Below are 288,358 nucleotides of genomic sequence, written 5' to 3'. Positions count from 1 at the left end.
GATTTTATTGGTTTTCTTTTGATTAGCCAGCAGTAAGAAAAAGACAATACTCTCATTCTCATGCTAATAGGCTTTACCACAGCTTTGTCACAGAACACAAAAATACATTTATTCTAAAAAGAATTGCAGGTGATTTAGGTTTGAGCTTTTGTTTTTCTTTTTGCGTCATGGGAATGCTGTTGGACCTGCTTTTTGATCCTTACTGTGTTATTCTGTTGTATTTTCTCATACAAGGAGGGCATTTGTTACATAGCCAAAGTCCCTTTCCGTGGAGCTCCTTGCAGTGATGCAGCAGGAACCCAAAAACCATACAAGTGGATCATGAGGCAGCTCAATAGCCCAACGTCGTCCGGCAGACTGTGGGATGACGGGCAGAAAGCACCTTACTTCTATTACAAGGCGTGTCATTTTTTTCACCCTACTCCTGAAACAATACTATCAACAAATACAGAGAAATTGTCATTTTTTTGTTCTTTCGTCCACTGGTTTATTTAGGACGAGACAGGACAGAGCCACCAGGTCTGGTACGATGACCCGCAGAGTCTATGTCCCAAAGCAGACTACGTGATGGCTAAAGGCCTGAGGGGCATCGGCATGTGGAACGGCAACATTTTGGACTACAGTGATGATCCTGTAGCCAGGCAGCAGACCTCGCTGATGTGGAATGCTCTGTTAGGATCCAAGCTGGAATAAACTGAATGCTGCTGCGGGAAGTTTTACTGAGCCGCTGAGCCCGCTCCTGTTTGCTTCTAAACATGTTTCCTTTTTATAGAGGTAACAGGGAGCAGCATCTCTCCATCCTCAGGGATGCATACTTGCACATTGGCTTTTATTTTAGCTGTACTGTAATGTGATTTGCTAACAAAGACAATCACTTTAAAAGCATTTGCACAGATTGTTTTTGATAAACATTTCAATAACTGTTTTATTTTCTTTACTTTGTTCTAATAAAGCTTGTACTAATTAATTTTGTAGACTCCCTGGTGTTATACTGCTGTTGCAGAAAAAAGACAATGACAACAAAAGGAAAACCTGTGTTCAGTTTATAAAAGTTAGAAAATCATTGAACCACATACAAACAGCTACAAATATCTGGCACAGTGGTCCATTTTTAAAGGCTAGGAGGAGCAGTCCTCTTCAGGTTGTTGATGAAGCTGCTTTAAACTTGTGTTTTGCCTCATGTTGTGTTTCTAGTCCATCCAGGAAGGAGATGACTGATGTTTTTTTCTGTGCAAGTTCAGCCTTCAGGTCTTTGAGCTCTGCAGCAGCCTGCTTCCTCAACTTGTAGGGGAAAAAAACAAAAAAAATGTTTGTTTTACAATCAATTCCAGGTCTGCTAGAGTATTTATTCAGACAATTTCACAAATAGCCATCAAGCTTGGACTGATTATTACCTTCGTCTCTGTTATCAGCTTCATCTTGGCATCTTCTACCTTCCTCTTCAAGTTGTCGATCTCATAGCTTTCCCTCATGATCTGAATGATGAGCCCATTCTGAAATATTGCTCTTGGATTAATTTATTTACAGGACATATACTTTTTGGAATGAACAAAAAAAATTTAAATATTGAATGTTTAATAGCATGTAAGAAAGTTCAATGATCCACCTCTATATATTTCCCATATAAAGATATCCTGATGTCCAAAAATTCACAAAAAACTGCAGATTTAGCAAAATTACCTTTTTTGATCATAATTTCAGTGTCAAAAAAAGCAGGTAGGTGGGCTTAAAGAAGAAGGATTGAATACTGAGTCGTTAATTAAATATCCCCGCTTGTACATATTTTAATGTCCAGCTTTTCTGTTTGTTTTTTGCATAAATTACTTGTTTAGGGTGTCAGCATTTGATAGGGTTGAGGTCAGGCAGGCTTTACTGAGCCGTGTACAAACCTTTGACCTTACTCATTTTGACGTACTCCATTTGTTCTTCATTCACTTTTTCGTCTTTTCCTCCTAAATTCGATGGTGTTATATTTGCTTCCAGGATTTTCTAACATTCAAACTACCTTTCCGCTGTTTGCATACCTGTCAACGCCTGCAACAGACATCTCTGAGCCAACCCACTCCAAACCTCACAGCGGGACATGTGCTGTTATCTAGTAACCTTTTTTTAAAAATATAAACAGAACTTTGCTCATTCTGGTTGGAACAACTTATTTCCCAACTTCCAGGTGTTTTTTGCCCAATCCCAAGTATAGAGTCTCATAAGATTTCTACTAACTTCCTTAATTTTGGGAAGGTTTTCCACACTCATGCACTTCAGATCTCCAATATCTCTGTTATTTCCATGGCAAACTGAAGACCATTTTTACCTGAAAACACAAGACTTAACTTGTCAATGTCAGCTAGAGAGCTGATCATTTGAACAAGGTTTACAATTTGCTGCCTTTACCCTTACATACATGTGAGGGTGAACAAGCCATTGTGCTGGCAAGCTAAAGTTTAAGACTTTTAGCACAATTGCTCTCCTCTTTATCTAAAATAAGAAAATCCTAAACTTAAGGGTTCTGCATGGTGGTAAAAATAAAAAAAGTTATAAATTCAATCATTTAAATTTTAAGCTTTAAAACACGTATATGTCCAGATTTTCCATACAAGGTGATAAGTTACTTTAAGTTACATCTTAAAATTGTTCATTCAATAATTCTTCCATCAGTGTGTTTTTTTTTTTATCGCACATCTCTGCTACTGAAATTGGCTGTTTTTCTACAAATTACCATTTTAATTGTTATAGCTACTCTTACTAATGTTGGCTCTTATTAACGTTAGCAGATCAAAATTAAATTGATCCTTAACTGTATCTACTACCAGCTCCTTATTTAGCACAGCCTTGCTTGAAAACAGGGATTTTAATGGTTGGCTAAAACCCAGTTACCACTCTGAGGTGCATCCTGTACTGTAAGAAGACAATGAAGTTAGGTGACCCAGCTATTAAAGCCCTGGAGTTAAATGCCAGAGTCAAAGAGCATCATCCTCACTTTTCTTAACCTTGCTTAAGATAGTATAATAAATTTTCTTAAAAAAACTTAAATTGACACCCTGTAAAACACTAGTAGCAATGCTTTCATAATTAACTCTTTCATCGGGGATATATGCTACTGATGTATGCTTTCAATTTAAAATTGATAACAAATTTCTATGTTGTGAATATATCTTGGACTTTATGTTCATCTGACTATTTGCAGTCAACTGATTGGACTGTTTTCAGTAGCTATAATAGTTTCATCCTCTGATTAAAGTTGTATGTTTAAATGAATCTGTTCCTAATATGTGTGATAATGTTGATTATGTAGTGCAACAGAGCGTTTGGGACCTTTTCTGAGGACATCCCGTGTCGCCTTGCTTTCTCTCTGGCTTGGAGCTGATGCAGGACTTTGTTGTAAAATATTTCCAGTTCCTGTCTCAAGTTTCTCAGATGTTCCTCCAGTGTTCCTGTGGCCTTCTTGGTTTCAAAGTATTGCTTTTTCCAGCTGTCACGTGCTTTATGTTAGTGAAGAAGGAGGAAAAAAAGAGTAGTAGTAGTAGAACATATTATTTTAAACTCAGACTGATTTGTTTCCCACCTAGAAGTTGCTCTCCCACCTTGATTCCTGCGGTGTCGGTTCTGAGCCAACAAGTCTTTTCCCTTTCTCAAAACCCGCTGTCTTGTCCATTCCAGCTTCGTCCTCTCCTCCCTCACCAGTTTTATTTCCTCCATTAGCGCCTCTGCTTACAAGGATAAGACATGTTTGACTGCAAAACATCAGTATTAGGCTCAAGAATCTGACCATTGCTTACGGTTTGTGAGAAACACTGGAGAAGCAGAAGCTGCTTTATTGGTGGCCAAGTCTGGACCTCGGGGTGAAGTTGTGCACTGAACAGGTTGCGAAAACACGGCTGGCCTTTCCAATACCTAAAGCGCCAACAAATTTAATAACAACATAAATACTGATCGAAACAGACATGTTTATGTTTTTTGAAAGGAATCTTACACAAGCTGAACATTACCCCATTTGTTGGTTTGTTTCTGATGGCCCTCTCTGTCTGTGGATCTATGCACTTATATTTCCCAACACTAAAACATACAAGCACAGCTGCAAAACACGAGCATCACAAGCATTTCTCTTATATGGATAAATACATCCTCCGAAAGGAACATTACAGTTTGCAACTAAAGACAGCAACATGTCCTGTGGTCTGATGAATCTAAAGTTGAAACACTTGGCCATAATGACCATGTTTATATTTGAAGGAAAAAGGCGGCGGCTTTCAAGCCTGACATACGGTACCTGTCTGTGATCAAAAAGCCTAAATCCGGGTCTTCCAGAGACCCCGCTGCCCCTGAATGTCTGTCTCTGTGTTCATGTTTTGTTTTTTGCCAGGTCTCCTCATTTTCTGGTGACCACATCGCCTGGGCTGAATCAGCTTCACATCCCTCTAAAGCTGTAGACATACAGCAAGTAAATGTTTATTTTATTTTAATTAAGGTATGCCTAATAGGTTTTGTTTGTGAGATAAGAATGCTTTGGATCTCTTTTTTCCAGTAAGGGAATAAATGAAATCCTCATTTGAAAACTGTATTTGGTGTTTTCTCAGGTCATCTGTGATACTGAAAGCTTACTGCTGATCTAAAACATTTAAGTGTGACAAAAAAGAAAAAAAAAAAAACCATCTCCAAGGGGCGAAAATGCAATTTTAAATACAATGCTGTAGAATAAAAGAGATGCTTTAATATCTTACTTTATTGTTAATTTATTGTTATTGATATTTTATTGTTTAACTGTTACAAAAAGACGTATAAATCAATCTGTTGTAAATCTAATTACAAAAAACAGTTTGTTCAGTCATCCCTATCCCAGACAGCATCCAAAAATGGTCCATTTAATCCATAAAACTTTATTGTTTGCCCATTTATCATCAGATTTGCATCTTATTGATGTTTTGTCTTGTAAAATGTAATAAAACCTCCATACATGTTTCAATAGGTATTTTAAAATGGAGGAGTTTATAACGTGTTTATTACAGAGAAAATATTATCAATGAAGTATTATTATGTTGTTTCTCTACAAGAGAGTTAAATAAATCCTTAAAAAGCAATGTCATGTGGGGATGGATCAAATTATTTGATGTGGTGATAAACATCTTATGCAAGGCCCAGCAGTATAAACTCTTGTTTGAGAAAATGTTATGAATCACTGCTTTAATACCTTTTCTAAGTGTAACAAGCTGCAGCGCCCTTTGATTCCGAGACTTCCCTGCACGGTTCTCCAGCTCTGCTCTCCTGATGAAGCTTGGAGCTTCCTCTGGGGAGGAGCTACTGTTTTTTTCATCTTCTTCATCCTCATGTTCCTCCTCCAGCCCAGAGGCAGGAACCGGTTGCTGGGAACACTGGGGGATGTGGGGGAATTTAATGGGCTTCTTTGTCCCTGTTTTCACACCGAATATCTTGGATGGGTGGAGATAGACTTGCTGCTCTGGGGAGCTGCTGCTGGAATCCGTGGTGAAGGACTGGGAGCCGAAACTGCTGTCTGTCTCCAGTGTGGGCAGCAGGTATAGCTCTGGCTGGGCCGCCTGCCGGCAAGCAACAACATCTCATTTAAGGGAACTGATAGAGTGATTTAAAGTAAAAAACTGATCAACTTGGCAGGATAAAAATAGGATAAATGGATGCAACATACATATGGTGGGGCGAATGTTTTCACTTTCAGATCCGTCTCCTGTTTACTTTTGACCTGTAAAAGAGAAGAATTATATTGTGTGAACAGCAGCAGTAAACCCCATTCACAGCCTTTAAAGCCTTCATTGTAGTCTCCCTGAATCAGGCACTGTCTGCGTAGTGAAACGATCAGCCCTACAAAAGGCCTCTTAACTGCCTGCTGCACTCACCAGCGCCAGACTGCGACCCACACATTTCAGGAAGGAGAATTTATGGATGCTCCTGACTCCTCTGCCAAGAAGATCGCCCAGCTCACCCCTCAGAGTCTGCAGGGTGGTTTCAGGATAAACCCTAATGTCACCAGGAGGAAAAGGAGAACCAAGGATACAACATATGCACCAGTCAGGGGTTAAGTAAAACTGTTAAATCCTAGCTAAGTTTAATGTATATCTACATATTTTGTATATTGGCTAATTTTAATTATTTAATAGTTAATAATAATGAAAAATATTATTTTCATGGTAACACTGAACTGGGTGTCAAACGTTTCGTTCCATCATGTTTTTTTATGCTGTAAATGACAATAAAGGTAAACTTAACATAACAACAGTAAGAATGTTTTATTGGAAAATATAGTGGATCTTACACCCATTCACAACCTCATTTTTTCCCTTTAATTAAATTCTCTACCAAAGCATCAGAAAATGTTTTAATTAGCTTAAATCTTTTGTTAACAGAAAAAATTTACAGGATTTTACCAACTGAATCATACTTAAGACACATATTTAACAAATTAAATGCCTGGAATACATTTAAATTATCACTGCTTTTAAATATGATTTCTGCAGATAACAGTGTATTGCAAAAGTATTTTTTTCTACTTCTGTCATGTTAAAAGAACAAACATTGGTGTATTTTATTGAAATTTTGAGTGATAAACTAACAGACTTATATATAAATAAGAAGTAAAAGGAAAAAGATACAAGGTTTTCAAAATTGTTCACAAAGAAAAAAGTGTGGTGTACATTTGTGTCCTGTCCTCTTCATCCTGATAGCCTTAAATAAAATCAAGTGCAACCAATTACTGCCAACAGTCAGTCATTTTCTACCACTTCTTCCATACAGGGTCGTGGGGGAGCTGGTGTCTATCTCCAGCAGTCAAAGTACACCCTGGACAGCAACACATACACAGGATAAACAACCATGCACACATTCAGTCACACCAAAGGGCAATGTAGAGAGACCAATTAACCTAACAGTCATGTTTTTGGACTGTGGGAGGAAGCGAGAGTATACCCAGAGAAAACCCATGCATGCACAGGGGAGAACATGCAAACTCCATGCAGAAGGAGGAGTCGAACCCAGGACCTTCTTGCTGCAAGACAACAGTGCTACTAACTGTGCCACCGTGTAGGCAATAGTCCTTTACTTAATAAATAAATTAAATCTATATTTTTCTCAATATAGACAATCTGTTTGAAGCTGCAAAAGACTTAAGATTGAGGTAGAGGTTCACCTTTCAGCAAGGCAACAACCCTAACCTTACAACTACAGCCACGATGGAATGGTTTAGATTTAAAAACTGATGTTTATAGATGTTATCCATCCAATTTGACCAAGCCTGGGGTGTTTTGCCAAAAAAAAAAAAAAAAAAAAAAACGGGCAGAAATTTCAGTCTCTTGATGTGCAAACTGGATAAGACATCAACCAAAAGACTTGAAGCTGTAAAATGTTGGTTCGCAAAAGTATTGACAAGCAGGGACCGAATATGAGCGCACACCCTACTTTCCAGATTTTTATGTCTTGAATGTATTTAATAACATATGTTAGTCCATCAAGCAACGTCCCAATAAAATACACTGAAGTTTGTGGTTGATCTGACAGAAAATGTGAAAACGTTCAATGAATACGATCTGCAAGGAGCCATACATTGCTTCAATTATCAGACCTCTTTTTAATACCAACTGCTATCCTTTGAATGGTAACATAAATAAAACATTTCAAGCACGTTCACCTGATGAAGCCAGCAGAAATAAAGGTCTCTGCGGCTTTAGCTGGGACTTTATTTAGTTTCATATTCCACTGGTCAGCTGGCACAAACAGCACATGAAGCTCCACAAACTACACATAAATAAAAATTAATTTCACTGTACACTATAGACACTTGCTTATTGAAGATGTTTTTTTAATATATATATAATGTAAAAAACAAAGATTTAGCATACCTTCCTGCTGGCCGGTCTCATTTTGTCCTCTGTATATCGCACTGACTCACAAGACAGTTCCATTGTCAGTCTGGTTCAGAGTAAGAAACGCAGTGAACCCCTAAACTGAAGAGATTTAGTGGGTTGTGTTTGCCTGCGCTGTGACACCCAAGACTGCCAGGAAGCAATTAAATACACTCAGCCATCCAACTGTTTCTTTTATGAGAGTGCCAACCTTGGTTGCTCTGGAGCTGATGATGATAGCGACATGGTGAAAAAACAACCCCAACAACTTCTCAATGTATAAGATCAAAGAGAATCTTACAGTTTTTAAATAATAAAATATTATAGATTATGTATGTCTCAATTTTTGTTTGAGCATCAACGGTATTTGTTCTGATTAATATTTAATCTTTGCCCTTTTGATTAGTTAAAAAAAAACCTTTAAAGCATCTTCACCACTAGATGGCTCCAATTTTTTAGCTCCAATATATTTGATGATTTAATTGCTGTGGGATTTATCACAACTCAAACTTTCTAAACTTTTTAAATGTATTTTGACAGAAAAAGATATTTCGAGCTATTTTTATGTAAAAAAAGAAAACATTTTAGTAATTACGTATAATACTGCAAATACTATCTCTAATGATATACAATCTACAGACACTTAAGACATTAAGTCAACAGAAAGAATGAATAATTGCATCCCCATAATCTTTTTCAACATACCAACAAATATACCTAATATCGAATTCATCGAATATTAACTTACTTTTCCAGCACAGCGAAAAAATCTCAAATGTACCTAATTTCAAAACGACACATGAATGCAGCACTAGAGGACACGCCTTAAAAAACCGGAAGCTCTCATTCCCTGAAAGACAAAAACGTTAGCTTGGTAGCTGTTAGCGTCGACTGGCTTGCGTAAACGTTTATATTCTTATCATTTGAATATTAAAGCCATTCCAGACCGCAGTAATGCCGGGACCAGCTAACATCGTCGCCATGAAGAAAGTTGTTCGACAGTTGCGCATGGAAGCGAGTATCAACAGAGTTAAGGTAACTTTTAGAGATTTAGTGTCTGTGAAGACGTGTTTCTGTAATGTTTGTGTTTATCGGAACGGTCTGGATGATGAGGTTTTTGGAATCTCTATTCATTTAGCAGAAATAGTTCATCAAACCGGCGTGTGTTTACTCCAGGTCTCCCAGGCCGCAGCGGATCTCCAGCAGTTTTGCCTCCAGAACGCCCAGCAGGACCCCCTGCTCACCGGCATGTCTTCCAGCAACAACCCGTTCAGACCGCAGAAAGTCTGCTCCTTCCTATAGTACCGACAGGCCGAACGACCGCTGTGAGTACAAACATGTACTTTCTCAGCACTATCTGTTCAACATAGGTTTAAAGGGGGTTATTTTATGGCGGTCAGCAATATTACTGTTAGTCTTGTTTTTTTTTTTTTTTTTTAAGCAAGAACCTCTTTTAATCCGCTTTAAAGATTCACCTCTTTCTGTAGGGTATTTTACGAGTAGAACCCGGCATCCGAATTTTATTGTTTTGTTATATACCACATAATAATTTCACAACTTTTTTAAAGTTTATTTTATTATTAACATCAGGCTTTCTCGTTTTTGTCCGGCTTATGAGATTACTTTTACTATTGACTTTGTTTTTAAAGTAGTAAATAAAGTTGTCCTTGAAGAGTTAAGTTTGCCCAAATGTGGGCTAAAATAAATTTATCAGCAAGGTGTGTGTGTGTGTATGTAATCATTTTTTTTTTTTTACCATTTACTAAAACTCTTTTTGTTTCCCAAACCCACGATGAATGTTGTTTTCTAAAATTTCAAGTTTATAATTCACCTTTTAAAATATAAACCTAAAAGTTAGCGTGCTATTTAAGTTGACAAGTAAAATAGGGTTGAATAAAAAGATGAAACTATATTAAAGATTAAAAAATATTAACCATAGATGCGTTTTAAAGGGAGATTTTAACATGGAAGAGTTTGAGCCTGGCTAATACACAGAGGTCCTTGCGTCCTCAGTTTAGGGGCCCGATCACCTCAATGTACCACCCTGAAGTAGGAAACCTGAGAGATCTTGAGGACATGTAAGGCTGCAGGAGAACGACTGAAAGATTCTCTGTCTGGGCAAACAAACTGAAAGTATTAATACCACAGATCACCTATATGTTTGGTAAATTGGCAACATTTTTGAATTGTCAACACAAATAAAACAAAGGTTGTGTCAAATGCTGCCGTGGTTTAAAATTATGGAGAATTTAGCGGGTGCTGACACCATTTTGCTTCATCTGTTTATACTATGATTATATTATGGCTGTTTTAGGCCCAAATACCCATAATTCACCGTGGATTTATTCAGGAGAATATTTTCCTGATTTCAGTCTACAGGCATATCTGTGTCACCAATAGTTATATGCCAAAAAAACTATCTGGTCTTTTTGGAGGATAAAACCAACTAATGCCTTAATGTGTGATAAAGCTCCATTCAAGCATGCTCCAGAAAGGTGATTCTATTTGAAGTTTATCCTGCTAAAATTTGGAGATGTGTGCTATGTGGCTTTTTGATTAAAATATTTTACGTTGTTTTATCAACACATACTTTGTTTCTGTAGGTTTTGGATGATGTCTTGTAAAGCTCAGCTGGAGGGTCCTGCAAAGTAGACGGGAATCGTCTCAGGAGTCTTTGGGAAATTCGGGCCAGGAATCTAACTTGAGCCTTTTTTAACTTTAACCTTCCTAAAAAAAAAAATTTGTGTCTTTTTTTTGGGTGCATAAGAAATGCATCAGCCTTCCTATGTAGAACTAACACACATGTGCCTTCTTAAATGTAAATGTTTCATCCCTTAATAAAATGCAACTGTTTCCACATTTTACATATGCAGTTCCATGCTTTTTCCCCTCTTAATATTTTGAGAACTTCAATTTATCTCAAAAAGCAGCTGCACAGAACAGACGAGCATGCTTTATTGCATGGTAATGATGGCAGGATTCAGCCATTTGATGCAGGTTACTGCAGAACCTAACCCACTTTCTGGAATAGTTCACTGTAACTGTTACTCATCCCTCACTTGAAGCCTGAGGCTGTGGGACACCGTCCAATTTCCTCATTTATGCTTCTGATTTTAAAGAACAAAATATTTCTTTAGAAATGCAACTCCTGATGAGGATGTTATCACTATTATCCTTTGTCTGACAGTTTGTAAATCAGTTTCTTTGCACTGAGGGACATTACAGGTCCTTCTCAAAATATTAGCATATTGTGATAAAGTTCATTATTTTCCATAATGTCATGATGAAAATTTAACATTCATATATTTTAGATTCATTGCACACTAACTGAAATATTTCAGGTCTTTTATTGTCTTAATACGGATGATTTTGGCATACAGCTCATGAAAACCCAAAATTTCTATCTCACAAAATTAGCATATTTCATCCGACCTATAAAAGAAAAGTGTTTTTAATACAAAAAACGTCAACCTTCAAATAATCATGTACAGTTATGCACTCAATACTTGGTCGGGAATCCTTTTGCAGAAATGACTGCTTCAATGCGGCGTGGCATGGAGGCAATCAGCCTGTGGCACTGCTGAGGTCTTATGGAGGCCCAGGATGCTTCGATAGCGGCCTTTAGCTCATCCAGAGTGTTGGGTCTTGAGTCTCTCAACGTTCTCTTCACAATATCCCACAGATTCTCTATGGGGTTCAGGTCAGGAGAGTTGGCAGGCCAATTGAGCACAGTGATACCATGGTCAGTAAACCATTTACCAGTGGTTTTGGCACTGTGAGCAGGTGCCAGGTCGTGCTGAAAAATGAAATCTTCATCTCCATAAAGCTTTTCAGCAGATGGAAGCATGAAGTGCTCCAAAATCTCCTGATAGCTAGCTGCATTGACCCTGCCCTTGATAAAACACAGTGGACCAACACCAGCAGCTGACACGGCACCCCAGACCATCACTGACTCTGGGTACTTGACACTGGACTTCTGGCATTTCCTTCTCCCCAGTCTTCATCCAGACTCTGGCACCTTGATTTCCGAATGACATGCAGAATTTGCTTTCATCCGAAAAAAGTACTTTGGACCACTGAGCAACAGTCCAGTGCTGCTTCTCTGTAGCCCAGGTCTGGGGAATGTGGCACCTGTAGCCCATTTCCTGCACACGCCTGTGCACGGTGGCTCTGGATGTTTCTACTCCAGACTCAGTCCACTGCTTCCGCAGGTCCCCAAGGTCTGGAATCGGCCCTTCTCCACAATCTTCCTCAGGGTCCGGTCACCTCTTCTCGTTGTGCAGCGTTTTCTGCCACACTTTTTCCTTCCCACAGACTTCCCACTGAGGTGCCTTGATACAGCACTCTGGGAACAGCCTATTCGTTCAGAAATTTCTTTCTGTGTCTTACCCTCTTGCTTGAGGGTGTCAATAGTGGCCTTCTGGACAGCAGTCAGGTCGGCAGTCTTACCCATGATTGGGGTTTTGAGTGATGAACCAGGCTGGGAGTTTTAAAGGCCTCAGGAATCTTTTGCAGGTGTTTAGAGTTAACTTGTTGATTCAGATGATTAGGTTCATAGCTCGTTTAGAGACCCTTTTAATGATATGCTAATTTTGTGAGATAGGAATTTTGGGTTTTCATGAACTGTATGCCAAAATCATCCGTATTAAGACAATAAAAGACCTGAAATATTTCAGTTAGTGTGCAATGAATCTAAAATATATGAATGTTAAATTTTCATCATGACATTATGGAAAATAATGAACTTTATCACAATATGCTAATATTTTGAGAAGGACCTGTACTGTTGGAAAATATGCATGTTGTCTCAAGGTAAAGAGAATTCGTCATGTAAATATAAACTGAACACTTCACAATGCTCAGGAGCTCAATATATACTTGTGGAGAAGAAGGTATCAGGTTTGAGAACCTCAGGGGCTTCATCTGCAGTAATGATGGCGTGAAGAAGGAGCCTTAGCCAAATTAACAAAGCTTTGATTTATTTGTCTCTACACTTCAACACTCATTCACATGGTGATGATCCAAAAGAACAAGATCTCTGATACAAGCGGCTGAAATGCTTCCTTTGTAGGGTGAGGAGCTTGGAGCAGAGCTACTGCTTCACCGCATCAAGACGAGTAGCTGAGGTGGTTTGGATGTCTGATCAGGGTGCATGCTGGGGACCTCCCTTTGGTGGTCATCAGGGCCTGTCCTATTTGTGTGAGTGTATGTAAATACACACACACTAAACGGTGTGTGTGTGTGTAGAAAGGTTGACCCAGAATGCAACATGTTTCATTAACAGACCTTGAGAATTGACTAAATTGGTAAACATCGGTTTTGTGTTAAAATGGCTATTTCTGAGAATAACACAAATCCTTGTTCCAATAAATTAATAAAAAAATTTCAAATACATGAAGACATCTCTCACTGTTCAACCTTTAACTCAACTCTGAAGAGTCTGAAAGTCGACTCCAAATAACTACTCATTAAAGAATATAATGTGTGTACATGACTTCTTTCCAGAGAACATACCAACCCTACCTCATCACTAAAAGCTGGTTCTTTGTACAGCTACCACAGGTTTCCTTCAAAGAATCTGAGACACTATGAAGCAAATTTGTGCAAGTCCACAAATGTTTGTTGGACATTAAACCGGGACATCTTCTGATCACAATAAACACGGAGAGCTTAAAGCTGGAACTTCCGTCTGCAGGCATCCATCTCATGGCGCTGAAAGATAAAGTACGAAGGTAAAGTAAGAAATAAAACTAAATACATGACATATGCTCTCCAGGTTGCACCTTACTTTAATTCTAAAATACTGGAATATATTGTAATAACAGGTATTATGCATGCAGATGTAAGCAAATAAATACACTGGCCTTTTCATTAAAAACATTTCTAAACATCACTTAAAGCTCTTTTTTAACTAAACAGGCTCACCTTCAGGACCCATTCGTACTCTCCATACTTTGAGTTGAACGTGCCCTTCTGTAGAGATCGGAGTTTCAGAGTGAAGCGAGGTCCCAGCTCCTGAATACCAACTTTCTTCTCATTCTTGAAGATGTACCTTATAAAAAATACCATAAACTATTTATTTGACCTTCTTAAAAAAGAAACTAAATCTTTACTCTTTCTAACCTTGGCTAGATTTTTCCAATATATGGTAGTGTTATTTATTGACAGGCAAAAAGCTGCCACTTAGACCATGATGGACTGTATAAAAAGACACAAAAACATTTCTTCTCACTGTCTGACATTAAATGAAACTAAATGTTTCTTGTTTTAGGTCAGGAGGATTTCTTCTATTTGCTAAATGCCAGAATAATGAGACATTTTTTCACCTCTTTCTTCATATTGAGAGGTTTACATACAGTAAGATTACTACGCCTTTAAACAATTTGGGAAGCCCAGATGATGATGATGTCATAGCTTGTAAGCTTCTTGTAGGTTAATTCACAAACGACCATAGGCGAAATCAGCAAAGATATCAGGAAGATAATAGTGGTTGAAGGCTGGTTTTACTTCGGGTTCACGTTCCACATGCCTGAAGGAGCCACGTTCATCTGTTCAAACAAACATAAACAGCATGGGAATGTCTAGCAATCATACTATTAGAGGGAGATGGCTTGTCTGTCTCAAACAGGAACTTGTTTTTTGCAAAATGCCTGAGAACACTATCCCATCTCTGAAGCAGGTATAGGTAGATCCTAATCACACCACCACATTAGTTACAAAGCAGCTTAAGGACAATAAAGTCAGTGTTTTGGAAAAGTCATCACGAAGCCCTGATCTGAATCCCAGAGAACATTTCTGATTAGATCTGAAAACGTGTGTGAGGCAGCCTACAAGCCTGACTCAGCTACAACAGTTCTGTCAGGAAGAGAGGGACAAAACTCAAGCAGACTACTTTGAGATGTTTGTAAAAAGATTTGACCCAAGTCATATGGTTCAAAAGGCAACTCCACAAAAAACTAAACGATGTATGTAAACTTCTGAATTTAAATAAAGTCTAAAATAAAAATCTTTCTCATTATTCTTGGATTTAATAAACAGCATTCATTTTGGTAATCCTAACTGACCTAACAGGAAAAGCTTCAGAAAAAGTCTGATTTAATGTCAAACGGTTAGATGTCTTTTTATATAGTGTATGTAAATACCTGGTTTCACCTGTAAGTGTTCAGGGTCTAGTTAGTTGTTGTACGTTACACTCAGGTAATCTTATTTTTCCTCTGGCTGCCACGTTGTTGCCCTCCAGACAGTATATCTCTAATAAACAATATCACCTCAACTGATTAGCATTGGCCAATAAAATCAAATGCTTCACCAAAAATGTGGGAAGACACGACAAACAGAAATCATCTAACACAAGAAGTTCATCTGAGTCTGATGACAAGCATCCATTTTACTTCTATAAACATTTAAACACTTGCAAAATACCACATGTACTGAAAAGCAGGATATATCTTATCAAAAAGATGCTAATTAAACCAAAAAGGAGAAAAGTTTGATTTTACTTAATTCTTCCACTGCAGATGTTTAGAGGTTAAAGACCATTATGATTTTGCTCATTTGGGATTTAAAATCAAAGATTTTGTGTTACTTACATCCACACAAAAATGAAAATAAAACACCACTTTACAAATCCTGGAATATTTTCAAAAAACATTCCTGGAAAAGGAAGGATGTGTGCACAATTGAGCTTGAAGGTTTACCTGTGAAATCTAAAAAAGATGAAGTCTCTCTGGTTGTGAAAGGTGGCGACCTGTCGACCCACAAACTGAGGGTTCTGTGGGAAGAGAGCAGCGAACAGACGACCGATGCTGTGACCAAGGCGGGTGGTGAAGTTGTTGAGGATCACCTCTGGATAGTGTTCGGTTGGATCTTTACCTCGTCTCTGAAAACAGTGGAAACCGGACAGTGATCAGCACAAACATGGGGCCTGTAAAAACACAGAACGATGGATGGATGGATGGATACCAGTTTTAGTCAATCTGACAAACTGTGGTTCATATTTATTATCCAGAAGTGGAAACTACTTAAATGAAAATTCCAGACCTTTTCAGAATATGTAAGAAACCTGATGCAGTTTTATAGAGATTCAATTCAATTCAGTTTTATTTATATATCGCCAATTCACAACACGTCTTCTTAAGGCACTTCAAAAGGTCAATTCAATCAAATCATACAGATTTCAAGTCAGGTACATACATTCCAATTAATCCTAACCATTGAACAGTGCAGTCAGATTCAGTTATTTATTCAAATTGGTTAAAAAGTTTTTCTATCTAAGGAAACCCAGCAGATTGCATCCAGTCAGTGACTTGCAGCATTCCCTCCTCCCGGATGAGCATGTAGAGACAGTGGACAGTCACTGGCGTTGACTTTGCAGCAATCCCTCATACTGAGCATGCATGTAGCAACAGTGGAGAGGAAAAACTCCCTTTTAACAGGAAGAAACCTCCAGCAGAACCAGGCTCAGTGTGAGCGACCATCTGCCACGACCGACTGGGGGTTTGAGAGAACAGAGCAGAGACCGAAAAAAGAACCAAGAAGCACTGATCCAGGAGTACTTTCTATGAGAAGGAGATGTGAATTCAGATTTGTGCCCAAACAAAGCATTTATTGTAGGGATGAATTTATTTCACTTGCCTTCATCTCTTTTCGTAGTCGAACACTGCTGACTTTGAAGTGTGCAGTTGGCCCATCAGGAAGGTGACAGAGAACCAAACCATCTTAAAAGAACCGTTAAGGATCCTGGCATTAGAAACAAAACAAAGTCAAAAAACAAAACACTTTGTGCTGCTGCTGCGGTTTTGGATTTATTGCAATCACAGACCCCCAGATGGTAAGTGATAACATTTATATAATTAGTTAATATTTATTCCAATCCAATCTGTTCTTTGAGCTTGGATTCTTTGCCCACAGATATTGCGATGATGATAGATTTGTAATATATTGTGCAGGCAGTAGAGTAACAGTTAAAAATTTAACCAGGAACAAAAGGGATTTCCTGGTGTCATCTGAAGTGCTTTATAAAGTCAGGATACTGGGCACTTGGCGATCCTCGTTGACGACTATCAGGTACGTGAAGTTCCTGGCAACACACTGGGGAATGATTCTCTTTAAGGCGAGGCCTCTTCTGTAGTAAACATGAGCGTTTGGGATGACACTGGCCAGCTGCTCACAAAACCTCATTGTTCTCTGCAAGACACAAATGATATCATTAATGAGGCTTGGCATTTATGATATAAGGGGAGAGGGAGAGTGTTTTTTTTATGCTGAAGCCCAACAACGATTTTAAAATTTCAATTACACAAACTAAATTTACAACTAAATTCTCATTTGGATTGAGCCAAATCCAAATAAATTAATTATTCCTACATTCATAAAAGGTTACATTTTTTTTTAATACAACTGCCTAAACTCTATACTATTGCTGCATTCTTCAACATTAATTTCACCATGCAAACTCTTCTTATAAAAATATTACGAATGAACTGAAATAGCAAATTATCCATATCACATGATTCTAAAACTAGTAAAGGGTTGTCATTGAGAATCTCAACTCAAAACAAGTAAAACTCTTATTTATGATGACAACCAGCAGTCACTCACCCCTCTGGGTCTGTCTGATGTAGTGATGAGCACTTTGGGATTTGTCAACCCGTTGAAATACGCTGAAAATTCATCAGTTCCCTCGTCAAAAGCAACCTGGACATGAGTAAAATGAACAAAACATTTGTTATATACCAATATCTATCTATATAGGTCCAGAGGAGAGCAAAAAACAAAATCCAAACCTCTTCATCTTCTGGGTCAACTGTTGTCTCATCAAACACTCTCTGGTTTTCTATCGTTTTGGGGACCTCCTTTGGTGGCGCCTAAGTTGGAAATACAATAACATAGAGTGAATGATTAAAGAGATGAATCATTAAATAGAAAATGGTCTTACTTGGTGGACAAACAGGATTATAAAAGCTAAAAACAGGCAAGAAAGCTTAAACACAAAGTGTAAACATTCACCTTGTCACCTAAAGCTTCCCTTTCTTTTCTCCTTTTTTTCTTCAACTGAAGCTTTTGCTAAAAGACAAAATAAAACAGACATGAGATTTTAAACACATTCCAATACAAATGAGAAGACTCAGTATATGTGTGGACACTTTGTCATTCCGACAGAGAAACGTTAACTCTGCTGTAGGGCAGTTTGGTCCTGTAGGCTCTCTGTTTACCTTCCTCTTCTCCTGCTTGAGCTTCATGAACATGAAGTGTCTTCGCTGCTTGTTCTTGATCTCAGAGACACTAAATGTGGGGGGAAACGCAGCCGCTGACTCGGTCATCTTCTCCACGGCGGCGCTGCGCTCTTCTTCTACCTCTACGTTTTTGACCTTCGTATTTGTTTTCATTGACTTCTTGCTTTTCTTTTTCTTGCTTTTGCTGCCCTGATTGGTGGGAACTTCTGTAATATCCATCTTTCGTGTGCCACCGATCTGTTTTGGATTGTTATCTCACGTGTGTTAAGGCTGTCTGTTAGAGTGTGTTCACTTCCGGAGAGGGAGGTGAATAGATAAAGTTCAGAAATAAAAGTGTGGGACCTCTAGTGGTGAGGAGGCGTACTGTCTTCTTCTTCTTCTTCTTCTTCTGTGTTATTTTTTGGCAGTTGGCAAATAACTTTATGATGTGCATTACCGCCACCGACTGGTATGGAGTGTGGTTCTTCATGGTTTTAAATCTTATTTACCGTTACAACAATCAAATTTTATTTATTAATTTAGTGCTTTTGAAAAATCTAATTATAATTTGAATATGTTTGCTACCTAAACTTCTTTGCAAAGTATCTCTCAATATAAAATTTTCTTTAATACCTACAAATTCTCTCCTTAAAATTGTTCTTTCTTGTTCATATTTCTGACACTTCAATATTACATGTTCTATTGTTTCCTCCTCTCCACAATAATCACATTTTCCTGTATTATGTTTCTTTATCTTGAACAATGTAGAATTAAGTCCTGTATGTCCTAGTCTTAATCTTGTAATTAATCTTTCCTCTTTTCTACTCCTTCTTCCTGTTCTTACTTCTCCTACTATCTTGTTGATTCTGTAAAACCATCTTCCTTTCTTTTCTTCATCCCACCTTTTTTGCCACTCTTTCCTGATTCTCTGTTTAATTATATTTCTTGCCTCTGACCTACTAATATTTATTATAAAGCTAATGTTGTTTTGTGTTACCTTCTTTGCCATCCTGTCCGCCTTCTCATTCCCTCCAACTCCTACATGTGCTGGTACCCATAAAAACACTAATATTAATCCCATTCTTTGTATTCTAAATAAAGTAAGTTTTATTTCCAACAAAATGTCTGGTCTACCCTCTGAATGATTATGTTTTAAACTTAATAATGCTGAACTTGAGTCTGAACAAATGATTGTTTTTAATGGTTTTATATCCTCCACCCACTGCACTGCTAACAATATGGCTAATAATTCTCCTGAATATACTGATAATCCATCTGTAATTCTTTTTCCTACTTTTATTTTAAATTCTGGTATTACAAATGCTACTCCTATTTTTTCATCTGTTTTTGATGCGTCTGTGTAAATCTGGACATAATGATAGTAATTGTTTATATATTCCTGTATTATACTTGAATCTAATCTACATTTTGGATCCTTTTTCTTTTCCATCAACGCCATATCCACCACTGCTTCTGGTAATAGCCACAGTGGCACCACTGGCAAAGGCAACATTGAACTTATTTCTTTTTCATATATTTGAAATTCTTCTGTTATATTATTGATAATCCAACCAAAACTCTTAACTTGTTTTTTTTCTTTTTCCCAGCATGGTTTTAAAATATCACGTGTGGGATGATCCGGATTATTGCTTTGTAAGTTTATCCAGTAATTTATTGCTAACTGTTTCCTTCGTAGATCTAATGGCATCTCTCCCATCTCTACCTGAAGTGCTGCTATTGGACTGGTTCTGATTGCTCCTGTACAAATTCTTAAAGCTTGATGTTGTATATTGTCTAATTTTATAAGATGAGTGTTTGCTGCTGATCCATAAATTATACTTCCATAATCAATATTTGATCTAATTAATCCTGTATAAATTCTTTTTAATGATGTTCGATCTGCTCCCCAATCAATACCAGCCATACATCTCATAATGTTTAATATTTTTTTGCATTTATCTATGATTTTTTCTATATGTACTTTCCATATAATTTTTTCATCAAACCATATACCTAAAAATTTTATATTTTTTACTTGTTCTAAAACTTGATTGTATAATTTTAGTTTGATATTTTCTCTTTTCCTTTTCTGTGTAAACACAATTACTTTTGTTTTTTCCACTGAGAATTTAAATCCCCATTGATTTGCCCATTGTTCTATTCTAATAATCTCATCCTGTATTTTATTTTCAATAAGTTTGATATTACGACCCCTTTTCCATATAGCTCCATCATCTGCAAATAGTGAACAACCGACTTCCTTACCAATATTTTTAAATACATCATTTATCATTATAGAAAACAATAACGGACTTATAATACTTCCTTGAGGAGTACCATTATCTATTATATATTTATCTGACAATTCTTGACCAATTCTTACTTGTATTGTTCTATTTGATAAAAAATCTTTAATCCAGTTATACATTTTTCCAGTAATACCCATTTTATGTAATTTAATTAATAATCCTTCAACCCACATCATGTCATAAGCTTTTTCTATATCAAAAAATACAGCTACTACATTTTCTTTGTTTATTTGTGCTCTCCTAATTTCATATTCTAAACATAATGCAGAGTCATTTGTGCTTCTCCCTTTTCTAAACCCATTTTGATTTCTAGATATATATCCATTAATATTTAAATAATATGTTAATCTATTATTAATCATTTTTTCCATTATTTTACAAATATTTGATGTTAATGCGATCGGTCTATAATTTTCTGGTGTTGTGTTATCTTTTCCTGGTTTAGCTATTGGAATAATTATTGCTTCCTTCCAGCTCTGTGGCAGCTCTCCCTCCTCCCAGACTTTATTGTATAATTCTAATATTTTGTCTTTTGCTTTGTCATTAAGATGTTCTATCATCGTATAGTACATTTGATCTTTTCCAGGTGATGTATTTTTTGTTTTCCTGGTTACAAAGTTCAATTCTCCTTGTGTAAATGGTTCATTTATTAATTTATTTGTATCTACATTATTTTGCATTAATTCTTTATATTTCATCTTTGTGATTTCCCTACCTTTCTTTCCCTCTTCACTAATATTATTTGAACTATGAATTTTACTAAATGTTTTAGCTAATATTTCTGCTTTTTCTTTATCTTCCGTTATAGTTATATTATCTATTTTTAATATAGGATATCCATATTCTTTTCTAATACCCTTCATTCTTTTAATCGTTTTCCAAATTTGATCAATTTTTGTTTCTCTCCCTACGGTATTACAAAAGTTTCTCCAATATTCTCTTTTTGTATGTTTAATGATCTTTCTTACCTTTGCCTGCTTTCTTTTGTACTCAATTAGATTCTGATAAATTGGGTTACTTTTTAACATTTTAAATGCTTTATTTCTTAATTTTATTACTTCACTACAATCTTTTGTCCACCATGGCACAATTTTTTTATCGTTCTTTCTTCCTCCTTTTTTTATTGATTCTTCTGCAGCCTGTAATATTTTTTTAGAGATATTTATATTTAAACTATTTATATCAATTGACTCATCTATTTCTTCCAATTTCTTTTGACTTAAATATTTAAATTTTTCCCAATCAGCCTTATTAAAGTTCCATCTTTTATATAATCCTGTATTCCTGTTATTTATTAATATTCCTGTTATGATTTTAATGGGGTAATGATCACTGCCTACTGTTGTATCTTTGTCAATGTCCCACTCACAGTTATTAGCTAAACAATTTGATACTATTGTTAAATCAATCACAGATTCTGTACCTGTTTTTACATTAATTCTTGTTCCTTTTCCATCATTTATACATACCAAATTTTCTATTTCCATTATTTCTTCAATAACTTGTCCATTTTTATCATTACATTTTCCCCATAATGTGTTGTTAGCATTAAAATCTCCACACCAGATTACTTTTCCTTCTAAGTATCCCATTAATTAATCCATCAACTCAAATGATAATATTTTACATGGATTATAAAAATTTATTATTTTACATTTTTCCTTTTTATTGTAAATTTCAACTACTATATATTCTAACTCTTTGCCTTTTCCTAATATCTGATATTGTATCCCTTCTTTTATAAATATTCCACATCCTCCTCCACTTCCTTCTATTCTATCCCTTCTGATACTATTATACCCTTTAAACACAAAATCTAGGTTTGGCTTTAACCACGTCTCCTGTATACATATAATTTCTGGTTTTTCTTCAATTCCATCTATATACCCTTTAAATTCCTGTCCATTAGCGATTAAACTTCTTGCATTCCACTGTAATATTATCATATATTTCTATCAGTTGGGGTTCCTCCTTGCCTTCCATCTGTTTCCAACTTTTTATTAATGTTTTCCCAAGATCCTTCTTTAAACCCTAAGAACTTTTCTGCTCCTCTGACTATTATTTTAATCTTTTCTGTTTTGTGTTTAGCCTGTTCAGTGCAGTTAATGACATAAGCTATGAATAATATCAGTTTTTCCACAGACATTGTAACATTTTCCTCTGATTCTACTTTTCTTTGTTGATAATCTTGAATCCTAATTTGACCTTCATCCCTTGATCTTTCTTTCTGTACATTTTTGACTGCTTCAGCATAGCTTATGTTTTTAGTCATTTTAATTTGTTGGATTTCTTTTGCTTTCTTCCTTACCTCACATCCCCCGAATGTAACTCTATGTTGCCCTCCACAATTGCAACATTTTTCCTGCACTTCTTCCCCACAATCTTCAATTCTGTGATCTTCTCCACACTTTGGACATCTTTGTTTTCCTTTGCAGACAGCTGCTATATGACCATATCTCTGACATTTAAAACATCTTAGTGGTGGAGGAATGAAAGGCCTCACAGAAAAACTCAGATATCCTATTTTAACATTTTGTGGCAACACCTTTTCTTCAAAATCTATTAAAATTTACAGGCTTCCTACTCTTTCACCATTTACATTTTTTGTCAGTCTTTTGAGATTTTTTACCTTTGCACCAACAATGCTTTTTTTTAACTTGTCTATATCTTCCTCCATAGGAATGCCATAAATTACCCCCCGAATGATTTTATCTTCTCCTATAATCTTCCTCTCTGTCACCGTTTTCTTGCAAATGTTTTCAACTTGTAAAGCTTTTCTTCTTTGTTCTTCAGTTTTACACAACACCAGTATATTTCCATCTCTCAATACCTTCACCATTTCAACATCTCCTATCTTTTTTTTAATTTCTCTAGATAGTGAAATAGGACTCAAGTTCTCTTTTTCTTCTTCATTTTTTATCTTTAATATTATTTTACATTCTTCCCTTCCGATTTTCCTCCTAACTACTCTCTCTTCTTCAGAACTGTTTTCTTCCAACTCTCTTTTACTCCTTTGGCTGTCTAACATTTTTCCTTCTTCTGCTTTACCTCTTCCGCGTCCTCTCCCTCTACTTACTGGCGTCCATTCATCAAAGTCCATATTATCCTCCTGTGTATCCATTCTGAACCATTCACATACCAGTTTATGCCTTTTACTGCCACTTCCAAAAGTAAATAATTTCTACCACTGTGGGGTTCTAAGTAGACCAACGTTTTCAGATCGAAGTTTCGCGCTCCGCCGACCGGTTCGAGCACCTAGCTTCCCGAGGCGTACTGTCTCTGTCGCTCATCTCTTTTGAGAAGCTCTAAAAACCTCAGTAGGGAGCTGTCAAGTCATAATTTTGACATTAACATTATTATTAAACAATACGAACAATTCATTATGAAATTTAAAGTAATAATTTTGACTTTTAAAGCCATAATTCTATCTTTCAAATCATATATACGTTAAAATTATAATTAAATGACACAAACTATTAACTATGAGATTTAAAGTCATAATTTTGACCTGACTAATCCTGACCAAATATATTAAAATCTGCTATTTAAAAGTCAACATTATGACTTTATCTAGATATTACTATTCCTCACAGAAAATCCAAGAACATCAAAATCACTTAAAAAAGTATGTAAATCATTTTGAAATTCAACATCATACATGTTTGAAAACTGTTGCTCTGTGGTCCTGTAAAAATGTCAAAAAGATCAATTAATTATGCAGAGCTAACAAAATTGTAAAGTTGAAGGTACTTACGGTCCACATAAGTTGCAGTTTTAAAAACGTATTTAATTGTGATTTTTTTTGTTTGTTTTTACTTTTACATGATCTACAATAAACCAAAGATTGAATATTTTAATTAAAGAAACAAAGCACTCAAAAAGTTTTTTTTTGTTGTTGAAAAAGGATCTTAATTCATGCTATATCCAAAACATAAAAAAGGTAAATTTTAGGGTCAATTGTCATAGGCTATTCTCAGCAACAACAACAGGATCTGGGTCGCTACTTTTTCAAAAATGCTTCCTGTAACTTATGTACTGCCTGGGGGCTCAGTAAATATTGTACAATTTTTAAATTACATTAAAGGAGACGCACCAAATTACTCTGAGGGCCACAAATGGCCCCCATTGCCGCACATTGAACACTCCTTCATCACAGTCAACAATCCTATTAAATTCAGCATTTGAATGCGATATATATGATGCTTTAACAGTTTTTTTTTGCAAAGTACCAGTAGGAAGTATACATTTATTAAATATTAGCCCACTCCAGTCTGTACAATAGAATGTGTTATACAAATATTTTATTGTTTGTTATCCACTAGGAAAAGATAACACACCCCTATTATCCATATAAATATATCAATAAATACACAATTCATAGTGAACATATATGATTACCCTGTCATTATCCCCCAACTTATTTTTAATTAAATCTACTGTATGTCTTTGCTCCATGATTTGACCTGCTGTAGGCTTGGTTCATTGCTTCAGGCCCCCACATATATACTTCCAGATGTTGATACCACAAACAGAAAAACTAAAAGCCCTCCTTGCAGTACTTAGAATCTAAATTATTTCACTTAGATGTATCACAGTGATTTTTTTTTTTCTCCATTTGACAGATTTTGACAATTCACATAAAGCTGGACAACTAACAGGTCCCTCTTGTTAACAGGTAAATATTAACTCATATCTCAATGGGACTACCTGTATAAATAAAAGTTCAGTAATAATAATTATGATAAAAACTTTGCCAAAGGTTTAGCAGGAGCACAAAACAATTTCTTCCCGGCAAGTCTCTCAGACTTGCAGTATTTGATAAAAGAAAATCCCCTGGTGTGAAAATGCTTAGTTGTGAACAACATATTGGTCCATTTTAGTGATTGCCATGGCTTTAGAGTTCTCTTTCATGAACCTTAGAATGAGACTCTTTACATTTTTCAAAGTTTGAGATCAGTGCCAAGAAAGCTTCTCCCACTTTTGTGTTTTCAGTGCAGATCGCTCCTCCTCCTCTTCCCATCTGACTGAGCTCCCTGTTCATATCAGCGATGCAGGTCAAGCCACCATCTGAAGTCACACACCACTTAGAGTGATCCACAGTGTCATTGAAGGATTTCCTCCCCTGCAGCTTCACTTCCTTTACATTGTAGACATGATGAGCGAGCTCTGGCAAGCAGTTGGAGGCTAGAGGTTTACGCATTTTCCCCCAGCTCTTTACATAGAGATTCTGAGACACATGGTCTACAATAAGCCCAGAGTAAAGGTCTGGGATGCGGACACACAGAAAGCAGAAAACAAACAGTTCATTAGCAATTTTAGACAATGTATTTCAGACGTTTTCATAATTCTTATTTCATATTTTTAGGACATTTGACACAGAAAAGCAATTTTTTGGGGTAGTGCCAACACTCACCATATCCAAAGCGTGTGTATTTTGCAAAACTGGTGAAACTGTGCCCTCTTGTAGAGTTCAGCCTCTTCACACTAAACCAGGGCTCATTTTTCGGGTAGCAGCTTCTCTGTGCAACACAATACAGCTCCTTGTGAAACGTTTTTGGGATGTCATAGTCAAATGAATTGGCATGGATGTACTTTAGCTGCAGACCTGAGGAATTAAATGGCATAATTTGAAGCATTTTGGTACTTTGTTATCCAATGTGCAATTCCATGAAGCTCCTCCAGTAGCTTACCTATTGTTTTAAACTGCTGGTAGGGGAAATTAACACAAAGAAACATTTGAGCATTTGCATTCCCACTGTTTGGCCAGAACTCTCTTTTACGATATGTCGGAAATTTGGGTGTACTGTGTGAAAGCCAAAATCCAGAGGTGCGATCCAACATCACAACCCCTAAAGAAAGTTAAACCAACATAAAACCAAATTAATTTAACAGCCTTGATGGACTTTTTGTGTAATCTGAAAGAGAAGTATTTGGCCCACCTTTACTGTGACCGAATGATGAAGAAGCAGAACATGGAGATAGAGGTGGCGGTTGATCATTGTAGAGCATGTATCCAAGCCCCTCAGTCTGACAATTAATTAAGAATGAACACAACAAAAATGAGCCAAAACTTTAAAAGCTGTGCCATTATTAATGATCTGCATTTTTTTTTAAAGTCACCTTTTTGACATAGAAGTCAAGAAGAGGTTTCAGTGTGTTTGCTAGACAGCCAGTTGTACTGTTGATTTTCTCCCTGCTGAGTGTCCACCCACCGGTGCTCTCATCCATGTACAAGTACGACAACCCACCATCTTTCACATTGGGCAGCTTGTACACAATATACCTAATGGTGAGGATGTGAAAAGAGAATCATTTATTCAGCTGAAGCTCAACGGAGGGAAGAGTATTGTCAGAAATCTTCACCAACCAGTCAACATCCTCTCCTTGGTCATTCCTGCACTTCACATCTGAATAACAAGCTTTAAAAAGGAGTCCAACACTGAGGAGGAATAATGCCTAAAACAATTTAAACAAACATAATTACAAAAAAGAAGGCCATCCTTATTTTTAATTACACACAATATTGCTAAACTCAAAGTGGCACTCTGTTTTTAAGTTGAAGCTTTAGGCAGGAAACTTGTACTTAGTTTACAATGGACTGGCGACCTGTCCAGGGTGTACCCCGCCTCCCGCCCATAGACTGCTGGAGATAGGCACCAGCTTCCCCGCGACCCACTATGGAAGAAGCGGTAGAAAATGACTGACTGACTGGCTTATGCTTCATTTTGGTTTCTAAGCTGCTTACTAAAATTTGACATACAGAAGCTTTTCTAGATGACACCGTAACTGCTGAGACAAACACATAATACACTTATAGTTATGATGTTATGCATACATTATTTGGAGTCTGAGAATCTCAAACCTGAGAGATTTTACAATTAAAGCACTGGTCACTCTCAAATGTACCACCTGTCTTCACATGATCCAAAGGACTGATAAAAGTAGTGAATCTTTGGCCAAAAAAAAATAAAAACAGATGCGGACACAATATTTACCATTCACAAAAAGAGAGGGATATTCAGCTTTATAATGAATTTTACCTCATGACATTTAGAGATGATCCTAATTAAAGCTTTTCTAAACCTTGAATGCTCATGTCCAGCAGCCCAGTATTTCCATATTTATTGCATAACAGGCTCTGAGAAGGTCAGTTACCACAAAATCCCCTGGGCTTGATTCATTAATCAATCTATAAATGCTGTAGTTCAATGGTAATTTGTATTTAAACAGTCCTCTTCATCATTTTGACATTATGACACCAGGACAAACCTAACAACCGACAGACCGTAGCCGATCATTGCCAGGCTTCAAACAGGATGTTCTCAGAGGGAAGTTGCTTCTGAGCTTAGAGTTTCATCAGCTGGTTGCAAGAGAGATACAGAGAGACTGGAAGAGTCACATGGAGGCGTAGTAGTGGACATTCTTTTGGCCACGCAGGGAGAGGCACCTAAGTGTCACGTCAGAACCAGTTGAACGTATGCCTATATTAGCATGGTCGCCGTGCTAGTGTTGTGGATTTTTCTTATCAAAGTGGGTAGAAGTTGACTCATAACAAGAGAAAATCCGGACTTTGTCTAAATAAGTTTTATTCAAAGGCATTCAGCGTTTGAAGACCCTGACACTGAGGTTAGTCAGTGAAACAGAGCCCCGATCAACATTTACACACAGTATTTATACCAAAAATGAGGGTGTTATCTCAACTTCAAAGAGTTTTAGAAATATGGCCCCTAGACCCTCCCCGGGTCAGAGTTAACAAAGTTATTTATGAGGGCACCCATCTACCTTCCCTTGAAATATACACTTCAGGAAGTGTTAACCATAAAACTCTCCAGCATTTGAATTTAGAGTCCATCTGCTCTAAATAACAGAACACTAATAAAACACAGAGGTCAGAGGTGAGAGGTAGATGGAAGGTCACCTGTGAGTGATACAACACAGAAACAAATGAGAGAGGTGAAGGGAATATCAGAGCATTTTAAAAGAATTTTCCATCACACTCCTTTCTTCTGATTACAAGATAATCACAAAACTAAAAGAAAATTCTACAAAACCATCACCCAAGGAAAAATGACCTCCACCAACCGGTTATCTGGAAAGAAAGTAGCTAGAGCATAAGTAGTATCAATAGGAACTGGTACCAAAAATGGTTGATCATTAATAGCACGTGAAATCAAACAACAAACATAACAACAATCATTTCTTATCTTCCTCACGGTTTGATGCATCAGTTGCCACCAGACATTATCAGCATGTTCATAGTAGTCAGAAAAGTGATGAATCTCTCTTCGAATCCGCTGATGAATATTATTAGTCAGATTAACCACACATTGTCTTTGCTGTACCTTTCCCAAAATGAACACAAGAGTTATAAAAAATATTTGCAATACCAATTATTAGCATCAGAACAGACTATCTTCCATTTAACTGCATCGTGACCTTGAAGTGGAATGTCCTTTCTTCTGGTACTGAAAGCAAACAGTTTCTTTTTTTAAAGAAGACAAATTATAAACACAACTTAAAAAACAAAGAATCCTGCTGACTCTCCTGAGTGGCTTCAAGCTGCCCTGTTACCAGTCTGGTACAGGTGGGCAGTCGTAGGAAGCTCCTCTAGAAACATATTTAGAAACAGGAACTCTAACCTGCTGGAAGTTAGGCTTCCATAGTCCAACTAAACAACGGTGAAAATGAACACATTCAAATTTGTAATAATACCATAATGATAAATATCAAGCAATAAACATAAAAGTTTGATAAAAGCATCCGAGATTTCCTCCTCAGAGTCAGTCTCGCTGTCAAAGTGGGAGGAAAGAATCTCTCACTGTGGTGTGTGTGCAGTGAGGCAAATGACCTTATGATTTCTAACTTTCAGGCAATGCGATGGCCTTAAGTAGATTCTGAAATAACGTTGCACTGCCCAAGGGATTATTGTGCCCTTGTAAGAACAGTGTTCTTCAACCACCTCTTCAATCACTCGCCAGTGATCAGCTTACAGTTCTTTGTCTTGTGGTGGTCCGCTGTCCTCACACCTTTCAGCCGTGGATGATCCAGTTGGAAGATGACTTGTCCTGGAAGCCAGATGAAGCTGGAGGAGCTGGAGCTTTCCTGCAGCTTTCCTGCAGCTTTCCTGGGTGTCTAGTAGGATCTGATATGGGCCATTCCAGCGCCTGGACTTCCAGTGTTTTCTCCTAGATTCTCTGACCAGAATCCAGTCGCCAGGAATAACGGACTGGAGGGTGGAAGTGGCTGTTTCTGGTAATGCAGCCTTCACCGTCTGTGAAACTTGAGAAAACACAGTGGACAGGTTTTGACAGTAAAACAACATCCTATCTTCACACAAAGATGTGGAAGAAAATGATCTTGGCAATATCCCCATGTCCAAATTAGGAGACCTGCCACACAGCACTTCAAAAGGACTGAGATTTGCCTGTGTCCTTTGTCTCAATCTCATATAAGTGAGAACAGGGCCTTCACAACACTTGGCTAACTTTCAATTCAAAGTCCCATTCTCAAACCTAAGTGCTTAACTACATGAATTTCATCAAAACATCCAACAAAATCAAAAGAATTGATCTTCTGACTTCACCTGATATACTAGCAATGACCATCAGCTAAATATTCTGAATATCAAAAATGTGACATGATGTTTGAGGAAGGTCTGATTACAAGTCAATATTTCATAGTTTCAGAAAACCCACAAAGAATTTCAAAAATGATCTAATCTGTGGAGATGTAAAATTTCACAAAAAATCAACACCATAATTTCAGACAGGTTTTCAGAATGTGGTCCTAGGGAGCTATGCACCATTTATATAAACAAAGTACAACGTCTCTCTCGCATTGTCACTAAGTCCTCACTGGAGGTCTGAGCTACCCTTTTTCCCATGAGTGCTAAAACTTTTGGAACCCCATGTTACTTTATTCTGACATTCCCCTCTTCTGGCGCAGGGTCCAACCCATGCGACAATCCAGCAAAAAGTTTGTACAAAAATGTTTTAGTAACCAAGATCACATTACATAGAACCAAAGAAATGAATTCTGACATAACTATGTGTCACTATGAATTTAAGAAAAGCAACATAAAAAAAATCCAGATGTTTTTAACTGCAATTCAGTTCCATTAACAACTAAACACAAACTTTAGTTATTCACGTCATCAATGTCTCACTTAGAAATTAGTCACACATCATCCTAATTTGTCTTGTACAAAGATGAGTATTAGATTAATGGACATCCAATGTAATTTGGATGAATAAACCCTACAAATTGAATCTAATAAATAATTCCCACCAAGTATAAAGGCATGACTCTGATTCTTTATCAAAAATATATTCCTTACTTTTGCATATCTTGAACTGTCAGCTAGCTTAATGATACCAGGGAAACTTTCAGTCTAATAAATCACCAATGATTCTGTATGCAAAACTAATTCTTCAAACCAGTTTAAACTATTTCATTAACCTTTTAATAATAAAACACATAAATCTAAAAGTCATGCTACATCCTTAATTATTATACAAAAAAACATGTTTTTAAGGCAACAATCACTACAAGCATTTTGACTCTATTGTCTCTTAAACAATGTTAAAACTCAGGAAGGGAGGTGCTGAGCGTTACCATGACAACAAAGGCATGAACCAACCTGGTAGGTGGGCGGAGTCAGGCAGAACTAACCTCTGATTGACAGCCTATGGGCAGACCCACAGTTTCTTCATCCCATCCCACATTAGTGTAACTTAAACTGCAAAGCTATTAACATGCACCTACCTGAGAAACAAGCTGCTTCTTAACTCCCCTGAAAACTCAAAGTTTTAATCAATCTGAGATTTAGAAACATTATTCTAAACATGGATTATTGTTTCATGCAACATATAAACAAACATTAATTCCAACAAAACAAAGACAAAACATCAAAGACAGACAAATGGCCAAATTTGAAGCTTCAAGAATTCAAAGAAATTTTTAACAATCTCTTTTCAGAATATGTTTTCTCAACCATATCTTTTAATGCTATAATTGATCAATGTTGTTATGACAATCGTCAGGATCCTTTTTAAAATGAGTGCACATAGTCCAAAGAGATCTCAAAGTATTTAGAAGCACAGCAACAGTTTTCTCTTAAATGAATCCAAATTTACTGATGCTGAAACCTTTTGCTAATTCTTTGTACTGTAACTCTGTAATAATAACTACAATCCTGAGAGTTATTGTTATAGTTCTCTTTTTGTTTGGCTCAATTTGATCGCAGCTGCATTGCAGAATTTCAAGTTAAATGCAAAGAAGTATTTTTTATTTAATTCAATTCAAATTCAAAGATACTTTATTGATCCCCGAGGGGAAATTAGAAAAGTCAGCATTGACATTTTCATGTTATACCCAAACTAAACAAAACTGCAGTGTTTGACTTAATCATAAATGAAGATAAGAAGCTTGTCTCCAAACTGGACTTTTTCCCACATAGTGTTTAAAAAAGAACAAATATAATTGTCTTTAATTTGGCTATTTAAATGTTGAGAGTTGGGGAAAACTTATTACTAGAACCCCTCTTTTACAATCCAAATGCTGATAAATGTTCCAATATTTTATCTCTTAGTAATCTGAAATCACCTTGTGTCCTTTAATCTTTAAACCCTAAGAAATCAAACAAGGAGACTTGAGTTTGAGCCGACCATCCTCTTACTGTTAAGAGGGCCTTTATTTATTTTCTTTTCCTAAAATAAAGGATTTTACTTGTCTTTATTCTGTTATACAAGTCCTAACCTTGGTTCCAAAACTAAACTCTTCAACTCCAATCTGTGTCCCCAGAGTAGAAATTTTTGAGTATTATTGCATTTCAAAGTCACCAAAATGACTGGAACTCATCATTGGCTTAGATCTATTTTAATAGGTAATCGGTCTACCTTTAATTAAGTATTATAATTTCATGGACCCAAAATCTATGGCTTACAGGCTTCAGGAGTCCAGGAACCACAAGTTGAGTACTACTGCATTGAACAATGGTGTTAACTTTCTGCAGAGATTGAAGGATTGGCTAAATATATTATTTCTGCTTGGACCATAATCAGATTTAAATTATTAGTTCACAGCTCCTAATTTACCTCAGATCATATTTGCTCCTAACCCAGTTCATAAGAAGCTTCAGACAAACATTATGCTAAAAAGCCAAAAACAAAACAAAAAACCAGATCTGTTTTAAAATAAAGAAAAAGCATGCTTAAAAAACTTAATACTGTGGTGGAAAATAACTCCACGGTTCTGAAGGCCTTTTCATGCAGAGTCTTTTAGGAAGCATGAGATTAGTTTAATTTTTGTGTGGTACCACTGTCCAAACAGATTCTTTCTAAATAACCCAAATTTTCATTCTCATTTTAAAGGTTTGTTTTACCAAGGGAAATGTGTTTAACTAAACCAATTACTCTCAAAGTTTTAAAAGTTTTTAGCTGGTGATATCTTAGAAAACAACAAGTGTTTTAATATTTCTATGCAACACAGAACTGATCAGGTGTCCTTTCCTTCTCCAAAGGGAGAAAAAAGATCCTGCAGAACCAAACCTTTCATAGTTTTTGTCAGGACCTGATATAAGGTACAGTGTAAATAAACACGCTGCATGAATCAGAAGAGGGAAGAAAAACCTAATATAACCTCATCCCAGCAGCTGCTGTGAAAAACAATGAATTTGTACTTTCCACAAGCGTCAGTTAACACTTGCGGACAAAAACTGCACCAAACTGTAAGTACTGTGTCAGAGACTGTATGAAGACCATCTGCAGTAAAACTAAGCCTGTTTTAATGAGGTCTCTACCCATTAGATTTATGGAATACAAACTCTGACAACAGAAAATAATATCTGAAGGAGAAACCCATCAGGTTTTACGCATGCGCTGGGTTTTAAAAATGCTCCTTCATGAGATCTGTCCTGAGAATAACATAGAAACACTTGGTTACTGCTGAGTTTTGGAGATGTTGTAACTTCCTCTGCTTTTTAATAACTTTTAATAACTATAATAATTGACCCTGAATATTCCACGACAAAAGAGAACTTGTTTCTCTAAAAGAATTAACTGGAAAGTATCAAATGAGTTAAGTTATCACCCTTTTAAAGATACTTTTCTAACCCTAAAATAATATTTTAACCCGCTATATCTGTCAACGTCAAGCCAGCGTCACATGAGCAGCGGTTAATAAGCGTTCTTCATTGCAGAAAATAGGAAAAGATTTAGGCAAATGTGTGTTTGTACGTTACCCCCATCAGTTTCTAAATCGCTCCAGAGTCAGACTGTCATGGCACACAGTCCTCTATCAGTCCAAAAAACAACCAGGCCCTTCCCCGGTCTGTTGGTGAGACATTCAATCATTCTTTGTCCACTTCAACTTCTCCAGGAGGGAGAAAGAAGAAACTTTGCTCCGGTTTCTCTTCTGCCCGCATAAGATGTGCTTTCAATATAAATCCAGTGTATCACTCTTCTGGCTCTTGCAAACAGCATGGATCGTTGTCCATCTCAGTGGGTCCAGACTTCTTCTGAGTTTCGTTTTTTTTTTTTTTTCCTTGTAGAAAGTCACACTGCGATTTTCAACATGCAGGAAGGCAGATCTCTCTCTTTCAGGCCTTGCTGGAGAAGCGTCTCTGGTGGAGTAGCCATGGAGAAGGGCAGGTTTCTAAGGTCCAGACTCAAAAACGCAGATGTTGAACTTAAATCCCATATATGTGTGTATTTGTGTGTGAGAGAGGCAGAAGAAAAGTTTAGTATAGGTTCAAATTTTGTACAAATACATATTATCAGTCAGTCAGTCAGTTGTCCCCCTGCCTGTCACTTCCTTCCACAACATGAACTATACTCCTTTCTAAAACAACTTTCTTTTCGCATCTCTAATGTCCTTTTTCAATTTTACCTTCTTTTCCGACTGATCGCAATATTTAAGACAAACAAAACTTCCTTCAGGAATTTTTAACTCTTTAACCCCTTAATTGATGCACTCTGTGCTTTTTAATATTCTTCTTATGTTTTTTTATTTATTTTTCCATCAACTGTTTTACTTGAAACTTTTTAAACTATTTTACTTATTTACACTCAAACTTCCATGCTGTGAAAAACCAAACTTATCTTCCAAATTAAAGCACATTTAACACAATCATCCCCACTTTTTCCTTTCATTATTTTATAAATCAGAGTATGAAGAAGGAGACACCCCTGATGCCTCAAGGTTCCGGAACCATTTTTTTTTACCTGTTCAGCGGCACGTCTGCCCACTGGCTTTTCTCCTTTATGAGGTGTAGAAAATTGCTAAAAACCACCCGCAAAACCCTGTGTTTTGCTTTATCTTATTGTTACCAATAAGAACCTCCCTGCAATTCCTTTTGCAGGGTAACCGGGCCCTCAGCTGATGTCCTCCCTCTCGCAACTCTGGAACCTAATTAATTAGTTAGGAGATGATGGTTAATGTGTAATAAAAATAATAATATACATTATATCATACAGAGCAACTTCTCACCCAGATATATTTGAAGACAAATTGTTCGGATCTAATCAGCCAGAAGCCGCAGGCGGACATGAGGACTCCCCTCCGTAAAATGGAAGTGGACTGAGGACAACGTCTCCAGGCTGGCCAGGCGTCCGTGTCCCATCCTGCGGTCTCCTCTGGCACGTTAGATCCTGTTCGTGACGCTAAAATTGTTGTGGATTTTTCTTATCAAAGTGGGTAGAAGTTGACTCATAACAAGAGAAAATCCGGACTTTGTCTAAATAAGTTTTATTCAAAGGCATTCAGCGTTTGAAGACCCTGACACTGAGGTTAGTCAGTGAAACAGAGCCCCGATCAACATTTACACACAGTATTTATACCAAAAATGAGGGTGTTATCTCAACTTCAAAGAGTTTTAGAAATATGGCCCCTAGACCCTCCCCGGGTCAGAGTTAACAAAGTTATTTATGAGGGCACCCATCTACCTTCCCTTGAAATATACACTTCAGGAAGTGTTAACCATAAAACTCTCCAGCATTTGAATTTAGAGTCCATCTGCTCTAAATAACAGAACACTAATAAAACACAGAGGTCAGAGGTGAGAGGTAGATGGAAGGTCACCTGTGAGTGATACAACACAGAAACAAATGAGAGAGGTGAAGGGAATATCAGAGCATTTTAAAAGAATTTTCCATCACACTAGATGACCTGCTGGGGTACCTGATCGTAGGCGTCATTGTCTTAAATGGGCCAGAGAGCATTTTGTGATGGATGGGGACCAAGTCAGGCTCATTGCTGTTCTCTGATGAAAATGGATTGACACTCAACAGAGAAGAGATATCTGGAATAACGCTGTACAACAGTCACTGTTGTCACCGGACAAGCGTTTAGAAGTTGTATGGTCTGTCTAGTCCAGGAATCGGCAACCTATGGCTCCACAGCCACAAGTGGCACTTTGGACCTTCCACAATAGCTTTTAATAACTTTGGTTAAAATGACAAAGAAGAAACAAATGTTTTTAAATATAAATAAAATATGAAATGCAGGTTTTAGCAGTTTTAAATTTTTTTATGGAATAATAGCATTTCCACAACGACACTAAAAGTACCAGCAATATTTTTTTAGATAGATTTTTCTTGTCATTAGTTTGGAAACTAATTGCTTTTTAAAATATTATCTTCCACAAGTAACATTCCATAAAAGAAAACATATTTATTTTTTTTTGCAAAAGTGTTGTGTTTTTCTTTAATTTTAAACTTAAGAACACAAATAAAATGAGTTCTTTAAAAATGTCAAAAAACTTGCTAAAGTAGACATTGTTTTTTAAATTACAAGTCTTTTTTCAAAAAGTTCAAGTAACATTTGCAAACGGGTTTTATGTAGCTGGACGGAGGGCAAAATTGGCTACTTGGATTATAAAGGTTGCAGACCCCTGGCCTAGTCCATACACCCACATCTTGCGAATGGTTTGTGAGAAGCTGATACTACCTGAATACCATCATTAATCCAATTATTGTGCCTCTGCATGAGCAACAAAGACTTGATTTCCTCTTCATGGACCACAATACCCCAGCTCATCATCTGGAGGATGGGATATCTGCTGGAGGCAAATGAATCCACTGGGATCCACTGAGTCGACAGTAACCCTACATCCCCGAACCTCAATGACCTGAGGGCAGCCCTTCAAGAATAGTGGACTGCCATTGCTCAGTAAACAATAAAAGGATTATACGTCATTGTCAAGCAGTTTTTGATGTCTAAAAACATGCGTGAAGTTGTGGTCTACTCACCACAATTGTTAACTTTTGTTTCAATAAGTTGTTTTAGAAGAAAAAATTACCATTGCGTGCTTCTAACTAAATGCTGAACGTTTTACATTTTCCCCAAATTTTACCTAACAGTCAAATATACCTAACTTTTTAAGAGTCGTGTTTAACATACAAAACTGAGTAATAGTCTTGAAGGATTCCTCTGTTCTTTAATGACATTCCAAGAAGCCAGAGTTTACCGAAATCTTTCAAATAGTTGTAATGTAATCTTTCTCCAGGCTATGTTAACATCTTATCTTAACAAGTTTTCAACAGGACATTGACTGCTTATTATAATATTTTAAGTCCAGTCATTTTCAGTTCACTACCTGTCCATGTGCAGAGGAACGTTTTTCAAAATATCAGTGTGCCACACTATTTTGATGGTGGGATGGATCAGTTTTAAACAAATCTCATTTTAAACTGGATTCATTGGTGCTGCCTGTCACAAAAATACAATATGTTTCAGTTTCTTTAGCTGAACGTATAAAAAATACGGAAAAATATGGAAAATGGCACCTTTTGACAGACATAAACAAACAAGGTGATTTTTAAGACAGATTGACTGAAAACTTGGCATTTAGCAGATGATCAACTGAAAGGTCCCATGCAGATCCCAGGTCTTAACTGGATTTTTCTCAATTTCTTAAAGCTGTGGCTTTAATTTCCTGTTTATCTGCTGGGGACACTTGGTCCTCTGCCCGCCTCTTGTTAACGTCCTTTTCTCTTTTAACAACCATTGCACAGTAAGCTTTCATGGCCAGGCACAAGCACTGGACTGATGAATGAAAAAGCAGTCACAGGCCATGGTAAAATGTTACATGAATGTTTGGTTCTTTGACAGAAAAATGTACAGAAATTTGTCTCTTTGAAAACGTTTGCAGGGTGGTAAATATAAATGTGTGGCTCAGTGTTTTACATACTAGAATGCCACTGCTAAATGGTAACTAAGAATTTCTACACATCATGTCAGAAGTGGTAGAAACAGAAATCTTGCAAATATGGAAAATACGTAAATATAAGTTGAAAATCTTTTAATAATGTCCTTTATTGCTAATGAGTTGTGAGATTTCTGGTTTCCTATAAAAGACACTTCCTGAACTAATTAAACTGGTGCAACACATTTACTTCATTTAACAGGAGCAACTCAAACCCAGAGTTAAAATCTATATGAAATAAGACACACAGTTTTACTATCTATTCAGAATATCATCATATACAACCAAAGCATAGATATTAGACTACTTTCACTTTGTAGCTTTCATTAATTCACCGCACTGTACTTATAAACATTACAACGTAAAGGAAACAGCTTAGACTCTCCTTTATACGAAAGGTTATGTCTTTATGTGAAAAATAATGTTAAACTCAGTTCCAGATGACTAATTTCTGTTAAAATCCTTTTTTAAATATTCGATCATTTGACTTACGTGCGCTGTCATCTTCACTTGCCTTCAAACTGGACTGTAAACAGGTTTGAAAAACCTGCTCTGTCACACGTCAGTGTCAAGAGGAAACTCACACCCACGCTTCATTTTCATGCTTCAGCCACTTCCTTGTTGCTCAAACCATCACTGTAAAAAAGGTGTTGTAACCTGTTTTTACCCGAAGTGCCTGCTGTAAACTGAATGTCCACTAATGCCTCTAACAGGGAGCAGTCATTGTGAAAGTGAAGAGCTTTAACAGTCTGAATCGCTTCACATCAGCTGACGCTCCCATGCCATTTCAACACAAAAGAGCAGAAGTTGTCACTGCAAATTAAATAAAGCACCCTCTGAACAATTCATACAGATTTGCTCTGTAGATCCCATGCTGGAAAACAGCATGATGGCACAGCAAGAAGGCTATTTATATTTATTGTCTTACAAATATAGAGCGCAACTGAAAAATTAACACATTAATGAGGATATAAAATGGATGGCTGCATCAGATAGGAATTTATGTGGTATGAATTTATTTCAGCAAAATATATTTCTCAAGCAAAACACAATAAAAAACAAATGCCTCCACTATTTACATGATTTCATGGTGAGTGAGGATGGAGGAATGCAATCCTCAGCTGGATGTTCATAAACCAAAGACATCACTTCTTAACTACATTCAACCAGTCTGGCAACTAGGAGGCACTGTTTAATGCAAAACGCTAAACATTTCTGTTGCATCTGGTACAGAGTGGATGTTGAGTCAGGTATGCTAGTTTTGTACAGCGCTGTAACAAGGTATTTTCCCATTAAGTGTTTCAGATCATCAAAGAGATCTTAATATCAGACAAAGTTAATACATTTTTAAATGGCCAGTCAGTCATTTTCTATACCACTTCTTCCATAGTGGGTCATGGGGAAGCTGGTGTCTATCTCCAGCAGTCTATGGACAGGAGGCAGGGTAAACTATCATAGACATAGACAAGGAGGTACACATTTCTGTTTAAACCTAAAATACTGTGCATTCTTATATTCTTCCTTCAAAATGCTGGACATCCTGACCTTATGCTTACTATGCCTCAAAGTCATTTTCTACCACTTCTTCCACAGTGGGTCATGATGAAGCTGGTGTCTATCTTCAGTCTATGGGCAGGAGGCGGGGTACACCCTGGACAGGTCACCAGTCCATCACAGGGCAACACACAAAGAACCATGCACACTCATTCACACACCTAAGGGCAATTTAGAGAGACCCATTAACCTAACAGCCATGTCTTGGACTGTGGGAGCAAGCCGGAGTACCGGGTGAGAACCATGCATGCACGGGGAGAAAGACCTGGCCAGGAGTCAAACCCAAGACCTTCTGTTGCTGCAAGGCAACAGTGCTATCCACTGCGTCACAGTGCAGCACAAATTTTAAATGGTGATTTCCTTGACAAAAAAACCTATGAACTATAAAAAAGTAATTTCCCCTCTCAACCTTATTGGTTTTGCCACCCTTGGCGCCAACAGCTGTAATCAAGAATTTGTGAAAACTAGCCATGCTTTTTACGTCACTGTGAAGGACTCTTGCCACAGTATTACAGTCAAATATAGGCTTTGACTAGGCTACACAAAAACGTTGTTGCTGGTGTGCTTTAAATCATTGTCCTGATGCATGGACAGCAGTCTACAGAACATTTTTCCAAAAGTCTTGGGGATCATCAAGATGTGGCTTTGGCAAATTTAAGATGGGCCTTTGTGTTCTTTTTTGTCAGGAGTGGTTTTCAGCTTGGGTCTCTCCCATGGATACCACTTTTGCCAAGTCTCTTCCTTATTTCTGAGTCATAAATACTGACCTTAACTGAGGCTATGAGGTCTTCGGTGCATTAGTCAAGGTTTAAAAGTTGTAAACAACTAGAACTGCAACCAATTGCATGAGGACCCATGTTTATCTTGTCACCACGCACAGTAGGGAGGGCAGAAAGCGAGGTGTAAGAAAATCTTTGAAGGTCACATTTAGAGAATTGCAGCAAAGAGTGACTGCAACAAATCTTAGGGTCACCAAATCTCCATAACTATTATTTAAGGCTGTTGTACACAGCTTAAATGTCCCAATAATTGTGAGTGGTTGTTACAATAATGCACTCAATTCAAGTTCAAAATATCTTAACTGTGGTCAAAGAAGGCGGTTTGTTAAATTGAATTTATCTGATGCTTATAAGCTACATCTTTTTAAATCTAAAATGGTAAACCTTCATGCTTAACTGTATACATTAAGAATTAACCCCAATCATACCAAAAATCCTATCATTCAATTTTGTTTAGCAGCTAATGTACCAGTCCACGGCCTGTCTGAAGGCCTTATAAATTACAGGGTTGTAGGAGCAGATGAGCCCCCCACCACGTGACATCTGAGCCTTGACCCTGTTCAGATCCCCCAGGCAGGTCACATGGTCCTCATAAGCTTGCGACACACACCACTTTGAGTGGTCATAATGAGACTGGAACTGGACTGATGGGGGAAGCTGAGTCCTCTTGATGTTCAAGGTGTGCTTCGGCAGTGAGCAGTTGGAGGGCAGCTCTCGGCCTTGGGTTTGCCAAGTCTGCACTAAAAGATCGGTGTCCAATACCTGAGCCACCCAGCCTGTGTAGATATCTAAAGGAAGGCAGATCGAGAACTCAGGTCGATCAAGAATGAAACAGAAATATATTCAGCTCATGAAACATAACCCAATTTGGTAGCACTATATAATACAACCCATGCTTTTAAGGAACTTAAAGACTACTTTTTCCAAACTCAGAAGGTTACTTTCTGGAACTTACTAGGTACTTTCTAAAACCTTTAAGGGATTTACTGGTTAATTTCCTAAAACATTAGGTTATTTTCCAGAACTTACAATAGATCTTCAGGCACCTTTCTGGTTACTTTCTTAGAACTTCATGGAACCTACCAGGTAATTTCCAGGAACTTTATTTTTTGGTTACCTTCCTGGAACTTACAAAATACTCTACTAGAACTAACCAGATACTTTTCCGGAAATGAGAGCATTCTTTCAGTAACTCACTCGGTACTTTGCTGGAACTTTCTAGGAATGTATTGTTGCTTTTTTGGAACCTACTAGGTACGTTCCCAGAACTTTGATTTTACTTACTGGTTACTGGTTATCAGTATTATCTGACAGTCCTACAAAAATGACTGTTAGGTTCTAGAGAGCAATCTCTATGTTCCCTGAAAATGTCTGGTAAGGGTTTGAGAAAGTAACCAAGGTACAGGCTATAATATGTTATGCTACCCTGGATTTTAATTGCTTTACATCTGCTGAATATTTTAGAAAAATGTCAAGGTTGTCCATGTTAACGTTCAACTAGTATGAATTTAATGATAATTACCACATGACGAACTTCTGTATTCATTAGGTTAACTTTAAATATTAGATTTTAAAGTGTGATTATTCTATTATTTTTTTCAAAACAGCCTAAATATTTTACTGTACAGCCATGACTCACATGTAAACACATTTTACTCTTTACTATCAATCATGTGTGTTATATTAAAAGGTAATTTGGAGCATGCATTGTCCAAATTTGCAAAGAGGACCTTTAAAACTTTAATGTTGTTCTGTTCATACTCTGAACAGGACTACATCTACATTAAAAGTCTAGATGGACCTGAGGAACACCTTACCATCCACAAAGAGCTCAGATTTCACAAAGCTGACAAATCTATCCCCTCTGATGGAAAAAAGCGGTTTCACTCCCTTGTTGGAGGTCAGTGGCAGTTTGGAACCCTCACACAGCTTAAGGAGCTGTGGCAGGTCGGCCGAGAACACAGAGGGAACCGAACAGTTGTAGAAACGTGGGTAAACATAGACCAGCTGCTGCGCTGCAGGAGAGAACACATATGAAACACAGATAGACATAATTATACATGCACACGCTTTCTTTCATCCCCTTACAGTGAGACTAGCAATAGTTTGTCTTTCTGTATGTTACACATTTATGGAGAGAAACTCGATTCACATATGTGAACTTAATAAGCTGAAAATATCCGTGTCCTAACTAATTTGTTTGTAAGTTTGACCAGTTCAAAGTGTGTGGTATAATCCACATACAAACAATGGAACAAATCAACTCTTCATAGTCAAATAATTTATATTTAAATGTGCTTCCAGCCTGCATACATTTTTTAAAAATACAGTCATGCAGTTAAATTAGAATATTAATGAAAAAGTTAATTTATTTCAGTAACTCCATTCACTTAGTAAAACCCATTATATAGATTAATTACACAAAGACTCATGTTTCCAACCCTTTCTTTCTTGTAATTATGATGATTTTCTGCTTACAGCTAATGAAAACATGACCTTCAAGATTAGAATATTACATCAGACCAATTAAAAATATATTTTTAATAAAGGAATGTGGGCTTAGTGAAAAGTATGTTGTACATTATTTCTACAATGTAATTTTAATCTCACAAACAAGCCTCAACGGACACATATACTGATTTGTTGAATATGCCTGTTCATGACTCATCATTTAATAAATATAACATATAGTCCTGAACAGCTATTTAGATTACAAAAACAATAAGACTCAAATTTGGTTCTGTGGGTTAAATAAGCTACAGGTACTGTAGGTCTACTTGAAGATAACCTGGACTGATTGTTTTCCCAGCAGAAAAAGGGCATCAATCAGCATTACTTAAAAACAGAATTTACTATTTTTAATGAATTCAAAACCTAAGACTGCACTCCACATGAATCACAGACAAACCACCTTTTCCCCAGGACTCAAATACAGCATCTCCGTGACTTACCAAGAGCATGTAGAAAATCGCTAAACCTTATGTACAGAGACAAACTAATTTGTGCAGGAGAGAAACCTTGTTTGTGTAATTTGGAATCAAAGAAGCTGTTTGGTATAAAAAGTATTATATTTATGAGGGTAGAAGCTAAAAATCTGTAAAATCATAACATCTGTTCATTTTTTTTATTGTGTTTGTGAGGTTGTTTTAAAAATGTGTAAATTATAAAACAACTTAAATCACCTAAACATCTGCACAATTAAAAATACCCTTTTGTAAACCTGGCAAAATACATGTATGACAAATTTGCAGCAGATTTACCTTCATAATCATTTGATTGGAAGTTGTTTTAAATAGAAGGTCGCTCACTTCAAGTACTTCCATCCTCAAAATTGTAGCCATGTTACTTTCAGAGAAAACTGTCAATGTAATGTGGATTTAAATGGCAAAAGTAAATCCTGAAGCCAATGACAACTATAACTTCTCAAACCCTCAGTTTAGGGTTTAGACAAAAATGATAAAGGAATATCTGCGGTCCACCATACAACATACAGGTATATTTTTGCATGCTTTTTATGGATGAAACGCTTTAAGACACTGTATATTGTATACATACACACACACACACACATACATACATATATATATATATATGATTCATCTGAAAACAATTCTTTCAAACACAACGTGCAAAATGACTTTTCGGTGGTACCACAGCATATTCTGTGGTACGCACACATATTGCATGTGTACTGCAAAAGAGCAGGTCACGTCTGGTTGCTTCATGGAGCCCTCACTTACCTATTCTGAGAAACTGTGCATACTGGTAGGTTACACACAGGGCAGTTTGGCCGTTATGTTTGCCAGAGGAGGGGTACTGGTAGCCTCGCTCAGGAAACGAGGGGAAATGGGGAACGGAGTGGGAAAGCCAGAAACCTTGAAAGTGGTCAAAGAACAGAACACCTGCAGGATGCATGCAAGAACACATTTTAGTGTGCAAGATAACACAAATACACTCGCACACATGCAAACTGGCACAGAGACTGCAAAAATATTTCCATCAAAGTTGTGTCAGAGCGGTTCTTGGATCAGAGTAAACAGTAGTTATCTTCCTGCTCTTTGGACATTTCCTCTCACAGTGGTCCGGCCTTCACTGCTAAATCACAACATTGCATTGCTAAACTACTGATTTGGTAAACTAACATAGATATAGACGAGGAGGTACACATTTCTGTTTAACCTAAAATACTGCGCATTCTTAAATTCTTCCTTGAAAATACTGGACATCCTGACCTTATGCTTACTATGCCTCAAAGTAATTTCTTTTTTTAATATAGTCAGTCAGTCATTTTCTACTGCTTATTCCATAGTGGGTTGCGGGGAAGCTGGTGCCTATCTCCAGCAGTCTACGGGCGAGAGGCGGGGTTCACCCTGGACAGGTCACCAATCCATCACAGGGTAACACACAAACAACCATGCACACACTCATTCATACACCTAAGTGCAATTTAGAGTGACCAATTAACCTAAAAGGCATGTCTTTGGACTTTGGGAGGAAGCCGGTGTACCCGGTGAGAACCCACGCATGCACGGGGAGAACCTGCAAACTCCATGCAGGAAGACCTGGGAATCGTAACCAGGACCTTCTTGCTGCAAGGCAAGGCAACAGTGCTACCAACTGCGCCGCCGTGCAGCCCTTTTTTAAATTAGTTTACCTTTTCTATACTTCTACTATCAGATGCCCCTTATACAAAAAGAGACAAATAAACCATTCTGAAAACATGGTTAGCTATAAACAAAAAATATAATTACAGTTTTCCAAATGTTGCGCCTGTTACATTTGATTCAACAAAGTGCATTTTTTATTATAGCTCTTCAAATAAAAAAAAAACAATGTTTCTGACATGTTACATACATTCAAAGATCGAAACCACAGCGACATACTTTTTGTGGACATAAAAACTCATAATTAATATAAAATGGAAATCATTTTTTGGTAAAACACTGTACCTTTAGTGTGTCCGTAAGTGTGGATGTATTTCATCTCTGGTGGGCCGTCATTGTAGAGTGCGTATACAGAGCTGTTTGACTGGAAGAGAAACTTGTTTGATGCTTACAGTATCATGTAATCAGCGATGTAAACAAATATTTGCCAACTTACAGTTTGTTGTCTGCTTTTTTTGTCACACATGTTTCAGATCATCAAACATATAAGATAACCAGAGTAAGGGAGTAAGTTATTCAAACATACCTGCTGTATGCAAAAAAGGAATTGCCTCCTAAACCTCAAAACTGGTTTGCCACCTTTATTGGCAACCCCTGCAATAAGGTGTTTGTGATAACTGGGAATGAGTCTTTTAACACAATTTTGTTTAAGAAATGTTTTAATTCAGCCACACTGGAGAGTCTTTCAGGATATCAATCAAAGTTAAAGTCTGGGCTTTAACTAGGCCACTCAAAAACACCCAGTTATTTTGCTAGAGCCATTCAGGTGGAGTTATCAATGCGTTTTGGATCATTTTTCTGCAGCATTATTCAACTGTGCTTCAGTTTAAGTTCACAAACTGATGGTCAGACATTCACATTATCTGCCAGATAGAGGTACCTTTGGTTCTATCAGTTAGGGGAAGTGGTCCAGATCCCGGAAAAGCAAGGCAGCCCCAGACCATCTCCATGTTTAAATGATGTTCCTTTTCTGAAATGCTGTGCCAGTTTTATGCCTGATGTAATGGTATGCAGATCCTCTAAAAAATTCCACTTTGGATTTGTCTGTCCACAGAATATGAATTTAAAAAGTCATGGGGATCATGAGGATGTTTTTGGACAAAAGCCTCCTACTTCCCCCATGGAGACTGACCTTCACTGAGGTAAGTGAGATCTGCATTACTCTACGTGTTGTTCTGGTTTCTTTTGTAACGTCCTGGATGAGTCGATGATGTTATATTAAAGAAATTTACGTGGAAGACCATTCTTGTAAAATTTCACCAATGTTCGGTGTTTTCTCCATTTTTTAATAATGGGCCTCACTGTGGTTTACTGGAGTCCCAAAGCCTTTTGTAATCCTTTTCAGAGTATCAGATGTCTATGGCTCAAGTTTTTCCTCTGTTCTTGAAATTGTTTAGATCGAGGTATGATGTGTAGCTTTGTGAAATATTTTAGCCTACTTCACGTTACAAGTTCTATTTTAGCGTATGCTATTATTCCAAAACTGCATTTTATATTTATTAATCTTTTTTTTATGTGTTCCTAAAAATTTTGTTTGATTTTCTGAAACATTAAAAGGGACAAAGATGTAAAAAGGGAGTAAAAACTTGAGGGAAAATATACTGTTTATCACATTTGTTTTTGACATTGTATTAATTAAGGATGTTCAAGAAAAGGAATAGTAAAACATAATGATTGGGAATAGACACAGAAGCACAAGGAGGAAAATCTGGATTATTTGTGCATATTAAATGCACAACATAGTTTGAAGTAGTTAGATGATGGTGAAAGTAGGTAGGTTAGGGTTATTTTTTAGCAAAACTGGTAATATCCTTTTATTTATGATTCTATGCAATAATAAACAGGATGTGTCAGATTTATTTCACAAACATATAACCAAGATCTTGACAGTCTTACATCCACATGATCTTCTGATCTAATTTTTTCAAACTAACTCAAGGTCCTGAAATGCTGAACTTTTACTTTAAGCAAAGTAACTTTCTTTACATATGAATTCATTTACTCTGCTGATGCTGCATAAAAATCTACACCCATGAACTGAAATAACTTGGCTTCATTGCTCTTTGTGAATTACAGATACCAGGGGTCTCACTTAAACATTAAGCGCCTTTACCAATGAAGAGTGGCACAGTCTCACCAAGTAGGCCTTTCCTTTGTACAGTTGATTCAGAGTGTTGGCCATGGCTCCCTGGGTTGTGTTAAGCATGAATTTACTCCTCTGCCAGCTCCCAACTGCTGAGTCCAGGTACATATACTCCACACCACTGCCTACCTCCTCAATCCTGTATTTTGGCAGTTTGTAGATGATAAACCTGGAAAAAAAGATAGGTCTTCATATGCTGGTAAAATCTAGGGAATCGTTTTACACACCTTTCTGTTACCCAATATTAGTGACCTCAACACAATGAAAGCAAAATTAACGAAAACAGCAGTAGCATGTCTATTATGTCGGTTCACAATATGTTACATCAGCTCACCAGTCGACAGGTTCACCAGCTTCATTTCTGCAGGAAATGTCACTTCTGCCCACTGTAAAGCACAACAACACGACAGTAACGTGGAAGCAGGGCCTGAATTGTGAGGCCATCCTAAGTAACGCTGTAGATGAAGACCACACAGCCAAGTGTGAATAAAAAAAGAGAAATCTGAAGCTTATTTGGAGACTGCTTGCTGTATGAGTGTTTTTGAGAGTAAAGAAAGCACACCTGCATGGCTATGCAAAACAGGAAGTCATAAGATCTGGTCACATGATAGGGCATAATGAAAGTCCAATGTAAGAACATAAATCAAATATTCATCTTTTCTGACAGTGGTTTAATGTTTTTTTCTGGAGAATTACCACGTGAAGTTTATTTTGCCCTTTTTTCTTTTTTATATTTCAGTACAGTTTTTTACTGTTTTAGCAACTTTTTTTAGCAACTGAGCTGCTGATTACGGAACTAGAGAACATCTGGTTAAAAAAAGACCACACTGTTTAACTGTAGGAAAGTTGTCAACTTTCATTTCACTTATTTAGGTTGAGAAATAACAATAGATCATACTAAGAACTGAAATTTCCTTTTTCAAAGACAGTTATTAACAGTTGTATATATGTATTTTCCACTGTTTACTTTGAACCGGAAATGCAATTATTATTATTATTTTTTTACGTTTTTAACTCAAAGTTGTAAATAAATGTTGTGTGGCAGAACAAAACTGTATTTTATTATGGTCAATACAGTCTGACATAGTACCAATACATAGAATACAACTCATGTGCTGTAAAGGGATTCCTATTTTTCAAATGTAACCAACACAATAATATTTAAATGACCAGCTAGCTAAAACTATATTAGACTGTATAATGGTAATTTATAGCAGTAAAGATGCTAAAATTACACACGCATTATAAAAAACAAAGGAAAAAAAGAAAACAGTATGTACCACATCAAATGTGACCTGTTTCAAAATACAAGGAGTTAATTGGAGACACATTATAAATGAACATTTGCATAATGTTCAGAATATTACTCAATGTACACTTTTGTTTTGAAAATCTTTTTTCCTCTTTTTTTTTCTTTCTTTCTCTTATGCAAACTTAATGTACAGCAAAATTACTAAGAGGCAGAATTTGGCAATAAAATAACAGAACATTTTATTATTATTAGTGTTTCAGAAATACCCCTAACATAAATGGATATAATTTTTATTTCTAATAAAAAATAATCTAACAGCAGTAGAAAGAGGAAGAAGGTGTGTATGTATGCTTCTCGGATAAAGATTTTACTGTTTTGCTCTTTACCAGCTCAGTCATGCGTCAGGAAATGACTGATCCTATGCCATGACCACTGCAGTTAAAGAATAAAATATGCAAAAAGAAACGAAATTGGGTTTCACTTGGTTGGAGAATATTGATTAAGTAAGATCTTCCTTCATTTGCAATAAATCAAACAGGACTTGTTGTGGAAAAATCACCTTTAAATAAGAAAATGACCAAAGGATGAGAACAGTCATGCAGTTTATTGAAACTTGCAGCGGGAACAACTGAATACAAAGTATCAAGACGCTCTGGCAGTCAGAACTCAGACACTCATATTTATAACATAGTTGTTTACAGGGTGTTGATTTTTCTTGTCGCGTGAGGCATTTGCTATTCATGATATAAGCTGGGTGTGAGCCCTTTCCTGGAGCATGAAGTAGCTAAAGTTCTCCTCTAACAGAACTTGTTCTGCAGCTGGAACATTCCACAAACAAGTCTGCTGCATGGACACCATGAGTGTAATTACTTTAGGGCTCACAAACAGAGCAATAATAGCATTTTCCATTACACCTGTTACATCGTTTGATGCCCCCAAAATCAGGAGACTTGTCTAAAAAATCAGTGGGACTCCTTGGTCAGCAAAGCTGCTTGCAGTCTCTATGGTCACCAGCAGCTATCCTGGGCCAATGGATGGAAGTAGTCTCTACTATAATTCAGTTACTGCTGCAGGTTTTACCTCAGATATTCACCACAGCATCAGGATATTAGTTTCAAAGCAGATCCTCCGCTTTGTAATCTGGAAGGAAGGATGTCAGCTAACAGCCAGCTCGCATACCCAGATATTCTCAGAGAACAAGGATAAGCCTTTCCACATCACAGAGGGGTGAGTTCAGTTACAAAACAACAAAGAGATCAATACAAAAAAAGATCCTCTATCAGTGTGTGTGTGTAAGTAAATCTGCATGTCTTTGAGTGCTACGTACATGTAAAATATGTTGAAATCCTTCTAGAACTCCCAATAGTTTGAGTGCAAAGAAGGCAACACCCCCTCTACAATTTCTCATGTACTCCAGAGAGCTTTGCTTGGGTTGCAAACAAGGTTAGAGACAGACAAGGTGAGAAACACAGCAGGTGAAAGAGAGGATAGCAACATGGCATATGCTGGAAGTCAGGTAATCATTCATTAAGTGGAGCAAAGGAGGACTAATTTTTGCAAACAACAGAACATAATTATTTTCGTAAGTTAAATGTGAACAACTTTTTACTGAAGGTAAAATCATGTTTGGGGTCAGTGACCACAAGGCTAAACCATAATCTGCAGCTTTTTAAACCTATGAAGCAATGTCAAACCTTTATGGGACATAATGTGGCCAAATTCTATTAACAAAAGCAAATGATTTAGTACATTATTTCATAGTCTAAAATATTATTTACTTAATACAACCTTGCAAAAACATTACTAACACAAAATAATTTTTCAGTGTGCAAAAATCAGTTATAAGCTCCTGCAAACATTTCCACACAAAAGTGTACAATTTAAGCACAAATTAAAGCTATAAGATGAAAATAATCAATCAGGACACTACATAGCATTACAATTTGAAGTTTATAATAGTACATTTGCAGGTTTAGATGAAATATCAAGTCTGTTTCATTCTAGGAGAATGTGGAGTTCGTGCGGACAGGTTACGGCAAGAACGCTGTGAAGGTGATGTTCATCAAGAGACATGGGAGCCACCACGACATTATTGAGCTGAAAGCTAACGTGGAGATCACTCTCAAGTCACGCAAGGACTATCTGACTGGAGACAACTCTGACATCATTCCCACCGACACCATCAAGAACACTGTCCATGCCCTGGCCAAAATAAAAGGGGTGAGTTACGGCTTCAGCTTGTATTAATTAAGGTGATAACAGATGGGCAGGCGTTAAACTCCTCTTGAAAAACTTGTTTTTACCTACTGTTTTAGAAATGCTAACGGACATGTGGTTTGTCCAACTTTCTTGGCATTAGCAGAATATGTGTTGCAGAGATTTAATATGATCGGATGGTTAAATTTAAGACAGAAAGAGGAATGTTAAAGAATTCATGTATGAAGGTTTAGAGGTTTTGTCACAGAATACCTAAATTTATGGTAAAGGGGTTTCTGCAAGTGAGTTAGTAGCCACTTGGATGCTCAAAACTGCATATTGGGTTTATTCCCTTCCAAGGTGAGATCATTCTTTGTAACAGCCTTTGGTGGTTATCTGCATCTAAACAGAAGTCTGAGGAAAAGAGAGATCCCTTTTCAAAGGCTCTCTGCAATACGGTGAATAAATTAAAATTTCAGAGTAAACAGAAATGGTATAATCTCTCATACCTCCAGCGTAGTCCATGAAACTTCGAGTAAATGTAAATCCAATATTTTTTTACCCACTTCACTGAGCTATATTATGACTGGCATTTACTGGAACATTTGAAATGATTGAATTAAATCCCAGCCTTCACCTTTACTTTGTATGTATTCTATGTCACCTATTGTGGGAGATATCGCTAACTAGTCTTTTTGTGCAATCTGTTCAGGTAAACACCATTGAGCAATTATCCTTGGATCTCTGTCATCATTTCCTGACCTCTTTCAACCATGTGCTGAAGGCCAAAGTCTATATGGAGGAGGCACCCTGGAGAAGGCTGGAGAAGGTAAAACCCATAATCCAGTGATTAGCCCTGGGCTATTTTATTTGCACCAGATTTGACAAAGCATAAAGGCTATCAAAAGTGTACACACCCTTAGGTTTTCATTATGTAAAACATGTTTTGAACATATAATGTGAGATATATCCTGTACAATTTAACTGAGAAACATAAGTGTCCACATCCTTTAACTAATACCTGAATATTTTACTAAGGAACCTTCTGATTCATTTTCAGCAGTCAGCTTGAGTTCACCACTAGCATCAACTGTATTCTATCTGACTTGAAATGATGTTCAGCTGTACAGATGGGACATATTTCTCCACATTTACATCCTGAGTGAAACATTAAACTTGTTAAAGAGCCGCTCCAGAGTCCAGAATTGAATTTAACAGAAAATCTGTGGAGTCACCTGAAGAGGGCTATGAACAAGAGATGTCTTTACTATCTAATAGATACCCAGAACACTTACAAATTGGAGAGGGCAAATAGGTGAGACCCCTAGGTTCATTCATCCCAAAAACCTTACATTTCAACAAGGAGAGCTACTGTATCTATCTATTAAGTATTTCAGATTACAAGTGATCCTTACACATTTCTTCTCTTTTCTCAGAACGGTGTTGGACATGCTCATGCATTTATCTATAGCCCAGAGGCTTGTCGTTTCTGCGACGTGGAACAGAACCTCAGCGGTAATCCCACATGAAGATGAAACACTGGATACTGCTTCTAATTGTTGCTTATGAGAATATGTTTGCGCATGTGTGCTTGTTTGCATTGTTCTGATAGTTTAAGCGACACTCACCTGATTTAAATCTTGAGTCTACCTCCTTTGTTAGCATGAATAATGCTGCGTAAATATATACCAGGATGTTGTTATTAGTTCTAAGTCTGAAGGTCTATTATTATTTGACCTCCCTGCAATTTAACAGTTGTGCCCAAACTGTTGACAAAGATATATGTGTATCTACAGCTATGATCTTGACTTTTCACAGATGGTTAGGACGGACTGCATTTCTATGTATTGTGGTTTTTCACCAACTCTGTTCTCCACACAGGTACCCCAGTGGTTCACAGTGGGGTGAAGGACATGAAGGTGCTAAAAACCACTCAGTCTGGCTTTGAAGGCTTTTTCCAAGATCGTTTCACTACACTGCAAGAGACCAAGGAGAGGGTTTTCTGTACCACTGTCTATTCTAGGTGGCGCTACAACAAGGTCCAGGATGTTGACTTTGATGCTGCATGGTAATTGTCTAAATTTTGTGAGAGAGAAAGGTGTTCTAGAAAACATCTTGCTGCATGCGATACAGCTGTGGCTTTATCAACCAGGAAGTGCAGCAAAAAAAAACCCAACACACAACAGACAGGGACCATTTTATCAACTGAAAAGATGAATCCTGAAGGGAAACTTCTGTCATTTGTAGGAGGTGTGTGAGAGACACAATTATTGAGAAGTTTGCTGGCCCCTATGACCGGGGAGAATACTCACCATCTGTGCAGAAGACCCTTTATGAAACACAGGTTATGGTTCTGGATAGGATTCCTGAGGTAAGCCCTTCAGTTCAAGAAACCATCTTATTCAAACTATCCCAAAGATACTTATGGCTACAAAATGATCTGCTGTTAGTCTTGCATAAATGAAATCACATCATCAGTACATTAAGTAGTTTTTCCTCCATATTTTTCGAAATATTCTTCTGTGGGACCTTATTAGAAACTGTAACAGTATGTGGCATGACATTAAGCATCATAAATGTTATAATAAACAATGTGCTGTTTTAAGGTGGATGAAATTGAGATAGTCATGCCCAACCAGCACTACTTCCCCATAGACATGACAAAAATGGGTCTTAACAACAAAGCTGAGGTAAATACCATCATTGTTTACAATGTCAAAAATGATTTCACTGATAACCTGCCTTTTTGTTTCCAACAGGTGTTTCTTCCTTTGGATAATCCCTCTGGTAACATCACCGGGACAGTGTGTCGGAAACAGAGAGCCAGACTTTAAAAGAGAAAGCCCACCTTGATCACTGCTGCTGGGCTTCAATATTACCCTGTTGATCCAACTATTAGAAAATGTATCTAAATACATGCTGACAAATAAATGATAAAACCAAAAATGGGCATCAAGATGTGAATAACGTTGCTACCTACTGTGAATATGTAACCCTGAACAGCTAAAAACAAATTAATCAGAAAATAATCAAACCAACTTTCATCGAGAACCTCTTCTGATTTGCAACAACGCTTTACTTTAAGGTCCAAAGTTCTCTGAAGAAGTATTACAAAATGTTTTTGATTGTATTTCAGTGTATATTCAGATTGACAATGTGAAGGAGTTTTTTTTTAAACACATTTTTTGGGTAAAAACGACAGTTCATGACAAGCCCAGGGGTCTTTAATCATGTGTCAAATCAAACAATTACCAGTCTTCTAACAGTCAGTAAAAAGAAAGAACATACTTTCAACATCATTTCTAGGATTATGTTTCAGGGGATAATAAGGATTTGGTCTTGTCTGGTTCTAAAATTGGTTAAATATAAGTGTAGAAAAAGACAAAGATTCCACACTCTCTTATGTATTAAACAAAAACAAAGCTAAATGGAAAAGATGTGTTCAAATCTAGGAACATATAATTCAATACCTTGTAGATAGCCAAGTTTAGTAGTAATAATTCTCAGTGGTCATTTCTCTATGGCTATATTAGTTTCTCACAGCAGTGTAGATGAATTCTGTGAACTCTCCTTTATGCTGTGTAGTTTAATGAGGTTTGCTTTTTAAATCATTGTCTTAAGGTCTCACATCGGCATCTGAAACAGGGTGAGGTCTGGAATTTTGACTTCGTCAGTAAATCACCTCGAGTTTTATTCTCTTGTAGACTTGGTGTTGTGTTAAGTAGCATTGTTCTGTTGCATGGCCCAATTTTAACTAATATCCAGCTGTTACACAGATGGCCTCACATTTGACTCAAGAATAGTTTTGTATATATGGAGGAGCCCAAGCCTACATCACCCAACCGTCCCCCCAACACCAACACCATTCTTGACAGCTGGTATATGGAGTTTTGTGCTGATATGCTGTGCTTTACCTCTATGCTTTGGTATACGTTGACAATGCAGAGGTTTTGTGGTTGTTTCAGATGCAACTAGTAAGTCGTGCTAACATATAATTTTTTTTAAGGAGAACATGCTTTCACCTGGTAACCCTCACAAACAAGCAATAATTGTTCAGTCTTTTTAAATTCAACTCATTAACATTTACATCAAACAAGCTAATTGAGGTTCAAAAGGTCTGAAACTGAACTCTTAGGGTTTTGTAATTTCTTTGAGAGTCGTATGGTCTGAGCTTAGGATGTACCGTATTGAGAGGTCAACTCCTGGGATGATTAGCAGCTTTCTGAAATGTTTTCTGCTTGCGGATAATCTTCCTTATCATGAGAATGATGCACTTTAAATTGTTTAGAAACGGTCATATAACCCATCCTAAATTGATGAATAGCAGCAATTATTTCTCTGAGATTACTGCTGGTGGCGCTGGCACTTAGACGACCTGGTGAGTAAACACATTTGATTAGCAGTATTTCACACACAACTTTTCTATTTTGGCTTTGGTTTAACCCTCCCGCAGTCCTATACGGGTCGCATGGACCCCGTGTGCCCTACCAAAGCTTTCCCCTGTCTCTTTCGTGGTTTTCTTACAAGCCGGGCTGCAGGGAGCCCTCCACATCACTTTTCCCACCACTGCCCTAGATTTTTGGTGTGACCAAATATGTCACTAAAACCAAGTTATTTCAGACGAATGTTGTTTAAGAAAAAACTTCTTGTAATACGTCACATTTTTGGAGTTTCACCAAATCTCCTTTTGATGTTTACTTTACTACATGAAGAGCAATTATTTGATTCGCCTGAAAGGGAGTAACATTTTCCCATAATTACCAAACGTTACTGTTGATACAGTTTTTTAAAACCGAAAAGTTCCGACACCAGTTGGGGATAAATAAAGTTGCCAGCCAACTACGAAGAGCACAAAGTGAAATTAAAACAGTCAAGAAAGTCAGACTAATGTTCTTTGGTGAGACGAAAAGCACCATTTATCATCAATTTTAGAATCAAGATATTCAAACTCCAGTGTTATGTTGCAAACATGGGTCATAAACACGTCAATACAGCCGTCTGTCTGACAAAGCTGAAAGCACCACAGGTAGGTACATAATAAGAATATATACACAAAGGTTTTCATATCAAGAGCCTCAAGTCTAAATAATGGTGGTGTACAGAAACAAAGAGGCTTCTGGTAAAGTCCTGGGAAAAATCTTCATTGTTACATGCTCAGGACAAATCATGGACTCAGATGTGCAGGTTCCAACATAAAGACTAAATTCAGGGAGGCATCAGTTTTCTGCCGGTATCAAAGTGTTCAGATATGACAACATACATCCTTTTCAACTATATATCATCTTATATACAAATACTTTCTTCTTTAAAAACCATTACAAGTTAGTTGACTTTGCACACACATACATACGTAAATCTAAAGTCCAGAATACTCACTCTAAAGCTCTTCTTTTCTTAAATTAAACACAAAAATACATAGCTTAAGCAGCACAAATAAGAAAAGGTAAACAGCTGAGTGGATGCAGTGTGCAGACCATTTTTTTGGGATCCACGCTTATAAAAAAACATCCAAAAAAAACATCCAGCATTCAAATCTTGTCAGGTGCCACGGTTGGCAGAAGAGTCTTCAAGAAGCCGCAGCTAACCTGGAGTCTCCTGACATGCTGATTGTCGCTGAGGTGGGCGGTCGGGGCAGCTGGCCGTGCTATGACGCGTTGCTCTTCAGGTGCTGGGTTTGCAGTGGCTTCACATGGTACTCGTAGATTTTCAGCGCGGGCCCCAGTTTTATCGACAGCCCCGTTAGGACGTCGTTACGCGTCATCAGGAGTAAAGACTTGCCGTCAATTTCCTGTCGGAGATAAAGAGAAGTTTTCTATGCAGATGTAACTGTTTTGACATCTGCCACCTGAGATGGAGTGATATAAAAACATCTAACCTGATCTTGGAAAGCTGTAGCTTGCTCCTCAAACCCTGTCGCTTTGAAATAATTGACAACATCAGCAACTCCCCAGTTGGAAGGGTCTGGCAGCTGACCGTTCTCCACTGGGCTGTGGGATAAAAGTTACATGACTCAGATTAAACTGTGACAGCAGAAGGAAAAACTATTTGAGTTCTTAAAGAGAAATGAAACAAGTAAATAAATTCCTACGCTACTTTTAGATAATACCTTTTGGTGTCGACTGAGCCATTTGCCTTGTCCTCCATACTGGCTGTTAAAGAAAATGACACAGGGAAGCACAAACAATTATTTTAACTGTCTAACTAACAAATCAGTTTCAATAAAATTATTAATTAAGGTCAGAAAATTAACGATCCACACCTAGAATACCAAACTAAACATAACATACATCTTCTATCCTTTTAAAAACACTGCACAAGAATCATGTATGATCAATGGAAAAATACAGCTTTCTAATAATATAAAGCAAGAATATATCACAACATTTAACTACTTCTAAAGTAGGATTAAGTTTGCAACTCTGTTCGAAAATGTTAACAAAAATGGCAGACTGTATGTGCCTAATGAGTTGTACTTTGAAATATAGTATTCAACTTTCAATGAGATAAAGAAGCAGATTATGCTAAATATGCTCAAAGATGCAATTTCTACTCCTTATCTGTAAGGTTATAGATATTCACCTGTCATTCAGTTTAGAGATACTACCCATCGGTTGACGTTTTTCATTAACCAATGTACAGTGACATTTTCACAATGTACTTATAAAGTGCACCCAAGAAGAAAAAATACTCTGCTAATTCTGCTCTGTGTGTATTTGGGCTGATGACATCACAAGAAGCACGGAAACTGAGCTGATCAGGTGCATCAGTAAACACAACGAACAAAATAAGTGTACACAACTTAAAATAAACATTCACCAAACACTCGATTAGCTTTAATGGGTGATTGGTTGGTCATTTAATGAATTTTGTCAAATTCATTAAATGCATAAAAACTAAGAACGACCATTTTTGATCTGTCAACAAACCAACCAGCGGTACACTTTGATGCCCTTTCTTAAGTTTAATAAAAACAAATAATTAAATAACAAAGACATACATTTCACACACCCAAAAAAACTAAAAATCTATCATAAAAACAAACAAATCAGGAATTTGCCAATAATAGCTTGATCGGTGATTCTGAACCTATAGAGGTGGGATCTGACTAGAACAAAGCAGGACTGAAACAATTATGAATTAATCGTGATTAATCGATTATTGAAAATTTCATCAACTAATTTAGTAATCGAATAATCGTTAACTGGAGAATAAGGACTCTATAACATGCCATTTGCTGAAAAAACAACCCACTCAGAGCAGTAATTAATCCAAAACTGTACAAAAATATATACATTTTGCATTTAAGATGACAAACCTTTGCCTGTAAATATGCTCTATCCAGAACTACTCCAGTAGCTTAGCTTTACCTGGTTCAAATTCTGTAAAAACAATCTCCCATTAAGCACTTTTTGGTATCCGATTATTAATTGAAAAAAAATAGTCAACAGACTAATCGATGAGCAAAATAATCGTTAGTTGCAGCTCTAGAAAAAAGCAAATAAAGAGAACAAAAACTGCTTAATATGTAATAAACATACTATAAATACCTCCAAATAGTTGCCCTATGTGATGCCATCGTGTTAGAAACTTATGTCTGGAAAAGGGTGTTTTATTTTGAATAACATCATTTTACGACAAAAATAGAAAATCAAACTATCTTTAGAGTTGGTTGATTTTGGCTGATTTTACAGTAAAGTCTAGTAGCTTTTAATGTATTTCGAATCTCATATATTATATTCTAATCGGTTTTCAGCACGATTTTTCAAACACCAAATTCCCACATATGGCTCTAGCCTAACAGCCTATGGTTTAGTAAGTGATTTTAAAGTTGAAGAACCGACAAACTGATTAAAATGAGATTCTTACATTCTGTTGGGTTGCAGTAGTTTTTCATTAGATGCCGTATATGAGAGCTCAGTGTGTTGGCAGTTCAAACACCATCATCGTTTGTCTTTCTGACATTCACTGGATGTCTCCGCTGAAAAAGCACAGCAGCACAGCCAAATGGTTATAAAACGGTAAACAAAGCAGCCTAATTAACTAAAACTAGCAGCGTTAATCAGAAACACAAGTCAGAGTAAGAACTGAGATGTGTAAAAAAATGACTACGTAAAACTCACGTTGTTAGTGGAATTAAAGGCAGAAAAATATCGGAATGAAAAACTGGCCACACATTTATAATCCGGTGGAAAACATGTTTTGTATAATTCAAGGAAATAAAAAAATAGCGTTACTCGGAACGACGAGTAGATATTTCATGGCACCCTGTCAGTGTTTTGTAATAACGCTAACGTTAAGCTAAGAGGCATAGTTAGCCTCGTTTGCTAATACCAAATTTAACAGTTACCTTATTTTAGGAGATTTGGGCTTGATAACAGCTGCTCGTCCAAGTCGAAAACCGTAATTCAACAAACAAAAAGTTTCATAGGCATTGGGATTTTTACCAGTTCATAAACTGCGGTGTTCATTTGATAAAATCAAATTATATTCAAGTAAGCCAAGCTTCTTCGCTTTCGTTTCCTTCGCCCACAACGTTAGGGTATCATGGGAAATGTAGTGCAGTGCCAGTTTAACGGGTACGACAGCGTTTCTCCCACCAAAACACACAAATAGCTGATTTTTAATAAAAAGAATTTATTAGAATGACATATCCTTTGTTACATAAAATCTGCTACAGCAAAGTGTACTTCCCTTGCAAACACAAGTAAATATGATTGGGAAAAGTAATGTGTCAGCTTTCTAAATGATGTGCAAAAATCCACAAACTAAATTACAGACACATTTCAGATTATTGATTCCCATACTGGCACGTGTGACTAGCTACAAGAACTCATAGAACTGATTTCCTTTAGTCAGGAGGAGTGTGAAGTGGCTCAGGGAAAAGGTGCCGTCGTTTCACAACAAATTTCAACAAACATCACACACATGAGGGAGGGTAGAACAGATGATAGAGAAGAAGAGCTGGTAATCGCCTACACATTTGTTTCCGACAGGATTTACACACAGGCAGTTTGGACAGAGACATGCTTGTGGGCCAAGAGAGATTAATCTGATTCAAAAACATTAGACATTTTTTGAGGCTTACCATCTGTTCACCTTTTAAACTGAAAAAAAAAAGTGGAATTATATATATCTATATATATATAGATATATATACTTTAGATGTCCTTTGATTAAATACAAAAAACGATACATTTCATTAGGCATTGGAGGTGTCAATATGCATTAAATATAAATGTGGCAAATAAAAAATTTAATTCATATAAATAATTCAACAATTTTGCTGTTTAACTCTTGATAGCTTAAGTCTCCTTACATACACTGAGACCTATATAAATTTAAATGTTATTTTATTAGACTTCTATATATAAATAAAAAGCATTAGAAAGTTGTGCCTTTTTAAATTAAATCACATAAAATGCACATATGCTCATACATACATGAATTTCCCAATTTAAGCAAATAATTATGCAAATCCTTCTTTTGCATTTGGTTGCCTTAGAATGTTACAATTGATTAAAACAACCTTTTATTTCCTCATATGTAAAGACGCAGGTGTTGGGTTTTGACTGTCAACAGTGCATTTTTGTATATTTTGATTTCTCCTCAGCCCTGAGGGTCCAGTCTGCGGTCTTATAATTCAAATCTTAGACATCTCTGTGGCTGGCAGGCAGAGAGAAAATCATCTTTAAAAGGACTAAAGGCTTTCCAAAATCTCCCATCTGAAAGAAACAAAAGCAATAAAAGGTATACCAGCCATGTAGGAACTGAGCATCTGAATAGACTCTTTAGATCCCTTATATTGTCATGCTGGAGAAGAGAATGGGGATTCAGGGACTTCATTTTTGCAGCAAAATATGCAATGAGTCAGAAGAATTACCCATAGAAGTTATATTTGTCTCATGGAAATGAAAAAAACAAATACGTCTTAAGAAGACGTGGCTTACCTGAAACAAAAGAGATTTTGACCTTATTCCTTTTAAAAATGTAACACTACTATCCATTAGCACTTTCAAACTGTCGTCAATAAGCTTGTAAAGCAGAATAGGTACATCTTGTTTAATTCAGTTAAGAAACAGTGTAAAGACTACAAGTTAAAACTGCAGGCTGAAGACGGACCGGCCAGGCTGTGACCGAGATAAATCAATACTTAATGATATTTCTGTGATCTGTTATTGCGGCTATGTGATTAGGCATCACATTTTATGGCATTTGCGTTACATAGATCAAAATATCTCCTGCTTTCATGTCTCATGCTGTGACACAATTCCAGGGTAGCAAAAGAAAAAAAAGAAAAAAATAGGGATACTACTATTAGCTTCCAGTGATGCTGCTGCGCAAACATTCACATGCAGACATAAAGAAAAGAAAATATCACAATCTAGGCTGAGTGATCTGCTCTAACACAGCAGTTAAAAATCAAAACGCAACCCAAAGGGGACAAAGGTCACCCCTGTGAGCACCACTGCGTTGTTTCCATGAAGTATCCTTCAGGTAATGTAACAAACTGACCTTTCAGCTACTGAAAAATGCCATGCTAGTGCATTTCTGGACAGACCTTTAAATGTACCACAAACATACGAACTCTGTGCAGAGACAAAACGCAAACATCTTCAGATTTACTTCTTGTGAAATATACTTGTACTTAGAAAATATAGAATTTCTTTCCATCAAAAGACTGAGGTAAAAAGGAAATGTCCTGTGATCAGATATGGATAAATCATGCTACAAATGTTTAAGCTGACACAGCGCTGTCATGTTTCTGCTTCCTGATACCACTCGCAGCTAGTAATTTCTTTTTTTGAGAACTGAAAGCGGGAGAATGCATCATATTTTTTCTTTCTAAACTGATCTGGATCTTTGTAAAAAATTTGGTCATGCTTTAAAAAAAAAAAGGATGTCTCACATTTTAAGTCTAGATGGAAACACACGCTTCCAGGTCTTTAGGGACACCAAAATGATGGAAATGCTTTTTAAATGAATCAAAACTCAACCCGGCCCCTTCCCTAAAAACACACTTGGGTTTGTAACAAACAAGAGAAAAATTAAAAATAGCCTTCTTCAATACCATGTGCAACAGGTAAAACTACCACTTCTGTACCTCATTAAAAAGGGGGTAATTCAGTTTGCTTGTTGCTTTTCACATTCAAATTCAAACAAGGAGAGAGTCAAAACTAAAAGATAAAACAAAAAAACAATGAGAATGTGGTCTAGTACTTCACTGCAGCACGTGAAGGTGTCTGCATAATTTGCCTGTGTGTAGATCGGTGCTAGCAGCACCTGGGGGCATGGCAAAAAAATGACCTCACTTCAGGAATGAAGGAACGAGGCGATTGTTAGGAGCATGGGATGGCCTCAGTTCCACCTTATAACTTTCACCCAGAGTGCAAATATCCCAAAGCCGCAGCAACCTGATGGGGTCCTGGCTAAAAGTCAGCAAACTCTTTTGCACACTTTTCTGTTTGCGAGATGCGAATTTCCTCCTCCTCGTAGTCGTCGAAGTTGCTCGTGTCTCCAGGTCCTCTGCACTTTGGCAAGAAGGGAGCTTCAACCTGAAAAAGGAAAAAAGGCGCAGTTGTAGACAAAGTCACACGGCATGAATTGAAAGCATACAAGCTTTTCCAAAAACAAAATACCTTTCTCTCATAGATGGCTATCCAGTCTGTTGTGGAGAACCACTTATGGTTTTTTATGTCATTTACACCATTCTTCAGGTTGCCAAATCTCTTTGTCAGATCTACCTGGAGCAGGTTCCTCAGCAGGTCCTTCAGGTCAGAGCTAAAGTGAGAGGGAAATCGTACCTACAAGGAAGAAAGCAACACGTTCTCCTTAATAGAGATAAATTACATGAAAATAGATGGGTTTCCCTCCTATCAGGGGCCAAATGTGCTTCAATCCAACAGATAAGAAAACTTTCAGACAAAACAAGGTTGCAAAGTACCCTTATTTGCCCTTAACACATTTCTTAAATCTTGGCTTTTTTGGCTACATTTAAATGTATTTCATTTATTAGAAGAAAAAGTTATCCAAATAAACCGAAACCTATGACTGACACCATTTGCGGCAACAACTGCTGTTAAAAACGTTTCTTAACTTTGAGCTTTTAACATTGCTGTGGTGGAGTTGTGACCTATTTATGGCCACGCCACATCTAATTCAGTTCAGTTCAATTCAGTTTATTTACATAGTTCCTATTCACAACACGTCATCTCAAGGCACTTTACAGAGACAATTCAATCGAATTATACAGATTTCAAGTCAGGTACCTAAATCCCAATCTCAGTTGGATTTAAGTTTGGACTTTGACTAGGCCACTTCTTGGTTTGGATAGCTTTTTACCCTTAATAAATGAAATAAGCTACTGATTTTTGTATTTACCCAGATTTATTTGCTAGATCATCTTAATTTGATCATCTGAAACATTTAATACTAAATACTGCTTTTTTTTTTTGACTCAATATTTACGTAAATGTGTCAGTATCTTTTAAACACACAAATAAATCAGTGAATGTTTAAATAAATTTTTTTTAACTTGAACTCATTATTTGCTCAAATGCTCATATATAATTGTTCTTTCAGTTTTCTCATAATTATTTCAAACTTCCTCTGCTCTAGTCTACCATGAAATAAGATAAATTGTCACTATGATGCATCAAAAAGACCCTTATGTCTGATTGGCTAACCTACATGGCAGTGTAACTGGGAGCCAATCACCTTATCCATAGCAGTGTTAACCACGGCCACTGGCTTAGATGGGTAAGGATGACAGATCAGATAAATTCATGCTACAACATAGGACTATGAAGTAATAACTGTATAATCATATCTGTTTTGGTTAGATAATGAATACTAATTTTAATTCTTGCTTTTCATATTTAACAATTTAGAAATATATTATCTGAAATAAAGCAGCTAATAAAATACCCATATAAAAGAATTAACTGAGTGCTTGTAATTACAGAATCTCAATATTTAAAATATTTAAACATTTGTTTCCTTACCTTGCCAGACACAATCTTTTCATAGATCTGTATCGGCTGATCAGCAAAAAATGGAGGGTACCCAGCAGCCATCTCATAGATGAGAACTCCAAGTGCCCACCAGTCAACAGCTTTGTTGTAGCCCTGAAAGGAAAACAAACAGAAATATCACAATTTTTACTTTTTAGCTTAAATTAGGGAAAGCTACACCCTGTAGCAATGGCTCTACACACAATAAATGTGCAACGATTTTTTTATTATTCAATAACAATAATTCCAAGGGTCTGTAGATACAGGTCCTTCTCAAAATATTAGCATATTGTGATAAAGTTCATTATTTTCCATAATGTAATGATGAAAATTTAACATTCATATATTTTAGATTCATTGCACACTAACTGAAATATTTCAGGTCTTTTATTGTCTTAATACGGATGATTTTGGCATACAGCTCATGAAAACCCAAAATTCCTATCTCACAAAATTAGCATATCATTAAAAGGGTCTCTAAAGGAGCTATGAACCTAATCATCTGAATCAACGAGTTAACTCTAAACACCTGCAAAAGATTCCTGAGGCCTTTAAAACTCCCAGCCTGGTTCATCACTCAAAACCCCAATCATGGGTAAGACTGCCGACCTGACTGCTGTCCAGAAGGCCACTATTGACACCCTCAAGCAAGAGGGTAAGACACAGAAAGACATTTCTGAATGAATAGGCTGTTCCCAGAGTGCTGTATCAAGGCACCTCAGTGGGAAGTCTGTGGGAAGGAAAAAGTGTGGCAGAAAACGCTGCACAACGAGAAGAGGTGACCGGACCCTGAGGAAGATTGTGGAGAAGGGCCGATTCCAGACCTTGGGGGACCTGTGGAAGCAGTGGACTGAGTCTGGAGTAGAAACATCCAGAGCCACCGTGCACAGGTGTGTGCAGGAAATGGGCTACAGGTGCCGCATTCCCCAGGTCAAGCCACTTTTGAACCAGAAACAGCGGCAGAAGCGCCTGACCCGGGCTACAGAGAAGCAGCACTGGACTGTTGCTCAGTGGTCCAAAGTACTTTTTTTGGATGAAAGCAAATTCTGCATGTCATTCGGAAATCAAGGTGCCAGAGTCTGGAGGAAGACTGGGGAGAAGGAAATGCCAAAATGCCAGAAGTCCAGTGTCAAGTACCCACAGTCAGTGATGGTCTGGGGTGCCGTGTCAGCTGCTGGTGTTGGTCCACTGTGTTTTATCAAGGGCAGGGTCAATGCAGCTAGCTATCAGGAGATTTTGGAGCACTTCATGCTTCCATCTGCTGAAAAGCTTTATGGAGATGAAGATTTCATTTTTCAGCACGACCTGGCACCTGCTCACAGTGCCAAAACCACTGGTAAATGGTTGACTGACCATGGTATCACTGTGCTCAATTGGCCTGCCAACTCTCCTGACCTGAACCCCATAGAGAATCTGTGGGATATTGTGAAGAGAACGTTGAGAGACTCAAGACCCAACACTCTGGATGAGCTAAAGGCCGCTATCGAAGCATCCTGGGCCTCCATAAGACCTCAGCAGTGCCACAGGCTGATTGCCTCCATGCCACGCCGCATTGAAGCAGTCATTTCTTCCAAAGGATTCCCAACCAAGTATTGAGTGCATAACTGTACATGATTATTTGAAGGTTGACGTTTTTTGTATTAAAAACACTTTTCTTTTATTGGTCGGATGAAATATGCTAATTTTGTGAGATAGGAATTTTGGGTTTTCAGGAGCTGTATGCCACAATCATCCATATTAAGACAATAAAAGACCTGAAATATTTCAGTTAGTGTGCAATGAATCTAAAATATATGAATGTTAAATTTTCATCATGACATTGTGGAAAATAATGAACTTTATCACAATATGCTAATATTTTGAGAAGGACCTGTATTTATTAGATTATAAGGGTAGAAATGAGATCTCAGCTTGTACATGTACTTTAGGTTCAGGGGCCAAAAAGTCCTTTAACCTGAATGTGAATGCATTGTTTGCAGTTGTGCAGCCAATAAAACACCTAGAGTCACATGGTATAATCCTGGTGATAATGCACCATGTCAGCACAGCAGTCAGTTTTAATTCCTGCTTGCATCAAAGGCTTCTGACGTCCAGTCTTGTGTCTGAGTCAAGAGAAATAAATTCTCACCCAGACAAGTCACTCAAGCTTTCAAAGCTGTTTGAGGACAAAAACTATTCATCTGACCTCACAAATCATTGTCAGTTTGCTTATTTTTATCCAACATAACACAAGGTGAAAGGTGCCTGTCCATGAATTTATGTCAAAGCAAATTTTATAATAATTCCACAAAATTAAATTATTGGAGATCATTGTTTCAAATCCCAAAATTCATCCACATTTCTCAACATATAAGTGCTCACTGCACAGTCGTTCATCTTCCCGTCAAGATTAAGTAAACAAGATATATTAAACGACTATTGCACAATATGTTTAGCCAAAAAACATGCCAACACTAAAACAACTTGTAGTAATCAAGAGTTTGTTCCCATTTCTTTATTTGCACGTTGAAAAAAAAAAGAAACACAACCTGACAGGCTTGAAAACTAAATGTAAAAATGTTTGTTGTTTTTTCTTTGGTTTTGTATTTTTGAAGATATCAACCATCAGTTAATATTGATTGTTGTCCAGGTTGTCTGTTTGGGGTAGATAAAACACTGGTTCATATTAGTTAGTTAAGTTGCCTTTTTTCCCGCATGAATGATTTTCAGGTTAGAGTGGACACGTTTAAACTCGAATTTAACCTGGAACAGCACGTTCACACACTGAGAGTAGCTGTGTCCATTTCCAGTCCAAAACATTTTGTATGCGTTCTTCAGGAAGTATGTATTTGATGCTGAATAAATTGAAGGTGTAGGAGGTTCACATCACGGCGGTGGTACTGTATGTCCTTGAATGTTGAATTGTAGTCATCCCTCTTTAATTTATGAGTCAACACTGGCTAAACAGGACTTCTGTTCCTCTTAAATTATACTGAAAATTAGCTTAGAAAGATGCACATGCAGACACAGAACGGTTTCATTTACATGGACTGTTAGTACCTTCCTGCCCGTTTATCATCTTTTACTCCAGTTTGAACATAGTGTGCTATGAAAGACAATGCACCTGCTAGCTGGTCTTGCACAAAAGTGATGTCAGCATTTTAAAAGAAATCCATCTGCTGTTTTAGAAGGTAGTAAGACCATTTATTTTTTATTTGTTCTCCCAGCAATTACATAAAATACAACCAATTATTAAAATTACTACTGTGTATAGTTATTGCACCTAACATTCGTCTGCTCTTTTCATATTTTAGTTAAGTGTTTAGATTTTCTATGGGGTGGTGACAAGGTTCTCAAACTGTGGTATGTGTACCTCCTGTGGTCCTCAGGAGGAATGTTTGAATCAAGTAAGAAACCAGACCAATTAACTATCATAATCTTCTCAAATCAAAAGGATCTCATTTTAAACTGCATCCTATACCTCAACATATGTTGCAAATGGGCAAGATTTTTCTTTTGTTCTTTTTTAATTATACAGAATAAAACAAAGTGAAAAGTCCAGAGTCTGTTGCATTATTGTTTTAAAATCATGTAATTATTGCTGTACTTTCAGAGTTCGGTATTACCTGAGATGGTTCTTGCTAATAAGTTAGAGAACCCCTTGATTTATACCAGTTGAACTAACTACTTTGAAGATCGATTGCTTTTATACAAGGTAGAGAACACAATAATATCTGAATATTTAACTGCAGAAGGTTTAAGTACTTAAAGAAAACTAAAGTTTGCTAGTATTTTATTTTCAATCTAATTTACTTTATTAGAGCGTCAAACCAATGAAAAAAAAACTATCCTTCTACCTCTCAGGCTTGGTGTGGGAAGACAGACAATCAGAGGTTCACCTTGCTGAGGATAATCTCTGGAGCCAGGTACTCAGGAGTTCCACACAATGTCCAGGTTCTGCCTTTTACTCGTTTGGCAAAGCCAAAGTCTGTGACCTGGGGGAAATGACAGCCATGTAAAAAAAAAGGCAAAGCTAATGAGTTCAGCATTTTTAAGTCACGGCTACAAACAAAAACCTACAGATGTGTATAATGTTTAAAACAAATGGGACTTTTACCAAAATCAGTTGTCTTTCCCGCTCTTGTAACATTATTTTTCTACAATAAAACTGAGATGAACTGGTTACCTGGATGTATCCATGCTGATCTATGAGAAGATTTTCAGGCTTCAGGTCTCTGTAGATGAGGTCTAAAGAGTGAAGGTACTCAAACGTGAGCACGATTTGAGCTGCATAAAATCTAGCATGATTTTCACTGAAAGAGAGAAACAAAGAATTGGAGGCTCTGTAATGCAACGTCTCTTCTGAGAGAAATAAGCAAAAAAGCTGACAAATAAATCAAAAACCCAAACCAAAAAACAGATTTGCATTATACCTGAACCTTCCTGTGCGTCTGAGGTGTGAGAACATTTCTCCACCGGGAACATATTCCATCACCATGTAGAGGTTTGAGTTGTCCTGGAATATATATTCAAATACAGTTACTTCCCATATAATACTACTTTCCAATTAAAGGGCATCCTTATATAAATGTTGATGTGATATATACCATGTCTGATTTTAGTTTTCAACATTTAAACGTTACCTAAACACTAAAAATCATGGTTGACTATCGGACCGTCACTCAAACATGAGTCCCAGGATTTCTTTCTAGTATCAACAGTAAAGTATCGGAATGGTAAATATGATGTTAGCTTCTCCATTTTCTCATATCAACGTGTATGGCAGGACCTTGCAGTGGTGCAAGGAAATCACAGAAGCACAAGCTTTTCAAATAAGCAAACACAAGGAAGGATTTGTGGGAATGTTGAGAGCAACTGATCACAAGTCCTGAGCTGTGAAAATTTCAGAGGGGTAGTGGTGTCTCTTTTGTTTAACAAAACAAACAGGATAATATCCTAAAGCTGAATCAAACTACAACTTTTCCCTTTGAACTTTGACAATCAATGCTGACCTCAAATGCCTTGCTTCACTGAAATTGCTTTTTTTTTTTTTTATTATATGAAGTTTTAAGGCTGAAGGTTTAGTAATTAACATTCAGAGAAAGAAACCTTTTAAGCTCAGACACAGAAACCATGCAGGTAGCTTTCGATCCCTCGGTACCTTGAAAGCGTATTCCAATCTGACGAGGAAGGGGAAGCAGACGGCCTGTAGTATTTTTTTTTCATTTAATGTATGTTCTATCTGCTTCAACTTCACCACCTGAAAACACAAAGAAAAAGAGAATTAAAGAAGAATGTTTATTGGGTCGAATACTCTAAGCATCAAAGCTGTACATCAGGACACAGACCGTGGGACAACAGCAGAGTCACCACCAAATGACACCAATAAAACAACACCTGGCTATTAGATCTGCTCCAATGTTATGGCCGAGTTTTTAAGTTTCTCAGAGCTAATTTTCATTTTATCCTGAATTACATTAGTTAGAAATTAAAGCCAGAGAATAACATGCTTAAAAACTATCCATTAGACATTGTAGTACAGATAACAAATGTGTAGAATAATGATTCCCAACGTGATAAGCTAAAGAGCTCAGAAGTGGAGCAAAGCTTTCATTACAAAGACACTGCCAACATGTTTTGCATGTATGCAAAATGACAACCCACTATATGATGACCAGAGGTCTAGATAAGGCTTTCATTGCATCAACGGTACTTTACGAACATAAGTAAATGTTTCAAAGGTTTTCGTGGAATTTGAAAAACAATTGTAGAATACGTTGTATCAGGCACATCTTTATTAAAACAGCATTACCTGCAGACATACATGTGTCTTACAATTCAGGATGCCTGGTTTTCAAAGCATTTTGTATATAAAAATCTGAAAAGGGTAGAATGCATTTGTATGTACCCACTTTACCCCGATACCCCTAAATAAAGTCTAAAAGCCTTCAGAAGTCAAATAATTTGCAAGCAGAGTCTGTCTATGTGTACTTTGATCTCTGATAAATCCAGCTGTTCTTCAAAGACCTCAGAGGTTTGTTAGAGAACATTAGTGAACAAACAGCATCATAAAGACTGAAGAACACAGCAAACAGATCAGTGATACAGTTGTGAGGAAATTTACAGCAGAATTAGGCTATAAAAATAGAGCAAAGCTCAAACACACTACAGAGAACAGTTCAATTCATCATCTGAAAATGTAAAGAGAATGACACAACTTGTAAAACTACCAAGATATGGCCGTTCACCTAAACTGATAGGATGGACAATGTGAAAATGCATTTGAAAAACAGCTACGAGGCCCACAGTAACTAGAGAAGCTGCAGAGACCCAGTGCTCAGGTGTCAGAATCTGTTGACAGGACAACTATCACTCATGGGTTCCACAAATATGACCTTTATGGAACAGTGGCAAGAAAAAAAAGCCACTGATAAAAGGAAACCATAATAAGTCTCATCTCAAGTTTGCCACCAGGCAGGCAGGGACCACAGCAGACATGTGGAAGAAAGATTTCTGGTCAGATGAGACCAATGTTTAATATTTTGACTGACATGCATAACGCTTTTTGTGGCGGAAAACTGCCACGGCACATAGTACTAAGCACAGCATTCCCACAGTGAAACATGCTGGTGGCAGCATCATGCTGTGGGGCTGCATCTCTTAAGTGAAGCAGATGGTAGATGGAACTAAATACTGGGTAAATCTGGAAGAAAAACTCTTAGAGACTGCAAAGGACTTGAGCCTTGGGCAGATGTTCAACGTCTAGCAGGACAACAAACCTTAACCTACAGAGCTACATGGAATAGTTACGAGCAAAACATATTCAAATGTTAGAATGGCCTAGTCAAAGGTCAGACTTCTACCAATCGGACTAAGTTTGGGCTAATTTATGGACTGGAAAACACAATTTAGTCTCTAGGTGTGCAAAGTTAGAAGAGACTTTTTCCAAAGGAAAAGTTAAAGGTGATTTTACAAAGTTATAGCTAGCAACCAGGACCTTTCACAAATAGGGACAAATAATTTTTCCTAGTGCAACAAGGGCTTGCAGGGAAAGAAGTTGGATACCACTAGTGTAAAGTAAATGGATCTTTTCCTAATAAAATACAGTCTCAGTACTCCTGATATCAGGTAGTGTGAGCTAAGGAGCAAAAAGAGGCTGAGGCCACTCACTGTGTAAAGGAAAAATTTGAAGCTGTTTTGTTGAAGTGAAAATGAAAGTCCGACAGGTTAACCTCTTAAATCAACAGTCAAATTCAAGGGAACAGAGCAGCTCTAGAAGAGCAACACCATGCATGCCTGTCTGTACCACTTCCACATCTGTATTTAAAGATCAAAACTCTCATACCAAGGGCCTTTGGGGTTTTTTCAGTGATAATGTACTAGCAGCGGTGTGAGAGGAAGCACTCCATTTCCTTTCATCAGATACACGGCGTCTACATTTACGCAAAGCATTTCTGCAGACTTTTCCTTTTTTACAAGCAAGTGTTACAATGACGACAACAGTAATTATGATTTCATAGCGTTGTGATGGATTTTATTTAACAATGTGCGCTTACTTTTTGTTTGTCCAAGATCTTCATGGCATAGAACTGGTTGGTGGCTTTATGCTTCACAAGCATTACTCGTCCAAACGAGCCGGTGCCCAGAGTCTTGAACCTTTCAAACTCATCCAGGGTCGTTGTACACTTAAAAAAAAAATACAGTGTAAATAAAAGTAAGGAAGTAAGCCAAGGCAGTTTTTAGGTCTTGATTACTTATATCGTTTCCCCCATCTTTCATATAGCTCAAGCTGAAAACATATCAGATTTTTACTAGGGGCGGTAAAATTACCCAATCAGTTAGCATTCAGAGAATATGTGAGTTATTTTAAACCAAAGGATGACACTAGCATATCAACAACCAAATATGCTTTTATTTTGTAAGAATCATTGAGACTAACAGATTCAAATTTAAATAATAAAGAGGAATTTACCTGTGGGGGGCACTCCCATTTTCTTGTAAAATCTTCTTTGGCTTTAGCTAAGAACTCTTTCACTAAAAACAAACAAAAACAATTTATATTAAAAAACTTCAAATTTCAGGACTTAACAACATAAAGTCACATTTTACATTCAGGGGTTTAAAAAAAAATGGTAGTTTACACCTTCAGGGGAACAAAAGCGTTCTGAGGTCAGGCTAGTAGTAGGGAAGGAGAGCTGTACTTAAAACAACAGGAGAAAAAAGTAAAGTCAAGACCACACGCCTGAGCAGGAAACTTTTGATCACAAAGTGATGCGAAGAGCTCCGTGAACTTTACAGATCTGGCCAAATTCAAGACAAGCTGTTCTGCATCTCTTTCAGGAGGGGGAGCGGTAAAGGTCAGACAATACACAGTGGGCAGACAAAAAGACAAAAGATACAACATACATGTAACTGAAAACACAGAGCAGGCATGGTGAGGACAGTGCACTGTCAAAGTCACAGCTGACATGAGGTGTCCAAAGTCACAGAGTCATTTTGAACTGTCAGAAATTACACAACTTTAGCATTACAGCTTGGTTTTTGTTTATGTTTTTCATTATACTCTTTTCATTGATCATGGTAAGAAAATGCTATGCAAGTACCAAATGTGATTATCTGCAAAAATGTTATCTGTTTGGAAACTGAAAATAGGGCAACATCTTTTTGCTTGTCATTAATTATATATATTATTTCATATGTGACAGCTTCTTGTTTATGTTTTATTTGTCACACTTAAATGTTTCAAATCATCAAAGTTTCATTTCAGATAAAGGTAACCCAAGTAAAGAAAAAGGCAGTTTTTTAAATAATGATTTAATTTATTCAGAGAAGAAGGCTATCCAAACCAACAGGGCTCAGTGTTAAAAAGGCACTGCTTTCCTTGTTAAATCACAAAGTAATTGTGAATACCCATACTGTTTTGTTCAGTTCCACTAGCCACACTTTGTTTGTAGATTGCTTGACATGTAAAATTAAGAAATGACTTCAACAGAACCTGTTTGTCAGCATGAAGTAGGCTAAAAGATCACAAAAAGCAACACATTATGCCAAATAAGAAGAGATGAGAAGCAAACTCACAGGTATCCATCTGTCTGCAATGGGTTACAAAACCATTTCTTAGCTTTTTGGACTGCAGCAAACCACAGTGAGTCAGTATCCACAAAAGGAAAAGATATGGAATACCGGTGAATCTTCCTAGGAGTGGCTGGGCCAAGCAAAATTACTCCAAGAATGCATAAACGACTCATCCAGAAGGTCACAAAAGAACCAAGAACATCTAAAGCATTTATGGACTCAGAGTCCCAGTTAAGGTTAAGTGTTCATGATTCAACTATAAGAAGCAAAAGTTGTATATCCATGGGATATACCTAAAGAACACCAAGGCCTGTTACACATTTCCCCAAAAGTATCTTGATGGTTCCCAAGACTTTTGGGAAAATATTCTATGGACTGAAGAGTAAAAAAGTGCAAGTTTTTTACAAGGTGTGTGTCTGTCTGCTGTAAAACTAACACGGCATTTCAGAAAAAAACATCATACCAACAGTCAAACATTGTGGTGGCAGTGTGATTGTCTCGGGGTTTATTTTATTTATTATGACAACTTGCCATAATTGATGGAACGATGAATTTTGGTCTCTAAAGGAGAAGAGTAATCCTGAAGGAGAATGTCCAGCAATCAGTTTGTGACCTTGAGTTTAAGAGTACTTGAGATATGCAGCAGGACAATTATCTAAAACACACCCTCAAGTCCACCAATGAATGACTCAAAAAGAGTGGTCTTGTCAAAGTTGGGAATTAACCCAATTCAAATGCTGCGACCTGAACGTAAACAGACCATTCATGCTGGAAAACCCCCCGATGTGACTGAATTAAAACAATTTTGCAAAGAAGAGTGGGTAAAAATGTCTCCACAGCGATTTAAAAGAGACATTGCCAGTGATTACAAATGCTTGAAGTTTACTGCCAAGTTCCGGCCAGCAAAACGTACTTGGTAGGTTTAGGGGATCATTTGAAAACTGCATATTTTCTTAGGATACATTTGTCTGATATTAGCAATGTCATGATGATCTGAAATATTTCAGTGCAACGAAAAAGCAAAAACAGAAGAAAACTGTAAGGGGCAAGATACTTGTTTGCTGCACTGCATAAGGGGGGAGGTTTATCAGTTTGGGTGCAAATAGTTTAAACATTTTAGAACGATGTTTTTAAGTATGTATAGCCTCAGAACTAGTTTTCCCTTATTCCGTTTCGATGGCTCAATAATTATTGGGATCTGTGAGATCTCTGCTTTCAGCAGAAGTGCTGGTTGTGTGTGTAGAAGCAGTGTGGTGAACAGCTGAGACCATGTTTTGTGGGTGATGCCATTTTGTGTAGTTTCTTTACTTTCTGACTCAACTGCTTGTAGTTTTAACTGTGTTTGGTGTTCGTAGAAATTATTTTTTATCAGCTTTTAGCCAAGATTCTAATATTTCTATGGATACCACACATGACTATGCTTAACCATTGGAACTTACAGTAATGCTAGTAGAAAAAGCAAATGTAAGATTTTTCGCCCAGTACTGGTGGTTGGGGCTTGAGAGGTTGGTAAGCCAAGCGCTGAATGCAAGATTGTTGACCGCAGGCCCTACCCTACCATGTAAAGAAAACTTCATATGCTAGAATCCTGTTGAAAACCACTGGATGTCTTTATGTTGGGTTAAACTGTATCTCTTTAAATTAATTTTGGCATATTGAGCTTTTTGCGTCATCACTAAAAACATGGCTTACATAGCAAAGTTTACATTAACGACTTAACTACAGGGTGGGCCATTTATATGGATACACCTTAATAAAATGGGAATGGTTGGTCATATTAACTTCCTGTTTGTGGCACATTAGTATATGTGAGGAGGGAAAATTTTTCAAGATGGGTGGTGTCCACGGCGGCCATTTTGAAGTCGGCCATTTTGAATCCAACTTTTGTTTTTTCAATAGGAAGAAGGTCATGTGACACATCAAACCTATTGGGAATTTCACAAGAAAAACAATGGCGTGCTTGGTTTTAACATAACTTTATTCTTTCATGAGTTATTTACAAGTTTCTCTTTGTTTACAGCCATTGACATGTTGCCGAGGTTAACAGAGATAGTGGGGCCATTCTTCATCAATGGAATCCTCAAGGCCACTGGATATGCGAAATTGCTACATGATGATGTGTTTCCCTCTTTATGCACTGAAGCTGGCACGTTCCCTGAGTTTTTCCAGCAAGATGGTGCACCACCACATTATGGGTGTCAGGTCCAAGCATTCCTAGATGAACAGTTCCTGGAAAGTGGACTGGTCGTCGTGGGCCAGTTGAATGGCCCTCAAGGCCTTCCGATCTGACCCCCTTAGACTTTTATCTTTGGGGTCATCTGAAGGCAATTGTCTATGCTGTGAAGATACGAGATGTGCAGCACCTGAGACTACGGATACTGGAAGCCTGTGCTAGCATTTCTCCTGCGGTGTTGCTATCAGTGTGTGAAGAGTGGGAGAAGAGGGTTGCATTGACAATCCAACACAATGGGCAGCACATTGAACACATTTTATAAGTGGTCAGAAACTTGTAAATAACTCATGAAAGAATAAAGTTATGTTAAAACCAAGCACACCATTGTTTTTCTTGTGAAATTCCCAATAGGTTTGATGTGTCACATGACCCTCTTCCTATTGTAAAAACAAAAGTTGGATTCAAAATGGCCAACTTCAAAATGGCCGCCATGGCCACTACCCATCTTGAAAAGTTTCCCCCCTCACATATACTAATGTGCCACAAAAAGGAAGTTAATATGACCAACCATTCCCATTTTATTAAGGTGTATCCATATAAATGGCCCACACCTGTAGTTTGTTTTCACTGCAAGTACAAAGTGTATAATATCGAGATGCCAATCAGGCTTTTACTGTTTGACACTGATTTCTGTGCTTCAGTTCATTGATAGTGGTAGCAGATTATCCTCACTTATGCATCAGATCCAATGTCCCTAAGCTTCATCTTAGATTTCCTAAGCTCCAAAGTACACTGAACATGCTATTTGTTGTTGTGTGTACAAGTTGGAAAAGTGGGAGTTTTTAGTTTTAGTTTAATGAATTGTATCTGATATGGCCATCACCGGTCAGAGCTGTTTAAGGTGAATTGGGCAGTTTTCACAAATACACTCCATAATTTCTAGAAATTGTTAACCAAACATGAAATTTGGTAAAGGGTGATTGTTTGTTCACTTTAAAATCCACAGTTCACACATTTTTAAATAGATAAAAATTCTTAAAACATAATAAATCAGAGCTATATTTTTTACTAAGCAAATACAATGTGAAATATTTAAAATCAAATTTTAAGAATGTTTTTTAGACATTATAAAACATCAAAGGTCACTAAGCACAATAAGCAAAATTAAGACCAGTCCAATGACATGTTCACCAGTGTATTCACATCAATAATCAATAATAGCAATAATAATGAATAGTTGCATTCAGATGTCTTACTATTTAAAATATTTAACATTAGATTAAACTCGCTCACTGAAAATTAATTCAGTCCGAATCAAATTCAGTACTTTTACTATATCATAAGAATAATGTTGCAATTTGTAGAAAATATAAGAAAGTTGAAGGTTTTAATATTGGATGTGCTGTTTGTTTATTATTTTCATTGACATAAAGACTTCACATTGTTAGTTTTACCATTTGTTTTTTTTTGGTTTTTTTTGCAAGTTTTGCAAATGGGAAATGGTGTAGTCCAAGTCATGTGAGTCTGAAGTACTTCATAAATACTCTCTCTGTGACTTGGGATGCCTCATGGAACAATGAGCGTACCAAAAGTCTCTACAGTTCGCCCAAGGATTGCAGGAACATTCACCCATATGGATGAAAATGATGGAGGAGAAAAAGAGAGGAAGAACAATTTATGAAGAGCTAAAAACAAAAACATTTCAGAACCACATGTTGAAAAAAGAACACTAAATACAACGTAAGGCACCCTCATCAATAGAAATGTAATCCAATTCATCATTTTGGTAGTTGATTACTTATAGAAACTGCACTATACAACAACACCTTTGGATTTCAGAATATTCACAGAAATAATTAGTTTTTTTAGGCTTTTTTGTTAAGTAGGGCTGCTCAATATGAGGAAACCAAATCATTGCAATATAGTCTTTACTGCGATGAAATTTCTGATAGTGATCAATCTACGTTTTTCTCATTCTTCTCCCTGCTTTCCATCATCAAATTCCACATTGCTTAACGTGAGATCAAGGAAACCTACAGAAAGTTTGTGCATCCAGGGTAGTGAAAAGTCCACCCAACTGGCTAAATAAGATATTTGCATGCAAAGTTTTAACGCATGTCCTTCGAAACATTAGAATCTAAGAAACATTGCATCCAAGCAGTCCTAAGTGACTGTGATAATGCTCACACTAATACTGCAATGAAGATTGTGATTCGATGTATTTTGCCAGCTCTACTGTCAGGCTACATATACATTTATTTATTTCAGGATTTTACTCTGTAGTACACATTATTCTGTCTTTTCTGACAACACAGGTTCCTTTTATTTTTTTTAAGACAAAAAAGACAACACTGACTGTGAAAGACTGTAAAAAGCCAGTGAAAAAGCACATTTCATACTAAACAATGCACAAAAATGACAAGACAAAGATATTAAGATGTAGTCTTATTATATTACATGACTGAAACATCAAAGTGTTATGCTTAAAATAACTGTGCTAATCTTCTTTGGAGGTAGAAAATGAATATATGAATGTGAAAAAAATTAAAAAACAGCAAATTGGAAACTATTGGGGGACATACTGAGCAACCCCCCCAAAAAAAGCTGAACTTAAAGCTCAATTTTAGTTTTAAATTCTGATAATACCGCAATCATGAAAAAAGTATCTTTCTCTCAAGAACAATACATAAACTATTAAAAACAACAGCTCAGGGCAGTAGCCTGAAGGAACAGATGGTACATAGAAAGTATCTCAGTTCCCAACAGTTTTCTGAAGCAAGCAACAACCCCCGCTGCTCGGAGTTAAAGTTTAGAGCAAAAGAAGTCATTCTGCACTTACTCGACTTATCCCACATGATGGTGAACTCAGAGATTTGAAGCACCTCACCCTCTTGTCCCTTGTTCTCCTGTCCACTCTTAAGATATTTGTGGATTAACCGGCTGGCAAAGGAGTGATCCTTTCCCTGTGTCATTTTAGGCCAATATCTTGATGTGTGAGTAAGAAAAGCTCTCAGGCAAAGAAATCGTTCGCAGGCTGAACACCAGTGATACTAACTTCCTGTATGCAGACAAGTGCTTTGCAATGGTTGGTTAACCACATAAACTTAAGTTTCCTGTTCACATCCTCTGCTAAAGTGGCCAAATACGTGTCCACTTTCTTGGTGTTGCTGTTTGAAAGCACTTCGCTACATCTTACAGGCAAATTTTAATGCTTTTTTGACATTAAAGAGAGTCTGGAAGGTTTGGCTTGAAATGTCAATTCAAAAACATAGTGTAGCAATGGTAAAAGAAGACTGCAGATCAGAATGGAAGTAACGGAAAGAGGCAACCTGTCCAGGCTATTGTGCTCTCTGGTGGCTATATTATATAGTGCAGTTTTTCAGTTTTCCATTAATTCTAACACTATGTAATCATTAAAACAAAATCAAGGATAGTCTAAACTGTTTTTCTGTTTAACCAGTCTGTCCAAGTCAAAATAGCAGATTAAATTCTTATCATTTCTCTCTTGTTTGTGCATTTTTATTAAAATCTTGTTGCGGCCTCAACCTTTAATATGTTTGTTAGCGCAAACTAATGCCAATCAGAAGGCAGGTCAAGATCAGGACTCTGCAGACAGGCCACAAGCTATGACACAGTTTGGTGGATTAGGCTGGCAACTCACAACAACAACAACATGCCCACGACTGCTTCCTCCAAGTAATCCATAGAAGAGTTAAACTGTAGAATAGAAGAGTTATACTAGCTAGGTTTGCGAATTTGCAAAGGAGTTTCATGTCATAACAAATCAATTTATTTGAAAAACCTAAATGATATCAAGTTCATTTGCATTTTAAAATCATGGAAAATTAACACTGTGAATAATGAAAAATGTATTGTTACACATCAGCTGATTGTTGTTTAATTGAAAACAGGACATGAAAGATTTTTAGGTTGTTTTAAATCCTAAGTAGAGCCGGTCCGTTGTGGTGAAGAGAGAGCTGAGCCGAAAAGCAAATTTACCGGTCGGTCTATGTTCCTACCCTCACCTATGGCCATGAACTTTGGGTCATGACGAGAAAGAAATGACCTTCTTCCGTAGGGTGGCCGGGCACTCCCTTAGAGATAGGGTGAGGAGCTCGGCCATCCGGGAGGGGCTCGGAGTAGAGCCGCTGCTCCTCCACATCGAGAGGAGCCAGTTGAGGTGGCTCGGGCATCTATACCGGATGCCTCCTGGACGCCTTCCTCAGGAGGTGTTCCAGGCACGTCCCACTGGGAGGAGGCCCAGGGGATGGACCAGGACACGCTGGAGGGACTATGTCTCCCAGCTGGCCTGGGAACGCCTTGGGCTCCCCCCGGAGGAGCTGGAGGAGGTGTCTGGAGAGAGGGACGTCTGGGCGTCTCTGCTGAGTCTGCTGCCCCCGCGACCCGGTCCTGGATAAGCGGAAGACGACGAGTACGCGTACGAATTGGGCAATTATTGCAAATTGCGACTGTAACGCAGTGCAATGTTTGGACAAGCAGACAAGCACCTGTTTTGAAAATGAGTTTTATTTAGAGATTTATAGCCAAAGGTTTGTGATGAATCTTGAAAGTACTTTATAATTCACTTTTATCATTATCGCAACAAATGCCCAGAAAAAAATGCTAAAATCTAAGCCCATCTCACCCTAATCCAAATGAAGATTTAGCAGGTTTTTTTTTTTCCTCGCAGAGCTACAATTGCAAGGTGGCAGCATACATTTTTATAATATAGTTTTAAAAGCACTGTTAGAACAGCAGTGGTCTTGCTGTTCAAGTTAGCAGCAAGTAAGATTTGTTAATATATAGATCATTTCGACCTAGTTTAGATAAATCTCCTTAAGTAAATATATACCTTTAAAAGCATTAGCCAAACCAAACACATAAACTCAAATTGTAGTCATTTTCAGCTTCCAGGCCATGTCCTGCAGCTTGTTTGGTGATGATATTTTACTTCAGGATTCAGGTACGTGATATGGGCCCTTTGAAAGCTTAACGAGCGTCTTGAAGGCTCCACTTAAACACAACAATATGAAAAAGCAATTTATTTATGAAATCGAGGGGAGTAGGTGTTCTTTGACATTCACCTCTATGCAAAGACCAATAATAAAGCTCATGATAACCGCGCTGGCAAACATTCACCTGTTAGCCGGTTTTATTATTTGTTTCCAGCTGAGATCACGACCACTTCGAACACGCGTTGTGGGACTGTCCTACCAAAGATGGTTCTTCTATGCCATACCCATATTACGGTACTGACTGTCCCGGTGCTGTACAACTGTTAAATGATGCTATCCATTGAATTTGGAAAGCAAGCACACAAATTATGATACAATGTACGTTAAAAGGCTAAAAGTGAACAGGATGACTTCCAGGTGCTCACCGCTTTCCTGCTCGTTTCCTTTCTTGGCAGTTGCTGCGTTTCCCATCGTAGGAAGACAGGGCGATCCACAGCTGGCTCGGAGCGATGATGGTGGCCGTTAGCTAACAGGCTCCTCCGTTAGCGCGATAACAAATTTCAGCTTGCTAAACCTGGCTGGCTGAAAACACCATCAATGTGCACTCTTTCAGAACTGAACCTGGTCGTGCTCGGCTGGCCGACTCGCTGATGTTTATTTATCGTGTCCTTTTTGCCGTTCATGAATGCCTCTGCTGGAATGACAACATGATCCAGACTTTTCACCTCTGCCTCCTGTCGTCTCGTGCTGCGTTCACGTCTTGTAGGAATACCCATGAATGCGCTTGATAGGTGGAACGCTGCCTTCACCGACCATTCGGAAATAACAAACATTACGACAGAGTGTTACATTTACAACTGTGAAGTATTAGAATATGTAACTCCACGTGTCTTTGATCTAGCACTAACCCAACGCCAAATGTGACACAGTTCTGTTGTCTGTTATCCAACTTTTAAAATTGAAATTTTGTTATAGTATGTAAAGTGTGGTGGTAATATAATATAATATAATATAATATAATATAATATAATATAATATATGTTAACACATGTGGGATGATTTTGTTGGTAAAGAAAAAATATCAAAATATTTAATATTATATATTTTATAAATTCACAATTGTTGCTAATTATAGTTATAATTAAATATTTACATTTGCAAAAGTTTTTTTTTTTCTGAATGAAATTCAAAGAAAATTTTCCTATACAAACCTACATTTTATAAGCAGTCCCACACTATAATATTGGTAGTGCTATTACAGAAAGCGTTGTCCATGTGTAGTTTAAGGCCATGTTACTCAAAACCTGTCTTGTTTAAAATAACCATAACCAGTTACCATTTTAACCATGTCATCGCACGTTTGGTATTAACACGGACACATTAGGCTTTAATATTTCCTTTTTAAATTTATTTCTTCATGAAAAAGCAACAAAAAAAATGTTTAGTTTTTTTTAGCTTTGTATTGTCTGCTTACTGCAGCATAACGTCTTACTAGCACTGTGCAGGTAATTATAACTACCTGGTGCTTTGCTGCAAACAAGAACCTTTTATTCCCACAGGAGAACACAATTGCAAACACAATTTATACCAGCATAAATAATAGTACCAATAAACTTATTGCTGTTACTTTTAGGGGTTTAGAAGCTGTATACAAGAAATGATAATCAAAATGTAGAAGACATAAAAAAAAAAAAAAAACAGCAGTACGGTAAGTGTCAAAACCCATTTTGATCAGATAAAAGAACGGGAGTCGCTCTATAGCGGGACGGGATGTTTTTAGCACCATGGCCAGCGACACCGTTGCTAGGTAGCTGTTTTGTGTCAGCAAGTCCTGAAGGAGGAGCTGCGAAGAAACTTGGCGTTAAGAAGAAGCCTTTAGAAGTTGAGAATCATTTCTTTCTCTTTTGAATGGTCAATTATTTACTAGAAGGCGCCGGTTTATTCCAAGAGGACTAGAGTGCGGCAAGTGTCTGATTTTACCACATTGCGAACGCAAACTTCAACCGTTCATCCACCAACCACCCCTCTCACAGAGGGGTCTTGGTATCGCCCAGGGACTCGCTCCGGCACTCACAGCAGACAACAGGATCACAATACACTGATTTTATTTTACAATGTTTGAGCCAACGTCAGTTCTTAGCAGTAACGGAGTTACACACCGCAAGCACTGAATGGTCCTGGAAACACGGTTGGAGGTCGATGCATTCAACAAGGAGGCCTCGGTGTCTATAAATGGCAGCTGTGTAGTCGGAATGGGACGAGGAAAAGACCTGCACTGGAATAATAAATAAGGTAAAGCTAACGGTATGTTTCAACTTAGCAGTCGTAGCAACGCTGACTGTAGAACAGTCCGGTGTCATTTATAATTAATTATCGTACGGCGTCTCACTGAGGGAAAATTGCTGCTTATATGTTGTAGAAGCTTTTAATTTAAAACACCGCTACTTGTTGTCATTCGCCAACATTAAGGTGGTGTACACTGGAAGTTACCAGGATGTCAGATTTGCTTCCCTGTTTGCTTTTCTTCCACCTGGCTTATGCAAGTAGCTAGCATCCTAACGTTAGCAAGGCACTGCTAGCAGCTCACTCATAGCAACAACACACCAGCCTCCGCTGTGGGAGATTTTATTTGTGCACTCAGGAAAAACACCCATTCCTAAGACTTTGCATGTCAGAATAAAAGATTCCAGCATGTGCTTCGATTGGGAGACAAAACAAGCAAGACATACAAAAGAAGGGGGATGGCCTGTAATCCTTCCAGTGGTCTGGAAGATACCATATTGACTTTCTGCTGAGACAGGCATGATACAGTCCATGTCCCCCCACTGGTCTTTGCAGCACAGCCTCTCAGCGCAGGCTGGCTTTACAAGCCCACCTAATAAATCTTTCTTTAACTCATAAGCTTGTTGCTGATGTGCAGCAGAGCAATAAGCACCCAGAGCCTGGCTAATTACATGAGACCTGTGGTGGTGTTTGAAGGTTTGATTTATTCAGTCCTGCTTGTAATATATCTTTCACTCTACATGCCACATGCCTCCGTGTCTTCATGTAGAGATACAGTGTAACATGAATAGGAAACATAAGATCTTCTTTTTTTTCTCTTTCAGGCATCTCTTGGAATCAGAATACTTCATATTGATCTCAGTATGCTGTTAATTTAAGAGGGGTCTAAGGTCATACCAGTTTTCGTCATTACATAGATTGTAATATCTGAGGTCATTTCGTAACAGTTTAACTTTAATGTTTGTGTTTTATACCAAGGCACATTATCTTCGGTTTGGTTTAGTAATCTTTGTTTCGGTGTTGACCACAAAGAAATGAGCCAGTATGAGATTCTCACTGTATGACAACCATGAGTGTTTCAGTTTTGACACAATTTGAAACAAATATCTAAATCATGATCTTTTAACCTTTATTTAAAACAAAAAAGCCACAGTTGTTCTTACTGCTGATAATATAATACAGTGAGTATTACCGCACGGCATATTATAATTATTCTTCTAGGGCTGCAAAATTTTATTAAGCAAGACATAGAGACATTATTGTTGAATATTAAGATGATGATATTGATTATAATTAACCCACATTTTCCTCAGCACTTTCTTTATTTTGCCTCATCAAAATGTAACCAAAACTCTTCTTTAGCCTTTTCATCTTGGTCACGGAGATCTAATTCGTTCTGGGCAAAAAAGACAGTGAATGTTTATCTAAGTGGTCAAAAATGTTATTAGGAAGCAGTTTTAATGCATGGCTCTTGAAATTCTGTATCCTACGAAATACCGCATCCAAGTAGTCCTTTGCCATTGTTTGTAATTGCAATATTGGAGACGTTGATATTACAATCAATCAGTTCAAAATATTGTCCAGCTGTGTTTGTCTTTAACATTCATGGTCATTTAAATGTGGTACATAGACTTTAGCAAAAATGTACAGTAATTACTCACTGAACATTGTAATAGTATTCTTGTTCTTGCTGCGCAGTATGTTATACCATCTTGCTGTTCATAGAGTAGTACAAGTGTAACAAGCTGATATTAGTCAGGCTATCTGGGTGACATAAATGCTGCTTGTAGCTTGCAAACGTGTTTTAATAAACACTGTAACCTTAGTACGAGTGATAGGTGGTGCAATTTGACCGTGTTTTTCACAAATGGAGAAATGTTCAAACAGCTGGACTTCTCATTATTCTAAGCAACGGAAACATGTAGTAGCCTTTTTTCAGCCAGCTGACCAGGCAGTGTGCAGACACAGTTAGGTTATACTGTGTTCTATACAGCCAGAGAAAACGTAAAATATAGATCAGATACTTATCAAATGTTTAAAACCTCTGTGTTTTATCTGCACATCAGTTTTCCTGTGCCTTATTTTTACTCCCTGTCCTTTGTTTATGCTACTTACACACCCTCTCTTTGTTGGTCATTACTTCTGTCAGTATTCACGAACTAACCTTTAATCCTCGTTTTTCATGCCAGATCAACAACATTGTTTGTCATTATTGTGACATACATTAAAATACATTTTTTTCACCGATCTCTAGTTTTTGTGTTTGTTCTTTTTTTTTTTTTTGCAGCCATCCTGAAATTTGAAAAGAAATGATCCAAAATCAAGCTTTATTACAAGCTATTACAAGTTTTACGCCACATGCTCGTGGTGCAAGAAATCCCCATTCCTATTCTTGTCAAATAACTCTATAGTAATTTTTCAATGCCTTTACAAAGTGGAGCAGTTTTTAAGAAATATTCTACCACTTTTTTTCTGGCATTTATTGTGCAGCAGCTTTCACAGTGGTGTCTTGCTGCATCCTTCCATAGAGGTATGGATATTGCTTGATGTTGCACATTAATATTGCCTGTTTTGTTTCAATCCGATTAAGAATGTGACTAACTGAAATGGTAATTTGGTTTTGTAAGAAAATGGTTGACTTTCACACTTTTTCAAAGCTCTGAAAATGTAAAGCTTTACTTCACACTAAACAGTGAGTGGTTTAAAAGTGTATTTCAGTAACTCTGTGGGTTGATAGCTCCCACACGCAAAGCCAGAGTTGGTTTAGGTCTGCTAGCAATTTTGAACAGCTCTCTATTTACCACTACTACTTTTATTTATTTATTTATTAGTGCATTGATCTATTTACAGGGGGTGTAGTCTTACACCATTCTGCATGACAGTACATGCATCAAATATCCAGTTAATGGAGTTTATGTTACTTCTGGGACTAAAATGTAATTTGCTATGTGTACGTATTGTGTTTTCTTACACTTATCCGTAAGGATGCTGTGATGCATTAATAGAAAATGTGTCCCTTCTTGGTCGTTACACAAGCCCTAAAGGTCTCCGTTATGCTGTGATGGTGAGAGCTGGGTATGGACACAGAGGAACCTGTATTTATACGTCCGGCACATTCAGTGCCAACAAGGCAGTGTGATGTTCCTCCAAGCCTTTTGATTGTGGGTCTGATGATTGCTTTTAAGATGTAACACAGCAAGGAGATAAAAACAATGCCTGTAATAGGTGTGATACAAGCTATCATGCAGAAAGAGCATCTACTTACAAGCTTTTGCTTTGATGCAATGTTTTACAACCGCTAAAAATTTCTTGTGAATTTGCTTTCGGTATAAAATCAATTTCACCAGAAGTGCTATTAGCTGTTACCTCATATTTTTAAATAATCCCTATCGGAATATATTCAACCCATTATTTAGTTTCAGTGAAGGTTTTAATGTTGAATTAAGGTGAAAACTATCGGTATTTTATAGAGAATAGAACAATGAATAGTAACGATTGGCACTGAATAATTGTCTGAAAACTGTATTGCGGCTTCTTGTACACAGAAGAGTATTTTTTATTCTTTTAAAGCCTGAACAGAAAGAGGAGATGAGCAGCACAAAGAGCTGACTTCACAAAGAAGCCTTTTTGTGTTTTGTGGCAGGAGGACACTGGATGAGCTAAGCATTAATAGAATCTCTGAGTATTGGACTTTGCTATGGTGGCTATTTGGCTCCATCTGTTGGTCAAACATTTGTATTGCATTAGTGGATTTCTTTGTACTAAAAATGACATGGGTAAAGAAAAGGGATAGATTGATGATTCTGGGTTTAAAATGGAGTAAATTAAGTTGCAATGTGTGATTTGCTTCATAAATCATTAGTATTTACAAGGTATACAAAAAGCAAACAAAAAAACATCCTTCAGTGTAGTTCAATACGGTAGAACTGGTAAGTATGACATGTTTCTGTGATGTGTTATATCCCTGCTTTCATTTTTGCTTTGGAAATTCAGACTGAGTTAAACAGGAGAATGAACTGCATAGGAGACAATTTAACTGACACATTTGCTTTTAAATGCCACTGAAATCCCATAAATCGTTTGCCTTGTAGGTTTTAACCATCACAAAAAATAACTTTAGTTCAGGTTATTTATATAGAGTGGATTCACAGTAAATAGAATATCTAATCAAATTTGTCCAGTACAATCCAATAATATAGACGCATTTAAATTAAATTACAAACGTTCTTAATTGATCATATCTCAACGCAATGAAGAAAAATAATAGGAATAAATAGAAAAACCGGACAAGGTCTCTTTTTTATTGTCTATTAAAGTGCCAGAACTGTGACCCTCGACTGGCTTCATACAAATTAGATGGTTCATAGGTTTAGGAGATCCCAGTGAATCACAGTGTCTGTAAAGGGACTTGAAAATTGAATTTTGCTTTTGCAGATTTTTGTTTATTATTTTTCTATTTAAAGGTGAGAATCTGGAACATCGGTTTTTATTCTAATCTAAAATGACCATATCAAAATGCCATCAATTTGGTAACATCTCCACCAAGACAAAGAGTTAATATGTTTATGTAATATATTTTAGATTAGAATCTGCTGTATTCTTTTCTGTAACTAAGATTAACATCAGAATGACTGCTTGTAACTATCATTCAAAATAACCTGCTGTAGAAAATGCATTTGTACTACAGTCAATAGTTTTTTTTCTTTTTTATTTACAGTTTGTGTTTGTCAGATCTGCCTCTGTTTCCAAGGGTTTACATTACTCTCAGGTACATAGGCTTTATAGAGACATTGTTCCCTGCGTCCTGCACAGAGAGCTTTTACATTACAACACAGGGAGCTGTGGGGAGTAGCTTGCCAGCAGTACAGCCAGCCTCGCTTTATCACTCTGACTCTTTGTTGTTGCCCCCCCAGCCCTCCGCTGATCTCATTCTAGTCCGGATCAATGCCCTGTGCTTACCACAGGCAGACCAAGAGGCTGACAGTGAGGACTACCGAATGATCAAGGAATACAATTAGATTGTTTTCTCATTCTAATTTGTCTAGAGACTGTTGATAGAATCGATGCAGTTGCTTTGTAAGCTGTCTTGTGAGCACGTCGTTTTAAGATCACTGATCCTACTGCCTTGGAAGTGGATGTGTGGACCGTAGACGTTGTTTCGTGGGAAACAGGCTATTTTGTGTGCTCCCACCACTAGAGGCTACTGTTGATCTCTTTATGAAAGGCACAACAGGACATTGTATTATCCAATACATGTTACTTATAAATTATGCTATTTTATGGTCATTTTTGAAGAGGTATTTTAGTCAATTTACCATTACTCTACATATTTTTCACACCAATCTTTTATTGTGTTTTCCTGTATATAGTCAAAACATCTTATTTATGTAATCTTAGCTTCTATCTTATATATTATTTTATTATTTGCTATTTGAGCTTCAAAGAGGCAACATTTACAAAATTGTGGACAAGAGTAAGTACTTATAATGATATAAGTTTTTAACGTGTGTTTTTGTGCTTTTGGCTTATGACCCATGGAAAAATAATCTCTCTTGGGACTCCATGACTTGTCATTACTTGCATTGCTTGCCAGTAGCTTGTATGAGACATCAGAGATAATGACTTTTAAATAGATTCTATATAGGGGTCATTATTACTGACCTGTATAAGCATACATACAATGTTTTAGAGGACTAAAACAGAATGTAATTGAATCATCTTTTTTATTTCAATTTATCAGGTCACATTTAAAAAACAAAATGTCCAGGAATAAATTTAACTAGCTTGTAACAAAACCTACAGTGATGACATCATATCCCTGTTGAATTTTGAGATATAGTCTAGTATATGCAGTTTAAGCGGTTTTAGTGTTGTAAATCAATGTGGAGGCCTCAGCTATGCCATAACAATACATTATCTCATAAAACTAGTTGCACCTTTTGAACTTTTTTACATTTTGTCTTGTTACAAACACAAGGATCTGGGGAGATCTGCAATTCATGGATAAGAATCTTTTAACAGGAGAACTATTGGTCATGTTTTCCACAAATGTGGCTAGAAGAAAGCTTAAGCAGTTCTGTTTGCGGTTTTCCACAGGCCATGTAGGGGACACAGTAAACATCTGGTTCCAGTCAAGCAAAAATTAATCTTTTTGTTCTATGTGCGACACACACTGGTTGGTGGAAAAACAAACACTGCTGAAAACACAACCCCTACCTAAAAACATGGTGGTGGCAGCATCATGCTGTGTATATGCTTTTATTCAGCAAGGACAGGGAAGCTAATCAGAGTGGATGGTAAGAAAGATAGAGCTAAATACTTGGGAATTCTGCAAGAAAACCTATTAGAAGATGGGGTTCACCTTCCTGCGGGACAGCAACTCTGATCATGCAGCCAGAGCTACAATGGAATGGTTTTGATCAACACAGATTCATATGTTAAAAGGGCCCAGTCAAAGTCCAGACTTAAATGCAACTGTGAATCTGTAGCAAGGCTTTAAAATTGCTGTTCACAGACAATGTCCATCCAATCTGACTAAGCCTGAGTTATTTTGCAAAGAAAATTGGACAATAAATTATATCCAGAGATGCATAAAGCTGGTTTTAAAAGGTGTTTCTACATACCCAGGGGTACTGAATTTTTATGCATACCACTGTTTTTAATAATAAAAAAGTTAATTAAAAAAGTAATGTATATAAAAAATGTAAAATGGTAACATTTTACATTTTTGTTGCATAAAAAACTTAAATAAAATATGACTTCACTGTAAAATCAACAACTGAGCTTTATGTGTGCTTTTTTTGAAATCTCCTTTTCAAAATATAAGAAAATGAATGATTTAGCAACACACGTGATGGACGAAAGACATAACGGCTCTGTTTTTAATTGTCTCACAGATCCTCCCAGTGGAATGTAAGAAAATTCAGGCGTTAACAGAAAAACTGCCTGTATGTTGTTGCTCAACTGGTATAACTTCTCAGTTTCAGCACTTTGTCATGGATGGGGTTTGTTAAAGTGAAAATAGATTTTTATTGAAATGCAATGTTTCTTGACCCGAGTTTGTCATTGCAACAAACCCTTTAAGCATAACGAGCCTGATAACAAGCACATCCTAATTTATGTTAAAATAAGTGTCTTGCCTGTGTGCCTTGACACAATATTTCTGAACTACATATACTGTATAAAGGACAAGTATTTGGTGTGGTATTAAAGGAAAACATACAAGGAAACACAGAGGCCTGAATCAGTAAAAAAAAAAAAAAAAGCTTTTTATCGAACATTTCTTGTCATTTAGCCCTTTTGCTGCCAAGACCACTAACACTGGTAGTGTGGATATGACAAGGCACAGCTAGCTGATTTAATTCCAGAAAGGTTTTGAAGACATGCTTAGTGGCCAGACAGTTTGGCTGCTGACTGATGATAATTTCCTTGAGGTAACATCTTAGTAAACCACTGTGAAGATACCATCTGTTTGAATCAAGTGACCTTGTAGCTATGGTATTAAACCCAGCAGTCGCAAGAAACAATGTGATGCTGAAAACTGCTTGAGCAGAACCTTAATATTTCACCATAATTCCATAAAATCAGAATGATTCCAACCAACACAGTATTAAATAATTTAATTTGCAATATTATGTGTGCGGAATTTCTGAGCTTTATGCAGCTCGTCTTCATTGGTCAGATCACTAAACCTTGCACCCATAAACTGTTTATTCTTCTCTTTCACAGGCTTTCTACCCCCTTGTCCTACCCCATCCTCCCTTTCTACCCTGGCAGCTGCATATAAGTCTTGGTAGTGCAGACCCCTGAGGAAACCTCCCCTTTGTAGCCTTTTCCAACCACTGCTACCTGCATCGAAGCCCCTGCCCACTCAGACTCTTCTGCTTATGCTGCCGAAGTGGGCCATGGAGATACTCAGATGATCCATCGGGCTATTCTGAACCACACTGTCCACGCAGCCAGGGACGGGGCAGAGTAACTAGTGCGAGTGTGAGAGGCCTTGGGGGTTGGGGGGTGGGGGTGCTGTGAGGACCTTGTGAGGCCCGCCCACCAAGCCTGGCAGAAACCTTGGCTTACCCCTTCTCTCCTTTAGCTCCTGAGATGCCCTCCCCTCCTAATGATGGAGGTGAGTAAGAGAGGGTCATTCCTCTCAGTACTAACAGGGTCAGTGTATTAGTTGCTTATGCTGAATTGTACATACAGTGTGACATACTTAAGTATACTTTCACACACAGCCACACACATACACACACACACTGAAATGTAATAATTTAGGGATTATGATGTATGGAACTACACCAAGCAAGATGAATAATCCACTTACAGTCCTCCCCCATAAACAAAAGTCTATAAATCCCCTGCAGGAACAAGAAAAGTACATTAAAGTTCTGCTCCCCTCCCCGTTCTGGAGCACAAACTGTGCTTGTACCTAGTTATGCTGTGTGTTATCTCCTCCAGAGGATCAAGGAGCGTCCCCCGTGAATGGCCCATCTGTGGGCTCCTACCAGAGCAGTGGAAAGAGGAAGGCACACACCAAAAAGAAGAAGAGCGCTATAACTGCCAACGTCGCTGGCACCAAATATGAAATAGGTATTTTACCTCAAAAAACATCCTTGGTATCATGGTGACAACAAAAGCATGTAAAATAAAAAAGTGCCAGTGGGGAATCTGCTTATGTGTGCATCTCAATAAATTATAATAATTTTGAAATGTTAATTTGTTTGAGTAATTCAACTAAAAACTTGAAGCTCAGACATTATTTAGATTACACACAGATTGATATATTTTAAGTGTTTGTTTCTGTTAAAGCCTAAACCCCTGGGAGAATCCAAGGGTTTGGGTCAGGTGATTATGCTGGCCAAACAAGCAAAATGATACGTTGTTCATTAAAGCAGGTATTAATACTTTTGGCAATGTGGGCAGGTGCCAAATCCTACTGGAAACTGAAATCAGTATATCCATACAACATGTCAGCACAGGGCAGCATGAAGTGCTCTAAAATGTTCTTGTAGACATCTGTTCTGACTTTGAACACAGGGGACCAACACCAGCAGCTGAAATGGCACCCCAGATCAATACCTCACATTGGACCTCAAGCTACTTGCATTCTGTGCCACTCTTCTTCTTCACTCTGACTAAAATGGAAATGGAAAAATTCACTTAGATCTTTGGACCTTTGACTGAAATCGTCTTTAGTTGAGGAGGGGCTTAACACAAGGAATACAACTGTTATAGTCCATCTCCTGTGGGTTGTGACTCTTGAAGCACTGTTCTGGCTGAAGTTCAAGCTCTGTGAGTCTCCTCCAAACTCTTGATAGACTTTACAATTCTAAGAATGTGGTTATCATTCATGTATGTGCACTTTTTTCCACCACACTTTTTCCTTCCACTCAACTTTCCATTAAGATGCTTGGTTACAACACTCGTTTAACACCCAGATTCATCAGCAATGACCTTGTTCCTTTGAAAGGTGTTGGTAACTGTTTGCCAGACAACTCTCTCCCTAAAAATATGGCCTTAACACAACATCTATGTGTGAAAATAATTTTCAATTGGTTTTATGTAATATTCACATTTTCAGAAAAATACATAATAATACATAAACAATATACAATAACATAATCATCACAATTAAGAGTATATATATCTCTTTCAGAATACATATCAGTCTGTGTTTAAAGAATCTCTATAATCTGCAAGTTTTACTTTTTGAATTAAATGAATTAGTAAAATAACTTTTTGATGTTATTTTAATTTTTGAGATGCACGTGAATGTACTACAATCTAAAAGGTTCATTTTCTGTTTGCTACAACTACATTGAACAACATTTTAATTGAGTTTAATTTTTTGCTCATAATAAATATCAAGAGTAAGGAATTTTAAGACCTGTGTCTTAGTGAGTTCTGCAAAAAGACCACACATTCAACTCTAATGCTGCCTTAACGATAAAATCTGCTGAGGTGGATATTTTTTTTAAAAGGATTTGCTTTTCTTTGTTCTCAAATTACATCTAAACAGTTGCATTCGAGCTAACCAGCTCTCACAGAGACAGTTAAGCCTTATATACTTTACATAAATCGTCGGTGTGGTAATTTAGCTTGGCGGTGACTTGTTTTTTTTCTGTTTGAGATTAGCTAAAAGAGCACTGTAAGCACTCCTCTGAAGTTCAATATATTGTGTGGCAGCAGAGTTCTCAGGGGTGAACTACAACCTATGAAAGTAAGGAGTCAGCAGCAGCGAGAAGAAATCTGAAGCTGTCGGCATCCTGTCGGTAGATGGGAGTCCAGCTGTGAGTCAGTCATCTAGCTGTGACGAGACCCTCACAGTGGCCATTCTGAGGGTAGTTCAGGCCTATTTTGAGGGAAAATTAACACCACAGGCCAGATGGATGGCTTGTTTTTGCAGTTTTTTTGCACCTGTTTAGCCTTTTTTGAGAACCGATAATATCCCAGGTAAAGTTTTATTGTGTGAGAAAATTGGGTTTGGAATCTGCTTTGGGCCCACTGAGTAGGAAAATGTACACTAAAGCACTTAAAATGCCTGTTTTGTGATAAGAGCAAGTAAAGATAAATTATAGCTCTGCTGTACTGGAGGACCTTACAGCTAACCGTAAGCATATGTCTGCTTTGATGTAAATCCTCCCTGTTCCAGTTAGCAAAACGCTGTTAGTCTCTACTGACATTAACAGATGGATGAAGTCACATTGAAAACATTTATTTCCCCATTCAAGTGCCATCACGCAACATTAGGCAAGCCTTCTCCAGGTTTGTAGAAGCTTTCAAGAAATTAATTAATACTTTGTTTTGTTAGGGCATATGAATTTTTCATTAACTGCTGAATAATGAATACTTGTTGGATTAATGTCCAAGTGGGTTGCCACCTATCTCTCATACTATAGGGTTTCCGGTGGGATTTGAATGCATTACAGTCAATTAATTTATCTTTTTCAAGAGAGGCATTACGATTAGCTGCTGTGCTACCATTCCATGAATAGTAAATATAGCTGTGAGCTTTGTGATGTATAACCTCTCAGATTCATCTCTTTATAAATGCACAGCAGCATTTAGACCTGGCAAGATGTTTGAGGGAAATATTGATCTGTGACGCTTGGTTAGGTTCAGGATTTATGGGTCCAAGTGATATCATGTTTAAATTTTGCATCTATAACTTTGAGCTTCCTCACTCTTCAAAACATGCCTGGTCAATTTTTAAGGGGTATTTCTAAATATACAGTAACTTGGAAAAGTATTCACAACCCTTGAACGTTTTCCCATTTTGTTCATTAACGACTGCAAACCTCAATGTATTTTATTGGAATTGTTTGAGACAGACCAAAAGAAAGTCGTGCAAAATAGTGAGGGGAGGCGATAAGGATGCATTTGGATTTATTTTTATCACAAATAAAAAATTTAAAAGTGTAGTGTGCATTTGTAACCACCCTCAAAGTACAAATGGTACCTCTTATGGCTTTCTTCCAGCAACGGCTTTCTTCTTGCCATAAAGATATGCGGGGTTCACATCTAGCTATGCTTTTCCTTAAAAGACAGATCCAGGGATCCACAACTCCCACTCGAGTTGTGGATCTCTGCATCTCCTCTGAAGTTACCATGGGCATCTTGGCAGCTAAAACAACTGAGTCCTTTGCTAACTGTATTTATACTTAGATTAAATAACACACAGGACTTCATTTACAGACGGCTTCTGAAGGCAAATTGTTGCACTAGATTTTATTTAAGAGTTTCAGAATAAAGAAAGCTGAATATGGAATGGAATTCCTAATAATGTCAAAAACTATATATACTTTTTCTTTCTTTTCACAGTTATGCTTTTTTTGGTGTTGGTCCATATATTTGTGCTTGTAACTTGAGGAAATGTTAAAACGTTCAAGGGACATAAATGATTTTGCAAGTCACTCAATGTGTTTAATGAGGAGATTCTATAGCTCATTGGGATATTTCCCTTTTAAAATAGAAATTAATGTGTTTTCTGATGGTTTTTTTTCAGTACGTATAGCCATCAGGGAGATGGACTTCATCAAAGCACGGGATGTTGATGAGACTACCAACCTCATCTGGAATGACTCAGCGGTGCAGCATGAGAAAATTGCTGAGCTCAGGAACTATCAGGTAGACACAGGCAGCCAGTTTTAAAAGTTCAAAACAATGTGGTTGAACTCAGTGGCCTCACTGTTTGATAAGATAATTTGTTTGCTCTTAAGATACCTATATCTTACTTTAGATGAGGCCCATTGCATACACTGATTAAAAACATTTTTACATTAGTACTATGTCTCAGAACAGCTCACTGATTCACTCCCATAAAATGAGTACAGTGTTGGAATGAAAGGTTTAAGTTACACTTTTTATAAAGATCATGCGTTTAGTTGGCAGCACAAAGGTATTTAAGTAGAAGGTTTTCAAAGACAGAAAGATAAATAAACACAAAAGCTTTTTCTTAATATCATTTTCTTTCAAAAAAAAAAAAAAACAAGATAGTTTTGGGTAACAAACTTCCAAACATCATGAAAATACTACTTCTAGTTGAGTAAGATGTTTATAAATAATTTTATATTAAATAGCAGTAAATAAACATTTATCTAAATAGAATTTTTGTCTGTAAGACAAATTTACAAAATCTTTGTTAATTCTCAGTTGACTTTAAAAACGAATAAACTAAATATGAAGTATTTAATGTAACTGCTAATTTCCTTCACCTTGGTTGGTGGTTTAGTTTGACACATGCTGTGGGCCCCTGTCTGCTTTATAAGTCTCTTCATCTCAGGGTAATCTGAATTAGAGTTTGGAAGTGTTGTAACAGTGCTGCATCGGTCTCTTAATGGCCGCTAATCAGTGAGAGCACAGCAGACAACGTTAACCTGTGTCTTTGTGTTCAGTTGTAGGCTGCAAGGTGCTCAGACCTCATTAGCCAGCAGCAGTCCCAGGCAGCACCTGTATGTTTCTAGTTCTGAGGACATGCAGGCACACGCAACCGTCATAAAGTCTGTCTGTTACAGTCAAGCTTTTTTGTCAGTTGTACAGGATCCATCACAATATTTCAACTCCCGCTACAAATTAGGTTTATTGGGAAAATATACAAACCAGCTGCTGATGTTATACAACACCTTCATTACAATTCAATTCAATTCAATTAAATTCAAAGATACTTTATTGATCCCTGAGGGGAAATTAGAATTCCAGTACAACCCATCCAAACATACATCATGACACAAGACAAGGGGGGGGTGGGTCACCGAGGCTTTGCTGCCCACTCACAGGCGCTGCCCTTGTTAGATGAGAAAAGAGGCCACATTAGGTAAGTAGAGGGAAAAAATCATATTTCACACTTTATCCTTAGCAGGATACAGTTTGAGATTGCAAAAAACCTCAGCACAAAGAAGCAACAAGTTGACAAAACAACATCATGCCGGGAACGGTGAAGGTGGTGTGAGGAGTGCATATGTTTATCTTGAGCATGCGTGTGTGTGCGAGTGAGTGTGTGCAAGTAAGTCCATGAAGCACTGTCACAGAGGCCATTGTCCTTGATGGTATGTTGGAATGTTCATCAACCGGCCACAAAGTTCTGAGCAGGTCCACAGATGTCCTCAGGGAAGGGAGGGGGCAGAGGGAGCAGAGCGTCATGTTTACATAACTTCCAGGAGAAGTTGAAGATAGCCAGCCATCAAGGCCGTGCAGGGGAGCCAGATTCAGAAAAACAATAATTATTTGGGTTAGGCTGACTCTTAATTTTCTGTCAGCCTTGAGAGTCTCACTGGTGCTTTTCAAAGGCGAATCCAAACAGAAGTCCCTTTACTTATTTTTTTACATTTTTGCTGATATCCAGCTGCAAACCTGATGTGTTCACCCAAAGTATTTCCCTGCTCCTAATGGGTAAAATGTTAGTGTTTATAAATATTCTGGAGTTTATATGCTGCCACCGCCTTTTTCCAATCCCACTAGAGATGTTCAGTAGAGTTCCAGTCAGGTGACTATGATGGACATCCTAGTGTTTTAAAGGACTTCTTATGAAACCGAGCCTTTGTGGACTTTGACGTATGATTTGGATCACTGTCCTGTTTAAAGGCCCAGTATTGTCAAAGCTACAGCTTCCTCACAGATGTGAGATTTTCTCCAAGGATCTTCTGATACTGGATTGAATCTGTCTTGTCTTCCACACTCTGCAATTTTACATTGCCTGGAGAGGCAAAACAGCCCCTGTGCAGCACTGAGTCACTGTGGTAGGGGGCCAAACAAAATTATTCCAACGGCCACAAATGGTCCCCGGACCGCACTTTGGACACCCACAGGTTTAGATGGTTGCTTATGACTATTTATTACTGTTTGGGGTCTGCAATTTCTTGTAGTAGTTATTCCATATGAACTGTGGGTTGGAAAACAGATTGAGGTAAGTATATACAGCCAGAGTAACGAAATTAGGCAAATGTAATGTAGTGTAAAAACCAAAGAATCTTGAAAGGGTTCAAGCAAAGTGTGTTTTATTGATTTTACAACAGCATTACTTTCCCATCAGTTTTTCTGGCTGCTTATGCTTACCACATTTCATTTTGCAGCACATGTTTCAAGTGGATCAAATAAGTCAGCAGACCTTGGACCTGTCAATTTACTGTAACACAAACATTTTTGTATATAAGACCACTGCCAGTGCTATAAATGATTTCCTGAGATACCATTAATAGCGATGTTTGTAATTCATGGGGGGAAAAAAAGTACATTAACAATCAAGTAACTGACAAAATGGTTAAATACCATTTTTATTTTTGGTGAGATAATTTATAGTGCCTTCCAAAAGTATTGAAACCCCCTAAAATTTTTTACATTAAAGCCAAGAACTTCAGTGTATTGTATTGTGATTTTATGTCATAGACTGAAAAAAAGCCGCCTATTAAAGAAAGGAACACAATTAAACGTTTTTTTACAAATTAAAACCTGAAAGGTGTGACATGCCTTTGTATTCAGCCCCACAAAGTCAATACTCTGTTGAAGCCCTTTCAGTTACAATTACAGCTGCAAGTCCTTTGAAAGTCCTTCCAGCTTTGCACGGAGACTCTAGAGAGAGAACGTTTTGCCCATTCTTCTTTGCAGAATTGCTCCAGCTCAATCAAACTGGAGGGATTGTGCCTGTGAACATCAATTTTCAAATCTTGCCACAGATTCTAAAATAGATGTAGGTCTGGATTTTGGGCCGTTCTAACATTTTGTAGCTCTGGTTGTAAATTTAGAGTTACTGTCCTTTTGGAAGATAAACCTCCACCCCACTCTTAAAGTCATTTGCAGCCCTTTAACAGGTTTTATTTTAGTATTTCCCTGCATTTTGATTCATCCATCTATTCTCTGGATTTTCAAAGCTTTGGATGGCATTTTATAACCTAACTAATTCTTTAATTTACTGCACAATGTTTATGCCTGACACATCTGTTGTGTTCCTTTGTCTTTATGATGCTGTCTGTTCACTAATGTTCTAATTAGGAAAAATGCAAGTAAACACATAAATAAAGGAAAAAAGTGGTAGTGTAAACTCCTATCTGCTATTCCTAAGGCACTGTGTGGTGAGAGATAGATGGTATGAAAAAATCATGGATGTAGTGAGAGGCTACAGCAGAAGCTGTACAGAGATGGAGAGATTGACAGGTAGACTGACAGGCTGTGCACAACTGGGGCTGCCCCAGCAGCTTTCAGATGTCACCAGCGATGTTGATAAGATGGGCCTTAACAACAAGGGTTGCTACCAGTTTTTCTTGCTGGTCTGAGAGTGATTTTACCTCTGTTTGACCCTCCCGTCTTGCTCAATGAACTTGGCTGCCCTCCTGTAGCTGTGAGCATTAGCGATCTGTCTTACAGAGTGCTTATTTGATTAGATTGGCCACTAATGATCACAAGCTAGTCAGGAAGAGAATGCCTTGTTAAGACAGGGGCACCAAGAGTTCAGCAAAGAAGATGGAATATTGCAAATACTTTTGCTGTTTAATATGTTGCAATGTTGCAAATGTTTCACATTGAACAGATGTTTTGCCTTTTTTTTGGTTTGTTTCTTTGTGGTACTGTGGCTTTCATGAGATACAATCTCAGAAGAAAAGTAAAACTCCCTCAACAATCGGTTTTGATTTGCGCTTATATGCCATGTAGTCTTGCGGCACTGGCATAATTGTGCAGTCTCCTCTGAATCTCTAATTATGTCTGTCTCATTTGGATAATAATCACGCATTCCTTATACACTTTGTATTCTCGTTTTTTTTTTTTACCCCTTCTTTTCCCCCTCATTGTAAAATTGTCCTCTTTTTCTGTCTGGCGATGCACTTTGAGAGTTTGCTGTCACATTTTCAGTTCATACGAGCCTAATTACCACCCCTGTTCAGGCTCATTTGGTCAAAGAATACAGAAAACCCAGGAGTTTTTTTTTCTTTACATCCACCCCCCTTTCGGCACATTCAAAGCAATTCATTCAACTGTCACTGCAGGAGCTCGCGATGCAGAACCAATTACCTTGGCCCCTCTGAGTTGAGATTGATCGCTTTTTTTTTTCTCGCCTCTTCCCTCCCCAACCTTTAAAGTATAAAAAAAAAACATGGTAAACTAAATAAGGGTTGGGAAAGGTCTCAGCGTCACCTTTTTGTTTTGAGTCTGTAATTGGGCATAAATGTCAGAACATTGTAAGCTCACTTCAGGTTGCTGCCTTTAATGTTCTCATTTTTATGAAGGGGTGGGGGTGGAATTGAGTGGCTTAATGGCCCTAACAACATTATTATGTCTGCCTGTCCCTCTGCAGAGAATTAACCATTTCCCTGGCATGGGCGAAATCTGCCGGAAAGACTGCCTCGCAAGAAACATGTCCAAGTGAGTTTTTTTTTGTCCCTTTTTAATATGTGCATGTGATTGCTTTGGATCAGTTACAGAGAAGCAACACAAGCATTCGAAAGCCTGCTGGTATTACAGAAAGTTACAGCTGGGTACTTGTAGCTCTTCACAATTCAAAGCAAGTGGTCAGGTCCGCTTTGAAAGTTCATCTTTTATTTGGGAAAAAAAAAAAAACCTAATAAGTGCCAGACTGAACTGCCAGATTATCCTAAAAGGATGAATTATTGCTTCTTGGAGGAAAGTACACTTGCACACTAGATCTTTTTTTCTTTGCAGAATGATCAAGTGCCAGCCTCAGGAGTACAGCTTCATACCCAAAACCTGGATCTTCCCAGCCGAGTACACTCAGTTCCAGAACTATGTCAAAGAGCTGCGCAGGAAACGCAAGCAGAAGACCTTTATTGTCAAACCTGCCAATGGAGCCATGGGTCATGGGTATGTCAGTGGCTATAGCAAGTCTCCCCGAGTAATCTATGCGCATTGACTCCAAGACTGACAGAGAGTGCAAGGGCAAAAGTGGAGGAGGTATTCAAAAAGGGAGGAGGGAGTAAATTAGCAGCAGAACAAATAGAGGACAAGCACAACAAAAACAAAGCAATAAGGGGTTTGTGACCCTGGCATGGGTATCTATGGAAATAGAGGATGGCTGGTAACAGACTGAGTATTAGGGCTGAGAGGGTGTGGCAAATCTCATTGTGGGGCTTCATTGTACTCGATGGTCATCCCGGCCATAAATCAGTGGTTATCACTGCCAGTGGGGGCCACACACAAACGCTTGTGGTCTCTGGCAGTCACTCTAGTTGCTTCCCCTCAAGGTCTCTGCATGTGATTATTGGATTCCTTTATGAGGCACCATCAGCACAGGCCAGTCAGACTAGAAAATGGACAAAGATGGCTGCTGCAGGGGAACACAGCTTCTCAATAGCATCTCTTTATCAAAGAGAATTTCCCACCTGAATGCATATTTCATTCTTTCACTCCCATGGGGTAAGTTGTAGTGTCACATTTTCATTGTGGATTTTGTCATTCAGATTTTGTCAGCTTGCTGTATGTTTAGGGTAGTCATCCTGCTGTAAGATGAATCCATCCGCCTTTCAATCAATTCTGACCAGCGTCCCTGCCCCTGGACCAAAATTATCAGCTTTGGTGTCATCAGACCAGAGCACCTTTGTCCACATGTTAGCTGTGTCTCCGTAATGGCTTGTGGGAAAATGCATAAAGGATCTCTTATTGCTCTCTTTTTGCCACTTTTCCATAAAGGCAAGATATGTGAAGTGCACGACTTATAGTTATCCTTCCTTAACAGCTATTGACTACTTTGTGCTGATCTATCACATAAAACAGCAATAAAATACATTGAAGTTTGTAACGGTGATAAAATATGAAAAAGAAGTAGTATGAATACATTTGCAAGGCACTGTAATATTTAAAATCAAGATAATTTCTCTTGAAAATCACCCCTTCACCCCTGTAACTGAACAGGTTACATCATCTCCCCACAAGCATTGCCAATAAAAGGTGAACATTATAAGGCTCGGTAAGCGTTTGATCTTTGCTTTAAGTGATGGGGACTTTGATATTGATCACAAAGCTCCCTCAATTTAAAAAGAATTAGAGGCTATCTGGGCTTTTGTAGGTGTTCCACTGACTGAGGAGAAATGAGCAGTGTCAAAACATCCTTAGGTTACCTAAGGAAGCTTGCTGGGGGAAGGAACAATATGACACGTCAATGTTCACGGCACTGTGTGTTTTAAATGACTTAAAACGGATGAGTGTAAATGAATTTCTAATCTGAAATCTGTCATTGGTACAAAGAACCTAAAGTCTCTTTTTTGATGTATTTTTCATAGATTCTAGTCATTATTCTTGAGGAAAACCCATTATTTAGCATTTAATAAAAAAAGATGTGAGATCTACAGACAAAAAGTTAGTATAAAGTAGAGTGAATTTAATATTAAAGTTTTGTAAATAATTTGGTTTCATACAATAAATTTTAAACTAAAAGAGCACAAATTGTGGCTAAAGTATGAACCTCTTTAAAAATAATTTTTTGTATTTAGCTCTCTTGAGCACCCTAGGACCGGCTGACATTGCGAAATATTTATTAAGCATTTTTTTTTTCACATTCTGCTCCTTGAAAATTTGATCTATGAGATGAGCGTGCATGAAGACATATATTGGACCGACTTCATCACTGGCACCAATAGGTGGGGATATTGAAGTACAAATAGCTCCGTGTGCCTCACCTCTCCCTCTAGTCCTCTTTGAATTTGTCCTTTCTGGTATAATGTGAGCATTACTTATAACTCCATGCTTGCACTAAGCCCTTATTTATTAAAGAATAAAGGCTGAATTATTGCAATACATTAAGAATATGAAAGATGATGAGTTTAGCTCGACCACTCAGTGGCAGTCGGCTTGCAAAATTAGATTTTCCTCTTTTTTTTCCCCGTGGTGTGACGCGGCAGGAAATTAAGTTATATCTATCCCCTGTAATTTATTTTTCTGTCGGCCAACTAAATGAAGTTATTGTTTATGTCTGAAGCCTAGCTTGTTATAAGGGGAAACAAAATAAAAGCGTGTGTGGAGCTTAAAAAGGCAAGCTCCCCTCCAGTGTCAAATTAAATAGGCATGGGGAGAGTGGGCTGTGATTATCTGACACCCCAGCTCATCAATCATGCCGTCTTCTCCTCAGCTACTTCAGCTCCACTAACTAACGCTGTTAACCCTGTCCTCATCAGTCAGCCAGCTGTCAGCCAGCTAAGAGGGTCCCTCACATCGTCGGTCAGGCCCATAACAACTTCCCCCCTGCTCTTTTTTATTCAAGTACTGTGATAAGCGGGTCAGTAAAGTGGTCATTTGTAGTTGAGCCGTTTCTTGGTTGGGAGGAGTAGGAACTGATGCACATGAAGGTACATCCATTAGCAAGGGAGGGTTCTTCCAACTCATGGGTTGATGACACCTGAATTAAAACTTTTTTCTAGTTTATTTCTCCAATTAGGGACAAATCAAACATTGTTTGATCTGTTCTATTGAACGTTTGCTTTCAGCTTATAAGTAGACCTAGGACAGAGTATTAGGTCCATTGTAGACAAAAGAAAAAAAAAATTATGTGGCCACAGAGGAGTAAATGTTGGCCGGAAAACTAAGAAATTTCTAGATTAGTTTGACATATTTACAAGAAAAAACTTTGATATTCCCTGATGTCAGAAGGTTGTAAATTTACAAGTAAAATTGATAGTTTTTACATGTTAAAGGCATAAATGTACAATATTAATACTATGATATTCTTTGAAATGGTGAAGTCAGACATTTGCCTGAAAGTAACTCAGTTCACTGAGATTTTAAAGTCAAATATATGCAACAAAAAATGGCAGAAGTCATCTGAGATTTAAATGGTAAATTAATGAGATGCATATCTTGATATTTTCCAAAGTGTAAGCGGTACATCGGGGTTCTTCCTTTATCAGAACAACATCTCCTGGGTGTAGACTCGCTATTTTCGAGTTTTGGACATCAGAGATAATCCAATTTTTTTTCTTCGTAAATATGTGACAGTAATCTAGAAATTTCAGAGTGTTTTGGCAAATATTTACTCTGTGGCCACATATTTTTTTTCTTTTATCTACAATGGCTCCATCGTAGTAAACTGAGTAGATAAATCAATTAATAAATTAATACAATACTGAAAGGAAACACTGATCAGAGTTTTGTGGCCAATTTCTAATGTCAGTTTTTGTAAAGTTTCAACCTGCCAATACCGATTTTCTGAGTACGATTTCTCTTTAAAAATTTGAATTCTCAGCACTGGAAAGTTTGTCTGGCCCTGAGCTCTAAGGGATAAAATAGAGTTACTTTGCTGTAACACATCCAGACATTGTGCTATCTGAAAAGTCTCGTGCTATCTCTAGAGTTGTGACTTTCACAAACAAACTGAATCTATTGAGCGTATTGATAACAGGAATGATGGGAACAGAATCACAGTTGCAGGTTGTTCCTTGTTCTTTATGTATATAATTTTTTGCAGTTTCACACAGGCAAACACACAAGCTCCTCCTTTGCTGCTCCACTGAGTGAGACAGAGAACAGGCAAAAGATGCAGTGTGGTTCACATGACTACATAGTAAGCAGGCTAGGGGATCAGAGGGTCGTTCTTCATTTGAAGTATGCAGCTTGCACCTTGAAAAGACAAAATCACAGTTTGAGCCAAGGAATCGTAGAAGCATCTGGATGCACTTTTCTGATGGCAAAAACAGTAAAAGAAAGTGTAATATTGGCTGTAAATGATTCTCAAACAAATTCTATCCCATCACTTCTCCCAGTGATTGTTTCCTTGATAGAATGAGTTATCCCGGCTGGCTTCTTGAAAGTAAATAAAAAAGTAATAGTCTTTTGAACAGTTCGTGAAAGGAATGGATCCACAAAATCCTATTTTCTTCTAAGAGCCATAAATCCAATGTCTACACTGTCTAAACCTGAATGAAAATCTCTTCAGTAGTTTCATTTTCAGTACCTTCTTACCCTTTTTTTTTTTATCTTCATCTGATTTTTAAACACATTAACAATACTAAAAATAGCTAACTTTGAGTTTTCTTCCTGCATTTACAACTTCTGCACTTAGTAGTTTTATTGTTAGCACAACGTAAGTGCACAAAGATATGGTTCGTTCACTAATCGGAAAATATCAGATTTCTGAGTTCCCGACGGGCCATTGACCACCTAATAATCCTCAGATTGCGGTCTCAAGCTTATTTCCCAGTGCATTTTTACAACATAGGCTGTAATTACAGAAACCATAGTCATGTTGCTCACGTCATATTTCTGTACCTTTGGCTTTAACCGTCAGGTCCACACATGATGGACTAGTCTTACAATTTTGTGAGCCGTGTTACTGCTTGCATGTGTACAATGGAGCTGGCCAGGCTGCTCATGCAAGCAATTTAGATTAAGCCAGCCTTAACTTTGAGTGATGGGTGATATAGGTCAGTTGCATTGCTTGTACATAGTGGAAGATTGTTCAGAAAATGACCCCACCCTCCCTAACCCAAACCCACACTAAAAGGAAAACTGCGCAGCCACATGGATGTCCACAAAATAACACAACTCATTCTTTACACCAACTAGAAACAGCCTGCGTCTTATAAGACTTGAGTGCCAGTGACATGAGGCCGAAGCAAATGAATCACAGTCGAGCTTGAAACGGAGCAGTGTCAGCTCCTATTAACCTTCGCACAGGTTAAAGACCCTGTCAGAGCAGCTGATGTACTGTGCTGTTCAGAAAGAGAGGAATTTTTGTTTTTGAAGAAAAATCAAAATGTTCTCCAGATGCTTATGAAAATTGCTAAAATGAGCCATCATTCTTGCTGTAGCCTTTTTTTGTATATTTGATTGATCAGCAGTGAAGAAATGCACCACAAACATTCTTGGCATAATAATTGCTCTGAAGAAACAAATAGTTTCCTTCTAAAAGTAGATCCGATGCTTACTTTGTTGTTCTTATTTACATCTTCTTTTTTTTTTTTTTTTACCAAAGATTCTGTAACTGTCTGGGTTCACATGGACACAAGACCATCCTTTTCTTCTTAATATGTAATGTCTTCATTGTGAGTTTTAGAATCATTCCCTGCATGATATAGACATATTTTAATATCCTCTCCACATGGTGGCATCTATTGTGTGTATAATTCATGGTTATTATCCATTAACTGAACAGAAGAAGCAGCCGGTCAAAGGTAATCTTGGGACATAAAGACAGGGAGTATCACCAGAATGGGCAGAGGAGCCGACCAGAAAAAGGTCCCTCAATTCTTCCAGATGATATATTGTAATGAAACACCTAAAATCAGTATCTTGTTTGCCCCCATTTTTTGACTTCAATATGAACATAAGACAGTACCAGTGTCATCAGTCTTGTTCATAGTCTCTGCTATGCTTCCATCTATCATTTTTTTTAATTATCTTCACCATGCCATCTTTTATTATGCCACCATAATTTGCCCCCCAAGGATTAATAAAGCCTCTCTCAATCCAGGATCTCGCTTATCCGCAACTGTGAGAAGCTGCCGGCCCAGGAGCACTTTATCGTTCAGGAGTACTTGGACAAGCCTTTCCTGATGGAGGGCTACAAGTTTGACCTGCGCATCTACATCCTGGTCACTTCCTGTGACCCGCTTCGCATATTCCTGTACAATGACGGCCTGGTTCGCATGGGTACCGAGAAGTACCACTCGCCCAATGAGGCCAACCTGGTGAGTCACAGACGAGGATGTTTGTGCTGTAGCTTTAATCTGTGTGGCAGTTATAGACACATAGCTTTTAACTAATAATAGCACAGTAATCCCTCTTTAAGTATCAAAATGCATGTCTACATGCAGAGCTATTACAGTAATTGAATATTGAAATTACATTCAGTTGCATTCATCACTCTGTGAAATGATAATAGACACTACAAAACACAGAAAATGTCCTCTTAAAATAACCACAGAACATATATTTACTCTTAAAAAATACTCAGCAGACAACAGATGCAGATCATTTAAGGTTAAAGCTGAGATTTTCTCTTGTACAAGCACACAATGTGCAGACAGACTGTACACAGACAGCTGAGCAAAAATGTCTGCACACCAGATGTTTTCTGTGATATCAAACTATTCATATTTGCCTTGAGGTTCTGCACCTGCTGAAGCACAGATTGTTGCAGATAAAGGAGATGTATACGCTCACATGCACACAGCTTCTTTTCAAGCAAAATATATGCTTGTGTTAAACATGTACTCATGCATAGACATCCTGGGCTCCTACAAAGACACAAGCTTGTATTGTCTTAGTTTATGACACATGACGGAGTGAGCAACGTCATGGAGATGGATGCTAAATTCCCCAGAGAGTGGCCGCCAGAGAGCCATCCGGGCCTGTAGTGGCCTGCAGGCATGTCGTTATGTCTCTGTAGGATAAGGACAAGGATGTGTTGTCTTTGAGTTTGAGGGATGGTGTTTAAAGACAGGGTTACAACAGTTATACGGTGGATAGTTGTTGTCATTCAATTTAATGATGCATGACCTATGAGAAAATATAGGCTATGCCGTTCCTACTGAATGCTTGCAATTTTTGTAATCTTAGATTGCAAGAAGAATACAGTTCGCTGTGATGTTTATCATTAATGCTCAGACTATATTTAAACTTTCACATTGTTAGTATGCAGTATTTATTAGTGCCTATTTTGGCAGCTGTTTTGAATAAATAAATTACTTGCTTTTGAACATGTAGCTAGATGGCGAAGACATCTGATCAAAATATGACACCTTAAGTTGTAATAACGATACCTATGATTCTTCACAAATTTTCTGAAGTTTGAAGGTGAAATATCGGTTTGCTGAGAAATTTAAGGAATAAATCCCACATTTTCTAGCACAGTACGATAAATTTCAGCCTGTTATCATTGCATGCATGAACACTTCTCTCTTTAGTGGACTTGTGTGCAGGTCACTTGGAGATTTCAAACATTTACTTTTTTAAGACATGTACCAAGCATGAATGTATTGGAAATGACAGCAGAGGTTAAATGCTTACATTTCTGCAGTAAATATACTGTAGTAGAAAACTATACACACTTCTTTAACTTTTTCACACTAAGTCATGTTATGGCCACAAATTTTATTTTATTATTTGTGGGTTTTTTTGATAGACAAAGAAAGTGTCTATCTTATAAAGTGTTTTATTTATTTTTTTTTACAAATGAAAATCTAAAAACTGTAGATTTGTATTCACTTCCCTGTATCTATACTTAGTGCAAGTCTTTGGTGGTACCTCTCTACAACTTTGCACATCTAGAGACCTAAATTTATGCAAATGTTTTTTTGCATAATACAAATTGGATTGAGACCATCTCTGAATAGCAATTTTCTAATCTCACCACATATTCTGAACTTTATTTAGGCCTTGACTTCAGCTGAACCATTCTAACAAATGAATATGCGTTGGTCTAAACCATTATTTAGTAGATCTAGCTGCATGTTTAAGGTCGCTGTCTTACATGAAAGTGAAGCTCTGCCCCAGGATTGTGAGTTTAGCTCCTTTCATCTTCCCATAAAATCTGGGCAGCTTGCTTTCCCTGCTGAAGAAACACCCCCACCAGCAGATTCAGATTCAGACACAAAAATCCACCTGTCTGACCTAGCCATACTAAATAGTTACAGTAAAAGAACAGAAACACGTAGGGTTCAAATCTAGTTTTGTAGTTTGCTTTATTTTAGTGTGGTTCACAAGATTCAGGAATTAAAGTGGTGTCTGTTTCTCTCAGTTTTTTGCCATAAAATATCTGGCTATTTCTTATGTTTGCTGTGGTGCCTCTCTGTCTGCACAGAGCCAGCTTTACATGCATCTGACAAACTACTCTGTCAACAAACACAATGAGAACTTTGAGCGAGATGAGACGATGGACAAAGGCAGCAAGAGGTCCATCAGTTGGTTCACCGAGTTCCTCCGCATCAACGACTATGACGTGGCCAAGTTGTGGGGAGACATCTCAGTGAGTGTGTCGTTTGCACGGACAGATACAAGCACATCTGGTCCCATGCATTCAAACTGTTTTAGATGTTTACTTTCACTAAAGAAAAGGGAATGTGCTACACAAAAAAAAACACTCCATAAATGCAAATAATATCCTCACATGTAAACTCTGAGTGTACTTTGATATATACAAATAGGTCGTTCCTACGAACCAACTTAGGCTGCGGACAATACACAGGTGGACTAATTAAGGTTTGATTTGCTTTGACACTGATTCGGGGAGCTACTTTAATTCTCGCCAAAACTCAGAAGAAGCATTGTTCCTGGAGGGCAAACTTTTCCCGTTTAACTCAACTGGCAGCTCATCCAGACACCTCAACCTAGTTAATTTTCTTTCATCATTGTTTGTCTGGAAAATGTATTTTTTTTTCACTACTTAAGCTGCATCCATGCCTGTCATGCATTGTTTTTTGTTTTTCTATTTTTCTCTTAGTTATTTCTTTTAAACCATCTCTTCAGGGTTCTGTTCATGTTTTTTTTTTTACCTTTTACCTGGACCCTTCGTCCATAGTCGTGTAGGTTCTATTGTCCCTTGGTGCTTGTTCTCTCCTTTCTGCTTGTCATGCTACGCTTGTATTGGAAATGAATTCTCATTGGTTGATACGCTCTTCTCAAGGCATAATTTAATTTCTTTTCTTCATAAGCTCTTTTTCTTCTTTTTCAGTTTGTATCTTTCCTTATGTTTATGCTTTTACTTTGCAGAGTTCTGGGTTGAAGTTAGGATTTTTATTCTTATCTCTTAACAATCTTGCCACTGTGCTTTTTTGAACTATCTGATGATACAGAACTTTGTTTCATGTTTACTCTGTTCCCTCTCCTCTTTGAACATTTTCTTCCAGTAATGACCAAGTAGGCTGGTGAGACTCTTGCCTCCAGTGTTAATATCAGAGATTTGTGGTTTCCTTGTCTGGGGGTCCTAAACACATTGTGCGTAGTTTTTATGTGAACTACTGCAAAGCAAAGATTAAGCTTTTTAGAGCTGGTCTAAACTTGTGGACAGGGCCTGACTACAAATGGGCTGGTAATAGATTTTTCTTTGTTCCACACACACTAACAATCAGCAAGAAAAGTAACAAAATAGTTTCATTTTCAACTTTTGTTATTGTTTAGGGGCATGTTGTTTTATATGTACATTTATTTACATTCTTAGCAGAGAGATGTTATAGAAACTTGTGTCTTATTCAAAAACTGTTATATAGGCAATTTTTAATGAGACAAATGCACTGAGAAGTGGGCCGGTGACCGGAGTCGACCAGTTTTTGGATTTGACAGACTCAAACCTAGCCAGTGGCAATTAGATGTTTAAAAATGAAGTCACAAGAAGCACAGAGATGTAAGAAAGACATGAGGTTTAATCAGCATACATAAACCAAGAGACAGCAAGAGCTTCAGCTGATAACAGGAAGGCTCATCAAACTACTCTAAAGTTGCTCTGGGTTTGGAAATATTGGGATCTTTTTGGAAATCTGAGGAATACCCATGACTGCTTTTTAGTGATGCTAGCAGGCGCGTAGTTAGACCTGCGGATGTTTTCTGAATAGCCCCGGACTTCTTGATAGAAGAAATTTAGAAGTATTAAAAATATGCAGCCACAAAATGGTATTGGACTTCACCTTTTTATTTAAAAACAATCAGATTGTTTCAATTGTGTTCCAAATAATCACGTCCCGCTCCACCTAACCTGACAATGAGTTAAAAGGAGAAGACAAAAAATAGTTATTTGTTACGCGCACAGCCAGAGACGGACTCCATTCTGGTGAAGTCCAGAACAGCAATTTACACCAGGTCGACCTGCCTCCTTCATTACCTGAAAAGTTACACTGAGCGGCTCGAACAGAGATCATTTCAGAGCAACCGTGGAGCCAACCAGAGAGTGGGACCCTGGTGGGTTTGTGTTCAGGAACAGGTGGATGCCGAGCGGTATAACCCAGACGAAGGTAGCGGTAAAAACTGAATGCTGACTCGGAATGGGCTAATTGTAAGTTACAGCTAATCACTGATTCACCCAGCAAGACATGAGGTGGAGGTTCACTCTGAGCATCTTCAGGGTCATGATGAGGGACTTTCACCTGAGCTACAGGTGAAGTTAAATGATCTGTGATAGAAAACAGTAGCAACCTTCTCTGTGAGCTTCTAGCCGGATTTGCATCATAATGTGAAAATGTCTGGTGCTTTATTTCAGTCAAAATAAAAGCATTTAATCCTAACGTAGCTGAACACATTAAAAGGTCCTTCAGATCATCACATTGATCTCATGGCTGCAGCCGGTCTTAGAGTCTAGTTCTACATGTAGACAGAAAAAAGTGTTGCTCAATGAACCAGGAAAATATCTCCTGGTTCCAGTAAGACTAGTAGAAGGTTCAAAAGTAAACCTCCCTCTTCTCTTTCATATCTTCGGTGCTGATTCTAAACATACAGTCTGGCTTTAAAGATACAGCATAATTAAGAAATAAATCACAGGTGGACCATTGATTATTTAACTATTTTATTTTTCTGAATTACACATGTAATATTATATAAACTAAACTAATTAAACAAGGATACAGTTTTACTGAAGGTGAGACATACATACCATATGTATACAGTTATTAATAACTAATATTAGTACCGATAAGGTCCAGGATGAGGCTCTATGCTATATTTTAAACACCACAACTTAACACCCTTTCCTTTCAAAGCGTTTAATAGTAAGAACTGCACTAATGTCTCACACAAGGTATGAAGTCACCTTTGTATTTAATGTAAATGATTAATGATTGATCCAATTATGGCAAGGGGGATAGAAAAAAAACACTTGAATGCTGTTTTTAAATCTTTCTATATAGCCTTCAAAGAAAAATTAGAATTGGCAGGTCAAAACTTTAGAAAAACTAGAGCCACAAAATTCTGACCTTACGCATCACTGTTCAGCAACTTCTAATTTATTTCTAACATCTTGTTTTATAACTAAATATTTTAATTTTCCAGTGCTGTTCTGCATAAATATCATAAATATCTGATTCTGTGCTGTCTCTGTGTTATTTTCTTTTTTTTTATAAGGTATATTCAACATACAGATTAGGTCTTGTCTGCAGCTTAAACACATTTTTAGACCAATCAAAACATTTTTAAATAAGAATCGTTTACAGTTTATACACAATGTAAGACAAAACTGTTTGAACAGAAACCATAACAACAATGTAACAGGGCTTATCTATAAGTCAGAATCCATATTTTTACTGATCAAGATGATAAGACAAAAAGAAAGACTAAAAAATAAATAAAATTGCCATATAAATTCTGTATAACTCGGATGCACAGGCGCACACTGGCAAACATGAGTAAATTAGTGGCACATTCTGGTGGCACAGGATAAGGCGATAGGTGATGTGGGCAAGGACAAAGAACAGGCAAATACATAGAGCTGGAGCTGGGGTTTCGGGGTAGAGACGTTTTAGGGGGAGCAAGTTATGGTGCTGAGTAGCCTGTGGGTAAACAGTAGATGGCTTGACATATAGGTGGAGGTGCATGAAAACACACATGTTGAAAAAAGATCAGGAGGGTGCAACCTTATCAGGCTAGGGCCAGACCACCTTACCCCTTCCTCTCTCCTGCACCCAGCAATCAAGACTGGACTGGGCAAAAGTGCAGGCCAGCAGCACCGCATGGCGCCTGCCTGGTAAAGAGAAGCTTTGTGCAAAGTGTTTATGTGTGTGTCAGACTGAGCATGTTTGCCACAGTGGTGCAGGCCAGTAGGTAGCAGCCAGCAAACATTTGGGCAAACACAGATGCACGCAGGTTGGACGCCACTAGAAACACAGATGGACCAGCACCAACTGTGGAAAATGTCTGTGTTTGAAGGGAATTCAAAAACAATCTGTGCCAGTAATAGTGTCTGATTATCAGCTGGTAATAACAGGCAGTGGAAAAGAAAAATCTTACAATAAATAGTAGTTTTTGTAATGATTGTCTCTTCTATGGAGGCTGCATTTTTGGGTCCAGGTTGTAGCTCAATTCTTTCATTGTTACTTTTACTCCTGAATCTTCACTGTATTTTTTGCTTCCAGAAACAATTAAAATACTTAATAGTTTTAATGAGCAGCTATAAAACTTGACCCTGACTTTGTTAGTGATATTACCAATAACTACTCAGTTGTTTAAAAAGAAAGGAAAAGTATGCAGGTTTTGTCAGTAAAACTTTGTGATGCTGTTGTGTTTTTTGTGCCTGTTTCCTGCCAGGAATTGGTGGTGAAAACGTTGATAGTGGCCGAGCCCCATGTGCTGCACGCCTACCGCATGTGCCGCCCCGGTCAGCCACCAGGGAGCGACAGTGTTTGCTTTGAGGTCCTGGGCTTTGACATCATCCTGGACCGCAAACTCAAACCCTGGCTGCTGGAGGTACAGATCTGAATAGATATGTGCTTGTTTATAAGGACACGCTATTTGTTTCTGATCTTCTCCTTTGACTTCCACTCCCTGGGGCTATAAAAGGTAGCGTTTTATTTTTAAATTTATACAATATAGTAATTTAATTATTTTAAATATTTTAATAGGTTAATTTTTAATAGGTTATTTTTCCATTTAGTCAACATTGTATTTTATTACTTGTTGCTATAGGATTGACAGCAGTCCAACTAAAGTGCATAAGAAGTCAACAAAGGAACAGATGATTTTGCTTACACACCATCTCCCAAAACTGAACACCCACTCAGTAACGAGTATCCTATTTATGAACAGCAAAGAGATACTGAAATGAATTTAAAGCAATGCACATGATGCATGTATTATTACCAGCATTTATGCAGAGATATGCCTTCATATCCAGGAGCTTAATAAATAGAATGGCTAACACATATATTAAGGGTGTAAAATGTAGGTCAGGATCTCAGTTTCACTACAAAGAACCAAGGTCCTCATTTTGTCAACTCCTGCCTCTCAAGTGTCAGTCATTCCAGAGACACATTGAAATCCACTCCAGGATTTCTGCCCCGCCTTGCTGATGTCAGCCAGTCAGTTAAAGAGTGACCTAAATCCTTTAACCCAAAGTGGCTGCCCCCCACCCCCCTTCCCACAAATTGGACTGAAAGATTGGAAATGCTGCATGAATCGTAGTTTGTTTTTCCTCCTCATGCTGCAAAAAAACAAAATTCAAGTTGCAATGTTGCAAAAAGTGAAATTCTGAGTTGTTTTTTCAGTGATTACTGTTTCATATTTTTCTTAATTACACAATGTAAAAGTTGAAACTAGTCTTATTTGTTTGCTTTTGTGGAAGAGTTGCAACTTGAAACAAAAAGATGTACAAGAGATTGCACTGTCTTTGACTGCCATGACTTTGTGTGTGCATGTGTGTGCTCGAGTGTGTGTGTGTGTGTGTTTCCATGTGTGTGACACAGCAAACAGCCGTGAATGCAGTTGTTCCACTCCAGCAGTAATGATCCCCCCTGTGCTACCAACAGCTCTCTATAACGCTCATCAATTAACATCCTGTATACACACACACACACACACACACACACACACACACACACACACACACACACACACATTTAAACCTACTTCTCTTTCATGCAGCATTTACAGAGACAATCATTTATTTCCAAAATTCAGCTGATTAGTGAGGGCATTTTTGAAAGCATAGTGACCCTGTCTGCAATCTTTGTTTTAAACTGTCAAGCCTTAAAATAGCTTTATTTCTACTTTTCAACTTGTTAGAGTGTGTATTCCTGCATGCGTGCTAAACTCCGGAAGCCCCAAAGACTGGTTGCCACAACCGGTGTCCTATAGCAAGCCCCCAGGCCCAAATTCCATTTTTCAGGACATAATTTTTTTTAGCACCACTTTGGGGCAAACTGAATATATTTAAAAAATTTCACCATTTTTTTTCTATTCCTTTTGGTGCAAAAACTAAGAAACCATCTCAGAAAGTGAAACATGATGAAGCCACAGAGGTTTGTTTTGAGTTTGTGCATTTTCTTCATTGGTGTCACACTGAATTATGAGTGCCAAGCCTCGCCGGAGCCATACCCAGACCGTTGTTCCGACAGTGTTCTCCCTTACTCTTCAGGATGTCGATCCCGGTTGTTGAACATGCAAACTTGCAGCCAGGAAATGAAAGTTCAACCTGTGTAGACTCAAAGTCGGTCGGATACCTGAAAGCTAGATGGTATCATGTATAGGAATCTGTCAGATGATATTAGTTGTGCCCTTTGAATTTGCACTTTTGTCAGCCGCCTTCTGAGTGTATCATGGTGAATGAGGTGGAAAAAGAAACATTCCTGCAGTTTACCATTTCCATTTTATAAACAGAAAAAAAATATTTGTATTTTCCTTTATTTCTTTTTTTAATAATAAGAGATATTCTAATTAGTGTAATTACAATTTTGTTTTAAATTATAGGACAGGTTTGCTCTAAGACTGTTATTACCCTAAAACCTCAGCTTTCTGAAAGCAGACAAAACTGCTTACTGGAAATATATTCCTAAAGAATTCAAACATGATAGAGAAAACAGTCCATAGAGCTGCACACACCTGCTAAATAGCTTGTCGCAGGGGTTAAAACATAGAAGACAAGGGCGATGACTCTCAAACCAAGGGGAGGCATCAAACAAACGCATTGCGCTCAAAGCAAGTATCGAAAGGGGAGAAGAGAAGGGGCGAAAAAAAGGGAGACACAGGCTTTTGTGTGATCCTTATCTTCATTCAGCAGAGTTTCAACATGAGTTTTACCTTCTATTGACATTCAAAACATCAGTGCTACACAGACAGACACACATAAACACACACTTGTCCAAATGGCGTAACCCGAGACATTCAGTTTCATTAAAACAGGTCCAGACAGCATCTGTGTCTCGTATGGAGAAGGCGTTTCATTGAGCCGTGATGTTCGCTGCACACACACTCACCGGTGCACACAATCTGCTTGGACTGTAGTTCCTTTTATCAGAACTGGGGTTTTTGCTCTGAGGGTTTCATTCAGCATTCTCTTAGTCTTCTGAAAGAAAGAAATATATATATATATATATATATATATATATATATATATATATATAAATATATATATATATATATATATATATATATAAAACAATAATCAATGCACATTCCCTTATAAATTGTTAATGTGGATACCGATACCTTAAAACTTGTGAGTGCCAAAGAGAAGGGCACATGACTTCAAATCTAGTGCGAGCCGTAAGGACTGCATTTACTCAATGGGCAAAAGAGGGACAGTGTCATCCTCCCCTGCACTCCTTCACCCACTTATCCAGGGTCCATGTGCTATAAGCCAGCATGACAAATGGTGCCAACATTGGTGAGAAAAATTGCAAAATATTATCAGACGTTTGAAAACGGGGGATGGGAGAGGATAAAGTAAATACAAACACACATGTAACCACTAACTATGGGTTGTTATGGCATTTTTATTGGTTGATAATGTTAAGTAACCATAATTGTATAACAGGATCTAATTGCTTTTATTTAAAACAGTTAGTAGTTTGGCCGGCAACAGTGTAAGTTTCATAAAAGTGATAAGTGGAGCTCTTTTAGTGTCCACACCTTGACCGTCTGTGTTTTTCGCAACTGGAAATATTTCAAAACTGCCGGATTGTTTTTTTTTCTGCAAGTACCATTGAAGCCATATATTTACTGTATAAAAAGAGGCAAAAACATTTTTACTCACTGTACGACATTTAATGAGAGCAAACATTTGTGGTTTTACTTATGTTAGATCATCAAAACAATAAGAGATTATTTTAGCACTTTCCTCAAAGTCAGACGTTTGCATACCACATTTCATTAATATTTATTTCAGTTGCCTTTTAAAATGTATGAATTGGGTCAAGCATTGTTTGTATCCTTCCAACAGCTTCTCACAATTTGTTGCTGGAATGTTGACCCATTATTTCCGATAGAAATGGTGTAACCAATTTTCTTCGAGATTGAGATTCCAAAAAAGCTGTTACAATGATCCTAGCATATCATTTGGTGGTATGCTTAAAGTCATTGTTATGTGTCCTTTAATACAGTCTATGCAAATATGTTATTTTTGGTTACATCATAAAAAGCAGCCTCCCTTTAGCCAACAGTCCAGCAGTGCACAGCAACAGATACTGGAGCGGCTCAATTTCAATACAGCCAGAGAAAACTTTGTTCCCTCTTGCAGTTTCTTTGGCATTAAAAGAACTTTAAATTGCAGAAAAGATGTGAGGGGAATCTTGTATTTTTAAAACTATGATTTCTAACCACTCATACAACAATAACACCAAACCATTGTTTATATCTGAATCTCAATGCAACAAGAGCCCAATTTATGTTCTCATGAGTTTCTGATGGGTAACAATGATTCCCACTGCTATGATCAGTGGACTGAAGGCTACCCTCATTAGAAGCTTATAAGCTCTGGCTCACTTCTTCTTTCTTTTTTTTGTTGTTGTTCATTGTTTCCCCTCATCAACCATAAAACTCCAGCTGCTCAGCTCTAACAAAAACCAAGTGTTTGTAATGAGCCTAAAAAAAATTTAAATTTGCTCGGTCCCAAGGCAGATTATTTTTATTTTTATTTTTTTAGTGGAGGGCTCCCAACATCTTGAAAGGCTGGTTGGTCTGCTTGTTAGAGATGCAACAAGCATGCAAAAGTGTGCAGCATCTGTGAATCTAATTTTAATTTGTGTTCTTGTCACATTTGTGTAAAGCCTCAGTGATAAACATACATCACAAGTCTTGCAACTTAGGATGTGTCTGTGTTTTTGTGTCAGTGTGTCAACAGTCTGTCTGTGTGTGTGTGTGTGTGTGTGTGTGTGTGTGTGTGTATAGTTCGTGAGTGTGGATGCCTGGACCTAGTCGATGCTGGAATAGGCTTCTGTAATGTGTGTATGTATGTGTGTGGTTGGCCATCCTCCAGCCCACAACCCATTCGTTTTTATCCACTCAAAGAGCCAATGAGGGATTCGGCTTAAAACACACACAGACCAATTCAGGAAGCAAAGAAGGGAGACGAAAAGGAAGAAATCTATTTTGTCCAGTTTTATGGTTATTTAGAAGTCATTGTTTGTGACTGAGACACCATCAGACAGCAGCACAAGAGCGGCTTGATTATTGATGACAACTAAACTTGTATCTCTCGCTTCATCTCTTGTACTCCTACCTCCAGTCCTTCCTCCATTTTAGCGTGTCTGTTCAAAGTGATTGGCAGCTAATGAGGCAAGCATGGTTGGGGTCAACTGAGGCACAGATTTGTTTGTTTCTCTGAGCCTCTGCGTGTGTAAGTGTGTGTGTGTGTGTGCATGAAAAAGAGAGAGAGACCAGCCATCATGGCAACAGACTACAGCAGACCTCTTAGCCTAAGGGCAGCAGTTCTTTGCCCCTTCCTGCAACTTTCCCCTCTCTGTGGTCTGTACCCAATTGTTTCAAGATGAGTTTGGTTTTCCCTGTCCATCCCTTATAGTCAACATAATCCAGACTTCCTTTCTGTTCAAATGTAATAGTGTTTCTATGTGTGTGTGTGAGAGTGAGTGTGTGTGTTTGTGGTGGGGGGAGGTATTTGGTGGGAGGCATTCTGCACTGGCAACTGTAAACAGATGCCAAACACACATATTGTGTCCTCTTTCTTTTCTATCTCCAAACACAAGCAGATAAACTGTTTTCAGTTTCACTTTTAGAGGCTGAAATGAACATTTTATATCTGAGTTTTTCACGCAAGAGTAAAGAGTAGCCATTTAAAGCTTCTTAACTGTTTTCTGGTGGCTTTTAGAGCAGGAATTTGAAGATTAGTCTGCCTTTCATGTATATCCACAGGAAACGCGAGAAGAATTTCCTAACCCCTGAAACAGCCGAGTCAGACATTATCAGGTAGTCAATGCGATTTAGTGTGAAACTTACTTAGTACTAAATCAGTACACATAGTTTTCATCCTCAGATGATTGAATTATATGGGGTAAAAAATAAAAGTATAAATACATTTTGATATTCTAAATAACATTTCATCCCCTTGCAGTCCCCTCCCCACCTTTGATTTAATCTTTGCATGTTTGCAGGATTTATTCTTGTTGTAATATACGTGTTTCTTACCTCAAATGGCATGACCTTCTATTTATGAACCCTAGGTGGCAGTATTGACCTGTTATCCTCTGTTTGGCTTATATGAGCTTTATTAAAGAATAATTAGAATGATTTATGGGACTGTCTGTCTCTATCCACATCCATTTTCCCCCAACATGACTATTTCATGGAATAACTATCAAATTAGGTGAATGCAGGCTTTGTATGTGGGGCAGTTGAAAACATACTCCAACATTTATCCATTCATCATCACACGCATAGCGGTTGGTGACTCCGTGTGTGTTTTTATGTACATGTGATTGAGAAGGAATGTCTAAATGGCATGTTTATTGAGCGGCACATGAGACTGTTTTGTGTTACGGTTATGTATGAGGAAGGTTTGGTAGACAAACATACAAGAATATTTTGACAGTATATACCAGTATGTTAAATTATACAGGACATTTCTGTTTATTTAGGGCAGGCATGTGAGAAAAAATTGTCATATTTGTGTTTGCAAGCTTCATCATAGTTGCTTTGCATCTTTAGAAACAATGCTTGATTTCATCTCTGTATGTCATTTAAAAAGTGTCCCTTTCTCCCCATCCCCTGCCTCTGAGCTGAACGTCGGCCCCCTCGCGCTTCAGCACCGGCAGCAGCCCGCCACGCTCCGCTAGAGTTTCCCTGTGTCCGAGCGAACCACAAGAAACGCCACAAAAAGAACAGAACAGTGATTGATAAGACGGCTGAAACAAGAGAGCGACTAAACAGGGCGTCTAGCTGTCTGTCTGTCTGTCTGTCGCTCTGCCACACACGCTTGGTTTCTCTCTCTCCCTCTGTCTTCCTCCTTCTCTCTGCCACCTTTTCTTATTCCACCATTGTGTGGCAACAAACACTCCTTTCTGACAGCGGCTGAACTGTGCCGATACTCTTTGAGTGTGCGGGGCAAAATGGGAGGCTTGTCAAAGCAGTGGTTGTTTACCCTCTGCCAGAAATAATAAGGTGGGGGGTGCTGTTTTTTCCTTAGCGATTAATCACCAGCAGACCTTGTGCTTGTTTTAGCGACTATTCCAGTCAAAATTAATGTCAATGTGGGAAAGCAATTTGTTGGGGAAATAAGGCAGCTGATTGTTGCTGGTCATGTGTTGCTAGAGCTACTAGAAGATGTTCTTTTTGTGGTAACACAGAAGCTTCAGGTACAAATTGTTTGATGTCAACTATGTAATTGCTTTCCCTTTTACTAGTTTTCTTTGTAAATAAAACAATTATAGAGGTGTGTAAAAAAGTATTTGCCTCGTTACAGATTTTAGCAGGCAAAGATCATCTGAGTAAATACAACATAATTATGTCATAAGCTTCTTATAAGCTATAAGAAAAAAATAAGCTTCCCTAACCTACCTTGCTCTTTGTAAAATAATAATTGCCCCCTTAATCTAAAAACTGTTTGTGCCACCCTTGGCAGCAACAACTGCCATGAGACGTTTGTAACTACAGACAGTAAGACTTTGATATCACTGGAGGAATTTTGCCCTTCTCTTCTCTGCAGAATTGTCTTAATTCAGCCACAATGGACTGTTTTTAAGCATGAACGATGTCTGATAAAAGCCATACTACAGCATTGCAATCATATTTAAGTCCTGGCTTTGACTAGGCCCTTCCAATTTTTTGAGTACTTCAGAGATGGACTTGCTGGTGTGCTACAGATAATTCTTCTGCTGCATAATCCAAGTGCTCTTGAGCTTCATCAGATTAAAACTGATGGGCACACATTCTGTTTCAGGATTTGTTGTAGCAGAATTTATGGCTCCAGCAGTTACAAGTTGTCCAGGTCCTGAAGCAGCAGAACGGCCCTAAACTAACACACCTTCAACATTATATTTAAGTGTACATATGATGTTCTCTTCCTGAAATGCTGTTAACTTTGTGCAACGGGATTCACAATTTGCAAAAACATCTACTTTTGTGTCTTTAATCCATGGAATATTTCTCCAAAAGTATTGGATAATATGAAGATGATTTTTGGCCAGTGGGACCTGGGCCTTTGTGTTCTTTTTGGTTGTAAGTACATTTTTTTTTTGCCCAGCCTCTTTCTTATTATTGAATCATGAACACTGATCTGAACTGATGCAAATTAGGCCTGCAGTATTTTAAATGTTGTTCTGGGTTCTGTTGTGACCTCCTAGTTGAGTCATTTAAGCACCTTATAACTTTGCCAAACTTAATTATGATTTTCTTGATAGATTATGACCTATACCGCTGTTGGATAAAAATAACTTCTAAGAACTAGACATTTGTCTGGGAGATGACTTGTACCATACCTTGCTGATGTCCAATTTGAAATAGAGCTCTGTTACTGATCCAGCCATGGGCCCATCCATCTGATCCGTCCAGAATCACTATCACTTTTAAGTCTATAAAATCCTTCAAAAATTAGTTTTTGGATATTTCTTAGGCCAACTTAAGTATCATGTGGTTGGGTTTCAGTCTTTTTTTTTGGTGTAAAATCACTTTTTTGGCCCATTTTGCCTGAGAAAAAGAAGCTCCCTAATAATCATGCACACCTTGAGATGGTTAGGCCACTGCTTCCCTTATTACTCAATTACACATTTCTTATACACTATAGTCCAATAAGCTTTAAAGTTCATATATCTTGAAAATGGAAAAATAAAAACAACGTAATATGGTCAAAACACCTATTTTCCATAAAACTCAAGACAGTGTAGAATAGGTAAAAGAAGGACAGGACAGAAAGGCAGTTTGCTTTGTTAGTCTTGTTGGATATTTGAGTTTGCTGTTTGACCATTATTTACTTACTAACTCTCCTGAGGCACATCACTTGGTTCTCAGACACACCAAGGGGTCAGAGATCATTAGACAAAACCCCACGTCCAAACCAGAGGAGTTTTCTCTTTGGAAATTAGTCGACTGCATCAAATTGTGTTAGTAATTTAAATCTGCTGTTTGCTCCTGGTCTGTTTTCTGTTACTCTTTACTTTCCGTAATGATCTCTAGACAGGGTTGCGGCTTGTTGACAATTTAACCCAAACAGACAGTTGAAATAAAAATAATGAGGCTCCCCATTGATAAGCTTTATTTCACAGTTGCTTCATAAACAATTTGGTTTGAGCCAAGGGCAGATGTTGTTTTTCAGATTGTAAGGTATCAGGGTAAATGTGCAATCCTTAACCTCAAACTCTGTGTTTTTGTCAGTCATAAAAGCGCTCAATTAGTACATGGTTAATTAGTATATCACTACAGGCAGGTACCATCAAAGCTATTCTAAACCCGTGTAAATGATATTCAGTCTCAGTGATAATTTACACCATGCATCTTTTGCATGTAAACATTTACAACTCGCTGATATCACAGAATCAGTAGGAGATCAGCCCACATATAGAGACAGGTAGCAGGAGGCATATTCCATTGAAGCAGGTGAGTTTAGTCTCTGTGGTGTGTTTAGTGTAATTAGAGGTGAGGATGTTGCATTTATTGTTATTGTAGGACCGTTAGTGCTTTGTACTATGTGCTTATATAAAGGTTTTAGTCTATTGTTTTCTGATTTTTTTTGTTCAGTTTATGTCTCACTTTGGCTGTATTAGTATAAACTTCGGGTTGGGGGTCATTTTTTACTCTTGCAATTACTGTTTATCATTAAAACACCTTACAATAGCTTTTCCTTGATTCAATTAAACTTTAAGATATTGGCTCAAATGGGTGTTAAATTTTGCAATGCATTTTAACAAAGAGTAAGTGCCCATTATAGACACTTTGACACCTCATGGGATCCAGCCTTATAGCAGGTTTAGGTGCTGTTATCAATGGGGTATCAGTAATATATCTGTGCATTTAAAACAATTTTTGTTTTGTAAATTACTGTTAATTAAGCATTTGCCCCTGATTTTAACTTTATATCCTGTCAGATTTAGATCTTGAGTAGTGATTAGGTACATCCCCGTCCCCAGTCCCCAAGAATGCACTCCTAATGGCAATTTAAAGATACCAGTTAACCTAACTGGCAAGTTGTTGCACTGTGGGAGGAAGCCAGAGTACCCATGATGCATGAGGCTGGGGTTTGAACCCATGACCCTATTGCTGCAAGGCAACAGTACTAACAACTGCTCCACCATGAAGTCAATTCAAAAGAAACATGTTGGTAAAACTGAAGGAAAATAGTTTCAATATTGCTCTAGCTTGTTAGTTAAGAATTGATTCAAATGAAGTCTGTTTTCTTCAACCTTTTAAGCATCTGATTTTTAGATGGCTAACATTGTATGTGATTTTTTGATACAAAAACAACATTAAACATTTCCTCTAACCAATGAAAATTACACACCATCTGCTCACCCCAAAGTTTTGTATGTGTTTCAAACAGAAATATCCACTGCAAAATGGATAGACTGTTAGGTCAAAGGTGGTATATCAGCAGAATTTCGCATTGCTTAATCTAAAAACTAACCCTACACAATGTATAATAAGGTCATAATTATGTCATAAATATTGTGTAGAAAAGAATGTTTGCACTAGCTTTGTAAGACTGTTTTGAAAATCATTGAAAATACCTGCTACAGTTCATAGTTGGAAGAGAATCTGTAAAAAAACCTTTTATTTAATGTATAATTGTTTTTTTAAATTACTCTCATTTTTACATTCTGCCATTTGTCTGACTGAAATTTTGGCCTCCCTGATTTGACACTGAACCAAATTGAAGAATGAATAAAAAGAAAGTTCTCATCTGTTCATCTGACATTTTTATTGAATGTGTCTTAAAGCAACCACGGGTTCTTTTAAAACCCTGCCAGAGTCACTTAAGGAAATCAGAGCAGGGGTTTTGGAGCCTGCAGGGGTTCATTAGGAACAGACTGGTCCAACTTCCTCTGCCAGGGAGGAAAAGGAGAGCACACAAATATGGGGAGAGAAATGAGGAGAGGTAACAACCAGAGAATCAAGGCTAGCAAATAGAGAGTGGAGGCTAAGCGGTGACCAGTCGGAAAAGCTTGTGAAAGACAACAAAAAATAGAGAGGGAATTGAAACTAAGTGAGGGAAGAGGCAAAGTGCAGTAGGCAAGGAGCAGAAAGAGGGAGAGACAAAAAAATAAAAAATAAAACGACATGAAGGAGAGCAAAGAGAGACAGCCCATGCTGCTGTGCCAGTTTTATTCTATGACAGCTTGACACCACAAATCAAACCAAGAAATGAAGACAAGTAACGAGACAACCGTCACCAGGATCACTGCCAGTACGCCGGTTACCTAATCGCTGCGGCATGCTAAAGCCACACTCTTTTCATTGTGGCTGTCAAGCTGTGGAGTACTCTAAATGAAAACAGACCTCTTCCTTATTTTTCTTTTGTAGCAGAGGTGAGGTACGGTAGGTCGAAGTGGAGCTCTGTCCTCAGCACACAGGGAAGCATTGTATACTTTGTTTCCATTGAGTGAAAGAGTTGTATAGTGTTTCTGTTCCTTTTTCCCTCTTTGCACTGGAAGGCATTCATTACACACCTTCTGATAAATGGTTGTTGTACACAAAAACACACATTGGTGCACACATAGCTTTTGAAAGCCTCTTCCATACAAGCCTGATTCATAGTGGTGGTGATTTAATGTCTCACCTGTGGCTTCACCCAAGTATATACTCTACATGTATCTACAGTAAATACATTTTGACTTTGAAGCATCTTTGTTTCTATTCACGTGGGGCTTGGTAGTGTCACTGAGGATTATTTTGGGTGGATGTATGGTTTCCTTTTTTACAGTTTTCATGTGAACCTAATGTGCAGTCTTTGAATAGTTGCATCTTTTTTCGGTCTATGTGGCCAACAACTATGAGTATTTTTAACACTCTGGTTCCCCCAGCTCTTTGGAGTCTGGTGGTGATCTAAATATTATCCTAAACCTTTGTTCCCAAACCTGCCAGTCGGGAGAAGCAAAATATGTGTCTAGGTAAGACATGGTGACTTTAGAGGAAAGAAAGAGTTTACTGAGAATTATTTAAGCGATTAAAAGATGATGATGATCGCCAACATGTTTGAGAAAATGGTCCATGGAGTGACTCAACAAAAGGACAACTTTTTGAGAGGTTTGCGTCTTTTTATAGTAAAGTAACAAATAATAAAGCATCCTACAGACGTTCAAACATGGTGGTGCTGGTGTATATTGTCTGATCCTGCTTTGCTTCTTCAGGACCTGGCTGTCTTGCCATAATTGATGAAACTATGAAGGAGAATGTTTGGTCATTAGATTGTGGAAAAAAAGCGAACAACAATTTGGGAATTTGGGATTGGTGTAGACAAAATCTGGGTTTAAACATCATAACATAAGACACCTAAGGAAAACATTTAACAGGATTTTTATGCTTGAAAACCTGCCAATGTGACTAAATTAAAACAAATCTTTTAATTCTTTGTTTTTATGCTTTTTTTCCCCTTGGTAAATAAAATCATCTTTTGAAAACTAAATTTTTTACTCAGGTCATGTTTGATAATAATGCTCTGAAATATGTAACTGTGACTAAAAAGCCATAACAGAAGAATGGCAAATACTTTTTCACAGCACTGTGTTGTAGTCTTTGGTTGTTAGGAGGAACAGAAAAATAATTCAAGTAAACATTTTGGTGTGAAACTACATGATGATCTTTCTTTCACCATGCTTCATGGAAACATATATAATGAATACATCTTAATGAATAATTAAACCCTAAATAGTTAAATTGGTACTGGAATTTGATTGGTGATTGTTGTGGTTCCGGTATGCATATTCATAAACTGTATTGTGTGGTTTTCACAATGAAAGATAAAGTAAAGACTTGACAAAACCTTTTTTTTACTCAATTTATCAATCAATGGAACTACTGGAAAGGTAACATTTGGGGTGGATGTGCACAACTATTAGCATTAATTTCAATCTAGAAATGAGTCACAAGTAAAAAAAAAAATAAATAAAAACACCACCAGTTATAAGGAGATAAGAAATTATTAAATCTTAAAAAGGTTGGCAGCATAATACAGGCAGATAAAATTGGTTAATAACCTGACCAGCTCCATTTGGGTTTTATTGGTTTGGGTTACAGCAGCTGGCCAAAAACAATACCATCTGTTCCATACAAGTAGTCACAGTGTGTGTGAACTTCTATGTACATCTTCAAAAGGCATTTTGTGTGATAAAGACATTCATAAACAATTTTGACACATACTTTCAAAAACTCCCGCGGCACATATACCACTATTAGGGCCATCGAAACCCTGATGTTATCAAACCACCGACCCAAACTATTGTTCCCAAACAGAAAATAACCCAAATGGGTGGTTCATGTGATGATGCCAGGTGAAGACCTGACTTATCTGAACAATCAAGGCTTATCATCCCATGCCAGCCTTTCGGTGGGCATCTGTTGCATTGTCATTTGAAGTCACCTCATAGGAAGACACCATCCCAATTGCTGTTGCCAGTTCTTTCTTTGTTGTTCCCTTTGTTGTCATACAAAGGCCATTTCTCACCATGGAAGGGAGACATAAAGGAAGCTAACAAAAAGAAAAAGAATTGATTTGTTGTGTCAAGTATAATAACTGATATTTGAATACTTTACCCCAGTGCCTGGAATTGTTCTGTTGAGAAAGGTAAGCTGCTCTTGAATTATTTCCTGGATGATGCCAGCTTTTGTACCTACAATCCCATGTGGCTTACTCCTTTCTTGCTCGGTTGAATCTTGCTGATTGCTTTGGACTGTAAATGATAGAGCCAAGCTGAGTAATTCTTTGTTGCTGACAGAAATGTTAGTGGTGGCTGTGTTATAGAGTCTGTTTTGAGCATATTTAGGCTTTAGAGTTCAGGGTCACTTATACAAACTGTTGTGTGCTAACACACAGACATTTTCTCCTTCTTCATGCACGTTTACACACATCATTGTCAGGCAAGATTTACGCAGGAAAAGGCCAAACCAGCTTTAACGTGTCTCTCAAAGGGCAAGAGAAAAAAAACAAACATCCTCGATCTCTGTCTGCCTGCTTGCTTTATTCCTCTTTCCTTTGCTTATTGGAAGAGATTTTTTCTTTCCAAACAAGCCCACAATCTGCTCCTGTAATTGCATACAATCTCTGTCTCCAGAATGTAACAGAATGAAAGAAGATTTTTTAAATGTCTCTTTTCTTCTTTGTTTGACAGATCAATCGAGCTCCGAGCTTTGGGACTGATCAGAAGATCGATTACGATGTGAAGAAAGGGGTGCTGCTCAATGCTTTCAAACTCCTCAACATCAGGTATTACTTTCTGCTGTGGTCATGCATGTCGGTGTGCATGCAGATTTGCAAACATATTCTATCAAGGGGCACATTAAAGCTCAAGTAAAGGCTGTTTTTTTTACAGGGGTTCTAAATTTTTAGAAATTTCAATCAATGCTTAGTTTGATTTGTGGTGGAGTACAGACCCTATCTGACAGCTAATCTTAAGACTATTGTGACAGTGGTGATGGTGTGAACAGTAACAGGTCAGTTTTGATAAGTTTTGTTAATACAAATTATATTTGTAAATTCTTGTGTGCAACGTCTCAGTGAAAAAATTAGACACCCCATTAAATATTCAGTTAAGAATGTAATTTTTTGTTCCTGAAAAGTGTTTTTTTTGCACTTAAACAACCAAAAATAATTTACTCATTCAGCAAGCGATTAGGGTTTTCCATTTATTAAGGTTTTCAATTTGTAACTGTTACTCGGCACCAGCCCCTTTCTTAGTACCTACTTGGTCAAGGCTCCAAGCAAGCCAAGTCATGTTGAAAACACAACGTCAGAAGGCTGTCGGTCACTGATTGGATAGAGGGTGGCAATACCATTTTACTTCTTGTAAGTAGTTTGTATTTTGCAAGTGTCAGTAATCAAAACATTTTTGATTTATGTGCATCATGATTTTCTATTTTATCTGAGCATACACAGGTGGGGGGATTACCCAAACATTTGTCATTGACCATATGCATTGAGTCAGTTGTAAGAAAAAGTAAAATATTCACACATTTAATATTCTTATTGGGTGAAGTCATCATACAAACCACTCTATTCATGAAAGTGCAGAAGAAACCATACTCTTTAGTGATAGCACCTTTAAATCAAGGAATTCTGTGCCGTACTAGCATCTGTTTTTTCTGATACTGGGCTACTGTTTAATGAAATTTAATTTGTTTTAACAAACTACGACATAGTTCATAATTCTGGTAACCAAATCAAACCAAACCAAAGTGATTTATCTAACTGTTGGATTATTCTTAGCTTTTTTCTTTTACCATTCCATTTGTCATAAAGTCTTTACAATATGTACAAAACAAAAGTAGATACCTTTTTAAAAGGTCAAATTTCATAGTGGGATACACAGATACATGTTTGGTCTCTGGGCAGGGAAGGCAACAAGAACAGTTTATATCTGCAGCAGCCCAAATCAGCTGGACGCACCTGTACACGGTAGATGCTGATCTCCAATACTGCTGTACTCTGAGCCAGTAGCTAGCTTTCACAGTGCAATGACCCCTCTTTTTCTTAAGGGCACACTTTTACTTAAAGTCGTACCTTGTCACTCTAGAGCTGGATGCTGTTTGTTGCACAGGAAGCTAAACATCTTTCAGACATCCTGAAGTTCTGCATAAATAACATCCCACCACCAGGAGGCTCACCTAAATGCCAACACTGACGGTCTGCAGGAATAAATTTGCAACAGGATATCCATATGAAACACAAACGTCAGATTACAGTAACTAATATATTCAATCATTAAATCTTAGCACACTGGGCTTATGTGTATATGACCACTATGGCAAGCTAGCATAATGTACCATTAGCTTACCCTCACACATCTAGCTCGTGCCCTTCGGTTTGATACCACTCTATGGCTTCCTACACTCTCCTGTGTGTTTTGTCTTGCTGCCTCTCGTCTTTTCTGGCTCTTGTCTTTTAATTTGATTTTGACAAAAAGCCAAACACTCAGCAGTATGTTCAACATTGCTTCAGGGTCCTCCATTGTGTTGGAAAATGACCTGAACCGTAAGTTGAGTCGAGCTTAGTAGGAACTAAAGAAAAAGGGCCATCAATGTCTTGGGTGAAAAAAACTTCAGTGAGACCCTTCTTGTAGTCATCTACCAGTTTTTATCATTGGTCTGAGGAAAGTGTGCTCTCACTTCACCCTTAGCTGTGGGATATTTGAGGCGTTTCTTGCATGTACAGGCTATTTTAATTCACCCTACAGCATCTCAATAAGACCAAGATCGGAGCTTTGACTGGGCGCAGGTCTTTCGTTCTCTTAATTTTCTGTCGGTCTTGGTTTGAAATACTGGGTTGTTGTCAAGTTGCAAGATCGAGTGTTTTGCTTCAGTTGGATTCTTTATAGCATGTTTCACAAGCAGCCTCTGATACACAGTAGAATTTATAACGGTTTGTTAGCTGATGTGGTCCTGCTGCAGCAAAACATTCACAAACATGTTCAGCTTTATGGTTCACAGTTGGTATGTCGGTATACAGGCTCAACTATCCAAAGGACATTATTCCAGACGTCCTTTTGTTTGTCTATGTTCTTCCTGGCATACTTCAGTCTGGCGTTTTTTAAGGGAGCGGTTGTTTCTTCCTTGCTTACCTTCTATGAAAGCTTGTGCAGTATCTTTCTGATTGTAGACATGTCCTTTCATATCAACAGTAGCAAGTGCCTGCTTTAGGACCTATGAGGATTTGAAGTTTTCGGAGACTTCTTTTAGCATTTTGCGGTCTGCTTTAAGGGTAACCTCAACTCTTCCAATGATGTTTGCTCTCACTTCAAAAGTCAGGAACACTCCAAGCAAAACGCCGGATGTTTAGAGAAGGCAAACCTCCTTCAAAATGCTAGTAACAATGTTTCTATCATGCACTGCTGATGTGATACGCCATCTAGCCTTCTAAGTGGATATACATGTGGGGGTTTTCTGACCAGAAATTGAATTTGTTTTATTACATTTAATAGAAATTTTTAAAATGTCTTGTCTTCAGTTTTGATTGTTTATTTTTATTACTTGAATTTTTTAGTATTACAATTGACATCAAATATTCATTTGTTCAAATGCCTTAGATTCACTCACAGGCTGTCTGAAGGTTTTCAAATGTTTTCACATGTCTGTACGTAAGACCTAAAGTGGGAGAAAAACTTGTGTTCCATTTAATTGCACGTATAACCAATGTTGTGTGACTTATGTTGTGTGTTTATACTATCTGTGATATTAAATCCACATTTTACTCTTCTTTGTATATTTCTTCAGCTTCATGCCTTGCACTTTCCGCATACTTTGTTTGCCTGTTTTGCTTATGTTGACTTTTTTGTGGTGTACTGTATTTCTGTATACATAGTGTTTTGTGTGTAGTGTGTAGCGTGTGTGTGTTTGTGTGTTCGTGGGCATGCTTTTTTGTCCCCTGGCTACAGTGACTTTGTTCTTTGATTGATCACTGTACACAAGACCTCTAGATCTCTGCTCCCTTTGTTGTTTTCTCTCTGCATGTCCTCTTCTCGCTACCCTAAATATAGTGTCCCCCCTAGTAGTCATGCACATACAGACACATAATGCAGACATACACCTAGACACAGAAAAATACAGGAGCATTTCAGTAAATTGGAAAATATTCAAAATGTCAGTTCTTTCATTAATTAAATTCAGAAAGTGAAACTCATATATTAAATCACAAACAATATATTTCAAGCATTTATTTCTGTTCATTTTGAGATTATCACTTGCAGCTAATGAATAAACTAAATCGTGTTTCTCCGGAAATTAGATTAGTACATAAAATAAATCAAAAAATTATTTTTGATATAGAAATTTTATTGCATGAATAGTCATGGCGAAGATGGTGACTTGACAGTTTTCCTGCAGACCCCACAAGAAAAGTAATTAACGAGTGGTCATTGCTAAAAAAAAAAGGAGGGTTGTTCACAGAACACTTTATACCAGCATGATAATGGAATGTTGAGTGGAAGGAAAAAATATTATTTAATAAAGGTGCACAAGCAACAGGGATATCCTCAGTCTTACTCAGTTATTACTGAAATAAGAAAAACTTTCAGTGATCTTCTACTTTACTGAAATGTACAGGCAGTCAAATTTCATGTGGTATGGTAGACCTGGTTTGGGTCTACCCAAACCCAATTTCACTCAGTTGTGCCACCTGTCTTTAATGAACCTTAGGTTGATGAGCCCTGTTGTCAGACAAAATTAAGACGTTTTATTTCAGTAATGACATGTCTTGAAAGGCAGCAAGAACACAGTATAAACACACTTAAGCCCCTGTGTTCGTGAAGTGAAAGAGGGTCTTGTTGAACTTTCATCTACTTTTTTCATATATTATTAACTTTTCCCACCCAGAGGAAAGAGTTGTTGGTGAATATGGGCTTTGTTTGGCTCTTAGGTCTGCTCACAACACAATCTGAATCAAACTGGAATCAATCATGGACATTGATAAACGTCATACCTCCTGACAGCACTCAATATCCAGTTTAAAGGGCCAGCGACTATATTAAACACATTTTCCTCTCTCGAAACTGCAGTAACCAACTTGTTCAGAATTTTCAGTTTGATCCTGTTCTTTCAACCGTTGTTTGGACATTAGCTGTAATTTTTCTCCATGTATTGTTGGATGTTTTGATAGAATGTTTTTTTTATTATGTCAGTAATATTGAAGTAAACTCTCTGCCAGAATCAAGTTGTCAGAATTCCTCAATAAATCTATCCTAAGAACAGCAGATAATTGTTTTTCACTGTTTAGATATAAACAGCCGTGGGCTGCACGGTGGCGCAGTTGGTAGCACTGTTGCCTAGCAGCAAGAAGGTCCTGGGTTCAATTCCTGGTCTGGGGTCTTTCTGCATGGAGTTTGCATGTTCTCCCCGTGCATGCGTGGGTTCTCACCGGGTACTCCGGCTTCCTCCCACAGTCCAAAGACATGCCTGTTAGGTTAATTGGTAACTCTAAATTGCCCTTAGGTGTATGAATGAGTGTGTTCATGGTTGTTTGTGTGTTGCCCTGCGATGGACTGGCGACCTGTCCAGGGTGTACCCTGCCTCTCGCCCATAGACTGCTGGAGATAGGCACCAGCTCCCCCGCGACCCACTATGGAATAAGCGGTAGAAAATGACTGACTGACTGACTGTTTAGATATAAAGGAATTACCGAACAGTTGTTATGTGGGAAACAGAAAACAAAACATACAGCATAGAGCTTCATTAAAAAGTTAAGAGCTTTTGGGTTAAGAACCTAAACATCTAAACATTTATGTGCTTATTTTCCTCTTTTTACTGTGGTTCAGGGCCAGTGATAAGAAAAGAAACCTGGCTCAGGAGAAAGCGGAAGCTCAGAGACGGCTTTATGGACATGGCTCCATGAAAAAACTTTCAGCAGCTTCCTCGAACTGGGAGAAACAACGTCACACGCTGGAACGAAGGAAAGAGGAACTGGTATAGCACAAATGAGATGTTAAACCTTTAGTTTATTTAAATTTGCGCAGCTTTTTAATGCATTCTTCCAGTCATGCACTGTCCCTTCTGCAATGTCCTTAGTAAATGACAGGTTTCTTAATTACCATGGACCAGTGGCAACGCACCCCTTGTTCAGGTCAAATGCTGCATTAGGTGCTGCTCCCCAGCTGTTGTCAAAGGAGAGCAATACTCCACTTTGACTTTTAGAACCTGTATAGATGAATGAAGGTATAATTCATCCAGAAAGCCCAGGATGAATTATATCTGCTGCGAAACCAATAACCTCCTTTTGTAATGCCAGCACTGCAGCAGCTCATTTTTGTTTCTGTTTCTTCTACTGCATCAAAGTCCAAATTGTTTTTACATGACATAAAATATTTCATATTTGTGCACTGCAAATGGCACTAGGCTTTGAGAATCCTACTCTTTTTGCTTTGGCTGTAATTTTTGCAAACATACATAAATATGGAATAATATGCATTTAAATGCCTTCAAAATATCTCAGTTAAACTAGGTGCTGAAACACTATTAGACCAGCTGCACAATAAAAAAAAAAGATCTTCTTTTGCACATTCCAAGAATTAAACTAGCTTGAGCTATTGGCTTCACTTAAATCTTAAACTCTAGTGGTTCAGTAGTAATGCAAAGAATTTAGGGGATTTCATCAACCATAATACATAAAACATTTTAAAGGGTATGGAGAAATTTGTAAACAAGGGACATGGACAAGACCAGTATTAATCTTTGTGCTCTTTCACTTGTGAAAGCAGTTTGCATTCTAAAACAAAAAGCCTTAAGCTGGATAAACATTGAGGAACAGTGACGCCTTCTCTAGCTTGAACTCATGGGTTTCGATCAACTTGTCTAAGTTGAAAAACGACATGTCAAAATTTTAAACTCTGTGTAAAAAAACAGAGATATTGCCTCATTTTGGCTGAAGTGAAGAGGGACCATTTGGGGTGTTTTGGGGGTGGACAGTTCACCCAGCATGACTGCGTCAAAGTGTTGAGAAAAGTAAGAAGACATTTCACTTTCCACAATGTCAACAATACTATGTGACAATTGCAACAGACATCATATTTCATTTGAACGAATTCATACAATAAAGCTGAACAGAAAATGCTGCGGTTTAAACTCACTTGTTCCAATAATCAAATTAAAGATAAAAAGGTTAAATCTGGCTGAAGGTTCGGTTTTGATTTTGTTTTATTTTTATTAAATTTAGGGTTTAAACATATAGTTTGGATTGCATCTTAGTCTATGTGGATGTAGTGCTGTCAAAAAAAAGCACATTACATTTTTATTGCACGATACAAACAACACCAGTGTGCTGCAGATTTAGAAGCTAAGTTATAGGCTCAAATAGGAAAATAGGTTGTAAGAACAAACTCAATTTCACTTATTTCTCAGGGCATGTCAGAAGAGTCAAAATTTTCTGAGACATGTGTACCATTTAATTATTTTTTCTTTCAAATGGAGAAATCAAGGGAGCCTTTCTCATCTAGATGGAGAAAAGTGGCAGTCACTAGTGCTTTAATGCCTCCCACCCTCTTTGATTAGCCTTTTGATAGCCACAGCTGTAATCAGTTGGAATAAAGAGTGAAGGCACAGAGGCGCTCTTTCAAAAAGGGTACCACCTCATGTTTGAGTGCTGTTTTGGCTGAGGAGTGAGCTCAGGTTCAGGTCTGCTGAAGGCTCATATCACGCAGTATTTAATGATACTGCGTCGCTAGGGGCAAAGTGGTCCCCACCTGTCTGCTTTTCTCAATCTGACAAGCTTATACGCACAATTACACCTTCATAACATACGAATGGAGGTAAAGAGGGAAAAGGATAATTTTATTGTTCATTGGGGAGAGTGAATTCTTTCTTTTTTCACACTGTGTTTTGCAAGACTTTATTGTTTTTGTTAACGAGAATTTAACTGAAATATTTTCTTTTGTTTCTAGAAAGAGCGACTTGCACAGGTTCGCAAGCAGGTTTTCAAGGAAGAACATGAAAATCAACATCTGGGGAATTACAGGTAAGGATGAGGCAAACAGCTGGGGAGAATGGGCTCTCCCTTCAGGAGCTCCACCCATGGTTTTTGTGCCAGCTTGCTCAAATTTATTTGGTAATCTGCAGAACGCCAAACTCATGGTTAAATAAATATTGCTGCTCAAAGAAGGTAAAAAAAAAAAACACCTATTGTTTTGAGGTGGCAGGAAACTGGAATAAAGTCAAGTTAAATTAGAGAAAAGCAGGAGAAGGGAGGCTCAAATCGCTTCTCCTCACTGCAAATTCTTACCCTTTGCTGCATTTTAGAATCAAAGATTAGCAGGTAAACGTTGCTTGCTTGCTGCGAGCCATCTCATCCTTTGCAAAAATAACCTTTTTTCCCCTTCTCCTCAAAACCCCCAGCTGGGTCTCTGGAAGACACAGAGTGTGTCGATTGTCACCCTACAGCATGACTTAGCAAGTTAAAATTTAACAGTTGTCCTATGTAAACCGTTCACTTCTCTTTACTCGCTCACTTCTGGTTTTATGTCTCTTTATGCAGCATGTCAATATCCACAGAAATCTGTTTCACTGTTGTCTTTCCCTCAATTTCTTCCACGAAAACAGACACACTAGCCTGTCTTCCTGTCTCCAAAAGTCGAAGCAACTTCTTGACTAATCTCATGAAGTGCTGTCACCTATTTCCTTTTCCTCGACAGGCTGCCAGACAGTCAATCAGGCAGGCAGGCTGAGGTCTGTCTGGAGCACCCCTAATAAAGACCTCTTAGCATTCAAATGGTGCCCCAGCGCCATGCTGAACTCTGATTAACACACTGCACCTCATTAGATGAGTTTGAGTAATGAACTCACTTACATTTGGCTATTAGATGAGGTCTGTTTCAGGTACAGACCCTGTTACATCTGATGGAGATCCAACTGCTTGTTGCTTATTCACTACCCATTTGTAGCAGAAGTCATGAGGCTTTAAAGGTGCTGTTAAGCAAAAACAAAAATGGATTTTCTCTCATCTCAAAAGGAATAGTTGTAGTTCTTCGTTTCCCAGCAAATCAATTAATTCGTCCATATGTTCAGATAAAGAAAGACCGCGGTGTTTAAATGCCCTTCTAAAAAAGTGACCATGAGTGTTTTTTTAATATGGTAAGACCTTTTGATATTTTATCAACTGTGTTTTTGAAAAGAAATAAACGACTCAGGTCCATACACAAAGGAACTTGACTCAAAACAGTACGTACCAAAAGGACTAAATTGCCTTGGACCTTTTTCGTACTTAACAACCCCTAACTGCATTGTATCCTTTATGTGACAGACGAACACAAAGTAAATGGTAAATGTCATGCACTTGTATAGAAGTCCCCAGAGACCCCAAAGAGCTTTACACTACAATCAGTGATCCACCCATTTACACACTGACAGTGGTGAGCTACACTGTAGCCACGGCTGCCCTGGGGCAGACTGATAGACGTGAGGCTGGCATACAATCGGTGCCACCGGGCCCTCTGACCACCATCAGCTGGCAAGGAGGGTTAAGTGTCTTGCCCTGGTACACAAAAACTGAGACAGACAGAGTAGGGGTTCGAACCGGCAACCCACTGGTTACAGGAAGTTCCCTACCAAAATACTAAATAATTCTGAAGTTAAAGGAAACAGATACAAGGTCTCGTATATTTATTTTTACACATAAAAATCTGTAATCATCTCCCCGATTGTATAGTTTGTAGAACTTTTGCTGCAATTATAGCTGCAAGCCTTTCGTGGTGTGTCTCTACAAGCCTTACACATCCACAGACTGACTTTTTTGTCCAGTTTTATTTGCAAAATAGCTTACTCAGATAGGACCAAGAGCATCTGTGAACAGAAACCTAAAAGATTCCCAGTTGAATTATGGTCTGAAGTTTGACTGGGTCGCTTTAAAACATTATTGTGGTTTGATTTAAATTATCCCACTCTAGCTCCAGCTGCATGTTCAGTGTCTTTTTCTGGTAGAAAGGGGAACTTCGCTCCCTGGCTCAAAACGTTTGCAGCCTCTAACAGGTTTTCTCCCAGGACTGCCCTGTGTTTAGCTACATCTATCTCCACATTAACTCTGACCGGCCTCCTGGTCTTTGCTGAATTAAAGCCTCCCCACAGTATCATGCTGCCACCACCATTTTTCACTGTGGGCATGGCATTTGCAGGGTTATTTGCAGCTGTTCTCTTCTGCCACACATAGCGTGTAGGCTAAATAGCTCAGAGCACTTTATTCCTGATGTTTGCTGTACTTCCTACATAACTTGTGGCAAACTGCAAACATGTCCTTTCAACAGTAGCTTTTTTCTTGCCACGTTTGCAGAAAGGCCAGATTTGTGGAGTGCAGGAATAATAGTTGTTTTATTGAGAGATTATCTGACCTTAACGTGGATCTCTGCAGCTCCTCCAGAGTTGCTAAGCATTTCTTGGCTGCATCTCTTAATAACGTTCTCCCTATGTTTTGGTAGGTTTGTATTTGTGGTATACTGTTTAAATATTTGGATAATGGAGTGAAAAGTGTTACATAACGTGATGTTACGTGACAAAATGTGAAAATGTTTGAGGGGTAATAATGCTTTTGCAAAGCACTATAGTTAGAAAATGTTCATACTGAACTGTATTAAGAAAGGTGCTTCAGTAATTGGTTCATATCAGGACTCAGAACTTAGTACTTGCTCTTTTTGAGCTGCAGTAATGTAGAATTGGGTCAACTTCTCAACAATATGAAAATCAGGTCCCCTGAACAGCTCCACTGCATAAAACAATTTAGAGCAGATGGGGAGCAGTTAAAGTTTTAATGGTGAAATAGTTGACCTTTACTTGGCATTTTACTTGCAGTAGAATCCACTATTCACATGCTGAGATGTAAGAGCATCTCATAAGCACTTCTTTAGCAATCAGTATTCATACAAAAAGTGCAGAATTTGATCATATAAGAATGTGTTCTGCTTTAGACGTTACCTTCACGTCTGAATCAAAAGGCCCGTCTAACAGAGTGGAATTTGGCTCCTAATTGTCCTTTGCAGACGCCAAAACATTAATCTGCTTTTCCACTTAAACTGCCTATGCTTATTTTGCTTAAAAAGCTGACATTATTTTGATTTGATGGCCAAAGCGATGATGAGGGCGAGTTTGCAGATGCATTTTGAGGATAACCAGGCAGAGGTTTACACATTGTTCTAATCCCTTCGGCTCCAAGATAAACACTGGGGTTAGTTTAGTCTTGAGGGTGAAATCTCGAAATGTGCAAATAGACACATTAAAGCATACTGCAAAACAAAAACAAAGAAATTGTAAAATGTACACCTGGGTGCAGAAAGCAGCTGTGTGGAAGCATTGCTCCGTGTGAAAAGACTTATTAAATGAGAGTTTGCACAGTTTCTTGACGTAAGGTTAAAGAGTGAACATGTCTTTTTGTATCTTCAATTTGCTCCCTTCTTTTTCTCATTTTCATTTTGTCCATTTTCCTCTGAACGTGCTGCAATCTTTTTCTCCAACTGAGTTTTCTGTCACTCCATTCACTTGTCTCTTGTTTAAATTTTCTTTCTTACTCTTTCTTCCTTTTCCAATGTTTACTCCTGTTCTTTCCGTATCTCTATACATTTTCTCACCTTTTTCTGTTTTTTATATTTTCTACTGTACTAACCCATTGCTACAAATTCAATCACTCGTCCTTTAACCTAACATGCTTCCTTTGCTTAACCCCACTGTCTCTCTATCTGTCCTTTCTTCTCTCCACCCTTTATTGCCCCACTCACATTTCAACTGTCTCCCCTCAATGATAACCCTATTCCATTACCTTCCATTTCCCATTTATTTCTTTTTTTGCACTCCTTTCTCACTCTCCTTGCCCCTCTCTCTCCCTGTCTCTGTGGCCTACAGACGTATTTACCCCCCAGACGACAAGCTGCTGTTGGAAAAGTATGAAAGCCTGCTCTCGGCCGCCTTTCAGACCTTCCTCGCCGGGCGAGCTGCCTCACTTCAAAAGGAAATGAATAATCCTCTGAAACGAATGAAGGCACGTACATCAGTGGCAGACTGTCACGGACACACACACTCACACAAACACACACTGTAGAAACCTGAAGACTTCCACACCTGAACATACACACACAAACACACACACCATGTTCAGGCATCCGTGGGCAGGAAGCAGAGGAACACACACACACACATTTCTATTAAGATTCTACCCACAGAAACGAATAGGGATGTGCAAATAATGCGGAGTGTGTTGCAGTCCTTGGTTTTTGTTAGAAAGTTTGACAATATGTAGGAAGGCAGAGCACAATATGCGCTTACTGTCATTCATATGGTCTCTTCACAAATATTTATTGTGTTGTGCATGATGTTTTTAAAAAGGAAAATCAAATCCCACAGAACAATATTATGTTTCTTTCTTTCTTCAATTCGACACTCTTCATTCTTCCGTCCGTCCTCTTTCTGAATCTTTTGGTTTTTTTATGTCTTTCTGACAGCATCAGTTCTGAGTGAGTAACAGCTGCTTCCCACATATGTTTTATCATTTGCTTCATGTCAAAGATTAAGTCATGAATATACAAGGAGACACTGAACATGTTGAACTGAAAGTACTTTCAGAACTTGATAAATGTATGTTGTTAGTAGGTAATGTGTGCATGTACTGTAAGTGCCAAAGGCTCTTCTGTTAGTGAAGTGCAGCTTTTACTAAATTGTGAAGGTGAAGTTATGAAGATAAACATAGCAATGAAAGAAACTGGCTGAGAGCTACTAGGATTGTTCAAATTATAAAGGGAGATGAAAAGAGAGTTAAACAGCGCAAAGATGAGTTGACAAGAGAAATAGTCGCTTTGTCATATTTAGGTTCTGTAAAACACACTTTATAAGTCTTTGAAGGAGACTTCAGGAGCAATTTTCTCTCCTCATGTCTATTTATGTATTCAATAGAAATAAAACAATGACGTTAAAAGACACAGGTGGGGAGCATGGAGCAGTAATTAACCACACCAAGAAATAAAGCAATAAATATGCAAATACTTTGGCATGCAGAAAGTAAAAGTGAGAGTTTTTGATGAATGTATTGACACTACTAATTAATTTCATATCACTTACAAGGACCTATTACAATGATTGTAGAACCTACTTCAACAGTTTAGGATCTTTTGTTGTTTGCTTCTCTAAAGGTTATTGTTTTTTTGTCAAGAATGGTGTCACTGTGGAGGAACCTTATCAAGATATCAATGAAAGTTCAACTGAAAAATCCACATTTCTGATTTGGCCAGCACAGAGACAAGGATTTTGTTCAAAGCAGAAAGGTAGAGAGAGTTTCTCTGCAGCTTGCTATCTGCCACCACAATTGTGTCTAACAACTGAGTGTGAAATACTAATCTGGGCTTTTTATCAGAAAGAATGAAGGTTCCTAAACTTCAGTCGGATAATTGATCAGCCCAAATTTCATGCAGATGTGCTTTTTACGTCATGTGTAGCCTGCTGCACATTTAATAAATGTTTTGTACTTTAAAAAGCCCTTAAGTTAATTATAATCAGAGTTTTAGGTCGAGATACCAATTGACCTCTTAAAGTGCATATTTGGCTGCCGTATGATTTAGAAAGAGGAGATGGCATTGTATATTGATTAGATCATAACTGGCATAACATAATCACTTCTGGCCAGCACTGTCTCTTAAATAGTGTGTGAATAACAGCTTACACAGTTTCTGAAATGTGTTAAAAATACATGCATATTGTTTGTTAATATGTTTAAGGTATGGATAATTATGCAAAAAGACAAAACTTTTGGACAAATGTTTCTGTTCCCAGGCTGCTTTTTCTAGTTTCTATGCAGATCTTGTCATATAGATAATATTAGTCACTTGATAGTCACTTGAGTCCACGTTTTGGTAACATAAAGCCCAGTTATTGTTTGAGAGAAAACAAATAACAGTGAACTTAGTTGCATTGAAAACTTTAAAACTGAGTCCAAATGTCCATAATTACCTTTTTATAACCAGAGTTGTTTTTATTTAGAGGGTTTTTAGCTTAGTATTTAAGCTATAACACTTCCATTCAGATGTGAACTTGCTTGGTGTTCTTGTAATCAATGTCTTGTTGCATAAACAAAGTGTTCTGAAACTTATCAGCTGAGTCAAGTGAGGCCTTCAGTGCTGTAGATGTTATTTTAAGTTATTGGGTGACCTCCTGGGAACTGCTGGTTTTCTCCATTTGTTAATAAAAGCTCTCACAGTGGTTAATTGGAATTTTTAATGGATTCGAAACCTTTACAGACTTAAAGACAATGACCTTATCATCTTTTCTTGAAATTCTTCATTTAATGGCATGATGTGTTGCTTTTTGGGATCAATTACATGTTGTCAGACAGGTTCTATTTAAGAGATTTCTAAATTTTAAGGTCAGTCTGTAATCAAGCCTGGGAATGGGGTGTGAAATTGAACTAGAAATGTGCAATTAATATCATTTAATTAATTATATAACATAGGAGGTTCACCAGAATGCAAAATATACTTTCCATTTACACAGGGCATAGAAGTTTTACATTCTGAAATGGAGAACATGTAGATACCTTGAACTTATTTTGTAACCCTATCCCTAACCTTAGAGATTGGCATTAGTATTTAAAAGTGTTTAAATGTGCTTTTCTTTATTTCTGTCCATTGGTGTCTTTGATTTCAGTTTGACTGCAGTTCGGCAACACTTTTCCAAAATATTTGAAATATAAATGATTCATAGCTTGACTTTGTGTCTAACATAAAACATGTACGAATGAAAACATCTTTTGTTTCCCCCAAAATCATCATCCGTCCTGGTAGGGTTGTTCTTTCTGTAGGAGTCCAAATTTCATTTGGGAGCAAATAATTGATATTTCTGCCTGACAGTTTTTGCACCTGCAACACTTTTGTTTGTGGGCTTTGCGAGTTTTTCACGGCCATGAATTGAAAAAGTCACAGACTGTCACACTATCAAAGAAAGCAAAGCCCGTGTTGTATTCCAAGAAAAAAAAAAACATTGATTGACTGCAGAGCACCCTCTTGCTTACAGCTTGCTGCGCCAGAGACGTTTCAGCAATGAGTTACACTGTTTTCCACAGAGTTTGCATCACCCTTCTCCGCACTTCCATTACAGTTAGGTTGAAAGGTATGCATCAGATTGTTAGCTCTGTTATTGGCTGTATATCTTTGCCATCCCTCAGAAGATGTCTTGCTAGTCCTTCATTTTTTGGAATAATGAAAATGAGAAACAGGATGTTGTCAAACCAACCTGTGGTGTTCTGTCATTAACATAGAAAAACACATAAACTCAAAGTCTTAGCCAACGTTTCCAAAGAGGCAAGTACAGCAAATGCAGCGGTTAAGCAAGGATATTAAAACGTCTTATTTTGGCCAATTTATAAACACAAAAACATACAATTTAAAAGCAGATTTCTTTTTGTAAAATGAATATTCACTCTATAAATGGATTTTCATTTAGATTTTGTTGCTCTTACAAATAACAACTCTCTGATGTGAGATGACGCTGTTTGCAGTTCAAGGTTAATTACAATTTTTCAGTAAAGTAAATGAACAAGGAGAAATAGGGAAGAAAACACAAAACAACTGCTAAAAACCTGCATGATGCAGATGTAAAAAAAAACTGACTATTTGAAGTAATCAGCGTTACAGTGTTACAGATCCCTTTTGTGTATGTTCAAAACACTTCATTTGCATAAATTTTCTTCTTGATATTAGGGCTTAAAAATTTTTTTTTTTTCAATTTGCTCCATTTTCTAGAGGAGATTCTGATCAGAGCTGTTTGATGGCTTGATTGCATAAATAAATGCCAGTAGAAACAGCAGTCAGACTACTTTCCTACTTAGTGGATTTTCTTTCAGATACAGGTAGGAGTCACCAAATACCAGAATGCAAGAATGGAGTTGAATACCAACAAATAAAAGGTGAAAGGCATGTGGCGATATTTCAATTCTGAAAAACATCCGTCGGACTTAGATTTTTTTTTCACATAAAGCAATTCCAATTTTATTTTCAATTTTTTGAATTTTATAGAGTGCTGAGGAACCTTTAACTAGTAATCCATATTCCATTCTTGGTAAATAAATTTGATGCTTGCTTAGACTAAAAAAAATCAGGAAGTCAAGAAAACTTGCCATCTAAGTAAGGCAGGTGTCTGTTGATCTTCATGAGTTAGGAAAAGGTCCAAAGAAAATAGCTAATCTTCTTAACATGCCCATATCTACAGTCAGAGCAATGATTTTAAAAGTTTAAAACGACAGTGACAAACAAGGCTGGAGGAGAATATTTTAGCTTACTACCATACAGTGACGAGGATGGAAATGGAGGGAAAAAATCTTCAAAGCCCATAGTTTGAAAAGTGCAGCAAAGTTTTCATTGTGATATTATGCAACTGTTTCTCATCTTTACTAGGGGTGCCACACATTTTAGATGCCACTGTAGCTTTTTAATAAAAAAAGAACATAACTTATATTTACTTAAATTTATTTATATATTTAATTTATTTCAAACATGGTTAAACATTCATGATATCAGCATTTCACATTTTCACATATTGCATTTCCCTCTCACAGGTTGAAAAAGTAGTAGGTGGAAGTATGAATGTATTATCCCACTCCATTACATGAATTACATGTAATACCACTTTGCAATTTTTTTAACAATTTGCACTACTTTCTTACTGCAAAACAGCAAAGGAAAACAAAGCCATATAACGTTATTTCTGTATTTTTATAGTGAGATTAAAAGTTTTCTTCATGTTGATATTTCATTAAAAATTTGAATATATTTTAAAACTTAAACTATATTTGCTCTGAGCTTACATTCATGTTTTTTAATATTCCACCATTTTATCCTTGAATATCATTTATCTTACTGTATGCAACCGAATTTAACTAAATCTGATGTTAAGCGTTACTGAGCTACACTACTGTGCATTCATCTTTATCAGGTCATAAAACATAAACGACGACACACAGAAGAATGCAGGGATTCGGCCTGCACTCTGAGAATTATTGAGTTGTGTTTAACCACTGTTTACATCTGTTTTTTTTTCTTTTTTGCAAATATCACCTTGAAAAAGTATTCATAGCCGTTGAATTATTTCACATTTTGTCATTTTTAAAGCACAACATCAGTGCAATTTATTGGGATTTTATGTGACAGACCAGCATAAAATAATTGTGAAGTGGGGATAAAAATGATTCATTGTTTTCATGATGTTTTTCAAATGAAATAAGATAATTAATACATATGATTAAAAACGTACAAAACATATAATAGTTAAAAAGAGCCTAAATAGAAACGCCTTTGAATAAATTAAACAATCTTAAAACAAAGGAAGCTTATTCCACAGTTGTTGAGCAACAGTCTGGATCCCCTCAAGCTTCATGTCTAGTCTTTGAGGCTGATAGTAGATTCTGATTTGAAAGCCTAAAGTTTGTGGATGTTCTTGAACATAATATGAAACATTTCAGGGTTTGTTAACAATATTACATGTTGTCCTGTGTGTGTCTGATAACTTGTACAGGTCCTTCTCAAAATATTAGCATATTGTGATAAAGTTCATTATTTTCCATAATGTAATGACGGAAATTTAACATTCATATATTTTAGATTCATTGCACACTAACTGAAATATTTCAGGTCTTTTATTGTCTTAATACGGATGATTTTGGCATACAGCTCATGAAAACCCAAAATTCCTATCTCACAAAAGTAGCATATTTTGTCCGACCAATAAAAGAAAAGTGTTTTTAATACAAAAAACGTCAACCTTCAAATAATCATGTACAGTTATGCACTCAATACTTGGTCGGGAATCCTTTTGCAGAAATGACTGCTTCAATGTGGCGTGGCATGGAGGCAATCAGCCTGTGGCACTGCTGAGGTCTTATGGAGGCCCAGGATGCTTCGATAGCGGCCTTTAGCTCATCCAGAGTGTTGGGTCTTGAATCTCTCAACGTTCTCTTCACAATATCCCACAGATTCTCTATGGGGTTCAGGTCAGGAGAGTTGGCAGACCAATTGAGCACAGTGATACCATGGTCAGTAAACCATTTACCAGTGGTTTTGGCACTGTGAGCAGGTGATGAACCAGGCTGGGAGTTTTAAAGGCCTCAGGAATCTTTTGCAGGTGTTTAGAGTTAACTCGTTGATTCAGATGATTAGGTTCATAGCTCGTTTAGAGACCCTTTTAATTATATGCTAATTCTGTGAGATAGGAATTTTGGGTTTTCATGAGCTGTATGGCAAAATCATCCGTATTAAGACAATAAAAGACCTGAAATATTTCAGTTAGTGTGCAATGAATCTAAAATATATGAATGTTAAATTTTCATCATGACATTATGGAAAATAATGAACTTTATCACAATACGCTAATATTTTGAGAAGGACCTGTATTACTATATATGCCAAGATTAATGAGTCTTAATGCTCACTTTTATATTCTTCTCTCATGTGGGTGGTGAATGTTTGTTTCTTTGTTGTTGCCAGCCCTTGACTGCCATGCCGGAATGTAGCCAGATGCCAAACACACAGAAGAATGCAGGGATTCGACCTTCACTCTGAGAATTATTGAGTTGTGTTTAACCACTGTTTAGTTTTTGGTTTTTTGATTCTGTTAGTTGTGTATTTTGAGTGAATTCATGTTTTCTTATGTTAAGATAATTTACTTTGCTCTCTTCAGTGATTACTCTAGTTTTTCCCTGCACCCCATGCTTTCCTTCTGTGTTCATTATGTTTATCCATTTTCCTCAGCTCCTCTAGTCTTTCTGCCCCTCAGCTGTTGCTTATTCAGTTAATCTGACTCACCTGTTCCTCGCTCCAGCATTTAGTTCTCCCAGTATTTCAGCAGTACTTCTTGTTGGATTCTCCTGTTGTACTCCATCATGGTTCTGGTGTTCTCCTGGTTATCTTGATGTTCTTTTGTTTTTCACTCTCCACATACAAATAGCGCTCAAAGGTTTTAGAGAGACTTTCCCATTACATGGGTCTCTTTAGTTTCAAGACTCTTTAAATTGTAGATTCTTACCAAATGCAACAAAGCTATGAATGAACACACATGGAATTATGAACTAAACAAAAACTGTGAAATAATCTAACCAGTTTTATATTTTATATTTTTCAAAAAAGCCCCCCTTTGCTTTGATTACTGCTTTGCTCGTCATGAGCTTCATGAGGCGGTCACCTGAAATGGTTTTACAAAGAGTCTTGAAAGAACTTCCCAGAGGTTCATTGAGAGACGGTCAAAGGTCAGTATTTCAGTCATCACAGCAAAAGCCGGCTACTTTAAGGAATCAAAATATAACAAAGTTCTTTTACAATTCATTGTTTACTACATGGGGCTGCATGGTGGCGCAGTTGGTAGCACTGTTGCCTTGCAGCAAGAAGGTCCTGGGTTTGATTCCCGGCCGGGGGTCTTTCTGCATGGAGTTTGCATGTTCTCCCTGTGCATGCGTGGGTTCTCACCGGGTACTCTGGCTTCCTCCCACAGTCCAAAGACATGCCTGTTAGGCTAATTGGTCACTCTAAATTGCCCTTAGGTGTATGAATGAGTGTGTGTGTGCATGGTTGTTTGTGTGTTGCCCTGCGACGGACTGGCGATCTGTCCTGGGTGTACCCAGCCTCTCGCCCATAGACTGCTGGAGATAGGCACCAGCTCCCCCGCGACCCACTATGGAATAAGTGGTAGAAAATGACTGACTGTTTACTACATAATGTCATATGTGTTAATTCACTGTTTTGATGCCTTCAGTGAGAATCTGTGTACAATGTAAAATAGTCATAAACATAAAGAAAACCAGTAAATGAGAAAGGCTTTCTAAAACTTTTGACTGGTAGCGTAATTTTGCCTACCTCATGCCTGAGTTTTGGTCCTCTACAACCCCAAAATATGACAGAATATTAAAGTAATCAGAGGTTCATGGTTTATACTGAGATTATTATAAAATGACCTTTATATTATAAAGACTGTTTAATATGTGCAGCCTGACATATGCAAACTCAAATACAATGTTATTGTGTAAAACAAGCAAATGTATAGTTTGGCAAGTTTGTGAAATACATAAAGGGCACAAGTGATTACAAAATAAGATTTAGTTCCTATAGAAAAATTGAAAACTGCTAAAATCAAGAAACTATAAACAGCTTTTATTTCATGTCTATTTTCTGCACATATGTTAAGTTGGGGTTTCTCCTGTGCTGTAAAACCATGTCAGACATTGGTGTAATCCACTTGCTGGTGTTTAACAAGGTAATGGGCCTCCAGTGATTTTTAAACCGCAGTGGGTGGGGAAGCTTTCACCTCATAAAAGCTTATTGAGTTGGCAGCAGACTTGTCTGTAATTTGTAAATAATTCCTCAAAGCAAGGCAAGGTAACATTTTTCCTATAATAATTACTACATTGTAAAAAGTTTAAATTTTAGTTCCTGGCTCTTCAAGGCTGTTTAAAATATCATTTAGTGGTAAAAAGGCTACAGAAGGCCCCATCTTTTGAATGAGTGCCCACAATACCTTAGTTTATTATATTGTGTTACATTAGAGGGTGTCTGTTGGGGTGATTTATTGTTTGAAACCAGCAGGTATTAGTGCACGTCATACAAAGCAATCTATCAGTACAGATAATATGGCTTAAACTAGCCTAGAAAAAATAATTACCTCGCTCATGGACCTACTTGGAGACCTTAGTGGAGAATTACTAAGTCGCACCTCTGGCCACATTCATTAGCACCTCTACTAAAGATGCGTGCAAAACCTTTAACTAATTAATCTTTTATCAGTGTAGCATAATCTTACGCAGAACAGTTAAAAAAAATTCAAACTTTAATTTGAGCACATTTGGTTTTATTTGGGGGAAAAAATGTAAGAAGAAAGTGTTTTTAACAACTCCTATCTCTCTAGATAAATGTAAGAAAAGTTTTGTTTTTTATTCAATCTTTCATTCACTTTTTTACCTTTTAATCCATGGCTTTCCGTTTCACTCGGGTATTAAAATGATATGACCATTTATAGGGCCATTTATTTTAGTCACTGGTTGCTAGGGTGGACGTGGAGCCAAATATATCTTGCTAACAGTCACACAGCGAAGGATGGTAAGACAGGTAAAAAGAATCTCCAAAGTACACTGTTGGAGAACTAGATCAAAGAGTGCCGACCTGCATGCCAGTCTGTTATTTAGAAAAGATGCCAGAAAAAAAGTTTTTCTCTCCTACCATCACAAATGTAAACATGTGCAGTTTGCTAAATTCTTCTGGGACTTTAAACTGGTTGGTCAGATGAGACTGAAAACTGAAACAGAGGTGGTATGTGTGGGTAAGCACCTCATGCACATTCTTTATGCTAGTTTGATTTGTCAGAAGACAGAACTCAGAGCTGGGAAGGACATCACACAGCTTCAGAGCGTGCTAGTTGCAAGTCAGTGAACAGTGGCATTTGCTGTTTGTTTGCGTGCTAACTACTATTAGTAATGCATGCTGTTAGCAATATTTCTCCATTTTATGTGTTGAACAATTAAAGTAACATGTACAATTATTTAACATCACTACGTGCACCATTGATGTAATGAAATCTAAACCATCATGTGAACCATCAGCAGCCATACTGGATGTAAAACTCTGAGCTGCTTGTCGGGTTTAATCTTTCCCAGTCACACTTTAGGGGACAATCTTGTTGTTTTTCTGAAGGGGAACTAGGGAAATCTGACTTTCCAGTGCAAAGAGAATGTCCCAAAAGTATGGATAAGGATTATGTGGTTCTGCTGCTTCTCCAAAGAACTCAAAACATTAACCAGAATGCAAAATAAATTTCTTCGAAAAATGGTCAAAGATCACTCTCTTTGTTTTTTATATTTTACCATGGGTGACAATAGGGGTGGCCAGCAGCATAGCAAAAACATAAATGCAATATACAACCAAAAAAAGCAAACAATGTTTGCAAAAACATGAGTTTTGGTTGTTCTCCAGTTCTATACTGACTTTCTTCAATTAATTCAGTTCACTCAATTCAGTTTGAATGAGACGCCAATTCACAACAAATGTCATCTCAACACTCTTCACAGAAAAAAAAGTCAGTTCAATGCAAACATACAGACAGATTGAAAGTCACTTAACATATGAAACATATGACATTTAAGCCATCCGTGTCCATAATGGCATGTCCCACCATACAGGCTTTCACACACTCACAAGCAGTAACACTAGAATCAACTCAGTGAACCAGCAGCCATCTAACAATCTCTTTGGATTTGAGCAGCAAGTGGAATCCTGTTATTTCCCTGCCTTAAACAACATTAATAATCTTTTCGTGGATTTCAACAGCCGCCAACTGGACCAGACTTGGGCATGTTGGCGTAGGCCTTAGAGCTCCTGTTTTTTCTTAATTCAGCCCTTATGAACTCTGCTCAGCAAGGAATCTTAGGCCAGTGTTTCTTTTCCAATCTCCCCAGACAAGGCGCATATATCTTTGAAGTAAAGCTTTTTATTTTCTTTTACATTCATTGAGGATTTATTTGTTTTCTGGAACCTCATCTGACATTATAGAAACATATCAAAGCATTTTAGTAATTACCCTAAAAGTGTATAAAAAAGGTTTAGCCATCTTGATTAATGATCTATTTTATGTGTTTAACTATTGGATTTTCTCATGTAAACTGAGCTGTCTCTGTGTATTAACGTGCAGGAAGAAGATATACTGGATCTGCTGGAACAATGTGAGCTGGATGACGAGAAGCTGATGGGCAAATCCTCCAGGCAACGAGGCCCAAAGGTGGGTGAAAGGGAACGAGGTTGGGAGACACCGAGCAGAGAGTGCATAGGGTCCAGATGCCTCATGGGACATTCAAAAAAGAAGAGTGCCAGAAAGAAAGGGATGGAGGTAGTCAGATGCCTGGAGCTCACACTCTGAAAAAGCACATCGGACGTGATTTAGAAAAATAAAGGTGGTGGTGGGGACTGTGTTGGGGAGGGGGTTGTGGGTGTCTAGCAGCTTTAGAAAGAAAGAAAAGAAATCAGAAAGAGGCCCAAAGAAGGGACCCAACTCCCTAAGGGGACAGCTGTCAGCCTGTTTCACCTACGCTCCCCCACTTTCACCCCCCCTTGCTATCTTTCATTCTGTCTATCTTCTTCTTCTTCTTTGTCACATACACCTGTAAGCCCCTTCAATTTCCCACGACAGCACATTACTCCCTCCATCAACTTGCCCCACTCTCCTCTGTTCGCCTCTCCATCCCTCTCTCTTTTCCACACGTGTACATCATCCCTCACTAGAGGGCTAAATTGACTGGAACACTTGAGGAGTGTGTTCGAGACCAGACGTTGAAGTTCGTGAGGCCCAAGCCAGAAGGACAACTTGTTCAGACACTATCACTGTTGTCCAAATTAATTTCAGGCCCGTCAGCTTCGATGTTGCAGAACGTATGGAGAGAGACATCAATAACGGGGGGGAAGTAAAGTGCTGTGACGGATAGATTCCCTCTCTGGAGTGAGTTGCTTACAAGCCATCTGTTGGAGCTGAACCGAGCAGAATGTAAAAGCGCGACGAGAGGAATTAGAGATAGGATTTTGAAGGAGGGATGTGGCACTGATTTTTCTGTCGGCAAAGGAAATGTTAAGGCAGACGGAATAGAGAGTTGAGGAAAATGATGGGAGAGAGGCTTATAAGCCTTCTTAATTGCTTTTTGTCTCCAAATTCTAAGTGTGATATATTATTCCTGCACTTGTGGTTGATGCTCTCTTTCCCTACCCTACTGCTTGGCTCCTTTAGAATGATCCCTATTCTCACCAAACCTTCATCAAATTTTTAGTGTCTGATCTTTCGTCTTTGTCTCGCACTCCACCGTTGGAGGACTGTCTGTTCATGCACCCTTTTCATCCCCCCCCCTTTATGTCCAAAGTCATTGCCTTTCTGTGTTCATTTCCATCTCTCTTTGTGTATTCAGTCCCTCCTCTGTGCCCCTGTTCATTCCTTTCTGCAGTAACTGCAGAGACTCACCTTGTCCCTCTCTTGATGTCTCACCTCATCAATCTGATGTTCCAATATTTCCTTCTTATTCTCTTCTCATGTATTTAATCTCTCCCTGTCTCTAGCCTCCTCCATCACTCACCCACACAACTACCCAGCGGTGACTCTTTGAGACCTGTGATCACTTCCTGCTTATTAATTTGGGTGGCCTTACAGTGATGCCAGACTCGAACACTGAATAATGGATGTAGAACAGCTTTACCAATGTAATCACAGTGACCCCTTTTCAAATTGTTAGATTTATAATTAACATTAAACTAAAAACTTATTTTCTGTTTCTCAGGTCATGCATTACATTTGAACTTGCAAACATGGATGTTTTGACCTTGTGTCTAATAGGACTACATATTGTCAAAGAAGCTCTCAGTGATTTCAAAAGTTCTTGTCTACTCAGCCTTTTACCTATTTATTTCAAGAAGCATGGATGCAAACAGCTACTGTTAAAGAATGAATGAACTGTTCTACCTTGACTCTACCCTTTCATATGCAAGTAGGTAGTTTTTTTTTCAAGGTGGAATGTTTTTGTTGTTATAGGTACAGAGTACAAAGAGGTGTACTGATTGTGTGAGTATTATAGGTTCATTAATTACATACCTTTGGGCAATGAGTGGCTGTGCATAACCTTCCACACTTGCATCCTTGTGAGTCCAAGTTGGAGTGGGAAGCTCTTAAACAAAATGTAGTTTTTTACAATGAAAGTAGTTCAGACATCTGTTTTTTTTCTTTTTTGCAAATATTACTTTGAAAAAATATTCATAGCCCTTGAATTATTTCACATTTTGTCATTTTTAAAGCACAACATCAGTGCAATTTATTGGGATTTTATGTGACAGACCAGCATAAAATAATTGTGAAGTGGGGATAAAAATGATTAATTGTTTTTATGATGTTTTTCAAATGAAATAAGATCCTTAATACATATGATTAAAAACGTACAAAACATATAATAGTTAAAAAGAGCCTAAATAGAAACGCCTATAGAAACGCCTTTGAATAAATTATTTAAAACAATCTTAAAACAAAGGAAGCTTATTCCACAGTTGTTGAGCAACAGTCTGGATCCCCTCAAGCTTCATGTCTAGTCTTTGAGGCTGATAGTAGATTCTGATTTGAAAGCCTAAAGTTTGTGGATGTTCTTGAACATAATATGAAAAATTTCAGGGTTTGTTGAAAATATTACATGATGTCCTGTGTGTGTCTGATAACTTGTATTACTGTATATGCCAAGATTAATGACTCTTAATGCTCACTTTTATATTGTGCTCTTATGTGGGTGGTGAATGTTTGTTTCTTTGTTGTTGCCAGCCCTTGACTGCCATGCCGGAATGTAGCCAGATGCCAAAACGCCAACGACCAGACTACCTGGCTGACTTTACCAGCAGCAGCAGCGCGGATAATTCATGCTCCTCGTCAGATGAAGAGGACGAGGGGAGGAAAGCAGGAGAAGGAAGAAGCAGAGAAAAGAGAGGCGAGAAGAAGGTTTCCTATGACCTCAGCGAGAGCAAGGAGAAAAACGTGGCTGAGCGTTCAGGTAGGGAAAAAGGTCTGAGTTTGGCAGAGTTTGACGTCTGGCAAGGTTCTTGTTTTCTTTGTTTTGTGTTTGCTAATTCCTCTTTTCATTACATGAGAAAGAAACAGCGGTTACCAGGAACAGTAGAGAGAAAAGTGAAGAAAATATTAGCAGATGAGTAAGATTTTTAGAAGGTAATCAAAATTCTAGACGAGAGAACTAAAACTATATGCAGATAAAAATATGCATAGGATGGTGGTGGTGTAATGGAGTGGGGACTTGTTTTGGCACACTTTTGGACACTTTATACCAGCTGAACATAATTTAAACTCCACAGTATTTTGCTGACCATGTCCATGTGATTATGTCCACACTATTCCAAATTTCTCAAACTGTTTTTTTGAACATAATGAGTTCACTGTACACTAGTGGCCTCGACAGTGACCAGATCTCACTCCAATTAAGCAACTTTCGGATGTGGTGAAATGTGAGATTCACATCATGGATTTATAGCCAGCAAATCTGCAGCAACTGCATGATGCTGTCATGTAAATGTGAACCACAATGTCTGAGGAGCACATTCCTTCACAAATTTCTGCAGAGCAAACTTAATCTGTAAATTTTGGAAAATGGCTTGTTTCTCCTGTGTTTGTTGGTAAAGAAATGTTTCAGGAGGACAGTCGCAGAACAATGCATATGGAAAGAGCCAAACCGTTCTCTTGAGAACAGGGGAATTTCTGAACAGCGCACTTCCACAAAAAAGAGGGTGAATTTAAGCACAGTGACAAATAGAAGAAATTTGATTGAAGTAGAAGCAAAGACCTTTTCGTAAAACACCTTGAAAATACCTTGAGGGTTTATGTTGAATTAGACTGTTTTATAGCAAGAGCGATTAGCCTCAAACATTCCATCAAATTCACAACAGTCACATGTACCGACTCACTTTTTCTGCTCTCAGAAGTGAGAGCACCTTTCACAAAAGTCAATACACTGACCTTGGCTGAGAAATTCTCTGGTTGCATTGTGAGCTGAGTTACAGCGCTCAATGTGAGGAGTCTTACATTAACCCATTCAATTTGTCACTAAATAAGGGGCGAATTCATGGAAAAACCTAACTTTTTATTTGAAAGTGTATGCATGGCGTGTGTTTGCTGAGAGAGATGGCAACCTTGCCAAGTCCTTCTCTATACCAAGCCACCAAAGGACTGCTACAACTAAGCCCCATAATGCTCACAGTTGGCACTGACCAAACCTTGGGAGTATTAGCAGTCACAAACAAACAAACACGCGCACACACACACACACACACACACACACACACACACATATACATATATACACGTACACTCACACGCACAAAGCACACGTACACGCACGTATATACTTGCAAGCTTGTTTTATGTCGGATGCACACTAATACACTGGCTGATAGACAAGCTGGAACAGTATCCAGGTTTATAGACAGAGTCTGTGAGAGTTTCTGTTTAATTTTCTCTGAGCTTTTGCCTGCTTATCTGATGTGCATCTGTTTGTGTCTGAGACTTAGAGTTGCTCCTTCAAGACCAGACAAGAACCAGATTTTTGCTAAATTTCTGGGGTTGACTACCCAAGACAGAATTGCTAATAACACAATAACTGGACAGCTGTGTCAGTGTGTCACACTTCATCTCAACACATAGGTGCCAAACAATGCAAAGTAAATAGGAGAGCTTGAAAGCTTGACAGTAAGATTGTCAAAAGCAAAGGAATGAAAGGCTTTTTTCTCAAACAAATTTTTTTTTCTATGTTTCCTGTTTCTTTACAGGTCGCATGCACTGGAAACCTCCAATCAAGACTCTCAAAACCAGCACTGCTCCTTCTGTGTCCCCAACCCTTTCTGGTCCAATCAGACGTTCTATCTCTTGCCCTCGCTCCATTGCCTCACTCTCGTCACCCAGTGAGATGCGAGCATTGTCCATAAGACCATGTCCGGTGGTTTCGTTGGTAACACCTCTCACCAGGCCGAGCTCCGCCACGCTTCGCTCTCATTCGCTAAGCCGTAGTGGCTCCACTCACCGTGTGCCTCACAGCAGCAGCCTGGGGACCATCCACTCTAATATAGTAGGATATGCAACATACCTGCATGCAAATGTTTGATGTGTTAAGTAATAAAATGTGCAAAAAAGCTTAAATTGGTTAGATCCATTTTATTTTTCAGTTGCTAGTTCAACCTGTAAACCCTTATTTTCTCCTGCTTTGTCTTAAATAGTATTGTTGATTCTAGTAATAAGTTTACATACACACAGATCATGGGCATAAATGTCCTATTAATTTTGGGTTTTTAAAGTGGAACTAAACCCTATGTAAAAGAATAACTCTGCCCCCAGACAAATTTTGAAAATTGCCACCAAAGTGGGCACGCCAAGTGCGGAGATGAGAGGAGGAGGTTAAGCAGGGTTGTGGTCAGACGGACGAGGGAAAGTGGCAGCTACCTTATTTTGGTACATTGAAACATGGAGAGTAAGCAGAGTGTTGCTGGTAGTTTTACCACAGATAGATCTTTTGAGGTCCCACCCCCTTTCATCACCGGAGGTGAAGAGAGACTTTATGGAGTTCAAGCTGGTGGCTGAAGGCGCTGACTCAGCGATGCCCAAAGTGGGTGCTGCTGCGGCAGTGGAGGAACGTTACGGGGGCATGTCTGAGTGAGATGTCGTTATACCCAAACACGGGGGCTGTGACGTAACCATGTATCAAGCTGAACCATTTGAATCAACAGGAAAATTCAACTGCAGTAATCACTGTTCAACCTTAAGAGGTCAGCACTAAGACAGTTTTAGGACAAATATTGCAGAATTAAACATGTTTACATGAAATTAAAAAAATTGCACTGTAACATAAAGATAGCACACTTATGAGCCAATTTAAACAGTTTATCTGCAAAGAAAAGTTAAGTTGATTTGGGGTTTAGTTCCTCTTTAAAGATGCATTTTAATGGTTTCTTTTTGCTTTTTTTCCAGGGTTGATAGAAATAAATGTTAATTAATTTTAAAAATAAGAATTCAGTGCAGCAAATTTAATGTAGATTTAGATATAATAGTTCAAATTTAGATATAGGTTCCAATATATACATACACCCACAATTGAATCTGTGAATTCAATAAGGGCCCAACTTTATTTTTTAAAGTTGAGGTTGGAATGGTTTTGTGATGTGAAGGTAAAAACACTTTATACTATGTGTAAGAAGGTCCCATCTTTCTTATATTTATGTATTTATTTTTGGCACTAACATCAGTGTTACATGTAAATTTGTCTTGACATGTAGGTGGCAACAGTGGTGATTCAAAATAATTGAAGAGGATTTGTCCTCTTCATGAATAAAGCCTTTGGAATTGCACCAGCCTTTGCATCTGCTAGAAAACAGCTTCCGATAAGCTTCTATTGAAAAGAGTGATCAAAAATCTAACCAGGATTTTGCCAAAACCTTGTTTACAGCTAAAAAACAGTACTTTCTCTTAACCTTTCTAACTGACAATTAACCTAATATTGCTATGGGGATGTATATTTGAGCCTGTATGTATAAGTTTGACCCTGTTTGGATTAGACAAAATCCACAACAATTTCCAACACTTGCACCTAATTCTTGTTCTTAAAATGCATTGCATTTGTCGTATAATTATTTCACCCTGGTTAAAGAATGGTTCAAATGCTGCATTATAATCTCAAAGTTAATACAACAGTCATGTCAGTGATGATATGTGTATGTATATAGTGTTGTTTTTTTTATTATTTGTTGTTTGCATATTTTAGGGTGACCCGCTGATAAACCTGAGGAGTAAGGAGCAAGAGGATGAACTGGTGCATCAAACCCTGTCAGCACTCACCGCCATGCGGATCAGGTTTCCTGGGAAAACCGAAGAAGAGGCCGAGGCAGTGCTAGATGAGGTGGGTACAAGATTTCTCAAAGCCAGGTAATTTATTTAATCTAATTTTATTATTTTCTGTTTTAAGATGGGCTAAAAAACAGGAAAATAACAAAAAGCAAAAGAAAAAAAATCAAGACAACCTTTGAGTTCCTTTTTTACCAGGTTTAGTTGTTCTGCAGCATAACTACAATTCACCTCCTCACCTCACTTTGCAATAGCCTGTCAGCTCAGACTTGTCCTCCACTGTATTTTAAATGACCCCAGCAACAGCTTGTCTTTGGGTTTCTGCCCCAATGCTATTCCCCACCAGTCGTCACTGCCACTTCCTTTGTATCTGCACAGAAAGGGGTCCTGCTAATTCCTATCTGTGTATACAGATGCACTGTTAGTAAAAGCAATGCTTGCATTCACATTAAAAAATTTACACAAACATTCTGAACATAAATAAAACTGACAGCAGATATGATGATGACCAAGAACACTTTTGTAATTTTGGTAGTTTACTGTTTCCAATTTTCTTTATGTATAACAATAGCTGCAATTTAAAAAAATATTTTAGTGCAACTTCGATATAGATGCATGTTTTAAATATTTTTGTCAATGCAAAGTTGGTAAAATCAGCTAGTAAAAAAGATCAAATTTATGCAAGTTGTATTTTCTAAAAGGCTAATAAAATAAGGTTCCCTGGGAAAGCTCATCTTGAATTTGTGAAGGAAAAGACACATCTATAATGTAAAAGCAGTGGGAAGGTGTCCACTCTGCTCTCTGTTAACTTGCCATTGACATTCTCAAAGTCTCTTCAGTGCCACCTTTCCAAGGGGCAGAATGGGCAGAAACCAGCCAGACTGTCTTCACAAGGATAAGTGACAAAAATACCACCATCTCGCTAAGCTGGCAGAATTTGTTCTTATGAGGATGCAAATGAAATATTACTGAAGACGCACACCTGGGCTTGTTCAATTATTACTCTGTGTCACGTTGGAGCTGAAGTGCAAGGTCTTCCGCACTTGACTCAATTATTTGTTTGCGTCACGTCATCTGCAAAAAGAAGAGACGAAATCCTCTGGTCCCCAAACCAGACCCCCTCCGGCCTTTGGCTGCGCCTAGAAATCCTGTCCATAAAAGTTATGAACAGGACCGGTGACAAAGGGCAGCCCTGCCGGAGTCCAACATGCACCGGGAACACGTCCGACTTAGTGCCGGCAATGCGAACCAAACTCCTGCTCCGCTTGTACAGAGACCGGATGGCCCCTAGTAAAGGGCCCCTGATTCCATACTCCTGGAGCACCCCCCACAGGGCATCACGAGGGACACAGTCGAATGCTTTCTCCAGGTCCACAAAACACATGTGGACCGGTTGGGCAAATTCCCATAAACCCTCGAGTACCCTGTAGAGGGTATAGAGCTGGTGCAGTGTTCCATGGCTGGGACGAAAACCACACTGCTCCTCCTGAAGCCGAGGTTCGACTATCGGCCGGATTCTCCTCTCCAATACCCTGGTGTAGGCCTTACCAGGGAGGCTGAGGAGTGTGATCCCCCTGTAGTTGGAACACACCCTCCGGTCAACCTTCCTATGTAGGGGGACCACCACCCCAGTCTGCCAATCCAGAGGCACTGTCCCCGTGTGCCACGCAATGTTGAAGAGGCGTGTCAACCATGACAGCCGCACAACATCCAAAGACTTGAGGTACTCAGGGCGGATCTCATCCAATCCCGACGCCCTGCCACCGCGGATCTTTTTAACCACCTCGGTGACTTCAACCTGGGTGATGAAAGAGTCCAACCCCGAGTCCCCAGCCTCTGTTTCCACCAGGGAATGCGTGATGGCAGGATTGAGGAGATCCTCGAAGTACTCCTTCCACCGGCGCGGCACGCTTGGCCCCACGGTACCCGTCAGCCGCCTCAGGAGTCCCACAAGCCAACCACAGCCGATAGGACTCCTTCTTCAGCTTGACACCGTGACTTACTGCCGGTGTCCACCACCGGGTTCGGGGATTGCCGCCGTGACAGGCATTGCAGACCTTATGGCCACAGCTACGGGCGGCAGCATCGACAATAGATGCGGAGAACATGGTCCACTCGGACTCTATGTCTCCAACATCCCTCGGAATCTGGTCAAAGCTCTCCCGGTGGTGAGAGTTGAATACATCCCTGGACGAGGGCTCCGCCAGACGTTCCCAGACCCTCACTATGCGCTTGGGCCTGCCAAGTCTGTCCGGCTTTCTCCTCCCCCAGCGGATCCAACTCACCACCAGGTGGTGATCAGTGGACAGCTCAGCCCTTCTCTTCACCCGAGTGCCCAAAACATGCGGCCGAAGGTCTGATGATACGACAACAAAGTCGATCATTGACCTCCTGCCTAGGTTGCCCTGGTGCCAAGTGCACTGATGGACACCCTTATGTTTGAACATGGTGTTCATTTTGGACAATCCGTGACTAGCACAGAAGTCCAATGACAAAACACCGCTCAGATTCAGATCGGGGAGGCCATTCCTCCCGATCACACCTCTCCAGGTGTCACTGTCGTTTCCCACGTGGGCGTTGAAGTCCCCCAGCAGAATAATGGAGTCCCCGGGAGGGGCACTATCCAGCACCCCCGACAGGGACACCAAGAAGGCCGGGTACTCCGCACTACCGCTCGGCCCGTAGGCCGAGACGACAGTCAGAGACCTATCCCCAACCCGAAGGTGCAGGGATATGACCCTCTCATCCACTGGGGTAAACCTCAACACTAGACGGCTGAGCTGGGGGCGACAAGCAAACCCACCCCAGCCCACCGCCTCTCCCCGTGAGCCACTCCAGAGTAGAAGAGAGTCCAGCCCCTCTCGAGGAGATGGGTTCCAGAGCCCACGCTGTACGTGGAGGCGAGCCCGACTATTTCTAGTCGATATCTCTCGACCTCCCGCACAAGCTCAAGCTCCTTCCCCCCCAGCGAGGTGACATTCCACGTCCCTAGAGCCAGCCTAAGCATCCAGGGATCGGGCCGCGGAGGTCTCCACCTTCGTCCGCCGCCCAATCCTCTTTGCACCGGTCCCTCATGGTTCCCCCTGCAGGTGGTGGGCCCACTGGGGGATGGTCTTGCGTCTCTCGTTCGGGCTTGGCCCGGCCGGGTCCCGCGAGGAGCATCCCAGCCACCAGGCGCTCTCCGACGATTCCCGACCCCAGGCCTGGCTCCAGGGTGGGACCCTGGCTCCGCCATACCGGGTGATGTCATGTGCCTCGATTTCGTAGTTGTCATGAGGGGTTCTTGAACCGCTCTTTGTCTGAACCATCACCTAGAGCCTGTTTGCCATAGGAGACCCTACAATTTAAGCCCCAGACAACATAGCCTCTAGGATCATTCGAGCACTCAAACCCCTCCACCACGTTAAGGTGGCGGTTCAAGGAGGGGACCTCAAATGTTCTTTCTGGGTAATCCTGTTGCCTGTGCACCTTTTCCAACACACTTTTTTCTTCCACTCAACCTCCCATTAAAATGTTTGGACACAGACCTCTGTGAACAGTCAGCTTTGTTAGCGATCATTTTTTGTGGCTTACCTTCTTTGTGGTCAATGATGTCTCCTAGACAACTGTCAGCAGTCTTCCTTATTGTTGTGTAGGCCACAAACGTTCTGTATTTAATCTGCATTCATGAGAAAATTTATTTTGTGTTTTCATTACATGTAAGCCATAATCATCAAAATTTACAGAAATGAACACTTGAAATATTTCACTATATGTGTAATGACTCTATATAAATGAGTTTATTTTTTTGATTTAAAAAAGTATTTAAAGAGACAAAATGTTGATCATCTAATTAATTGAGTTTAAGCTTTATTACATATTAAGCAGGACTTATCTAAACCTGCTCTGCACTGTCTGCATTTTATTTATATGAGATGAAATCTAAGGAAACATGGGACACATGAGTTTTTTGACAATCAACTTCACTTTTAGGAATATAAATTTCTCTAGTTTTTGTTGTATTAAATGATTCCAAAAATCTGTTTTCCTTGACATGACACTGACCTTCATCAGCAAAATAAGGATTTCAGGAGTTAATCATGATTATAAAATTACAACTTGCTGCATGTAACATACCGTTTCCAAAATGTTTTTATGTCTGCAGAATGTCTGGGTATGTCAGGGTTGTAAACGACAATTACCATAACACCTGTAGAGTAATGAGGAAGCGCCATGGAAACACAGCTGAGAGACTGCACATGTACTGTTGACTTCTTACCTCAGAATAGGAGTGTGGACTTAGCTTTTTGTATTTTGTTATAATTTAAACCTGAGGTTTAATTGGGCTTAATACATGTTTGTATCTGAGTAATTGGCTTCCGAATATTTCACTCAAAATCTCTGTCCTTTGTTGCACTCGGGGATCCACTGAGAGGGGAAATGTTTCATGAGCTTTTTTGTTTTCTAAAACTTGTACTAAAATAAAACACAATGTGAGAAGTTAGCTCACATCTTGCTTGGTAAAATAAAGAGAAATATAGCAGCTGAAGTTTTTTTGCTTTTTTTACAAGACTGTTTTAGAGATTACTGTATTGTGGAGATAAAAATGAAGATGTCCCTACGAAGCAAGACTATTGAATTCCAGGTGCACACTAGCAGTCAGGATTAAGCAAGTGGTTACAATACATCAAACCCACAAAAAGACGATTTAAAAAAATATATTGGACAACCAATCATATGTGGATTTGGGTGTGTGACAATAGAAAGGTAGATTGCACTGAAGCTTTCTACTGTGAGCCCTTTTGCAGGGGATTTAGCACCCTGTGTGACATATAAACACATCAGTGGGGAAGTGTGGGTTAAGTTAACTTCAGCATTGGGTGAAGGTTCAGAGACATTCTGTTGCTAAAACAGAAATACATGGGAGTAACCTGCACGGCTTGTACCAAAAACTATTTTTTCAACCTTACCCCCATAAATAGCATTAATTTCCAAACATTTCAGCATTTCACAAGGTTGTTGTAGTAAGACTCACTAATATAAAGGAGAAAATGTTTCTACTTCTGATGCCAGAAAGGAGTCTGACAGGGGTTTTTATAAAAGTTAACAATGCTTAAATGCTTTCCCTTGATTAGAGTATGAAGACAGGACTCTGAGAGCACTAACAACAAGATAACAAAACAGTTTGTGATGTGCTGCAGTAAACAGTCTGTCACCTTGTACTTTCCTGTGTAGCCTACTTTAATGTGCCAAATATTGTGCAAGCAACCCCATGTGTAATGGACCTGTCATGTTTGAACATGGAACTCTATCATAATGAGGACCGATTTGTAGAAGGCATGGAGGGATTAGAATAACCGACACACTTAGCCAGCAATGCTGCCGATTTCAGGCTTTGATAGGTCTTCCAGAAACAAGTCTATCAATGAAAGCATTGCTTTCATATTTTAATGGTTTTTCATTTCTTTACGTAAATACTTTGCTATTCTTTAACCTAATGTGTTGCTGGAGAGAATAAATATGAATACATTCCATCTCATGAAATGGTCTTTAATAAAATCTTTGCTTCTTATTTGTAAGCAGCTTTTTCAAAGCCTTAACACCAATACTCCCCGCACAGATTCTCGACAACTGGAAATACCATAAATCAAAGGTGGCATCTTATTGGTTGGTGAAGCTGGACTCGACCAAACAGCGTAAGGTGAGTCTCAAAGCAGTTTCCAAACTCAGCCTTGGCTTTTGTTTTATTGTTTTTGTTTTAGTCTTGTTAAAGTCCATCTTTATACTGTATACGTATGTCCATACAGTAACTGGTAAAAGTATTTACCCTGTTTTAACCCCAAGTTTTATTTCATACACCAGCACAGAGTAGAGAATGATTGAAAAGTGGAAGCAAGTTAATACATAGTTTTCCCAAATCTTTTTAAGAAATATAAATCTGAACAGTTAGGTGAGTATATGTTTTCACCGCCTTTACTTTGATACACCTAAATAAAAACCAGTGCCACTAGTTGCCTTCAGAGTTCACCTACAGGTCCTTCTCAAAATATTAGCATATTGTGATAAAGTTCATTATTTTCCATAATGTCATGATGAAAATTTAACATTCATATATTTTAGATTCATTGCACACTAACTGAAATATTTCAGGTCTTTTATTGTCTTAATACGGATGATTTTGGCATACAGCTCATGAAAACCCAAAATTCCTATCTCACAAAATTAGCATATCAATTAAAGGGTCTCTAAACGAGCTATGAACCTAATCATCTGAATCAACGAGTTAACTCTAAACACCTGCAAAAGATTCCTGAGGCCTTTAAAACTCCCAGCCTGGTTTATCACTCAAAACCCCAATCATGGGTAAGACTGCCGACCTGACTGGTGTCCAGAAAGCCACTATTGACACCCTCAAGCAAGAGGGTAAGACATAGAAAGAAATTTCTGAACGAATAGGCTGTTCCCAGAGTGCTGTATCAAGGCACCTCAGTGGGAAGTCTGTGGGAAGGAAAAAGTGTGGCAGAAAACGCTGCACAACGAGAAGAGGTGACCGGACCCTGAGGAAGTTTGTGGAGAAAGGCCGATTCCAGACCTTGGGGGACCTGCGGAAACAGTGGACTGAGTCTGGAGTAGAAACATCCAGAGCCACCGTGCACAGGCGTGTGCAGGAAATGGGCTACAGGTGCCGCATTCCCCAGGTCAAGTCACTTTTGAACCAGAAACAGCAGCAGAAGCGCCTGACCTGGGCTACAGAGAAGCAGAACTGGACTGTTGCTCAGTGGTCCAAAGTACTTTTTTCGGATGAAAGCAAATTCTGCATGTCATTCGGAAATCAGAGGTGCCAGAGTCTGGAGGAAGACTGGGGAGAAGGAAATGCCAAAATGCCAGAAGTCCAGTGTCAAGTACCCACAGTCAGTGATGGTCTGGGGTGCCGTGTCAGCTGCTGGTGTTGGTCCACTGTGTTTTATCAAGGGCAGGGTCAATGCAGCTAGCTATCGGGAGATTTTGGAGCACTTCATGCTTCCATCTGCTGAAAAGCTTTATGGAGATGAAGATTTCATTTTCCAGCACGACCTGGCACCTGCTCACAGTGCCAAAACCACTGGTAAATGGTTTACTGACCATGGTATCACTGTGCTCAATTGGCCTGCCAACTCTCCTGACCTGAACCCCATAGAGAATCTGTGGGATATTGTGAAGAGAACGTTGAGAGACTCAAGACCCAACACTCTGGATGAGCTAAAGGCCGCTATTGAAGCATCCTGGGCCTCCATAAGACCTCAGCAGTGCCACAGGCTGATTGCCTCCATGCCACGCCGCATTGAAGCAGTCATTTCTGCCAAAGGATTCCCGACCAAGTATTGAGTGCATAACTGTACATGATTATTTGAAGGTTGACGTTTTTTGTATTAAAAACACTTTTCTTTTATTGGTCGGATGAAATATGCTAATTTTGTGAGATAGGAATTTTGGGTTTTCATGAGCTGTATGCCAAAATCATCCGTATTAAGACAATAAAAGACCTGAAATATTTCAGTTAGTGTGCAATGAATCTAAAATATATGAATGTTAAATTTTCATCATTACATTATGGAAAATAATAAACTTTATCACAATATGCTAATATTTTGAGAAGGACCTGTAGTCCTCTTTGTTCCTCAGAGGGTTTTTAATGAACATTACTGAAAAAAGCAACATAAAAAGCAATAAACATAACAGACAGGTAAGTGATGAAGCTGTGGGGAAGTTCAAGGCAGGAGTTGGTTGTAAAAAAATATCCTAGGTTTTAATCATCTCACAGATCACAGTTCAATCTATCATTTGAAAGTAGAAAAATATGTCTCAAATACAGACCTACAAAGACATGCCATCCGTCTAAAGACATAGCCGTCCACCTGACTGTCCAGGCAAGGAAAGCACCAAGTTAAGCAGCCAAGAGACCTTTGGTAACTCTGGAGGGACTGCAGATGAGAGAATCAGCTCACAGGACAACTGCTAGTTTTGAACTCCTAAAATCTTGCCTTTATAGAATAATGGTAGAATGTGAGCTATTGCTAAAATAAACCATAATAAGTCCAATTTTATACCACATTCTTTGTCTTATCCAAGAGCAAGTGGTAAATCTAACAATTCTAGTAAAGGAACCCAGACATTCCTCTCCCCAGCGACCCTCTCCAGCTCATTATGAGGGATCTAAAGTCATTCCCAGGCTAGAAGGGATGCAGAGTCCCTCCAGCAAGTTATTGGTCTGCCCCAAGGCTTATTCCCAATGGGACTGGCCTGGAAAACCTCCAGAGGGAGGTGCCCAGGAGGGATCCTGATCAGATCTTTGAACTACCTCAATTGACTCCTTTTGATGTAAAGGAGCAGCAACTCTACTCGGAGCTCTCTTCAGATGACAGAGCTTTGCACCCTGTATCTAAGGATGAGCCCATCACACCTAACAGTAAAGTTTATTTCAGTTGATTGTATGCGGAATCTTGTTCCCTGGTCATAACCCATATCTTGTGACCATAAATGAGAGTAGGAACGTAGACGCATAGGTACATCAAGAGCTTCCCTGTCTGACTCAGCTTCTTCTTCCCCACAATGGACCGGAACATGTATTTGTACTTTAATTTTTTTTACTTGTTAAAAGTTTACAGAAACTTGTTGCTTTCCAACAGGTCAACAAACACACATTTAATGAAAAGACAAACAACTTAGCTTCTAAGCCTCTTTTCAATGAATTTAGGAAAAGCAAAGATTACAAACCAGATTCCCAGGTTCTGAGAACAAAGTCAGCTCTGGGTAAATGTAGCATTTTTAGAGCAACTATTTGGTGTCTCCAGGCATGTAGACAGTAAAAACTTTAAAATTAAAACTTGTGTTGTTTATGTACATCAGTTAAGACCAAAATGGCTTTCACTGTTAACAAATCTGATTAGTTTGAGTGTAAGTTAATTCATAATTGGATTAGTTTGCCTTGTATAAAACTGAAGCCTTATTTTAAAACCTGCTGTCACCTATTTACATGTATCCTAAAAGGTTATTTTAAAGACCAGTTTGGTTTTGGGCAAGTTTAAATCTTTGCTTTTAGTTACAATATATTATAGTCTTAGAAATGTCTCAGAAATAATGCTTCGTTTTTTTGATGTTTGGTCAGAAAGAGTTCAGACACAAATCAGCAAGATATGTTAGGTCTGAAAGTGTTAAAATTGGGGCACATTTATCTTTTGACATCTGTATAAATGACCTGTCTCTGCTTTTGCTGTCAGGACTAATGTCGCCCTGCACAGAAAGTACATTGTTAAAACCAGCGAACATGACAAAATGTCAAGGCGCCTACCTATTTCTGTGAAAGCTTTTGAACAACTTTTAAAACACACACATAAAATCACTAAATCAAACTTAAGAGAAAAAGAGAGCCAAAAAAAAAAAAAACACAACAAACATGAAGATCATTACCATGTAGGACCATGAGAGGTAGATCTGCCAAAAACGATGTAAACAAAACAGAAGAGGGGACAAGACATGAAATGGCATCCAGTAGGCGTGTCAGTAATGATGTGATCTCTCAGCTGCTGCTTTCTGCACCGCTGTGCTCAGCTGTGGGCCTCGGTGGCGTGAGCTCATGTTTATTTGGAGTGAAGCAGCCTAATGAGCAGCAGGCAGAGGTCAGGAACGTAGCACCCACCGCTCTGCCGTCTGATTACCATACCAAAACATATCTGTGTGTTTACTCATCTATCAGTTTGTTTGAGAGCGCAAGCATTACCCCGTTCGCCTCATGCTGCTGTGGGGAAGTTTCACTTCTTTTGCATCGAAAACAAACACACACACATATGCGCGGATGCACAGACGGACAAGCACTTCAGTAATGAGGAGCGAGGAATCAAAGTCAAAAGAGCCTCAGCACTGCTCATAGCTAGGATAAAAAGAGGAAGAAAAGGGAAGAAATAGAAGGTTGGGAGGTGGGAAGGGATGGGATGGGAAAAAGGAAGAGGGAGAAGATGGAAGCCTGGTGCAGGTGCCTGTAGACCGCCCGGGAACTTCTGACACCTTATCTCCAAGACTGACAGTGGTGCAGCAATTAGCCCTCTCCCAGGCTCTCCACTGTCTGCCCCAATGCTTTTTGTCCTGCATGTAGCTCAGCCTCACACACACAAAGAAGACATTGGCTTCATTTCTTTGCATGGAGACTTCTATAAAAACACTGACAAAACTGCTCAAATAGTCAGCCCACAGTGTAAAATTTGATTAAAGTTTTTCTTCTGTTTGTTTGTGTTGTTAAATATGCATTTTTCACTGGATTTATTCATAAATGCAAGCTTGCTCTTTGTCGGTGAGCGAATTTGGAAGCCTCTGTGATTGCTAATTTCATAGGAAGATCAACAAGAAAAAAATAGGAAGAAATTGCAATTGGAAGAAATGCCAAGTTCCGCATGTAAATTAGAAACGCAATTGTCTCTTTTATTGCAATAAACATTTCTCTTGTCAGTACAACTTTGAACTTAAAGTGACTTTTTTTCTCTTCATTTCACACTTATTTTCTAACTGCCTCAGGTGTTGGACATCGTTCGTACAAACGTCCGCTCAGCCCTGCAGCGGATCTGGAGGGAGCCAGATGTGGAGAGCCTGCACCTCTATCGGCTTTTCAATCGCATCTTCAACCGATTGTTGTGGAGTCATGGCCAAGGCCTTTGGAACTGCTTCTCCAACACCGGGTAGATCATCTGATCTTGATTAAAGCTGTGTCTTTAAATGAGTTTGGGTCAAATTAACAAAGGAATTGGAGATAAAATCTTAAAATTATACTGAACAGAAAAAATGTTCCAAATACACTGTCCTTCAGAATTATTGGCATCTCTGTTAAAAAGCCTTAAAATTATTTCATTTTATATCATCACACTGTAAAAAATTTATTTTTAATATCAATTATTTTATTTAGCGGGATGAAGAAAAATCCTCTTTGCAAAGAATTTTTCCACCTGAATCTGATCTTTGACAAGTCCGCTTTGCACAGTCTCTCTAGATCCTCTAGAATCTAGGGTACTTTCTTGTGTAATCTGTATGATTTAGGACTGAGGACTGATATATTCATAAAAAAGGTTGATTTTGAATCTTGTAAACTATTTTTGTGTTGATTTAGCCATGTGTCTTGCTGAAAGGCCCAATGGTAACCTGTTTTCAGCATTCTGAAACCTGAGGTTCAGAGAGTTCATGATCCCATGCACTCTATTAAGTCTCCCAGGCTCTTTGGAAGAGAAACAAACCCACAGCATCACAGATCCTCCACCATACTTAACAGAGGTGCATTTTTTGTTTCACTCCAGACTCACATGAAGTATTTGTAGCAGAAAACTTTGGTCTCATTCGACCAAAGCAAGTAGTTCCAATTAAAATTACAGTAGCATTTTAAAAAGTCCTCATGTTTATATTTAACATGGTAGGACAGAAAAAACAGCATGCCTCTGGCACCTGGCATGCCTCCCAAATAATCATTTGGCATGTAGATAGCATGTAATGGATGTTATGGAGACATGGTCCTCAAATGTCCGTCTTTGCTGCAATGAGCTTTGGATATTTTTTACCTCCCTTGTCGTTTTCATCACTGGGGGTGGTGGCAAGAAAGTAGGCTTCATGTCCAGCCTTGCTTGTCACAGGTCCACTATTAACTTTTTAACACAAGCTCTGGCTGTAGATATGGGCCAGTTTACATGACTATATATTTTCTTGTTGCTTACTTACTACTTATGAAAATTAGCACACCTGATTAAACATTACCTAAATGGCATCTTCTCTTGTTTTATCCATTTTCAGAGTATCTAAGAAATTATTCTGTCATGTCATATTCATACGCAACGAAAACAGGAAATTCTGAATTGCTAACAAAAACAATATCCACACTGTTCAACTTAAATAAATGTCAAGTAGCAAATAATAAAAACATAACTTGCATTTATTTTATAGAGATAGTATGAAATGGTTTAGACATGAGATGAAATAGTGTGATTTTGTGTTATAACTTGTAGCAAGACAAAACAAACAAAAGAACTAAACAAAATACCAAAAACCATGAATGGATTTTAATCCCCTGCAGTCAACAGAAACAAGCCTTTACGCTTCAAGCCAATTACCATTTCATTCAGTGCATCACTCTTCCATCCATATAACTAGAGGCTCATACACCAACCAGTTTCCCCATGCCTGTGAGCCCTCCATTCATCAATTAACCAGTTTTTACTGACAGCAGGAACAATTTGGCATTTCTGTCAGTGTGACTTCAGAAAAAAAATTCTGGCTGAAAGATGGAGATGTAGAGTGACTGACAGACCAAGCAGACCCCACTGCACTCTCTCCACTTAAACCGGGCCTAATCAGGGCTTATTCACAGGTGAGAACAGGAAGAAAGAGGAGAGAAATGGAATTGGGTAGGAGGTGAATGAAGGCCTCTTAAATTCAAGCTGTCATTTGATACTCTGAAGTCTTCTTATAGTTTATTTTCTATTAATATTTACCTGAAATTAAAGGAGGAGTTCCCTTTTTTCCACAAGGAGCTTACAAGCACCTTTAATCAGACAACAAGCAGAAAGACTCAAATATACCACCCTGACATGCAGACAGCTGCTGAACTGTCGGCTTTTCATCTCTTTTGAGATAAAGGTGTGACCTTCTCACATCTCCTCCTCTCCATATCCTTTACAATTCAGTTGTTCGCTGCCGTGTTCCCCTTGGCACAGAGGGCTCAGGGGGGGGTAACTCGAGTCGCCATCCACAGCTCCTCACTCTGCTCTCCTGCATCCTTCGGAGTCCTAATTGAGGGCGGGTGTGGAAGGGAGCAAGCAGGTGACAGAGATGGAGTGGTTGATAAGTGAAGGGGGAGAAAAAGACTCACTTGATGACTGAGAGAATGTGGAAAGTGATTGAAAAGGAGACTTTGTTTAAAATGGCAGGGATTGGGTGGAGAGAAATTAGCCTGCCAGAATTAGCTTAGCCAAGACTGCATCCCCCCCTAGTTTTGTCTTTGTCTGATCACAGCATGGCCCTGGATGATACAGCTAGCTCTGTAGCCTATTGCCTGACCCCCTCCGTTCAACGTGGCACGCCCTAACATGGAAGAACCCAACAGGGGGCTCCGTATCACGCAGAGACAGTGAGGCGGTTACTGCTCCAAAAGCACCCTCTAAATCCAGGGTGAAGACCCCCTCCTTGCTCCTCTCTGTCTCTTGTTTGATATTTTATCTGAGGGACTTAACAACAATCAAACAGCCCAGCAGCTATTGTGGGAAATGAATTCAACAGGCTTTAAAAAGGACCTAGGCAGAGGAGAATGGAAACACACAGTTTTAAACCCTTTCAGAGGAAGCACGTCCCACCTCCCAAGGAGCGAAGAGGGGAAGACATCAAAAGTACCCCCTGGGGTTGTCTGTCTCAGTTGTTGAAACTCCCTCACAGTCAGGGGTATGTCTGGGATTGTTAGGAGGGTTAACTGTACTTGGATTTGTTTCATCCATCCTCTGGGTTTTTACCCATGTGTCTGTAGATTTTAGAGTGTATGCAGATGTGTTTGTACTCATCTAAAGTGAAAAGGTTAATGTGTGTGGTCATAATGCATACATAAATAACATAAAAGTCAGATTTTTCTGGTATGTTTGTTACCTGTGTCTTAACTGGGCTCTCTGCTCTCCAGCTCGTCATGGGAGACCATCTTCAGCAAGAGCAGCGAGGTGGTGTCCCCCCAGGAGCTGCAGTGCTGTCGGCGACTTGTCCAGCTGTGCCGGGACTGCCTGTTGGTCGTTTACAAGTTTGTCTCAGAATCACGTGGCTCTTTGATGGGACTCGGTCCTGAATGGGATGACACAAGGTAAAAAGGGCTTTCAAATGTTTTTCACATTTCACATTACTGAGTAGTTTTTTGTAAGCCTTTCTGAATATTTCTGGTGCATCATGAAGACCAAGGAACACAGCAACCAGGTCAGGGAGTAAGTTGCAAACCTGCTAAGAAATGGTCATCCACTTAAATAGACAGGACGAGCAAGGAGATATTTAATCAGAAAAGCAGCAAGAGACCCATGGTTACTCTGGAGGAGTTGCAGAGATTCACAGCCCAGTAGGAGAATTTGTTGACAGGACAATTATTAGTCAGGCACTCCAGTCTGGCAGAAAGTCATTGTTAAAAGACAACCATAAGGCATCCTGTTTGCAGTGCGCAAATGTGCAATATGGTGCTTTGTTCAAATGGGACCAAAATTGAACTTTTTGACCTACATGCAAAACCTAGTGTCCGTTTTTAAACACACTGCACATCCCACCGAACACGCTTTCCTGACTGTGATACAAACTTATGGCAGCATCATTCTGTGGGCATGCTTTTCTTCAGCAGGGACAAGAAAAGCTGGTCAGAGTTGATGAGCCAAAAAAACATAATAAAAAAAAACTAGATATATTTTCATTACACCTTCAATGCCTATTGTCAGAGACAATAAAATCATTTTAAAATTTGGACTTTGAGTCAGTCCAATAATTAAAAAAATGGTGCAATATATTAATGTTTCTAGAGTCATTTAGGATGCAGCAATTTGGATGAGCTGCTGTTGTCTACAATAGTCTAACCTACAATGGACAAACTGCACTTTTTCTATGTTCTGTTTTGACAGGAAAACATTATTTCTTACAATGTTTATAGAATGGCTGATTCAATATTACTCTGTATTTGGTTGTTAAAATTAGCTGTCAGTCAAAAACTACATGTAGGTTCCTGACATGCTCTCTAGTTTTTAGCCTAACTGAATCGAGCTAATCTCTAAACTTATTTTGGACCCCTCCAAAAATATTACCTTTATTTTCACATTAAATATTTTCACATTAATTTTAACATTTATTTTCACATTAAGAGAAAGCCAAAATAAGTTCTGGCTTTCTCTTTGACGAAAATTGTTAATAAGACATAAACATACTCTCGTGTTTTAGTTTATAGTTCAATAAAGTGTAATACTAAGCCTGAACAGAAAAAAGCAGGTGGAAAATGAATGAAACTGCACCTAGCACACCAGTACAAATCACACTCAAAGACAGTCATTGGTAATGGCATTGATCATATCATAACAAAGCAATATTGGGTCTTTGTATTCGCAAGCCCTACCCTACAGCCAGAAACATTACATCACCTGACAATCCCAGATGTCCTGTGTCCAGCTCATTACGCTGTATCCTGCAGGTGGTTTAATGCTGTGGCTTGAAAAAAACACTGTAAAAATAAATCACTTAATAAACACAACACAGAGGCAATGAATGAAGGAACGCCGCAGTGCTGAACATGAGTAAAGATAACAACCCTGATGAATATTTATTTTGGTGTTTTAATCTGATATTTAGGTCAAAGTGGAGTGTTCATTAAAGGATTCCAAACCCCACAAGTGCCAAGTAATAAATGCCCTTTAGAAAGCACTGACAAACACAACGCTGCGATGCAGCTATCATCATTAAACCTCTTTCAGGAAACATTTCCGCTTCTCCCACTCCCCCCAAATGGAGCCTCGCAGCTATCCTCTTCTTCATGCAACCGCCGATAAAACAAACAAGCAAAAATCAGCCTCATTCTATTTTTAACGCTGATCGCCACAGGGGACAGCGGCTCAGGTTTGGAATGAGTGAACTTTTAAATCACACATGCTGTGGGCCCGTCAGACAGGGCGGGAGCCTAGTTGGGAGCGGGGAGAGAGAGCGTGCCGTTAACAGGAAATAATGGCCCACAGATTAGCGCTCAGGTTAGCCCGGGGCCCCTGGAGGCCTTCTTAATTCAATTAGAGCCCAGATGAGTCTGAGCAGCAAATGACCTTACGAGACAGAGCTTTTTTTTTTTTTTTTTTCCTGCGGCCTCACTTTACATCATTCATAAGCCTTGCACATATTTTACCAAGCCCTTAGCTGTTAAAAAGTACGTGGTGTTTTTATGCTTTATCTTTTGTGACGTTGTTTTACAACGTGAATGCAAATATGTTCTCAATTTGATCTGATCATACTCAGAACCACATGTTTGCTGAAGGTATCCTTTTGGATATCTTTAAGCTTGCATTTGTCTGTCTCTCCTTATTTCTTCTGTCTGTATATCTCTGTATAAAAAAGCTTTCCATTTGCTGCTGGACCAACCTCCACCCATGGCTCCCCTCCTGCTGCTGTCGCTGCTGCTTCCTCTACCTCCTCTTCTTCCGTCTCTTCGCCCCTCAGCTCAGGTCTCTATTTGGTTCAGTACCCCCTCCATCCTGTACCAATGCCTCTTCTCACTGCTTTCTGTTGGTGCCACCTCTTCACCATTGCAATGAAGGCCTGATCCAACTTGCCCAAAGATGGTTGCTTTGGCTGCAGAACCAACAGTCTGGCATGATGTCCTTCTCCTTCTCTTATTAGCATCAAAGTAGCCATGTTGAGATTATAATAGAATGATAAGGCAGCTTAATGATTATGTTGCTTTCCCAAAACTTCCCGAAACTGTATTCCAAAGGAAAAAAAGGAGAAGAAATCACATTCAGACTGTTTGGAGCAGTTTCGGTCAACACTGCAAACATTCAGCCTGTTTGCAGCACATCACTCAAGTGCCACAATGTCTTTCACACAATGATTTAATCAAGAGCATCCTAATGTAGCCTGAGTACATTTTAAGTACAAGTGCCTCAGTGGGAACTGAGAGCTTCACCTGCACCACATTCGTGCAATGATCAGCCTTAGCACCACTCTCTTCTTTTCACAGGATTACAGGAAAAAGAAGTTTGGTTTACACCGTGTGGTTTACAGTTCCACGGCACAGTGGCTCACATCTCTCCATCTGGCATGCGAAGGGCTGCACACAAGCCACCGCCGACACTTAAGATGGCTGAGAAGCAATTAGGATTTTATTTTCTCATTGATGCATATGCATAACATGACAGGATAAACTATGTGGATGCGAGTGTGTGTGGGTGTGCATGCTCATCTCCTGTGCCGTGACCCAATAGTGATCCCTCTTTCTAGACACTTTAGTTTACTTCTTGAGCTGTGTTTACATCCAAAAGACCAAGTGACTGCATAAGAGCTATGAAACCATAATCTCGCTCACAATGGACTCCTGTCTGCATTTTTTTTTTGCTAAAAATGTGGATTATATTTTACATTTAAATTACCTTAGCAAAGTCCAAACATAAACAACCAAGCATAAACCTCATCATGAACATGTTGAGCTTGAAAAAGTAAACCTATGCTCCAGTGGAAGTGTATTAAATGCTTCTGAAAGGCTGTTTTGCTGAAAATGGAAAAAGGACACAGGTGTTTTTCATTTCCACGTGAATTACCTTTCAGCTTTACCAGCTCACAACATGATCTTATACGAAAGAAGCAGTGGTTTGCCTTAGAAGGCAGCAACGTCCGGGGCTGTGAAATGAAGCCATATGGCTCACACAGCGAGTTGGTTTCTGTAGACGCCATGTTTTGACGCCAAACTTTCATCAACAAGAAGCAGTGGTTTTGTGAGGTACATATTCAAATAATCACAAGGGTGCCATTTTTCTTATTCTTTTTTTTTTTAACTAAGTTCTTACGGAGTGCAAAGATCACAGCCTTAAACAGCAGTCAAAAAGCAAAGGGTGACACCCTCTGTTTTACATTTTATCATGCTACAACCTTTTTTGGTGATAGATTAACACAAAGTGCATAATTGTAAAGTGGAAGAGAACAGATACATGGTTTTAGAAAACTGTACAAATAGAAATAGAAAAAGTGTCCCATTAATTATGTATTAATCCCCTTTCACTTTGGTACCCCTAAATAGATACCAACCAATTGCCTTTAGAAGTCTTAAAGACAAACATAGCAGAGAAGTTTAAATTAGTTTTAGGTTTTAAAACAATAGCTGTCCAGAGTTGATTGGAAGATCAAGATAACTTGTTAGAGGCTGCAAAAGACTTGAGCCTGGGGCACGGGTTCACCTTCCTGCAAGACAGTGACCCTAAACATACAGCAACTGCTAGACTTGGTTCAAGGAGATACTTTTACTTGGTATTGTAGACTCCGGCCTTACTTCATTCCTTCAAAGTTGGCTTTCCCCTCATGTATCCAACGTTTAGCAAACAGATTAGCTCTCCTTTTTGCAGCATTTGGTGCGGGTGAGAGTTTATTAACTGGGGTCCACAGGGTTTCCATTGTTGACCACAACTGCCTGCTCCTGTTCGAACATACCACTTCTGTGTGAAGAGCTCTGATCAAGTGTGTCAGAAGCCTCATGAGCTGGAGGACCCTTAGTGGACCTGTGTGGGCTGATGAGAAGAAGTAGCCGAATAACCTTACTAATGACTTTCTTGTTAAGCCTGGAATTACTGCCAATACCAAAAAACTAATTTTCTCATGATGACAAAAGTTTTCAAATGCTATTAACTTTCATTTGTCTGAAAAGTGTGGCAGTAATTAGAGCTAATTAAGGTGCTGAGCTCAACGTGGGCAGCGGGTAACCTTCGAGCCTCCTTATGCCTCTTGGTTTTTGATTGTGTCCGCTATCATTGCAATTTCCCCATCTATCCTTAGTCATGGTATTTTCTTTTCTCTGGCCTTCTCCTAATACACCATGGCATTCACCTCCTGGTAGATGACTGGAGAGCAGCCTGTCAGGAGGTACTGTAGTTTATAGCAACTTTCCAACTATAGATTGGAGCTCATCTGTCTCCATTGATGGATTCAAGCAAAAGCACAAGTGCATGAACAGGCCTCCCCCTCTGGCTTATGAGCGCACATATAGTTGCCAAGGCCCTCTTCGTGATCAAAAGAAGGACGAACCTGGAAGATGCCGAATAAGGCTCCAATTAAATGTAGCCTGCAGAGACAGCAGCGGCTTGGACGTATGAGGCGCCCCGCCTTGCCCACATTTCACCACTGCTAGAGTGATTCTTTCTAAGCGCTGAATATTCTCAAAGTGAATTGCAGAGGAGAGGCGATCAACACACACTCAGCCCCACATGAATGTTCAATATTTGATTTCTTTCTTTCTTTCTTTCTTTCTTTCTTTCTTTCTTTCTTTCTTATCCGCACCACGCAGACTGATGTCTGCCACTTTATTGAAGGACGCGACAGAATATGTGGAGCAGAGCGAAGGGGAAATACACACAGAAAACAAGGCAAAACTCAATTAATGGGTGACATTTAAATCCCAATATGAAACCATTTATTGCAGGGTAAAAATTATGCACTTTAAGGTACATAAGAGAAGGATATTTGAAAGACTGAAAGCCGAACTTCCCACCTTTGAGGAACGCGAGTGGAAAACGTTAAGAACAAGTGTTACACTGAGCCATTGTTCACCCAGTTTGGGCTTAGATGAAGACTATGTGCTTGAGGGATCCGCACAACCCACTTGAAGCTGCTTTAAGGACACTCATTGGACTAAATCAATTTAATATGAATCCCCTCCTAACTCTCTTGGGTTTGAGGCTGTGTTGAAACGAATGCCCTTAGCGATGTTTTACTTTTTTTTCCTCTCCTTTTTCTTCTTCTTTTCCTTTCCAGTCGACTTCAGGAGAAGCTGCTCAGCTAATTTGTCCAAGAGCTATTTCACAAGAAACGAGAGCTGTCAGAGAAAAATGTGCTATCGCTACACATGCTTTAAAGAAGATATTATTCCTCCGCTCTAATCCTCAGCCCCAGTGGGTTCCTTTTGATTAGATTGTCACATCTTAAACACTTCCACAGGGAGCTCCTTCTTGTGACCATTGTACTTGTTTAACTAAACGAGCATTAGATGTATTTTTTCTTAAACAAAGATCCTCTCTGAAAATGTTAAAAATAGGGTCACTGAATGTATAACTTAATGAGATGAGTATTCTGGAAAAGCCCCTAGATGTAAATCACTGCTCATTCTGATCAGAGTGGACAAGTTTTAAAACTTCCCATCTCATGTGTTTTAAGCAAGTACCCCAACATTTGCCTAAGCTTCAGTTAACCCTGCCCAGGGTTTCTGATCACCTCATCTGACATTGCTCTGACAGCCATATCTAACTCATTCAAAGCAACCAAGGCAGATGAGAGAAGGGTCTAGAACCCCTATCCCCACAACTCCTTGACTCTATCTCAACCTGACACTGGTCTCATTCTCAGGTACTGGAACGCTGTTAGCAGGAGCTGCCTCACTGCTCTGTCTCGGTGGAAGGTGTCATAGAAAAGTCTTAGAAAGGTACTGACGTCTATGCCTCGGAACAATAGGTGAGGATTTTCTGTTCCTGATATTAGAAAATTTAAGGGTCAAATTATAGAAAAGATAAAAAATAAACTGCCCCAAAAGACAGTAAAGGATCACAGTTTATTACTCCTACAGCCCATGCATAGTTAATCAAAATAAAAAGACTGTAGAGAAGTGCTCTCTATATTTAATATTTATTACAATATGCTAATCAATTACTTAGTTTAAATGCAGAAAATTATTTATTTTGTTTTATTTTCAGGTATTTTAATTTATTGAACATTTGTCCCCTTCAAAATTTTGTCTGTCTTTAATTTTGTCACACTTCAGAGTGTAATATCAGACAAAGATGACCTGAGTGAAGACTAAATTAAGGGGAATAAGCTATCAAAAACCACCTAGCCCAAAAGCAAAACATCATGCTCCAGTTTAAAGAAATTCAAGAACAGACTGACATTGGTCAGTCTGGAAATGATTGCAAAGTCTTTGCTAAGGTTTTGATACAGCAGTGAAACATAGGGAGAGAGACTTTATTAAAAAAAAAAGAAAAATGGAGCTGTGGTGATCCTTTCCAGGAGTTCCTGGCCTACCAAAACTACTCCAAAAGGGCATTGAGGATTCACCCAAGATGTCACAAACAGTCCAAGTTGCCTCTGTTAGGATCAGTGTTTATGATTCATGAATGACCATACAAAAGTGTTTTAAGGATAAAACCGCTACTGACCAAAATTAACCCAAAGTCAAAGCTGAAATGCTGTGGCAGGATCTTGAACATGAACAGGCAGTTCATTTTCAAAAAAATGCCATTCTGTTAAAATATTTTTTTTAAGAAGAGTGGGCCAAAATCCCTCGACAATGATGTAAGTGACTTGTTGCCAGTTTCTCTAAATTATTCCTTCTTGTATTTCCCTTTGTATTTACCCAGGTTATTTTTGTCTGATATTAAAATTAGTTTGATGACCAGAAACGAATGTGACAAAAAAAACTAATGAAATCTGTAAGAAGTCAAACACTTTTTCACTGCACTGTACATTAGAAAGAAGTTCAACATTGCCTGGTATTTTTAAAGACAAATGAAATATAATGGTAATGGTAATGGTATATATTTTTACCTGTCCCTCACAAAATGCTTGTTATCAAAAGAATTTCAGTCTTTAAGTTCTAGATTTTCCTTTTTCTTATTAGGGAAGGCTAAGGAGTGTCAAAATATCATGACATCACCGGCCATTATTAAAACTGAACTGAGCAAATGAAAATGGCCATAAATGATCGAGTCAATATATGAAAAGTGGGCAATATGCCATCTCAGTGCCTACCAAAGCGCCCCGACCTCTAAATTGTGACCTTTGCTAGACTAATCCTCTCATTATGTTCATCCTTTCCCCCTAATCCCTCCATCCTTCGTTTGTGTCCGTCTGTCCAGGTACCTGCTGCCAGTGACCTCCCAGTTCATCATGAAGTGGCCTTCGTCCAGCTTTGGCCGCGTCTCCTCGGCCATGCCACGCTCCCGCAGCCTTTTCGCCGCCAGGATGGACCACCTCTGAGGTCATCGTGGCAAGCCTGGCTGCCAAAACCTCGCCTTTTGACCTCAGCCTCCTCCCCACCTCCCACCTCTTCCATGACTCTTACCCAAGCCAAACTCAGATCGTAGTAATCCCAGTATGGATGTGAATTCAAGGCAGCTCTGGACACTGGGTGGGGCCTCAACCCATCCCAATCGCCCTGTGGAAGATCAACAAAGAAATGCTGGGCCACTCGGGATTACTGTAATTTAGTTTATCTTGTTCAGACCAGCTAACCATTCCTTCCATCCCTCCCTCCAGCACCAGTAATACCAGAGGGTGGCTTTACTTCTCTGTCTTCATTGTAACAGCTGTATTATATTTCACTGTACAGTTTCAAGTCATGGTACTGTAAAATAAAGATTTAACAATGAATAAACAATGCAAGATTTATGTAACTATTTATTTTGTAAGGTATTTCACAAATGCAGTGAGTGCGGCTGCAGAAAACAGCCTGGGAATAACATCAACATAGCTTTGATCCATTTGTTGTAAAAAGCTTATTTTTTGCTGTCCCTAATTAGTAATTTTATTTCCGTATTCAGATTGTGATTTATTTCAGAACTTATATCAAATGGTTTACGTTAATAATTGTAATTTTATGCTGTTATTATACAGCTCGAATTAATTAATGGGGACAGAGGTGATTGCCAGAGGACTTAAAGTGTTTTGAATGCTAACACTGTTTTGTATCTACTTGTGTGAAATTAAGTGCAGACCAACTAAGGCGTTTTGAATGTCAATGTAGCCTTTTTGCCTCCTGGAACACAAGTTGGCTTTAAAGCCACAGCGTAAAAAGCCAGACCTCTCCAGGAGCACCTGCTAGCTCCTGATATGCACTTTGCAGTGCGTCACAGAAAGCGAATGCGGCTGCACATTATTAGAGAATGCATGCCTAGATTTTAGTCTCTTTAGATCCACAGAGGAGCTGCGTTTGGTATACACTTGAAGTTTTGTTGTCATTAATAATTGTGCTGTCGAGAGGGAGGACACTTCACTTTCACATTTGTTATCCCCAGTGCTGATGTTCCGAGGACAGCAAGGATGTGCTTCACGATTTAGAAATTGTTCAGCAGGCTGAGTAAGTCGACTCATCAGCTCTCACTTACTGCACTGCAACGGCAGTGATTTATCCATGAAGCAACTGCAGCCTTTGTCCACACTGCACTGTAGTGCCAGGGATTTCACAGATGTGTTTAAATGTTGGGTTTTATTTTAGGCTAATATTTCTTGGCCCAGTCCAGGACCTCATTTCTAGGCTTTTATGTTAATGAATAGAAATATGATTACATATGTTTAGGATTCTACTTTTAACATTTATGACTTATGAAAACAATAGTCTGTATCAAAAAGTACAATATGCATATTTTAACTATTTTAATTTATGTGTTAAAACTTCTAAAAACACCTCTTTTTTTTCAATTCATGATGCCAATTTTTTTTAAAATTTTGAATAATTTATATTCTGTTATTTAAATGTAGGACTTTTCATTGGATGTACAGGATTTTTTATTTTACATAGCAATAAAATGTTTAAACAATTTCATGATCTGGTTTATTGCTTAATTAAATTAGAAATCTTGCAACTAAAATCCTTTTTAATCTAACAGCTTTATTGCAGATGTTTGTTGAAATTAATATTTGTTTTGAGGTTTTAAAATGATTTTTTATAATTAATCTTCTGGGTTTGAGGTTAGTACTGCGACCTCAACTCTTTTTGGCACCCCTCATGAGATTTTGTACAAACTCCTTGAAATGCAGTGTTCTCGTAATGAGTTTGTGACCCCAAAATAAAACTCTTTATCCCAGTTTCTGAAGTTGGAAACACATCTGCTATACATGAACGGCATGTTCTCTTGTCTTTCCCATTTTGAAGAGTAGCTAAGCGAAATGGGGCCCATGTGTTATGTTAAATTTATACCCCAATAAAAGTTCCTAGACACACTGAATTAAATATGGTATAAATTACAAAAAATGCTTCAGGTAATTTGATAGAAATTGTTGGGAGTGCCAATCATTTTTGGACCAGTGGTTTTATTAATAAAAAAAATATGTGGGATTATGCTACTGTTATAAAAGTTAACTCAAAATTTAAAGCACTTTTTTTCAGATGCTTGAAAAAAATACTACCTCTTTTATTATAAACTATGTGCAATTCACTATCTTACCTTTTCTGTTTCGTTTACAATAAGAAACACGAAAATAACCATAAATTTGTCAGGGGTATGGCTGTCAGAGAGAATCCTTGTATTGAAACAAAAGCTCCCTAAAGCCTGCAGAAAAATACACTGCTCAAGAAAATACTCAAATAACTCCAATAACACATCCTAGATCTGAATGGATGAAATATTCTCATTGAATACTTTGTTCTGTATAAAGTTGAATGTGCTGACAACAAAATCACACAAAAAACATGAATGGAAATCAAATTTATTAACCAATGGAGGACTGGATTTGGAGTCACACACAAAATTAAAGTGGAAAAACACACTAGAGACTGATCCAACTTTGATGTAATGTCCTTAAAACAAGTCAAAATGAGGCTCAGTATTGTGTGTGGCCTCCATGTGCCTGTATGACCTCCCTACAACACCTGGTCATGCTCCTGATAAGATGGCAGATGGTCTCCTGAGGGATCTCCTCCCAGACCTGGACTAAAGCATCCGCCAACTCCTGGACAGTCTGTGGTGCAACGTGACGGTGGTGGATGGAGCAAGACATGATGGCCCAGATGTGCTCAATCAGATTCAGGTCTGGGGAACGGGCTGGCCAGTCCATAGCTTCAATGTCTTCATCTTGCAGGAACTGCTGACACACTCCAGCCACATGAGGTCTAGCATTGTCCTGCATTAGGAGGAACCCAGGGCCAACCGCACCAGCATATGGTCTCACAAGAGGTCTGAGGATCTCATCTCGGTACCTAATGGCAGTCAGGCTACCTCTGGCGAGCACATGGAGGGCCATGCGCCCTCCAAAGAAATGCCACCCCACACCATTACTGACCCACTGCCAAACCGGTCATGCTGAAGGATGTTGCAGGCAGCAGAACGCTCTCCACGGTGTCTCCAGACTCTGTCACTTCTTTCACATGTGCTCAGTGTGAACCTGCTTTCATCTGTGAAGAGCACAGGGCGCCAGTGGTGAATTTGCCAATCCTGGTGTTCTCTGGCAAATGCCAAGCGTCCTGCACGGTGTTGGGCTGTGAGCACAACCCCCATTTGTGAGCCCTCTTACCATCCTCATGGAGTCAGTTTCTAACCGATTGTGGCCTGCTGGAGGTCATTTTGCAGGGCTCTGGCAGTGCTCCTCCTGTTCCTCCTTGCACAAAGGCGGAGGTAGCTGTCCTGCTGCTGGGTTGTTACCCTCCTACGGCCTCCTCCACGTCTCCTGGTGTACTGGCCTGTCTCCTGGTAGCGCCTCCAGACTCTGAACACTACGCTGACAGACTCAGCAAACCTTTCCACAGCTCGCATTGATGTGTCATCCTGGATGAGCTGCACTACCTGAGCCACTTGTGTGGGTTGTAGAGTCCGTCTCATGCTACCACGAGTGTGAAAGCACCACCAACATTCAAAAGTGACCAAAACATCAGCCAGAAAGCATAGGTACTGAGAAGTGGTCTGTGGTCCCCACCTGCAGAACCACTCTTTTATTGAGTGTGTCTTGCTAATCGCCAAAGATTTCCCCCTCTTGTCTTTTCCATTTGCACAACATGTGAAATTGATTGTCAATCAGTGTTGCTTCCTAAGTGGACAGTTTGATTTCACAGAAGTTTTATTTACTTGGAGTTATATTGTGTTGTTTAAGTGTTCCCTTTATTTTTTTGAGCAGTGTATATTCTGGTCTGATGAACCCAAACTTCAACTTTGGCCCACACTTTCAAAAGGTAAATTGAGGGACACAAAAACAAAACAGTACATCACCAGTACGTTTTGAACAAAAACCTCCACATGTCTATGAGAAAGGTAAAGCCGAAGAGAGATTTAATTTTTCAGCCTCACGCAGAGGCTGGCTTCATCAAAATCAATAAAACAACAACCTTTTGAGAGGGGCCTTTTTAACCAGAGTCCAGAATTAAATCTTACATAAAACCAGTGGGCAACCTGAAGAGAACTGTGGACAAGAAATGTCCTCATGATCTGATAGATGTAACAAATTTTGCAGGTTAATTTAGGCAAATATTGTCAACACAAGATGTGGGATGCTGACAGATTCCTACAAAGAAGACTGTCAAAACTGAATCAAAAGGTGGTTCAACAAAACATTAGTTAAAGGTGTGAACAATTGTGCAACCAGGATGTTGCCCCTTTTTTAATTTAATTTTTCAGATTTGTTTGTTTTTCAGTTGAATTGTGAAGGTTACGTTTTATAATATATACTTTTTCAAAGTTTTGAAAATGTTATTATGTTCATTAAAATCCAGGCATTTGAACAGGGATGTGTAGAATTAACACACACTTCTAAAAACAAGAATAGCGGTAGATTTAGCAAAATAATGGAAAAGTTTTTTTTCTTCTTTTATTATAAAGTATGTGCAATTCACTATGTTAACTTTAACTTACCTGACATGTTTACTTGTCTTTCCCATTTTGAAGAGTGGAAAAAAGAAATGGGCCTATGTCAGAAGTCATATTTATAACTCAGGAGAATGGGAAATCATAAATTACTAATTAAACATTTGATCAACAAAAAAGTAAAGCATAGATCACAAAAGTGCTTCAATTACCCTTATTTTTTAAATTATTTTTAACTTGTCCTGTCTGGCAGTCTAGCACTCAGGATTGTTTTCTAAGTGCCAAGAAGAAGCCCAGCAGGTTTACTTTCACAAGTGGAGCATTGCAGCAACGCTATTATACTCCCCTTGATATATATATATAAAAAAACTTTGTTAGAACTGCTTTGGGATTATTTCAATTGCAATGATGGCGCCGCAGATGGTCGCCTCGGCGTGTTGGTGCGCATTGTTTTGTTTTGTTTTTTGCTTTAAAACGGTCTTCTATGATGGTACTCGGAGCTCTCTCACCAGAGAAGAACTCATGAACATCAGGGCTACTACACCAGAGGAGTTATTTCCAAATTTTCTGCCTACTGCTCTGGACTTTTTGGACATTCTGGTCAAAGGTGCGCTCACCTTTGTTCACGCGGTGAAACGCCGGAAGAGAGGGAAACGGGCTGGGGTGCTGGTATGACTTCACCAGCGTGGACTACGAACACCGTTACCTGGAATATTTCTCTCTAACGTGCGCTCACTTCCCAACAAAATTGACGAACTACAACTGCTGTTGGGGAAAAACAGGGACTTTTATTCATCGGCAGTTTTGTGCTTCACGGAGACGTGGCTGTGTGGATTAATACCGGACTCTGCGCTGCAGCTGGCAGGATTCCAGCTCTACAGAGCGGACAGAGACACGGAACTCTCCGGCAAAGCAAAAGGTGGAGGAATCTGTTTTTACCTCAACAGTGGTTGGTGCAACAACGTGACAGTGATTCAGCAGCACTGTTCTCCAGACCTGGAAGCCTTCATCATAAACTGTTAGCCTTTCTATTCCCCCCGTGAGTTCGCTTCGTTCATCCTGGTCGGTGTTTACATCCCACCGCAAGCTAACGTGCAGGTCGCACAACGCATGCTCGCCGACCAGATACTGAGTGTGGAGCGGACCAACCCGGACTCCTTAGTAATCGTCGTTGGTGACTTTAACAAAGGTAATCTGACCCACGAACTCCCCAAATATAGACAGTTTATAAAATGTCCAACCAGAGAGGACAACATTCTGGATCACTGTTACACCACCATCAGAGACGCTTATCACGCCGTCCCACGTGCTGCACTGGGCCAATCCGACCACATCATGGTCCACCTGATTCCTGCCTACAGGCAGAAACTAAAGCTCTGCAAACCTGTTGTGAGGACGACAAGGAAGTGGAGCAGTGAGGCTGTGGAGAATCTCCAGGCGTGTTTAGGCTGTACAGACTGGGATGTGTTCAGGACTACTACCAACAGTCTGGACGAGTACACAGAGGCTGTGACTTCCTACTTCAGCTTCTGTGAGGACAGCTGTGTACCATCATGCACCAGGGTGAGTTACAACAACGACAAACCCTGGTTCACAGCTAAACTCAGAAGGTTAAGACTGGATAAGGAAGAGGCCTTCAGGAGTGGGGACAAAGACATATACAGAGAGGCAAAGTACAAGTTTGGCAAGGCAGTGAAAGAGGCCAAACGACTGTACTCTGAGAAGCTCCAAAACCAGTTCTCAGCCAACGACTCTGCGTCTGTCTGGAAAGGGCTCAAGCAAATCACCAACTACAAGCCGAAAGCCCCCCACTCCATCAACGACCGACGCCTCGCCAACGACCTGAACGAGTTCTACTGCCGCTTTGAAAGACAAAGGGACAGTCCTGCAACCATCCCCCACGACACCCCCCAACAGCTGCAGCCACAATCCACCACCCCCATCTCTCCAACCTCAAGAGGGGCCTTGGCACCTCCAACCCCCACCCTGAAGATCCCCCCCACCAGCCCCCTACCCACGCCGAGGATGGCTCTTTCCATCCAGGAGACGTAAACAAACTCTTCAGGAGACAGAACCCCCGGAAAGCTGCTGGTCCGGATTCTGTCTCACCAGCCAGCCTGAAGCACTGCGCTGATCAGCTGTCTCCAGTCTTCACCGACATTTTTAACACCTCACTGGAGACATGTCATGTGCCAGCCTGCTTCAAGTCCTCCACCATCGTCCCTGTTCCCAAGAAGCCAAGGATGACAGGGCTTAATGACTTCAGACACCTCGCCCTGACCTCTGTGGTGATGAAGTCCTTTGAGCGCCTTGTGCTCTCACACCTAAAAGACATCACCGACCCCCTCCTGGACCCCCTGCAGTTTGCCTACAGAGCCAACGGGTCTGTAGATGATGCAGTCAACCTAGCCCTTCACTTCATCCTCCGGCACCTGGACTCCACAGGAACCTATGCCAGGATCCTGTTTGTGGATTTCAGCTCTGCCTTCAACACCATCGTCCCAGTTCTGCTACAGGAGAAGCTCTCCCAGCTGAGTGTGCCCGACTCCACCTGCAGGTGGATCACTGACTTCCTGTCTGACAGGAAGCAGCGCGTGAGGCTGGGGAAGCACGTCTCTGACTCCCTGACCATCAGCACCGGTTCCCCCCAAGGCTGTGTTCTCTCTCCTCTGCTCTTCTCCCTGTACACCAACAGCTGCACCTGCAGTCACCAGTCTGTCAAGCTTCTGAAGTTTGCGGATGACACCACCCTGATCGGACTCATCTCTGATGGTGACGAGTCCGCGTACAGATGGGAGGTGGACCATCTGTTGGACTGGTGCAGCCAGAACAAACTTGAGCTCAATGCTCTAAAGACAGTGGAGATGGTTGTGGACTTCAGGCAGAACCCAGCCCCACCTGCCCCCATCACCCTCTGGGACTCCACAATTGACACTGTGGAATCTTTCCGCTTCCTGGGAACCATCATCTCCCAGGATCTCAAGTGGGAGCCAAACATCAGCTCCCTCATCAAGAAAGCCCAGCAGAGGATGTTCTTCCTGCGGCAGCTGAAGAAATTCAACCTGCCAAAGACTATGATGGTGCACTTCTACACAGCCATCATTGAGTCCATCCTCACCTCCTCCATCACCATCTGGTACGCCGCTGCTACAGACAAGGATAAGGGCAGGCTGCAGCGTGTCATTCGGTCTGCTGAGAAGGTGATTGGCTGCAGTCTACTGTCGCTCCAGGAACTGTACACCTCCAGGACCCTGAAGCGGGCAGGGAAGATTCTGGCGGATCCCTCCCACCCTGGTCACAGACTCTTTGAGACTCTCCCCTCTGGCAGGAGGCTGCGGTCCATCCGGACCAAAACCTCACGCCACAAGAACAGTTTTTTCCCATCTGCCACCAGCCTTGTTAACAAAGCCCGGAAACCACCCTGACACTCTCCCTTTCCCCCACACACCCCCTTTTTTGCTGACAGGACACTTGTAATCTGTAACTCTATGCGTTACATTAACGCTCAGCTTGGACTCCTGCTTTACTTGCACTGCCATACTTGCACAATGATCACCTGCACTGTTGTATTGCTCTTGCATCTTATACTGCTCTATATTTACTCTCACTCACTTAAAACTGTGCACATATATTTATATTATATTGTAGATATGTTTATACTGTTTAATTTGTATTGTATTGCACCGACTACGCCAAAACAAATTCCTTGTATGTCCAAAAACGTACTTGGCAATAAAGCTTTTCTGATTCTGATTCTGATTCTGATTCTGAACATGGAGACGACAATGAAAAGGGGAAAAAAAAGAAGCAAGAAAGAGAGAGGTTGGCCAAAAAGGAAAAGCAGAGAAGGAGAAAAGAATAGAGAGAAAAATGGTGAAGAGAATACAAGATACTAGAAGATGGATTCTACACCTGCAGAAACATATATAACAACGGCAATGTTACCGAAAAGTGCCTGGTACTAATGAATGAAATAAGTATTTGGTGGTAACTGTGTCTCAATATAGAACATCTGTGTATGTGTTACAACCTGAATCGAAACCTCTGTGGGTGTAAGTGTGAGTGTGCTTGTGAATATAAAGGTTCTCCATTAAAATAGGTAGCGAAAGTGAGAAGGCACAGATCTGCCGTCCTGGATCTGACACAGACAAGGAGGAATTCTGAGCCCCAGACATCCAAAGGCCCCCTAGAGCGTGGGAACTCCAGGAGGACCACCCTTGGGACTACCGCAACCCCCCGCAGAGGAGAGCCCCAGGGGAACCACCCAGCAGCCACAGTGCAGAAGCTCCAGGGAGCTGCAGCGACAAGCCCACAGGCCCCGCTGGCAGCCGCCTACACCGGAGCAGATCCAGCCATGGATCCAGAGACCCGAGACCCCAGGGCACATCACTGCTCAAGCAGAAGCCTACCTGGTCCAAACGGGCCTGCGAACCAGAGTCATCCCAGGATGAAACAGTCCCAACCTTCCAATGAATTCCAATCTCAGTCCCCATGAACCCTCCACCCCCCCATTAACCCCAACATGAATTTCCCCACAGGGCCACTCCCAACCAGGACACAGATATCGAACACATGCCCACAACCCAAACGTCACGAATCCTCTCCCCACAGGGGCACACCCCCACTGATGAACTCCATCCCCGAAAATCCAATGAAGACACCCACCGCATCCTGCCCTCCACCACACATCGCACCGTGATGCCAAGCAGGCTGGCCAGCCCCTCCACTAGAGTGAAGCCACATCCCAAACTGCCACACACTGCCTGGCCAAGGCTCCCCCGCCAGAACCTGGCGGCCTCCACCCCCAGCTGATGGACCGGGCACTGAAACCAGGGATCCAGATTCAAAAAAATCGAAACAATCCTAGAAGAGCTGAAACACAAGCCCCAGCACCAATCGACCCCCAAGACCCGACAACCAAACCCAGCCCAGACCCCAATCAAAAGGCCAGCTCCTTCTCCCGCCCTCCAACCACAGATGGCAAACAGCGAATGGGAGTGTGGAAAGATCCCAAGCCTACTAATTACTCTTATTTTTAAGTCATTGTTAGAGATGCTATTGAGGCACCAGTCATTTTGTTGAAAACAAGTGCTGCTCTGATATTTCCCCCCCTTTTTATTTAAATTAAAGGCTTATATACATGTTTTGTTAATGCAACTGCAATAAAAGATAAATTTATTTAAAGTACTTTTGTACAGGTCATTACCAGTGCTTCCATTAAGTGTGGAGTGCTTTGTAAGTAGAATACCACTGTACCATTACTACATCGGTAAAGCCTCCTTCACTTTATTTGTATTACTGTGAGCCAAAGCAGCAGCAAAACACATGGAGACGCACAGTCTGAACGACTCATCTTATCCTAGAAGAGTGCATATATTTTCATGGCCCTTAAGATGTGAGCTTTCCACATCTATGCAAAACTCCACAACTTGTGTGGGCATGCTGGCTAAACAGATAATAACTTGCTGAGCAGCCACACATTTAGTGGTGTATAAATCCACCTCGAGATATCACTTTGAGTTTTATTGGACACTCTTGTGGTCCTTGTTCTTCAACAACATGCTGTCTTGCTGTGACATGATGTTTATAGTGCTGGCTTCCTTATTTTGACCCTCATTCCCTGCAGTAAAGAACTGACACTCCGGCGCCCACATGCGGGCCATCAAACAGACACCATTGTTGCATTTTGAGAAGAAAAGAAAATGCCGGATTATTTTTCTCTTTTATTCAAATGAAAACTGAAAACAGTACACCTGAAAACACAATGATATTTTGTAAAGAAGAGCTTGATTTTATTAGAAAAATAAGAATCAGAATAACAAAAGAAACTAAAAAAGGGAAAATGGTATAATTGAAATTCTAGAAAATATTTCTTATTTAGATTTTTCTTCTTTTTTTTTATTTGGTCTTCTCTACATTATCAAATATTCAAGCTTCTTGTTCAAGGTGTGAAGCCCCTACAGCTTGAATGATTTTTATTTTTTTCCCTAAAATTGTGAGACCCTTTATTATTTTAAAACACCACGAAACCCCTTGATGGGGAAAGTTCCATTCTATTTTATTAAAACTTTTGAGCTACATTAATGTAAGCTGTTAAAAAAGCAGGGCAAATCAGGCAAAACTAATTACAACATGTATATGCTGCAGAACAGTAATGGTTTAAAACTTCCTGTCCACCTGATATCCATTGGTTGAGTTGCTCTCAAGCTATCTGGTTTAACCTCAGAGCACTATCACATTTCGTGGCAGATGCCCCTGTGGACAGGCGATACTTCTGACCTGTCACTCGCCACTGTAATGAGAGTGTGTACCCAGACCGTCTTTCTTGTTCTGTCTTGAACTGAGACCTGCCCCCTGTGCTTGACATTGTGTGTATTTGTGGATCCTGTACAGTTTCCTCCTGCTGTCTGTCAGCAGAGGAGATGCTTGGCCTGACCTTCGACCCCTCTGGCCTTTGCCTTGGCTCCCGAAACCAGAGGAGAGCAAAGAGGCAGTGACCGTCTGGCGCCACAACCCTGGCATACTGTCCAAAAATATCTCCGCCATCGACAGGGCTGTGTTGTTCTATCCTAAACCTACTATTTGTCACCTTTCCAACTTACTGCTTCAAGCTCCTGTCCCTTACCTGTGTGTGGCCTAGGCAGCTTTGGTTACAGTGTCCAGCAACACCCAGATGACCCAGTTTCAGGGCCCTAAGCCGAAAACCTCTCAGGCTTGGAGAGTAAAAAAGCGACTGGGAGAGCTGTGTGAGAGGTGGTTTGTTGAGATGAGATAAGGAAGCACACTCTGGTTCAAAACACAGATGACCAGGCTTTAATCTGCTCTTAATCCACTATTTCAAATGACATGGAGGAAAAAGAGCAGTGTGGTTTATTCTGTAATTACGACAGTGTAAGTAAGGTGTCCAAGCTGCCCTCCTTATCCCTTCCAGTGAAGCTCTAAAAGGGATCCGGTGGTGGTCTGCTTTATTTCAGGTGGCAGAAGGGACCTTTCTTATCAGACAATTGTAGCTTGTGTTCGGCTTTTGTTTGACAATGAGAGAGTGTGTTTGTGTGTGTGTGTGTGTGTGTGCAGCATAAACTGTACTTGCAGTGTCTTACAAAGGTATTCATACCACTTGATATTTTATTACATTTTATCAAGTTGGAAACACAAAATTGAATGTCAGTGATTTTCTACCGCTTATTCCATAGTGGGTCATGGGGAGCTGGTGCCTATCTCCAGCAGTCTACGGGTGAGAGGCCGGGTACACCCTGGACAAGTCACCAGTCCATCGCAGGGGAACACACAAACAACCAAGCACACACTCATTGATACACCTAAGGGCAATTTAGATTGACCAATTAACCTAACAGGCATGTCTTTGGACTGTGGGAGGAAGCCGGAGTACCTGGAGAACCCACGCATGCATGAGAAGAAAATGCAAACTCCATGCAGAAAGATCCCTGGCCGGGAATTGAACCCAGGACCTTCTTGCTGCAAGGCAAGGCAACAGTGCTACCAACTGCACCACCGTGCAGCCCCTCCACAATTGAATTTATTTCCCTTACATTTATTGTGTTAGATTTATATATAATATGCCATAATGTCAAGTGGAAGAAATATGATAAATGAAACATTTCTGTTAACTTACAGATTTAAGAAAAAGCATGAATTTGTATTCAGCACCCTTTACTTTGATGCCTCTGCATAAAATGTCAAAAGTCACCTAATCAGTGATATTATTGTGGAGGGTTAATTCCCAATAATATACATTTAACTCTGAGGTTATAATATGACAAACAGTGTCTCTCCCCTTTTATACCTTTCAGTTAAGATGTACAGCTGCTGATCAGATGAAGCCCACAAGCCTTCACGAGGTGCTCATACCCATTCTTCTGGTTCTGAATCCTGCCCACTGATTCTCCAAACATCCTGCTGAGAAAACAGATTGTTTCCTTACAATCCTGTCCAAGAGCTTGACATGCAGCATTATTAACAGATAATCAATGCTTTTTGCTCCACCTTGAGCAGTCATACTGGGCTGTCTTGTAGGCATATGTGTGCATGGCATGTTCACATATGTTCACTGTTGTCTTGTTAGTTTTTCAGGCCTCATGTCCACCTCATTGTGTTGAAATTTGCATGTTTTTGGTGTTTTCATTTTTTTTTTTTTATATTCTCAAAGGAAACACAATTACTGATGTCCGCTGCAGTGCATCGTGCATGGTGCCTTGTTTACAACATCTTTGCTCTCAGCAGGGGTCCTACAAGTAACTGACACATAAGCCAACAGATAAACACAGACATACTGAGAAGCCGTGATGGTCTTTGCTTAGTACGTCCCTTTGGTTTGGCTTATTTACTGTGCAATTTTCTGCAACAAAGTGGTTGTTTTGATTACATTTACAGTATGCTTGTGACAGGCTGACAAGCAGACTTTTCAAACTGATTTATGCAATTAAAATATAAGGTTTTAGTTTCTTTCCCAAGAAAGCTGATTGGTAATTTGAACTGACTTTTCTGTAATTCAGCAGCTGTCTGGATTGATTTAACATTATGTGCAGAGGTGAAAAAATAAGTGATTACAGAAAAAGACAGCACAGTGACAGAAACAATGTAAAGATGCCACTTTGGGTTATTTTCATTGAATGAACATTTAAAATCTACTAAACAAACACAGCAAATCTTAAGCATAGCTCTAATGTAGAGTTTTGTGTAACCTGTTTATTTATTTCCCAATTTGAAATCAAAAATAATTTCATCTGCAGACTATTTGATGCAACCCTGTCCTGATGTAGCCTTTTAAATGTGTTTAAATGTGACTGAAAAAAAACAAAAACTAAACTAAACAAATGCAGAGATAAACATATGCACACCTTTTTAAATGCACCACACAGCCTCTGGACTCATGAAAGATGAAATAAATACTTACAGTAATTAAACATAGGCATGTTGTGCTAGTGGTGACCAATGCCCTCCTCCAAGATGGCTTGGATGGTAATAACAGGAAAAATGCAGAAAAACTTTAATATTTACCCGTACTCCTTCTTGTCGTCTTCCGCTTCATCCAGGACCAGGTTGCAGGGGCAGCAAACTCAGTAGAGACACCCAGACGTCCCTCTCCCCAGACATCTCCTCCAGCTCCTCCAGGGGGATCCCAAGGCGTTCCCAGGCCAGCTGGGAGACATAGTCCCTCCAGCGTGTCCTGGGCCATCCCCTGGGCCTCCTCCCAGTGGGACGTGCCTGGAACACCTCCCGAGGAAGGTGTCCAGGAGGCATTTGGTATAGATGCCCGAGTCACCTCAACTAGCTCCTCTCAATGTGGAGGAGCAGTGGCTCTACTCCGAGTCCCTCCCAGATGGCCGGGCTCCTCACCCTAATTTTAAGGGAGTGCCCGGCCACCCTGTGGAGGAAGCTCATTTCAGCTGCTTGTATCCGGGATCTCGTTCTTTCGGTCATGACCCAAGAGACGAAATCCACTGGTCCCTAAACCAGACCTCCTCCAGCCCTTGGCTGCGCCTAGAAATCCTGTCCATGAAAGTTATGAACAGTATTTACTTTAGTATTTATTTATTTATAATATGCCATATATAAATTGTTGTATATCATTATGAAATACCACAAAATGTTCATCATATGCCTTTCATTAGCATTAAGAGTAGGAGGAAGACTTGGAGAAAGATGCGGTAGGGGTTAGCTGAGGTCAGTAGCAGCCTTTTTAAAATAGGACCAAACAATTCTTTTCCTCTATTATTTTATTTCCTTTATTTCATTAGGTACTCTTAGTAGAAATATAATTGTTTATATTTTGTATTGTAATTTGTTTTGTTTTACACATATAATTACTTCTACTGAATATTATACATACGTTATGTTGACCCCTATTTATATATACCCACAATGTACAGCTACACATGTAAAAGAGAGCACAAAAAAACAAAAATAAGCATACAAAACCTCTTGACAACAAAAGATCTGCTTTCTACATACATATGTGCATATATTGAAAAGATTTCCGTGCTCTTTCCCTTTGATGTGCTTTATTTCCTTCATCACAGGAATCAGCTTTTTAAACATAAAAACTAAAATTGCTGTATGAAAACAGATAAAAAACAACGAAATACAAAGCACAACAAAAAAAAACATTGTTCTGATGTTTATATTTATTACTATTTTCTGTTCAAAGGCTGTACTACTCTAGGCTGATTACTAGTGGCATAAGATGTTTATTCTGATTAAAACCTATCCACCCAGTTTGATAATAATGAAAAATAGAACTCATTTCTATTTTTTTTTCTCTTAAATACTGGTGATGTATTCCCACTGTAATGGCTTTTTTATGTTTTATGCTTTCTTCCCCAAATCCTGAAGGCAACCTTGAAAAAGGCACAGGAAAGGGATCTGCTATGTTGTGAAGTAGCCAACAAACACACAATTTCAGCAGCACCCCTCACTGCATGTTAATCACCATACCCTTGGTTTATCCTGTTTGAATTTTAATGGTGAGCTGGTTGGTTTGGTGTGAGTCCTGCAGTGTTTTCTCTTTTGATCCACCCATCAACTATATTTTTCTTTTATATACATCAGGAGAGGCCCTGTCTTGGGCTTCATGCATGCTTTTTAAGTTCAGTTTTGTTTTGCATTCACATATTGGCAAACCGAGCACAGTGGTCTAATGACTTGTCTACAACGGGTAGTGAGGAACGGTTTAACTTTCCTGCCCATGTTTGTACTCTCCCAGATAAACAGACTTACAGTTAAATTCAAACTGGTGACCGCCTACCTATAAACCCACTTTGCTAACCTTTATGGACCAGTCAACCCTCCACTGGGCATGCTTTTGCGGAGGCGTTGAATCGCACTGCACTATCTCCGAATGATAACCTTGGCTGTAACACTGAAAAAGTATACTGTATACTTTGTTTCAGCCACAGGGGGTTATAGATGAGCACAGTTCTGCATATGGCCATCCTTCACAGCCCCAGGCTCCCCCAGAGTGTGTGTCTTGAGCGTTTGTAACAAATGTAGCTGAGCAGTGGAGGTATTAATGTGAGGGAACAAGCCCCGTAGTGAAAGTACAGCAAGAAGTCACTTTCCCCTCCCATCTGGCCCCTAACAAGATGGAGAGGAGCAAGCAGGTGTGAGCCGTGGTCTGCACCTCCGCTGGCTGGATTAGCACTTCTGATGGGAGAGAAGAGAGGAGGATGATACTCTGTGCCGGCTGTCATTCTCCTCTTCTTTTCCCTCTCGTCTCTCTGTTCTCCTCCCTCATACATCTCCTCGCCTCCCGTGTGATCATTGCTCTCTGGCCCTCGCTCCACCGCTTGTGTGAGAGGAGAAACTCGGAATGAGAATAAATGAGGTGTGGGGAAGGCGTCTGGGCAGTGTGCCTGTTTGTGCCTCTCTGCCTGCATGTACCTGCCTTCAAGGGTGTTCACATCTCTTCCACTGCTTGCAATGTCTAGTTGTGGAAGGGAAAAAGACCATCCAGGGACTCTTCATCCACTTCCCGCTGAGCGCCCCAGGGGACGGATTGAGCCTTGCAGACTGGGATATTATCAATACAGCCCCTCCAGGCAGCCTGGGAGACAGGAGACGGAGCCACTGACTCACTCCGCCTATTAGTCTACTGCTGAGCATTAGTGTTATGGGGAACAGCTGGTTTCAGTGGAGCTTCTGCCAACTAGTTCTCAATCTTTGCCTCTTCCATATTTCCTCAAAGTCTTTCCCGGAGGCCGACCCAGCCTTGCTTTGTACTTTGTGTCCTTTGCTTCTCGATAAGTTGCTGTCCCTCCACTTGCATTGCTCCTTCTCTAACGCCTCTCAAACCATTATTCCACTTTTTTCTTGTTCATGCTGTTGCCTTTGACAGAGCCAAGGTACATCTACACTCAAAATCTGCCGCCTACTCTCGTAATTACGCCTGCCCTCCTCTCTTTAAGAGCTTTGTTTCACTGGGAATACTTTTATTTTTATTTTTTTCCACCCGGTCTCATGTCAGCATTACTCATCTTGTGTTTCAAATCTCCATCCATGCTTTGTTAGAGAGTTGTTTTATATTCCATTTGTGTAATGAGATAACTGACCTTGTATTAGCACTTCTGAAAAATATGTAAATAGTTGAAACCATCCAAGTGTTGAATGAATGCCACAGAGCTCAACAGGAGGTTTCAGTGTAAATCGGTTGGCTGTGATTTTCTGCCTCTTTTATACTCTCACTGTAAATGTAAATGTTCCTCTTTACACCAATGTAAAAAAGGAAGACAAAAAAAAAATAATGGATGACAACTCAGAGTATCTTAGCAGGAGCGAAACCCTGAAGGTAATAGATGTATCTTTCACAAAAGATATGATTCAACATTCCACCTTTGGTCATTTTTCATCAGGATGAGCACATTTCTTGCTGCTGCCAGGTAGTAAAAAGTCAAATCATTCCCAATTTTCAGTTCACCCCTGATGATTCACAGGGGCACATCTCTGGCAGATCTTGCTGCAGCTCTTGCACAGAGGAAACTGGAGAAACCATCAACAGAAACCACAGCTGGGTCCATGGAGCCAATGACTGGATGTTTATCAGATGGCTTTAACAGAATTGTGACCTCATTTTTTTCGGAAAAAGAACAAAAGCTTTATAAAGTGTTAACTGTGCAAGCCTCTAAACGCTGGAAACGTTTTTTCTGCCAAACTCCTGCATTCCCTTTGTCTGTTAAGACTTCATGGGCCTGAGCATCTTTGTTAAATGTGCCCAATTTAACTTTTTGGTTTAACCATTATCCTGCAGCAGTAATCCAAAGGCAGCTCATTGGTGTTTATTGGTGTTTTTTGGTAAAGTGAAGAAAAAGCAAGCATGTCTGTTCTTTTAAAAAGGTATTCTCCTGTATGTGAAATTGTTTTTGTTGTCATTTACATATCAATCTCTATAAATTAGAATATCATTGAAAGGTAATTCAACTAAAAAGGTGAATTGTAATATATTTGTTTGTATAATTTCATTGCACACACATTTTGATATAATGACTTACAGCAAATCATAAGCCCAAATTTCAGTATTGCTGAACAGTACGACAATGTATTGTGCAGTACAAGCAATGCACTAAATACCTCCTTTTGCATTAATTACTGCACCAATGTGCTGTGGCATGGAGGAGATCAACTTAGTCTGCATTTTTGGGTGTCTGCTGTTTTCATCTTCCCCTTGACAGTATATGACATATTCCTTATTAGGTTTAGATGAGGCCAGTTTGTTGGTCAATCAAGCACAGTTTTCTCATGATCATTAAACCAGTTATTGGTATTTTTTTTAGCGGGCAGAAGAAATCAACATCTTATAAAGCTGTGGAAACTTCATGTTGTACCTCAAGCAACTTGGATTCTGTGTCTCTCCACTCTTTCTCCATATTCTGGGACCTTGCTTTGCACATGAAATGCATGATGGTATTTGTTTTCACCTGAAAAGACTTGAGAGCATTGTGTGACAATACAGTGTTTTTCTCATTAACCCAGGTAAGACGCTCCTGATGTTGTCTTTGTTTAGATAGTTGCTTAACAGAAGGAATCCGTAGCCCAAGTTGTGGGCACATCTGTGTGTGGTGGCTCTTGAAGTGACTCCAGCTGCAGTACATGCCTTGTTAATCTCACCAAACTCAAAAATAGGCTATGCTTCACAATTCTCCTCAAGCTGTAGTTATTCCTGTTACTTGATCACATTTCACTACCACACCTTTTCCTTCCACTTAATTTTCCATTAAAATGGTTGGATAAAGCACTGTCTGAACAGCCAGCTTACTTTGCATTGACCTTTTGTGGTTTACCCTCCTTGGGGAGGGTGTTAATGTCTCACTAAGTCCATATTCTTACCTTTGATCATGTAACTGCAACATAACATTTCTGTATTATTATTGTTTTTAATTAGTATGATGTAATAGCAAACTGTATTCTGGTATTTTCATTTACTGTAAGACATATTTCATAATCATCAGCCTGTGTGTAATGAATCTACCTGAATTTCACTCTTTAAATTAGAATTACTGAAATATTAACTTTATGATGCTATTTTAATCTATTGACGTGACCCTGAGTACTATAAAGGCAATTGAATCCTTATTGTTTTGTGATGATTCAGACTTGTATTCAGGTCTGTTTTATATATCTGTAAAAATGATTTCTTGAAGATTTGTGTGATAGGTATGTCTATGCATTCTGTCTCCAGACAAATCAGTGTTTGTGTTTCATTGACAGCATGGTAATTTTCGATGAAATCACTTTAGTAAATAGAGCTGTTATCTCTGTGCTATTTCTTTTGAGACAGCCGTTCTTTAGAAAGCGACATCTTAAGTATATGTACCTGCAGGATGACAGGCACCACTCAAGGCTCTTCATACTTGTTTCAGCAAAGGCAAACGGTGGTACATCAAAGTGTCTTACGCAAAAGTATGACTTACTTTCACATGTAAGACTGACGTTAATTACCCTAGGTGCTAAATGGGAGCAAATTGTTCTGGAGTGTCTTTAGCTTTTCACAGACTTTCAGCGAGATCAGTTTTAGATAATTAGCCAAGCTTTCTCACAGTCTTTGCAACTGGAAAATAATTGGCTTCTCAAACTACCGGTGTGTCTGCATCTCTCAGCCCCTACTACTTTATACTTGATGCCACGTCTGTGCTGCATTACGCCAACGCTGTGACATTATCAGCATGGAGCAGCAAATATGTCCAACACCTAAGATTCAATGTGTTGAGCCTTGGAAATATCCTCCATATGTTTAGCAGGGGAGATTAATAAGTAAGGTATGTTTTCTGATAAAGGCAGATATATTTATGTCTTCTAGTTTTATGAAACTGATCAATAGTATAACACATGAAAGAGCTGTACAACATGAGTTTCCTGACAAAGAAGATTTTTTATCATTTAGAAATGGAGTTGTATCTGAGAAATACAAGGGTAAATACATTGAGTTCACGACTTTTCCTGCAAGAGTATTGCTTCCACTGTTTTGATCTATACTTGATAACCAATTTTACAGGGAATTCACTGCTACACAATATAACATTTTAGATACTCATGTTATAGCTTTGGAAATGAATTTTGAGACACATCAAGCATCTACTCAACATTTTGTGAGGAAATTTTGCACTTGCAGAAACCTGCTATTTGAGGTCGCCCTCTACAAATGCACCTCTTCATGGCTATGTGGCTTAAATCTGAACTCATCAGTAGGAGTGAGACTGCAGGTGGGACTACCAAAGCAGTCTTTAGTTGATTTGATGACTTAAACAAGGCTTAATATAGATTACTCTGTGGTGTAATAACACAATGATGTCCTTCAGAATCAGAATCTGCTTTAATGGCCCAGATTGTGTGCACAAACAAGGAATTTGACTTCGGTTTCACATGCTCACAGCATACAGACAATAAGTATAAATATATCAACTTTAGAGGATATAAAATACAGGATAAAAAGAAACAGTATGTACATGTATGTGTACAGTATGTTCAGTTATTTCTTTTATAAGAAAAAGGAAAAAAGGAAGCCAGGTTGCAGTAGTGCAAATATGCCTATTTTGTTTTACAGCAGAGTAGCTGACTACTCAGGCTGTGAGGTGTTCATTGTTCTTCACAGAAACAGCTTGGGGACTGTCTCTGTGGTGGACTGTTTTTGCTAATAGAGCTCTGTAGCGCCGACCTGAAGGTAAAAGTCTAAACAGTTTAAGCGGGTTGAGCTCCAGGTGGTTCTGACCGCACCAGGGGATCAGTCGATTCACCTCCTGTCTGTATGTAGACTTGTCACTATTCTGGATCAGACCAACAACAGTGGTGTCATCTGTGAACTTCATGAGTTTCACAGATGGGTTCATAGAGGTGCAGTCATTTGTGTACAGGGAGAAGAAGAGTGGGAAGAGAACACCCCCCTGGGGGATGCCTGTGCTGAGGGTTCTTGTGTGGGAGAAGATGCTCCCCAGCCTCAACTGCTGCTGCTGGTTAGCCAGGAAGCTGGTGATCCACTAACAGATAGAGGCAGGCACTGGGAGCTGAGTTAGCTTCTGGTGGGGGATGTCTGGGTTGATGGTGTTGAAGGCCGAGCTGAGGTCCAATAACATGATCCTGGTGTAACTCCCTGGTCGGTCAAGTGAGTGCAGAATGAAGCTGACATCATCTGCCAGCCTGTTTCCCCGACAAGCAAACAGCACGGGGTCCAGCAGGGGTCTGTGATGTCCAGATGTCATGGCAACAGCTCTGTGGTCACTTTTGTCCGCTTGAAGCAGGAGAGAACCTCAAACAGCTCCAGATACTTGGGTGCCTTAAAAAAATAAGGCATCAAGTTGATAGAGTTTATTTCTACATTACAAAACTGCTGACAATGGTTGTTTAAAGTAGCTAAGATTTTAATGAAAGCTTTTGTGTGTCTAATGAACTCCTTCAGCATTTATTTATTTTTTTCAAGTGGTTAATCACAGTTAAAATTAATCTTATCAGGCACTGTGCATCAGTTTCACTGTAGTGGTAGAGCGCGCAACCCATGTGTGGAGGCCTGGCCTATCTTCCTCCTCTCTACACCCCGTTTCCTGTCTGCTTACTTTCAGAAAATAACCAAAATGTTGTTAGACTGAATGGTAGATTCAGTTTAACAACTTACCATGTCGGGGCACCACCTGATTATCCAAAAATAATAGGAAAATATCAAAAATAGCTGTTAGTCTCTGTCAGCTGCTTGGTGAGGTGTGGTATTATACACCAATAGATGAAGGAGTGAATTTGCACACTGGTGTTCTCTAAGTAAGTCCTGCACACATATACAGAGTAAAGACAAAATACAAAATACAAGAATTTATTAACATTATACTTCAACTTCTAGGTAAAATAATACCGTCTTTAACTAGACTAATGACATTCAACTAAACAACTAAATACTAATGAAAGAATAAGGAAAACTAATAAACTACAGAGGAAAAATAATAAAAAGGAATAATTAAGAATAAAACTGAAACCTAATAACCAATAAAACGATGTAGTGATATCACAGTTTGGTGTGAACATGTATGGTTAAGACCCAAGGTTTGTTTTGAGGAATTGGGACAAAGGCCAAATTAGCTCTGAAAGCTAACAGAAGAACAGTTGCTATGAGTTCAAACAACCAGTTCACAAATGCAAGGCATATGAAAAAATAAAACACTATTTTAATATAATAATGTATAAAAAATCATATATTGAATCAGAAATCAACAACATTTTGGATAACTGATTCTTGACTTTGTGTTAATTAACCATCACAGTGGTGGACTTGACAGAGTGATGGCCGACCAAGATTGTGGCGTGCTACTGCCTATTACAGTTCTGCTGTGTATTAAACACAACAAAAGTAATGATGGTTGCCATCTTAGCCTTAGCAGAGCTTTTAGCTTTAGCATTAGTAAATGGGATAACAGAGACATAATTGGGTTAGGGTTAGGGTGAGTGTTAGGGTTAGGGGTTAGGGTTAGGGAAACAATATTTAAATAGTTTTATCCAAAACCAATTTTATTTTCTGCCCAGACACAACCTCTTACTCTGAACAAATGTAAAGAACAGGAGAGCACGTTGAGTTCAGCAGGTCCAGTCAGAGAATATGTGGTGACGGCTCTCGGTCTAGCAGCTGGGTTAAGGGTCTGCTCGGACTGGTACAAGCAGGCGTGCAGAGCTGCGGTTGAAAATGCCATCTTCTTCAGGGCAGTGGAATTAGAGACAACCCATCTCTTCTTGAAGAATCTTTGGCTCAGATTCTTTCTCCAGAAGCTCAAACAGCCAGTTTCAGGTGGCTAGTCTTATTTTTGGCTGGGGTACAGTCACTGTATATGCAAACAGTAGACCTTACTTTACATTAAATCCAGGGATTTCTTCAAAGATGGAGTATTTCACTCGGCCAGCAAGATCAAGACGTTCATGAGCGTGTTCTACCGGATGCAGCCAGTGAAGAGCTGCTGACAGCTGTCATAAAGATAGGTTAACACTGTGCATTCTGAAACTGTTTGTGAAAGAGTTTTTTTTACCAGTCTCTTTTGTTTTCTGTGTGTAGTTCATTCCTTGTTCATGGCTGGGCGCAACACTGTCAGTCCATGGTCTGCTTCTGCATTGTGCAGCATATATATTTATAGCAAACTGTCACATTCATTTACACAATATTTACACGGCCTTCTGTGATTTTATGTAAGTATTATGTAAAACCCATAAGCTTTCTGTCTTTTTTTCCAGATCTGTTCATCTGATTTAATAAAAAAAATTACCATACTGTATCAGTTTTCTCTTTCATTTCTGAATTTCCTCGAGTGTTTCACTGTACAATTAATGTCTAGATTACCACTCTTTTTGCTCTCTTGCCACTTATAGTAACCTTAAATCCTTATGAGAGTTGAATTTAACCATGAACTGGCCTCTCCTTAAATGCATGCAATAACGGATAATTAATCCCATGCTTCTCTTTCCAATAGCTTTGATCAAATGCACTTGAGAGTTCAGCACTATAACAAGAAAAAGAGAAGACATGGAGAAAGACACAGAAACAAATGTTTGGCTTTATCTGTCAGACAGAGGGAGAGACAGATGGGGAGAAATAGACTTTTTTTTTCTCAGGAAGTAAACATGCCAATACCCAAGTAATAAGCATGCCTTGTACCGCCAGTGATGATGCATGCGCAAGACTGCAAGTATAAAAAGAGAGAAAAAAAAAAACACTTTGAAGTGTCATGTTTAAAAATCAAATCATCAATCAGAAGCCTGCCTCTGCCTCCATCTTCAAGTTCAGAGCTTGAGACAAACAACTGTGAGCTTGGTCAGGGTGAAACTTTTGACGACCTCACGATGAGCCAGTGTTTGCCGCTGCCTTCTACTGTTCTGAATGCATTTCCCCGAGTTGACAGGATGGTGTTTTTTTTTTTGAGACTTCAGCTGGAGAGCAACCGCCACAAGTCATGTTATATGTTATTTTATGTACTAAACATGTTGCTGAACTTGCACAGTGTCAGTCCAACTGGAAAACACAGAAAGAGTGGGAGGAAGAAATGGAGTTCGATGCAGTAAGAGTTAGCTGAGGTCAGTGTCGAAGAAGCTATTAACACAATAAGGCCAAATGTTGTTTTATTTTTACTTTCCTTTATTGTTTTTGTTTTGTTTTAATATTCTAACTTATTAGTCATTTTTTAATTTATTTTACTGAAATATGATATTCTGTAATATTGGTCAAATGCATTTCATAATTAATCTTCCAGTCTGAGAATTAGGGTGTTAAACAAAATCATATGTAATATAAAAAAAAGTAACAACTCCACAAACATTTTTTTCTGTGATATTGTTTTCTCACCGTGGGACAAACTGCTATACAAAAACTGCTAATCAGGGATAACAGCCCCAAGTCCTGTCCAAATTTATTTAAATCGTATTAAACACGCCTAAAAAATATATGTGCATTTATACAAGTGTGAAGATTTTTTTTCTGATGGTGTAAAACACTTTTTTTTTCACCAGTATAGTTTATTATTTTCTTTGTATAAAGAAAAGCTTGTTCCATGCCTTTTTGAAAATGAACTCCCTAAAATGCTTTAGAATTGTGTTTATGTCTTTCTGGATGCACACCATAAAACATGTCTCAAAAGTCACAGAAGACAACCAAGTAAATCAAATATCATAACAAAATCTAAATCTCTTCATTCTAGCTCAAAAAACATGCATCCCATGTTTGAATTTTAATGTGGGCAATGTCATGGCCTGATTTGCTGCATTGGAATTTGTCAGGTTTAAATGCCAGCTTAACAGGTAACTTCATAATTTATGTTATGGCCAATAAGAAATATTTATTGATATTTAATGTATATTACATATATATTTCCCTACACTTTCAAAACAGTGAAAAAACTACACCCCATTGACATCACTATCATTGTTACATGCCAAAACAAATACTACATGGCTATTCCCCTCTTCTTTGCTCTGCCAAAACACATACACAGAACGCAAAAATATGGAAATAAACATTGGTTAATAATATTGGCCTAGTTTTACTTCTCGGACCGATACCGATATGTTAAAAATGTACTAACCTCGGCTGACATCATAACAGGTTCTTGGCTCACAAGGTCATCGAATATGTCACTGACAAATATTTATATTGAATTGTTTTCTTTAACATATTAACATAATTAAATAGTTTGTTTTATAAAAATTTTGCGCACTGGCTTTTGTGCCTAAAGAAGAACACTTTTTACGTATTAGTTACTGTAAATCAATGTGGAAATGAAAGAATATTATAAAAGTATTGTAATTTCAATCCCAATCGTTGCAATGTTTGGGGCATTTCTTGGTCTTTTTAAAAGTGACGGCATTGTGTTAATTCAAAAAACAAAAGAAGAATAAGCTTCTTGCAACAACAATACTCTGCTGATTGTAAAACAAGGACATTGCTTTAAAATCAAAGTCAAGGTTGCAGGATCTTCCTTTTTCCAACTTAAGAAATAAATGCCACATCTCAGCCTAAACATCATACAAAATATAAAACCATCATAGAAAACTGGCAAGATCACATCTACAGTAAGAATGTGAAACAGGTCAATTGCTTGTGGTTTCTAATGCCGGATTTTGTGGGTGTTTTTACTGAATTTGCATGCACTATTTTTGAATGTGTGTACTGTGACACTGTCAGTGAGTGGTTCTGTGAAAACAATGTGCCCTCTATGAACAACTGAAAGTGGATGAGACAGAGGGGCCCGCAGGGGTTGGTAAAAATAGCCCCGAGGCTGATTAGAAGAGAGGCGGCGGGGGGGATTTTAAAAACCTGCTCATTACTGCACCTGTAAGGCCTCTTTAAGTAGCCCTTATACAGAGCCCAGCTGCTCACATCTGCTGAGAGCTGCTCGCATCCTCCAGAGGCGGGACATCATCGTGCAAGACGACGACAAAAGTGGGTAAGAAGTCTGTCCTCAATACATTCCAACACAAAGAAAAGTAACTTTAGCTATACTAAAGCTGTGTGCTGCCTAAATTTTTAATAAGGTCCTTCTTTGACTGTTATTATTCTCCATATGGAACCAGAAAGTTTTACATCGAACTCAAAATTTAAAGTTACGTTGAGAAATTTTCAGGCACAGCTTGCCTTCATCCCTCTGGTGGTCGAGGAAGGTTTTATGGCCCACTGCAATCCCCATGCCCCTAAATGAAAAACTTGCCATCTAGAGACAAGAAATGACTTACTACTCCTTTAAGACTACTGCACAAACAGCTCAACCATGGTTGATTAAAGCTGTCCTCTATAAAGGGTACAGGAACTCCCAGAGAGTGGTGTTTTGTGCTGTTATTGAACCAGCAATCTGTGGGGTCTGAAGAGGCTACGCCCCTCTGTCAAAGTATTGCTATGAAGTCTCAGCCTGCCTTGACCCCGGTTGACTTCCATCAGCCCTCCTGCTGAGACGGTAAAACAAACTAACCCCCTGCAGACAGGCTGTTTAGAAATGCAATGCGGCTGTCCCTGGATGCTTCTTGGAGGTGGATACAGAGGAAAAGACAAATACAATGAAAAACAGGAAGGAAAAATAACTCAAACCTCAACTTTGAAAAGCAACATAAACCCAATGGGTATATATATAGTGTTTTAGCTCAAACGTTTGTGAACGACTGGCCTTGGATTCAGTCCAACACAACTGGCAAGTTTTTTGTAAATTTGTGTATTCTGGCTTTTCTTATCTTCTAACTGTACTGTTACAAGATAAAGCTCCTTGCAAAAGTATGTTTTCCCCATAAACATTTTTACATTTTATCATATTTCATGTGAGAGACCATTTATGAAGTGGAAGGAAAATCTGGGCCATTCTAACACATGAGAATGGTTTAATCTAAACCATTCTATTGTAGCTCTGCCTGTATTTTTAGTGTCGCTGTCCTTGAAGATGAACCTCCACTCCAATTTCAGCTTTTCTTCCATCCATCTTCCCATCAACTCTAGCCCTCTTTCACAAAATTTCCATCTAAAATTTGCAAAGACTAGCTGCTTTCTGCCATTCATAAATCACAAGAGCAGTTGGTGAAATCCTGCAGAGAGGTGACCTTTTAGAAATGCGGGACGGTGCAGTACATCAGGAAGCATGGAGGTGGCTGGTCACACAACCTTACGCTATCACTACAACACTTCATCTGCTCATGATGCAGGTCAACTGATGCAGCGATGTCAGTGATGCTGTTTGTTCATGCTCTAACAAAAACAGACATTTACTAAATAAATGTATTTATACTGCAATTAAACTACATTTTGGGTTAAAAGAGACTAAATACGAGTGTAGCGCAGGGGTGGGTCATGAGGCACATGTGCGAAGGCCTTGTTCCTCGACGCGGGCTGTTGCGGGTTTGTGTCCAAATCTGTTGGCATTTGCTGCATGTCGTGCACCTCTCTCCATCCTATTTCCCTAAAAGAAAATAAGGTCATTCGTGCTTTGTGTGATTTCATCATATTAAATCTCAATTAAATGAGTTGAAGTTTGTGCTTTTTTAAAATATTGTTTGGCACTAGTTGCCTTCAATTTATTTTATTTTATTTTTTTCAGACAGACAGGATGTGGGGTGGAGAGGGGGGCAGACATGCAGCAGAGCTCACCGGGTAGGGGCTCGAACCCTGGACAGCTGCATAGAGGACTGAGGCCTCCGTATAAGGGGTTGCACTCTCTACTGCTACCCCACGTGTCGCACCCCATGGTCGTGTTTAAGTCTGGTATGAGTACCTTCGGAATACACTGTACACTGGAGGCTATTTTGAAAAATTGTTTTTTAAATTCATAATACTGTAAAGTCAATAAATTGGGAGAATGCTCTGCTGTTAATGCCAAACCATGAAACCATGGAGAGTTGTGCTTCTTAGAGATTCAATGACAAATATGTAGTGCCCTTTGCTGGTTGATTTTCTCACACATTTTCTATCTGGCTTCACATGTTTGCAAATATTTGTATTCATCCAGTCAAGGACACTTGAGCCTGCTCACTGTCAACCAGATGTACATGTCTACATACTCTCTGACTAAAGCCTGCCCAGCATAATTACAGTCATCTTCTTTCTGCCTTCCACTAACCTGCCGCCCTTCCACACATGCAGTATGCACAATCACCTCTTTGCACACAAGTGTCAAATGCAACCTTTCCATCTTTCAATCTGCCACCCATCCTTTAATCTCCTCTATCCATCCATCTCTCCCACACACAAACACGGGCTGAAGCCGCAGCTGTATGCTGTCACCTAATCCCGCTGTCCTCTTGTGTTATAACAGCTCTGAACCCGGCCCTCGGAAGAGGGGGATTCGCCCACGTTGTTTTCACAGGCTGAACCATCTGGATTGGTTGACGTCACTTCTACAATGTGGACACGATTGAGGACCAAAAAGGATTGCTATATATCACTTTCTAAACATAATATACTTTGGAAGAGATAGATGAGTGCAGGATAACATAATAACTTGATTTTAAGTGTATGTTCACTTGTATGCTTTTTGTGTTGTATGTCATCGGGCCAAAATTTGGAGTATGGAAGAAAGCCATAACATTAATGTTTCAAATTTGGTCAATCCTGTGAGCATGTACTTTAAACTCCTTTTTCCTCCTGCCTTTCCTGTCACTGTCTTCATCTCCTTGTTTTACCCCCTTTTCCATCTCTCTCTCTGTCTCCCTTCTGGATCACAGCCCTTCTGACCTGCTTTGTCCAGAGCACACAAACATATTTTCTGTGATGTCTGCCAGCTGCCTGGCTTAGCCTGGCTCAATCCAGCTCAGCTAAGGCTCCGTCTTTCCTTTTCTTTTTTTCCTGATGATCAGCATTGAACTGTCTAGCCCCTCCCATACAATCACATGGACCCCAGGGCCTCCAAGGCATTTCCTGGGTCACCTGAGCAGTGTATTTGTCCCCCCTCTCAAACATCCTCATGCTCCAGCCTGGTATGGAAGGTCCTGAGAGGGGTCAGAAAGGCCTGGTGCGTGAGTGGGAGCCATACTGTGGATATTTATTATTTCATTTAAGCCCTCTCTTTGCTCCAGAGAGTTAAGAGAGCACTGGTGTCTTGCATGGGTTGAAGGATAGTTCACAAGGTGACCATGAGAACTGTTGAACTGCAAAGCAAGCTTGGGGGTGTGTGTGTCTGAGAGCATTCTCAAAAAGCCCCCTGAAGAGTTTAAGCAACTAAAAGATTATACAACATGATAAATTCAAGAGAGTGCACATGAATGAGCAGACCCACAAAAACGATATGCTGCTTGGTCAAGGGAGAACGAGTGCCTTTTAGGTAATTGCATCGTTTATTTTACGTGGTTTTGAAATGGCACGTAGTAAAATGTCCTTTTTCCCCAACCACACAGCGTAATACCACAGCAGCTGCAGCAATTTAAAAGTTCTTCATATATTTCTTATTTGTATCGACAAATCCGAACTTCCCTGGTGTATGGCGTCAATCTGTAAAATAAAAAAATGTAATTCAATTCCAACAGGACAAGAAGAAGAGCATGTTACATTATTGTTTTTTAGAACTACTTTTCAAAGTAAACGTCCAGGTTTTTGGGACCTAAAGAATTGAGATTTAAATTAAAAGTAATTTCCAAACCTTTTTTCAGCCAGTAATGTAATGTATATCCTATACAGTCATTCATCTTCTATAACACTTATTGTCATCGTTTTTCTAACTTTGCGGCAGGGTGGGAGCAGGCTCCTTGTCAGAGTCGTCCAGGGAGAACTGTCAAGAGAGGGCGTCGGGCTTGATATTCTTGGAACCAGGTCTGTATGAGAATGGGAGGTTAAAACATGAAACGAAAAGGGACCAACGAGACTGGTGAGGGTTAATGCGTTTGGCTGCTTGAAGGTAGGCCAGGTTTTTATGATTTGTCCATACCACAACTGGGTGTTCAGCGCCCTCCAGCCAATGACGCCACTCCTCCAGGGCCAGTTTTATTGCCAGGAGGTTTTGGTCTCCCACATCATAATTTCTCTCGGCTGGATTGAATCTGCGGGAGAAAAAGGCACAAGGGTGAAGTTTGCCGTCAGAGTCAGAAACTTGGGATAGCACAGCCCCTGCTCCAATATCAGATGCATCAATTTCTAGTGTAAATTGTTTTGACGGGTTTGGATGAATGAGAATGGGGGCTTGAGAGAAACTGTCCTTGAGCTTATGAAAAGCAGCATCTGCCTGTGGAGTCCACTCAAAAGGGTGTTTTGTGGAAGTCAGGGCGGTTAATGGGGCTGCATTTTGACTGTAGTTTCTGATGAATCTTCTATTAAAATGGGCAAAGCCCAAAAACCGTTGAAGCTGTTTACGTGAGTCAGGAGTGGGCCATTCAAGTACAGCCTTAATCCTGTCTGGATCTGAACGAACCTGCCCACCCTTTAGGGTGAATCAGAGGAGGGTAACAGAGGTCTTGTGAAACTCACACTTTTCAGCTTTTACATATAGACGGTTCTCTAGGAGGCGTTGAAGGACCAGGCGGATGTGTTGTTGACGCTCTGAGAGGTTTCTTGAGTAAATGAGGATGTCATCTAAATACACAATGAAGTCCCTCAGGACATCATTCACTAGGGCCTGAAATACGGCCGGGGCGTTTCAGAGGCCGAAAGGCATAACCAGATACTCAAAATTCCTAAAGGGGTCTTAAAAGCTGTTTTCCATTTGTCCCCTTGGCGGATTCAGACGAGATGGTAAGCATTACGGAGGTCGAGTTTGGAAAATATGGTAGCATCTTGTACAGGTTCGAACGTGGAAGAGATGAGTGGAAAATGATATTTGTTCTTGATTGTAATAAGATTTAGTCCCCTGTAGTCAATGCATGGATGAAGGGATCCATAATTTTTCCCCTCAAAGAAAAACCCCGCCCCTAGTGGAGACGATGAGGGACGAATGATGCCTGCATCTAGGGACACAGTGATATATCTTTCGAGGGTCTGTCGTTCAGGGCATGAGACATTATAGAGTCTACTGGAGGGCAGAGGTGCCCCAGAGAGAAGGTCAATGGCGCAGTCGTATGGCTTGTGAAGGGGTAAGGACAGAGCCTTAAATTTACTGAAGACCTGTTTTAGATCCATGTACTCCCTGAAGTTAAGTCAGCATACTCTGCTGTTTCAGGATCAGGTTCTGGTTGTTTGGGTAGAACAGAATGTAAACAGGATGAGAGGGAGTTAGTGGACCAGGAACTAATTTGACAGTTAGACCAGTTAAGGAGTGGATTGTGCTTCTGGAGCCAGGCAAAACCTAACACTAGGGGATTCTGAGAAACAGGAAACACGAAGAAGGATATCAGTTCATGATGATTTCCAGAGATTATTAATTCTAAAGGCTTGGTCCTGTGTGTGATGTGTTGAAGGTTCTCACTGTCAATGGCAGAAACCAGGCGAGGGATAGGAAGGAGTTCTGTGTCGATCTGAGCCTGTTCCACCAAGCGTTGGTTGATTAAGTTTTGCTCACTTCCTGAGTCAATGAGAGCTGATAAATGGAGTGAGTTATGGGAGAACAAGATGGTCGCTGGTATGATGAATCGGTTATTGGTAGGGGTGAAATGGTGGTCCGTCAGGTTCCCCTTTACAACTGGCGCTCTTTTGGTCACACTGGGCATGAGGCGATGAAGTGTTCGTGTGTGCCACAGTATAAACACTGCTTGGATTCTGTTCTTCATTGACATTTCTCTGGGGAAAGCCGAGTCCGACCAATTTGCATAGGTTCTGGAGAAGGTGTAAGTAGTTCAGGGCGAGGTGCTGCAGCTGAGGTTAGAGGTGCCTGTGATCTCACAGCAAACCTTTCAAAACTTGACTTTCTTCTATCTTTCGATCTATTATCAATTCAAGTAGCTAAAGCTATAAATTAATTTAGAGTCTTGGGTTCATCTAGCAAAACTAACTCATCCTTCAAAGATTCGTCAAGGGACTGGAAAAAAGTGACTTTAAGAGCGCAGGTATCCCAACCTGAAGAAGCTAGTGTATGAAACTCTATAGAAAACTCTGAAATTGGTTTGTTTCTTTGTTTTAACCCCCACAGCTGGCAGGCTGTATTGGTCTGATCTAATTCGGTTTCAAAAATCTGCTTGAATTCACTTAGAAAATTATTAGCCGAAGTGGTTATGATCGGTAAAGCGAGCCTCAGCCCATCTTAGTGCCTTTCCAGAAAGGAGTACTAAAATAAAAGAGATTTTAACGTAATCATGGGGAAAAGATTGTGGAGAGCGATTAAACACTAGGGAGCACTTTAGGAGGAAACCTCCACAACTACCAACTGCACCGGAAAACTTCTCCGGATTGGGGGAAATGACGTCACGGGAATGAGGAAGTTGCTGTGAGTCGGCGGACTCAGCGGCTCCCTCTGGTGCAGTGGGGTTTAGACTGTACAGAGCATGCTGGGGTAAAGAGGACATCTGTTCAATCTGTCGATTTGTGTGGCATTGTTGTTCCAGGAGGGATCTAAGTGCGTTTCCGTGGGACTGGATCTGGAGGCTATGATCTAAAAGAGTCCTCCTGAGTGTATCTGCTGGGTCAGATTGGCCTGAGTGTTCTGTCATCGTTTTTCTAGCTGCTTTGACCCACATGCAGAAATACACTCAGGAAAACAGGAAAAGTTTTAACAAGTTTATTAAGACATATTTTGTTTGCTGGAGAAACAGGAACTCGCTGCTGTATGGAGAAGGGATCAATGGTAAGTGACAGGTAATATTCTGGGTTGTTGATCTTGATATATTTTTGCTTACAGAGGGTGATTAGGAGATCCGCCAGGGAGGAGGAGTAGTGAGATGATGGAAAACTCCGGGAGCATGTCAGGTAGGTGAAAGGTCCAGGTAAGTCTGTTTTACTTGCACTTGAGGTGGAGGTGGCACCAGGTGGATGATCTTGGAGGGGAGCATGGTTGAGGGTGAGCCAGGTTCGTTCACAGGAAGCCTGAGGAGACTTGAAATCCGAATGCAGCCAACTGAGAAGATAATCCGTGAAGGTGTCGTGCGGAGTAAGAGTCTGGATCTTCTGCATACGCAGCCTGGATAAGTAGCTCGGAACTGGAGGTAACCTGAGAAGGAGGACATGAAACGGTAAGTACTCAGAAAACAATCACAAGGAGACTTGTCTTGGCCAGCTAGAGTTACCACTGAAGGTTAATGCTCAGGCGCCGGAGTGTTGGCAACGTTGGATACTTAAGCTCCTGTCCTGAAGAGGCTGATGGAGAACACCTGTGGACTCAGCTCCTACCGTGCGTCTGGTGCCATCAAGAGGTTGGATGGGGTTAGTAGCAGGTAAAACAGGTGAACAGAAAGAAACTCTCAGAACTCCGACACTTATTCCTTTTGGGTCACAGGGAAGCTGGTGCTCTATCTCTATCTTAGCGGTCGCCAGTCCATCACAGGGCAACACAGAGACACACAAGACAAACAACCATGCACAAACTCGTTCACACCTAAGGCAATTTAGAGAGACCAGTTTACCTAACAGTCATGTTTTTGGTCTGTGGAAGAAAGCCAGAGTATCTGGTGAGAACCAACGTATGCAAGGGGAGAATAAACATTTTTTACAACACTTTTTAGAAAGGTTTTGCAATTTCTTTATTTTAAAACGTAAAAACAGAAATAAAATGATGGTTCTTTAAAAATTACAACTGATTTTCTAACAGATATTTATTGAAAATGATCTTAATTTAGCTGGATTGAGGGCAAAATAGTTCTTTGGATTGTGAAGGTTTAGACAAGTGGAGAGTACACCAGTACACTATTTGTTGGGAATTCGTACAGGTATTTATGTGTTGCTGTTGGTCTCTTGGCAGCCCCCCCTGACCAGTTTCTGTCTTAGGTTGCCATCAGTATTGGAAAACCGTCCAGTTTGTGTCACTGTGGTACTTTCTCCAGGTATGGATGATGATGACCCATACCTTGTTAGAGTGAGTTAATTGTGGCCCTTTATCACTCTTCTGCAATCTATGGATTTAGTTAAAGGGTGCAAATGAGCAAATTTGAGGAAAACTATCAGAGCAGCTGAATTTTGCTGCAGCTTCATCAGATCCTCAATAACTGATGGCAGGTGTGAGCTTGACATAAAATCGAAATTTGATTCAAAACAGTTTCATTTTAAGAGTGTTCACCCATATATAAACAGAATAATTCATCTTTTAAGTTTTCATTTTGAAAATTGTTGTCCAAAAAGTGACAGGGGATGGATCCCAGTCAGTAGCCAAATGCATTGTGTATTTCTACACAGTAAGTCCTAAGAAATGCAATGCAAACTTGAATTTAGGCTGCATAGTTATTCATATACTTATACTTTCATTAGACTTGAACCCAAGCACAGCACGAATTGTTGGGTTTTAAGTAGATTGTTTTTGTTGTGACATTCAGCATAGGACACCTGTCTACGGACTTTCTTATGAGGTCTCAGTTCACCATTAAAAGATAACGTCCTCAACCTTTTAATGTGTCACTTTTTTCTTAGTGTCTAAACACTTTATTAAATGCTGTTCATTTACATGAACATTCAAAAGTGATAAAAAGAGCTAAAGTGTGTATTATATTAACAATATATGACTTTTTGTTCTCTGTCTGGTGGCCTAATTGTCATTTTAGACCAAATGTGTCATCCGCTGAGTTTGCCTCTGGGTACAGTACTAGACCCTACTGTACTATACAGCGAAGTCTAATGGAGTCCTTCACAAAAAGACAGAGTATTTAAAACAACAAGTGTATAATTTATTTAATGGGTATATTACTCCACTTTGTGAACAGTGCTGTCAGCTATGATAATGCATCCATCTTGAGGTAAAACCAACACTAGTACTAGCTCTGCCAATAGGAAGGCGAAAATGAGAAATGTTAAGTGCACAAAGAAGTGGGAGTGGGGGGGATGACTCTTCGATGAGTCCAGTATGGTCCCAGCAGTTTGACTTATCCAAAAAACACCATATCTGCATAGTCACAGCTGTTGGGCAGATGAGAAACAGTTCTTCTAGACTCAATACTGGACAACAACTTGCTTTTCTGTATAACCTGACAAACAAGCTATAATGTGTTTAAAAAAATACAGCAACTAATAAACAGCTGGACATGAGCAGCTGAACATAGTGATAAACAGACAAAAGAGATCTGTACTGCTCCTCAAGCATGTTAAATTATCTTATTTCTTTGAATCAGGTCTTGCAAGATAAGATTTAGGTGGTGCAGCTAATTATTTCTTTGTAAAAAATAATAATGGTTAAAGCTTATGAAACAGTTTAATTTGTTGGATGCTTCAGAATTGTACACCAGAAATGAAATTGGCCAACTACTGCTGTGGCTTCAGTCTATAACGGCAACAGTTTTTTTGTTTTAAAAATATGTTAATGTTACCAGATCAGAACAAGTCTTATTTTCATTGTAAAATGCTGGCAAAACAAAAACGCTAATGGCCTCAACATGTAGTGTGTAGTTTTGGTGTTTTTTGTCCTTAACTCAGCAAACCATTAGGTCTGTGTGACCATTATGTCAGCTGTGGTATCATGCAGACAAATAATTCATATCTAATTTTGATTTCTTTTATTGGGCTTGATTTAAGGCTTTGTCTAATACTTCTACAATCTACATGAGAAGTACCTCAGTTTAGCCCAGAGAAAATGTCACTAAAGCAGACCAGGAGGACTCATCCTTTTATGTCTCACCCAAAGAATTAAAATCATTGTTGTTTAAAATGTGAGCAAGCATGACTTAATTGAACAAGAAAAGGCTAGTATAAAAACTTTCACTATATATGTTACAGTTAATAGGGTATCCTGGTATTTACCCAAAAATGTAAAATATAATTTTTTTGTTAAAAATAAAAAATAACAATTTTTCCCACTGCTGCTAAAGTGATTAAACTACCGATTGTCTCATGATATAATATTTTATTGTTAGTTGAACTTAAGTTGGACTTAGGCGCAAAATGAGAAATAGACAAATGGATCCACCTTCTTCAACTGGTCATTTTCAAGGAAATGTGCCTGTTATGCTCTGCTTTTCATAGAACAGCACAAGTGTAACAAGCTAATATTTGCTGGATAATTACTCAGGCTATCTGCTCAGGTATCCAGCCTTCAGTCGATTGCTTTATTGATATGCCTGTTGTAATTGTCAAGAGCCCTTTTGAAGCCAGCATTACCTTAACAGAGAGATAGATGGTGCTAATTTAGTTTCCACACATTGACAGTCAATGTTATTTTAACAACTGTTAATGTTCTCAGTCTTTGTCAACAAGGGACATATTTATTAACCTTCTTTTTGTAAACTGCCCAACATTATGCAGGTGGGGGAGGGGCAGCATTAAACTACCGAATGCTCCAGAGAGTCAAAGAAAATTCTGGTCTCTTGGGCACTTTCTTTGGCGTCTCATTAAAAGGATTTCAAACTGTAGGGATGGTATAACAGAAATTCGTAATGATTATAAAACACAAACTTTTTGAAACCTCTGTATATCTTGATATTAAAAACTGGCTCATACCTGGTTTTCAGTACCACCAAGTACTTTAGCATTTCAGAGAAACCTAAGTATGATTTAAGGTCAGTTACAAAGAAGGAGTCCATCATTTTACCACTGTATAGCTCTCAAGTATAATTTTGTTACAAAGGCTTGGATTGCTTTTGGTGAATAGACAGCCTTCGTGTGAATACATTTATGTTTGCAAATGCATTTTTTCATTACGTGTGTCTGCAGCTTAAATTCAGACTTAACCTGTTTGGGGAAATTTTAGTGCAGTCTGGCCAACATCAGTTGCTTCCCCAAAGCCAAATGGAGGCTGGCTGGGGAGCCCATGCACGACAAACCAAAGCAACCTGGAGTCCTAACATCATTATAGGGCTGAGAGAGGCAATAAAGACAAGTCTTTGGAGATTACTTCAGCAGAAGCCAGCATACAAACCCTTTGCTTTTCTGTCTCACACGTGATCTTTTTGCCCTGTCTTGTAGAACAAGATGATAGATGATTTTATCTTGAGGCTCTATGTGAACTCATCCTGGTTTTCATCACTGGTAAAAATTACTAATACATTCATATGTCAATACTCATTTTGAGTGTGTGCCAGATTTTTTTGTTTTTCTTTTTACAAGAGAGACTACAAGCATTAATTTCAGATAAAAACATGTCAGCAAAGATGTGAGCTGCCTGGGTACAAGACCCAACAGATGAAGGTTTCGCTTAGCAGAACAAGACACGGATGGATCCCATCTGCAACCAGTTGCTGCCGGGAAGAAAATGAGATTAATGATTTTACGAACATGATGAATGGCTGAGATCAGTGATGACAGGCTTTGAGTGACGGGTTACAGGTGTAAACTCTCCCCAATTCCCAAAACTCTTAAACCCTTACAGTCACTCCTTTCCTTTTTGCTTCTGTGAAAACAAGTGTGACAGCCGTTCATGTGGGCCAAACCGGCTTTTCTCTCTGGCGAGCCATGACAAAATGCTCCGTCTGAGGTTATTAGGCGATGTGTGACCTGTGACCCCAGTGTAATAAACACGATTATCCACTTGCATAAAGCTTGGCTGTCGGTAGTCTCCAGCTGAAATTCTGGGACTTTGCTGCTTGTTTCAGACACTCTGTCTTTGCCAAGCACAGAAACAGTTAAGCTGTCACACATCAGAGACGACAAGTAGCAGCCTTTGGTGCAACTCAGTACCAGTTGGTCCAATTGTTGAGAGGGAAAAAAGAGAAATCAAAGGGCTGCAAGAAAACAGCTGCAGATGAGGTTAGGGTTACAAAATAAAGATGATGAGGAACAGAGCCTACTGTGGTCATTTGTGGGAGACTAAAAGTCGAACTTTTAAAGCCATTACGAAGCTGCTGGTATGCCAGTTTTGACAAGACGTCAACCTTTGCTGACTTTTCCCATTGAAGCTGTGTCTGATCTGGAGAGACTTCAAAATATAAGGGATGACTGAGAACACACTGAAGTGGTAATTAATGTCCCCTGTCATTTCACGGCAGTTTCCTAATGCAAACATTCATGCTGGTTTTGCTTCCTCTTTTGTCAAGTATTTCTTTACTTGGTTAATTGGTTGGCAACTTAATGTTCCCCAAAAATACCTCCTTAAAAGTAAAATTGTATGTTTTTTCAATTGTTCTGTTTTTTTCTTGTTTTGCTTTGTAAGATTTGTTCTCTTATACTGAACAAGTAGGAATATTATAATCTTTACAGATTGTGTCATCTTTTTCAGTATTTCCTGTAAGAAATCAATTAATTATAGACCTTTACCCCATGTTTTGACCTGCACTCTCTTCGATTAATCTAGTGGCATCGTAAGAAATGACAACATCCTGTTTGAATGAACACACTGTTCAGCCTTCCACACAATCAATCTTTGATGGTCAGAGCAAGTAACATTTTTACATCCTCTTTAAAAAATGGTCCTAACGTTATGCAGTCATATATTTAGAGCATGCTGGGTTGGGTCTTTCTTTTGGCACATGTTCTGCTGTTTGGAAAAATATAGCAGATTGGGTCATTATATAAATCAACAGGAGGGCTGCCAAAACTTTCGATCTCAGTGGAATTCGCCCATTACAATTAAGTACAGAACTTATTATTTTCTTTTTATCCTGGATGATTGAGCCAAACAAAACATCTAAAAATTTTATATAATGTTTATATTATGGCTGGGCATTACACCGCTAGTTGCTAAGACAGTCCATGACAAATAACTTGCAAAAAAGGTCAATAAAAATGCCTGGATTTCAAATTTCTAAATTTCTAACACGCCGCTGATTTGTTTTAGCAACAGCCTTAATGTTGTCAGAACGGTCACAGAGACTAGGTTCTTACAATGACATGGTATATTAAGGTATCTATTGCAATGGTATTTGTAAGTTTAAATGTAATTGCATCTAAAAGTAGTCAACCCTCACTGTAAGTTAGGTTTATTGGCAAAACACATAAGCTAATTGCTCTTCATAATGAACAAATCAAACAACAATGATTTGAATACGTCAAATACATCAGAACAACTAATATTAGAAGTGGTTTCTCCATGTATGGCATGAAAATGCCTCTTTGACTGACCACTGCAGAATTATTCAACCCCTTGATGAGAAGCTTCTTTAATGCTTAGCAGATCAACCGTTTTCTCTTACTACTTGCTACGAACGTGATTCATTATTAGACTTCTGGCAGTGTTCCTAAGGAATTTTAGCCCACTTCTTATGAGCAAAGGTCTCAAATTAAAAAATAAAAATTCCCTCCCAACAGAGATTTTCAATAGAGTTCAAGTCAGGTGACAATGATGACTATCTGAAAGATGATTGTCCCTTTTTAATGTCCAGCAGCTCTAACGCTTCAGCTTGCTCTCAGCCAAAATGACATTTCTGCCAAGATTTCCGAATACTTGATTAAATACATCTTGCCCTCCACATGCTTCAGGTTTCCAGTGACAAAGGAAGCACAGCACAGCATATTTTGGGCCAGTAGTGGTGCAAATCCTGGAGTTTAGACATGGAGCCCTTCAGCATTTAGCAAAAACTATGAAAACTGAAACCTCAATCAGGAATTTGATGGCAGCTGTTGATAGCTTCCTTTTTCTGCCATCTCTAGGTGGGATAGCGTCTGTTTTTTAAGTTAAACTTAAAACTATGCTTCAAACGACACCTGTATACAGGGGCTCAGGGCTTTTGCTATCTTTTTACATTTGTCTTCTTGTCTGTGCAAGGCAATGATCTATTCTTTGACCTTTATGGACAATTCTCTTGACTTAACCACTTTTCCAAACATGCAATGAAATGTCAGTGACAGTTGTCCAGGTACTTGAGTTGTTCTCAAGCCTCCCTGATGCAGCTAAGAAAGCCTTAAGTAGCTGTGCCATCTGTGCAAATCTGTGCTCTTGTATAGAATTAATATAATGTTATGTATAAAAAATCATTTAAATATTGAAACTGTTAGTGTGTACTTTGTTTATTCCAAACACCAGAACAATTTCGCATTTTGCAGCGGAGGTTTATTAATATTAGATTCAACTGTATTCAACATTAGTTTTAGTATTTGAAGAGTGTGGTTCTGTTTAACTCTTCTTCTGTTGCTGTTCCTGTTGTTTAGTGTTGTTATTTCCACAACACTGTTTTGCCAAGTGACTCTGACTTAAATGTGTGAACAATCAGCCTGCGATTATGACAGTACAACATGATTTAACCAAAAAGTTAATTGGCATTAACCAGTTCATTTTTGTTTTAGTTGGACAAAGACTTACGTAAAAATGTCACTATTGACAATGTCTGATGAGTACATAAACTAAACTAATCAGAAAATATTGCTGCATTTGAAACTGTTGTGAACTTAGAGCAGCACCTGCCAGGGACTGATGAACGAGGCAGCACGAGTTGAACTTTTTCTTGTAAAGTACCTCATGATTACATTAATGGTTTATTGGTGATATATACTGCACTTTAATTTATCCGAATCGAATAGTTTTTAAATATAATCACATTCTGATTACTGTGGGAAAAAAACAAACAAACATGATAAAACTCTGGGACAAGTTAAATTAATCAATATAAAATGAGTGTATGATTGTGCTTATATTTGCACAATAACTACTGTTGATATTCTCAGATGAGTTGTTGTGTTTGCAAACTACCACCAATTCACTTACATATGCTAGATGGAAAAATAGAGCAAGAAAACGAAGGCCTGGACAGGGCAGCGGAAGAGATCAGTTAAAGCTTAAAATGGCCCTCTACACATGCTGTACTTTTTCCTCTGAGTTAGAATGAAAGGTAGCAGCGGGGAGCACAGGGGCCTGAATCACACCGCTGTAAATAGACCTGACATTCTCTGATATTGCATTCTCTTTTTTCCTTTTTTTGTTAAAGGTCGAGACTTCCCTACCACCCTTCTTACTGTTCGTTGTTGTGTTTTTTTTGCTTGTTTTTTTCCTGATACCCTGCAGCAGACTGAAGCAGTGTGGTAGCAACTACAGTTTCATGTCTGCAAATATGCACCAACAATTGCTGGAATACACTGTCAGCAGTAGGAGCACAACTTACTGTATCTGCTTAGCACAAAGTTGCTGGAAACATCTAAAGAGCAGCTAGGAGAAAACATCCTCAACACTTTTGCTTCTGTACTTCTACCGCTTTCTTTGCATTTGCTAATGACCGGCAGGACAGTGAGCAATATGCCAGGGAATAACACAGAAATGTCAATGTAGCTATGTGTGTGAATAAACTTATGGAAAGTAGGACAGCGGTTATCAGAAATGCTCCACCTTCTCTGAGAAAAAAAAGGCAGCGGTCACCTTGGATACAATGAATCTCACAATCCAATTTGGTTTCGCAATCGCACAAGCATGTTTAAACATACAAAGACACACACCTGCAAACACACACACATACATGAAAGCATAAAGACTTCAACTCAGACTCACTTTCCTCCCCTCTCTTCTGCACGCACACACAAAAGCACAACACCACAGAGAAGCTTTGCTGAGCTCCCGCTTCAATGTCCAACCTCACTGTTGCACAGGGCTCATGAAATCAGGCTGTCATGCCTCCGCTTGACAAGTATCCTTGACAAAGCAAATCCCAATCTATATGCAGCTTGGCAGACGGGGACCTTGTGAAATGCTAATGCCAGGGACACTTTAGAGGTTGTTGCCCTCTGTGGTTATTTTTTTTTTTCCAATTCCTCTCTATCCCCCCCGGTAATCCTGTTTGTTGCCAGCTGGGGGCGGTGTCTGCATTTGCTCCATCAATCACTCGCTTTCCTCTCTCCCTTTGCCTTCTCTTCTTGTTTTTCATTAAAGCGCCTCGGAATAATAAGTCCCTAAGAAACTGGGAACATGTGATGAAGTCGTAGTTAATAATGTATACACCTCTCCTCCCGCCCTTCTATCTTTCCCTCTTTTCTTTCCCTCTCCCTCGCCTCTCTTCCATAACCCTCTCCTCATTCACCCCTTTTCTACAACCATGTGCTTCACCACACTCAATGCACCGTGCCCTTGTGGGGAATAGGGCTAAACATGCATTAACATATTTATTCCTCAAGGCCCCCTTCCAGAAAGAAAAAAAAAGTGACAATTTTGAAGATGTTTTAAAGCCTTGAGAATAACCTCTTTCACCTATTAATGCTGATCTTAAATTGTGTAGTCCTAATGTGCTGATGAGCCCCAAGTATCCAGCAGGAATTAGAATGTGGTTTTTCCTACTGAAGGGTTCACACAAAAACACTTCTGCTGTTGCTAGGTCTATCCTAGTGTCTGTGGAGGGAGATTTACGTTAGTGCTGTGATTTGCCAGAGAGGGCCCTCACTCTGTGATGCTCCTCATGACGTAGCGAGGGCTGCCATTCCTTTCTCAGTTCTGAGTCTTTTGGAGATCGCATCTAAGCAACGACTTCAAATGGAGCAAACGAACACCACCAGAAAATCTGTTTAAGCCATCTAGGCTCTTTCTTCTTCTTCCTCTCTCTTTTGTAGAAATCTGTCACTGAATATTTCCAGATATCACAGATAATCAGCATTCAGGCCTTGTGGTTAGCAGAGGCAGACCCCAGGATTGTCCTGTCTTTCAGACTCAAAATCCATTCATATTTTTTGCTGATCTCCCGCTGAACTCATTTGGTCTGTGGTCACATAAAGAAAGGCTTTTTATCCTATGGCCTTAAGGGAGACACACTTTCAATGGCCCAAACAGGGAACAATGGGAATGTCCTTGTTCTGCTTCGGCAGCTCAATTATTGAAGCACAGGAATCGATGGTGCAGCTCTTGAGTATTTTTTATAAGAAGCTGAGTAATGCGTGGTGCTCATGACACTGTCACAGGAAATGGAGGATAATACTGTGTACACTTTGGAAAAAGCAGGCTCAGGAGAAACCAAATCGATTTAATTCAATTTAGGTCAGCCTCTCTTTCTTCAATGTGTTTTTTTTTACTTATGGGCAAAAAAAGAAATCTGGACAAAAGTTGCTTTTACTCTTCCGCCTGCTTCCTTCTGCCTTTTTTAACCTCTTCTTCCTGTATTTGTCCCGCTAAGTAAAAAGAAATAAAATATTGGCATAGATTATTTCCAAAATTGACGATATCCTTCATGCTTCTCTCACATTCTCCTTCCGTCCTTCTTTCTATCTCTCTCTCCCTCATAAGCTCCAGATGCAAATGTAACTGTGTGTCTTCACTATAAATAGCAGTCGCCAGAGGGTTTCTTCCAGAAGTCAACCACACTTTCTCCAATGTACCAAAATAACCAGGGGAGGGGGGGGGGCAGTGAAAGAGCAACGCTAAGGCAATTCAGCCATTCTCACACTTGGTAAGAATACTCTATCAGCATAGAAATAAGGCAAGAAGAGAAGCAGAAAAAGTTTTGAGTGATTCGTCAGCACTGTCTGGAGCAGCATTCTGATTGGGCGCTTGCTTGACAGTGCTTGGCAGTGATTGGTTCTGGCAACATGCCCCATATTGGTGCATATGTTTCTCTTGTGGATGGAGATCTGAGTTTAATGAATTTCACAACCGTCCATTGTGTTAATAATAAGTTTACAATTAACCTTTAAATACCAGTTGGGTATTGATGCTTTACTGGCGAGCAGAGTTATTGGAAGCGTAATAGCTTTAACAAAAAGGCAAATAAAAATAAAAATACCTACAATTGTAATTTTTTGTTATGCTTTGTAATTATATTTAAAAAATCTATTCACATTGCAAAGACACTTTTTCATCATACTATTATTATTTTTATTGTCACGTGCAGCTTTTCAAAATATATCTGTCGAACATTCCCTGCAGTTTACTGACTATGTTTAGGTGGATTTTTTAGGCATACAGACAGACTCTTAATGTGGCTCTGCAAGTGCCTTCACGGCTGAATACATAATGCAAAGGTGTCATGATTAATAGAGTGAATGTGAATCACCAACTGTGACTGTTTCACAGTGATAAAGATGAAACTGCAGATTATTTATTTCCTTAAGTGATTTATTATTTAAAATGGTTTAAATAAAAGTAACACACCCAAATAAGTAGTAATCATTAAAAGTAAGAGCAAACCTACACTATTGTTTTACTTTTAGTAGGTGTGTGGATCTAATTATTATAGCAAAATGGAAAACAGAAAAAGCACAAAAGCTTATAGAACTAAAATAAAAATGAAACGAAATTAAATTAAATTATTGCAACTCATGTTTTTCTGTGTTTTCTTTTTTGTAAGCAAAACAAAACCAATCCAACATTATCCTGCAATCATTCCACTATTTTATGTGTAATAATGAAATTGATACATTTTCATACTAAAACATCCAAATAAAAAGAAATCTCTTTTTCAATTAAAATGATAATTTGCCTCATGCTTCTTTATTTTTCCCTCTTCTGAAATTTCAGCTTATTTTTTTATTTTCTTTTAATCCCAACAATTTCAACTTTGGTACAAAGACTTCAAACAAGCCCGAATGTTGTCACTTCCACTGTCAGTCAGCACAATTGTGCAAAATAATTAAACTTGTCATTTACGATTAGCCTTGAAAATTTTTTTAGTCAGTTAACTTCAAAAGCATTTGCTTTTTTGCTTAGAAGTAGCTGAAGAACAATGCAGAATTATTTTTTTTTTAAATGAGAAAATTTTTTAATTCTGATAAAAAGTGATGAAAACCTTTGTGTTCAGTCTTCTGTTGTCTCACTCAAACACCACGCGGTTTCACATCTGCACACTCAATCCCCTGCCTCTCTGTCCTCATTAGGAAGCCTGCATTGTCTCACAGCTGATTGTGAGGACTCCATGATGATCATGATGAAGTCTTTATTTTCCATCCCAGCTCACTAATCAATTTCATATTCTCTGCTTCCCACATACAGCCCCCCCAACCTTGTCTTTCCTCTGCCACTTATTTCAATCTCTCCTCCTGAAAGCCTAACACAGAACCAGCAGTGAGACAAACACCCGTGGAAATCATTTCAATAAAGAGCGCCATAATATATCTGTGTTGCTAGCACGGTGATAGCATAATGCTAAAGAAAAGAAGGAATATAGAAACGTATAAGGATTTAGTATTTGCTTTACTTGAAACCAAAAGAAGCGTTTGACTAAACCTGTCCTTTGAAGCAAAACAAATTTTACTTATAAAAAATACTCACCCAATTCTACCTCTTGGGGCTATTCATACATTCAAATCTGTTGTACAGTAGAGCGATAGCTGAAAGAAGGTAGGGTTAGTTAAACAGCATACAACTGGGTGAATGAGGATTGAAAAGTATTACAAAATCAAATGTATACAAAGCCATTTTGCCTGTGTCACCAGAGTGTAGTCATGCACAACCTTAAACATGAGCTGTACAGCACAACCCCAATAAACGTCGGTCCCTTGTTACTTTAATGTATTCACTTAAACCAACCTGAATTGCATTCCCTGTGAATGATATCACTGCTGATGAAAATGCATGAATACTCGTTCACAGACCCAATCTCTCAGAGGTGGCTGCGGCTCTCTCCCCGAAGAGACTTTACTCTTGAATTGTTTAAAACCCCTCACTCTCTCTCTCCCGTCGCCTGTTTCCCACAACATGACTCGGGCATGAGACCCTGTGCCGCGGAGGAGTCAAGCCGCATGAGTCCTGAGACAACGGCCTCTAATCCACTGGTGTTTTTCAAAGCAAGATGAGGGGGCAAGGGAGTGCAAGGCAAGTGCAAATTTTAGTGGAGCAACTAAGCTATGGTAAAATATTTGGCCCTGCCAGAGCAGGGATTTCGCCTGTGAAACTACACGCTCCAATCCACTCGGTGCCATCTTTTTTGGGAGAAGAGGACATGTATGTGAAAATATGGATGACGCTAAAAAATGCACAATTGGGCTTGAGCTCATTTCTGTGAGAAAGTAATGAAAATTTAGACAATGAGAAACAATTTGGAAACCAACTGAAATACGATTATTGAGGGTTCAAACTAAGATTTAAAAAGATATTACCCATTAAAAAATAAGCTCAAGTGTACAGTGCATTTAGCCCGGAATACTCGTACTTTTGGCATATTTAGATGCAAAATTATTATGTTTCAACCAAAAAGCTTGTTAATGATAGGAAATGAGACAGACAACTGTGAAAAACTATAAAAACAATGTATAAAATCCAATAAAAAAAGTTGTGCTTTATTTATATTTATACTCATTTATACTTTCCTTCACCCCTTTCAAAACAGTGAAAAACGTCTTGTTACAACAATCAGACCCTTCACATAATTGCTCACCAGCTTCTTGCATGTTTCCACTGGTATTTTAATGATTTCTCTTTAGTGATGAGCTCTAAGTATTTGTGGTGTAAGGCCTCTTTGCCATCACCCTAATCTTTAGCTCCTTCCACAGATCAGATTCAAGTCGGGACTCTGTCTCGGCCACTCCAAAATATTAATGTTACTTCCAGTCATGAGATATATTGTGGTCAAATTCAAAGATTAATTTTAAACCTAAATCAGACAGGGATTATCTGTTCTATAAAAACTTGAATCCTGTAGTCACATTTTAAAATAAAAATATTTCACAACAAACATTTTAAACAAATACACAAATAAAATAGTAGTTTTAATGTTTTTATGCTTTGTGTCTTGTGTGTCTGCAAGGAAACTAACCTAAAGTGATATCTAAATCTATTTAGTCCACAGAGGCTGTCGTGTTCATGCTGCCTGCCATTTGCAGCCCTCTGAAGCTCCATTAGTTGGCTTGGTGAGCTACAGCTCTGATACCTCACGGGACAACAAATAACAGCTCTGCTGAAGGCTCTTTGAGAGTGACCGATTGTACATTTGTGGGAAAAGGCCCGCAGCTTACAAAGAAAGAAAGAATTCCTCTGTGATTGTCCACATTCACTGCAACTGAAGACTTATTCTTTCTTTCCTGGTCTTCCGCATCATATTTGCAAGTGATGAAAATGAGATTGTGAACTCCAAAGGATATTTCTGTTGCTGAGAGCTTGAGATATGTATCTCTGTAAGTCTGTTTGCTTTTCCTCCCTCTTCAGTGGCAAAATTATTAACGGGAATCCAACATTTAGTGCTTCAGTAGCCCCAGTGATTAAGACCTGCTGACAGTTGAAGGTAAAGTTTATTGTTACTCGGGGACCCGGGCTGCGCTGCCATATTAAAAACGGGCCGTGCCTGCAGAGCTGGCCGTGAAAGCAGACGCAGGGAACGAGGCGAGATCAAAGGGCTGCCCCAGCGAGTTTCTCCTCACTACAGAGATACTGTTCAGATGGAGGAATGTGTATTTCTACGAGTGTGTGCTGTTAGAGACGGAGAAAAAAAAGCTGTAGATACCATTGAAAATACTAAATTAGATTGTGTGAGCTAAATTCATATTACAGAGCCTAAATGTAAAATGTGCAATTTACAATATTGTTTTTCTTAAGAAATACAATTTAACATGTCCACTGTCACCACATGCTTGCTCTTGAGGAAGGATTGTTACAAAGTCAATAGGTTGGTGTAACCAGCTGGGCTCCCTTAGGTAGATAACATTTTACCATTTGCCATTATAAACTGAATAAAGATCAGTCTTTGTTGTAAATTGGTGCTATAAAAACAACTGAATTAAAATTTAGGTATTCTTGAAAATAAACTTTATCTTATCTTTCAGTAGATATTCTTCTAATTGGAAAATAAATGGATTTGTACATTATACCAACTGGACAAAGCTGAAACTAGACATGTTTTACATCAGACAAACTGCAAGAAATAAGCTACTGGAGGACACACTAAACACAAACTGTACTGTAATACAACAGGAATTTGACCAGTACCAAATTAATGCAATGCATTCTTTTAAATTTTTTTGACATTTGTAGTCTGTCTCCAATCAGATGCTCCGGTGTACAGATAAAAATGCTTCTTTACCTGCAGGCAGCCCAAGGCACGTCATTAAGAGAAAAAATGTTGACGCCCGTACGCGTGCTTAGAACTACCAAGAGCAGCAAAAAGTGAGAAGTCATCAGTTTTTCTCCAAATTTCAACATGTCCTTGACTCAAATGCTGCAGAGAGGGGAAGAGAGGCAGAGGGCCTGTAGGATCAGGCCTTTAGGTGTCACTGTACTTTCAAGAATCTGTCTTACCCCCACATACACAAACACACATCATACAAACACACACACGAACTCACAGAGGCAGCTCTCTACTACGTCAGGGCATCTATTGTTCAAGAACGCTAAGTTCAGCTCTCATTCGGTTGTGGAGACACAGAGAGGGCCGGCATGCTGCACTGAAGTTGCCGTCATCCTCTAGAGATGGATGATTAATGGGTGACGCCAAAAAACCAGAGCGGCTCCAAAATCTAATTCTTCATGGAGATGTCACTCCTGAACTCCTTTTTGACTAGCATCAAGTGTTTCTGGCCAACACGGAGACCTAATTCAGCTAAAACTTAAGTCTCTACCTTAAAAAAAACAAGTGAAATCCCACATCACTGCAAATAAAGATGCAAGTAGAATTGTGACAAATCATACTGATGTTTACCTTAAGTATACCCCTTGATTCTGTTCTCGCAGAGTAAAATTCCTCTTTTAAAATCTGGTAGAAGCAAGATTTTTTTTAATCATTATTTTATTAGAAGCCCAGCATTACACATTTACAACTGCAAGAACACAGTCATGCCATAAATACATCCATATGCTCTGTGTTTGTGGCTTTGCATAGGCCTATTCAAGGAAAAAAACATGTAGTTTCATGCTGAAAGACATTCGATTCACAAAATAACCTTTGTAGATAAGAAGATTTAAAACAGTTTTTACCCCCCAAATCCACTCACCCCTCTCCTACATCCTATCTCTATGCTTCATCTTTTTCTCTCTCTCCCCTATGGGATTTTGTTGCTGTTTTACCCCAGTCAAAGATCTCGCCATCTACAGGTCCTTCTCAAAATATTAGCATATTGTGATAAAGTTAATTATTTTCCATAATGTCATGATAAAAATTTAACATTCATATATTTTAGATTCATTGCACACTAACTGAAATATTTCAGGTCTTTTATTGTCTTAATACGGATGATTTTGGCATACAGCTCATGAAAACCCAAAATTCCTATCTCACAAAATTTGCATATTTCATCCGACCAATAAAAGAAAAGTGTTTTTAATACAAAAAACGTCAACCTTCAAATAATCATGTACAGTTATGCACTCAATACTTGGTCGGGAATCCTTTTGCAGAAATGACTGCTTCAATGCGGCGTGGCATGGAGGCAATCAGCCTGTGGCACTGCTGAGGTCTTATGGAGGCCCAGGATGCTTCGATAGCGGCCTTTAGCTCATCCAGAGTGTTGGGTCTTGAGTCTCTCAACGTTCTCTTCACAATATCCCACAGATTCTCTATGGGGTTCAGGTCAGGAGAGTTGGCAGGCCAATTGAGCACAGTGGTACCATGGTCAGTAAACCATTTACCAGTGGTTTTGGCACTGTGAGCAGGTGCCAGGTCGTGCTGAAAAATGAAATCTTCATCTACATAAAGCTTTTCAGCAGATGGAAGCATGAAGTGCTCCAAAATCTCCTGATAGCTAGCTGCATTGACCCTGCCCTTGATAAAACACAGTGGACCAACACCAGCAGCTGACACGGCACCCCAGACCATCACTGACTGTGGATACTTGACACTGGACTTCTGGCATTTTGGCATTTCCTTCTTCCCAGTCTTCCTCCAGACTCTGGCACCTTGATTTCCGAATGACATGCAGAATTTGCTTTCATCCGAAAAAAGTACTTTGGACCACTGAGCAACAGTCCAGTGCTGCTTCTCTGTAGCCCAGGTCAGGCGCTTCTGCCGCTGTTTCTGGTTCAAAGGTGACTTGACCTGGGGAATGCGGCACCTGTAGCCCATTTCCTGCACACACCTGTGCACGGTGGCTCTGGATGTTTCTACTCCAGACTCAGTCCACTGCTTCCGCAGGTCCCCCAAGGTCTGGAATCGGCCCTACTCCACAATCTTCCTCAGGGTCCGGTCACCTCTTCTCGTTGTGCAGCGTTTTCTGCCACACTTTTTCCTTCCCACAGACTTCCCACTGAGGTGCCTTGATACAGCACTCTGGGAACATCCTATTCGTTCAGAAATTTCTTTCTGTGTCTTACCCTCTTGCTTGAGGGTGTCAATAGTGGCCTTCTGGACAGCAGTCAGGTCGGCAGTCTTACCCATGATTGGGGTTTTGAGTGATGAACCAGGCTGGGAGTTTTAAAGGCCTCAGGAATCTTTTGCAGGTGTTTAGAGTTAACTTGTTGATTCAGATGATTAGGTTCATAGCTCGTTTAGAGACCCTTTTAATGATATGCTAATTTTGTGAGATAGGAATTTTGGGTTTTCATGAGCTGTATGCCAAAATCATCCGTATTAAGACAATAAAAGACCTAAAATATTTCAGTTAGTGTGCAATGAATCTAAAATATATGAATGTTAAATTTTCATCATGACATTATGGAAAATAATGAACTTTATCACAATATGCTAATATTTTGAGAAGGACCTATGCACTGCGTTCATGTCTAATCAGCCTTTGCCTTGTTACTCTGGTGGTGTTCAGACCTTTTTTTCCCCTTTTTCAAAACAAATAAATAAATAAATAAACAACACGCGTAATCACGGGGCAACAAACGCGGTTCTGACGGCTGAAAACACCAGCCGTGAACACATGCTCATAAACCCAGTGCAGGTTGTTTTGAGTCACTGATCAAGGGGGAGGGTGTCTCTCAAATACAAATGCAAGGGTTTATTTGTTAAGGCGGCTCATGTGGAGAGAAATGTCACCTCGGGACGGCGCTCTTGTCACCTTGTTAGGAGTTAGAAAGGGCCATTTGTGTGCTGAACAGAATGTGAAAGTTGAGAATGCCACACTGGAGGGTACAATTTTTTTTTTTTACAGGTTAACAGTTCAGGGCAATGATGGGCTTGTGCTGTCTGACATGCTTGATAAACAAATCTCTACACTTGCTGTGCTGTCTGCAGCTGGATATTCTCTAAAATGTAAATTTCTTAAAAAAATAGTATAAAAAATCTCCACCTTTCCTGCTTTACTTTTTACCTTCCCAACTTGATTTTTTTTTTTGCATCAACACTGAAATGTTTTCTTTATCACAGGAGAAGTGAATGTAGGTTTTTTTTGGGGGGGGACAAACAGCTCTGCCTGCTGAGCTGAAACGAACATTCCTGACAAGATTTGGTTGAGGAGAGGATACCGTGCGCTTGTTGCTCTTCTCGGGATTCAGCTACAACCTTATAAAAAAACATTTCACTAAGATGGAAAAGGCAGCAAGCAGAAACAGGCATTTCTTTCTCTTTTACTTCCTCTCCCTGCAAACTTTTCTTTCTTTTCCCACAGTTTTTGTCTCCCCCAGCACCACCTCCTCCTGTTGGAAATTACCTTTAAGACAAAGAGGCTATGTGTTGCGACATGGCATGCTTACTGTACCACGTGCCTGTTGGGATTTTCAGAACACAACCTTCCAGGCATGGCTGCACAGGTAATTAAAACTCTTCTGGATTCTTTCTACATTTCTGCTGGCAAGATTGTTCGGGGCAAGACTTCGGGAGACAAAGGTAGCTCGGCACATTTTATTTTCTGAATCAACATTTGTGGAAACAAGAACAGGAAAAAAAATGAGTGAGACTGGAATATAAATGTTTAACAGTGCTAATGTGAGCAAAAGGAGAGTTCAGGGGGGTGGTGTGTTTGAGGAGAGATAGGCAGCAGCCTGTATAGGAGGCTTTGTGACCTATATTCAGGTAGGGAAAGGGTGATAAACATAAGAAAGAAGGAAGGGGAGAAAGAGAAAATGGGTTTGGGACCCAAAAAAGGCAAAGAAAGGAGAGAAGAAATAAGGGTTGATAGACGAGAATTGCCGAAGAATGAAAGAGGCAGGTGTCTTGACAGTGGCATGCCAGATGACCTTGGGCATGTCATGCTGCCATCTGTTTCCTCTGTCTGGCCTGTCAACATACCTCCGATTCCAGTTAAAACATGACATTCCAGCTTTCCTGCACACTGATGGGCAGCCGTCATCACCCCAATAGAGAGTTCCCAGAAAGTGAGAGATAACAGAAGAATCCAGGGAGGCATCATGAAACTGAGGGAGAGGAGGCAGAGGTACAGCATGGCCAAGTAAAAGGGAGTGACCTTTCCCTCCACCAGCATGTTTTTATGAGCTGATACTGTTATCAATGTATTACTCCCCAGATGGCCACTAGAGCTGCAATACCACCATTGAACTGACAGTCCATCATCATTGGACAAAGAGGGGTGCTAACGCTGACATCCTGTGGGGCACTGAGTTGCATCTGATTGCGCTCACAAATGAGCGCAGCTCTCATAAAATCATGTGGTAACTGCTTAGCGGTGCACAGGGTGAATGCTTTTGTTATCAGCAGCTCGAGTGACACTTGGGGCCGCCTGCTTGCTCTGGTGCCCAGCTCGTGCTTTTCAGATGAAATGTGTTATTGCAACAGGAACAAGTTCAGAAAGATCAAAGCAGGCTAATAATTTTTTTCTTGTTTTTTGCGCAGTGTTTATTGTTTTAAAGACTTTTTTCCAGAAGCCGGAACAATTTTGTCCACTCTATGTCTTTACTGTTCTTTTCAAGCTAAAGCTTTTTTGTGGCAGCTGGAGGGACAAGGTTTGGATGGGTCATTATCTCAGCTGGGCAGCCGGTGTCTAAGACAGAGAACCGCATACAAATATTGATCAATTCTTAGTGGCTCATTGTATCGGTAAAACATTTATGCTGAAACCTGAATATGCAATGCAGCAAATGTGCTTGATGATAAGATAATTTAAGAAAGACTTAATGCCATAAAATGTTCCCTTAGATTTAAGAAATTGCATCTTACATAGATAAGAATATTCAGTATATATAGTTACTTGCAATATTTGGATGCTGAGATGCAATTTTGTTCTTCTTAAATATTATGTGCATTAATTTCTTTTGTTCAGTTTTATTGTTATGATTTCTCCTGCCTTTGAATACCTTTGCACATAGTTTTGAGGATTAAGAGTGAAGGGTACAAGTTTGCAGGAAATGAAAGTAGCTATTAATTTATCACAGAGATGGGGAATTGAGTCAACAGTTAAGTCCCAAAAACAAAAACTTCAGAATTGACTTACAGTTAAAGATTTGACTTGGATTTGAGGTCTGCAACTCAATCCTCACAAAAAATCTTTATCCTATGTAGGCCTTATTTAGACCCATTTACGACTGTATAGGTCAAATAGATTAACGTGGTTCTGTCTGAGTTAGTATAGTGTATAGAAATGTCTGGTGGTCAGGGTAATGCTACACTGTTTTTCATACTTTTCACTCATATTTTCGCATTAAGATGGAGGTCAGTGTAGTATTTTCTCTGTCTTTTCTGCGGAATTAGAAGTGAATTATTTGGTTGTTTTTGTTGCTTGTATGATTACACAGCACTGAATAGTGATGGATAGTTTCTGCAAGGATTCAGAAGCTAAACGGAGAGCACAGAAGATAAAGAAAATACCTCCTATTTTGTCAAGGCCAAATCAGGTAAACAACTCATTCAGCTGTGATCTAGTTAAATCATTATTATCCTTAAAGTATTAATTTCCAGTTGCTCAGAAAACTATCTTTGCTCATTTTCTTTTGCTCCCTTTTCAGCCAAGGTGATATTCTGACATTTTTAAAACAACTTAACAAAAAGCATGTGGGACTGTGCCAATAACCAGGAAAATAATGACACCTGTGATGAAATTCCCAAGCATTTCTGAATGAAATAATTACATTTCAAGTCACAGACCAAGAGGTAGAGTCCCTGGTCCGAATTTCCCTCACGTGACCACAGGCCCTGCAAAACAGCAGAATACTTTCCATGCAGTCCTGACACTCTGGGGATTAGGGAAGGTAATTCTACAAAGACCAGGCCTTGCGCTCTCCTCCTCATCCTTCACTGACTGATATGTAGGGGAAGTGAGACCCTGACCTACTCGTGACTGGCGGAAATTGCTCTGACCTCTCAGCAATTTTGGGAGGAAGCCAGACCTGGCACATTGCTGCACTGGCGCTGTGGCAGTCTCTTCTGACCCCGAGGACCTTTGGCTGGCCCACCCCCTTTAGCCATTTACACTCACACACACACACACACACACACACACACACACACACACACACACACACACACACACACACACACACACACAGCTCCTGCTAGATGGATTGGGTTACCTCTTAGAGGCAATGGCTGCCTCTGTTTTGCATCCTCTCCTCTATTTTGGTCCCGGGAGCCGGGGAGTGCCCCAGTCATTAACACCAGCAGCCCGCCTGTACAGTCAGCTAAAAGGTCTGCATTCATGAGGGACATCCTGCAAACCAGATGTGCTTTTGTGGCAAGAATATGTGTGCATGCAAAGGCCCTGGAATCAAATGCATCCTGGAGCAAAGGATCAAGCCCTGCATGTGTGTGCCCGAGCCCTCAGGGTCCAAGCGGTGCACAGGTCATGAAAGATAAAGTGAAGGTTGTTCAGGGAGGGGGTCTCCCGTATGCAGACACACTTAGTAAAAAAAATAAAAATGCCATTATTGTTTAATATGACAGATAATTGTTCTTGAAACGAACATTTCAGGACCAGATATTTGTAAATGTTTAAGTACACAGATTCTATTCCGACTCTCTAGGGAATTGTCCAAATTGCACACTGTGATCAGTCACTCTTGCAAACTTGTATTAATGTCACCTACTAAAAAAGGTCACTAGAAAGGACTTTAACGAATCAATTAATGACAGGTATGTGGGTTTACTTTTTCAGGACTGACAGTGTGTTTCAAAACTCCAGCAAGTAACACCCCAACATTGACATGATAGCAAAAATGAATATATATATATATATATATATATATATATATATATATACAAATATTTATAGATTTATAAATAAACTTGCCTAACATTAACATAACTGACAGGTAATGCGTGCAACACTGCTCATCTTGGTACAACAGTGTTATACTGGCAAAAACCTGCATTGACATGGTTGTTACTTTGACACTAGCCTTCTACTTATACATTTTTGAAGACCAATTACACTTTGCACATGGCAACAGCATTCCCCTGCAGTAGCACCTCCAGTTGCTTCTACCCCTTTCCAGAGGGACAACATTGGACTTATCCTGGAATAGCAAGCTGGTGCCATCTGTGAGAAGACATGACATATCCCCAGAGAACCCATCCAATAATTCAGAGGAACCAAAGAATCTATTGCTAACATCCTTGGGCAAGACACCCTTGGATGTTCTTTGTCCATACAATGCCGTGTTTATATGCCTTGAACTTAGAGCCACAAACTTTCAGGTATTTTGGAGTGCTTTTACATGACAGAGAAACATAAAGTAGTGCATGGTTTTGAAGTGAAAGGAAGAAGACACATGGTTTTCAAGTAAATTTGTGAAAAAGTGTGGCATGTATTTGTATTCATCCCCACTGAGCCATTACTTTGTTAAAGCAGTTTCGGAGCATTTCTCTACAGTCTTTGCAAATCTAGAGTTAAAACTCTCAGCCCATCCCTCTTTGCAACAATAGCTCAAGCTCAGTCAGATTCAATTGAGAGCATGTGAATAGATTCTCATTTCCAAAAGTTGCCACAGATTCTTAGATTTACGTTTTGACTTTCAGCCATTCTGACTCATGAATGTTTTAAACTAAACCATTCCAGTGTAGATTTGGTGTCTGTTCATGCTGCTGGTGGTGTTGGGTACTCAAGACCGGTTTTGAGACCACATGTTCAAAGTTAATTTTTTGTCAAGGTCAGTAAAGAACACAATTAAAGCATCCTTTTTATGCTGCAAGTTAGTCTGAGATTTTGAATATTATGAATATATTTGAAAATATTTTTGACTCCAAATTTTAAATGCTGCCCCATGTGCCAAGGATAAGATGAGGGAAATGTGTAAACAAGAGGGAAAAACATTTTCCTGTGCAAATATATGGATGTTTTTCTGTCTGTGTTCAAGCTTCCTCTACACCTGTCATCGCCACTCACTCTGCCTGCAGCTAATGCTAAGTCAGTTAATGTTTAGCTGAATGTAGGCACAGTCTGCTTTGTTTGTTCGACTTTTTACCAGCTTGTCAGGTTTATTGGACAAGGGGCATGCAGCTGAGGGCCTGATTACATAGACGTTTGGGTTTACCTAAATGGTTTGGCAGTGCTCCGAACTGAAAAATTTAGGTGCACCAGTGCAACCAGTTAGTCTGAAGCCAACAGCCAATTCAGTCAACTTTCACTATATTCTATTTGTGTGGCAGCCATATTGAATATAAAACTCTGGTTTGAATCATAAAAGCTCCATTTTGGTCTTCTCTGGCCAGCGCACTTTCTTCTATATGTCTGGTGTGACAATTCTTGCTCTCCAAAACTGCTCTTTAGAGAAACTCTCCATCCAGTCTGACTGTCCATAAAGACATGCTGCTGTAATTGTAGGAATGGGTGGTCATATAAACTATTGAAGCAGGGCTGATGAATACATTTCTTTTTGTAAAAAAAGAAAATAATATTCCTTCCACTTTACGATGTGTGCTATTTGTCTTGGTCTATTGAATAAAATGACCATAAAGTTTATGATTGTATATTGACAAAAAGGTGAAAAGTCTAAGAGGTAATACTGCTGTAACGCACTATATTCGGACGGGTTGGAGATGTTTTGGTGCCAAGAAGACTGTCGATATCACTGAGGTAATTTTCACTGGCTAATTTCATACATGGGAATACTGCTGAATGTAAGTTATTAAACACAGCAGGATACTGTGAAATACTTTCAAGATTGCTAATAAAAGAGTTTTAATTTGTGTCTCTAATTCACTTTTTTCCTCACAAAGAAAAAAAATGAAGGTAACAGTGCCAAGAAATGTGTTCAACCCACAGTGAAACAACATGGCAGCAAAAACCAAAACTAAATGAAACTAGATTGAATACATTTCAGAATCGATTATTTTCCTCCATTCAGAGCGCTGCTAACACTGGGCTCAACTTTCCCATTTTGAAGTGGCAATCCATTTTGACTAACTGATATCATGCAGCCTGTCACGTTAGTCTGCTTGAAGCAGCAGGCCTATACCTCATCTCAGCGGCCGCTTGCTCATAGTAGGACAAACGACATTTCCTGCTCATTTAGAAAGAAATAACGGGGCCAGAAACTGCACTGGCAGCCAAAAAGAAACTGCACCCCAGAGCTAGAGAGACACACTGAAGCGAAGACAACAGCTATTGTTTTTTAATTTTTTGTTTTTTAGTATCACTTTAAGAGCTATAAAGACATGCTTATTTTAGGTCTGAAGTTGCTCCCAATACTCCCAGGCTGGCAAACTGTTCTCTACCAACTGGGTAGTCATTTCCACTGGACACCACAAAAAAAAAAAAAACTTGATTGGGGAATTGAAGGCCCCTTAGCCCATTTTAGTGGGTACGGTTACATTTCCATTCTGACTATTCCAATTTTCATGACTTGCACAAGCAAATCCGTATGCCGGAGACAGCTCCATTATTAGTGTGCCTTGCACAGGGCTCAGTGGCAGGATATTGCATAGAGAAGCATATCACAGCTGAGCAATGTGAGTCGAGCAGCTGGGCATGCAGGTATTGTAATTTTAATTCCCTTCTCAATTCCCACGTCCAAATACAGTGGGGCTGTTGTTCTTCTCAAATGAGTCTGACGTAAAATGTCATTGAAAACTGAAATTATGAGAGAACAGAAAAGTGGGTTGTTTGATTTTTTGTGACATTTTACTCAAAGTAGGGAGCCACTCCTGACTCCCACTGTTAATGTTTTACCCTCTTTTTATTATATTGTTGACCATATTACATACTAGCATTAGGTTTAAGAAAAAAAACAAAAAACAAATAGTTGTAGAATATTCAATTGCGGGAATGTTGCATTTTTTAAATCTACACAAAAAAAGAGTATTCCTTAACACGTTAGAGCCAAGCATTCACACAAACTGTCTACCTTTTTTTTTCATTATCTTGTACACATTTTAAATACTTGATAGCTTCAGCATCCATCATCACATTTATGGAGCAATATGCCTCCCTGTTACCCTCCATCTAAATGGCCATTAGCTAGACTAACCCAATTAGCGGAACAAGATCTAACGCAGCCTTCCTTTGTCCTTCCATCACAGGAAACAGTAGAGGTTTTCTGCATTCTGATCAAATGTATGATGATTAATGACTGGGCTCTCACAGTGTTGACAGCCTGTAACAGCTCCAAAATCCTGCCCCACCCTGGCACCACACAGATTTGTCTGTTTAACTGACACTTGAATGAATAAATTGGGAAATAGGTCCATAACCAGCCTAACTACATATACAAAATGAACAACAGGAGTGTTATGCTGTCAGGTCCATGTCCTTCTTCTTGACAATCCACATCTGTGCATTTGGAATAATGACCAGGCTAAAAATATTGGAAACTCTGCGGAGAAAATGCTTTAAAGTTGTTTTAATTATACGGATGGGCTGTCGAGAAGTCACGCATGATGGAAAACTGAAACAAGTGAAGGCTGACTGAGACGTTTCCCAATGTCTTGGTGGGCACCATACTTTAGAGTATGCTGTTAAGTATGGAAAATGTATAAAAAAATATATTTGGTAACATTTTTCTTGCCAATCATATTTCTGTCTTGCTTGCTTTCTTTCTTGCATTTTTGCTTTGAGGGCAGAACAGCACCAGAAGTCCTTATTAGACATTAAAAACTTTTGAAAATTGTTAAATCATGACATCCCTACAGTATAACGTATTTTTACTTAGATGCTGCTATTTTCTCCAGCTGTTAGGAAGACTGTGCAAAAGAGTTTACTCCTCCCCCACCTGTTGCTGTGCGCTGCTGGTCAGCAACAGGTTAAAAAAAGGCTACTATACTATTCCCCAGTCTACTAAAAAGTCTAATTTCGCTGTTTGGAAAATTTTCCAGTTGTCAAAAACACAGATAATTATGGTGTGAAAACTATTGGAGCACCACCTATTATTCTTATTAACATGATTTCTGCTTATAGGATTGGCAACAGCTCAGTGCTGTCAACCAACCTCTGTCTCCACATGCTCTTTCAGGAGGAGAGATAGGAATGATAAAATAAACCTGACTGTATTGGTATATAACTAGGACCAAGCAGAAATGTATGAAAATTAATTCAACTCTATCTAATAACAGGATTGATTTGATTATATATTTCTGTATGTAATTTTGGGGTTTGAGAAGAGGTTTGTTCTGAACTGTCACTATGGTACATGGAATCGAACTGAATTGCAGAGATTTAAATTTTAAATTTAGTAATCACAGTTTTAGGCCTTAAACTTATCCAAATGTTTTGGATGGGTCTTAAATCAATTTTAGTTATACCTTAAATTTCTCTTTTTTATTTGTGCGTTGTTTCTTCCATGAACATTATTTTTAGTTTTCACAACAAGCCAGTTTGAGCTTTTGAAAATTGCTTGTTGTACATTAGGGTAATAACAGCAAAAATGTTTAAATAACATTGTTCACTACTACCTCATTAGACAGTGTATTTAATGATGTTTGGCTTCAGAACAGGGATCATGAGAGTTAGCTAAAACTTGTAGATAACTCTTATGAAGCTTAATGTACGCTGCAAGAAGGCAGTTTAAGTTGGTAACCTTGGTGTAAAAGCACTAGACTCTCATGCCAGAGTTGAAAAACTTAACTTGACAAAGTTAGATTTTTCTTGCTGAAGTTATTAAGTATCAATTGAACATTTATATATATGTTGCAATGTTTTTAACTTAACAATTTAAAAGGTACTTAAAAGTACTTAAAATGTCTAAAAATGTACCTGACTGATGCTTACAGAAACCCTGTATTAAGATAAGGCTGTTTTAAAACTGAAGTTGGGAAGCTATAGGTGAAATGTTTGTTATGGAGTCAACTGCAGGCTTTGTTGATTACCTGAGCTTTATTTTTGATTACCACATCACATGTTGATTTTGAAATTGTATCAGCATTTTGGATATTCACTTAGTGACTAAATTAACACATATTCAAGAATCAAATAATGGTGCTTTTACGACCTGTTTGGTGTCTTGAGAACTTGAAATTTAGCTTGAACTGGACCTGTGGTTTTAAAACTGGGTCTGAAATACCAAACAAAGCGCTAAGACCTTTTGGAATTGTTACAAACAAAATAGAGGTAATACAAGTCACAAAACATGTTTTAAATCATATTTATTTATGTACCTAGGGATACGTTATTCCTTATTTGACAGTTCCAAGGTTTATACATTTTGAGCAATTTTAAGCAAGTTCAAAGTTAGAATAGAATAGAATAACCTTGATTGTCCCTCAGTGGGAAAATTCAGGTCTACCAGCAGCAAAATGATAGACAAATGCAGGCTTGCAGATTCACACAATAGTAAAATATAAAAACAGAAAAAATAATAGGAAACTGTACAAGAAAGACACATTTACTGAATAATAACAAATATTGTGCAGTTATTAGAAATAGCATACTCAGATTCCGGGAAATGAGCTATTGAGTAGCATAATTTCATACAATGTTAATACTTTGAACCCAAATGTCCCAAAAAGTGCTGGACAATTATTTAGATATTAGAATCAAGGGGAGTGTGTGATTCGGTGAAGAAAAATGTGTAGAAACCCTGGGGCATAATGTTTGGCACAAAATGCACTTAAAACCTACAAAGCTGGTGTTTATTCTTTACTTTTCTTTGTATAAAGAAGACTTTGTATAAAAATAGTAACAAAATTTTGTGTAACATTTCAGCAGCCACAGGAATAATTGTTGCTTTCTGTTTTTTAATGAAATTAATTAGATAAAGTTATACATTTATCTGTTTTTATTATTTTCTGATACTTTTACAGGAGGTCATCACAGCATGACAGTCCCGTGCCTTGTCCTGACAAAGATCAAAAATGCTAGAACAGGTTGGATGAGTGCATAAAAAGTCTGGAGCTTCCAGCTGTTTGCTGAATAAGCCTTATTATACTCGGGCTTCAGTAAGAGCTCCTAAACAAGACTTCACATTTACATTGCATTTAGAAATAATCACAAAATACATACAGATATATTATTAGGCTGAACTGCATTAAAATGTTAAAAAGAAAATACATTTAGAAAAGCCTGGATCTAAAAATTAAAAAAGAGTCACCTCTGATTAAAGCATTTGTGAAAAAAAGGAAAAAGTAATAAAAAAAAAAAGAAAAGTTTAAGGGATTATCAAGCCACAAATCTGCAGGCCAGGAATTAAAAAAGTGAAAAAGAAATAACAAATACTAAACGTCATGCTGCTTTAAATGTCTGCCGGCTTTCCCCCACACCGCAGGAGTTCAAAAGAATAATAACTTTGCCCTCACTCATCACCACCCAGAGAAGCGTTAGGGCAGCTCGTAATATTGTTTTTTTCTCCTTTTTTAATTAGTGACTCTAATCTGATCATTAAGGGCAGCAAAATTCAGTGCAGCTATAGTACAACTGTGCGCAGGGCTGATAAGTGAAGTGACATAGCGTCATACTTAGAAAACTCACATCTGTCTGATGTTACTTTCTGCCATCTACATCAGATTACGTGCTGTGACCAGACGGCAGAAGGGGCATTACATGGGAAACATTGTACTGGTGGGAAAATAAAGCAGTGACAGATTGAATAAATGTGCTCCAGATCAATTGACTGTTTTATTTTTTTTGAAAGAGTTCATACATTGGACCATCCAGATATGGACACTCTATGTTTAGGACTTTGTTTTCAATCAATTTAATTTTTAGACTAAACATAAACATATGCTCCATATTTTACAGGGCTTTGCAAAAGTCGTAATGCCCCTTGAACTTTTTACGTTCCAACCACAGATTCAATTGTATTTAACTAACAGACCAACAAAAATAGCACATAATTGTGAAGTGGAAGGAAATGAAAAGAATGTATAGTTTAGAAATGCTATGCAAGGAGGCAAATCATTTTATTAACTCTGTATTTAGTTGCCTTCATCTTCCCAACAAATCTGACCTGCTTTCCTATCCCTGCTGAAGAAAAGTATCTGAAAAGCATGATGCTGCCACTCCCTTGCTGTGGGGATTGTGTGTTCAGGCAGAAGTTCAATGTTCATTGTCTGCAACACATAGCATGTAGGCCAAAAGCCCAAAAAGGTTTTATTTTGCTCTCATCTGACCAGAAAACCTTAATATGTCTGATCTGTACCCTACATTACTTATGACAAACTGCAAGCATATCTTCTTATGACTTTCTTTTAGCAATGACTTTCTTCTTGACACCTCTCCATAAAAGTCTGATTTGTGGAGTGAACGACAAACAGTTGTCCAGTCAACAGGTTCTCCCACCTTAGCTGTGGATTTCTGCTGCTTCTCCTGATTTTCCATGGTTGTCTTGGCTGCTTCTCTGACTGATTTTTCCCACACTCTATTTACCAGTTAGGGGCAAATGCGCAGCAGACCTTTCAGATTTTTATTTGTAAAATATTGTAAAAATACCCAAAACATGTATCATTTTATTTCCACTACACAGTGTCTTCTCGGTGTTGGTCAGTTACAAAATCCTAAGTGTGATTAACTTGATATATTTTACTCCTTCTTTTAGCATGTGAACTAATAGTGTCCATCTTTTAGCCCCTTGCTTCATCAGTGTTAGAGCTAACATAACAATTATACAACTAGTAAGGAAGAAAACAAAAAAAAAACATCCATCCACACAACTTAAAAAGATATTGAGACAGAAGGAAGGAGGGTGGAGGTAAACCAGTGGAGTGATAATGTAAGGCCAGATGGAGGGAGCAGGAGGTTGTGATTAGGGCTGTATCAGGACAAGGCCTCAGCAGTGGTTAGCGTCTTGTAGCTGCTGGGGCCTGAGGCAGCAGTGCCTTCAGCGCTCACTACCCCTCCCATGGTACCTCCGTCACTGGCCAGAGAATCCCAGCATGACTCCTCGTTCCTCCATCCACCAAGAGCTGTGCAACACTGAAACCATTTCTCGACACTCTGGCATAAACAAGACGTCCTGTTGGCATCAAAGCGCCCCTGAAGGAATTACACGGTGTGTCTCATCATTCACATCTCCACACTGTTTGACTCTAAAATTTACTTTGTATATTACTGTACATTACTGCATGTTTGTCGCATGATTACTCCAGATGTTGCCTCTTGTTTTGCAATTTTGTTCTTGTGAGTCGTGTTCTGAATTCTTTTTATTATATTTCTACTGCTGATAAAACTACGTTTTCCTGCCACAACCCACTCCACCTACCTCCAGCAGCTTCAATTCAACCATCACTCAGCACAGCACAATTTCAGCCAGAGCCTCAGCCGGCCGAATTAGGGTAACTTGAGCTCCTTCAGATTGTAATCAAAACGAAAATAATGAGCGCAGGACAAAGAGCAGGGCTATTACTCTAGCCGGCTTAACATTTCTATTTCTCAGTTTTCTTTGCTCCCTTTCTGCTTTTGCATCCTAGAAGTGTAGAGAAAAACAAACAAAATATAGAGAGGGAAAAAAAGAGGCTGGAAGCAGATGTATAAGAGGGTACTGACATCAGAAAAGACTAAGGGTAGCAATGGGTTTGAAGTAAACTTTGCTGCCGGTCACATGCAAATGAACTAATCACCTGAGGGGATAATTCTCATCTTACTTAAACAATTAGTAACTTAAACACACATGCCTTACAGTCATTGCAGCTTAGGTGTGTGTGCGCGGTGTGTGTTTCCTCATGGGTTTGCAAGCCTCTGCAAACTGCCACCCAACTGACCGAGACAACCTGCAAGGCTGTCAAAAATAAGAAGGCATCTGTTCCAGAGAATCCTGGCAGAGGCAGAGATGGTGGGGAAGAGGAACTGGAAAGCCGGAGGCATGGATGAGACCAGTGCGCCCCACAATTATTTCGATTGTTTTCCCTAGCAGTAATACAAAGAAACTAAAGATATGTGACTGCTGCTTTGCAACACAAAAGCACAGAGTCTGAAATGTATTATTCAGGCAGGCTCGACAATTTGCAACTGACCTTCCTGTAAATGTAAATGGGATCGGGTTGGAAAAAGGAGATAGAAAATAAGCGTACTCAAGTGTTCACCTAATTTTCATGTTTTAATGAACTCATCTCGAAGCTATCTCTCACTCTATTAGTGCTTTGGATTGTCTTGTTACTTTTGAGAAACCAGCCACAACAAAGTGGAACAAAACTAATTGAAATGCAGAGAAAATACAAACAATTCAGCCATTCATAACTGAAGTTGTTGCTGAAGTCATATCATATGCAGAGAAAAATCAGTCACCTACCAATTTTCTCATCTATCTGCATTGTGGCATTTTGAACAAAAATAGGCAAAGCATCACATCTACATTCTTCCACTCTTGTTCCAGCTCTCAAGTCCTTTTCCAAGCTGCTGTCTGACAACACAATGGTGTGGGCAAAAAGGCAGCTGCAGCACCGACATAAGAAATTCTGTAAATTTCACACTCTGCTGCCTGCCAAAAACCCTGGGCCCAGATTCGGTGATTTGGCCTCTCAAGCATCATTCCAAACACCCACCACCCTCCCCATTCCCCACACCTCCCTGCCTGCCTGCCACCAGCCGAGGACCCTGCTGCATTCCAGCTTCCGCAGCTCTCAAAAACCTCTTGAAGTCGCCAGCTATGGGGTCATTTCAGAAATGTTGGAACAGGCTCGGGTCTGCGGCACGGTGCAATCTGTGTTACGGTCAGAGAGGCCATGAGAAAACCAATTACATGAATGACTAAAGAGAAACAGCAGTTTCAAGAAAAGCTCCTAAACTGATGTTAATGTCTAAGGCTGAAATGCTGAAAGACAGTATCTGTTATTTAGCAAAGGGAAAGCTTTGTTATAATAATGTGGAAGTCTTAGGTGTGCCTTGTTTCTGTTTCAAAACCACAAAATTTTTTCATCATAACAATACAATTTAAAGTCCTTTCAATGAGAGGCCAGAGAAACTGCAAAGTGCATGCAGTTTAGAGTAATGGAGCACTCCCCTTCTGCCACTTGTCCCAGCATCCCTTAGTTCTTACTTAAGAAAAGCTATTTTAAAATTACAGAGTGTGATTTTGAAATGAGTGATGTGGCTTATAAACCAGGGGCACTAGAATTTTCTGCCAGTTGCACCCTGACTGAGTTTTGTGTTGTTGCCCATTAACCCCCACCCCGACAACCCAATTGTTTAAAGTTCTCCTGAAATGCAGCTCTGAATTTTAAAAAGAATTAAATACCACTAAATAAGGTATTCTCATTTTCCTTTAAAATATAGCTAAAATCTGTTGTTGTGGGATTCTTGTGAATTCAATAGTATGTATATTGGAATCACAATATAAACAATATTGGAGTATTAATACTAATTAGGTGTGTAAAGGCAAATGCTTGCACATTGTTTTATTAAGGAGTATGAGAGTAAAGGGGGCTGAACTTAAATGCATGCCACTCTTTTCGGATTTTTATTTGTAAAACAAACAAAATATTTCCAAATAAAATATCATTGTCCTTGCACTTCAGAATAATTCTGCATTTTGCATTGGACTATAACAAAAGATCCTGCTAAAATACATTGAAGTAAACATGAAAACATTCATAGCATATGAATGTCTGTGCTATGACTGTACATACACAAATATGACACGAAAGAGAGGCTCACCCAGTGCAGCATTCATGTAAGAACTACCACTGACTAGGGCCATAACTGTTAAGCAGCTGACTGCAAGCTGGCCACCCAAGCAGGAAGTCTGACCTATTAACCAACCTATATCACCTTGTTATATGTGTTTTTCTCTATTAGGAGTATGGCAAAAGGTTTAATGCCCAGCACAAAAAGCTAAACTACTTTTAAATTAATCGGGGTTTCATTTTCACATAAGTCTACTTTTAAAAATAAAAACAAATGAATCCAATGCATAAAATTGTTAGATACTGTAGGTACTGTTAGGTACTGTACCGTGAAAATCTCATTTCTGCCCACGCTTACTTTATACTGAAGTATTTTCTCACATAAGTTTAGATCATGTCACTCACCTGCCAACCTAAAGGTGCATTTCCATTTGTTCTTCTAACTATTTCTTGTCAAAAGAAAAAAAAAAAGTGAACTTACTTTTAATTCTACACAGTCAACATTTATTTTTAAAGATACAGGAGGCTTTTTTGTAAGGAATTTTTATGCTTCGGATACTTAAGGGGCCAGTGAAAATGTATTGACAGAAAAAGAGCTCTCATGCCAAGAAATTTACAGGTTCAGCTTTTTTTATTTCTCCATAAGTGGAAAAAAACCCAAAAACTTATGTGAATCACTCTGCACTGTGGTGTGCTGAGTTTCTCACTGGGGGCCTTCTGCATGCTTTTTGGGTGAGACTTTATGTTTTTGTGGAAATGCACAGACAAAAACATATTAGATGCATAACAAATCAAAAAAATAAATCAAGCAGAAATTAAATTTTTGGGGGATTTTTACTGTGAGAATTGAGCACAGTTATTAAACATTTAGAATTTAGTCAGGATATGATACATTTCTTGAATAAGAAAAGTAAAAAGAAAGGGAATCATACAGAAAATATTACTTACAGATTTTTATCGTGTGTTTTGGTCTGAATAAAGTCATGCATCAATAAGTTAAAAGTACTGCCAGATTTCCTCAACTAAACTTCAACATTATTTATATTTTGTACAACATGACTATTTTTTGGTTATACAACTCAAGCCCTAGGAAACCGCAAAATATGGCCTTCAGCGATTAAATTACTTCTACTTTTACAGTCACAGGGGTGGTTGCATTTTTATGCCACTCAGCATATTTATTGTCCCACAATGCCAAAAAAAGGAACTAGTGCCTTAAACAGGGAGAACAGCCAAACCACAGGTCAAACACAATAAATCAAAGGTAAACTTTATGGCAAAAAAACTTTTCTCTCACATACATACAGACGGACGGACGGACGGACGGACAGATAGAGTAGTTACACTGATGTATAAACACAGGCGAAAGCATCTTGTGAGGGAAGCCACTGGGATTCAATCAGGAGCTGGATTTGTTATGCAGCATCATAGTAATTAACTGATTGATAATTTCTGGTTTGGTTCCCCTTAATTATGGGGCTGATTGGAAATGAAAATGGTGATCCAGTCGGTTGGAAGCAACCTACACCACTCAAGGCACCTCTTCCAGATGTCTGTCGTGTCTGGGTGCTCAACCCCATATTCTGCTGTGGCAGACAAAATGATGGAGATGTCTTTTATTAAATCTAACATAATTATGTGCTGGTATAAAATGTAAATTTCCAAACAGGATGTTTGGCTTATTATATTTCATTAGCACTTAAATAAAAAAAACATTTTAACATATAGTTTAGCAAATAAATAGTTCATATAAAGCAGCACAGAAAATGATGCAAGATCAAAAAAAAAAGTCAATTTCTTAATCCAATAAATCTGTGCATAGACACTGCGGCTGGTAAAGTGACATTGTCCACTGTTACAGAGTGGGGCTTTAAAAAGATTTGATGTTCTGTCTCACAATTAAACATAAAATGTTTTTACAGAGAGACTGATAACTAGCAGCCTGACCGCACAGATAAGTAAGTGCACTATTTGTTTGCATATTTTTCTCTAACTGTATTGCTCTTATTGTTGCAGATATGACAGCCTTCCAATGTAAAACATAGCAGTGAAATCAAATCAGGGAACAATGTAAAACTTAAATTTTCAGGTGAAGTAGTGATGGACATTAAAATAACTAAAATGCTACAGAACCAGATTCTTTCTAGAAATCTGACAGAATATGTTTACTCAGCTCTTTTAAGATCTTCATGTGAATAAATAATGAGCCGAAGCTGCATACCTTCAATCACAACAACCTCTCCAACCTCACTACAACAGGGTCACATAAAAACACTCCTTAGCACTGACCTACACTTATACTCAGCTTCTGTGCAGGCAGCAGTTTCACAAGTTTAATGTGGCAGAATATTAAAAATGGAAATCATTATTTTTTACTTTGGAATATAAGGATGCCTGTCTCTGCTTCTCCCTCAAGCTAAGTATTCAACTCAGCTTGGTGCCATGACCTGCCGAGTAGATATGTCATCATGTCAACCTTGGACAAAAAATATTGCATGCTAACCATTCATTAATAATGCTCTATTGTAACTCCTGAAAATACTGCAAGCCCTACAATGCATTGGGTTGGCTTAAATCTGTTTATAAATGTTATGGTTTTAAAAGTTTTAGTCTTCTTTATGAGATGTTGGAGAAAGAGCTTGAGGTCCAGAGTTTGGAACATAAAAGTAAAGCAAAGCAGCCTCTTGCTGCCACTTGTTGCTGCGCTAAGTTGGTTAACTTGCTGAAAAGAAGCCTTTATTAATTTTTCCCTGTTTACACAAAAGACAAATATAGCTGTGTGAAAGTAAAGGAGACCCACCCTTCATGCTTTTTAAGGCAGCACAAGTTTTCTACCTGAGCAGTCAGCCCAAATAACACTAACCTTTTATACACCTGGTTTTACTCTATGAAGAGCAGAACAGCTAAAATGGTGAAGTTCAGTGCAAAAAACTACTTCTCAAAAACTACTTCTCAAAGTCAGTGTTGATTCTATGTTTTTGCTTTTGTCTCTCAATGGCACTCAAATAAATGTGAGAGATGACCTTTTTAAAACAAAAATCAATAGTTAATAACATTATTTTTAATTATTTATGTTTTTTCAAATTATCATAGTTAATTTAGCAGTAATAACAATAATGCTCATGTTCCTGTTTAAGATAAAGGCATTTAGATCATATTATACATGTTCGTTTCCATTTTTAAATTACATGGAAACGATAGCATTTTTATTCAAGATTAACCTACTGTGAGAAACCAATGTATTGTAAAAAGTTTTTCGTCTTCCTTTCTAAACCTTTTACGTAATATAATGTGGCATCACTGCCTTCATCTATAGCAGAGAAATATAGTGGATGGAGATAGAAGTTGTCTTCATAAAGAATTTGATGACAAAGTCAGCCCTCCATGTGGGGAGGTTGCAAAGGCGGCTGAAATCAAGACCTTTACGGCGGTTTTCTTACAGGGACTAGGGCCAGTGAAATCTCAGAGTTCCCCATGAACTACTTGCTAACCTCCCAGTGACATCAACACTGCAGCAGGAGAGGAGACAAGGTGGAGGAAAATGAAAACAAAGACAACATTCCCCCTACACACTCCACCATCAGAATTCCTTTTTAATTCCCATAAACGAGAAGCAGTTGAGAATCAGATACAGTGCCTTGCGAAAGTACTCGGCCCCCTTGAACTGGTCAACCTTTTGCCACATTTCAGGCTTCAAACATAAAGATATAAAATTCTAATTTTTTGTGAAGAATCAACAACAAGTGGGACACAATCATGAAGTGGAATAATTTATTGGATGTGTCAAACTTTTTTAACAAATAAAAAACTGAAAAGAGGGGCGTGCAATATTATTCGGCCCCTTTACTTTCAGTGCAGCAAACTCACTCCAGAAGTTCAGTGAGGATCTCTGAATGATCCAATGTTGTCCCAAATGACTGATGATGATAAATAGAATCCACCTGTGTGTAATCAAGTCTCCGTATAAATGCACCTGCTCTGTGATAGTCTCAGGGTTCTGTTCAAAGCACAGAGAGCATCATGAAGACCAAGGAACACACCAGGCAGGTCCGAGATACTGTTGTGGAGAAGGTTAAAGCTGGATTTGGATACAAAAAGATTTTCCAAGCTTTAAACATCCCAAGGAGCACTTTTCAAGCAATCATATTGAAATGGAAGGAGCATCAGACCACTGCAAATCTACCAAGACCAGGCCATCCCTCTAAATTTTCATCTCGAACAAGGAGAAGACTGATCAGAGATGCACCCAGGAGATCCATGATCACTCTGGATGAATTGCAGAGATCTACAGCTGAGGTGGGAGAGTCTGTCCATAGGACAACAATCAGTCGTACACTGCACAAATCTGGCCTTTATGGAAGAGTGGCAAGAAGAAAGCCATTTCTCAAAGATACCCATAAAAAGTCTCGTTTAAAGTTTGTCACAAGCCACCTGGGAGACACACCAAACATGTGGAAGAAGATGCTCTGGTTAGATGAAACCAAAGTCGAATTGTCTGGCCACAATGCAAAACAATATGTTTGGTGTAAAAGGAACATAGCTCATCACCCTGAACACACCATCCCCACTGTCAAACATGGGGGTGGCAGCATCATGGTTTGGGCCTGCTTTTCGTCAGCAGGGACAGGGAAGATGGTCAAAATTGATGGGAAGATGGATGGGACCAAAAACAGGACCATTCTGGAAGAAAACCTGTTGGAGTCTGCAAGAGACCTGAGACCGGGACAGAGATTTATCTTCCAACAAGACAATGATCCAAAACATACAGCCAAATCTACAATGGAATGGTTCACAAATAAACGTATCCAGGTGTTGGAATGGCCAAGTCAAAGTCCAGACCTGAATCCAATCGAGAATCTGTGGAAAGAGCTGAAGACTGCTGTTCACGAACGCTCTCCATCCAACCTCACTGAGCTCCAGCTGTTTTGCAAGGAAGAATGGGCAAGAATTTCAGTCTCTCGATGTGCAAAACTGATAGAGACAAACCCAAAGCGACTTGCAGCTGTAATTGCAGCAACGGGTGGCGCTACAAAGTATTAACGCAAGGAGGCCGAATAATATTGTACGACCCACTTTTCAATTTTTTATTTGTTAAAAAAGTTTGACACATCCAATAAATTTCCTTCCACTTCACGATTGTGTCCCACTTGTTGTTGATTCTTCACAAAAAATTTGAATTTTATATCTTTATGTTTGAAATGTGGCAAGAGGTTGACCAGTTCAAGGGGGCCGAATACTTTCGCAAGGCACTGTAAATATCTCTTTCAGAATTTGTGCTATTTCTGAAGTATGTAAGTCCTTTTGTCTGGTGACTGCTGTTTCAATACAGCACCAGTGAGCTAAGCTTCTTACTTCAGCATATTCTGAAGAGATATGTGGAAAATCTCAACATAAACATAGCTGGTGGGGGTGGACTAAAATTCAGGCCAGGATTGTGTACAGTGGAACACATGTCTACAATTCAGCTATAGGTCTGGGTAAAGTCACAATGTTTATTTCATCATCAGCATCAGTGCATGTTTTGGCAATACTTGCACTGTTGATGAACAATCACGTAATTTGTGAACATGTGAAAGTGTTTTACCGCATGTCAGCAGGAAAGAATATTCACATTGGCTTGTTGTTTAGTGTCTGAAATAATGAGACAAGAGGAGAATGTTAGACAACCCTTTGCTTTTTTCTTAACAGAACTGAAAGAAGCCAACATATTGTAGAGAGGAAGCTGGCATTAGAGTGACCCTGAATGCCACAAAATGAAAGAAATTCAAAGGGTTAAAAAGCTTTTCCAGACAACAGCACAGGGAAAAAATACCGTTACTGTAAACCTGTATCTCCTTGAACTGCTGCCTTAATCTAAAAGAGAAAAAGTAAGAAAAAAAAAAAACACTCTACTGCCTCTCTATTCTTTGAGTGAACAAGAAGCCATCCATCACCATTTTCCACAGTGGTTTACTGCCCAAACTGGTCTCGCAACATGGAAAAGAGTGCTATAGGGCTGGGCAAAGGCTCCTGGCCTCTGAACAAATACAGAGGTATATTAAACATCCATTACTACATTACTCTGAGCTAAAATGAAGCAAAGTGCTTTTATTTACAAAAACAGGAGGTTTTTGTAGGATTCCAGGAAAAATACAAAAACAATGCTCTTTATATGTGTATATGACTTTATAAATATATTTTTACTGCAATCTCATTTTTTCAATTCATGTATATAAAACAAATAATCTCTTTGAAAAAACAGATTTGTTGTCAATAACATCTGACTGCAAAGAAAACAAAACTAACAGCCATTTCCAAAAAAACGCCTAATTTTGCATTCACAACATCAAACCCGACCTTAGGTTAAGTCTCGGTCAACATACTCCCCATTCAGCAATGAGAGAATCAACATTAAATTATACATGAGTAGCAAGCTTCTACCTAACCCTTTAAAAAAAAGAAAAACATCCTAACCTGCAGGTCAGGCTGCAGACAGCAATAACAGAATCTAGCATCACACCTTTCCTCGTCATGTCAACTGAGATAATAAGCTACTTGGCCGGGGGCATGACATGAACACATTCTGATACTGCAGGGGGAACAAAAGCGAGGCCGTTGAGCGTCTCTGTCAATGCCAAATAATAGAAATACAGTGCTTGAATAGCCATGTAGCCAAATCCAGCACCATACTGCACTCAGACAATGGGTGTGGTGCTAATCCCCCTTCATGGGGTCTGCATCCCCTGTCACGCATAGTGGTGAACCATGCTGAGATGCTGCATTGGCGAGTGACACCTTGACAAAGGCGGCGTCCCGGGACACTGTAGGGTCTGTGTGCTCTGCACTGCTGTGCATAGAATCTGCATTGGGGGGAACAAAGGAGATGAGCAACGTGTTAAACAATGTGCTGCAAGGGGTGCTGAGACCCCCGTCAGGGCTCGGTGTGGCCACCCATCCAAACCCTTGAGCTCAATGTTCAAGACTGGAAGGTAGTATAAATCCACCTGCTCGGCTAACCACCCCTACCAGCCTTGTGTCTGGGTTGGGCCAAGCTAGGCCTGCTATTCTGTCCTCTGCTCTGCTCCGGTGGATCTGACAGCTGTAACCAGGAAAGGTTATTCACTTGGCGCATCCCTCCATACACACACAATGACCCTATAGCCCCTGCCTTTCTAGCCTACCAGCTCTCATGCTCCATGACCGACAGACAAGGTGGAGAAAACAAACTGACAGTGTCATTCGCCCGCCACTCGCGTTTCACGCTACATATGCACAAGATGACGGCTCTTTTTCACCCCTAAATAACTGAGCTGACTCAAATACAGTGGTGGACTTTATATGTATGTAGGTAGGTAGACAGACAGTCTGATGTGGTTTAACAGAAAATGTTGCTAAAGAGGGCACATTTATTGCATAGGCAATTGTCATGAGGGGAGATAGGTGGCACTCTTATTTTACTTTCACCAAACCCAGCGAGAATATTAAACCCACATAAATGCACAGCCTTTGTGGGTTTGGGAAAATTATTAAATAAAAAGGGATCAAATATAATTTGCACACACAATCATCTAAAATTATGTAATAACACATTCACTATAAAAACAAGAAATACTTTAAAAACTCCTCAATTGGTGGATACCTTGGTGCAAGACAGCTGAAGTCCTTTTATGTGGATCTGTTGGTTTGAACAAGTTGACAAGATCAAGCTGCCTGTTGCTATTATAAATATGAAATACATTTTAGTTTTCTACTGTCTAACATCAATGTGTTTTTTTCTCTTATGTCATGCAGCAGAATAAATGCCTCAATTTTATAAATGCCATTTTTTCTAACCTCCGATTATACCTACGGGCTACCATACCAATTCATTAACTTTAGTGCATTTTATCCCAGCTGAATGGAATTGTTTTTGATGCAGTGCACTCAGAATGATCTATCCTCTGTGCAGACCTTTACAGGCTGGTATTGAGTTTCTTCTTATTTAAAGATAGTAAAGGAGGAACATTTATGGCACTGCATTATAGTCGCTATTTCTGAGTTGGTGTGGTGTATGGTTTACTAATTGGAAAATAATGAAGGTAATAATGGTCTGCCGTTCATTAAAATTCATCTGTTGATTTTTTTTCATAGCTAAGTATTGAGCGTAAATGAAATGACACACAGACAGAAGATATTAGAAAGTTATCTCATTATATTGACACACTTAATTACATGAAATAAGCCACTGCTGGTGCACAACCTTAATATGTTTATATGCTTAATGAACATTTTATAATACCCTTGAGTGAAATGCATTGCGCTTTTATGATGCAGTTAAATACACATTGGTTTGGCATCATCCACGTATATATACCCACAACTTTTCCACAATTTGTAGTACTACAAACTTCAGTATATTTTAAAAATATTTTATTTAAGAGAGAAGCACAAAGTAGTGCACATTAAAAAGTGGAAATTAGTTTTTAACATTTGTTTTGCATACAAATCTTTTTTTTGTTTTACTTTGACATAAGTGGCAAAAGACTTGAGTGGGACTGAGTTTCAACTACCAGCAGGACAGTGACCCTAAAATACATCCACAGCTAGAAAAAAATGGTTTAGATGAAGGAATAATCATGTTTTAAAATGGGCAACATGTCCCCACAACATGACTCTGCAACCACCACATTTTACTATGGAGATGGTGTGTTCAGTGTGATGTGCAAAGTTAGTTGTTTTTTGCCACAGTATTTTACATGTAGACCATAATGGTTCATTTTGTCTATATGTTCCAAACTTTTGGGAATATTTATCAAAATACTTGTGTTGCAAGGTGACAATGATGTGAAAAAAACTCCATGGGGTCCAATGAATACTTTCCAATACACAGGAGAGTGTGATGCTGAATATAAAATACTTTATTTGTTATAGTTTTTATGTGAAGAACTGATAGATGTGACCTAATGATCTTCATGTTTTATGGACATTGGGTTTTGCTTTCAACATGTTATCTTTATGACTTGATGACAGTAAAATGTACAACTAAACATCTGTTTACTTCCTCACACTCACAGTACACTCAATACAAAACATATATTGCCTACAGGATGTAATGTGAGTAATGACTATTCTCCATTTGCATGTTTTTCTTTTTCGCACAGTACCCAACGTGTGAAAGCATTGCTCATACATGCACATTCATGTGAATGTGTTTCTGCATGGCACATTATTTATTTGTCTTAAACCCATTCTTGCACATTTGTGGCATACATAGCATTGAATGGTGGTAGAGCACTAGCTAATTTATAACCATCACTGCTCCAGTTATCATCATCACGACAGCCCTCAGTATCATTTTCATCATCATCGGTATGTCCTTCAAACTGATTCATCCTGGAGAGGCTTCATTACGACACTTTCTTCAACTGTGGCAGCTGAGTGGGCAAACCTATAGCTACACACACGTGTACACAAACACATGCACACGTACGCTCACATACATGCTGACATAAGAACCCACATACTCTCTCAAGTGGCAGGCCAGTGGCACACTTTTCCCGCTTCCTCCATCCCTGATGGCAAAGCTGTACTGTCAGTTTACCTTGCCCCAGGACATCCACGGGACAGCCTATCAGCCTTCTCACCGCTGCCAAAGACATGTAGCTCTGTTTATCTCCTAATTGACTCTCAGAGGAAGGCTGAGATTGACAGTGCCGCTCCCACATCACTTAAGTCCTTTTTAGCCAAGCAAACCCTGCACGCCATCACCTCTTAATAATACACAGCAGCAGACTTACTTTATTGATAAGCACCACTTCACCCCGCGCTTTAGTCAATCACAGCCGAGAGGAGGGTCGTTAGAAGCATACCAAGCCTCATCATTCCAGGAGATGACTTTCTTTACCTCCTTTCTCCAGCTCTGCCTCACATCTACCATCAGAAGATGGCAGGGTTTTGGACAAGCCTGAGGGACCATCATGTCCTGACAAACCAGAAACCAGTCAGGTTTTGTTTGGTTTGTATTGCCAACTGCTTTGATCAGTGGCAGCAGCATTCATTTTGTCCAGTGTTGCAGTACAATTATACAAGGTCCTCACTCCCAACAGCTGACAGAAATGTTGAGATAACATATATTCTGGGTGGTATTTATTATGTGTTGATGCATGGTAAGACAGGACTGATTGAGGCTAATTGACAGCACAAGAGGGTGGGGAGGAGGGGCGCATCAGGTGATGTGTTTAATTTCTCCTCGCCTGCCACTTACTTGTCATCACCTGACAAGAAGCAGCTTTTCCTTTAGCGATACATGCTGTGTACTTGACACCTTTCCGAAAGCCCAGCCTGTTCTGTGTGATGGCACAGAATAGGGTAAAAGGCCATGAGGCTAGATGTGCATGCAGAGTCGGCCCTCTCCTTTCGTCAGTCGCGAATTATTTTGCGAGTCGTAACCACTGCGCTGACGTTTTGTCAAGCACCATTTGCAGTGATGTCACAGAGGCCACTCTTGCGGGACATTGGCCATCTGGGTGCCGTCACTGAGCCTAATATCATCTCAACTAGGCAGCCGACGACTCTTTAAAACCTTACAGGGGGGAGAGATAATAATACAGCAGGATAATTATATGATCCACAAGGTTATTGGAAAATAGTTGCATTAGAGGGGCTGCTCTGAAACAGGTGAACAAATTACTTTGGAGCTCCTGGATAATGTTTATAGCTGGTAAAATGAGATAGAATAAGAGAGAGTGTTTAATCAAGCTGCTAATAAAAGGGTTGAAACCAGATATTTGCAGACAAAGTATAAAAAGACATATCTTTTTTTCTTACTTTGGCATTTATTCAGACTAAACTGTTCCTCATGTAGGTCAGTTAGGATTACAAGTAGGGCAAGTAAGTTTTTATTTGCCAAACGTTAGAATAATGAGCAAGAAAATCTTCTTAGAGAATTATTAGAATTTGTGGAAAGGTATAGGGTGCCCTTCCACAATAGCCCATGTTAGTACAAAACTAATAATGCTTCTGTGTCAATGACAACAATGAGGACTTTTATTACCAGCTGCATCCAGCATATTCACAATCTTTTGCTTTTGTTCTAGGGTTGATACACACATTTTCACCAAAGAGATGTCCATCTAAAGAACACAGAACCCATTTCCTTCCTAAAAAGCATGATAGCTAGACATGCATGTTCTTTCAACCCATCTTGAAATTGTACCCAAGGATGAACCAAGAATGGGGGTCCAAAATATTCTTTGTGATACCTTGGGTGATTTCTTTTGATTCCTTTGAATGTGATGGCACACAAGGACATCATGTGTTTGAATTATTGGCTTAAAACTCATCCACAGGTGTCCCTTGGTTTACCTCTTGTAGGCAATTACCTTTGAGAAGCCATAGTTACATGATCTGGGCTTTCAGAAATTGTTTAAAGGCATTTTAAACATCTGACTTTGAAGAAGATGAAAAATTCTGTCATTATTCTGACATTAGAAAACATAAATTAATTTGGGTATTATTACTAACCTAAAACCGGAAAACCTTAGTGTGATTTAATGTCAGACAGTGAGAAGAAAAGTTGTCTTTTTATACAGACTGTTTTATACACTGTATGCACTGTATGCATGCTCAAACCATACAAATGTGAATCACCTCTCTTTTTAATAACCTTTTTGATATCCATGTACTCTTTGTCTTAGCTCCTAAGAGTTTTGGGTTGTCCTCCATCTTTGAAGCAGCACTGCTTCAGTTCATTTATTTCCACAGCAAGCACAACAAAGACTGCTTCTCTTCTCTGTGATATTTTTGTTTGTGAGTCGTAGACATAAAAAGTACTGACTTGCTTTTAAACCTCAGAAAAAATGATGCTTTGTAGCTGCTGTTCTCAAATGTTCAAGATCTGATTTTCCCCACAGATACTGATAACTGCACTAGAAAACTTTCAGGACTAGAGAACATCTCCACTATAGTGCCAAAAGATGTTATTACCCCTCTTACCTACTTTGTTTGAGGTACTTCGTTTATGTACAGAGACAGAAGACCCACCTCAGTAGAGTATAGTCTTCACTCTCCTGAATCTGCCATCATTAATTGAAGATATACTCCCTTCACTGCCCTAAGTACCTCAGCTCATTATGCACTAAGGATCTGTTCACGTTTTTGAGTCCACACTCATGTAATCAAAGATGTGTTCTCTTTGATTACAAGAGTGTGGACACAAACTACTTTGTGCAAAATGTAAAGTCCATAAAAATGACTTTCACTTGTGACTAAGAATCCGTTTCTCAATGGGCCAGAGAGCAAGACTAAAGCAAAGAAAACTTTTAAACAACACCTGCCAAGAGCCAAAATATTTCCTCTTTACCTTTGATGGTTGCAAGGTGAAATACGCAAAGGTAGTCTTCAGTTGCATTCCTTCCAGCACACACATAGTGCATATGCAAGAAAGGCTATAGGTATCACCCATTCCCTTCTCGTAAGTTGTGCTGCAGTTCACTCCTCCACTGTTAGTTGTTACAATGGCACACTCAACATTTTTTTATGCCGCTTAAGTATGCAGGTTTTTTTATGTGTGAGTGTCCTCCCAGTGTGGAGGTGTCAGTGTCTGTTGGAAGCATAGGGGTAATCTCATTCTCCTTTTCAATCTGGTAATTAACTTGACAGCATGACAAATGGACACGATCAGCTGTCTGCCCCCATAAGACACAAATATGCCGTATTACACGCATCAATGTGGGATTCCACCCTCGAAAGAAAAACGACATTAGAAGGAAGCTCCTTAAATGGAATCAAGCTGAGATCTGTTTGGATGTTTAGAGTTTCAAGTGTGTTTGGGAGATCATCGCACATCCATAAACAGAATGAATGAGTAAGGTATGCACACACATGCAAAGCCAAACAGTAGGCAAATGCTCATATTTATCTGATATCAGTTCACTCTTTGCTTCTAAACTATGGCCTTCTAAGTCAGCCTCCTGTTAGGGCTAATAGCACGAAGGAGTCAACTTGTCTAAGTAGCGCCTATAATGTATACCTCTCTGCTGTCTCTCCCCATTTCTGTCCCTCCCTCGGCTAAATTCTCCCCCCATTCCTGCTGCCATTAATCATGCCTCGATCTTGGATACCTGATTTGGCTGAGAGCTTTGCACTTCACTGCACTGCAGCCCGTTCCAAAGACCTGGTGTATCGTGAACCTCCTGGGCTCTTGTAAAAACAAATGCACATTATTGAGGACTTATCTAATTAGCAACACATACACACAACAGGAAGCTCTGAAAGCATGGACTGACCTGTGCTGGCTTGTTGTTGGACTGCATGATGTAGCTTACTGATGTCTTATTTTAGAGGAATGTACATTGCCTTACAATAGTATTCACTTCTCTAAAACTTCTTTTTTTTGTTGCCTTAGAATCACAAACTTCCATTTATTTTATTGAGATTTTATGTGACAGACCAACACAAATTACCATGTAATTCAGAAGAGGAAGCTAAGTGGCACATGCTTTCCAAAATGCATTTCAAGTAAAAATCTCCAAGCGTGCCATGCATTTGCCCTCTTTGCTCTGAAACCACCGAATCAAGTCTAACAAGTTCCAGCTATGGACATTTCACAGCGCACTGCTCATTATTCTAATACCAAAGGATTATGGCACAACAACAAACCTACCAAGACAATTTTCAGCCAACAGAGGTGACAGACTGGTCAAGGATAGCATGTATCAGAGAAGCAGCCAAGTGGGCCATGGTACCTCAGGAGGAGTTGCAAAGATCCACCGCTTATGTGGAAAAATCTGTTTACAAGAACACCAGTGCATTCTAGCTTCTCGAAGATCGACAAAAAGACAGCCACCGTTGAATTAAAGCCATAACACGTCCAACTTTTAGTTTGTGACAAGCAATGTGGGAACAAAAGCAAATATTTTAAAGGAACTGCTAAACATTGAAAACATTGTTTGGCAAAAAAGTAACACTACACAACACGCTGAACACACCATGAACACATGGAAACTTTGCGGCACAGTGCTGTGGGGCAGGAAAACTGGTCAGGGTTGATAGGAAGATAAATGGAGCTTAATAAAGGAAAATCTTAGTAGAAAACCTATTAAAGGCTGCTAATGCACTGAGACTGGAAAGATTGGGTAGAATGACAGTTTTACAAAGGATTTTTGGCAATATGTTCAATCTCTAGCTCTACAAAGCTATTTAATATATACCCCAAAAAGATTTGCAGTTGTAATTGTAACCAAGGTATTGACTCAGGTTGAATACAAATGCATGCCACACTTTTCAGATTTTTGTTTGAAAAACATTTCACAGTCCATGTATCTTTTTCCTTCTACATCACAATCATGAACTGTTTTGCATTGGTCTATCATACATAATCTTAAAGAAATACAATGAAGTTTGTGGTTCAATGAGTTTTTATGCTTTTGCAATGCACTATAGCAGGACTTTAATGGTGTCACCTTATTGAAGACATCATAGTAAAACAATAAATATAAGTTAGTTTACATTGCACATTAGAATACTAATATGACATCAGAGCAATCAGGGAACCCTTTTCCAGATGCTAAAAGTTGCATGATATAATTCCAAAAACGACATTCTTTCCAGGGAGCATCAGAAAAACTGAAATGAAAAAAAAAAAATCCTTTCCTGGCAGATCAACCAGATGCACTTCAGTTACTGATATTTACACAGTACAAAATAATAACAATGCTAATGTCAATAGAAACACAATAATGTCCCAATCTGATTACAGAGGCCGTGTGTGTATAGTGAGTGGAAAATTAAATTTGAAATTTGAGAACTTGCCTCTGTCTGTGATGTATTACCATGGGGGGAGGGGGTGGACCTGGTGGCAAAGCGGGGTCCGAGGTGGAATTTAATAAACCCGCCAAAAAATGTAAAAATGCATAATGGCCCGAGATAAGGATGGAGACTGTCCTTTTTTCTAAAGTAATTATGAGATCTTATTCATTTCTGTCATTAGTCAAACTGACAGCCAGTCCCTGCAGGCTGGACGTGTCCCACTCTCCTTTCCTGCTCACCTATCGGAGAGGGAAGCCCATAATGAATGTTTACAACACACAGGTAACAGAGTAAATATTGGACTCATCAATTACAGAGGGTGAAGGAACTGGCAATCAAATCCCATGATTATTGTTACCGTAGGAGCCAACATGAGCCCTGACAGTGCCTGGTGGTCATATGTGACGCACGGCACAACTACACCCTATGAGTTCACGCGTACATGGATGAATTCGCCGGCGAAAAACGTATAAATAAACACATGCATGCACCCTCTCGCCCTGTCATTTTGCAGAGATGTCTCACCTACACAAGATAGGACAGAAAGTGAGCTTGTTAACATTGTGTTGTGGAAAAAAAACTGGAGCAAACTGGGGAGATAATGGGAGAGAGAAAACAAGGAAAATGGAGAGAAAAGACATTTAAATGATAGTGTTATCATTAAGCACAGTTACTCTCAAAGCAAAAGGTTGGGGAAAAAAATTATATGTCTTACATTTCCAGAAAGATGCATAAATATGTATTACCTCACTGTGCCTGGGTGAGCAATGATGACTTTTAAAATAAATGACAAACAAGGGGCTTTGGTTCCTTTGTTCATGGTTATGCAGTCTTTTGCTGTAAAACCTAATCAAGCAGCTAAAGAAAAATAGCTTGTTTTGGTGTTGTTACTGAATCACTAAGGTGTGTGTGTTCTCCTTTGCTTCATAATAGTCTAGAGACTTCATTTGTTTGGTCTTTTAGGGAGCTGCATGTCTATGCATGGCGACCTGATGCTCTTCTAATTTTGTGCTGATGCCTGCGTCTGCTGTGTTATGATTTCTTCGGCTGTTTCATATTTCTGGCCAGCAGGACCAACATCCTAAAGACAGTAAACCCACCCAATTTGACCCAAAGGCCCCTCATTACTGCAAAGGATTGCTGATGGGGCTTTGAAACCAGTTTTTTGTTTAGACAGGGGGGCAACCATGTCATAGTGTGTCCTTTTTTTCCCAATTAAATTGTTTTGTTTGAGAAAGACCCCTTACAGGGGTTGGACAATGAAACTGAAACACCTGGTTTTAGACCACAATAATTTATTAGTATGGTGTAGGGCCTCCTTTTGCGGCCAATACAGTGTCAATTCGTCTTGGGAATGACATATACAAGTCCTGCACAGTGGTCAGAGGGATTTTAAGCCATTCTTCTTGCAGGATAGTGGCCAGGTCACTACGTGATACTGGTGGAGGAAAACATTTCATAACTCGCTCCTCCAAAACACCCCAAAGTGGCTCAATAATATTTAGACCTGGTGACTGTGCAGGCCATGGGAGATGTTCAACTTCACTTTCATGTTCATCAAACCAATCTTTCACCAGTCTTGCTGTGTGTATTGGTGCACTATCATCTTGATACACGGTACCGCCTTCAGGATACCTTGATTTGGGCAGCCGTGGTTTTATGTTTTTTGGATACAAACCAGGTTAGCACCCGAACATCCCTTTCAGACAGCTTCCTCTTGGGTCCACAGTTAATCCTGTTGGATGTGGTTCGTCCTTCTGGGTGGTATGCTGACATTACCCTGGATACCGTGGCTCTTGATACATCACAAAGACTTGCTGTCTTGGTCACAGATGCGCCAGCAAGACGTGCACCAACAATTTGTCCTCTTTTGAACTCTGGTATGTCACCCATAATGTTGTGTGCATTTCAATATTTTGAGCAAATATGTGCTCCTGCTAATTGAACCTTCACATTCTGCTCTTACTGGTGCAATGTGCAATCAATGAAGACTGGCTACCAGGCTGGTCCAATTTAGCCATGAAACCTCCCACACTAAAATGACAGGTGTTTCAGTTTCATTGTCCAACCCCTGTATATTGATTATGCTTGTATTTTTTGTTTTATTTTTTAGCAATGTGAAAGAGTATTTGCCCCAGATTTCATATGCTTTAGCTGTTTTGTCACACTTGTTTCTGATTGTCAAAGATATTTTAATATCAGACAAACGAAGTAAATAAGAAATGCAGTTTTCAAATGATGATTTCATTTAAATAAACCTTTGCTTGTGTTAAAAAGTAATTGTGCCCACTGTTAAATCATGAAGGGAGGGAAATACAATGAGCACAATAAGCAATAAGGAAGAAAGCGATTCGAAGCGCTGTGGAAAAATTGAGTGTTCAAATATCTCACACAGAAAATTGTGGGCGTTAAAACACCCACATCCCTCAGGGTTGCGACAACCATTGATTTCCTGTTAGAGACATTATCCACAAATGAACAAAACATCGAACAAAGATATCCCTTCACAGGAGTGTCCAGTGTACCATGTTTATTCCTAGAGCGCATCCATTACCCATCCAGGATGAAACAAAAGAACCCAGAACAACACCTAGTTGTGTTGAATGTGTTGAATCGTGAACACTGAACTCACTTGAGTTCAGTTTTCATGATTCAACAATACCAACGAGACTTGGCAAAAATGGCCTACACTGGAGAGTTCCAAGGCAAAATCCAGTGAACTCAACAGGCCCGGCAATATTTACACCTTAAGGGTTCCTTCAACTCTCCAGACAAAGTTACTGACTGACGAGACTTAAGACAACATTGTTTCTGAACTTTGTGGCAGAGGACATCAGTGTTCACCCATCAGTGTTCAGAGGAAGGGAACTGAGTACTGCAGTTTGCCTTCCACCCAAGACTTCAAGTCATTGCCTCCTGAAAGATTCATCTTAATCCGGTGCATGAAAGATCCTCCCTCCCTCAAAGCCTCCACTTCAAAACCCCCAGTCTCCACATCAAGGAATGTTAGGTTAAGTTGACTGATTACTTTTTTTACTATTTATGATGTTAATGACCCCTGGAAAAGAATTACTAATTAAAGAAGCATATTATATTTTAGGTTGATTGTGGTCAGTCGATTATTCTAGTCACCTTTATAGTTCTCCTATGGAGGTAAAACTCTCATGGTATATGGTTCTAAAATAATTATGGGAGGTTTTTAAATATTGCCTTAAGCCCAAGCTTGTTAAAACAACATCATTAAGCCTGAAATTCGAGTCACTAAAATTATCCCAACCGAGTTACCAAGTGAAAGTTGTAAAAATAGGGAAGTGAGCAGCCATTAACAAATGTGACCACTGGGACTGGCCGACTACAGGGGCTACTTGGTTTGGCAAATCCTTCGTTGAAAAAGGGTGTGACTTCTGGATGTAGGCTGTTAAAGGTTAGGTGTGTCATTTTCCGACACCAGCTTTAATAGATTCTCCAGTAATCCAGATCAGTAAGATTCTTCAGGTTTAAAGAAATCCAGACCTCTTTGATAAAGAGCTGGTTTGAGCTATCCCTTTAAAATTAGGAAGTAAGAGGGAGGGGATTAGCTCATTGGCCAACAACAACTGTTGACCAAAGAGAACCCAAAGGGGGATCTCACACCTTAATGATCCCAAAGATTTTTGGTAAAATATTGTGTAGTATGATTGAATAAAAGTTAACCTTTGTGAAAATCGGAAAAGGGTGGGATCCATCTGGCATAAACTAACAGTAGATTAATGGTTTTAGTTTACATTGCTTCTTCAGGACCTGAACAATTTGCAGTCATTCACAGAACCATGATTTACAGCTCTCTACCAGTAAATCCTGAAGGAGAATGTCCACCCATCAGTTTGGGACCTTAAGCTCAAATACACTCAGGTTATGCAACAAGCCAATGACCTAAAGTAACACTATCACGTTCACCTCTGAATTGCAGAAAAAAACACTTGCTTTATTTACCTTATCATTCTAGCCAAAATAACTATCTCATGACTGAATCTGAATATTCAACCATTTCAAACATATAATCATTCAAATGAAAAAGATACAGTTCACATTCAGAGTTTGAAGAGGAACGACCATTATTAAAATTAATAGTTAACTGGTGATTATTTTAAAGCTTCCTGGATTTCTAAATTAAACACAATCAGATTTGAAGAACAAAATATTGAGGCACGTTACGTCGCCCGGTACGGTGGAGCCGGGTCCCACCCTGGAGCCTGGCCTGGGGTCGGGACTCGTCGGAGAGCGCCTGGTGGCCGGGTTGCTTCTCGCGGGACCCGGCCGGGCCAAGCCCGAACGAGAGACACGAGGCCATCCCCCAGTGGGCCCACCACCTGCAGGGGGAACCGTGAGGGACCAGTGCAAAGAGGATTGGGCGGCGGACGAAGGTGGAGACCTCAGCGGCCCGATCCCCGGATGCTTAGGCTGGCTCTAGGGACATGGAATGTCACTTCGCTGGGGGGTAAGGAGCCTGAGCTTGTGCGGGAGGTCGAGAGATATCGACTAGAAATAGTCGGCTCGCCTCCACGCACAGCGTGGGCTCTGGAACCCATCTCCTTGAGAGGGGTTGGACTCTCTTCTACTCTGGAGTGGCCCACGGGGAGAGGCGGCGGGCTGGTGTGGGTTTGCTTGTTGCCACCCAGCTCAGCCGTCTCGTGTTGGGGTTTACCCCAGTGGATGAGAGGGTCGTATCCCTGCGCCTTCGGGTTGGGGAGAGGTCTCTGACTATCATTTCAGCCTACGGGCCGAGTGGTAGTGCAGAGTACCCGGCCTTCTTGGCGTCCCTGTCGGGGGTGCTGGATAGTGCCCCTCCCGGGGACTCCATTATTCCGCTGGGGGACTTCAACGCCCACGTGGGGAACGACAGTGACACCTGGAGAGGCGTGATCGGGAGGAATGGCCTCCCCGATCTGAATCCGAGCGGTGTTTTGTTATTGGACTTCTGTGCTAGTCATGGATTGTCCATAATGAACACCATGTTCAAACATAAGGGTGTCCATCAGTGCACTTGGCACCAGGGCAACCTAGGCAGGAGGTTGATGATCGACTTTGTTGTCGTATCATCAGACCTTCGGCCGCATGTTTTGGACACTCGGGTGAAGAGAGGGGCTGAGCTGTCCACTGATCACCACCTGGTGGTGAGTTGGATCCGCTGGAGGAGGAGAAAGCCGGACAGACTTGGCAGGCCCAAGCACATAGTGAGGGTCTGCTGGGAACGCCTGGCGGAGCCCTCGGCCAGGGATGTATTCAACTCCCACCTCCGGGAGAGCTTCGACCAGATCCCGGGGGATGTTGGAGACATAGAGTCTGAGTGGACCATGTTCTCCGCATCTATTGTCGATGCTGCTGCCCGTAGCTGCAGCCGTAAGGTCTGCGGTGCCTGTCGCGGCGGCAATCCCAGAACCCGGTGGTGGACACCGGCAGTAAGGGATGCTGTCAAGCTGAAGAAGGAGTCCTATCGGCTGTGGTTGGCTTGTGGGACTCCTGAGGTGGCTGACGGGTACCATGAGACCAAGCGTGCTGCGGCCAGGGCTGTGGCAGAGGCAAAAACTCGGGCCTGGGAGGAGTTCGGTGAGGCCATGGAGAAGGACTACCGGTTGGCCTCGAAGTGATTCTGGCAAACCGTCCGGCAACTCAGGAGGGGGAAGCAGTGCTTCGCCAACACTGTTTATAGTGGGTGCGGGAGACTGCTAACCTCGACTGAGGACATTATCGGGCGGTGGAAGGAGTACTTCGAGGATCTCCTCAATCCTGCCATCACACATTCCGTGGTGGAAACAGAGGCTGGGGACTTGGGGTTGGACTCTTTTATCACCCAGGCTGAAGTCACCGAGGTGGTTAAAAAGCTCCGCGGTGGCAAGGCTTCAGGGGTGGATGAGATCCGCCCTGAGTACCTCACGTCTCTGGATGTTGTAGGGCTGTCATGGTTGACACGCCTCTTCAACATTGTGTGGCGGTCGGGGGCAGTGCCTCTGGACTGGCAGACTGGGGTGGTGGTCCCCTTCATAAGAAGGGGGACCAGAGGGTGTGTTCTAACTACAGGGGGATCACACTCCTCAGCCTCCCTGGTAAGGCCTACGCCAGGGTATTGGAGAGGAGAGTTCGACCGATAGTCGAACCTCGGCTTCAGGAGGAGCAGTGTGGTTTTCGTCCCGGCCGTGGAACACTGGACCAGCTCTATACCCTCTACAGGGTGCTCGAGGGTTCATGGGAGTTTGCCCAACTGGTTCACATGTGTTTTGTGGACCTGGAGAAGGCATTCGACTGTGTCCCTCGTGATGCCCTGTGGGGGGTTCTCCAGGAGTATGGAATCGGGAGCCCTTTATTAGGGGCCATGTGGTCCCTGTACGAGCGGAGCAGGAGTTTGGTCCGCATTGCCGGCACTAAGTCCGACCTGTTCCCGGTGCATGTTGGACTCCGGCAGGGCTGCCCTTTGTCACCGGTCCTGTTCATAACTTTTACGGACTGGATTTCTAGACGCAGCCAAGGGCCGGAGGGGGTCTGGTTTAGTGACCAGTGGATTTCGTCTCTTCTTTTTGTGGATAATGTGGTCCTGCTGGCCCCCTCTAGCTAAGACCTACAGCATGCGCTGTGGCGGTTCGCAGCCGAGTGTGAAGCGGCTGGGATGAGGATCAGCTCCTCCAAATCCGAGGCCATGGTACTCGACCGGAAAAGGGTGGCTTGTCCTCTTCAGGTTGGAGGGGAGTTCCTGCCTCAAGTGGAGGAGTTTAAGTATCTCGGGGTCTTGTTCACGAGTGAGGGAAGAATGGAGCGGGAGATCGACAGACGGATCGGTGCGGCTGCCACAGTAATGGGGGCGCTGTGCCGGTCCGTTGTGGTGAAGAGAGAGCTTAGCCGAAAAGCAAAGCTCTCAATTTACCGGTCGGTCTACGTTCCTACCCTTATCTATGGCGGCTGAAATGAGCTTCCTCCGTCGGGTGGCCGGGCACTCCCTTAGAGATAAGGTGAGGAGCTCGGCCATCCGGGAGGGGCTCGGAGTAGAGCCGCTGCTCCTCCACATCGAGAGGAGCCAGTTGGACACGCTGGAGGGACTATGTCTCTCGGCTGGCCTGGGAACGCCTTGGCCTCCCCCTGGAGGAACTGGAGGAGGTGTCTGGAGAGAGGGACGTCTGGGCGTCTTTGCTGAGTCTGCTGCCCCCACGACCCGGTCCCGGATAAGCGGAAGACGACGAGTACGAGTACGAGTACAAAATCAGATAATTGCATAGAATGATCTTAAACATGTATTTACAGTAACTCAGACAAAACCTCTTGAGTATAAGAACCAACAATGTCCCCACCTCTGTAGGTGAGAAATTTGTTTTATAAGACCGTTGGTTCATCAGGGACATTTTTAAGCTGGAAAAATATAGTCAAACTATGTTGAAGTTAAAATGCAACAAAGGTGGGTGCCAATACATTCTGTACTTTTCAGTTTACTAAACACAATGAACCTGTCTTACCTGCTTGACACACTGCTGAATACAACAGGGGGGTCATTAACATGTAATTATGCACACACCAAGAATGTTCACACTTGCACACTGCAGTATACAGCCAAACCTGCTCTCCCTAAGGGACCAATCTATGTTTTATTTTGAACACCTGTTACCAGCTGCACATGTTTTGTATAGTCAGAGTGGTAAAAGCTAAACCAGTCTGAGGCGCAAAATTACAGCATCGCTTCTGGTAAATGCAACCCAGAAAAAGCACAAACCACAAGATAGTCATACAAGCATTTGCTGGTAACTTGGTGTGTTACGTTTAAATTTGTGAATTATCTGGAGGCGCAGGGTGGATGGACATAATGACTCCATATTAGAATAGTGGTACAGCTGTGCCACAGCCATTGAGCTTACAAAGCTGCCAAAGGCTAAGAACATACTCTGTCTCTCACACTTTCACACACGGCTGTGCTTAGCAAGCTAATAAATTGCCCTGACACACCCTTTGGCAGCAGCACATCCCACCACAACCACACATCCCCCTTGCCCACAACCCGTCTAAATCCTAATTTAGCTGTGTTTAACAGTGAGACATGGATTTTTCCCCAATACAGGCTGCATTTTCATAGTGAGCAAAAAAGGGCTGAGAGGAGACAGATTGTCACAAAGTGAACTGAAGGACCAGAAGCTTAGATTAAAATTTATCACTTTTGGAAAGTCCATTTTGAACAGAAATACTTTTACTGCAGGATTTCACGTGCACATAACAGCAAATGCATGTTTAAAAGCAGATGTAAACAGCAAGTGGAGTGTACATACAGTACATTTAATTGGAATTTTGGTTCACCTACTAACATTTTAGCTAAAATTACATTTATTGATTTAAATCTTCATTTTGACAGCTCTACCAAAAAACTGCCATGGCCTTCACACTTATTGACACATCTGGTAATGACGTGAAAATGCTTTACAATACATTTACCTGGTATTGCAGTGGCAAAATCTCATGCCTAGAATTTGAAAACAAATAGTCTTTTATTTAAACACATTGGTAAGGTGACCAGATTTTTTAAATCCAGTCCTGGGATATTTCCAGCTTGGAGATTAAAAGAATTATATGTTATGAAGATATAATGAAAACACAGTTACGGTATCATTTATTTAAAAATATTTATTCACAATTAAACAATAAAAATCCTTCTCCTCCTCTTTCTTTCTCCTTTCTTTCTTTCTGCTCTTTCCCTCCCTTTAGCTTTACTCTTTTTTCTATCAGTCTATTTTCCTCCTGTCTGATCTTTAATACTTTAAAACACAGACATAATATAATCACAATCCTCTCCAAAAATATTAGAATGGATAACATACTAGAAGATTACAATTTAACAAATAAAATAAGATTTTTGTTTTAGCTACCCTTTAGAAGTTGGTTATTTTTAGATGAGAAACTAGGATAATTCTAATATAATCTCATAAATATTAAAATTTCTTAATTTTTTTTAACCAGTTTTCTTAGCTGATAAAATGTCAAAATTGCTATATGTAGCAAAATAACACAACTATTTTTACTTGAAGCTACATCCTAATACAACAAAGGAAAGGCACATTTAACAAGGTGATTATCTCTCTCTCCTTATTATTCTCTTGTTCATGCAGTTCTTGCCTCATTCAGTTTCCCTGTTACTGACTCCTTTATTTTTTTGTGAGGAACTTTCATATGTCTAACCTGAATAGACAAACACCCCACAGTATGTTTTAAACAATAAACAAAACTACTCATAACTGGATTTGAAAGTATAAACTAAAGGTTGCCAGTCAATAAAAAAAAAAATCGTACGAATCCTTGTTGAAACTGTCGCACTTGACTTCCTTATGTCAGGAAGCTGTTTTTAATTTTTCTTTTTAATTATCTTGTTGCAATTTCTCCTTCAATCCTTCACTCAACAGCAGTTACTACCTGTGCTCTTTCCTTGCCTTTTGTTGTTCTGTTCGTTTATAAGTTTAGTTTATTTTGCATTTGGGTCCTCACATTTACTAAAACAAAACACATCCAAGCCAAGTTTTTTTCCCCGGGGCACAGTGAATGTTGGCAACACTAGTAACGTTTTCTACCATTACCCAAACCTTTATCACGGCAAGGATCAGCACAGTTCAAGGCATTAATAGCAGTGTGACCAACTACCGTAACACCTCCTGTTTCTTACTTGCACTTTCTACTCACGGTTACCGTAATAAAATTTTACATGCAACTTTTTTTTTTCTTATCCACAAAACACTAAAATATGGGAGATTTCTGGGGACAGCTTTAGCCAGGCACAGGTCGTCTAAAACAGGGACTGTCTCCAGAAATCGGGGACGTTTGGTCACCCTACACATTGAGCCTGATCTTCAAAAGGATTGCATGTACAAAAGCACACGCTAACCTCTTTGTGTCCACAAAAAAATCATTCATTTTTACATATATAAATGTTCAATTTAAATTCTTTGTAGGGCAGTTATGTGAGAAGAAAAAATATAACACAAAATAAATGTGTTATTTGGATCCATTTGAATTGTAGGGAGTGCTAATAATGGTGGCACCAGATATTTTTGTAAAAACCATAAGAGTTTTGTAAATAATTTTTGAATGTCGGATTTCTTTCTGCCTCAACTAATGTACTCAGATTAAAGTTTTGAATTTTCAGTTTTTTCCAAGTTTTAATATGCTGATGCAATGATCTGTAACATGTTTATTTTAAAGCTTTATACACATGATATATAAACAACAGGAAAAACTTCAAGGTGTGGTGAATGTCACAGAGCAAGATATGCTTGAAGTAAACAATGTCAAAGTCTGAGTTATCTCACTGCATCTAATTGAAAAGGGGTTTATGCCTGTTCCAGATGGCCCCATAGCTTTAGATATCTATCCATTGGCCACATGTTGACCAATGTTTTTAGGAATAGAAAAAGAAAACCTTAGGTAGGAAATCCATCGAGAACTGGAAATAACACTAAACAGTAGGGCTGTTCATTAAAATATAATTCTACCAAAGTTATCATAGTTTTAAGCATATAGAGCTTATAGCAAAGCAGACGGCTAGATGTCTCGTTCATGCAATTTGACGCACAACCTCAGAAACTGAATGCAAAAGGAAGGCAAAATGTTTAAACCTATAGAATTGGTGGAGCATCTGTAAAAGTGTAAAACTGATAGTGCTCAGTGTTGCCACTCTTTTACTCTGACATCATATATTTAGAATGTCAGCCTTTGCATATAAATACATAGTAGGTGTTCACTTTGACTAAAATTCCCTGTTGAGATCATGTGTTGAAATGTACATAAATATGCTAACTGCCTGTGTAATTTAGTTTTTTACTTTAAAAAAACATACTGTACATTGACACATGAAGCTGTGAAGCAGTCGTTTTATTCAATTAAACATTAATGTTATGTTCTTTGTTTGTGTTTTAAAGATTCTCAACCTTTCTAGTCTTGAATATAACACAGAGCAGAGTTTTACATCTGTTGGCACTGGCTCTACATCTCAGAGGTCACCTGACATCGTTACACTGGAGCAGGGCAGTGTAGTGAGAGGTATTAACCCATTGGGATGTTAAACCACCGAAGCTGGTGAGGCGTGAGGCTACCCTCAATTTAGATTCATTTCTTATTTTTCCCCAGACTTTCCATTCTCCCACTCGTTCTCTTCCAATCACATTCACCCACACACTCAGAGTATTTCCCCAGTTGAGCATGGCAAGGTAGGGTGACTGTGCTCAGGGGGACATTTTAACAAAATAGCAAATGGCCCAGGTGCTGCTGTCGTTGTCTGAAAGAGTTAGTAAAAGGGTAGGTCAGCTAGTAGTCCATATTCTTCAGCAATTGACAGTTTGTGTGAAGGAGTGAGGAAGATATTAATCCACCAGAGATGGCAGTTTTGACAGCCACATTACTCAGAACTTGACAGAGAGATATCAAATGTCAAGTGATAGAGGTAGATTGAGGATGTTTTGAAGAGTGTATATTAAAAATTAATTTTATGTTTATCCACACTCACAAAGACACATTTAATTCCCTTCATTACTTGATTTAAAGGCAGAATAAGGTCCCACCAACAGCACCATGCACTAAGAGATCCAGGCATTATGGGTACCATCATGTCTAATATATTTGTCATTAATGGCCACCTTTGGGATTTGCTCTTGAATTAATTAGCCTTCAACATTCCACATATATAACATTAGGCGACTTACTAAGTCTTGTCTCCTGTTTCATATTTCCCCCCCTTTCTTCTCCATTGTCTCATTCACCTTCATCAATCTGCCCATTGGCTTGCCTCTGTAAAAAGTTCCCAGTGAGCACAGCAGCACTAGGAAATGCTACATGACAGTGTAACACAGTAGCCTTCTATTATATGTGATTTTTTTTGTCTTTCATAAATGTCACCCAAGAAAGCACAAAAGAGAAATAAGGACTGTCACTGTAACACAATAAATCCAATAACTGAATTATGATATCATAAGAAGAAAAGCATTTGTCCTACACAAGACATACTCTAACCAGCAGAAATAAAAAAGGAAACAACTGAGAGTGAGAGAAGTGATACCAACCAACCCGGACAGCAAAGGGGATATTGTGCTAAATACAGATATCTTCAAACAAGTGGAACATCAAGGCCAATCCCTTTCTTATTGCTCTATACCTGCTTTGACATCAAAAGATTAATACAAATCAAGAGCTCAGCAATCTGCTTGAGTCTTCAGGCATTTACATCTAGACTGTAAAATAGATCTAGATGTAAATACAAATTCCTGTTTGCAATGAAACACATTTAAAAGTAGAAGCAAAAATAAAGGATTAAAATAGACTGAATTACAGCATATATTAAAAATGAAACTGACATTATCAAAATTTTACAATGTTTTTTCCTGATGCTTTTTTGGCTTTCACTCTAGCCTACTTTGATATTTATTTGCTTATAGGACTTTCATCCTTCAATCTCCTCCTTAAGAGGTAAAATGCAGCTCAGGCAGTTTTAAGAGTGGAGATTGACTACGCCAGTCACAAACTGCTCTTTTCTCCTGATTAGCTTGTTTTGACAGTGTGTTTTTGGTCAGTAGCTAAAAAGCATTCATCAGTTACATGTGTCAAAATGTTGCTCGCAAAATATAGATGGCTTCACCAGAAAATCTTCTGCAATATTTCAAACACAAATGTAAAAGCTTGGAAAGAGGAGCTGAAAGGCTAAACAAAGGTATTGCTGAAGTAATCACAAATGCAGCTTTCCAATGATTATTTTATATTTTAAGGTATTAAAGCTATCCAAACCAACCTGGTCATACATGAAACAATAATTGCCCCTTAAACCTAATAATCAGTGTGACACCTTTGGCTGCAAAGACTACCATCAAGCAATTGCAATAACTGGTATTTTGGCCCACTCTTGGTTGCAGAATCACTTCAATTAAATCCAACTGGAGAGTATTTGAGCATGAAACACATTTTAAACAAACATAACACCAGACTTTGCCTTTTTTTGAGCTAGTCAGCAGGGGACTTGATGGTACGCATTGGATCATTTACTGCAGCATGACCCAAGTCCTAATGAGCTTAAGGTTGGTAAGAGATGGCTGGACATTCTCTTTCAGGAATTTGAATAGTTGTCCATCTCCTAATGAAGCGAAGCAACCCAAGATCATCACACTAACACTATATTTGACTGTGGGCATGATCTCTTTCCGAAATGTTTTTTCCAAAGATTTTGGCGGCCTTCAAGATGTTTTGGCAAATGTGAAATGCCAAAACAGTTTCGGACTCCATAATTTTTTCTGGTCCCTTCCCTGATCTGACCAGTGATGACACGTTTTGCTGTCATTTAATCCTCCCTGTCTAGGTGGTGACAATCCAGGGTCCAGACCAGGAAGTAGCTTCTCTACAGCTTCTGTACTGTTACCCACCCATTACCCTACAGTATCTTGCCCATGGTCAAAATTGAATAAATTAAAAACCTGTCTAAAAGGACCAAACCATAAAAATCGTATAAAAAAAATAAGCAGAACTCCAACTCAACAGAAAAATAACACAATCAAATTTGCGATACTGAACATAAGATCTCTCTCTTCAAAGACTTTGTTAGTTCAATTCAAGTTGATTCAATTAAAAAATACTTTATTAATTCCAAAGGGAAATTAACTGTTGTTGTAGCTCATTTTATGCAGGTTTCTTCAAAGCGAAGTTGTAGACCTGACACAATCTCGACCTGCAGCCTTTTTCCCTTCGAGTTTCACCAGTTGCCTCATCACCTGACTTCTAGAAACACACAGGCATAGGAGGGAGGCAAAAGGAGCATCAGCATCTTCTAATTTGGTTGAAGACAAATATGTTGAAGCAGAAGGGTCCATGAACGAGGTGAAGAATAAAAACATTTAAGGTGTAACAGGGAGGGTTTGGGTCAATGGATGGTCGAATGTCTGTTTGGCTGTGGGCAGGAGAGAATGATACTGAGCTTGTTTCGGAACTGAACCTATTGAAGAATGTGTTCAGTTCATTGGCTGTGTCCATACATCCATCTGTCAGGATCTGGGTTTGTGTTTGTGCTTTTGTGCTTGCTACATGTGCTCATTCTCAGGTGGTGCTGGAGCTCTCAGGTGTGCTGGGTGACAGGTGCAACTTATTCCACTGATTGCCAGGAGAAGTACTTAAGCAGGAGGCTGCCAGCACTTCAATGCGAGAGTGTTTTGCCACAGTGGTACAAACTTTAGCCACACTCCAAGTTATGCTTCGTACTTCGACCTTGTTTAACTCTGTTTTTTGCTCCTCTGCAGATTTTGAAAGCCTAAGCTTTGGATCTATGTCACTGAGTTTTCTGGACTACATTTCTGAAAATTACTCTGGATGATCAAGCCTGTTTTCGTTCTGAGGATTCCTATCCTGTAATCCACCTTCGTTTGGATTTGCATCAAGCTGGCAGCTTCCTGTCCTCTTTGTCTCCCGAGGCAAGCCACAAGCATACCCTGTCCAACCTCCAATGTAAGCCACCGCACATCGAACTTGTTTACTGTAACCTGATTTCCACAGAACAGCAACAAGTGAACTCTCTTCGGATATACCTACTTAAGACCTGGATAGTGAATCTCATTCTCTTAGTGTTCTCTGTATGTGGGTCCGAGCTATTTCGAACATAATGACGCCATCTGTCTGATCTTCCTTCGTGATCTTCTTCATCTCTGATATTGTTTTGCTTGAGCTTGCTCTCTTGATTCTTCCTGTGCACTTTCTTGTTGTCATCTATTCTTACTTTGAGTTGCTTCTGTATACTCCCAAATAATACCTTGTCTCCCTCTCTGAATGCTCTTCTTGTTAAGCAGGTCCTTCAGGTCACTCGTGATCCAGGATTTGTTATTGGGGAAGCAACTCACCATTCTGGTGGGGATTGTGTTATCCACGCAGAGGTTTTTATAGTCAGTCAGGCACTCAGTCATGGCATTGATGTCCTCTTCATGTGGCTGGCAAGTGCATCCCAGTCTGTAGCCTCAAAGCCACCTTCAGCTTCCTGTCACCATCTTCATTGTCATTATAGGTTGCCTCTGAACAAGGTATTTATATTTCAAGCAGAGAAAAACACGATTGTGATCTGATTTGCTTAGAGGAGGTCTTGCTTTAGAGATACATAAGTTCTTAACATTTGCATAAAACAAATCCAATCTTTTGTTTTCTCTGGCAGACCAGCTGGCAAACTGTTGAAAAGTTGGAAGTGTAGCAGAGAGTGAAGCATGGTTAAAATCACCAGATATTGCCACAAACGCATTGGGGTTTTACAGGTCCTTCTCAAAATATTAGCATATTGTGATAAAGTTCATTATTTTCCATAATGTAATGATGAAAATTTAACATTCATATATTTTAGATTCATTGCACACTAACTGAAATATTTCAGGTCTTATTGTCTTAATACAGATGATTGTGGCATACAGCTCATGAAAACCCAAAATTCCTATCTCACAAAATTAGCATATCATTAAAAGGGTCTCTAAACGAGCTATGAACCTAATCATCTGAATCAACGAGTTAACTCTAAACACCTGCAAAAGATTCCTGAGGCCTTTAAAACTCCCAGCCTGGTTCATCACTCAAAACCCCAATCATGGGTAAGACTGCCGACCTGACTGCTGTCCAGAAGGCCACTATTGACACCCTCAAGCAAGAGGGTAAGACACAGAAAGAAATTTCTGAACGAATAGGCTGTTCCCAGAGTGCTGTATCAAGGCACCTCAGTGGGAAGTCTGTGGGAAGGAAAAAGTGTGGCAGAAAACACTGCACAACGAGAAGAGGTGACCGGACCCTGAGGAAGATTGTGAAGAAGGGCCGATTCCAGACCTTGGGGGATCTGCGGAAGCAGTGGACTGAGTCTGGAGTAGAAACATCCAGAGCCACCGTGCACAGGCGTGTGCAGGAAATGGGCTACAGGTGCCGCATTCCCCAGGTCAAGCCACTTTTGAACCAGAAACAGCAGCAGAAGCGCCTGACCTGGGCTACAGAGAAGCAGCACTGGACTGTTGCTCAGTGGTCCAAAGTACTTTTTTCGGATGAAAGCAAATTCTGCATGTCATTCGGAAATCAAGGTGCCAGAGTCTGGAGGAAGACTGGGGAGAAGGAAATGCCAAAATGCCAGAAGTCCAGTGTCAAGTACCCACAGTCAGTGATGGTCTGGGGTGCCGTGTCAGCTGCTGGTGTTGGTCCACTGTGTTTTATCAAGGGCAGGGTCAATGCAGCTAGCTATCAGGAGATTTTGGAGCACTTCATGCTTCCATCTGCTGAAAAGCTTTATGGAGATGAAGATTTCATTTTTCAGCACGACCTGGCACCTGCTCACAGTGCCAAAACCACTGGTAAATGGTTTACTGACCATGGTACCACTGTTCTCAATTGGCCTGCCAACTCTCCTGACCTGAACCCCATAGAGAATCTGTGGGATATTGTGAAGAGAACGTTGAGAGACTCAAGACCCAACACTCTGGATGAGCTAAAGGCCGCTATCGAAGCATCCTGGGCCTCCATAAGACCTCAGCAGTGCCACAGGCTGATTGCCTCCATGCCATGCCGCAATGAAGCAGTCATTTCTGCCAAAGGATTCCCGACCAAGTATTGAGTGCATAACTGTACATGATTATTTGAAGGTTGACGCTTTTTGTATTAAAAACACTTTTCTTTTATTGGTCGGATGAAATATGCTAATTTTGTGAGATAGGAATTTTGGGTTTTCATGAGCTGTATGCCACAATCATCTGTATTAAGACAATAAAAGACCTGAAATATTTCAGTTTATGGTGCAATGAATCTAAAATATATGAATGTTAAATTTTCATCATTACATTATGGAAAATAATGAACTTTATCACAATATGCTAATATTTTGAGAAGGACCTGTATGTCTGTAGCTTAGCAACAACTGAGCTGATGACATCACATGCAGTGTCAGTAACAGCTGATAGTGGAATGTAAGCCATTGCCAAAATAACACTAGTGAACGATCTGGGTAAATAATATGGATGAAAACATACTGCAAACAGAAATGACACTTTACAGTAACATGTCCTGGATTACACCATCTGTTGTTTACAAGCACTGCTAAACCACTTCCCTTGTGTTTTCCACTTCTCTTTAAATCTGTCATAAGGTCAGAAAGCCTGGCAGAGAGACGGTGTAGTGTGGGGTATGATCCTGCAGCCATGTCTCAGTGAAACTATATTCCCGATATTCTGACTGGGTCCTCGTAAGGGCTTGATATTCATCCAATTTCTTTCCCAACAATCTCACATTGCCCATTATATCTAAAGGAAGAGATGGCTTGAACTTTGAACTTCCTTCTTCTCTCTCTTCTCTTGGCTAATGCTTGGCATCCTTTTTAACTCATCTGGGATTCAGAGCTGTAGTTGAGGTAATATTTTAGCGTTTGTTAGTTTAATCAACAACTCTGGTTGAAAAAACAAAAACCAAAAAAATAAAATAAATTCTTGCTATGGTTAAGCTTTATAACAAATATCCAAAAATAAAAATGTATTAGCATGATTTGTGATAATCAGATTGATTTATTTTGTCTCCCAGAAACATGGCTGCAGCAAGAGGATTATTTTAGTATAAATGAGTCAGCTCCCTCTAATTATTTAAATTTTCACATACCTCGAAGTACTGGCCGAGGAGGAGTAACAACCATCTTGCCATTTTTGACTAGTCCAAGACCAATTAATAGCTACAATTCCTTTAAAGATTTAAGCTTTAGATTTCCTCATCCAAATTGCAAAGCATTAAAACTCCTGTTTGTTGTTTTGTATCATCCACCGGGCCCTTATTCTCAATTTTTGATTTTTAGATCAAAATGCTGGAATGGCCTTTAGATCAGGGGAAGAGCACTAGGCTGGTTTAAATCTTATTTGCCTGACAGATTCCAGTCTGTTCATGTAAATAATAAATCTTCTTCAAACTCCAGGGTTGCTTGTGGAGTACCACGGGGTTCAGTGCTTGGGGTTGTTTTTTTTTTTTTTATACTACATATATGCTTCTAATGGGTAAAATTATCAGACAGCATGGGATAAATTCCCACTGTTTTGCTGATAATACTCAGCTTTACTTATCCAAAAATCCTGATGAACCCAACCAGTTAGATAGACTACGTCTTGAAGACATAAAAACCTGGAAGACTTTGAATTTTCTGCTTCTAAATTCAAAAACAGAAGTTGTCATCTTTGGAGTCTTTGAAAAAGAAACTGATTAGTCAATTGATTAATGTTGATGACATTAAATTGGCCTCTGGTAATGAAGTAAAAAAAAAAAAAAAAAACATGTTATTTTTGACCAGGTCATTTCAATTCAGTTTCTTGGATTGCCTTCTTTCACTTCCTGAATATTGCCAACATTTTAAATATTCTGTCCAGGAATGATGCTGAAAAATAAATCTATGCCTTTGTTACTTCAAGGCTGGACTATCGTAAATCTTTATTATCAGGATGTCCACAAAATGCAGTTAAAAGCCTTCAGCTGATCCAAAACGCTGCAGCAGGAGTTCTGATGAAAATTGAAAAGAGATCATATTTCTCCTATTTTAGCTTCACTTTACTGGCTCTAATTTAAAATGTCCCTTCTCACATATAAAGCCCTTAATATTCAAGTTTGATTATACATCAGAGATCTGATTGTTACATATGTTCCTAACAGGGCACTTTATTCTCAGACTGTTGGTTTACTGGTAGTTACTAGAGTTTCTAAAAGTAGAATGGGAGGCAGGTTTTTTGAGTTTTCAGACTACCCTCCTGTGGAACCAACTCCCAGTTTTAGTCAGACACCCTTTCTACTTTTAAGGCTAGGCTTGAAACTTTCCGTTTTGATAAACCTCAGAGTGGCTTAGGTTATTCTGAGCTATCTCTGTAGTTATACTGCTATAAGTTTGGCTGCTGGAGGACATAATTACCACTTTGTCTAACTCTGCTACATTCTCCTTCTTCTCTTCAATTTTGCATTATTTGCTGTTATGTCAGCTTTTAACTTTATGTTGTCTCTCTATTTTATCTCTTTGTAGAAGCTACACCCTGTCTCTCTCCTAGACAAAGCTTTTGGCTGAGCTTATGATGTGTCTAACTGTATGTGCTCTCTTTCATACTCTAGGCTTGAAAATTGCCTGAGTTTGTCTGCTTAGGTGTTTTTCTCTCCTAGATAAAGCCACTAAAGAAGCTACTACTGCCTTTTACATTTTACTTTTCTTTCACACAGAAAGTTCTAGATCCGTACTTCTTTGTTATTTCATGTCTCTGCTCTGTTCTCTCAAACCCCCAATCGGCCGTGACAGATGGCCGCTCACCTTGAGCCTGGATCTGCTGGAGGTTAAGGGAGTTTTTCTTTCAAAGGTCGCTACATGCATGCTTGGTATGATGGATTGCTGCAAAGTCAATGACACAATGCAAGCGACTGTCCATAGTTGCTACATGCTCATCCAGGAGGAGTGAATGCCGCAAGTCAGTGACTTGATGCAGTCTCCTGGGTTTCCTTAGATAGAAAACTATTTAACCAATTTGAAAAATAAATTGAATTTGACTGCATTGTTCATTAACTAGGTTCAATTGGAATGTATCTACTTGACTTGGGATCTTAATGGTTTCATTAAATTGACTTTTTGAAGTACTTTGAGACATGTGTTGTGAATTGCCACTATATAAATAAACTGATTGAATTTTTTTGGTCAGCAGTGGTTTTCACATTGGAACCCTCCCATGGATGTAATGGTTGCCCACGCTCATTCTTACTGTTGAATCTTGAAAACTGACCTTAACTGAGACCAGTGAGGCCTGCAGTGCTTTACATGTTATTATTGGTTCCTTTGTGACTTTCTGGATGATTCATTGATGCACTCTTGGAATAATTTGGTAGACCAGCCAGTGAGAAGGTTCACCACTCTTCCATGTTTATTTCCATTTGAGGATAATGACTCTCATTGTGGTATGCTGGAGTCCCAAAGCCTTAGAAATGGCTTTGTAGCCCTTACTAGATAGGTGATAGGTGTTCATGGCTTTGTTTCTCACCTGTTCTTAAATATGTTTATATTAGGTGCATGGTGTATTACTTTTTGAGAAGAGACATGTTCTCTTTAAGTTATGTCTTGGTTTTACAGGTAAGCCAATATTCAGAGGTCAGTATCACCAGTCAGGAATATAAAGAGTACTCAAAAAGACCTGACTGTTGTTCAAAACAGATTTCATAAGATGGTGGTATTAAGACATCAGTAGGCAGGGAGAATGCAGTGCATTGAAGAAACTAAAAGGCGGATAAACAGAGGCAGGATAAAACATTTAACTAGAGAATAACTAACTAAGAGATCTTTTAAGTCACATAATGACGTGGCATCAAGCAAAATGAGATGAGTTCCACTTAGTATTTTTTAGAACCAGTTAGGAACCAGTCCTGGTCTAACACTAGAAATAGCTCAGGATGGAAAATAGGTACAGATGAACAGGCACATGAAAATAACAAAGAAAGCGAAAATTCAAACTTATGGAGACTAGAATAACAAAGTAAACAGCACAAATCTCAATACAGCTGTAGACCATAGGTGCTTTCAGACCACAAGGGACATTTTCATACTGCTTATTACCATTTGAGATAGTTCCCCTTTGTGCTTTCACACTGCTGGAACAGTGGCTCTTCTGATCTTAATGACTGCTCTTTTTGAGCTTGTGTTTTATAGTCGGTTTTTTATAATGCAATAGGGATCCATTCATGTCTAAGGGGACGTCATCGGTTCAATTGTAAGCATTTGTTGATTGGTCAAACAAGCTGATTGCTCAGCCCTTGCTTTCCATATTTAAAAAAATGCTTACTGTAAACAACAGCTTACATTTGCTCATATTTACCAAAATGAAAGAAAAGTTTTGTAAAATACAGTCTGGACTTTGCTGATCTTGTGTGCAACATTTCTTATGAGTACCACAATACTTCAAAATACGTCATAGGTTCTTTGATAGAGATATCTATCCTGGATAACAAACGGTGTATACGGCTATCCCCCATTTATGCATCAAATCATTATTTGATTTTTATTAAACTCAAGAAATGTACCAGAAAAGAACATGCTTTTGGTTGCTGCATTCATAGACCGAAAATGATGGCAATTCTTAGCTTTGATACCTTTAATAAGTCTGGTCTCATGCAGATTTATTGGTGGGTTTGCGGAATAAATATCAAGATTTAAAATAAGTGAAATATTTGTATTAAGTTAATAAGATACTAAATAACCTGAGTCTACAGGGAGTTCTGATCAATGGTTAGCAGTAAGGGAGTTAATACCACCCACTCTCCCTGCTATGTATAATTTCTCCAAAGCAAAGAAAAAACCTCACAAAGTTGGTTGGTTTGCCCTGGAGTAGGAAATGTTAAAGTGTTCCTAAAGCCAAGATATTCCTGTGTTAAATTTAATGGTATTTGGGGCGTGGGGGATAGGTTTGAGACCCATGTACGGAGGCTACAGTCCTTGACACAGCCGTCACGGGTTCGATTCCCTGCTGTTGACCTTTGCCTCTCTCTCCACATGATTTCATGTCTGCCAGCTTACAAAAATAAAGGCCACTAATGGACAAAATTATATAAAAAAATTCAACTGCATTTGCTGTCCTTTTTACACTTAGGCAGTTTCAAAGAGACAAGTGGCATAAAGGCTGGTAAACTGAACTAATTTATTAACAGACTTTGTTGTCTGGAAGATGATGTTACCTAAAACTGCATAAAGCCCAGGATGTAGAATACCTAATTAAAAATTACTGCCCTTAAATTTTATCCATACACTTAAAATAGTTTTCGTTGATGTTGCAGTTATAATAAAACTTTTTGGGTTTGAAGTTGATGTTTGACCTTTTTATTCCCAGCACAATAATTTTATAAAGAAGGAAAAACTGTTTAGCAAAGATTGTGCCTTTTTACAACTTCTTTATAATATTTATATAAACAAAAAAATCTAATAAAACAATGTTGTGATTAATAATATGAATATATTATTTAATATTAATATTTTTATATTTTATCAAATAATCTTTCGGTCTGTTAAGGGTTGTCCTGTGAATACCAGCCCAGTAAGGCGGTGGTATTAGGACAAAATCGAAAAGGGTGAGCCAAGCTCTGACATTATTGAACAGCAAAAACTCTGCACACACATGGAATGAATTCACACAATTCAGAATCAGAATCAGAAAAGCTTTATTGCCAAGTACGTTTTTGGACATACAAGGAATTTGGCAGTTTTTGGAAGTATGGCAGTGCAAGTAAAGCAGGAGTCCAAGCTGAGCGTTAATGTAACGCATAGAGTTGCAGGTTACAGGTGTCATGTCAGCAAAAAAGGGGGTGTGTGGGGGAAAGGGAGAGTGTCAGGGTGGTTTCCGGGCTTTGTTAACAAGGCTGATTGCAGATGGGAAAAAACTGTTCTTGTGGCGTGAGGTTTTGGTCCGGATGGACTGCAGCCTCCTGCCAGAGGGGCGAGTTTCAAAGAGTCTGTGACCGGGGTGGGAGGGATCAGCCAGAATCTTCCCTGCCCGCTTCAGGGTCCTGGAGGTGTACAGTTCCTGGAGCGACAGTAGACTGCAGCCAATCACCTTCTCAGCAGACCAAATGACACGCTGCAGCCTGCCCTTATCCTTGGCTGTAGCAGCGGCATACCAGATGGTGATGGAGGAGGTGAGGATGGACTCAATGATGGCTGTGTAGAAGTGCACCATCATAGTCTTTGGCAGGTTGAATTTCTTCAGCTGCCGCAGGAAGAACATCCTCTGCTGGGCTTTCTTGATGAGGGAGCTGATGTTTGGCTCCCACTTGAGATCCTGGGAGATGATGGTTCCCAGGAAGCGGAAAGATTCCACAGTGTCAATTGTGGAGACACTGAGGGTGATGGGGGCAGGTGGGGCTGGGTTCTGCCTGAAGTCCACAACCATCTCCACTGTCTTTAGAGCGTTGAGCTCAAGGTTGTTCTGGCTGCACCAGTCCAACAGATGGTCCACCTCCCATCTGTACGCGGACTCGTCACCATCAGAGATGAGTCCGATCAGGGTGGTGTCGTCCGCAAACTTCAGAAGCTTGACAGACCGGTGACTGGAGGTGCAGCTGTTGGTGTACAGGGAGAAGAGCAGAGGAGAGAGAACAGAGCCTTGGGGGGAACCAGTGCTGATGGTCAGGGAGTCAGAGACGTGCTTCCCCAGCCTCACGCCTCAAGTCAGTGATCCACCTGCAGGTGGAGTCGGGTACACTCAGCTGGGAGAGCTTCTCTTGGAGTAAAGCTGGGATGATGGTGTTGAAGGCTGAGCTGAAATCCACAAACAGGATCCTGGCGTAGGTTCCTGTGGAGTCCAGGTGCCGGAGGATGAAGTGAAGGGCTAGGTTGACTGCATCATCTACAGACCTGTTGGCTCTGTAGGCATACTGCAGGGGGTCCAGGAGGGGGTCAGTGATGTCTTTTAGGTGTGAGAGCACAAGGCGCTCAAAGGACTTCATCACCACGGAGGTCAGGGCGACGGGTCTGAAGTCATTAAGCCCTGTGGTCCTTGGCTTCTTGGGAACAGGGATGATGGTGGAAGACTTGAAGCAGGCTGGCACATGACATGTCTCCAGTGAGGTGTTAAAAATGTCTGTGAAGACTGGAGACAGCTGATCAGCGCAGTGCTTCAGGCTGGCTGGTGAGACAGAATCCGGTCCAGCAGCTTTCCAGGGGTTCTGTCTCCTGAAGAGTTTGTTGACGTCCCTCTCCTGGATGGAAAGAGCCGTCCCCGGCGTGGGTAGGGGGCTGGTGGGGGGGAACTTCAGGGTGGGGGTTGGAGGTGCCAAGGCCCCTCTTGAGGTTGGGGAGGTGGGGGTGGTGGATTGTGGCTGCAGGTGTTGGGGGCTGTCGTGGGGGATGGTTGCAGGACTCTCCCTTTGTCTTTCAAAGCGGCAGTAGAACTCGTTCAAGTCGTTGGCGAGGCGTCGGTTGTTGATGTTGTGGGGGGCTTTCGGCTTGTTGTTGGTGATCTGCCTGAGCCCTTTCCACACAGACGCAGAGTTGTTGGCTGAGAACTGGTTTTCTTAAAATACAAGAATTCATTAACAAAAATAAGTCAACTCAAAGTCAAACATAGTTCAATCAACAAACTCTTCACCATGCTAAAACAATCCAACTAAACTACCAAGCAGAATTAAAGAATAATGAAGACTAATGGGCTATGTACAATATAAACAAGTTGATTAAAGATGATTGAAAACCATGACCGAAAGAGTGATGCAACATTACCATGCAATGTTCATGTTTGAGAACCATGGATTATCTTGAAGAATCTGGAAGTGAAGTTAAGTTAGTCTTGGAACCAACTTGGGCAATAATCAGCATACCTGTAGACAACCATTCACAATGCAAGATCAGATAAAACATTATTTTAATAAAATAGTGTTTTAAATAATGATTTGCTGAGTAAAACCAACCTTCTGGATGACCAATTCTCAATGGTGTCTCATTAGCTGCCTTTATTTATTAAAACAATATTTAAAGAAATATTATTTAGGAAAGAGTAAAATGTTTAAGGAAAATATTTTTAAAAAGAACCAAATCTTTCTGGAGAAATTACTAATGGTGTTTACTTAGTTATCAAGTTTAGGAAAACAATATTTAGGGAAATATTTTAATGGATTGAAAACTAGCAAACGTTTGGGGTAAATGATCTTAGCAGATTAGCCATAAGCACACGTGTTCTTAGCTCTTAGTAGTTAAAACTAACAAAAGAAGCTTATAGCTTATCATTAGAATCAAACACACACCTTTAAAATACCGTTAATAAAAGGGTTAAAATGCATAAGAGCGGACGGCGCGTTATGATCAATCTTCTGTTTAAAATCACCCTTCAAGTAAAGTTTGTCTTAACTTTAAAAACACACAAACACAGAACACAGAACTGAGCACGTGTGCTGAGCAGATAGCCGGCTAGTACTAAGATAGCTGAGTTTCAACACAAACAAAACCAAACTTCATAAAACAAAAAAATGTTTAGATTATTTCATTCTGCCCAAACCTAACCTCGTATGAACCGTGCTGAGGAAAAGTTGTCCAGGCGACGACAAAGTTTGAAGAAAGCTCTGTGAACAAAAGATTAGCTTCAGCCAATCTCCGTAGCTGTTGGGTGGGGCGGCTCGCTCTTTCGGCCAACCAAACTGCACAGTTACTGCCGTCCCGTTTTTCTTCCTTTGGGAAACTGATTCACTCGGATTGCTGGGAACTCTCTGGAAACAGAGTTTGCTTCTGTAGATCTCAGAGAGAAAGTCAAGCAATGCTTGTACCTTAATTACCCCTTTTTATGAATGAAAACTGCATACACAAACAGCAATTTATTTGTACCTAACTTAGTGCATATGACCGCGTGATCTTATGACACTCTTGGATCCAGTTTGAAGAGTTATGTCTGTTTGCCTGCAAACAGACACTGGCACGCTGTCTCTCCTATCCAGATACTCTCGAGATCAGTGTGGAAGAGATCGATTCATTGGAAAGGGGGTGTTTTTATACATCACGGGAAGTCCACTGTTATCCCTTTTCCTGGCTGGCTGGAAGTAGGTTAAAGCGATTTATTTTGAAAGTTCCAGAAAAGTTTGTACCGCATGCTGTAATCCATGGCTGTGGGTCCCAACAACATGTTCTTATAAGAGGTTATCCATTGAAATGTACTAACAATGACATTGGTGCTGTAGGCTATTTGAGGCCGTGTGGCGCTGTTCTTTCCAAGAATAATGTAAATAATTTATGTAATGCGCTTTTTGAAACATTAGCGATTCTATTAACATGAAGTCTAACCAAATGAACTTTTAAACCTTTGCATTCAGTTCTCAAGAATATTCATACAAGACAAGGGTTTCCAAATAAATAAACAATGTAAAGCTATTGAGGTTGTGCAGAGGTAAAGGGCAGCAGACTGAAGTACTTGACAGTCTCTTCAGCAGTCTCCTATTTAAGATTAATTTGTCAGGGGCTTCTAGCTGGATTTGTAGTTGGCTTTAAACTGTTTTGCTTGGAGAAATGGCAGCTGCTACAAGCTCCTAAAAAGAGTGTCATGTGGCAGTTTGCAAAGAGTGGCTAACCAGAAACCTACTGTACCGAGATAATTAACTTCATTAAAGATTGTTTTGGTAGACATTTGAGGCAATGGCGAGAAATCTGGGAGACTCCTGGTTTAGGTTTTACTGTGTAAGAAAAGAGACAGAATAAAAAACTGCCCAATACAACTTCTATGGGAAGAAACTCGTGCCATCAGAAACTGAATTTAAATTGATCTGACTGAATTTGTATTTGTATAATTTGAAATTAAATGCATTGGTTTGAAAATGAATTTCACTAGACTGAAACTGAATTTTATGATTTGAAACTGAATTCATTTGGTTTTAAAATGTATTCCGTTGTATTAAAAATTCAGTTTGACTACTTTCACTTTCAGGTCAGTAATTCAATTTCAGTTCCAAAATTCCGTTTTTTGTGTCACACATCCAGGTCCTTGAGGATAGCCACAGATTAATCAAACACAGATTCATCGATTTACATTTCACATCAGGTTAAATTTCCTTTACGTCATGTGAAGCGTCATGTAAACAAATGATGGTCAAACAGTAACACTTATGCTACCTGTAGCTATTAGCTAAACATGTCAGATTAGCATAGTGTGCCGCCGGTGTTACGTCGGTCTGCGTTTCTCTTGCCCTTACCTCAGCATAATTCTGTTGCCTAGCAACCGTGTTAGTGTGAAGCACAGAGCTGTGAAGTCGAACAAATGGAGCCTGAAGGTTAATAAAACTGTCTCTACTGTAAATTACTACACAGTTTTTATTTACCCTTTTACATATTGCTGATGGCTTATAATGCTGTTTTGTTTTAAAATGTTATTGTTTTATGATCTTGTTCATTATTCACCCCTTTAAAATGTTGAAACTTTTTTTGTGTTAATAGATATAAAAATCTAACACTAGATAAAATACATTGATGACAAATACCATTTGTTTAATTTATTTGTAAAGCTTTCAACAACTTAAACACTAACATATTAACTTTAGGAACAAAGTTTAAATCAGTTTATTTACAGAGCATAATAATAATAATAATTATTATTATTATAATAAATAAATAAACCAAACATCAATATTAGATTTCATCTAACTGAATTATATGTCAAGTTTAATCAACCTAAAATACCTATAACATCACAAAAAGAAGAGAAAGACAATATAATTAGTTTCTTACTGCAAGGAGAACGGACAGAGATGTGCTTTCAATTACAAATCTCCTACCTCTCTGAAAAAACATCTCTCCAACACCTCTTTTTATTATCTTTAGGGTGGTCCCTAGTTACATAAACGTTGCTGCTCTAAAGGGTGGGGAACAAACAGTAGCAACGTGACATAGATCATGTACACCATTATCTTGTACAAACACGCTTGCATAGTCTCCATAATCTTAAGGTATGTGCGATCTTTGTTCAGCACAATCAACTGTTGTCTTTGTGATGTCCTCAACTGTGACTGCATCATCCCGATTCCACCTTTCCTCCTTGCCTGCAAACAACTCATCACATGTTTGCTTACACATACAACATGAAAGGTTATAAAAGTCAAATAGCAAAGGTAATAAAGAGAAAATGTAAGATAAATCTATATACAATTTTTCCAACATTTCCCCCCTGTTTATCTTATATTTGCTCATATTCTCATATTACTTAAACAGCCACATCTTTTGGATTTTTAACTGTAAGATAATTTTTTATGAGCACAAATATAATTACACTCAGAGGCACTTACTGACATTTAAACCGCAGAATCATATAGAGATGGATCTGGGGATAGGTCAGAAAAGTGGTCAGTTGGATCATCATCCTCCTCATCATCCTGATCATCCTGATGCTTCAGTAGCGGATAGAGCTGGGTAACTCTTTCCTCCATAGGAGAAATAGCTGTGGTGATGAGACGGTTAAGAAGAGAACGAAGACAAGGTATACAACAACATCCACACAATGTCAAAATTGCAGCAAACACTGCAAAGGAAATTATTACTGATGATACTAAAACTTTATACTTCCCAAACACATCCAGCCAGGAGTCCCACATTGACGTGTCTACTCCAGAATGCTCCTTCATTTTGCCATTTAGAGATCTCAAACTTTCTATGGCTTTGGTGAGGCTGCCATCAGCAGCAGTGTTGTTAGGTATGAATGTGCAGCATTGTTCTCCAAAAATTGCACAAACTCCTCCTTTTTCAGCTAACCTCAAGTCCAAAGGAATTCTGTTCTGGAATGCCATCAGGGAAGTTGGAGCCAATTGGTCATGGACAGCTACAAACCCGCTTTGTGTCCAATTTCCTAGTTTTTGAACATTGTAGTGGATATAGTTGATCCTGTCTACATTTTTGTTCATCGTACACCACCAACAGATACTTGATTCAAATCCTGCAGCTACTTGATCAGCTAATTTATATTCATCAGGCACTCCTCAAGGTACACCTATTGCATCGATGTACGTAGGGTCTCCCTCAGTCTGCCAAGCTGCAGCTCTGCGCTTTCTATTACGCCAGTCATGTGGTATTACACTAGATAGTCCATGTGTTACTTCATTTACTGACACAGGATATACCGAAACTGGTAACAATAAGGTAACTAGAGCACAGAACCCTGTTACATTTGAAGGTAATCGATCAAACAACCTGTCGTCACCACACCACTACCAAATGTCTCCTCTAGAGACTGTTTTAAAATACTTATTTACTTTTACAGTTGTAGTACACCATACTGCAGTGAGATGTCCTAATTTATTGCCTCTCTCTGTCCTATTTATACATGTGTAGTTTCCAGTGGTGACCCGTTTATGGAATAACGGTTTAGTTTTATTTGCTCTAGTTACAGGAAAAACAGATTCCCACCATCCTACCATCAATAACCAGTTATTATTTGTTCTTGATACTCCAGTAATAACCTGGACCAGTCATCTGTGGTTGAGCTTCCTGGCATAATTTTTACTCTCTTCGCTGTGGTCTTAGGGGAGAGAGTTGTTTCACTTTTTACTTCACAAACAAGAAGGTCAAAATGTGGGTCTGACCCTGAAACCCAGGGCCACAGGAGAAAACCCCAAAATTTTTCTCCTGATGAAGGATAGTCAGGAGGGAATAGAGAGTTATGTGTGAGGTTAATGGTTACTTGGATTGCATTATCATCTTCATGGAGTCTAAACAATGTCTTTTGATGACTAGCAGAAGCAGTGGTGCCCCACTTTGGTGTCCAATTATTTCCTTCATCTGCTACCATCGTGGACCATGAGGTGTCTCTTTTGTCATTATAACTTCTATAATCCTGTCCTTTCCCAGAGGTACCAGAAAAATAAGAAAGTCAATATAAGGAAAAGTATAAAAACACCAGCAATGGACTGCATCGCTAATCCATCTAAGAGTCATTTTGGCTGAAATTTGACTCCTCTAAGTGGTTCCAGTGTCTCAATTTTCTTCACTGACTTTCGGGTCTCTCCAGCCTCTAAATGTCTGGGTCCACCCTATGATCAGGCTGTAAATCACTTCCCCTGGCGGAGTTTTCAACCAAAATGACCTTTGTATTTTCCTGCTGGGAAATAGAACATTCCTCATTAGTTTGATTTTATTTCTGTATTTTTTCTAACATACTCCTCATATAATCAGCTAGGTTGGCTTCTTCATCTAACTCCCACTGATTTTTAAACTGTAGTAATCTGTATGGTCTTCCAAATAACGTTTCATAGGGTGTTAGCCCGGAAGTGCTTGTAGTGTTTATATATAGTTTTACTAGATCCAGACACTGTGTCCATGTCTTCCTGTCTCTTCAATAAACATTTTCAGGCGGTTCTTTATAGTCCCATTCATTCTTTCCACCAATCCAGCGCTTTGAGGGTGGTAAGCGCAATGGTTTCTTAGATCTATGTGAAACATAATTCCTATTTTCTTTATTATTTGATTTACAAAATGGACTCCATTGTCACTATATATTTCCTTGGGAATCCCATATCTGGGAATGATATCTTTACACAGTGTTTTTGCTACAGTTAAGGCATCTGGATGTTTAGTTGGAAATAGTTCTATCCATTTAGAAAATGCATCTATAATGACTAAACAGAACCTTTTCTGTCAGGTTTAAACAACCTAAAATACTTATAACATCACAAAAAGAAGAGAAAGACAAAGAATTAGTTATTTCACTTGCTGCGAGGAGAACGGACAGAGATGTGCTTCCAGTTACAAATCTCCTACCGCTCTGAAAACCATCTGTCCGCACCTCTCTTTTTATTATCTTTCGGGGGTCCCTAGTTACAAAAAACTTTGCTCTCTAAGGATGGGAAAAACAGCTGCATCGTAAACAGGTCATAAACACCATTATCTTTTAACAACACACTTTCACAGTCTCCCCATCTTAGGATCAGTGCGTCTTCTGTTCAGCGCAATCAGCCTTCATCTTTATGACCTCCTCAACTGCGACTGCTTCCTTGTCAGCTCCACTTTTGATGTTTGCCTGCAGACAAACTCATCACATCCTTTACTCACACAAACATCATGAAAGGTTATAAAAATCAAATAGTCAAGTTAAAGAATAGTTCTGGCAGGAGGCTGCGGTCCATCCGGACCATACCTCACGCCACAAGAACAGTTTTTTCCCATCTGCCACCAGCCTTGTTAACAAAGCCCGGAAACCACACTGACACTCCCCCTTTCCCCCACACCCCCCTTTTTTTTGCTGACAGGACACTTGTAAACTGTAACTCTATGCGTTACATTAACGCTCAGCTTGGACTCCTGCTTTACTTGCACAATGATCACCTGCACTGTTGTATTGCTCTTGCATCTTATACTGCTCTATACTTACTCTCACTCACTTAAAACTGTGCACATATATTTATATTATATTGTAGATATGTTTATACTGTTTAATTTGTATTGTATTGCACTGACTACGCCAAAACAAATTCCTTGTATGTCCAAAAACGTACTTGGCAATAAAGCTTTTCTGATTCTGATTCTGATAAGATAAATCTATATTAAATTATTCCAACATTTCCTCCCTGTTTATCCAATATTTGCTCATATTCTCATATCACTTAACAGCCACTTCTTTCGGATTTTTTAACTGTAAGATTATTTTCATGAGTACAAAGCCAATTATACTCAGAGGTACTTACTGACATTTAAATCACAGAATCATATAGAAATTGATCTGGGTACAGGCCAAAAAAGTGGTCAGTCGCATCCTCATCATCTTCATCATCCTGATGTTTAAGTAACGGATAGAGTTGGGTAACTCTTTCTTCCATAGGAGAAAAAGCTGTGGTGATGAGACGGTTAAGCAGAAAACGAAGGCAGGGTATACAACAACATCCACACAATGTCAAAAATTGCAGCAAACACTGCAAAGGAAATTTTACTGATGATACTAAAATTTTATACTTCCCAAACACATCCAGCCAGGAGTCCCACATCGACGTGTCTACTCCAGATTGCTCCTTCATTTTGCCACTTAGAGATCTCAAATCTTCTATGGCTTTAGTTAGGCTGCCATCAGCAGCAGTGTTGTTAGGTATGAATGTGCAATATATATTTTTCTCCAAAAATGGCACAAACTCCTCCTTTTTCAGCTAACAACATGTCCAAAGCAATTCTATTATGGAATGCCATCAGGGAAGTTGAAGCCAATTAGTCATGGACAGTTTCAAACCCGCTTTGTGTCCAATTTCCTAGTTTTTGCACATTGTAGTGAATATACTTAATCCTGTCTACGTTTTTGTTCATTATACACCACCAACAGATACTTGATTCAAATTTTGCAGCTACTTGATCAATTAATTTATCTTAATCTATAGCATCTATGTATGTAGAGACTCCCTCATGAAGACTGCCAAGCTACTGCTCTGCACTTTTACACAAGATAATCCATCTGTGAAGGTGTCTCTTCTGTCATTAGTTAAGTACCATTTATAACTTCTATAATCCTGCCCTTTCCTTCCTTGTTTGGTCAAGTTAATGAGTGAGATCAGCACCACAGCTAGGGTTTTAGATTTCACGCACACTTGAAAGCGATAAGTATAAGAAGTTTGTTTAGTACACATAGTTAGGTTATCTTGCCTTCCTTGATTTAGCACTACTTGTTTCATATGACTCATAACAGGTGTTATTACATTCTTTTTTATCTTGACTGTTCCCAGAAGTACCAGAAAAATAAGAAAATCAATATGAGGAAAAATATAAATATCCAGCAACGGAAAGCATTTTTCATCCATCTAAAAGTCATTTTGGCTAACATTTTGACTCCTCTAAGTGGTTCCAGTGTCTTAATTTTCTTCACTGACTTTCGGGTCTCTCCAGCCTCTAAATGTCTGGGTCCACCCTATTATCAGTCTGTAAGACACTTCCCCTGGCGGAGTTTTCAATCCAAATGACCTTTGTACAATGTGTAAGGTGAATCCAGGTTGATCTCTCAGCTATTTTTACTGCTGTAGGAGTGGTTAGTAATACCTAATATGGGTCCTCCCACTTAGGTGAAATACCAATGTTTCTTTTCTACACTCCTTATTAACACACAGTCTCCTGCTTCCACTAGTTGGTTTTCCTGCTGGGAAATAGAACATTCCTCATTAGCTTGAATTTGTTTCTGTTGCTTTTCTAACATACTCCTCATATAATAAGCTAGGTTGACTTCTTCATCTAACTCCCACTGATTTTTGAACTGTGGTAATCTGTATGGTCTTCCAAATAACGTTTCATAGGGTGTTAGCCCTGAGGTGCTTGTAATGTTTAGTTGGAAATAGTTCTATCCGTTTAGAAAATGCATCTATAATGACTAAACTGACATCATTTTTGACACTGATCTGACCCACATGCAGAAAGAACACAAGTAGAAAGCATCAAACGGTGAAAAGAAGTT

General features: G+C 39.1%; 10 protein-coding genes and 2 long non-coding RNA genes across 22 annotated transcripts in view; 5 read left to right on the top strand and 7 right to left on the bottom strand.

Moving 5' to 3' along the window:
* ctbs (chitobiase, di-N-acetyl-) overlaps positions 1-967 on the top strand; it is a 6,989-nt gene extending 6,022 nt beyond the window's left edge. Inside the window, exons 6-7 of the mRNA XM_047375710.1 lie at positions 235-399; positions 496-967. Coding sequence (XP_047231666.1) covers positions 235-399; positions 496-693 — 363 coding nt within the window. The 3' untranslated portion in view covers positions 694-967. The remainder of the gene's footprint in view (positions 1-234; positions 400-495) is intronic.
* A 59-nt stretch (positions 968-1,026) lies between these two features.
* Positions 1,027-8,725, bottom strand: spata1 (spermatogenesis associated 1). Its single transcript, XM_047375709.1, has 13 exons — positions 8,611-8,725; positions 7,860-8,089; positions 7,649-7,755; positions 5,865-5,985; positions 5,657-5,710; positions 5,186-5,549; positions 4,268-4,421; positions 3,987-4,053; positions 3,777-3,891; positions 3,582-3,704; positions 3,313-3,479; positions 1,395-1,493; positions 1,027-1,281 (listed from the first exon to the last, which is right to left on the bottom strand). Exons 2-13 carry the CDS (start codon positions 7,920-7,922, stop codon positions 1,138-1,140), a joined length of 1,578 nt encoding a protein of 525 aa, XP_047231665.1. The 5' UTR covers positions 7,923-8,089; positions 8,611-8,725; the 3' UTR covers positions 1,027-1,137.
* LOC124874370 (guanine nucleotide-binding protein G(I)/G(S)/G(O) subunit gamma-5-like) lies at positions 8,700-10,726 on the top strand. The gene is made up of 3 exons (XM_047375711.1): positions 8,700-8,897; positions 9,039-9,187; positions 10,466-10,726. The coding sequence occupies exons 1-2, from the start codon at positions 8,817-8,819 to the stop codon at positions 9,162-9,164; spliced, it is 207 nt and encodes a 68-aa protein (XP_047231667.1). The 5' UTR covers positions 8,700-8,816; the 3' UTR covers positions 9,165-9,187; positions 10,466-10,726.
* A 2,098-nt stretch (positions 10,727-12,824) lies between these two features.
* rpf1 (ribosome production factor 1 homolog) lies at positions 12,825-18,400 on the bottom strand. Its single transcript, XM_047375222.1, has 9 exons — positions 18,077-18,400; positions 17,871-17,927; positions 17,648-17,728; positions 17,463-17,558; positions 16,895-17,048; positions 16,497-16,579; positions 15,560-15,741; positions 13,788-13,914; positions 12,825-13,574 (listed from the first exon to the last, which is right to left on the bottom strand). The coding sequence occupies exons 1-9, from the start codon at positions 18,314-18,316 to the stop codon at positions 13,533-13,535; spliced, it is 1,062 nt and encodes a 353-aa protein (XP_047231178.1). The 5' UTR covers positions 18,317-18,400; the 3' UTR covers positions 12,825-13,532.
* Positions 18,401-24,669: 6,269 nt separating this feature from the next.
* Positions 24,670-38,257, bottom strand: LOC124874139 (deoxyribonuclease-2-alpha-like). The gene is made up of 7 exons (XM_047375368.1): positions 38,081-38,257; positions 26,753-26,841; positions 26,506-26,668; positions 26,325-26,412; positions 26,076-26,234; positions 25,799-25,990; positions 24,670-25,650 (listed from the first exon to the last, which is right to left on the bottom strand). Exons 1-7 carry the CDS (start codon positions 38,090-38,092, stop codon positions 25,280-25,282), a joined length of 1,074 nt encoding a protein of 357 aa, XP_047231324.1. The 5' UTR covers positions 38,093-38,257; the 3' UTR covers positions 24,670-25,279.
* A 324-nt stretch (positions 38,258-38,581) lies between these two features.
* Positions 38,582-47,303, bottom strand: dnase2b (deoxyribonuclease II beta). Its single transcript, XM_047375334.1, has 6 exons — positions 47,063-47,303; positions 46,723-46,897; positions 44,871-44,949; positions 43,662-43,823; positions 41,739-41,936; positions 38,582-40,709 (listed from the first exon to the last, which is right to left on the bottom strand). Exons 1-6 carry the CDS (start codon positions 47,170-47,172, stop codon positions 40,375-40,377), a joined length of 1,059 nt encoding a protein of 352 aa, XP_047231290.1. The 5' UTR covers positions 47,173-47,303; the 3' UTR covers positions 38,582-40,374.
* A 2,043-nt stretch (positions 47,304-49,346) lies between these two features.
* Positions 49,347-53,122, top strand: uox (urate oxidase). Of its 2 annotated transcripts, none has more exons than XM_047375047.1 (8): positions 49,347-49,496; positions 49,985-50,200; positions 50,889-51,005; positions 51,613-51,691; positions 52,058-52,244; positions 52,424-52,547; positions 52,783-52,866; positions 52,936-53,122. In XM_047375047.1, the coding sequence occupies exons 1-8, from the start codon at positions 49,476-49,478 to the stop codon at positions 53,008-53,010; spliced, it is 903 nt and encodes a 300-aa protein (XP_047231003.1). In that variant the 5' UTR covers positions 49,347-49,475; the 3' UTR covers positions 53,011-53,122. The 2 variants fall into 2 exon arrangements, with proteins under 2 accessions (XP_047231003.1, XP_047231004.1); XM_047375048.1 differs by having other exon boundaries at positions 49,442-49,562.
* A 1,942-nt stretch (positions 53,123-55,064) lies between these two features.
* samd13 (sterile alpha motif domain containing 13) lies at positions 55,065-58,727 on the bottom strand. 2 transcript variants are annotated; one of them, XM_047375049.1, is made up of 5 exons: positions 58,524-58,727; positions 58,043-58,154; positions 56,283-56,325; positions 56,052-56,163; positions 55,065-55,964 (listed from the first exon to the last, which is right to left on the bottom strand). In XM_047375049.1, exons 2-5 carry the CDS (start codon positions 58,068-58,070, stop codon positions 55,821-55,823), a joined length of 327 nt encoding a protein of 108 aa, XP_047231005.1. In that variant the 5' UTR covers positions 58,071-58,154; positions 58,524-58,727; the 3' UTR covers positions 55,065-55,820. The 2 variants fall into 2 exon arrangements, with proteins under 2 accessions (XP_047231005.1, XP_047231006.1); XM_047375050.1 differs by lacking the exon at positions 58,524-58,727 and adding an exon at positions 58,297-58,488.
* Positions 58,728-58,790: 63 nt separating this feature from the next.
* On the bottom strand, positions 58,791-80,107 carry prkacba (protein kinase, cAMP-dependent, catalytic, beta a). 2 transcript variants are annotated; one of them, XM_047375052.1, is made up of 10 exons: positions 79,794-80,107; positions 71,138-71,199; positions 70,722-70,850; positions 68,327-68,425; positions 67,599-67,681; positions 67,352-67,478; positions 67,065-67,160; positions 63,178-63,300; positions 61,813-61,977; positions 58,791-61,728 (listed from the first exon to the last, which is right to left on the bottom strand). In XM_047375052.1, exons 1-10 carry the CDS (start codon positions 79,837-79,839, stop codon positions 61,603-61,605), a joined length of 1,056 nt encoding a protein of 351 aa, XP_047231008.1. In that variant the 5' UTR covers positions 79,840-80,107; the 3' UTR covers positions 58,791-61,602. The 2 variants fall into 2 exon arrangements, with proteins under 2 accessions (XP_047231008.1, XP_047231007.1); XM_047375051.1 differs by lacking the exon at positions 79,794-80,107 and adding an exon at positions 77,253-77,433.
* Positions 80,108-81,158: 1,051 nt separating this feature from the next.
* On the top strand, positions 81,159-176,065 carry ttll7 (tubulin tyrosine ligase-like family, member 7). 7 transcript variants are annotated; one of them, XM_047375191.1, is made up of 23 exons: positions 81,159-81,660; positions 89,380-89,776; positions 90,109-90,240; positions 93,656-93,777; positions 98,432-98,499; positions 98,797-98,955; positions 104,552-104,768; positions 106,883-107,047; positions 111,307-111,465; positions 125,262-125,356; positions 130,395-130,542; positions 132,513-132,586; positions 136,450-136,585; positions 147,250-147,336; positions 149,896-150,121; positions 151,905-152,200; positions 153,887-154,021; positions 159,566-159,646; positions 164,491-164,651; positions 167,618-167,791; positions 170,053-170,159; positions 174,040-174,115; positions 175,545-176,065. In XM_047375191.1, the coding sequence occupies exons 2-23, from the start codon at positions 89,752-89,754 to the stop codon at positions 175,663-175,665; spliced, it is 2,964 nt and encodes a 987-aa protein (XP_047231147.1). In that variant the 5' UTR covers positions 81,159-81,660; positions 89,380-89,751; the 3' UTR covers positions 175,666-176,065. The 7 variants fall into 7 exon arrangements, with proteins under 7 accessions (XP_047231147.1, XP_047231148.1, XP_047231151.1 ...); XM_047375192.1 differs by having other exon boundaries at positions 174,040-174,144; positions 175,545-175,681; XM_047375195.1 differs by lacking the exon at positions 170,053-170,159 and having other exon boundaries at positions 81,161-81,660; positions 175,545-175,681.
* Positions 176,066-226,284: 50,219 nt separating this feature from the next.
* Positions 226,285-231,911, top strand: LOC124873380. Its single transcript, XR_007039508.1, has 3 exons — positions 226,285-226,576; positions 228,515-228,613; positions 228,725-231,911. It is a non-coding gene; the product is annotated as an uncharacterized LOC124873380 (long non-coding RNA).
* A 56,430-nt stretch (positions 231,912-288,341) lies between these two features.
* The window catches only part of LOC124874402, a 7,874-nt gene continuing 7,857 nt past the window's right edge, over positions 288,342-288,358 (bottom strand). For both annotated transcript variants that reach the window (XR_007039793.1, XR_007039794.1), the window contains one exon: positions 288,342-288,358. This exon is cut by the window's right edge and continues 49 nt beyond it. This is a non-coding gene — a long non-coding RNA (uncharacterized LOC124874402).

Source organism: Girardinichthys multiradiatus, chromosome 9 (genome assembly GCF_021462225.1).
Source record: "Girardinichthys multiradiatus isolate DD_20200921_A chromosome 9, DD_fGirMul_XY1, whole genome shotgun sequence".
NCBI lineage: Eukaryota > Metazoa > Chordata > Actinopteri > Cyprinodontiformes > Goodeidae > Girardinichthys > Girardinichthys multiradiatus.
The sequence above is the reverse complement of the archived record's forward strand: the minus strand, read 5'-3'. Positions and strand labels throughout refer to the sequence as shown.

Coding starts and splice junctions, on each gene's coding strand:
- spata1 (XM_047375709.1), bottom strand. CDS start 7,922: ATGGAACTGTCTTGTGAGTCAGTGCGATATACAGAGGACAAAATGAGA. Junction 4,054..4,267: donor GGCTTTTTGATCACAGACAG/GTACCGTATGTC, acceptor TGTATGTTTTAG/TGTTGGGAAATATAAGTGCA. Junction 3,705..3,776: donor TCCAGTGTTTCTCACAAACC/GTAAGCAATGGT, acceptor CCTTGTAAGCAG/AGGCGCTAATGGAGGAAATA.
- LOC124874370 (XM_047375711.1), top strand. CDS start 8,817: ATGCCGGGACCAGCTAACATCGTCGCCATGAAGAAAGTTGTTCGACAG. Junction 8,898..9,038: donor CGAGTATCAACAGAGTTAAG/GTAACTTTTAGA, acceptor TGTTTACTCCAG/GTCTCCCAGGCCGCAGCGGA.
- rpf1 (XM_047375222.1), bottom strand. CDS start 18,316: ATGGATATTACAGAAGTTCCCACCAATCAGGGCAGCAAAAGCAAGAAA. Junction 17,049..17,462: donor CATCAGACAGACCCAGAGGG/GTGAGTGACTGC, acceptor TGTGTCTTGCAG/AGAACAATGAGGTTTTGTGA. Junction 13,575..13,787: donor AGTACGAATGGGTCCTGAAG/GTGAGCCTGTTT, acceptor TTTATCTTTCAG/CGCCATGAGATGGATGCCTG.
- LOC124874139 (XM_047375368.1), bottom strand. Junction 26,669..26,752: donor CAAGGAGAGGATGTTGACTG/GTTGGTGAAGAT, acceptor CCTCACCATTAG/GTATATTGTGTACAAGCTGC. Junction 25,991..26,075: donor CCAGCAGTTTAAAACAATAG/GTAAGCTACTGG, acceptor TTAATTCCTCAG/GTCTGCAGCTAAAGTACATC.
- dnase2b (XM_047375334.1), bottom strand. CDS start 47,172: ATGGCCTCACAATTCAGGCCCTGCTTCCACGTTACTGTCGTGTTGTTG. Junction 43,824..44,870: donor CACTTACGGACACACTAAAG/GTACAGTGTTTT, acceptor TGCATCCTGCAG/GTGTTCTGTTCTTTGACCAC. Junction 41,937..43,661: donor TGCACAGTTTCTCAGAATAG/GTAAGTGAGGGC, acceptor TCTCTCCTGCAG/CGCAGCAGCTGGTCTATGTT.
- uox (XM_047375047.1), top strand. CDS start 49,476: ATGGCATATGCTGGAAGTCAG. Junction 50,201..50,888: donor CCCTGGCCAAAATAAAAGGG/GTGAGTTACGGC, acceptor CAATCTGTTCAG/GTAAACACCATTGAGCAATT. Junction 52,245..52,423: donor GTTGACTTTGATGCTGCATG/GTAATTGTCTAA, acceptor TGTCATTTGTAG/GAGGTGTGTGAGAGACACAA.
- samd13 (XM_047375049.1), bottom strand. CDS start 58,070: ATGAAAAACTACTGCAACCCAACAGAAT. Junction 56,326..58,042: donor CTACTGCAACCCAACAGAAT/GTAAGAATCTCA, acceptor TTTCTTTAACAG/CCAGTATGGAGGACAAGGCA. Junction 55,965..56,051: donor CTACAGCTTTCCAAGATCAG/GTTAGATGTTTT, acceptor TATCTCCGACAG/GAAATTGACGGCAAGTCTTT.
- prkacba (XM_047375051.1), bottom strand. CDS start 77,385: ATGACACAGGGAAAGGATCACTCCTTTGCCAGCCGGTTAATCCACAAA. Junction 67,682..68,326: donor GATTGGAATACGCTTTCAAG/GTACCGAGGGAT, acceptor TATATATTCCAG/GACAACTCAAACCTCTACAT. Junction 63,301..67,064: donor CAGAGATTATCCTCAGCAAG/GTGAACCTCTGA, acceptor TTTTCCTTTCAG/GGCTACAACAAAGCTGTTGA.
- ttll7 (XM_047375191.1), top strand. CDS start 89,752: ATGCCCTCCCCTCCTAATGATGGAG. Junction 93,778..98,431: donor CTGAGCTCAGGAACTATCAG/GTAGACACAGGC, acceptor GTCCCTCTGCAG/AGAATTAACCATTTCCCTGG. Junction 136,586..147,249: donor ATCCTCTGAAACGAATGAAG/GCACGTACATCA, acceptor ATTAACGTGCAG/GAAGAAGATATACTGGATCT.